Below are 267,032 nucleotides of genomic sequence, written 5' to 3'. Positions count from 1 at the left end.
GTCACACCACTCAGGAAGGAGACGCGTTCTGTCTCCTAGAGAGGAACGTATTTTGGTGCGACATGTGCAAATCAATCCCAGAACAACAGCAAAGGATCTTGTGAAGATGCTGGAGGAAACAGGTACAAAGTGTCTATATCCACAGTAAAAAGAATCCTATATCGACATAACCTGAAAGGCCGCTCAGCGAGGAAGAAGCCACTGCTCCATTACACCCATAAAAAAGCCAGACTACGGTTTGCAACTGCACATGAGGACAAAGATCGTACTTTGTCCTCTGGTCTGATGAAACAAATATAGGACTGTTTGGCCATAATGAACAACGTTATGTTTGGAGAAAAAAGGCATGCCGAAGAACACCATCCCAACCATGAAGCACGGGGGTGGCAGCATCATATTTGTGGGGGTGCTTTGCTGCAGGAGGGACTGGTGCACTTCACAAAATAGATAACATGAGGGAGGAAAATTATGTGGATGTGTTGATGCAACATCTCAAGACATCAGTCAGGAAGTTAAAGCTTGGTTGCAAATGGGTCTTCCAAATGGACAATGACCCCAAGCATACTTCCAAAGTTGTGGCAAAATGGCTTAAGGACAACAAAGTCAAGGTATTGGAGTGGCCTTCACAAAATCCTCAATCCCATAGAAAATGTGTGGGCAGAACTGAAAAGGCGTGTGTGAGCAAGGAGGCCAACAAACCTGACTCAGTTACACCAGCTCTGTCAGGAGAAATGGCCCAAAATTCACCTAACTTATTGTGGGAAGCTTGTGGAAGGCTACCCAAAACATTTGACCCAAGTCAAACAATTTAAAGGCAATGCTACCAAATACTAATTGAGTGTATGTAAACTTCTGACCCACTGGGTATGTGATGAAATAAATAAAAGCTGAAATAAATACTTATCTCTACTATTATTCTGACATTTCACATTCTTCAAATTACGTGGTGATCCTAACTGACCTAAAACAGGGAATTGTTGCTAGGATTAAATGTCAGGAATTTTGAAAAACTGAGTTTAGATGTATTTGGCTAAGGTGTATGTAAACTAACGACTTCAACTGTAAATTAATATTACAGTGCATTCGGAAAGTTTTCAGACACCTTCACTTTTTCCACATTTTGTTACATTACAGCCTTATTCAAAAATGTATTCAATTGTTTTTCCTCCTCAATCTACAAACAATACCCCATAATGATAAAGCAACCAGGCACATCCTGTTTCCTATTGATCATTCTTGAGATGTTTCTACAACTTAACTGGAGTTCATCTGTGTTAAAATCAATTGATTAGACATAATTTGGAAAGGCACACACCTGTCTATATAATGTCCCAAAGTTGACAGTGCACATCAGACCAAAAACTGACCTCGACCTCAGACCAAAGTACTGAGGTCGAAGGAATTCTCCCTAGATCTCGAGGCACAGATCTGGGGAAGGTTACCAAAAAAATGCCTGCAGCATTTCAGGTCCTCAAATTCTAAAATGAAAGAAGTTTGGAACCCCCAAGATTCTCTGGTCTGATGAATCCAAGATTGATCTCTTTGGCCTGAATGTCAAGTGTCAATATGAAGTCTGGAGGAAACCTGTCCAATACCATCCCTACGGTGAAGCATGGTGGTGGCAGCATCATGCTGTGTGGATGTTTTTCAGCAGCAGTGACTGGGAGACTAGTCAGGATTGAAGGACAGATGAACGGAGCAAATTAAAGAGAGATCTTGATGAAAACCTGCTCCAGAGCACTCAGGACCTCAGACTGGGGGCGAAGGTTCACCTTCCAACAGGACAACGCAGGAGTCGCTTCGGGACAAGTATCTGAACATCATTGATTGGCCCAGCCAGAGCCTGGACTTGAACCCGAACATCTCTGTAGAGATCTGAAAAAGGCTGTGCAGCAATGCTCCCCATCCAACCTGACAGCTTGAAAATGAGAAACTTCCCAAATACAGGTGTGCCAAGCTTGCAGTGTCATACCCAAGACGACTCAAAGCTTTAATCGTTGCCCAAGGTGTTTCAACAAAGTCCTGAGTAAGGTTCTGAATACTTACAGTACCAGTATAAAGCTTGGACACACCTACTCATTCAAGCGTTTCTCTTTATTTTTACTATTTTCTTCATGGTAGAATAATAGTGAAGATATCAAAACTATGAAGTAGCACACATGGAATCATGTAGTAACCAAAAAAGTGTTAAACAAATCAAAATATATTCTATATTTAAGATTCTTCAAATTAGTCACCCGTTGCCTTGATGACAGCTTTGCACACTCTTGGAATTCTCTCAACCAGCTTCACCTGGAATGCTTTTCCAACCGTCTCGAAGGAGTTCCCACATATGGTGAGCACTTGTTGACTGCTTTTCTTTCACTCTGCGGTCCATCTCATCCCAAACCATCTCAATTGGGTTGAGGTTGGGTGATTGTGAAGAACCAGGTCATCTGATGCAGCACTCCATCACTCTCCTTCTTGGTCAAATAGCCTTTACACAGCCTGGAAGTGTGTTTGGTCATTGTTCTGTTGAAAAACAAATGATAGTCCCACCAAGCGCAAACCAGATGGGATTCCGTATTGCAGCAGAATGCTGTGTTAGCTATGCTGGTTAAGTGTGCCTTGAATTCTAAATAAATCACAGACAGTGTCACCAGCAAAGCACCATCACACCTCCTCCTCCATGCTTCACGGTGAAAACACACATGCAGAGATCATCCGTTCACCTACTCTGCGTCTTACAAAGATATGGCGGTTGGAACCAAAAATCTCAAATTTGGACTCATTAGACTAAAGGACATATTTCCATTGCGCGTGTTTCTTTGCCCAAGCAAGTCTTTTCTTCTTATTGGTGTCCTTTAGTAATGGTTTCTTTGCAGCAATTCGACCATAAAGGCCTGATTCACGCCGTCTCTGAACAGTTGATATTTTAAGAAGGCACACCTGTTAACTCAAATGCATTCCCGGTGACTTCCTCATGAAGCTGGTTGAGAGAATGCCAAGAGTGTGCAAAGCTGTAGAGACTCAGAGCTACAAAATGGTATGGGAAAAGTATGGGAAAAGTAATTCTGCTTTGAAAGTTGATAAACTTGTAAACTCACTTTTGAGAAAATGGCCTTAGAATATTTTGGTACCTACTGGAGAGGTCTCCTTTGTCTACACCCATTCAGCATTGTTCACACCCTCTTAAGCCAGCCCCACCCATCTCTTTTAAGGATTCACATGTGAGGTAATTTTCTCAACAGTGAGTTGTGTAGTAAAGATTAAGACTAAAAGTGTTAAAAGTAGTAGCCTACAATAAGGAAAAAGTCCAGGTAAACAGAAAGTGTCCAGATAAAAATGTTATAAATATTAGATGACGTTTAACCAGATACAATAAATTGATGGGTCATGTGAAAGAAACCCCCAGCCACATCATCCCACTGCTGGCTTGCTTCTGAAGCTAAGCAGGGTTGGTCCTGGTCAGTCCCTGGATGGGAGACCAGATGCTGCTGGAAGTGGTGTTGGAGGGCCAGTAGGAGGCACTCTTTCCTCTGGTCTAAAAAATATCCCAATGCCCCAGGGCAGTGATTGGGAACACTGCGCTGTGTAGGGTGCCGTTAAACGGGTGTCCTGACTCTCTGAGGTCATTAAAGATCCCATGGCACTTATCGTAAGGGTGTTAACCCTGGTGTCCTGGCTAAATTCCCAATCTGACCATCATGGTCACCTAATCATCCCCAGCTTACAATTGGCTCATTCATCCCCCTCCTTTCCCCTGTAACTATTCCCCAGGATGTTGCTGTAAATGAGAACGTGTTCTCAGTCAACTTACCTGGTTAAAATAAAGTCTTGCCAAGTGGATGGGTATAAATGGTTACTTTCAAAGTAGCAATATCAGAAATGGATAGTTTCAATATAAATCAAATAATATACCGTATGTACCAGAACAATATCAATAACGATGTAGTAATATGCATACTATCAGGGGTAAAGTGGTTGAGCAGCAGGAAAAAAAATAGCAGCAACGTATGGTGTGTGTTAGGAGACAGATAGCAGATAGTGCTGATGACCGGTCCGCATGAACAAGGGAATCTATATTTGGAGAGCCTGTTTCTGTCCTGCCCTTCACTTTGGTGCATGTGATGTCCATAGCCTCTTCGTCGTTAAACTCACTGATCTTCTCAAAAACATACATTTGTCTAGCTGTGTCCAGTCCACGTAGTGCTTGTACAGGCAGACCATCTAAGGGAGGAAGGATGTCAGCGTTGAGTCCGCACGCTCCTTGGCGACAACAACAACAGGCTCCAGATCATCAAAGCTGTAAAACAGGAAATAACAAAAACATTTTAGAAGACATTACAACCTTGCACAACATAAATTCATCTCCCAAGTTTAGATAAGAAGAATAACCTCATACAGTGCAATGAAAATTATATTCACCTGAAGTGCTGGTACTGCTTGAACTGTGGCAGCAGCCTGAGGTACGGAGTCAGGTGTTGTTGCCAGCCATTGCTTTCCACGAGCACCGTACCATCCTCCAGTCCAACCAACTGTGGAATGTTGACCCCTGTCACAGTGTTGTCCTTCACAACACCAGCAATTTCAGACAGTGTTCACTCTGGTCTTTCTGAAGCGCTTGCTTGATGAGGCCGAAGCACCAGGCAAACTTGGTGTGGTCTGTGATCAGGATGTGAAGGTCCAGACTGTGGTGGAGCTTGTGCATGGTCCGCCAGGCACAATACCAGAACACAAACTTGCTCTTGTTTTGGCCACTGCAGTTGCGAGGACTTAAAAAGTAGATGGGACATGGCTGCGTGGGGTCAGAAAAATAGTGCACCTGCAAACAACAAAAGAACATTAAGATAAGTAAATGAAAAGATAATGTAACTTAAATCATATAATTTTTAAATGCATCATTATTAGGTAAGTTCCATTTACCTACAAATGTGCAGAGCAGCAGCACTGCATACAGAAACATAATCTTGGAAACAGGAAGTTAAAATGATAAAACACAGCCCGACCACACGCACCTCTGGAAAATACAGAAATAATGTGAGATCAATAAAAGTAGTGCCAATCATGTTGTAGGTCAATTAAATAATCAAAACGTGTTGTTTATGCTTTACATACCAAGTGCTGCTTTTGTCACATGGGATGGCAGCAGATTTCCACCAAATTGTTTGTGTCCTGAGTGGCATCCTGGTAATACTATTGCATTATCCTCTGCATAGTTTTTGATGAAGTTCACGACTCAATGCAAGTCCTCATGCTTCAGGTGTAACCTGTGCTTGCTTAGGACAGCTCTCGGAGGCATTAGACCATTCTCCTTGTATGACGAGTGGAGGAGAGGCAGGTGTGTTCTACTGATGCTGGAAGACTAATTCCAGATACAAACATTTTGGCATTATTATACAATTATTATACACTGTCAGACACACCTGGCTAACTTCATGGGTCATGTAATCATTTGGCGAAGTGGAGTCTTTTGTTTAGTCATGCTAGCTAAACAATGAACCATCATCCCAATCCATAGAGTACTAGCAATGCAAACCGATTGTCATAGCTATTTTTATTTTATTTAATTAGACAATTCAGTTAAGAACAAATTCTTATTTACAGTGTTGGCCGACCAAATATAGGACAAAACACACATCACAACAAGAGAGACCTAAGACAACAACATAGCATGGCAGCAACACAACATGACAACAACATGGTAGCAACACAACATGGTAGCAGCACAAATAATGGGGCAAACATTATTGGGCACAGAAAAAAGCACAAAGTGCAAGAAGGTAGAGAAAACAATATATCATTCAAAACAGCCACAACTGTCAATAAGACTGTCCATGATTTGAGTCTTTTTAATGAAAAAAAATTGATAAAACTGTTCAATTTGAGTGTTTGTTGCAGCTCGTTCCAGTCACTAGCTGCAGAAAACTGAAAAGATGAGCGACCCAGGGATGTGTGTGCTTTGGGGACCTTTAACAGAATGTGACTGGCAGAATGGATGTGGAGGATGAGGACTGCAGTAGATATCTCAGGTAGGGGGGAGTGAGGCCTAAGAGGGTTTTATAAATTTGAACAACCAGTGGGTCTTGTGACGGGTATACAGAGATGACCAGTTTACAGAGGAGTATAGAGTGCAGTGATGTGTCCTATAAGGAGCATTGGTGGCAAATCTTATGGCCGAATGGTAAAGAACATCTAGCCCCTCGAAAGCACCCTTACCTGCCGATCTACAAATTATGTCTCCGTAATCTAGCATGGGTAGGATGGTCATCTGAATCAGGGTTAGTTTGTCAGCTGGGGTGAAAGAGGAGTGATTTACAATAGAGGAAACCATATCTACATTTAACTTTAGCCTACAGCTTTTATACAGTATGTGCTGAGAGAAGGACAGCATACCATCTAGCCATACTCCCATGTACTTGTATGAGGTGACTACCTCAACTTCTAAACCCTTAGAGGTAGTAATCACACCTGTGGTGAGAGGGGCATTCTTCTTACCAAACCACATGACATTTGTTTTGGTGGTGTTCAGAACAAGGTTAAGGGCAGAGAAAGCTTGTTGGACACTTTGTTGTAGAGCGTTTAACACAAAATCCGGGGAGGGGCCAGCTGAGAATAAGGCTGTATCATCTGCATATAATGGGTGAGAGGGCTTCCTACTGCCTGAGCTTTGTTGTTGATGTAAATTGAGAAGAGCGAGGGGCCTAGGATCGAGGCTTGGGGTACACCCTTGGTGACTGGCAGTGGCTGAGGCAGCAGATGTTCTGACATACACTGCATTCTTTGAGAGAGGTAATTAGCAAACCAGGCCAAAGTCCCCTCAGAGACACCAATACTCCTTTTCCGCCCCACAAGAATGGAATGGTCTACCATATTAAAAGCATTGGCCAAGTCAATAAAAATAGCAGCTTAACATTGCTAAGAATCAAGGGCAATGGTGAAACCATTGATGACCTTTAAGGTTGCAGTGACACATCCATAACCTGAGCGGAAACCAGATTGCATACCAGCAAGATTACTATAGCCAGTCAGTTGATTATTGACAAGTTTTTCCAACACTTTTGATAAACAGGGCAAAATAGAAATAAGCCTATTTCCGCTAGATGGGCCAGCTGGAAAGTCAAATTTGGCTAGGGTTAGCAGTGTGGTTAAGGTTAGGGTTATGTTTAAAATCTGATTTAAGTACTTGTGGCTGTGCCAGCTAGTGACCACTCTGCCGAGCTGCCTCCAGGGCAAGATTCATGACAACCTGTGTTGACAATAGGGTGGTTATGGTTTCTGAACTGACACCCCCACTCATTTTTAGCATAATATTCCAAACATTGCATAATGTACAAAAATGTCAGGGGTGAACCATTAATTCAATTGATTAGAAACAGTGACATACAGTATGCAGAATATATGCAGTATGCTGTGTCTCTCATGCACCGGTTCGTAACTTGGAAGTAATTACTACATGTGATCCACACATCAGCATTCCCTGACACACAGCTGATGTATTGTATATGCTAAGAGTCAGGAAGCAGGTGCAGAATGTGAATTTCATAATGAGAAGTAGCAGATAAATAAATCAGGAGAAGCGTACTGATTGTGAACAAAACCAATACTGCCTGAAGACTGAGGCTACTGAGAGCTAAATAAAGTGGAAGTAATCAAGGTAATGATGAAGTCCAGATGTGCATAACAATGGGGAACGGGTATGTGTAATGATGGCTGCCAGGTGTGCGTAATGTGGGTTGCCAGGACCGGTGGTTAGTAGATCGGCGATGTTGAGCGCTGGAGAGAGTGAAAGGGAGTACATGTGACAGTACCCCCCAACGTGTGGCTCCAGCCACAGGGGGATGTCGGCCAGGAGGACGGCCCCGTGGGCGAGGAGTGTGCCAGTCCGGATGGCAGAGATGGAAACCGAGACAATTTTGTGGTCCAGGATGTCGGTCGCCAGAACCCAACAGCGTTCCTCTGGGCCATACCCCTCTCAGTCCACCAGGTACTGAAGCTGACCCCCACGACGTTGGGAATCCAGTAGGGTCTTGACGGCATTGGCAGGGGACTCATCGAGGTTCAGGGGTGGATGAGGAGGATGGGTGTTGCGGGGGATGGCATCAGCAAGGGGACCAGGAATCATCAGCCTGAGGAAGGAAACATGAAAAGAGGGTGAGATCCGGTAGTTGATGGGGAGTTGTAAACAGTAAGTTACCTCATTAACCCTCCATAGGACCTTGAAGGGCCCAGCAAACCGACGGCTCAGCTTCCGGCAGGGTAGGCGGAGCCGGAGGTTCCTGGTGAAGAGCCAGACACAATCACCAGTGTGGAACACGGGAGCCTCACTGCGGTGGAGGTCCGCCTGATCCTTCTGACGGCGGACAGAGCACTGGAACCTCACGTGGGTGGTGTTCCACACCTCCTCTGCGTGTCGGAACCACTCGTCCACTGCAGGGGCCTTGGTCTGATTCGGAATCCACGGCGCCAGGGCCGGCAGATATCCCAGGACTCCCAAGGGAGTCAGCCCAGTGGAGGAGTGACAAAGTGAGTTCTTGGCGTATTCTGCCCAAGGAATGAACCGGGCCCACTCCCCCTGCCGGTCCTGGCAGTAACTCAACAGCTCCTGTTTGGTCTTTTCCACCTGCCCATTGGACTGAGGGCGGTACCCGGATGTGAGGCTGACCATGGCCCCCAGCTTCTCCAAGGCTCTCCATGCCTGCAACGTCAGAAACCACGGTCGGAAATTATGTCCACTGGAAGGCCATAGTGCCGGAAGACCTGCTGGAATAGTGCCTCAGCAACCTAGAGAGTGGTAGGTAGACCAGAGAGAGGGATAAACGGCAGGATTTAGAGAATCTGTCAACAATGACCATAGTAGTGACAAAGCCATCAGAAAGGGGGAGGTCAGTTACAAAGTCTGTGGACAGATGTGACCAAGCCCGCAGAGGCATGGGAATGGGAAGGAGTTTCACTGCTGGAGCGTGCCGGGGAGATTTGGATTAGATACACACGGTGCATGAGTTGACATAGTAGGCAACGTCCTGCGCCAAGGTGGGCCACCAGTATTTATCAGAGAGAGAGATTGGATGGTGCGGGTGATAGCTGTGTGTCCAGTGGCAAGGGATGTTTGTGTCCAGGTCAACAGTCAATCTCTCACCCCCTCGGGGATGTAGATTTGCTCTGGAGGGCAGATAGCAGGAGTGGGTTCCCTCTCCAGAGCCTGGTGTATGTCCACATCTACATCCAACACACAGGGCCAACGATTCGCGAGTACAACAACATTGATAGGCTGGAGTGCACTCACAGGACACTCCACCAAGGTGGAACCACAGGATGCGGGAAAGCAGGTCTTCCGGAATCCTGGTGCCCAGGTGGTGATTCTCACCCTCGACCAGGAGATGGTGGGGTTATGAAGTTGGAGAAACGGGAGGCTGAGGATGACTTTGTGTACGGGTATGGTGGTGAAGGGAAGCCTTTCCTGGTGCATAGGTCCCACGGTGAGTGTGAGTGGTGCTCTGATGTGTGAAATTGTATCAGATCCCAATGGTTGTATGTCCATGGCTTGGACAGGAAAAGGACAATAGACAGGGTATGAAATTCAGGGAGGAGCCGAGGGCCTGGTCGATGAAGTTCCCAGAGGCACCAGAGTCCACTAGAGCTGTAAAGACAACACTTGAGGGACAACAGCTAGTGAAATGGGAACCAGAAAGGGTTTGGCGGAAAACAATAATGGAATACTCACGCCTACCCTGGGAGATGGAAGGTCATGGGGCCGCCCCTCTGCTCTAGTGGACCCCGGGTTGGGACACACCAGACACCAGCTGTCCCCGGCGACGCCTCTCTGCCGCTTAGAGGTGTGTGGCCCCTACCTTCATGGGTTCAGGCTCTATGCCCTTAGGACAGCCAAAGGAGAGAGGCGAGTGGCAAGGTGGACACCGGCGCTCCCGAAGAAGGTCATCCAGACGGCTGGCCATCGTGAGTGTCCAAGGATATGTTGTCATCCCGACATGCAAACTCCATCTGTACCTACTTGCGCAATCCACTGCGGAATAGAATGCGGAGCTCCGGCTCATTCCAGCCGCTGGAGGCTGGCACAGCCCGGAAGGTGAGGGCGTACATCGCAGCAGTTTGGCACCCTGCTGGAGTTGGAAAAGTCGCTCACCTCACTCTGGTGAAAAGTATGGTCCCTTATTGATGTCACCTGTTATATGCACTTCAATCAGTGTAGATGAAGGGGTGGAGACAGGTTAAAGAATGTCTGTATGTCTGCCATTCAGAGGGTGAATGGGCAAGACAAAATATTTAAGTGCCTTTGAACGGTGTGTGTGTCAAGAACTGCAACGCTGCTGGGTTTTAATGCTCAACAGTTTCCTGTGTGTATCAAGAATGGTCCACCACCCAAAAGCCAACTTGACACAACTGTGGGAAGCATTGGAGTCAACATGAGCCAGCATCCCTGTGGAATGCTTTCGACACCTTCTGGAGTCCAAGCCCTTACGAACTCAATATTAGGAAGGTGCTCCTAATGTTTGTGCACTCGATGTATAATGAATGTGGCCCTAAAATGTATCCCTAAGGTACTCATGAGGTACAGCCTTCTCAATCGTCATGAATAATAATGAGTGAGAATTTGACAAAGGTTACAACAAAACAGGCTAACCTTGCACCATTACCAATAGCTGGGGGGTTAGCATTTTGGGGGATATGATCTTTGTGCCTCTGTAACTTCCTCACTCATCATTATGCACTATTCATTCATGATTATCCATAATAATGGTAGCATTCACATTAATGTAGAAGTGTTCAGAAACATAAATAACTAAAAATGCAACCAAAACAAACTGCAAATGCATCCAATAAGTTTGTAGTCACAAGCTTGGTGTAGTCACCGAGTGCAAGGAATATTGGACCAAATACTGCATTTTTGACTACTGTAATACACTATAAGTGAATTTATCACTCATGACTTTTTGAAATAGGGGGGACTAGATACCGTATATAAAGTACTTTAATTTCTAAATGATAAAACATGCAGTGCCTTGCGAAAGTATTCGGCCCCCTTGAACTTTGCGACCTTTTGCCACATTTCAGGCTTCAAACATAAAGATATAAAACTGTATTTTTTTGTGAAGAATCAACAAGTGGGACACAATCATGAAGTGGAACGACATTTATTGGATATTTCAAACTTTTTTAACAAAATAAAAACTGAAAAATTGTGCGTGCAAAATTATTCAGACCCCTTAAGTTAATACTTTGTAGCGCCACCTTTTGCTGCGATTACAGCTGTAAGTCGCTTGGGGTATGTCTCTATCAGTTTTGCACATCGAGAGACTGAAATTATTTCCCATTCCTCCTTGCAAAACAGTTTGAGCTCAGTGAGGTTGGATGGAGAGCATTTGTGAACAGCAGTTTTCAGTTCTTTCCACAGATTCTCGATTGGATTCAGGTCTGGACTTTGACTTGGCCATTCTAACACCTGGATATGTTTATTTTTGAACCATTCCATTGTAGATTTTGCTTTATGTTTTGGATCATTGTCTTGTTGGAAGACAAATCTCCGTCCCAGTCTCAGGTCTTTTGCAGACTCCATCAGGTTTTCTTCCAGAATGGTCCTGTATTTGGCTCCATCCATCTTCCCATCAATTTTAACCATCTTCCCTGTCCCTGCTGAAGAAAAGCAAGCCCAAACCATGATGCTGCCACCACCATGTTTGACAGTGGGGATGGTGTGTTCAGCTGTGTTGCTTTTTGTATCCAAATCCGGCTTTAAACTTCTTCACAACAGTATCTCGGACCTGCCTGGTGTGTTCCTTGTTCTTCATGATGCTCTCTGCGCTTTTAAAGGACCTCTGAGACTATCACAGTGCAGGTGCATTTATACGGAGACTTGATTACACACAGGTGGATTGTATTTAGTCATTTAGGTCAACATTGGATCATTCAGAGATCCTCACTGAACTTCTGGAGAGAGTTTGCTGCACTGAAAGTAAAGGGGCTGAATAATTTTGCACGCCCAATTTTTCAGTTTTTGATTTGTTAAAAAAGTTTTAAATATCCAATAAATGTCGTTCCACTTCATGATTGTGTCCCATTTGTTGTTGATTCTTCACAAAAAAATACAGTTTTATATCTTTATGTTTGAAGCCTGAAATGTGGCAAAAGGTCGCAAAGTTCAAGGGGGCCGAATACTTTCGCAAGGCACTGTATGTATGAAAATACCCTCAAATAAAACATTTGATGTCAAATCTTATATGCTGGAGTATAGAGACAAATAAAAAAATGTAACTTCACTGTCCAAATACATACAGTATGGCGGTGAATGTATATTGTTCCCAGTTTAAATAAAAAATATATATACATTTCATGAGGAGGCGGAAAACCGAGTCGAAATCAGCGATTACAGTCTCTTTTTATGCCATGAAGCTCGTTGATTGGCCAGTGAGTCACCAAGCCCTCGCTACACCTCCAACATATTAATTAATCAAAACACCAGCCCTTTTTCACCACCGCCAGTTATTGCTCCCTTTATTCCAGCTGTGCAAACTGAAAAATATTTCTGAAATGCCCTATGGCTTATAGTGCCACAGAACAGTGCTAAGTTTGACCTCTTTGTATTTATCATGGATGCCAAGGCAGCAGCACCTCTTCCTAGGTTACAGCTAAATTAAGGCAGTTATACATTTTAAAAACATTACAATACATTCATAACGGATTTCACAATGGGTGCCCTCAGGTCCCTACTCCACTACCACATATCTACAAGACAAAATCCATGTGTATGTGTGTATAGTGCGTATGTTATTATGTGTGTGTATGCATGTGTCTGTGCCTATATTTGTGTTGTTTCACAGTCTCCACTGTTCCATAAGGTCTATTTATCTGTTTTTTAAATCTAATGACTGCTTTCATCAGTTACTTGATGTGGAATAGAATCCCATGTAGTCATGGCTCTATGTAGTACTGTGCACCTCCCATAGTCTGTTCTGGACTTGGGGACTGTGAAGAGACCTCTGGTGACATGTCTTGTGGGGTATGCATGGGTATCCGAGCTGGGTGTGCATGGGTGTCCGAGTAGTTCAAACAGACAGCTTGTTGCATTCAACACCTCTCACAATTACAAGTAGTAATGAAGTCAATATCTCCTCCTCTATGAGCCAGCAGAGATTGACATGCATATTATTAATGTTTGCTCTAATGTTTGCTCTATGTGCCGTGCTGCCCTGTTCTGAGCCAATTCCAATATTCCTAAGTCCCTGTTTGTGGCACCTGACCACACGACTGAACAGTAGTCCAGGTGCGACAAAACTAGGGCCTGTAGCACCTTCCTTGTTGATTGTGCTGTTAAGAAGGTAGAGTAACACTTTATTATGAACAGACTTCTCCCCATCTTAGCTACTGTTGTATCCATATGTTTTGACCATGGCAGTTTACAGTTCTGGGTTACTCCAAGCAGTTTAGTCACCTCAAACATTATGTTTGATTTGTTAAAATATATCCCTAAATGGAAGAAAATACTTAGTGCAGTTACCCATGCATTCCAACGATCGTTCTGACAATACTGAAACATTAACTTTCTGTTGACCATAACTGTACCATGTCCTAATAATTACCCAAAACAACTCGTTTTTTCGTGTAGCAAGTTTCTAGTATTTTGGGGTAGCTGTTTTTTGGTTGTCTTTGGTATTTTGGGGATTGTTTTGGGGTAATTGGTAAGCTAAGCTATAGAGTAGAGCACAGTTATAATAATGACAAGACACCACAGATGCTGCATTGAACATTTTAAATAAATATTACAATTCACACTTAAAAATAAATTGAAAATAATTTAAATTACTACAGTAAGAATTGGTACAGTGTAACATTTGTAATTACAATATATTTATGTATATATGGCATATCTGTACACTTTTTATAACCTTTACTTGGTTTCCTCATAGTGGCCAGAATGACTGTTTGGGGACTGAAAATAGAAGTAGTCTCGGAGAATGTCGTAAAAATCAAGCATGATTCAATCAGATTCCCCTTAACCTGCAATAACCGACAGACTGCATTGCATATAATTGTTTTTGTTTAGGCGATGTTACAGGTGTTCTGCGTTGGAGCTGTCAAATGGTGAATGGCTGCTCTTGAGGTCATTGTCACACCAGTCCCACCTGTGTTAGAAGTTCCGAATGTGAAAGTGTAGGCTATATAAAATAATACAGATGTATATCAGCCTAATCAAGGTGTACATTACAACACACAACACAAAAAAACAATGATATGCTATGCAATTGTCATTTATCATGGTTTAAGGCAGATCTGATCTGAATTTTGGCCTTTGTTTCTTGGCTCAGAAGAAAAATAGGAATGGTGAAGATAAAATGTAAACTTGTGACTTGGAAATACATGTCACTATTCATAGGAAGATGCTTGACAGGTGGTAGAATGAATGTGGTTTCATATCCCATGCTTTCATAAGTTAGAGACCCATTTTACAAGCATTCCTTCTCACAATGTTTTACATGTTCAGTTAATTACAGTTCTTATAAACAATACATTGTGCTACAAGTTCTTGTTAGAATGTGATTCTGTGGCAGCCACATTAGAAATCACTGTGTCAGAAAGCCACACAATACAATTATTTGCCCTTTTCCCTAATCCCTGCTCCTTCTGTGATGGCAAATCTGAAGACTGGAAAGGTGTAGGCAATAGGGGGATGGCTCCACCTAGCCTTCCAGTGAACTTAAGGTATAAAAAACACCTCTGGTTCCATCAGAATCTACAAGCATCAAATGGGTATGAGCAATTGGTTGATTTCAGACCAAGCCATTGTTTCCAGGCACAAACCTCTGGCCAGGAATTGGCCATTTCAATTCCTATCTTATGTTGATCCTTGATCTAGTCTTACTTTATTATTTTCTTACCATCTCAACACACATGATATCTCCTCCACAAAAACAGCCTTTTTTTCAACCTCTCCTATCAACACACATTGTGGTAAATCTAAATGACATAGCAGTTACAACAGTGATCCTTCATAGATACCACTCTCCCCCTGCCTTGTAATTCCTAGTCAGGCACTACCTTTAAATCTCCCATCATGCATTTCCTACACACTTCACCTTTCATGTCCTTTTTGTGAGGGTCAGAGATAATTCCCTTTTATGTTACCAGGGTAACAGATCAAATAAAATAAAATCTAGTTATATAGCCCTTTGTACATCAGCTGATATCTCAAAGTGCTGTACAGAAACCCAGCCTAAAACCCCAAACAGCAAGAAATGCAGGTGTTGAAGCACATTGGCTAGGAAAAACTACCTAGAAAGGCCAAAACCTAGGAAGAAACCTAGAGAGGAACCAGGCTATGATGGGTGGCCAGTCCTCTTCTGGCTGTGCCGGGTGGAGATTATAGCAGAACATGGCCAAGATGTTCAAATGTTCATAAATGACCAGCATGGTCAAATAATAATAATCACAGTAGTTGTCGAGGGTGCAGCAAGTCAGCACCTCAAGAGTAAATGTCAGTTGGCTTTTCATAGCCGATCATTAATGTAGTATCTGGGATCTACATCTGTTTAGATTAGTTACTATGCTGTTACTAAGCAGTAATGTATTACAGCAGTGTTACCTTACTACACCTAATAGGAAATGCACATGCGCACTAGGATGCCGGGAACTGTAGAGCACGAAGGGTTTTGACTAAACAAAAACTAACTGTACTCCCGTCTCCTGCCTGGTCATTTCTCCACAACACAAATATTACAGTGGCGACGAGGTGATTAAACTACATAAACGGACATTGCTTGAAGGGAAGAATGTTGCGTGAGTAATGAAACTCAAAATAATTATGTAATTCGTCAGTTATTTTTTATTTTCTTTCGCCAGTAGAGAAGGCTAAGCACTGCTAGTCGGTACAGTATTCAGGAGCTGCCAAGTAGCAAGACTACTGAAGTCCAGAATAGCGACACTGCCCTCTGGTGGTTAAATAAAAAAAACTGTCATTGAACCCATTGAAATTAGGGGAAGGAGTGGACGCTACTGCTTGTCATTGTTAAAGGAGAAAAATCTGCCTTGCTAGGCAGAACATGGCTACAAAAGATCAAGTTGAACTGGGGAGAAATCTTCAGTATGAGAAATGACAAACCAGTGAGTCAGGCTAACATGGCTAACATGCTGGAGAAGCACACAGAACTTTTCAAAGTCCTGTCCTACGGTGAAATACAAGACTTCACAGCAAAAGTCTGAGTGCAAGAAGGAACCAAGCCTATCTTTCACAACCACGTCCAGTTCCTTATGCTCTTAAGGAAGCAGTAGAGAAGGAACTGGACCGCCTACAGAAGAATAACATAATCACGAAAGTAGCGAGGAGCGACTCGGCCGCTCAGATTGTTGTAGTCCCAAAGAAAGACAAGACCGTCAGAATGTGCGGTGACTACAAGGTCACAGTAAATCGCTGCATACTACCAGAGGAATATCCACTAACAAACGCTGAAGATCTGTTTGCCACTCTAGCTGGTGGGAAGGTTTTCAGTAAGCTGGACCTGGCATTCGCTTATCAGCAACTGAAGCTGGATCCGGAGTCAGAACAGTGTCTGACCATCAATACACACAAGGGACTATTCAGATTCAATCGCTTGGCCAATGGAATCTCGACAGCTCCAGCGATATTCCAACATTCAATGGATCAGATCTTGGACGGTATAGACAATGTTGTGTGCTTCATGGACGACATCCTAGTGTCAGCACCAACCATTGGAGAGCACCTTGTAGTGCTGGACAAAGTGATGTCAAGACTGGAGAAATACGGGAGTGAGAATGAAACGCAGCAAGTGTGAGTTCCTTCAGGACTCAGTGGAGTATCTCGGATACAAGATTGATGCACAAGGCCTGCACCCAACCAACAGCAAGGTGGAAGCAATCGTGAACACACCAGCACCCACAAATATCTCAGAGCTGAGGTCATTTTTTGGGCTCCTGAACTATTACGGAAAGTTTGTGGCAAACTTGTCCACATTGTTGCATCCGCTTCACCAACTGCTGCAGGCCGATACAAAGTGGAATTGGTCCCCACAATGCGAAGAAGCATTCAAGACTTGCAAACAGTGTCTGCTAAAGAGCAAGTGGCTTGCCCACTACAACACAGAGATGAAGCTGAGACTCGCGTGTGATGCATCTCCATACGGATTAGGAGCCGCCATCTCACATGTTCTACCGTCAGGTGAAGAACACCCTATTGCATTTGCATCACAGACGCTGTCACCAAGTGAGAAAAATTATGCTCAAATTGAGAAGGAAGCCCTGAGCATAATATTCGGAGTGAAGAAGTTTCACAAATACCTCGACGGAAGGAAGCTCCAACTGCTGACAGATCACAAGCCTCTGTTGGCCATCCTTGGACCAAAATCAGCTATACCAACCCTTGCTGCACTTCGAATGCAAAGTTGGGCTCTGATATTGTTAGCCTACGACTACGAGATTGAGTACAGACGATCCAGTGATCACGCAAATGGCGATGCACTATCAAAACTACCGTGCAATATTGACTCCGACAGTGAAGATAGAGCAGTCTTCCAGATCTCTCTCATTGACGAACTACCCATATCTGCTTCAGACATAGCAGAGGAAACAAGGAAAGACCCAGTGCTTTCCAAAGTCTTGGACTTAACATTAGGCGGTTGGCCAACCTTGACAAATGACGATAACCTTCGTCCATTCATCGACAAGAAAGACCAGTTGTCCACTGATCAAGGATGTGTTCTGTGGGGATCAAGGGTGGTGGTACCGCACAAATTCCAGAGGAGACTGCTATCTGACCTGCATGAGGGACATCCAGGGATCACTCGAATGAAAGCACTTGCTCGCAGTTGTTGTCGTCGATGTCCATTCCAAGTGGATGGAAGTGTTCCCTACTCAACTGACCACAGCTGAGAAGACCATCAATCTTCTCAGATACCTGTTCGCATCCTTTGGACAAGTCAACGAGCTCGTATCGGACAATGGCCCTCCTTTCACATCAAACAATTTTGAAATGTTTCTCAAGAACAACGGAGTAAGGCACATCCTGTCACCACCTTACCATCCGGCATCAAACGGAGCAGCGGAGAGAAGGCCTGGACTAGTCTCGAGGTTCAGTCTGTGCCCACCCACCAAAGGCTTCCCCAGTTCCTGTTTACTTACCGTAACACACCACACACAGTAACGGAATGTACACCAGCTGAACTGTTTCTGAAACGCCAACCACGTACCCGCCTGACAATGTTGAAACCAGACTTGTCAAGCACTGTGGCAAAGCACCAGCTACAGCAGAAGAAAGCTCATGACAGACACTCAAAGACTGTCATAGAATTCAAAGAGGGAGAGAGGGTGATGGTACGTGATTTCAGACACACCAAGCGCCTGTGGAACTCAGGTGTGATCTTGCAACGCAGAGGACCTTTGACTTACCAAGTCCAAATTGGTCATCGCCAGGTCAACGTTCATGTGGATCATCTGCTATGGTCCAACGTCCCAGCAGAGACATGCCGAGAGAACAAGAACAATAACAACCCCTAGGACTATTCTCCTGACTGTGGACGTACGGGAGAGACAGAGCCTGACCTTCCACCTGAACCTGGCCCACCACCGGAAGCCCAGGAGGAGTGGAGATATCCTATTCGACAGCGAAGGGCACCTCAAAAGCTTGACCTGTGAGTTGAGCTGGTTAAGGAGGTAACAGACAGTAAAACAAACAAACACTTTAATATGTCCTAGATAAAAGGAAAGAAAATTACATTACCTGGGTTAGTTATTAGGACACAAACTCCATCTTCGGGGCAGAATAATCCCCTGGATTTGTGCTGGGCTCTGAAAAGTATGTTTCAACACAGTAGTTGATTTTTTTTTAAGAATGCATTGTTCAGATATTGTATTAGTAGTTCCCTAACATATTTACCTTGTTCTCTGGGAGGTAAACAATATGGGGGAGGGGTGTAGTATCTGGGATCTACATCTGTTTAGGTTAGTTACCATGCTGTTACTAAGCAGTAATTTATTACGGCAGTGTTACGTTACTACACCTAATAGGAAATGCACATGCGCACTAGGGTGCCGGGAACTGTAGAGCATGAGGGGTTTTGACTAAACGAAAACTAACTGTACTCCCGTCTCCTGCCTGGTCATTTCTCCACAACACAAATATTACAATTAAAAGTATCTCTACCACTCCTGCTGTCTCTACAGCTTGAGTAAGCATCCTTATCCTATACCCAGTTATCTGAATGGCAACCTAATCTGAACTCTCAATATGAACTCTCATTTCATGTTGAAACTGAGCATGAGAAGAACTATGAGGCAGTCCACAGTGACCCTTCCTGCAAATTAGAAGACTAAAACTACCTTAAAAGCAAGCCAAAGCGGTTGACTGGAAACTCTGTCGTCCATCTCCTTGTTCCTGGTAATATAATTACAATACTGTAATTCAATTAAGGAGTGTACCCTTAATGATTTAACAAGAATCAGTCTTCCCACAAATCAAATAATATCTAGGGTCATGTTCAGCACAAACAAACGGAAGCATTTTCAAACAGAAAACAGTGTGAGCGCTTTTATTGGTAGGAACCTCTGTTTTAAAAGTTTGCTCTTGATTCCTTAATGTGAATATATTTGAGGGTTCTGACAGTGTACCAGAGAGAACACAAAAGGCTTTGCAGCATGTTAAAGACACTATTCCTGGTTAACAGTGTGACCCTAATGCTTACTTGTTTTTGGTGTAGGGGGAACAAACACATGGAAAATAAGTAACAGTGTGAGCCACTGATAATTTGGCAGATAATTTGTCATCCCCTTAATTGCAAAGGATAGGGTGGGGTAATCTGATTTTAGATCGTTAGTTACCTTAGACCACAGGACTCTCCAGTGAGGCCTTATCACCCTCTCCAAACACACTGCACCATTAGCTCATGGATAATCACTGTTTTCCTCACACAATGTATCACACCAACATTCGAGATTCCATAGAATTAGGGATTAGAATACTCAAATACTAGTAATTTAACAAGATCTTTATTCATTTATTGATTTATTTTCCCTGACCTCCATTTGCTGTTACCTTAGCGACTATTGGTCGTTTTTCAGTTCACCAAGTCCACAAAGCCCAGTGTTCTATCTGGGATTCAAGCTCTAAATCCACAAAGATTAGTCTTAGAATTCTCCAGTTCAGGGGCCTCATTTATAAAACTGTGCGGATGATTCACATCAAAAGGTGGCGTACGGAGAAACACAGAAAGTGCTTATGCGCAAAAATATTCAGATTTATACCACAATGCGCATGCACGACCCACACCTGTTTCCCTGTATATATCACGATCAACTCGAAATTTGGCACACGTGAGCGAGCATCTTGTCCCACCCTTTTAACGCCCATGGTTGCCTATAAATAGTCAGTGAAACGTTCCTAATTAATATTCATCCATACTGACTGCATGACAACATTGACAACAAATCCTGACAGAAAGGCTAAAAAAATTAATTTCATCCAGTGTGAAATGGAAGTTCTTGTAGGGGAGGTTGAAGCAAGAAAAAATATATTGTTTGGTGGACACAGTGTGGGAATTACAAATGCCAAAAAGGCGTTAGAGTGGCAGCATATGGCAGATGCTGTGAATGCTGCTGTCTCAGAAGGTCGGGCTTTCTCAGAAATAAAAAAATAAGTGGTCAGACATAAAAGTGGAGGCCAATCCCCTTGCTCCTTGATGAGCGACTTGCCAGTATTATAGGGATATCCCTCCTGAGTGGAGTAGTGACGGAGGGGGACACGGACATGCAAGACGCACCGGATTATCCAGGTACAGTGGGGCAAAAAAGTATTTAGTCAGCCACCAATTGTGCAAGTTCCCCCACTTAAAAAGATGAGAGAGGCCTGTAATTTCCATCATAGGTACACTTCAACTATGACAGACAAAATGAGGAAGAAAAATCCAGAAAATCACATTGTAGGATTTTTAATGAATTTATTTGCAAATAATGTGGAAAATAAGTATTTGGTCACCTACAAACAAGCAAGATTTCTGGATCTCACAGACCTGTAACTTCTTCTTTAAGAGGCTCCTCTGTCCTCCACTCGTTACCTGTATTAATGGCACCTGTTTGAACTTGTTATCAGTATAAAAGACACCTGTCCACAATCTCAAACAGTCACACTCCAAACTCCACTATGGCCAAGACCAAAGAGCTGTCAAAGGACACCAGAAACAAAATTGTAGACCTGCACCAGGCTGGGAAGACTGAATCTGCAATAGGGGGACCTAGTGAATGACCTGCAGAGAGCTGGGACCAAAGTAACAAAGCCTACCATCAGTAACACACTACGCCGCCAGGGACTCAAATCCTGCAGTGCCAGACGTGTCCCCCTGCTTAGTCCAGTACATGTCCAGGCCCGTCTGAAGTTTGCTAGAGAGCATTTGGATGATCCAGAAGAAGATTGGGAGAATGTCATATGGTCAGATGAAACCAAAATATAACTTTTTGGTAAAAACTCAACTCGTCGTGTTTGGAGGACAAAGAATGCTGAGTTGCATCCAAAGAACACCATACCTACTGTGAAGCACGGGGGTGGAAACATCATGCTTTGGGGCTGTTTTTCTGCAAAGGGACCAGGACGACTGATCCATGTAAAGGAAAGAATGAATTGGGCCATGTATCGTGAGATTTTGAGTGAAAACCTCCTTCCATCAGCAAGGGCAATGAAGATGAAACGTGGCTGGGTCTTTCAGCATGACAATGATCCCAAACACACCGCCCGGGCCACGAAGGAGTGGCTTCGTAAGAAGCATTTCAAGGTCCTGGAGTGGCCTATCTAGTCTCCAGATCTCAACCCCATAGAAAATCTTTGGAGGGAGTTGAAAGTCTGTGTTGCCCAGCAACAGCCCCAAAACATCACTGCTCTAGAGGAGATCTGCATGGAGGAATGGGCCAAAATACCAGCAACAGTGTGTGAAAACCTTGTGAAGACTTACAGAAAACTTTTGACCTCTGTCATTGCCAACAAAGGGTATATAACAAAGTATTGAGATACACTTTTATTATTGACCAAATACTTATTTTCCACCATAATTTGCAAATAAAGTCATTAAAAATCCTACAATGTGATTTTCTGGATTTTTTTCCCTCATTTTGTCTGTCATAGTTGAAGTGTACCTATGATGAAAATTACAGGCCTCTCTCATCTTTTTAAGTGGGAGAACTTGCACAATTGGTGGCTGACTAAATACTTTTTTGCCCCACTGTATGTAAATATTATTCCCTCGTTTGAAAAGAGTAAACCAAAATGCATTCAAGTTGTGTTTAAACATTTATTTACACAAACAATTGTGACATATTCAATTGTTTTTAGTCGCCGTTTGTCCCTGTGGGGTCGGTGGAGCTACAGCTGAGCATGAGCTGAGTGCGCCCAGCCTCCACTGTACCTTATGCGTCACAACCCTCCAGTGCCCATTTCCTCACAGATGATGCAGTCCTGCAAACGCGAAGAGACACCATCGACGCTATTAACGATGTTGCCAAGGAGTTGATGTGGGACAGGCACGGCTTGGTTTCTGCGGGTGCTTCTCTGTAAAGCTGGGCCTACTACAGCACAGAGATCCAAGAGAACAGCTCTCGGTAATCGGAACCGGCTAATAAGCCACTCTTCATCATTTTCCAGTAAATCTGTCTGGTCTCTGAAAGTTCGCTCTCTCCGAATTCTTCCATTTGTCAAATCTTCCAACAGTGCCAAAGCAGCCATTGTGAGTCATTAACCATTGTAATTGCATGCCTTTTTATACCCACCCATTTGATTGTCAAAGCCACCCAATTGTGTAACACCTTTAGGTGTGGTAATTACCCTGATTGTAACTGACAATGACAGGGCCATTATCACATTGACAGTTCTGTGCAACGAACATATGAAACTGTGCACTGGTATCTACCCGACTGAGGCATTGAAAACGGCATCAGTTTAAACGTAATTTGTCCTACTGTTCACCTTATTATTTAATAGAATACATTTCATAACATGCAAGTATTGTTTAATAATTACAGATCCAATTAAATATGATTCCCGATTAAACTGTACAACATATTTGAGGGGTTATTTTGCAAAAACAGATATCTCTATTTGTATTTATTATCCTAAATCATGTTTTTTGTGTGTACTCCAGGGAACTCTTCATATATAACACGTGGGAGGTAATATTTCAATTTATTTTACACAATGGTATCAATTTCAAAGCATTTCTCGAGTTTCTGCCATCGGAGTCACAGTTTTTCATTTCTCCAGTTTATGTGCATACGTATGTGTCAAAGTGTCCATGGAGAACCGCTCATTCTCCCGTTTTTTAGAAATCCCAAAGTTTGCTTAGAAAGTGGTGTACGCCTTATTTTGTGCCTACGCAACGTTTATAAATGAGGCCCATGGTCACTATGATCTGAGCATTGTGCTTGAGTGGCACATTAACTTCCTCATCAGTGACTCCATTTTATATATTTTGGGACCCCCTCTTCAATATCTCCACTATGTTTCGATCAATTACTTGTTCAATCTTCATACTGTTTAAAATCTTTGGACAAACGTTAGACACCAGTACCTCTCCTTCTTTCTCTCTCTCCTTCATCTTTTTGTCAAATTTATTAGTTCACATTTGTTAGAATTGTTTTCTCTGTCATGCAACATTATGTTATGATACACTGTAATGTACAGGGTTGTGGTGGAAGGCGGGGTGGGTGCTATTCCAGGTAAATATCCTCTGTCGGACAGGAGCAATCTACAAATTCCTTATAGTACAACTGGAAGGCTTTCCTGTAGAAGAGACAAGAGGGGAGAAAAGATCCGGGGGGTAGTTAATAAAAAATAACAAATAAAGGTTATTCAATCACTCAGTTCCTTACCTGACAGGTATGACAACTCTCTACAGAAACATACAGTTTATTAGGTTCACCCATCTAGTACCGGGTCGGAGCCCCTTTACCTCCAGAACAGCCTTAATTCTTTGAGACATGGAAACATTGCTCAATTGGTATCAATGGACCTAGCTTGTGCCACGAAAACATTCCACACACCATTGTACCACTGCTACCAGCCTGTACCGTTGACACCAGGCAGGCCATGGACTCATGCTGCTTATGCCAAATCCTGACTGCCATCAGCATGATGCAACAGGAACCGGGATTCATTGCACCAGGTGATGTTTTTCCATTCCTCAATTGTCCAGTGTTGGTGATCGCGTGTGCTCTTGTTTTTAGCTGTTAGGATTGGAACCCGATAGGGTATGGTTGTATGCTGCAATAACCCATCCGTGACAAGGACTGACAACTTGTGCGTACCGAGATGCCGTTCTGCACACCACTCTTGTACTGCACCGTTATATGCCTGTGGCCCTCCTGTTAGCGTGCACGATTCTTGCCATTCTCCTTCAACCTCTCTCATCAATGAGCAGTTTTCGCCCATAGCACTGCCACTCACTGGGTGTTTTATCTTTGTCACACCATTCTCAGTAAAGCATAGACACTGTTGTGTGTGAAAAGCCCAGGAGGCCCGCAGTTTTTGAGATACTGGAACCGGCGCGCCTGGCACCGACGATCATCCCACACTCAAAGTAGCTTAGGTCACTCGTTTTTCCCATTCTAACATTCAATTGAACAGTAACTGAATGACTCAATGCCTGTCTGCCTGCTTTATAAAGTAAGCCATGTGACTCACTGTCTAGGTGCGAACCATTTTCGTGAACGGGGTGGTGTACCTAATAAACTGGCCTCTGAGTGTACTGGGCCAATTGCAACCAACAGGCAGAATTTAGCTCTGGATTTCTTAAAACACTACTAACAGGAGATTACATGAATCTGCGTGTTAAAACACTTACTTGCAACCAAAAACACTATGATAAACTAGCAGATCAGTTGACATGATGTTGTTACTGTTTCAGTTAGATGCCAGACAGTTGCGTTTAGGTTCTCTACTCTTGGCCCAATGAAATATCAGGAACATTGAAAATAGGAAGGCTGGTAATTAATAACAAACACTTATTGTTAGAATATAGACCCAATGAATTTTAAGAAACTTGAGTACAGTAAACTCGAGCAGCGTATAGTTCAGGAAAGTAGAGTATAGTTCAGTAGAGTACAGTAGAGTATAGTTCAGTACAGTAGAATACAGTACTGTACTGAAGTGAACTATACTGTACTGAACTCTACTTTCCTGTACTGAACTATACTTGAGCTTACTGTACAGTAGAGTACGGTAGTGTATAGTTCAGTACATTAGAGTACAGTGCAATATAGTTCAGTACATTAGAGTACAGTAGAGTACTGCACTGAACTCTACTATCCTGAACTCTTCTCTACTTTCCTGTACTGTACTATACTCTACTCGTGTTTGCTGTACAGTAGAGTACAGTATGCTATAGTACAGTAGAGTACAGGCTGTACTGAACTCTGCCTTTAAATCAAATTGTATTTTTCACATGCTCTGAATACAGCAGGTGCAGACTTTACTGTGAAAAAATCGAATAAATACTAACAATAAATAACAATAACGAGGCATACCGGTACCAAGTCAATGTGCAGGAGTATGAGGTAGTTGAGGTAATATGTACATGTATGTAGAGGTAAAAGTGACTAGGCAATCAGGAAACATAATGAACAGAGTAGCAGCAGTGTATGTGAAGACTGTGAAAGTGTGTGCATGTGTGAGTGTACAGTATGTGTTTGTTAGACTATAAGTGTAAGTATGTTAGGGTAGAGTCCAGTGAGTGTGCATAAAGTCAGTGCAAGAGAGGGTCAATGCAAATAGTCTGGGTAGCCATTTGATTAACTGTTCAGCAGTCTTATGGCTTGGGGGTGGAAGCTGTTCAGGAGCCTTTTGGGCCCAAACATGGCTCCCCGGTACCACTTGCCGTGTGGTAGCAGAGTGAACAGTCTATGGCTTGGGTGGCTGAGGTTTTTGACAATTTTATTTTAGGATAGGAGGGAACTCGGCCCCAGTGACGTACACCAACACCATAGTGCACTCCAAGATCATCACTAAGCTCACTAACACCTTTGCCACGCTGATCCTCAACACAGGGGCCCCATAGGGGTGCGTCCTCCGCAGCCTCCATCCACATCAACGAGCCACAGTGGAGAGGTTCAAAAGCTACAAGTTCCTCAGTGTGCACATCACTGAGGACCTGAAATGATCCAACCACACCGACAGTATATGTAAGTCATTTCAGTTTTTATTTTTAATAAATTTGCTAAAATGTCCAAAAACCTGTTTTTCATGTCATCATGGGGTATTGTGTGTAGATGGTGGAGTACTGGGCAGAGGCCAGCTAGTGGTGAGTATTTAACAGTCTGATGGCCTGGAGATAGAATGTTTTTTTCAGTCTCTCGGTCCCAGGTTTGATGCACCTGTACTGTCTCCTCCTTTTAGATGGTAGCGTGTTGAACAGGCCATGGCTGGGGTGGCTGAGGTCCTTGATGGTCTACTTGACCTACTGTGACACCGGCTACTGTAGATGTCATGGAGGGCAGGTATTGTGCCCCCGGTGATGCGTTGGGCTGACTGCCCTTTGGAGAGCCCTGTGGCTGTGGATGGTGCAGTTAACTTACCAGACGGTGATATAGCCGGCAGAATGCTCTTAATGGTGCGTCTGTAGAAGTTTGTGAGGATCTTAGTGGCCAAGCCGAATTTCTTCAGCCTCCCTTTGCTATGAGACTTGTTTCTACACCTTGATTTGAGTCAACCTGTGGTAAATTCAATTGAATGGACATGATTTGGAAAGGCACACATCTGTCTATACTGTATAAGGTATAGACAGTTGACAGTGCATGTCAGAGCAACAACCAAGCCATGAGGTCGAGGGAAATGTCCATAGAACTCTGAGACAGGATTGTGTTTAGGCACATATCTGGGAAAGTGTACCAAAAAATATATGCAGCATTGAAGGTTGCCAAGAACACAGTGGCCTCCATCAATCTTTGGAACCACCAGGACTCTTCCTAGACTGTCCGACCCGGCCAAAATGAGCAATCGTGGGAGAAGGTTTTTGTCAGGGAGGTGAACAAGAACCTGTTGGTCACTTTGACAGAGCTCCAGAGTTCTTCTGTGGAGATGGGAGAACCTTCCAGAAGGACAACCATCTCTGCAGCACTCCACCAATCAGGCCTTTATGGTAGAGTGGCCAGATGGAAGCCACTCCTCGGTAAAAGGCACGACAGCCCGCTTGGAGTTTGCCAAAAAGGCACCTAAACGACTCTCCGACCATGAGAAACAAGATTCTCTGGTCTGATGAAATCAAGATTGAACTCTTTGGCCTGAATGCCAAGCGTCACATCTGGAGGAAACCTGGCACCAACTCCACAGTTAAGCTTTGTGGTGGTTGTGGGGATGCTGTGGGGATGCTGTGGGGATGTTTTTTCAGCGGCAAGGACTGGTAGACTAGTCAGGTTTGAGGGATAGAGGAATGGAGCAAAGTACAGGACCTCAGACTGGGGCGAAGGTTCACCTTCCAGCAGCTCAACAACCCTAAGCACACAGCCAAGACAACGCAGGAGTGGTTTTGGGACAAGTATCTGAATGTCCTTGAGTGGCCCAGCCAGAGCCTAGACAAACATATCTGGAGAGACCTGAAAATAGCTATGCAGCGACACTCCCCATCCAACCTGACACAGTTTGAGGGGATCTGCAGAGAAGAATGGGAGAAACTCCCCAAATACAGGTGTGTCAAGCTTGTAGCGTCATACACAAGAAGACTCAAGGCTGTAATCGCTGCTTAAGGCGCTTCAACAAAGTACTGAGTAAAGTGTCTGAATACTTATGTAAATTTGATACTTCATTTTTTTAATATACATTTTTTTTTTTTTACCTGTTTTTGCTTTGTCATTATGGGGTATTGTGTGTAGATTGATAAGGATATCTTTTTTTCAATACATTTTACAATAAGGCTGTGGCGTAACAAAAATGTGGAAAAAGTCTATGCACTGTACATATATAATTATATTCTGGATTCCGACTGTCATGTATTGTCATGTTGTGTCTTGTTTCTGTCCTTTCCCTTCACCCTGTCTCCCTCTGCTGGTCGTTATTAGGTTACCTTTTCTCCCCCTCTTTCCCCCAGCTGTTCCTTGTCTCCTCCTAACTACCTCGTCACCCCTTGTCCCACCTGTTCCCTTTTTCCCTCTGATTAGTCCTCTATATCTCTCTCTGTTTTTGTTTCTGTCTTTGTCGGATTCTTGTTTGTGTTATTCATGCCTGAACCAGACTATCGTCATGTTTGCTGCAACCTTGTCCTGTCCTGTCGGAATCTGCCGGTCCATCTGAGCCTACGTATGTTTTGTTATTAAAGAAGCCCTGTTTACGTTAGTTCGCTTTTGGGTCCTCATTCACGCACCACAACAGAAGAATCCGACCAAGAATGGACCCAGCGACTTCGGATCCTCTCCACTCAGCCGTCGAGATCCAGGGAGCGATGCTAGGCAGCCACGAGCAGGAATTGTCTGCTGCTCGACATGCCGTTGAGACCCTGGCCACCCAAGTCTCCAACCTCACAGAACAGGTTCACCATCTCCGCCTCGATCCACCGGCCACTTCCAGGGCTTTCGAATCTCCGGAGCCCAGAATCAATAACCCGCCGTGTTACTCTGGGGAGCCCACTGAATGCCGCTCGTTCCTCACCCAGTGTGATATTGTGTTTTCTCTCCAGCCCAACACTTACTCCAGGAGCACTGCTCGTGTCGCCTACGTCATATCTCTCCTTACTGGACGGGCTCGTGAGTGGGGCACGGCAATCTGGGAGGCAAGGGCTGAGTGTACTAACCAGTATCAGGACTTTAAGGAGGAGATGATATGGGTTTTTGATCGATCTGTTTTTGGGGAGGAGGCTTCCAGGGTCCTGTCTTCCCTATGTCAAGGTAATCGATCCATAACAGACTACTCTATTGAGTTTCGCACTCTTGCTGCCTCCAGTGGCTGGAACGAGCCGGCTTTGCTCGCTCGTTTTCTGGAGGGTCTCCGCGCAGAGGTAAAGGATGAGATTCTCTCCCGGGAGGTTCCTTCCAGCGTGGATTCCTTGATTGAACTCGCTATTCGCATTGAGCGACGGGTTGATCTTCGTCACCGAGCTCGTGGAAAGGAGCTCGCGTTCTCCGTTACCCCCCTCTCCGCATCACTACCATCTTCCTCTGCCGGCTCGGGTGCTGAGCCTATGCAGCTGGGAGGTATCCGCATCTCGACTAAGGAGAGGGAACGGAGAATCACCAACCGCCTCTGTCTCTATTGCGGTTCTGCTGGTCATTTTGTCACTTCATGTCCAGTAAAAGCCAGAGCTCATCAGTAAGCGGAGGGCTACTGGTGAGCGCTACTACTCCTGTCTCTCCTTCAAGATCCTGCACTACCTTGTCGGTCCATCTACGCTGGACCGGTTCGTCAGCTTCCTGCAGTGCCTTAATAGACTCTGGGGCGGAGGGCTGTTTTATGGACGAGACCTGGGCTCGGGAACATGACATTCCTCTCAGACAGTTAAGGGAGTCCACGGCCTTGTTCGCCCTGGATGGTAGTCCTCTCCCCAGGATTCAGCGTGAGACGCTACCTTTAACCCTCACTGTTTCTGGTAATCATAGCGAAACCATTTCTTTTAAAATTTTTCGTTCACCTTTTACACCTGTTGTTTTGGGCCATCCCTGGCTAGTTTGTCATAATCCTTCCATTAATTGGTCTAGTAATTCTATCCTCTCCTGGAACGTCTCTTGTCATGTGAAATGTTTAATGTCTGCTATCCCTCCTGTTTCCTCTGTCTCTTCTTCACAGGAGGAGCCTGGTGATTTGACAGGGGTGCCGGAGGAATATCACGATCTGCGCACGGTGTTCAGTCGGTCCAGGGCCACCTCTCTTCCTCCACACCGGTCGTATGATTGTAGTATTGATCTCCTTCCGGGAACCACTCCCCCCCGGGGTAGACTATACTCTCTGTCGGCTCCCGAACGTAAGGCTCTCGAAGATTATTTGTCTGTAGCTCTTGCCGCCGGTACCATAGTCCCCTCCTCCTCTCCCGCCGGAGCGGGGTTTTTTTTTGTTAAGAAGAAGGACGGGTCCCTGCGCCCCTGCATAGATTATCGAGGGCTGAATGACATAACAGTGAAGAATCGTTATCCGCTTCCTCTTATGTCTTCAGCCTTCGAGATCCTGCAGGGAGCCAGGTTTTTCACTAAGTTGGACCTTCGTAACGCTTACCATCTCGTGCGCATCAGGGAGGGGGACGAGTGGAAGACGGCGTTTAACACTCCGTTAGGGCACTTTGAATACCGGGTTCTTCCTTTCGGCCTCGCTAACGCTCCAGCTGTCTTTCAGGCATTAGTCAATGATGTCCTGAGAGACATGCTGAACATCTTTGTTTTCGTTTACCTTGACGATATCCTGATTTTTTCACCGTCAATCCAGATTCATGTTCAGCACGTTCGACGTGTCCTCCAGCGCCTTTTAGAGAATTGTCTTTTTGTGAAGGCTGAGAAGTGCTCTTTTCATGCCTCCTCCGTCACATTTCTCGGTTCTGTTATTTCCGCTGAAGGCATTAAGATGGATCCCGCTAAGGTCCAAGCTGTCATTGATTGGCCCGTCCCTAAGTCACGCGTCGAGCTGCAGCGCTTTCTCGGCTTCGCAAACTTCTATCGTCGTTTCATCCGTAATTTCGGTCAGGTGGCAGCTCCTCTCACAGCCCTTACTTCTGTCAAGACGTGCTTTAAGTGGTCCGTTTCCGCCCAGGGAGCTTTTGATCTCCTCAAGAATCGTTTTACATCCGCACCTATCCTTGTTACACCTGACGTCACTAGACAGTTCGTTGTCGAGGTTGACGCGTCAGAGGTGGGCGTGGGAGCCATTCTTTCTCAGCGCTCCCTCTCTGACGACAAGGTCCACCCTTGCGCGTATTTTTCTCATCGCCTGTCGCCGTCGGAACGTAACTATGATGTGGGAAACCGCGAACTGCTCGCCATCCGCTTAGCCCTAGGCGAATGGCGACAGTGGTTGGAGGGGGCGACCGTTCCTTTTGTCGTTTGGACTGACCATAGGAACCTTGAGTACATCCGTTCTGCCAAACGACTTAATGCGCGTCAGGCGCGCTGGGCGCTGTTTTTCGCTCGTTTCGAGTTCGTGATTTCTTATCGTCCGGGCTCTAAGAACACCAAGCCTGATGCTTTATCTCGTCTCTTCAGTTCTTCAGTAGCCTCCACTGACCCCGAGGGGATTCTCCCTGAGGGGCGTGTTGTCGGGTTGACTGTCTGGGGAATTGAGAGGCAGGTAAAGCAAGCACTCACTCAAACTCCGTCACCGCGCGCTTGTCCTAGGAACCTTCTTTTCGTTCCCGTTCCTACTCGTCTGGCCGTTCTTCAGTGGGCTCACTCTGCCAAGTTAGCCGGCCATCCTGGCGTTCGGGGTACGCTTGCTTCCATTCGCCAGCGTTTTTGGTGGCCCACCCGGGAGCATGACACGCGTCGCTTCGTGGCTGCTTGTTCGGTCTGCGCGCAGACTAAGTCCGGTAACTCCCCTCCTGCCGGCCGTCTCAGGCCGCTTCCCATTCCCTCTCGACCGTGGTCTCACATCGCCTTAGATTTTGTCACCGGACTGCCTTCGTCAGCGGGGAAGACTGTTATTCTTACGGTTGTCGACAGGTTCTCTAAGGCGGCTCATTTTATTCCCCTTGCTAAGCTTCCTTCTGCTAAAGAGACGGCACAAATCATCATCGAGAATGTTTTCAGAATTCATGGCCTTCCGTCAGACGTCGTTTCGGACAGAGGTCCGCAATTCACGTCTCAATTTTGGAGGGAGTTTTGCCGTTTGATTGGGGCTTCCGTCAGTCTCTCTTCCGGCTTTCACCCCCAGTCTAACGGTCAAGCAGAACGGGCCAATCAGACTATTGGTCGCATCTTACGCAGTCTTTCTTTTCGCAACCCTGCGTCTTGGTCAGAACAGCTCCCCTGGGCAGAATACGCCCACAACTCGCTTCCTTCGTCTGCGACCGGGCTATCTCCTTTTCAGAGTAGCCTCGGGTACCAGCCTCCGCTGTTCTCATCTCAGTTCGCCGAGTCCAGCGTCCCCTCCGCTCAGGCTTTTGTCCAACGTTGCGAGCGCACCTGGAAGAGGGTCAGGTCTGCACTTTGCCGTTATAGGGCGCAGACTGTGACGGCTGCTAATAAGCGCAGAACTAAGAGTCCTAGATATTGTCGCGGTCAGAGAGTTTGGCTCTCCACTCAGAACCTTCCCCTTAAGACCGCTTCTCGCAAGTTGACCCCGCGGTTCATTGGTCCGTTCCGTATTGCTCAGATCATTAATCCTGTCGCAGTTCGACTTCTTCTTCCGCGATATCTTCGTCGCGTCCACCCGGTCTTCCATGTCTCCTGTGTCAAGCCTGTTCTTCGCGCCCCCGCTCGTCTTCCCCCCCCCCCCCCCCATCCTTGTCGAGGGCGCACCCATCTACAGGGTCCGTAGGATTTTGGACATGCGTCCTCGGGGCCGTGGTCATCAGTACCTAGTAGATTGGGAGGGGTACGGTCCTGAGGAGAGGAGTTGGGTTCCCTCTCGGGACGTGCTGGACCGTGCGCTGATCGATGATTTCCTCCGTTGCCGCCAGGTTTCCTCCTCGAGTGCGCCAGGAGGCGCTCGGTGAGTGGGGGGGTACTGTCATGTATTGTCATGTTGTGTCTTGTTTCTGTCCTTTCCCTTCACCCTGTCTCCCTCTGCTGGTCGTTATTAGGTTACCTTTTCTCCCCCTCTTTCCCCCAGCTGTTCCTTGTCTCCTCCTAACTACCTCGTCACCCCTTTTCCCACCTGTTCCCTTTTTCCCTCTGATTAGTCCTCTATATCTCTCTCTGTTTTTGTTTCTGTCTTTGTCGGATTCTTGTTTGTGTTATTCATGCCTGAACCAGACTATCGTCATGTTTGCTGCAACCTTGTCCTGTCCTGTCGGAATCTGCCGGTCCATCTGAGCCTACGTATGTTTTGTTATTAAAGAAGCCCTGTTTACGTTAGTTCGCTTTTGGGTCCTCATTCACGCACCACAACACCGACATTGCTCACTATAATATTTCTATATTACTTTCTTCTTCTGTTTCAGTTTTACTGGTATTGCTTTGTATCTTTAGGCATTACTATTCTGTCAGAGCTAGGAACATAAGCATTTTGCTACACCCGTGATAACATCTGCAAAATATGTGTAGGTGACCAATACAATTTGTTTTAAAGTCCTCAACTTCAAAGCTAGCTTACTGGATATATTCATTACTGCACTTGTTTGTTGTGATTGAATGACAAAGACAAACCCAAGAAAGACCTATATCAACGGGGCCAAATCCCAAAGTGCTATCGCCCTTTATACACTGACATCAGGGAGCGATAATATAATGGCCAATTGTGGTTGCAAATGAGATCAGTTGTTCTGGTGAATTTAGCGCATATTGGTGGTTTAACGAGAGATCGCCTCATGTTGAGACAGTACTCAATGTTGGTTGTAATTGGCCCACTATGGCTAAGAACCGCTTGAATCCTCTGACAATATAAAAGTGAAGGACAAAGAGCAAAAGAGTGACATGATATATATAAAGTTCTCAACCCTCACCCAACAGACTCTGCCAGGGGTTTAGTAGAATCTTCAGACACAAACACATGACAGGCAAATCTCTGGTCAGCTGGGTGTTTTGTGATGAAGCCAAAGTACCTAAGGGGAAAACATACAAACCACACATAGGTAAAAAAATAAAAATACAGAGGTAAGAGGAGTTTCCCCCAAGGGGGAACCAGGTTCCGGGAGTAAAATAATTTTGAAATGTATAAATCCAGATTTTACAATGGAAGGTTCCCAAAGTGATTCTCTTTCTCAATTTCCTCCACTGCCTGCATAACGACTCTCCCAAAAAGCACATTTTTATTTGAATATGGTGAGCATGACTGACAAAATGTCATCCTGGTGCAGGTACTTACTTGCTGTTCTTAGGGTGATATCCACAGAAGGAAACATTCTTCAACTGGAAGAAGTGGCTGCACTGGTTACTCTGTGATGAGACAGACAGAGAGACAGAGAGACAGAGAGACAGACAGACAGACAGAGACAGACAGAGAGATATATTATATTATATTATAAACTAGTGCTGGATTTGCGTCCTTAAATTTTGGACTGACTTTCTTCATTTTGGGCTCAAAATAAACATATTGTCTGGGACCATGGGACCATTCCACTGCATTTTTTTTGAAGGGGGGTCTGTAACATTGGGCAACTGTGATGTCACAATGAAATGCACACTACATACAGTATGAATGCATCCTAATTCTTTGGTACAAACCTCATTGACCAAATTCTATGGCTCTGAAAAACAGGTGTTGGGGGTAAAAAAAAGTATCTACTCTCCATGTCAACAACTGCGTTTTGTCATGGAATTAGCTATCTGCTTACACCACATCATCTGCAGGAGCCGTAGCTAGTGAACTTTATGATTGGTCAATTAGATATTAAAACAAATCATAGCCTTAATGTCAACAAAGAACCCACTGACATAGCTTGACTTCAGTTTAGGTGGGCACCGCTATTGCCAGATTTAAATTTAAATTCTCACTCTCCTCTATACAATACAACTGGATTATTGTGTGTGGACTGCAATACACTTTAGTGCCCACACTGGAGTGTTATTAACCTTCTTTACTGGGAATATTCCCCGAGTGTGATCTTGCTGGTCAGAGGTTTGATTAAAAAACCTCCATGTATCTAGTCTTGTCGTCGTACTTTGGTCCAAACTCAACTGCTGTCTTTCTAACATGCGCTGAAGGTGTGCCTGAAGAAGTGTGTGTGATGCAAATACATGTGTAGAGTGTGTACGTGTGTGTGCATAAATCTGAGTGTCTGTCTGTGTACCTGTCCTGTTTGTGTGGTGTGTGTGTGTATGTGTACAATGTGTGTATTTTAGTGTGAAAGTCTTACTTTGTCAGAGGCATAGTAGTCATCCTGGACTAGGAGCTTCACGCCTTTCACGTTGATCTCAAGGATACAAGACGAAGGTGGGTTATACTGCACTGTCATCCTCCTATTGGTGGCAATCTGGTGGCAATCAAAACAGCATCAGCATCCCTTGAAAAAAGCAGCAGCTGAAATGTCAGGCCTGGTTTAGATATTGAATGTATATGTAAAAAAAACTTCTGCGCCCTTATTCTATAATTGGAATTTAAAACGTGAACAGGGAAAGGAGACATAGGAAAAAGGTGGGTTATTAGTCTTAAAATTCTAGTGGCATCTCAGCTAGAAGTATACACTATATATACAAAATACCCCTTAGAATTTGTGGATTCAGCTATTTGAGCCACACCCGTTGCTGACCATAAACAAAACGTTGGCAGTAGAATGGCCTTACTGAAGAGCTCAGTGACTTTCAACGTGGCACCATCATAGGATGCCACCTTTCGAACAAGTCAGTTTGTTCAATTTCTGCCCTGCTAGGGCTGCCCCGGTCAACTGTAAGTGCTATTATTGTAAAGTGGGAACATCTAGGAGCAACAACGTCTCAGCCGTGAAGTGGTAGGCCACACAAGCTCACAGAACGGGACTGTTGAGTGTAAAAATCGTCTGTCCTCTGGAAGCAACGCCTGCACAAGAGCTTCATGAAATGGGTTTCCATGGGCGAGCAGCCGCACACAAGCCTAAGATCACCATGCGCAATGCCAAGCATCAGCTGGAGTGGAATGAAGCTCGCCACCATTGGACTCTGGAGCAGTGGAAATGTGTTCTCTGGAGTGATGAATGACGCTTCAGGAGAACGCTACCTGGATGCCAGGAGAATGCTACCTGCCCCAATGCATAGTGCCAACTGTAAAGGTTTATGGAGGAGAAATAATGATCTCTGGCTGTTTTTCATGGTTCAGGCTAGGCCCCATAGTTCCAGTGAAGGGAAATCTTAATGGTACAGCAAACATTGACATTCTAGACGATTCTGTGCTTCCAACTTTGTGGCAACATTTCGGAGAATGTCCTTCCCTTGCCTGTTTCGGCATGACAATGCCCCCGTGCCCAAAGCAAGGTCCATACAGAAATTGTTTGTCGAGATCGGTGTGGAAGAACTTGAATGGCCTTCACAGAGACCTAACCTCAACCCCATCAAAAACCTTTGGGATGAATTAGAATGCCGACTGCAAGCCAGGCCTTATCGCCCAACATCACTGTCCAACCTCACTAATGCCTAGTTAAATAAAGGTTAAATAAATAAATAATGCTCTTGTGGCTGAATGGAAGCAAGTCCCCACAGCAATGTTCCAACATCTAGTGGAAAGCCTTCCCAGAAGAGTGGAGGCTGTTATAGCAGCCAAGGGGGGACCAACTCCATATTAATGCCCATGATTTTGGAATGGGATGTTCGACAAGCAGGTGTACACATACGTTTGGTTATGTAGTGTAGCTATGAGCAATGGCTAATACCTCTTTTCAACCTGCCTCTGTCTTCTTTTCTTTTCTACCTTGTTTTAATGATTTCCTCTCCTAACCTTTCTAATTTGTAATCTCAGATTCTTCTCCTGTCAATGCTTGTTTGTGTAATACAGAGTTGGGGTCAATTCTGAATTGAGATGCGAATTGCTCTTTAATTCCAATTATATTCTTAAATTTGAATTTTGTTTTATTTGCCCATACAGGATATAGACTTTGAATTAGATTCTGAATTCCAACCCCAATCCTGGTGTAATAACACTATTTTCAATCATATTTTCTCCCCAATTCTTTCCCAACTTCCTACTCACTCCATTTGTCTCTTCATCCATCTGTCTCCCCCCCCCCCTCTCAGTTAAAGTTTATGGTCTTCTTTGGTAATGTGCCAGATGACATCTCTCTCATACTCTTTCTACCCTCTCACTCTTTCTTTCACAAGAAAATGCACAGCACCGCCCATACCTTCTGCATAGCTGCACACAGAACATCGTTGCCTTTGTGGTAGGGTACTTGGACCGAGCCCAGGAATTTCATGTGGTACCTGTCTACCCAGTCACTGCTCTTCACTGTGTGGGGGAGGGGGGGAAGGAGAGAGAGAGAAATATGAAATATGGATGCTACAGTACATTTAAAGGCGCAATATGTAGAAATATCTCTGCCATTTCCTGGTTTCTAATGACAAATGCAATATATAATGTAGAGAATAATTGTACCATCAATAACTGTCATGGACCGCATAAAGATTTATCCTAACCTGTTTTTGTATATTGCAGCTTAGTAACTAGCAACCACTTAACTATCCTCGAGGTAAGCAACATTCCATCCTTCACCATCCTGTAACTAATCATTTGACATCTGTAAGTATTCATATTCCTTGTTAATGTGTGTTTATGTACTTATTATTTCACCATTTCTTACTTTGTATGATGTTAAAAAGATCGCTTGCTAAAACAGGATCAGTTGATCCCATTGAAATGTATGGTGTTAAACTTGGATGTTAGCTAGCCTCATTGCTATTAATGTTTCTCTCTTTAATTGTCATGCTAAACAGCATGGATGTGTGTGTATGCAAATGTCTATTTGTGTTAGTATGCTCACCTGTGTCCTACCAGTTTGGTCTATTTTGGTTCATCCTGGTTGTTCACCTCCCTGTAAATTGCCCCATCTACAAAGGACTATTGTACCCTATACCTACCTTGTGAGACCTGTATATCATTGTTCTCTCCTGCTGTTGTCCCAACATGTTATGTGTTACTTTTTAGCTTTGATACATCCAATTCTACATGTATCTATCTATATATGTGATTATATCATACTCACCAAATGGTAGGTTGGACCTCACTTTATATGCGCAGAAAGATACATTTGTATATGTTCATCCACAAAGCCCTTTTGGGTAAACTCCTTCTTTACCTCTGTAGTCTGGTCTACTTCACTACCAGCAGTTACCATACCTGGTCTGCTAGGTGGTTTTTACTTAACCTCCTCTGCGCACGGAACCCGGTAGCGGGATGAAATTCGACAACATACAGTGATCGCTACATAAATAGTCATATTAAACATTCATGAAAATACAAGTGTCTCACATGTTTCGAAAGCCTAGAATATTGCTAATCCAACTACGTTGTCAGATTTAACCTGTTAAGTCTACCCTCTCCTTTTTCGAACATTCTGTTAAAAATCGCGCAACATTTCAGCGTCCTGCTACTCATGCCAGGAATATAGTATATGCATATGATTAGTATGTGTGGATAGAAAACACTCTGAAGTTTCTAAAACTGGTTAAATCACGGCTGTGACTATAACAGAGCGTGTGTTTCATCGAAAAGCGCAAGAACAACTGGTCACGGAAAACTGAAAAATATATCCATGCGCCACTTGCATGTATTATTTAAGGGGCACCAAAATTAATAGGGCCAAGGATGCAATTCCTACAGCTTCCACACGATGTAGCCAAAAACGTCATTGACGTTTCATTGACAAAAATCCTATGTGCCATGACAAATAGATCCGTCATTCCATCCAGCCTACAGCAATCGATTTTGGAAGAGAGAAAAATGGACATTGTTTTCTTGAGTAGCTGCTATTGAATACAGATCGCCCAGTGATCAATTTGATCGCTTATTAACGTTTACAAATACCTAAAGTTGGGTTACAAAAGTAGTTTGAAGTGTTTTGTCAAAGAATATAGGCAACTTATATAATTTTTAAAAATTACGTTGCGTGTTGGAAGAGAGCTTGTTTCCTGAACCAGACAGGCTATACAAATGGATATTTTGGGCATACATGGACGGATTTAATCGGGAAAAAGACCCAATTGTGATGTTTATGGAACATATAGGAGTGCCAACAAAGAATATCATCAAAGGTAATGAATGTTTTATATTTTATTTCTGCGTTTTTGTGTAGCGCCGGCTACGCTAATTATTTTGTTTACGTCCCCTTCAGGTATATTGGGGTGTTGCATGCTATCAGATAATAGCTTCTCATGCTTTTGCCGAAAAGCATTTTAAAAATCTGACTTGTTGGCTAGATTCACAACGAGTGTAGCTTTAATTCAATACCCTGTATGTGTGTTTTAATGAACGTTTGAGTTTTAACGAGTACATTTAGCATTTAGCGTAGCGCATTTGCATTTCCAGGTGCCTACTTGAGACGTCTGCGTCTCAAGTAGGATCAACAGGTTAAGAAAGGATTTACTGCGAAAGAATACAATGCGATTATCTGAAGATAGAGCCCCATAAAAAAGAAATATTTCAACCAGCACAGGCGTAACAAAATCACAAACTGCAATAAAATAAATTGTTTACCTTTGACGATCTTCCTCTGTTTGCAATCCCAATGCTCATTGTTACACAATGAAATGTCTATTGTTCGATAAAATCAATTTTTATAGCCTAACACGGAACATTTTGTGAACCGCTTGTGTCTTGAATTCCGTCTCATTAAATTTTCGACGACACACTCGAGGCAAATACACACACAGAACGTGATTTTTCACTCATGTTTGGATTCATTGCAATCAACCGGTTTGTTTGTAACACAACCAAACCCGGTGGGTCATTTCGCAGGACGTATTGACCGAAAGAAACCGATCTGAAGACAACAAGTAATGACATCATTGTGCACCTATGATTTGCCCGCTGTTTCGTTGATTGACTGTATTTTAACCCAATGACCACTGATCGTCTTGAAATCTAGCATGGTAGATAGCCAATGAGCTGAGGTAAACGGCAATATGTAATGTGTTGGAAGACCAACCCATGTAGTAAACTCCGGCGTAAAGAGGGTCATTTGCCATTGAAGTTTCATACCGGAAGGAGCGTTGTTTTGGTAAAGCGCATATTCAGCTGTTTATATATCAATCAGTATGGCGACTAAGTCAGGGAAAGCTAATTCTAAGTCTAAATATACAGATGTACACAACATTTTAGAAGGAATTGATCGAGGACGATTCAGTTAGCGATTCCCAAATGGAAGAATATTTTTTTAATGGAGAGGACATCGTTTTGGACTGGTTCTTCTCATGCCAATGCCGTTGTTTGAAATTAATAATATAAATTTTTTTTGTGAAATGAAATAGCCTATTTGAGGCTGTTGAGGGGAGGGCATGCCCACAACAATGGCCAAAGTGAAATGGAGACAGTAGATACAGCTGGTCTGTTGTAATATCATAAAGACAGTAGATCTAGCTGGTCTGTCATAATATAATAGACAGTAGATCTAGCTGAAATGTCATAATATAAATGAGACAGTAGATCTAGCAGGTCTATAATAATATATTTAACCTTATGTTCCCTGTACTCTATATACTGCATATCTGTTTATTATACCTGTTGATACAGGGCTCATATGTGAAACTATTCTAACTGAACATTTTCTTTCACAGTGACACGGACTCTGAATGGGAGCCCCCAGTGCCAAGGTGTCCATCCCCCACTGAAGCTGGTTCATCCAGCTCCTGCCACAAGTGGTGTTCATCTGCCCAGGCATCAGCAGCATAATATTGTGAGTAGAGGACTGAGGGTCTTCCAAATATCGAAAGTGTTATTTTGTAAATGTATATATATATTTTTCTTCATGTTTTCTCTCTATTTTATGAGGGGGTGTGTTAGAATACCATTTTGGTATTTTGTAAATAGTTATTCCATTCAAAATGTATAACTTCACCAATTTGGCAACTTGGGTACATTTGGGCTACTTGTGTGGTACACCTGGGTCACTTCATGATAAATGTCATGTAGCACACTTATTTTCGAAGTTATCATCCTGAAACTTTGCACAAGTACTGTTGCCCTCATGTTTTTCACCGAAATTGTCCCCATCATCCTATCTGAATTTTTGTTTTATCTTGTTCATTTTAAAGATGATGATACAACAATAAAAAGAAAAAATTATGTTTTTTTTCATTGTATTATCTAAACCAGATCTATTGTGTTATATTCTCCTACATTCAATTCACATTTACACAAACTTCAGAGTGTTATCTTTCAAATGGTACCAAGAATATGCATATCCTTGGTTCTGTGCCTGAGCTACAGGCAGTTAGATTTGGGAATGTCTTCAGGCGGAAATGTAGGGGGGTAGCTCTAAGAGGTTTAAAGTCCCCAGGAAATTCACAGTGTTAGGCAAGACTGCTTTATCTTCTTGTGCACCAGATGCATGGAATATTCTACAACCCATGCTTAATCTAAATATGTTAGTGCCACTGAATGAATTTAAAATATTGATGGGAGACTGTTACAGAGGAGTGTAAATGCTTTTTTTAAATGGCTGAATCATGTTGATGTGTTGTATTGTTGTATGTTGTAATTATGTCATCTATTGATTGTTGCTGCCTCTTGGCCATGTTTCCCTTGATAAAGAGACTCTGGGTCTCGATGGGCTTTTCCTACATAAGAGACGCCGATGGCATTTGCTGTATGATTGATGAGGATCTCCATATTGCAAATGTACGGTCCCTTACTAGACGTCCGCAAATGTTTGTAAAATAGGCCGATGGCCTCAGTCCTTTGCCCCAGGGACAGATCTTCCGGGAAGTCATCAAATGAAGTCTCTCGGACATTTGGTCTCCGTTTTATAAAATGTTAAATTTTTGGTAATGTCTCCGCTGTTCTGAAAAATTCCACCAGATAGTAATTGGCTGCTTATTGCAAATGCACAAAACATCCCCAAAGTGACATGGCCATTTCTCCTAAATGGAAAAGACTTTGAAGACGAAACTCAGTGAGCACAGGTTTGGCCAAATGGGCTTTTAGCCCAGAAACAAGATGGCGTCGAGGCCTCAACGCTTTCTGAGTTAAGGCCCATTTTCTGGGATTAAAGGTAAACGGTCATAGAGCGCTAATTTGACCGTTTCACGTCAAAGTACATGAGCCTACGGTGTCACTAAAAAAAGAACCAGAGAGTTATCTGTCGTAATTTACGAGAAATCGTACAATGTACAATTGGGGATAGTTAAAGAAAACATTTTTCCCCCCCAAAAACGTCATAGATCCAGTTGCAGCGTGTTCAGATGAATCAGTTAAGATGGGTTTTGGAGCTCTACGTGATTTGTGATTTTCTGAAATCACACATTCAATGGGGAGTGACACAATGTGGGGCTAATAGACACACCGACCCTGCAATAGTTACCTGCGTTCGAACTACCAAAGAACTGTCAAGCCTAGAGCTCTGAAACTTTATATACATGTTCTAGCGTTTAAGTCGACCGTGCACGGTGAGTTATGTGGCTCTAGAAGGTTCCCAGGCAGAGAAACAGCCTTGTACATTTGCAATGACTTCAATTCATTTTGACTATCTCAAAAATTATGACATTTAGAAAAGTCCCAGAGTCTCAAGACTAGGTGCATTGAAACCGCCTTGGCCCATAGAGACCCTAAAGTTTCTGTGCTCTGTCAGGGACCCCGTAGCAACGCCCAGATAAAGTGAATTCTCAACACTAATTAAGGTCGCTGCTCAGGCTCCGAATGACCTATCAAGCCAAAAGTTGGGATTCGGGGTAGGCCTACACATAATGTCAGAACTGGACCCACAGCTAGAATTTAACGTGTTTTACATTTTTATTGTGGTTTAAACAGAAGGCGCTGTGAATTTTGGGCCTGCTATGAAATATGTGATAGTTGGCTTCTAAACATGTTGGACTAAGTGGGTTTGGTGTCCGTATGTATCAGTTTGGTGTCAAAATGATATCTTATTGACTGATGGATGCTGACTTGATGGCTGACTTTTGTCCGTTGGCAATAAGTTTAAACAGTGATGAACCATCACCAAATTGACATGCTGAAATCAACACCAACGAGCGATGGAGAGGAACCACTATCACTGCCAACCCAAGTTCAACGGGCCAGTCAATTGGGCATTTCTGCAATATATTAGAGCATGTCACATTCGTGATGGTAAATGCCCATTGAAAGACATTGCAAATGGACAGTACATTTGCAATGCTTTTAATGAGGGCTTTACCATCACTAAATGGACATGATGAAATCAACACAAGCGATGGAGAGGAACCACTATCACTGCCCGGCCATCCCAAGTTCAACGGGCCTGTCAATTGGGCATTTCTGCATATCAAATTTGTGTGGCAAATGCCCATTTTAAGACATTGCAAGTGGACAGCAGTGCACCTGGTGATCGGAACGGGCCTTTAGAGGGGTGCAAGGGGTCCACGACTGGGTAGGGAGCACCCCCCACCCTTGCCCATCTAATAGGGGTCATTTTGGACGTTTTTAAAAAAATCTTTAAAAAAACAACAGTCCCACTTCTCTCTTTTCAAATATGATAAATATACCTTCTAGGTTGATTCGGGGCTTAACATAGTGATATATCATTTGGTCAGTATAAATGCCATTTGGACATGGTTCACAGACTTTTGGGTTCGGAAGCTGACTTCCTATGATCATATATGGCAAATGGACATAACATCTTATTTGGTACTTTCAATACTTATGTATGGCATTTTGACATTTCTTATGCCATTTGGACATGGTTCACTGACTTTTGGGTTCGGAAACCAACTTCCTATGATCATATATGGCAAATGGACATAACATCCTGATTTGTTACTTTCAATACTTATGTATGGCATTTGGACATTTCTTATGACTTTTGGCCATGGTTCACTGACGTTTGACTTCCTATGGTCGTATATTGTAAATGGACAAAACATAGGCCTTATAATTCAAAGGTATGTTCATATCGTTGTTATATATGTATTATTAACACACAAAAAAACATTTATTTGAAAAACGGTCCAGAAAGCACTTTTTTAGGAGTTGTATTTTTTAAAACATTTTAACATTTTCAAAATTTGACCCTTGGGTCTTGACTTCATGTCCATTTGCAATATGAACATTTATGGTAGCGTGAACTCGCCATCTTTGGGATTTTTTCTGTATGACACTTGGCATTTGCCATATGCCAGTTGCTATAAGCTTTGAATCAACTGCTGTGGTATTTGCGATTGTGTATATGTTTCGCCCAATGGCAATATGTTGCCATTCATTTTTGTCCATTTCATGGGGGTCTTCCCTTCTGGTTAAGTAAAGGTTAAAAAAAAATATGACCTTACTTACAATGTCATGTGCTTGAATCATTTGGTTATGAGGATCAAACTATTTAATATTTGTGTTCCTTAAAGAGGCAATATGAAGTTGTTACATCTTTTTTTAGACTTCTTATTTAATGATATACTGTAGGCCAATTCTTGATTATTGAAGAATATAACTTATACATTCTCATTAGCTTAGTTTTTAACTATCAGCTTGTTTTACTCCACTGTGTAAACATTTTAATTGTAAATATTCTCCAGTCCCATCCCTGTTTACCAAATCAGTGGCTGGGTGTTGGCTTTGTTATTGTTTGAACTACAGATTGCCCCTTTAAAGAGATACAAATACTCATTTAGCACTGTGTAAATAAGCAGGGATCAAAGAACTGCACCTTTGAAGCTCTCTGGCTCCTTGGCGACCTCTATGGCGTAGTAAGCAGGGAAGATGCCGCAGATGCCTGTACGCATGTTATAGCCTTCGTACCAGTAATCCTCTGCTTGTATCTCCACCAGTACAGGGTCATCCACCTCCAACTCCAGCTCATCATCATGGCGAGGGACAAACCTGTTGTCGTCACAGAAACAGGGACAAGCAGCCAGATATAACAACAAGTCAGATTTTAGAACCTGTTCATGCTTACAGAGGCAATTTTTTAACGATGTAACGTTCAAGTCCACACCTGTGTACTTTGGCTGGTAGCAGATACAGAGCACTCAGCTTAGAAGATTCACATATATTCTACTGAACTGCTTATAGTGGTCAAACACCATAGTTAAGAAATATTCCTGTACTTACAATGTCATGTGCTTGAATCAATCAGGATCAAACTGTTTAATATTTGTCTTCCTTAAAGGGGCAATCTGCAGTTGCTACATACATTTATTTACTTTTGAATTAATTATGCAGTTGTATACCCATTGATTCTTGAAGAATATAACTTGCGTCATGAGCTTATTTCAACTGTCATACCCCATCATAACCCAAAATATAAGCGCGTTTTAATATATTGTTTTGCAAACAGAGGGTTGCATGACAGTAATGAATGATCACTTGTCTTATACTGTTCAAATGTATGATGAAGTTACAACTAATGGTAAAAGGCTCAACAAATTTAAACATTTCTGTGGTAGTACTTCCATGAATTTCACTGTATTGTTGGTCTGTTGAACACAGACCAACAATACACCAAACAACCTGTATTGAGCAGCCCGTTGGTTTTGCACATTCTGTGTCCAAATCAGTCAAACACACAATATTTATTGAAAATGTTATTTTGTTTTTTAACTTTCAGGGGGTCTGGGAATTTTCCGGAGATCCTTGACCTACCAAATAACATACATTTATTTAATTGTTTTTATGACTCCAGACTCCAGAACTTACCGGCTTGGGGATTCAAACCAGCAACCTTTTGGTTACTCGCCCAATGCTTATTTTAAAGATAATTTACATTAGATCATCATAAGCTTAGCACAATGGCTGGAGGTCTACAGGTACACTAGACAGCTCCTCTCAAAAGCATGGAAAAATACCTTCAAGCTACTCCAAAGCTGGGCGTTTGGCACTTTCTATGTATTTTTACCAGTATATATAAACTATAATATTTCTATTCTATGTCACGGTCGTCATAAATAGGAGACCAAGGTGCAGCTTGGTAAGCGTACATTCTTCTTTAATTAAGAAAAAACACTGAACAAACTATCAAAACGAACCGTGAAGCAAATATGGCTAGTGCACAGGCAATTAAACATAGAATAAGAACCCACAAACTACCCAAGGAATATGGCTACGTAAATAGGGTCCCCAATCAGAGACAAAAATAAACAGCTGCCTCTGATTGAGAACCAATCTAGGCAACCATAGACATAAACACCTAGACTACCAAAACCCCTAGATATTCAAAAACACATAGACAATACAAAAACTAAACAAACCACGCTTGTCACACCCTGACCTAACCAAAATAATAAAGAAAACAAAGATAACTAAGGTCAGGGCGTGACATTCTCGTTGTTTTAAATGCAATTATACACATTTCATTCATCTGCCGTAGGTGCAAGAAAAGGCTATGTGCAACCTCTCTCCACACAGCCAGCCAGCTGCGACAACAGGACAGCGCTTCAGTTCTGAGCTAGATAGCTGTCCAATATAGTTCGTGAGTGTATTGTGAGAATTTATAAAATATAAATTACGATATGGGACTATAAATTACCAACCAACCAGCTTTGGAATAGTTAGAAGGTATATTTACCTGCTTTTGAGAGGAGCTGGTTACTGTACCTGGAGAATTCCAGCAATTGAGCTATGCTAACGATAAGCTAATGTCAATTACCTTCAAACTGCATGCAGAGACATAAAAATGATGTTGAATTCATCGGACTAGGTAAGTAGAATAAAGAGCTACTGTAAATCCCCAAATCTCGCAGTATCCCTTTAAAAAGGAATAGTTTCACCATATTAAAACGAGATTTCAGTTCAACAGGGGTTGATTATGACACCTTAGTTTTCACCATCATTGTAAAGTTATGAGAAATGTTGTGGTTAAGTGGGTTGAAATCTTCCTAGAAGTCGGAAAAACCTGGCTTCCAAAATGCAGAATTTTGGCACTTTATGAACAATGCATAGACTTGTCCATATGGTCTATATTAAAGAAAACTTAATTTTAATATACTGTAATAGTCTTTTAAAATGCAATATTTGTGCACAATTTCTACTTAACATATCAAAAGGACGCAAAATGTACTCTATTTGTAGAACGATGCAACTATGCATATGGTTTTCTGCTCTACTGATACCAAGAGACCCATTTGGCCTGTCAAATCTATATGTCATGGAGCATAACTTATAAGTCACATTACTAAATGCTACAAAGCAAGGCCAAAGTGTAAATTGTCAACTACTTTAGTGGTTAAGATTACCTAAGTCATCTGAGTAAGTATGACGGGTTAGAGGTCTTTGCTTATTAATCAGTGTTAAGATATAGTTATGGGTTCAATACCCACATCAGCTATATACTGAAAGTATGTGTTTAATAAGTATCTTTGTATAAATACTTGCCAAATTTCATTAGCAATAGTGCAGGTGACGTCAACGACCATGATGATGGTGACCAAGACAATGATGATGTGATGATGATAATAAAGGTGTATCTCACCTGTAGACGGCTCTGTGACTCTGTTCCCTCTCTTCCCCATTTATGAGGCAGGAGAACAAACCAAACGGCTCTGCACCTGGAGAAGTCGGGAGGAAAATAGTTTTTGTTTTTATTCTGAAGTACTGTTTCCAAAGTATACCTAACAGAGTACACACTGTACTTACAATAATCGCTTATTTTATTTATCCTTTATTTAATAAAAGGTATCCCGCAAGCATCTACTCTGGGTTCAGTACTTTTTAATGTCTACAGTGCCTTCAGAAAGTATTCATATACCCTTGACTTATTCCACATTCTGTTGTGTGTACAGCCTGGATGAAATTGATGTTCTCTTCCATCTACTCATAATACCCCATAATGACAAAGTGAAAAATATTTGAAGACATTTTTGAAAATGTATTGAACATTAAATGCATAAATATTGTGAATACATAAGTATTCACACCCCTGAGTCAATACTTTGTAGAAGCACCTTTGGTGGCAAATGCAGCGGTAAATCTTTTTGGTTAAGTCTAAGAGCTTTGCACACATGGATTGTACAATATTTGCCCATTATTCTTTTAAAAATTCTGGTCATTGGTCACAGCCATTTTCCAGTTTTGCCATAAAGTTCCAAACCAATTTAAATCAAAACTGTAACTAGGCCACTCTGATACATTCAATGGCGCCTTGGTATGCAACTCCAGTGTAGATTTTTTTGTCTTTTTCTGGACACTCTTCCGTAAAGCCCAGCTCTGTGGAGTGTATGGCTTAAAGTGGTCCTATGGACAGATACTCCAATCTTAGCTGTGGAGCTTTGCAGCTCCTTCAGTGTTATCTTTGGTCTCTTTGTTGCCTCTCTGATTAATGCCCTCCTTGCCTGGTCCGTGAGTTTTGATGGGCGACCCTCTCTTGGCAGGTTTGTTGTGGTGCCATATTCTTTCCATTTTTTAATAATGGATTTAACGGTGCTCTGTGGGTTCTTCAAAATTTCAGATATTTTTTAATAACCCAACCCTGATCTGTACTTTTCCACAACTTTGTCCCTGACCTGTTTGGAGAGCTCATTGGTCTTCACAAGGTGCCACTTGCTTGGTGGTACTTAGTGGTGTTGCAGACTGGGGCCTTTCAGAACAGGTGTATACACTTGAAGTCAGAAGTTTAAATACACTTAGGTTGGAGTCATTAAAACTTGTTTTTCAACCACTCCACAAATTTCTTGTTAACAAACTATAGTTTTGGCAAGTCTGTCAGGACATCTACTTAATTCATGACACAAATTATTTTTGTTTACAGACATATTATTTCACTTATAATTCACTGTATCACAATTCCAGTGGGTGAGAAGTTTACATACACTAAGTTGACTGTGCCTTTAAACAACTTGGAAAATTCCAGAAATTATGTTATGGCTTTAGGAGCTTCTGGTAGGCTAATTGACATCATTTGAGTTGTTCCTGTGGATGTATTTCAAGGCCTACCTTCAAACTCAGTGCCTATTTGCTTGACATCATGGGAAAATAAAAATAAATCAGCCAAGACCTCAGAAAAATATTTGTAGACCTCCACAAGTCTGGTTCATCCTTGGGAGCAATTTACAAATGACTGAAGGTACCACATTCATCTGTACAAACAATAATACGCAAGTATAAACATCATGGGACCACACAGCCGTCATACCGCTCAGGAAGGAGATGTGTTCTGTCTCTTAGAGATGAACGTACTTTGGTGCGAAAAGTGCAAATCAATCCCAGAACAACAGCAAAGGATATTGTGATGATGCTGGAGGAAACAGGTACAAAAGTATCTATATCCACAGTAAAACGAGTCCTAAAACTGCCATAAAAAAAACCAGACTACGGTTTGCAACTACACATTTGGACAAAGATTGTAATTGTTGGTGAAATGTTCTCTGGTCTGATGAAACAAAAATAGAACTGTTTGGCCATAATGACCAGCGTTATGTTTGGATGAAAAGGGGGGAGGCTTGCAAGCCGAAGAACACGATCCAAACCGTGAAGCACGGGGGTGGCAGCATGGGGGTGCTTTGCTGCAGGAGGGGCTGGTGCACTTCACAAAATAGATGGCATCATGAGGCAGGACAATTATGTGGATATATTGAAGCAATATCTCAAGACATCAAGCTTGGTCACAAATGGGTCTTCCAAATGGACAATGACCCCAAGCATACTTCCAAAGTTGTGGCAAAATGGCTTAAGGACAACAAAGTCAAGGTGTTGGAGTGGCCATCACAAAGCCCTGACCTCAATCCTATAGAAAATGTGTGGGTAGAACTGAAAAAGTGTGTGCGAGCAAGGAGACCTACAAACCTGACTCAGTTACACCAGCTCTGTCAGGAGGAATGGACAAGATTCACCCGAAATTGTGGGAAGCTTGTGGAAGGCTACCCAAAATGTTTGACCCAAGTTGAACAATTTAAAGGTAATGCTACCAAATAGTAATTGAGTGTATGTAAACTTCTGACCCACTGGGAATGTGATTAAAGAAATAAAAGCTGAAATAAATAATTCTCTACTATTTTTCTGACATTTCACATTCTTAAAATAAAGTGGTGATCCTAACTGAACTAAGACAGGGAAGTTTTACTAGGATTAAATGTCAGGAATTGTGAAAAACTGAGTTTAAATGTATTTGGCTAAGGTGTATGTAAACTTCCAACTACAACTGTATATACTAAGATCATGTGACACTTAGATTGCACACAGGTGGAAATCATTTAACTTATTATGTGACTTCTGAAGGTAATTGGTTGCACCAGATCTTATTTAGGGGCTTCATAGCAAAGGGGGTGAATACATATGCATGTGCCACTTTTCTGTTATTTTACATTTTTTGAAACAAGTAATTTTTTTTCATTTCACTTCACCAATTTTGACTATTTTGTGTATGTCCATTACATGAAATCCAAATAAAAATACATTTAAATTACAGGTTTTAATGCAACAAAATAGGAAAAACGCCAAGGGGATGAATACTTTTGCAAGGCACTGTATATAGACTTGAAATCACTGGCCACTTTTATAAATGGAACACTGGTCACTTTAATAATGTTTACACATCTTGCATTACTCATTTCATATGTATATACTGTATTCTATTCTACTGTATCTTAGTCTATGCTGTTTTGACATTGCTCGTCCATCTGTTTATATATTCTTAATTCCATTCCTTTACTTAGATTTGTGTGAATTGGGAATATGTTGTGAAATTGTTAGATATTACTTGTTAGATATTACTGCACTGTCGGAGCTAGAAACAAGAACTTCATTACACCCGCAATAACATCTGCTAAACACGTGTATGTGACAATACATTTGATTTGATAGCAGACTTCCTTTTATCAAGGGTGACAGATTTTCTCTATGAAAAAGTAGGCTGGGCCTCTGACGTCGAATAGGTCGAAACATTACATGCTGTTCATTTATCAAGCTCCTTCGCAAAAACTCCAGCATTACTCAAATTATTACTAACCTAAAGAAGTACGAGATACCATACCCGGTCACAGCTAGCTTCTGTCCTCCTCTGGGTACATTGACTTCAACACACAACCAAGGAGGCTCATGGTTCTCAACACCTTCCATAGGTTTACACCATAATTATGACAACTTCCGGAGGACGCCCAGGACATCCTCCAACCTATCAGAGCTCTTGCAGCATTGCACTGACATGTTGCCCACCCAATCGAAGGAACAGATAATTAATCTAATACTGATAGCATAAACTACAGCTAGCTAGCACTGCAGTGCATAAAATGTGGTGAGTAGTTGACTCAAAGAGAGAAAAAGACAATAGTTTAACAGTTTTGAGAGAAAGAGAGCTAGCTATATTTCGTAATATATATTTTTTCACTTTCACTTACTTAGCTAGAGTGTAACGTAGCTAGCTAGTTTAGCCTACTCAAACACCCGGCTCAAACAGAGAGGGATGCTATATTAGAAAGCTGGCTATAGCTATCCAACACTGGAAATATTACAAGTCAAAGTAAGCTTCTGGTTGTATTAATTTATTGACACTGGGGCCTGCCGGTGTAACTGCTGATGATTGTACACTGTACTGCATGATTGTAGTGGGTTTACTAACACATTAGTTCTAGTAGCTATGTTATCTATGATGCGACAACGTTATAGGCTGTGTGAAGCAGTTAGCGGTCATGATATAAAGGTTTGGCTTGGAAAAGTTTTGTTGCCTGGTCACAGACAGCTGATGTGTTGTGCACTGAAGTCCACACACTTAGGGAAAAGGTGAGAGGAGGAGAGAGAGTAGATCGATGCGAGGAATTATATGCTGTATACAACGAGCTGTTTGTATGCTACTATGAAATTGAACTTTGTTTGAGCGCGATTAGGGGTGTATTCATTGCGCAGATTCTGTTGAATAATGTTTCTTAAACAGAAGCAAACAGAACAAAACGGGGATAAACGTACCAGAATTTGTCCAATAGAAACTGTTGTTTGCCACTGTTGGACTAATGATTACACCCTAGATCAGCTAGGTAAAGGTTGATTACTAAACATTATATCGACCTGTGCACCTACATGGTAAATTTTAATTCATAGGCTAGGTTGTTGCAACCTCATAATGGGTACAGGCAAAAATTCAAGTACAGTATGATGTAGTAGCCTAAACCTATCGATGTTACATTGAGCTGGGTCACTGGAATATGAATGGCAGTCATCCAGTATGCTATGTCCAATAGAAATAAGGTGATGTTCATGAAAAAATGTATCATCGTCCCTCATCTTAAACTGTACCGACCTCCACTGATTGAGACACAAAAAGTATCTCTAGCTTAAGTTAAACTGGATTTTCATGGGAATTTGTTTTATTATGTTACTTAGATTGATGCATGGGTGAGTCAATAGACTGAGGATTAAAATGCGTCATCGGACAGAACTTTTGAACTTTATATTTGTTTCTACAAAACTTAGAAATGCTCCGTTTTCACATATGTTGACACTGGTTTTGTGCTGGTGTTAATGAATATGAGGTTAAAAAGTGATTGAGTTGCCCTTTAAGCTTAACGTAAGAAACTGCAGTGTCTGAACACAAGATGGTGTCATTGTGGTTCAGTGGTGGTACCTACTGGATGATCGTGACCGTCCGTTCATGAAGATGTTGAGGAACTTCTTAGAGAAGTGCAAGTTCGCCTCCGGGGTGGAGTCCTCTGACAGACAGGCGGGGGCTTCTCTCCTCACCCTTCTCACTCTCTCCTCCTCCTCCTCCTCATCCTCCTCATCCTCTTTCTCTTCTTCCTCTTCCTCCTTATACTTCTCCCCTATGGCCGACTCATACGGAGACGAGACGCAGTTGTCGTAGACGGTCGCAGAGTTGCTGTCGTCGCTGTAACATTGGTAACACTGCCTCAGACTTACCAGTTCGAGCTGCGCATGCTCGTCCACAACGAGTGTGTACTTCACAGAGTCGTAAGACAGACCACTCGCTTCCGAGCTCATCAAAGTACTCGTGGGGGCACCACAGCCACCACGTCCCAAATACTGCCTGCCTCCCACAACCCTTACCCTCTCATCCTCACCCTCTACCCCAAATGTCTCATCTTGGGCATCTACATACTCCACCCCTGCCCCTGCTCTCACCATCGCCCCTGCTCCTCCTTCCCTCAGGCCGAGGTTCAGGGCTAAGCCTGGGGGTTCCATGGGGGGGGCGGTAGAGGGAGGGGTGAAGAGAGCCTCCACATAGGAGGCGTAGGAGGGAGGGGGCATGTAAACCTCGTCCTCCTCACAAATGGAAGGGTTGGTCCGGTCGGGCAGAGGCTGGTAAGGGGGCGGGCCCTCGTTGTCAGAGCTGATTGACATGCGTCCGTGCTCTGGCTGCTGGGACAGGAATGGGTGGTCCTGCTCGGAACGGTGCACTGGAGTCAGATAGATCTCCTCGGTGGGTTCTAGGCGTACATCTGTGTGATAGCGGATCTTCTCTCTGTGTGTCCCTGGGGGGCCCAGAGGTGCGAGTGTGTAGTTTTGGGGAGGCGGGGGTGCTGGGGGCTTCTCCGGCAGTTTGGAGCGTGTCCCCGCTGTGGAGCTCTCGGTGTGTCCAGAGGTGTGTTTGTATCTGCAGGGAGTGTCAGTGGATGTGCCGCGGTCCTTGGTCTGCGTCCCACCTCCGTGCTGCAGCTTGTCCTCGTCACTTAGACAGCTGTGCTCATGGGGAGAGATCAGCCCGCCTGGGGGAGGGAGACAGACAGAGACCCAAGCATTCACAGACAGACATACAAGAAGACACAAAGACAGACATATCCACACATGTACACATTAACATAGAAAATACACAAACACAAACAAGGGCACATAACATATATCCTAGTGGTTAGAGTGTTGGGCCAGTAACCAAAATGTTGCTAGAATCGAATCCCTGAGCTGACATGGTAAAAATCTGTCGTTCTGCCCCTGAGCAAGACAGTTAACCCACTGTTCCTAGGCCGTCATTGTAAGTAATAATTTTTTCTTAACTGACTTGCCTAGTTAAATTAAAAATAGAACAGATGGAAACTTATGCAGCAGTTCACATACAGTACACACAGACAGTGCAAATACAGATCAACATGCACAGACAAACACACACAAATATCAGAAATGTCTAGTTGGTTAGGTAACACTGGGATTACACTCTTAATCCACGTTACTCATCATATTCAGTGGGCAGCAAATAGAATGTGATTGACCTAATACGTCATAATCCACTGTCAAAAACTATTAGAGCCTTGCAGGGATGCTGTCACTGCTATCAGAGGACACTAATACATGCTTTGAGAGCAATGTATAAAAATATTTTTATAAATTAAGTTATAATTACAACCATTACTAATGATTGGGGGTGTGAAGCAATGAAGAGAGTCAGATATTGTCATTATAAGGAGACACATGTATCCCGGAGAGCATGTAGTTTGGCCAATACAGAAAATTGTACCAGGAAGTGCCATTGGAATGGATAACTATATTTTTCAAGAGATATCTGATCAAGAAAACAGCAATATAAAGCATCAAACCAAATTGGTGCTAGTGGACCTAAAGATGACACGGTTATATATTAGAGAGACAGATGTAACTTCAAAAGAACGGTTTATGTGTATGTGCGTCAAGAATAAAAAGTCAACCATTTTATATTTGATTTTGCTATCCTTTCTGTCCATACACATTTAGTGACAGCTAGGGTAATAGAAGCTTCATAGTGCAGCACTGGCCATCTTTTTAACATCTGAGTCGGCGGTGCTAGTCGGTAACTCAAAATACTCTCTGCTAGTTTTACATATACTGTAGTTCAGAGAGGCCATTCTAATTCATCCACAGACAGATTTTGGACAATGTTACAATGGATGAAAGGAAATATGTTTATAGTTCTAGGGGCAGTGGTTGATTCTGCAGTCACTGCTTTGTTAAAATCTACTAAATCAGCAAAATCAGCAACCCCCCAAAAGATTAAAACTGGTGGTACGAGCCAGCATTCTCATGTAAAGTGAAGTGGTGGTGGAACAGCTCACCTGTTTTGAGGGGGGAGGATGAGAGCGAGACCTTCTCCTGCCAGCTGTACTTCTTACCAAATGAGTTGTTGTTTAATGTGTCCTGAGAGGGCAAGATAGAACGGTAAAAAAAAGACAGAGAGATGAAGCGAGAGAGAATGACACGGCAAAAGAGAGGGAATGGAGAGATTGTGAGCGAGAGAGATTTGGATGCACAAAGTCAATGTACACAATCTCTTTCTCTACCCTGCCTCTCTCTCATTCACTGACTCACTCACTTTCACACGGACAAAGCTTTTATTCTGTTGAATGATCAGGGAGTCTTTTGTCTGTGCTCCGTGGTGTGCATTTAAAGGGACCCAATGTCCCTTTTCCAAGCTTGTGAAACACAAGCTGGGGGGCCAACAGCTCCCCTGTCTTACATCCAGAACCCCCACTGATTCCCCCCATCTGGTTTGGGGTAAAATATCTCTCTCTCTCTCAAACATGTAATTTTATGGCTATATGTGCTTGTCTCCACTCCCCTCCAACTGGGAGTTAAATAAATAAAAAAAAGGCGTTGCCCATTATCCCAGGTGCATTTATACCTGTGTTCTCAGTTTGTCTGTTGCCAGTTAGTCTTGTCTTGTCAAGCCTACCAGCGTGTTTTTTATTACTCCTATTTCCTTGAGTTTTCTAGTTTTCCCGTTATTTGATCAATCTGCCTGCCCTGAGCCTGCCTGCCACTCTGTACCTTTCGGGCTCTGCCCTGGCCTACGGTCCCCTTGCCTGCCCTTTGCCTGCCCCCTGTTTACATAGTAAACGTCCGTTATTCGAACGGTCTGCATCTGGGTCTTTTCCTGAGCCGTGATAGCTATATACTGAAAGATTAATGGAATCTCTGTGTGTAGCCGGACAGGTAGGATGACTGACAATAGTGAAGGTAAACAGGCGGTCATGGGTCAGGTGACTGAGAGGAATGGAGGAGACTGAGGCAGGAATTTACTGGATAGTATATTTTCCTGGATATTTTGTGTGTGCTGCATAACAAAGGAAACAGAATAACATGTATCAAATAAAATTCATATTCACAAAAGTGAAATCATAACAATCATTCTCATTACTAACATAATTAGGTAATTCAGCAATTCAGTTCAATAGGAATTCAATATGAAGCATGATTGAGTCATTTAGGATCATAAGGGTTCATCATAATCATGAGAATGCAAATAAATTGATAAGGTATCAATTATTCAATCAATTAATCAATTTAGGAAATAATAATTACGTTTCATACTATATACATATTAATGACTTAATTGGCCAGTGATGATCTGTAGGGCCGTTGATTTGTGGATGCACAGAATATCTGGATTAGATGGAGTTGGGGGAGAGAAAGCAGAGAGGTCGGGCGGTGGTGATTTCGGGCGGTGGTGATTTCCTCGATTTCCTCGATTTCCAGTAGTTTATCAAAATTAGATTTGTTTTCAAATTCTTTGTAACGTCTGTGTAATCTGAGGGAAATATGTGTCTAATATAGTCAAACATTTAGCAGGAGGTTAGGAAGTGCAGCTCAGTTTCCACCTCATTATGTGGGTAGTGTGCACATACCTGTCTTCTCCTTTTTTGATAATTATTTTCCAATGTGTCAAGTAATTATCTTTTAGTTTTCATATGAATTAGTTGAGTCTACATGTAATTGTGTTTCTGTCTTGGGGGTCTGTTTGTGTTTGTGAACAGAATCCCAGGACCAGCTTCCTTAGGGCACTCTTCTCCAAGTTCATCTCTCTGTTCATTTAATGCATGTACAGAATAATTTGTCCAATTCCCACTAATTATCAAAATCCAGAAAAGAGCCGTGAACAGGCATACCTACTCCGCCATGACCTCCGGATGAGGTCCTCGGTGTCCTACACCGCCTCGACGCCACTCGAGAGGTTTCACCTCCAACTAGTGGAGGGCCTCCTACCACGAGTCGTCTCAGCAAGCCAGCCACCCAACCTACCCAGCAGTCCGCCCAGGGAGGCAATGCCCTGCTGTCCCTCCCGGACAAGTATGATGGGACTCTGGGACTACATCCAAATGCCGTGGCTTCCTACTCCAGTACTCCCTCTATTTCGGCCATCAGATGGGAGCCCCCACCACGAGAGGTCCAAGGTTGCCACAGTCATTTCCCTGCTGACCAGGCAGGCGTTAGAGTGAGCTACAGCCATCTGGGAGAGAGGCGAGAAAGAGCTGGGTTTCTACGAGAGGTTCATGGCTATGTTCAGGGCAGTCTTCGACAATCCACCAGAGGTCAGAGAGGGAGGTGAGCAACTATTCCAACTCCAACAGGGAGCCCAGACTGCTACTGAGTACACCCTCACCTTCCGGTACATGGCAGCCTCCAGCGGATGGAATGAACCGGTGCTCTGCACCATATTTTGTATAGAGGACTACACAAGGAGGTCCAAACAGCCAGGAGTGGCACCAGCTTCAGCTGTGTCCGATGCTTCCCAACCCAGGGTCCACTGGGGCAGAGGGCCAAACCCATCCTAGGTTCCATGTCATTTGAGAGTCCTGTAAGTGCCCTCCAGCCCATAATTTTGTCCTCCTGTATCGTTGGCCCCATGTTTTGGGATGTAGATGTAAACATATGCCATGCTCTGGAGGAGGAACCCGCACCTGCTACATGCTCTCCTGAGCACATCTATGTCCCCACAGGTGGTAAGAGACCTGGGCACACACATCCCTCGCCGCTGGACATCCAGCTTTCACCTGTACCATTCAATCCATCTCTGCAAAGTACTGGTGGCTCACCATGGCGCAGGTCATCGCCCGCTTTTTCAACTCCTACTCTGTATATGCCCAAACCAAATCTCCCGGCATGCTTCAGCAGGAAAACTCGGCCTTGGTCCCTTCTGTCCATAGATTTCTTACTGATCTCCATCCATCTGGATGGTTTCACCATGGTTGTTGTGGACAACCGTTTTATCCTCTCTGGTCTCCTTACCACCCTCCAGGTCGCTGAGGCACTGTTCCAGAAGGTCTTCCGGTACTATGGCCTTCCGGAGGACTTGATCTCTGACCATGGTCACCAATTCTCGTTGCGGGTATGGAGAGCCTTCATGGAGAAGCTGGGGGCCATGGCCAGCCTCACATCCAGGTACTGGCCTCAGTCCAACGGGCAGGTGGAGAGGACCAACCAGGAGCTGGGGAGGTTCCTTAGAAGTCACTGCCAGGACAGGCAGGGGGAGTGTGCCCAGTTCCTTCCCTGGGCGGAGTATGCCCAGAACTCACTTTGTCACTCCTCCACTGGGCTGACTCCCTTCCAGTACATCCTGGGATATCAGCGGGCCTGTTCGTTTTTCTTTAAGAAGCCCTCCTGTTCTCCACTCTTTACCTGTATTAACTGCACCTGTTTGAACTCGTTACCTGTATAAAATACACCTGTCCACACACTCAATCAAACAGACTCCAACCTCTCCACAATGGTCAAGACCAGAGAGCTGTGTAAGGACATCAGGGCTAAAATTGTAGACCTGCACAAGGCTGGGATGGGCTATAGGACAATAGACAAGCAGCTTGGTGAGAAGGCAACAACCCTTGGCGCAATTATTAGAAAATGGAAGAAGTTCAAGATGACGGTCAATCACCCTCGGTCTGGGGCTCCATGCAAGATCTCACCTCGTGGGGCATCAATGATCATGAGGAAGGTGAGGGATCAGCCCAGAACTACACGGCAGGACCTGGTCAACGACCTGAAGAGAGCTGGGACCACAGTCTCAAAGAAAACCATTAGTAACACACTACGCCGTCATGGATTAAAATCCTACAGTGCACGCAAGGTCCCCCTGCTCAAGCCAGCGCATGTCCAGGCCCATCTGAAGTTTGCCAATGACCATCTGGATGATCCAGAGGAGGAATGGGAGAAGGTCATGTGGTCTGATGAGACAAAAATAGAGCTTTTTGGTCTAAACTCCACTCGCCGTGTTTGGAGGAAGAAGAAGGATGAGTACAACCCAAAGAACACCATCCCACCCGTGAAGCATGGAGGTGGAAACATCATTCTTTGGGGATGCTTTTCTGCAAAGGGGACAGGACGACTGCACCATATTGAGGGGAGGATGGATGGGGCCATGAATCGCGAGATCTTGGCCAACAACCTCCTTCCCTCAGTATGAGCATTGAAGATGGGTTGTGGCTGGGTCTTCCAGCATGGCAACGACCCGGAACACACAGCCAGGGCAAGTAAGGAGTGGCTCCGTAAGGAGCATCTCGAGGTCCTGGAGTGGCCTAGCCAGTGTCCAGACCTGAACCCAATAGAAAATGTTTGGAGGTAGCTGAAAGTCCGTATTGCCCAGCGACAGCCCCGAAACCTGAAGGATCTGGAGAAGGTCTGTAATGGAGGAGTGGGCCAAAATCCCTGCTGCAGTGTGTGCAAACCCGGTCAAGAACTACAGGAAACGTATGATCTCTGTAATTGCAAACAAAGGTTTCTGTACCAAATATTAAGTTCTGCTTTTCTGATGGATCAAATACTTATGTCGTGCAATAAAATGCAAATTAATTACTTAAAAATCATACAATGTTGATTTTCTGAAATTTTGGAGTTAATACAGGTATTGAGTGGAGAACAGGAGGGCTTCTTAAAGAAAATCTAACAGGTTGGTAGGTGATCAAATACATATGTCATGCAATAAAATGCTAATTATATTCTTAAAAATCATACAATGTGATTTTCTGTAGTTTTGTTTTACATTCCGTCTCTCACAGTTGAAGTGTACCTATGATAAAAAAATTACAGACCTCTACATGCTTTGTAAGTATGAAAATCTGCAAAATCGGCAGTGTATCAAATACTTGTTCTCCCCACTGTAGATGGGACCCCCGCCTATGCCGTCAGGTCCCTATTCTACTCCTGGCATCGTGGGGGTTGGCTTCATTTCCTGGTGGACTGGGAGGGGAACGGTTCAGAGAAGCGCTGTTGGGTTCCAGTGGGCCACATCCTGGACCCCAACATTGTCCATATTTGTTTATATGCCTTGTTCATGTTTATTAAACTCACCTTCTGCACCTACTTCCTGATTCCAAGCATATACATTACATCAATAACGAAATTTGAAAATACTCTGGATACATTCAGTAACATAATAAGAATATTAATTTACATTTTGGAGTAGGTGCAAGATAAAAACATTTACAGTTTGAGTTAGAGGTCTAAACGGTGTCTACGTGTGGCCACACACCTCTCCAAACTGTGCATAGTTCCTAAGTAATTTCAATGCACTTTAAAACTCAAAGAAAATAAAGTTGCTCTCCTAGCTTTGCCATTGACGAACTGAAGCACGTACACCTGTATTTTTTTTTTGGAACACAGCCCTGCATCCCCACCATCATACAATCAAAAAACGTTTCATTATAAATTGCAATCTTGACAGGTTATTCTATTGCCAACATGACAACAAGTTATAAAGTAATATTTTATAGCGTTAGGCTTTCAAAAGGCAAACATATTGTAATTTTGGTGCGCATTTAATGGAGTCATGAGTACATTCAAGTGTGAGTATGAAGTGCACATTTGGACTCATGGGTTTGTAGTTTGCTTGTATAACATCAAAGCAGTATTTATTATAATCCTCATCCTCTTTCAGAACACATACACTCCTCTCGCTTTACAGCATTCCCCTCACTCAGAGTACAACAAATGTGCAAAAGTTTCCCAAGTAGCAGACGGGTTGGGGACATCTTCTTGTTGTGCATGCTGCTCAATTTATAATGAATGTCAGTCAAAACCCATACAGCGCTGTGAAGCGGAGAACCTGAGCTCTGATAGAATGTTACTGTACGGCCTCTGCATTCCAATTTAAGCGCTCAATCACAAAATCTGCCATTTTCAACCGGGATACGGATACAGGGGCTGTGAGTGGGAAGGGATACTGTGTTATCACTGATCTAATAGCACAGCCAGATTACCTGGATTGCAGTTGAGAGTACAATAAAAGTACATAGTGCAAGTGATAAACGCTATTCGAGATTCTACGCAGATTAATATAGCAATTGTGAAGATCTCCACAGACCTGCGACCTTTGCATGTTATCTTGAACATGCATGCTTTCTATGATTACATACAAATACATTATAGTTACAGTAACCTCAATGTGGCAATGGATGTGTTGATAATTTTAAGGTTGAATAAATACTGTTATATTTGAAGATAGGCTATTTTCTGTGTTACAAAAGTAATAACAATGCAAATATCAGTATATTTATTTAAAGTGCACTTAAAGTATAATTGAGTCCAACATATCAATTATACATTGGTAGACAAACTGGAATTAAAGACAGACTAAGTCAGTGGGAGAGATAGAACTATCCAAACATAATATTTTTGTACATCTACTTCAAATGTTGATATTTGGTTGGACTGACAAAGCACAATTTAATATCCAGTTTGTCTACGAACACATAATTTATATGTTGGATTCATATCTCCATCACCAAAAATATAAGTATAAGTTTCTAGTGATGACTTATAAAGTATTGATACATTTCATTTGCTCTGTTAAACCTACCCTTTGAAATGACTTTGACAGCAACAGTGAATCTTTCTAGTTATTAAGCAATCTCTCAATAATCTTCCTTATGATAGCATATTGGTAGTGTTCAGTAACAAATAACAAAGCCAAGCATTGCTGGGCCTGGTTAAAACCAAATGGATAGCTGTAGATATACACTGCTCAAAAAAATAAAGGGAACACTAAAATAACACATCCTAGAACTGAATGAATAAAATATTTTTATTAAATACTTTTTTCTTTACATAGTTGAATGTGCTGACAACAAAATCACACAAACATTATCAATGGAAATCAAATTTATCAACCCAAGGAGGTCTGGATTTGGAGTCACACTCAAAATTAAAGTGGAAAACCACACTACAGGCTGATCCAACTTTGATGTAATGTCCTTACAAAAAGTCAAAATGAAGCTCAGTAGTGTGTGTGGCCTCCACGTGCCTGTATGACCTCCCTACAACGCCTGGGCATGCTCCTGATGAGGTGCTGATGGTCTCCTGAGGGATCTCCTCCCAGACCTGGACTAAAGCATCCGCCAACTCCTGGACAGTCTGACTGTCAACGTGGCGTTGGTGGATGGAGCGAGACATGATGTCCCAGATGTGCTCAATTGGATTCAGGTCTGGGGAACGGGCGGGCCAGTCCATAGCATCAATGCCTTCCTCTTGCAGGAACTGCTGACACACTCCAGCCACATGAGGTCTAGCATTGTCTTGCATTAGGAGGAACCCAGGGCCAACCGCACCAGCATATGGTCTCACAAGGGGTCTGAGGATCTCATCTCGGTACCTAATGACAGTCAGGCTACCTCTTGCGAGCACATGGAGGGCTATGCGGCCCCCCAAAGAAATGCCACCCCACACCATGACTGACCCACCGCCAAACCGGTCAAGCTGGAGGATGTTGCAGGCAGCAGAACGTTCTCCACGGCGTCTCCAGACTGTCACGTCTGTCACATGTGTTCAGTGTGAACCTGCTTTCATCTGGAGAATTTGCCAATCTTGGTGTTCTCTGGCAAATGCCAAATGTCCTGCACGGTGTTGGACTGTAAGCACAACCCCCACCTGTGGACGTCGGGCCCTCATACCACCCTCATGGAGTCTGTTTCTGACCGTTTGAGCCAACACATGCACATTTGGGGCCTGCTGGAGGTCATTTTGCAGGGCTCTGGCAGTGCTCCTCCTTCTCCTCCTGGCACAAAGGCAGAGGTAGCGGTCCTGCTGCTGGGTTGTTGCCCTCCTACGGCCTCCTCCACGTCTCCTGATGTACTGGCCTGTCTCCTGGTAGCGCCTCCATGCTCTGGACACTACGCTGACAGACACAGCAAACCTTCTTGCCACAGCTCACATTGATGTGCCATCCTGGATGAGCTGCACTGCCTGAGCCACTTGTGTGGGTTGTAGACTCCGTCTCATGCTACCACTAGAGTGAAAGCACCGCCAGCATTCAAAAGTGACCAAAACATCAGCTAGGAAGCATAGGAACTGGTGGTCTGTGGTCACCACCTGCAGAACCACTCCTTTATTGGGGGTGTTTTGCTAATTGCCTATAATTTCCACCTGTTGTCTATTCCATTTGCACAACAGCATGTGAAATTTATTGTCAATCAGTGTTGCTTCCTAAGTGGACAGTTTTGATTTCACAGAAGTGTGATTGACTTGGAGTTACATTGTGTTGTTTAAGTGTTCCCTTTATGTTTTTGAGCAGTGTATATATAGATATATGCTGCCCAACCTATAGTTTTTTCGTGATAGCTAATATAATGTTGAATATCTGATGTTGTTTCAAAGGTAGAAATTCCTTTTATAAAATATGTTGAAAAAGGGTTACCATGATGACATAATCCTGGTGTAACATTTTTTTCCATCAAAACAATGTATTTTCCAAGTCACAATATGTTGACAAATTACATTGAAACATTGGGCACCCACCCCTTCTTCCTCTCCTTGCTGACTCTCATTAACACATCAGGCAGAAATGGTGTGTCACCATGGTACCCCTATCAGAAATGTAGCAGGTCAGGTGTGCATGGTATGTATGTGTGTGTCATAAACCTTGATGACTAACCATAGGATGGCCAGCTTGGGCTATATTCTATCAGATCCGTGCTAGCCGACATCCGCATAACAGTTGTTTTTGAGGTGTCGGAGGTGGGTAATTGTCTAATTACCCACAATTCCAGTGGGTGAGACGTTACAAACCCTAAGTTGACTGTGCCTTTAAACAGCTTGGAAAATTCCAGAGAATGATGTCATGGCTTTAGAAGCTTCTGATTGGCTAATTTATATCATTTGAGTCCATTAGAGGTGTGCCTGTGGATGTATGTCAAGGGCTACCTTCAAACTCAGTACCTCCTCGCTTGACATCATGGGAAAATCCCCCCAAAAAATCAGCTGTAGACCTCCACAAGTCTGGTTCATCCTTGGAAGCAATTTCCAAACGCCTGAAGGAACCACGTTCATCTGTACAAACAATAGTACGCAAGTATAAATACAATGGGACCACACAGCCGTCATACCGCTTAGGAAGGAGACGCTTTCTGTCTCCTAGAGATTAATGCACTTTGGTGCGAAAAGTGCAAATCAATCCCAGAAGAACAGCAAAGGAACGTGTGAATATGCTGGAGGAAACAGGTACAAAAGTATCTATATCCACACTAAAACGAGTCCTATATCGACATAACCTGAAAGGCCGCTCAACAAGGAAGAAGCCACTGCTCCAAAATCGTTGTAAAAAAGACAGACTACGGTTTGCAACTGCACATGGGGACAAAGATTGTACTTTTTGGAGAAATGTCCTCTGGTGTGATGAAACAAAAATAGAATTGTTTGACCAGGATTATGTTTGGAGGAAAAAGGGGGAGGCTTGCAAGCCAAAGAATACCATCCCAACCGTGAAGCACGGGGGTGGAAGCATCATGTTGTGGGGGTGCTTTGCTGCAGGAGGGACTGGTGCACTTCACAAAATAGATGGCATCATGAGGCAGGACAATTATGTGGATATATTGAAGCAACATCTCAAGACATCAGTCAGGAAGTTAAAGCTTGGTCACAAATGGGTCTTCCAAATGGACAATGACCCCAAGCATACTTCCAAAGTTGTGGCAAAATGGCTTAACCAGTTGCATCTCTAGGGGCGCTATTTCATTTTTGGATAAAAAACGTTCCCGTTTTAAGTGCGATATTTTGTCACGAAAAGATGCTCGACTATGCATAGTTTTGGAAAGAAAACACTCTGAAGTTTCAGAATTTTGTCTGTAAGTGCCCCAGAACTCATTCTACAGGCGAAACCAAGATGATACGTCAAACAGGAAATGAGCAGAATTTCTGAAGCTCTGTTTTCTAATGTCTCCTTATATGGCTGTGAATGCGACAGGAATAAGCTTAGACCTTCTGCCGTTTCCCCAAGATGTCGGCAGCATTGTGACGTATTTGTAGGCATATCATTGGAAGATTGGCCATAAGAGACTACATTTTCCAGGGGTCCGCCCGGTGTCCTTTGTCTAAATTTGTGCGTAATCTTCAGGTGTGGGCATTTTCTCCTGGGATTCAGGAGAGAAAGCACACTTCCACGAACGATATATCATCGAAGAGATATGTGAAAAACACCTTGAGGATTGATTCTAAACAACGTTTGCCATGTTTTCAGTCGATATTATGGAGTTAATTTGGAAAAAAGTTCGCGTTTTGAGGACTGAATTTTCGGGTTTTTTTGGTAGCCAAATGTGATGTACAAAATTTCTATTTCTAATACACAAAGAATCTTTTTGGAAAAACTGAGCATCTGCTATCTAACTGAGAGTCTCCTCATTGAAAACATCTGAAGTTCTTCAAAGGTAAATGATTTTATTTGAAGGCTTTTATGTTTTTGTTGAAATGTTGCGTGCTGGATGCTAACGCTAATGCTAACGCTAAATGCTAACGCTAAATGCTAACTCTAAATGCTAACGCTAAATGCTACGCTAGCTAGCTACTTTTACACAAATGATTGTTTTCCTATGGTTGAGAAGCATATTTTGAAAATCTGAGATGACAGTGTTGTTTACAAAAGGCTAAGCTTGAGAGATGGCATATTTATTTCATTTCATTTGCGATTTTCATGAATAGTTAACGTTGTGTTATGCTAATGAGCTTGCTGATAGATTTACACAATCCTGGATACAGGGTTTTTTTCATAGCTAAACGTGACGCAGAAAACGGAGCGATTTGTCCTAAACAAATAATCTTTCAGGAAAAACTGAACATTTGCTATCTGAGAGTCTCCTCATTGAAAACATCTGAAGTTCTTTAAAGGTAAATTATTTTATTTGAATGCTTTTCTGTTTTTTTGTGTAAATGTTGCCAGCTGAATGCTAATGCTAAATGCTACGCTAAATGCTACGTTAGCCGTCAATACTGTTACACAAATGCTTGTTTTGCAATGGTTGAGAAGCATATTTTGAAAATCTGAGATGACAGTGTTGTTAACAAAAGGCTAAGCTTGAGAGCTAGCATATTTATTTCATTTCATTTGCGACTTTCATGAATAGTTAACGTTGCGTTATGGTAATGAGCTTGAGTCTGTATTCACGATCCCGAATCCGGGATGGGGAGATCAGAAAGGTTAAGGACAACAAAGTCAAGGTATTGTAGTGCCCATCACAAAGCCCTGACCTCAATCCCATAGAAAATGTGTGGGCAGAACTGAAAAAATATGTGCGAGCAAAGGAGACCTACAAACCTGACTCAGTTACACCAGCTCTGTCAGGAGGAATGGGCCAAATTTCACCCAACTTATTGTGGGAAGCTTGTGGAAGGCTACCTAAAACATTTCACCCAAGTTAAACAATTTAAAGGCAATGCTACCAAATGCTAATTGAGTGTATGTAAACTTCTGACCCACTGGGAATGTGATGAAAGAAATAGAATCTGAAATATATAATTCTCTCTACTATTATTCTGACATTTCACATTCTTAAAATAAAGTGGTGATCCTAACTGACCTAAGACAGGTAATTCTTACTAGGATTAAATTCAGGAATTGTGAAAACAGACTCTAAATTGATTTGGTGTATGTAAACTTCCGACTTCAACTGTATAATGAATCAACATAATCACTAGATTAAAGACCCACTTTGTAGAATTTAGATATGCAATTTTATGGTTTCCAAAATGTCTAAAATGGATTTTTTTATTTTAGCTTTTTTTAACCAGGTGGGCTAGTTGAGAACAAGTTCTCATTTGCAACTGCGACAATGCCATGATGAAGAAAAGCAGTTCGACACATACAAGAACACAGAGTTACACATTGAATAAACAAACATACAATCAATAATGCAGTAGGAAAATCTATATACAGCATGTGCAAATGAGGTAGGTTAAAACTTCATAGAGATAGGGCTGACTTCTGCCCCCTTTTGAGGAATTGGGTACCCATAGTAAACTGAAAAAAAATCTGTCAAAAATGGCTAATATATGCATATAATAATTATTATTGGATAGAAAACACTCTAAAGCTTCTAAAACCGTTGGAATTATGTCTGTAAGTATAGCAGAACTCACAGGGCAGGCATTCTTCCAAACTAGTTTTTGTGGTCATGAAAGTTGGGGCAACTTTGACGTCATCGCCCCCACCCTTCCCAACCAGTTATGGATCTGGGGAGACTTTCTATGTCTTCCACTAGATGTCCTCATTCAGTAGAGCTTTTAATCGTTCAAATCCCGCGAGAATTGGCCCTATGGGAGTGAAATTAGTGTGTGCCAGGAGAAAATACCTTGTGCGTTGGGGCGCGAATTGGTCCCGGCCATTCCTTTGTTCCAGCACTCCTGGGAAGAGCTAACGATGACCGGTTGAATAGAAATTTGTTTTGTGTGTTTAAAACATCATAAAGCTTGCTTCTGCACTCATTTTGATCTGTTTAGTCGACATATAATATGTCATTTTGAAGTTTTGATGCGCAACTTTTCCGGACCAGAGGACATTTTGGGTGCATTTCAGCTGATGTTATTAGCAGTAGCTAATACAAAGACCCAAGACTTGAAACCAAACGATGTATTGGGTAAGTATGAAGCCTTCCAGAACATTCTGAACGAAGACCATCGAAGGTAAGGGAATATTTATGCTGAAATCTGTGTTTCTGTTGACTCCAACATTACGGAGAAATGTAGCTTATATCTGAGCGCCGTCTCAGAATATTGAATAGTGTGCGATTTCTGTAACGTTAAAAATAAATGTAACAAAGCGATTGCATAAAGAAGCAGTGTATCTTTCTAACTATATGTAGAACATGTATATTTAGTCAAAGTTTATGATGTCTATTTACGTTATCTTGCCGCGCTACCTAGATTTCCTGCGGACATTTTTGAGTATTTTCTGAACATGAATTCAATGTAAATGGACATTTATGGATATAAATGGCATATTATTGAAAAAAAAAATGTACTGTGTAACATGTCCTATTACTGTCATCTGATGAAGATTTTCAAAAGGTTAGTGAATGATTTATTTTTTAATCCTGCGTTTGTTGATTGCATGTTTTGGCTATTCAAATGAGCTGTGTCTGGTGGTGGTTTGACATATATATGTGCTATGTTTTCGCCGTAAAACATTTTAGAAATCTGACTTGCTGGCTAGATGAACAAGGTGTTTATCTTTTATTTGAGCTATTGGACTTGTTAATGTGTGGAGGTTAAATATTTCTAAGAATATTTTTGCGTTCCATGCGCCACCGTTCTAGCTGAACGTGGGAGGGTAGGTTCCCAGCTGGGAACCATGATCTCTAACAGGTTTTAATTAAGAGAGGTAAGGCAATAAATAGGCCATGGTGGCAAAGTAATTACACTATAGCAATTAAAAACACTGGAATGGTAGGATGTGCAGCGGATGAATGTGCAAGTTGAGATACTTGGGTGCAAAGCAGCAAGAGAAATAAATATATAAATACAGTATGGGGATGAGGTAGATTGGATGGGCTATTTACAGATGAGGTATGTACAGGTGCAATGATTTGTGAGCTGCTCTGACAGCTGGTGCTTAAAGTTAGTGAGGGAGGTAAGTCTCTCCAGCTTCAGAGAGTTTTGCAGTTTGATCCAGTCATTGGCAGCAGAGAACTGGAAGGAGAGGCGGCCAAATGAAGAAGTGGCTTTGGGGGTGACCAGTGAGATATACCTGCTGGAGCGTGTGCTACAGGTGGGTGCTGCTATAGTGACCAGTGAGCTGAGATAAGGCGGGGCTTTACCTAGCAGAGACTTGTAGATAACCTGGAGCCAGTGGGTTTGGCGACAAGTATTCAGTTTGTAACACAACAAGCAAGGTAATGGTTGTATTCTCAGCTGTCTTTACAAAACCAAAGGTAACAAGGAAGAAAAACTAAAGCTGCAGAAATATTGGACATAGAAAGGATCTTATCAGATTTGCTTTCAATAAGAACATATATTTGTTTTGCTAAGTCTTTATTTATACATGATATATTTTCAATCTTATAGATACAGGCAGTCAAACATTGCCTTCAAAAAGTATTCACACACTTGAATTTTTCCAACTCTAGATTTTGTGTAAGTGGCCTATTCACAATACCCCATGATGTAAAAGTGGTATAATGTTTTTAAGAAGCAGTGTCACATAATCATGATGATGCACAATATAAATCCTATGTCTTGAAATCTTTACTGTTGATATGCAAAACATTTTGAGACTGTATCAACAGTGGACTAATGGAGAAAATACCATAAGATAGTCATTGATTGGACTTTTCCTTAAGGGCCTAAATATGTTCTATATTTTGTTCACATTCAATCTAATCACAACGTTGGACATCTTTTCCTTATCTTTCTGGCTGCCCGCCCTCTTCCCTTCTATGTTCAAGCTTGTGTACTTGTCATATACACATGACATACAGTAGATGGAGTACACAGTGGAATATAATTCTAATCTGCAGGTTCACCTCTTGACAATGCAACAACAATAGAACAAATAAGTAGCTAAATGAATATGAAGCTCAATGAAATAATTTCAATAACCCTGCAAAAACCTAATATATATATATATATATATAAAACCTAATATATATTTTACAAATGTTACATAGCCTATATGGAAATAACATACATAAGCCAAACATGTTTACCTAGAATGAAATAGGTTATAAGATTGACTTCATTGTCAGTTCTACCACCTCAACATTGCCCATTTTAAGCAGGGTTAAATACTATAACTATATATGAATCGACAAAGCCATCGATCACATGACACCACATGACTCAATAGCGCATTGAAGCCAAATGGAGTGGGTTAAGATGGCATCTCATGGAGATATAATATGTGCAGTTTGAGCTACTCCAGGAAGTGACGTTGCAAGCTAGCTCAGTGCTGCCCCCTCTCATTGAGTAAATCAAGTTGAAGGACGACCGGGATACTGCAGGCTGCCATTAGCAACCAAATTATCTTTATAACTTCTTCGTTGAGCGATATAAAATTAATGACACAAAGAGTGACCATGAAGATGGAGATTTTTGGTTCACTATTTTGGAGATCCTGTTTTTTTGCAAACTATGCCTGCAGCACCGTGATAGGCCTTGAACTTCCATGGCTTCAATAAGAGGGCGGCAGTCATTCTTCCCTGGTTAAATATCTAGTTGTAGTAATGTTCAGCTTCAGTCCACAGGGGGCACTTTGTCATTGTTAGAAGACATGTGCTTCAGTCAGAAAAATGTTCTCTCATCTCTTTCGCTCTCAGCTAGCTAACAAGCCAGCAGCAATCAAAGTCAAAATTTGACAAAGAACCAGCTACAAAGAGGACCATATGCATGTCAGGTACATTTACAGCCCAACAGCTAGCTAGCTAAATGTCCATGAATGTTTCATGTGTTTTGACCTGTCCACAAATTAATATAGTTGTTTCACAGTTGGTTTTGATATAATGACCTGTGCGTCATGATAATGTCTGGTGTGGATGGACAAAATCAACATGCGCATGAAGGCGCACGCACACTCGTGGTTAGTGTAGTAAGCATGTTAGCCAACCATTAATGCTGAGGGAGACTAGCTAGTTAGCTACCACCAACCCTGCACAAACCTGTGGCTAACTCTGCTGCTGCACTTTGACTTTCTGGCTGTTCTGCCCTCTCTTCCTCATTCACTGCTCGTGTTTAACCTATTAAACCTGCTCGCTTTTTTTGCCTCTCTTTCGGAGGAAGTTTCGAATATGCATATTTGCTCTGTGCTATGCTGTAGACTGACTGAGTGACGACATTGACATCTAACTGGCGGTGCCCTGCTTTGTGAAATCTCAACCAATATTAGCAGGCACCGCGTCACTCCAGTGGCTTCTTGCAGTGTCTGCTACTGCCTAGTGTATTTTATTTGATTGTTTCAAACAGCTGTCTGAATCAAACTTGCTTGACACGTTAACAATGGGCGCTTTCTAGAGGATCAATAGTGTGTTGCATTATTGGGATAAAAAGCTCTGACTTGCATCTACATGTCGACAGCAGGAACTGTACAAAAACCATGTGATCAAAGTTAACGCAGTGTTTGATGAAGTCGTCTTCTAGATGTTGCCGTTGCTTCTCACCAACTACACCATGCAGCCATCACCTGGTTAGTGGGAGGTATTATTTTATTATAGTTGTGCTGGTTGGCGCAACTGTAGTGTGTATTGATTGAAGGGCAATTTTAGATTAAAATCTCCTTACCATCATCAAGCCAATGAAAATTCGCAAATCAACTTCAAGGTATAAAACACACTCCCTGCCTCTCACAATGATCCATTCGGCCATTAACGAGAACCACGATACCTGATTTTTTTCTTTAGGCTTGTCAGACCATTTTTCCCCCAAATCTGGCTCAAATTCTAGATGTCAGATTAAGGGAAAACGGATACCTAGTCAGTTGCAAAACATTCAACCGAAATGTGTTTTCAGCATTTAACCCAAACCCTCTGAATCAGTCAGGTGTGGGGGCTGCCTTAATCAACGTCCATGTCATTGGCACCCAGGGAGGAGTTATTGTTGGGGGTTAACTGCCTTGCTCAAGGGCAGAATGGGAATTCGAACCAGCTACCTTCTGGTTACTGAATAAATGATTTTAACCATTAGGCTTAAAGCGATTGAACCGAGGCTACGGAGTCCATAGGGTGACTGACCATTAGACTGAGATCCATTTGGACAGAACAAGTTTGAAGGTGCAACAGTTTTGATTAAATTCACAATTTATCGCTCTCGCATTTCTGCCCAATAAAACCCAATGATGTGCTACCTTTTTGTAGCATTTCTGACAATTTGAACATATTTTCAGCCAAATCTCAGTGTTCTATTCCGGTCAAACAACTTGGTTGCTTCGCAACAGTAGCAGCTAGCTAGTAGAAGGCTAGCAGCTGTTGTTAGCAATATATATAGGCAGGTAGCCTAGTGGTTAGAGTGTTTGACAAGTTACCAAAAGGTTGCAAGATCGAATCCCTGAGTTGACAAGGTAAGAATCTGTCATTCTACCCCTGAACAAGGCAGTTAACCCACTGTTTCTAGGCTGTCATTGAAAAAAATAATTTGTTCTTAACTGACTTGCCTAGTTAAATAAAGGTAAAAATAAATAAATAAATTGTCCTGCCTCTGGAAGACTGAAATCTCTGGAAGACTGAAACAGGTTTCCCTCAAGATTTAGCGCCATCCATAATTCCATCCATCATTTCTTCAATTCTCACCAGTTTCTCAGTCCCTGCCGATGAAAAACATCCCCACAGCATGATGTGACAGATCATGTGACACTTTTGCAGATTGCACACAGGTGGACTATATTGAACGAATTATGTGACTTCTGAAGGTAATTGGTTGCACCAGATCTTTTTTCATTTCACTTCACCAATTTTGACTATTTTCTGTATGTCCATTACATGGAATCCAAATAAAAATCGATTTAAATTACAGGTTGTAATACAACAAAATAGGAAAAATGCCAAGGGGGTGAATACTTTTGCAAGGCACTGTATACACAGATGCAGATCTCATGCAATCTGTAGTTAATAACAGTCTGTACACATAAAATAGCTATGAGTGAGCATGTTGTAAACTGTAAAGTAGTTAACTAGATGTTTCATCATCTCCATTAGCTATACATTTTGCTATCGCATAAAAAATGCATACAACAAAATCTCTCAATACATTTCATATTAGTCCAAAAATGTTCTGACATTTGGCTTGTAGTTAGTTCTTGTGCATGAAAGAAGTGGATACAATTTTCAAGGACCTACCAGAACTGCGAGGGAGAGATAAACACTATGATTAGGAAGAAATCAAACATACGACCCCTAGGTGTCAACGTATTCCCACAGATCAATAGTACTTGATGGAGTCCACCAGCTTGCTGCACTGGTGTAATGTTAATTTACATATGATTTGTAAATTAACATATCTGGGACATTTTGGAGAAGACTTATGGATCTGTTTGACACATGTAAACATTTCTGAGGTGGGGTAACGAAATGAGAAATGGCAATCCTGGAGAGATGGAAATACCGTATACTTTGTGAAATCAAATGCCTTATTTTCTCACACTTTAAAATGGGGGATACAACCATTCATGAAGACAAATTATCTTAAGTATGTAAGCCCCTACCCGCTGAGTATAAAACATTATGGTTTTAATAAATACCCCAAAATAGACTGAATGGGCTTGTCATTCACACAGACATGGAAAATCAAGTGCATTTGATCTAAATATGGGTATACGAGGACATCTCGTGGTCACCAGGTTTTTCATCCTCAATCACTAGCTATCATAAATGTGTGTCTCCTTCACAAGCTTGATGATGGGTGAGTCCCCTTTCCTAAGCAAAAAAAACACAATTCCATATTTTATGCACTCGCATGGAATGAGATGTATTTCACGCAGATATTTACATTGCAGCATGTATTGTCATTGACTAGAACAAAATATAATTGTATGAGCTATGCATCTGTGTACCAGTGTTTTTGTACCCCTGTACTATCTAGCTAGATTGAGCAGTCCTGACTCAGAGGCAGTCTGTTCATAGCTATCTTGCTAGCTAACTTAGCTCACCAACCAGTATTTTCTTTGCTATGTCTGCACAGTGCCACATATTAAAGCCTTGAATTTTGTATTTATTACGGATCCCCATTAGCTGCTGCAAAGACAGCAGCCACTCTTCCTGGAGTCCAAACAACCTCTTAAAGCTAGGGGGCAGAATTTTCACTTTTGGATGAATAGCGTGCCCAGTTTCAATTTCCTGCTACTCATGCCAAGAATATAAGATATGCATATTATTCATAGATAGAAAACACTCTGAAGTTTCTAAAACTGTTTGAATCATGTCTGTGAATATAACAGAACTTATGTAGCAGGCAAACCCCGAGGACTAACTGTTCAGAATTTTTTATATATTGTCTTTGCCATTGGAAATTTAATAGAAATATACTTTTAGTTCCTACATCTTCCACACGATGTCGCCAGTATTTGGAATATGCCTGAGGTTATTTCTTTGTCTTAGCAGGAAGTAGGCCAACTCGGAACGGGGGACCCTTTTGTGAGTTGCACAAGACGTGATGAGCAGAGTTCGTTTCTTTTCATTCATGTATTGAATACAGATTGCCCCGTCTACAATTTGATCGATTATTAACGTTTAAAAATACCTAACGTTGTATTACAAAAGTAGTTTGAAATATTTTGGCAAAGTTTATATGCAACTTTTGAAATATTTAGTAGTGACGTTGCGTTTTTCTAAGCTGTTTTTTTAATGGATCAAACGGGCTTTATAAATGGACATTTTCGATATATATGGACAAAATTAATCATCATCACCATCACACAACAATATTACAACGAATGTGTGTAAAGCGTGTGTGCTAGCGCTTGTGTGTGTCTGTACCTTTGTGTGTGTCTCTTCACAGTCCCCACTGTTCAATAAGGTATATTTTCACCAGTTTTTTAAAATCGGATTCTACTGCTTGCATTAGTTACCTGATGTGGAATAGAGTTTAAGGTAGTCATGGCTCTATTTAGCATTCTGCGCCTCCCATAGTCTGTTCTGGGGATTGTGAAGATACCTCTGGTGGCATGTCTTGTGGGGTATATATGGGTGTCCGAGCTGTGTGCTAGTAGTTTAATAGGGATAGCCCCCTTTTTTTCAATTTTCACTTAAATTACATTTCAAAATCTAACTGCCTGTAGCAAGGATATGCATATTCTTGGTACAATTTAAACGGGAACACTTTAAAGTTTGTGGAAATGTGAATTGAATGTAGGAGAATATAACACCATAGATCTGGTAGAAAATACAAAGAAAAAAACAAATGTTTTTTTCTAACACAATCTTTGAAATGCAAGAGAAAGGTTCCAGTTCCAGCCATCACTCTGGCTGTAATTCCGATGGTGTCCATAAGATGGCAGCAACGTATGTGCAAAGTTTCAGACTAATAACTTAACCCTCCCGTGGTCCTGAGGTCAGAGTGACCCAGGCCCTGTGTGTGGAGGGCTCCCCTTTCTGTGCTCTGTGCTCGCGGGTCAGAGTGACCCAGGCCCTGTGTGTGGAGGGCTGGCGCTCTTGCGCTGGCGGGTCAGAGCGACCGTGCCAGCCATTGGCGAGGCGTGTGCCTTTGAGCGGAGTAGAGAGTCTGCGAGTGTGGCGAGGCTGTGCCCGGCTCCCCGCTCTGCGCTCTGCGCTCTGGGCTCTGTGCTCTGCGCTCTTGGGTCAGAGTGACAGCCAGCCGCTACACAGGTCCGGACGTGCCTCGCTGTGTGCTAGAGAGCAGCCGAGTGTTAGAGTCGCGCTCGTGGCTCAGAGCGACCCTGCCAGCCACTGGCGAGGCGTATGCCGTCGAGCGTAGTAGAGTGTCTGCAAGTGTGGCGAGGCTGTGCCCGGCTCCCCGCTCTGTGCTCTGCGCTCTGGGCTCACCGCTCTGCGCTAGTGGGTCAGAGCGACCCAGCCAGCCGCTGCACAGGTCCAGACGTGCTCCGCTGTGTGCTAGAGAGCAGCCGAGTGTTCTTGTTGTGCTCTGCGCTCGTGGGTCAGTGCGACCCAGGCCCTGTGTTTCCAGGGCCGGCGCTCTGCGCTCTGTGCTCTGCGAGTCAGAGCGACCCTGTCAGCCACTGGCGAGGCGTATGCCGTGGAGCGTACTAGAGTGTCTGCGAGGTTGTGCGCTCGCGGGTCAGAGCGACCCAGCCAGCCGCTGCACAGGTCCTGACGTGCTCCGCTGTGTGCTAGAGAGCAACCGAGTGTTCTTGTTGCGCTCGTGGCTCAGAGCGACCCAGCCAGCCGCTGCACAGGTCCAGGCGTGCTCCGTTGTGTGCTAGAGAGCAGCCGAGTGTTCTTGTTGCTCGGCTGGGGTGGGTCGACTGCACACGGCTACTCACGAGCGCGCAAGCGAGCCTCGAGCATTTTCTGGTCTCGGTCTCCCGTGTAAGCCGGCCCGGCCAGCCCTACGTAGAGAGGATACTAATATTGTCAGCGGCACCCACCCACACCCACACACACACACACACAAAGTGACCGGCGCCCCACCCGTGCCAAGTGCGCTCTTGCCCGCAGCTCAGCGGACCCGATCAGTGGAGCCGAGCGGCCATGGCCGCGCGTTTTACGGCCGTGCAGGTTCTAGAACAGATCTTGTCCAGCGTGGACCAAGAAGACTACTCGGATTGCCAGGAGGAGGAGGAGGAAGAGGTTTCGGAAGACGAAGTCGGGGAGGAATACAACCCTGAGCGCCCTTGAGGTTGACGATGCCTCTTCTCCCTCTTCTGAGGAAGAGCAGCCTGAGGAAGAGCCTCCCGAGGACGAGCACGAGGACGAGCGCGAGGACCGCGGCGAGGAAGAGATCTCCTCGGCCCCGGACCAACGGAAGCCGCCGTTGCTGTCGAAAAACAGCAAAATCGAGTGGTCCCCCATGGCCTACGGCCGCCGCCGCGGGCCCCTCGCGATCCGCCGGGCCGAACCAGACTCCGGGCCCCACGGCCTATGCCGCGACACAGGCCCGCGACATCGCGTCCGCCTTCCACCTGTTTGTCACACCGGCGATAAAAGGATAATTGTGGAAATGACGAACCTGCACGGGGCCAGAAAATACGGTGACGGCTGGCGACCCATGGACGCCACGAACCTGCGCGCCTACGTAGGGCTGCTGATCCTAGCGGGCGTCTACAGGTCCCAGGGCGAGGCCGCGGCAAGCCTGTGGGACGCCGAGAGAGGCAGGACCGTGTTCCGAGCCACCATGCCGCTCAAGGTCTTTCACAGGTACTCGAGGCTGCTGCGATTCGACGACCTCCAGTCGAGACCCGCCAGACTCGCCACGGACAAACTCGCAGCCATACGGGAGGTCTGGGACCTGTGGGAGGCGCGGCTGTCGGCCCTCTACAACCCGGGGCCCAACGTGACGGTGGACGAGCAACTGGTCCCGTTCAGAGGTACTGTGCGTGCGCGTGTGTGCGCGCATTTGCTTATATGTCTATACAGAGAGGCAGTGCTGCCGTAGCAGCGGTACAAGCAGCGGCTGTAGCAGCACTGGCAGCGTGTGTAACACAAAATTTGTCCCTTGGCCCCGTGACACAGTAACCACACTAATGTCTTGTCCCCTTTCCAAAAGGCCGCTGTCCTTTCCGTCAGTACATCCCCAGCAAGCCGGCCAAATACGGCATCAAGTCGTGGGTGGCCTGCGACGCCAAGTCCAGCTACGCTTGGAAGATGCAAGTGTACACCGGCAAGGCGGCCGGCGGAGGCCCCGAGAAGAACCAGGGGATGCGCGTCGTCCTCGATCTGACAACGGGTCTGAGCTGTCGCAACGTCACCTGCGACAACATCTTCACCTCCTACGACCTGGGCCAGCGGCTCCTCGAGAGGAACCTCACCATGGTGGGCACGGTGAGAAAGAACAAGGCCGAGCTCCCGCCCACGCTGCTCGAGTCCAGGGGCAGACAGGTCCTGTCCTCCAGGTTCGCCTTCATGCCCACCGCCACTCTGGTGTCCTACCTGGCAAAGAGAAACAAGAACGTGCTACTTTTGAGCACGCTGCACACAGAGGGCCACATTAGCGATCGCCGCGACAGGAAGCCGGCCCTCATCCTAGACTATAACTGCAACAAGGGCGGCGTGGACAACCTAGACAAGGTGGTGGGCATTCCACAACATCCTCGACGTGTCCTCCTACAACGCCTTTGTCATATGGCGAGAGATCAAGCCTGACTGGATGCCTGGCAAGCGGAACAAGCGCAATGAAGCCGCTGATCCAAAGAAGGCAGCATCTGCCCCGCACCGAAGTGGCGTCAGCGCTTGTCAAAGTACTACAGAGTGCTACGGCGGCGGCGGCGCCTCGTGATCAACAGCGCGAGGGCCCCGCCGCTGGCACGGCCTCTGCCCCGCTCGTTGCCCCGGCCACCGGGGCAAGTAAGAGGAAGAGGTGTCAGCTCTGCCCAGCCAAGAAGGACTCCAAGACACACACGGTGTGCTGCAGGTGTAAGAAATACATCTGCAAAGGCTGTTCACACGCCTACTGTCACACTTGCGCACATTGGGCCTTTAGCCAGGACGGGACAGGGTGACCCGGAGGACGCGGGGACTAGACACAATACCAGGACAACGGGAGGGTTAAAGTATTAGCGAACTACAGGACATTTAGTGTGAAGTCACCCAGGTACGTATGGGCAAATCATGAGAGACATTTGCATTCATATGACATTTTTCTACAGTATTAGTAGCCATATAAGTTCAACATTTGCAAAACAACCAGTTTTCATAACTTTCATAACTGCCAAAAGGAAGAGGCATGCTGTCGCATGGTTAGCACCTACATTTAGCAACAGACACATGGTTTCCGGATACTCCCGTAAAGCCCAGCTCATTGGCTATCGAGCTAGCTTTGTTCGACCCCGATTGGTGCTAATTTGACAAAATACAGTCGTTCAAGTGAAGACGGCCCGCGTCACGGGTGTGCCATGAAGGCGTCGCTCTCTGACCAAATATGGTGTCCTATAGGATATACTACACCCCTAATGATATAGTGAAGTCTTGTTGCGTTCTAGGATCTCTGAGGAATATATACAAATGTGATTTGACTCGTTGAAACAATGTTTAGGGTGATATTTTTTACAGATTCCTTTCTTTGCAAATTGAACGAGTGGAAAATGGATCGTGCATGCTATATGGACATATTTAGGATATGAAAAATATTCTATCTAACAAAACAACACTTAATGTTATCTCTGGGACCCTTTGCATGATGAGTCAGGGCAAGATTTCAGAATGTAAGAACACATTTCACCTTCAGAGGTGAATTTATCAAACCTATCGCGGTGAAAAAAAGTGTTTTATTGTTAGGAGCTCTCTTCAAACAATAGCATGACATTTTTTTCGCAGTAATAGCTACTGTAAATTGAACAGTTCAGTTATATTAACAACAATTTAAGCTTTCAGCCGATATAAGACACCTGTACTGTATGTACCGACATTTGTTGTTTCTCTAAAATTTGCGATCTTGACATAAGGCGCTGCATGATTTACACTTCTCACAAAAACAAGTAGTGATGAAGTCAATCTCTCTTCCACTTTGAGCCATAAGAGATAGACATGCATATCATTAATGTTAGCTCCCCATGTACTTTTAAGGGCCAGCCGTGCTGCCCTGTTCTGAGCCGATTGTAATTTCTCTTTGTGGCACCTGACCACACTACTGAACTACTGTCCAGGTGCGACAAAACTTGGGCCTGTTGGACCTGCCTTGTTGATAGTGTTGTTAAGAAGGCAGAGAAATGCTTTATTATGGACAGACTTCGCCCCATCTTAGCTACTCTTGTATCAATATGTTTACAGTGACAGTTTACAATCCAGGGTTCCTCCAAGCAATTTATTCAATTTCCACATTAATTTCCACAACTTGCTCAATTTCCACATTAATCATTACAAGATTTAGTTGAAGGTTTAGTGAATGATTTGTCCTAAATGCAATATATATACAGGACCATTCTGGAAGAAAACCTGATGGAGTCTGCAAAAGACCTGAGACTGGGATGGAGATTTGTCTTCCAACAAGACAATGATCCAAAACATAAAGCAAAATCTACAATGGAATGGTTCAAAAATAAACATATCCAGGTGTTAGAATGGCCAAGTCAATCGAGAATCTGTGGAAAGAACTGAAAACTGCTGTTCACAAATGCTCTCCATCCAACCTCACTGAACTCAAGCTGTTTTGCAAGGAGGAATGGGGAATAATTTCAGTCTCTCGATGTGCAAAACTGATAGAGACATACCCCAAGCGACTTACAGCTGTAATCGCAGCAAAAGGTGGCGCTACAAAGTATTAACTTAAGGGGGCTGAATCATTTTGCACGCCCAAGTTTTCAGTTTTTGATTTGTTAAAAAAGTTTGAAATATCCAATAAATGTCGTTCCACTTCATGATTGTGTAACTAACTGACTAATGATTACTCCCTAGATCAGCTAGATGCAGGCAAGGTGGTGTTGAGTGTGTCACTGTGTCACCTTGATTGAAAAACTCGATCTGTGCACCTACGTTGTAAACTTTCATTCATAGGCTAGGTCAGGGTTTCCCAACCGAGGGTAGGCATACCCCTAGGGGTACATGGGCAGTGCCCTGGGGGTACACTGGTGGATTTTCAAAATTGTGAAGAAAAAAATATATATATATATTTGGAAAAATATTATTCCCCAAAATATGTTCACGTTATTTCAGTCTTTATAGGTAGGAAAACATTTACTGAGGTCACTGGTGTGAAATGTAGCTACTTTATATTTATAGGCCTGTTTTTTTACTTTGGGTGTGTGTGCATTTCTCTGTCTACCTGGCCTCTGTTCGCTCAATGGTTGATCCTCTGCTCGCACAAAGTGCACGTGATCCTTTGCTCTGTGCACTAGAGTGCCTGCTGCTGTTATTCTAACAGAAACTATCCAGATCTAGACCAATCATTGATAAGACAACAGCGGACGCACTGAAGATGGTACCATTTTCAAATCACATGATGTACTGTAGGATCGATGACATGGGCGTTGATATCGTAGATCAAGTGGTGGAAAATGTAAAAAAAAAATCTGGTCCATTTTCTCTGCTATTGGATGAAGCCACTGATGTCAGTGAGGTAGCCCAGTTGATTGCGTTTGTGTGATTCAAAGACATTTTGGAAATGAATGAGCATATTCTTGTCTGCAAGTTGATTTGCAGACAAGATTATGCTCATTCAGCCAATCTGTTGATTTCTGCGCTCTTCCAGATATATAGTATGAGTCTAGCCGCAATAAGAAAACCCACTGAGGCAAGACCAAACTCTTCTTTGCTAATACCTGGTGGTAAAATACACTGCTCAAAAAAATAAAGGGAACACTAAATGACATCCTAGATCTGAATGAATAAAATATTCTTATTAAATACTTTTTTCTTTACATAGTTGAATGTGCTGACCACAAAATCACACAAAAATTATCAATGGAAATCAAATTTATCAACCCAAGGAGGTCTGGATTTGGAGTCACACTCAAAATTAAAGTGGAAAACCACACTACAGGCTGATCCAACTTCGATGTAATGTCCTTAAAACAAGTCAAAATTAGGCTCAGTAGTGTGTGTGGCCTCCACGTGACTGTATGACCTCCCTACAACGCCTGGGCATGCTCCTGATGAGGTGGCGGATGGTCTCCTGAGGGATCTCCTCCCAGACCTGGACTAAAGCATCCGCCAACTCCTGGACAGTCTGTGGTGCAACGTGGCGTTGGTGGATGGAGCGAGACATGATGTCCCAGATGTGCTCAATTGGATTCAGGTCTGGGGAACGGGCGGGCCAGTCCATAGCATCAATGCCTTCCTCTTGCAGGAACTGCTGACACACTCCAGCCACATGAGGTCTAGCATTGTCTTGCATTAGGAGGAACCCAGGGCCAACCGCACCAGCATATGGTCTCACAAGGGGTCTGAGGATCTCATCTCATTTGTGGCCCCCCAAATAAATGCCACCCCACACCATGACTGAACCACCGCCAAACCGGTCAGGCTGGAGGATGTTGCAGGCAGCAGAACGTTCTCCATGGCGTCTCCAGACTCTGTCACGTATGTCACATGTGCTCAGTGCGAACCTGCTTCCATCTGTGAAGACCACAGGGCGCCAGTGGCGAATTTGCCAATTTTGGTGTTCTCTGGCAAATGCCAAACGTCCTGCACGGTGTTGGGCTGTAAGCACAACCCCCACCTGTGGACGTCGGGCCCTCATACCACCCTCATGGAGTCTGCTTCTTACCGTTTAAGCAGACACATGCACATTTGTGGCCTGCTGGAGGTCATTTTGCAGGGCTCTGGCAGTGCTCCTCCTGCTCCTCCTTGCACAAAGGCGGTCCTGCTGCTGGGTTGTTGCCCTCCACGTCTCCTGATGTACTGGCCTGTCTCCTGGTAGCGCCTCCATGCTCTGGACATGCTCTGGACACTACGCTGACAGACACAGCAAACCTTCTTTTAACAGAGCTAGCCTTGTTAGCCTTGCAACAGAGCTAGCCTTGTTAACCGCTGCGCCTGTAATTGCGCTACGTGTACGTGTTGAGGCTGAATTCAACGCAGACATTGTTGAAAAACGTTGATAAAACAAATTAAATTAACTTTCCCCTCAAAAAAAATGATACTAAATGTTCTATTCTATCAAACTTCGGAGGATTTTATCGGAAGGCTCCTTTAAGACAACCATCTTGCTTTGCAACATTACGTGACTCCAGACCACTTTACTTTTTCCACATTATTATACGTTACAGCCTTATTCTACAATTGATTAAATAAAACATTTCTGATCAATCTAAACACAATACCCCATAATGAAAAAGCAAAAACAGCTTCTTATCTTTTTTTGCAAATGTATTCAAAATAAAAACGCAAATACCTTATTTAAGTAAGTAACCAGACCCTTTGCTATAAGTCTTGAAATTGAGGTGCATCCTCTTTCCATTGATCATCCTTGAGATGTTTCTACAACTTGATTGGAGTCCACCTGTGGTAAATTAAATTGATTGGACATGATTTGAAAAAGGCACACACCTGTCTATGTAAGGTCCCACATTTGACAGTGCATGTCAGCCAAAAACCAAGCTATGAGGTCGAAGCAATTGTCCGTAGAGCTCCGAGACAGGATTGTGTCAAGAAACAGATCTGAGGAAGGGCACCAAAATTACGCAGCATTTAATGTCCCCAAGAACACAGTTTCCTCCATCATTCTTAAATGGAAGAAGTTTGGAACCGCAAAGACTCATCCTAGAGCTGGCCGCCAGGCCAAACTGAGCAATCGGGGGAGAAGGGCCTTGGTCAGGGAGGTGAACAAAAACCTGATGGTCACTCTGACAGAGCTCCAGAGTTCCTCTGTGCAGATGGGAGAACCTTCTAGAAGGACAACCATCTCTGCAGCACTCCACGATCAGGTGTTCATGTTAGAGTGGCCTGACGGAAGCCACTCCTCAGTAAAAGGCACATGTACGCCCTCTTGGAGTATGCCAAAAGGCACCTAAAGGACTCTCAGACAATGAGAAACAAGACTCTCTGGTCTGATGAAAACCAAGATTGAACTCTTTGGCCTGAATGCCAAGCGTCACTTCTGGAGGAGACCTGGCACCAGTTCTACGGTGAAGCATGGTGGTGTCAGGATCATGCTGTGGGGATGTTTTTCAGCGGCAGGGACTGGGAGTCTAGCCAGGATTGAGGGAAAGATAAACAGAGCAAAGTACAGCAAGATCATTGATGAAAACCTGTTCCAGAGCGAACAGGTCCTCAGACTGGGGTGAATTTTCACCTTCCAACAGGACAACGACCCTAACCACACAGCCAAGACAGGAGTGGCTATGGGATGGCTTAGGGATCGGGTTCAATTCTGGCCTCTGGACCATCCAGACAAACATCTCTGGAGAGACCTGGAATATATCTGTGCAGCGACGCTCTTCATCCAATCTGACAAAGCTTGAGAGGATCTGCAAAGAAGAATGTGAGAAACTCCCCAAATACAGGTGTGCAAGCTTGTAGCATCATAAACAAGAAGACTCAACGCTTTAGTCGCTGCCATGGGTGCTTCAACAAAGTACTGAGTAAAGGGTCGGAATACTTATCTAAATGTGATATTATTATTATTTTTTTATACATTTGCAAAAATGTTATCAATTTTAGAATAAGTCTGTAACATAACAACGTGGAAAAAGTCAAGGGGCCTGAACATACTTATGTGAAGTGACATTTTCATCCATGACTCTAATCAAGACCAAGCACAGGAACAGACTGGACTTGGAGAAAAGCCTGATCACTGCTGTCCCAAAATACTGACAGAGTATGAGTGAAAGACATTATCAAGTTTCTCACTGATTGGTGAGTCAACATGTGTCATACACAAGTCTAGAAATATGGGTTACATTTACTGGGAGAATGTGTGTAACATTTGATCTTTGTTTTTGTATAATTTTCTGGACACTTCAAGATGTGAATAAATCCTATAAAAAAGATTAAACTGATGTATTTATTATCGATTCCCATTACTCTTCCTGGGGTCAAGCAAAATTAAGGCAGTATACATTTTTTTAAACATTACAATACATTCACACAAGATTTTACAACATATTACGTGTGTGCCCTCAGGCACTACCACATATCCACAATACAAAATATGTGTATATAGTGTGTATGTTATTGTGTGTTTGTATTTATGTGTCTGTGCCTATGTTTGTGTTGCTTCACAGTCTCCGCTGTTCCATAAGATGTATTTTTATCGTTTTTTTTAATCTAATTTTACTGCTTGCATGTTGAGTACATGAGTGTTTATTATAGTAACACATTATCCTTATTTGCAGTTAAATGACAGTTAAATAATATTGATTTTAAAATACATTTTTGTCCAATATAATATAGGAATCACTCCAGTACCCAAAAAAGGTTGGGAACCACTAGGCTAGATTGTAGCAACCTCATGATGGGCATAGGGAAACATGTTGTATCATGTAGTAGCCTAAACCTATCGATGTTACATTGAGCTGGGGGAATGGAATATGAATGACAGTCATCCAATATGCTGTAATAGAAATAAGGCCATGTTCATTAAAAAAATATAATTCCTCCCTCATCTTAAATGGCACCGACCACCACTGATACAGTCACATGCCCCAGTCACACACATACACAGTTGTCACACACAAAAGGAGATGTGTACCAAAAGAACACTCTCTCTCCTGACAATCCCACCCATTGTTTCAACCAGCATAACACTCAGAGAAAAACAGACATGGTGTCTAGGGGGGTGATATCATCACAGCTTTGTCCCCACTGATTTTCTACACACATATAGACTAGATACAGTACAGAATATCAGCTTTGTCCTCACATTCTCGTACATTTTACTCTATAATTTCATTCATCCACCCCTCCATCCTTCCAGCTATCAATATTCATTCAGTTGTCACAGAGGTTAACGAGGAAGAAAGAAAAGGGGACAGCGAGTGGGGTCAGCCAGCAGAAGGAGGGAGGTGGGTGAAAGGATGGGAAGAGTAATAAAGGGATAACGGAGGGTTCATTTGGACTCACCTGAGTGCGTGGCACCATGGGGAAAAGGTTAAGGGTCGTGGGTCTCTTTGGCCGGTATATATTCATGGTTACTAGAGGGTGGTCCTCGGTTACTGGCAGGGGTGCTGTGGAAGATGGCTTAGATGACTCCTTGTCATCGCGGTAACCATCGGCCCCGTCGATCAGATCCAAATGGAGTATCTCGGCCTGGAGCTGGCCGACAGCACCCAGCTCCTCCTTCCCCACCCCACTATTGGTCCCCTGCCTCACACAGCCCTGCAGGGATTGGAAGATACTCACGTCAGTCCAGAGAGAGAGAAAGGCAATGGGAGCTACAAGCAGAGACACACAAAGGGAGATAGAGATTGAGAGAGACAGAGGAAATGGAACAAGATGAGAAGGTAGAGAGAGAGCAAAGGATGGAGGAAGGAGAAAATAGGGGGGAAGGGGGATTTAGTTGGCCAATTAGAGGCTGATCTGACATCAGCCTGCACACTGTCACTGCCAATGCTGAGCCACTTATAACAGGGAGAGAAAGAGAGAGAGGGAAAGAGCCAAATGGAGAGATCAAGGCAGAGAGACTATTCATTGCAGCAGTTTGTTTACTGACTGTATCTACCTTAAGATATATAATGTTCATTTAATTATTGTTATTTGTACACAATGAAGTTATAAAGCCTTATATTCTAGGTTATGATAAAGACAGTCATTAGGCTAACCTCATGAGGCATTAATAGGTTATATTCTTCAATAATGAATGGGAAAATATTAAGAATTGAAATGATGACTGAACAGCTTCTCAATTCCCAGACTGTAGCTCTAATGATATCAGAAAGAGACACCCAGGGCAGGTGTAATATGTTATGATGTGGACACTATTCTGCACCTACAATACATACTCCTATCTCAGAGCTATATAAACTATATACACATATGTGGTGCTTCTGAAAGCCACCTACATCTTCCAAAAAATCTGAACATAGTCCTTTAAAACCAAATTTAAATCAAATGTATTTGTCACAAACACATGGTTAGCAGATGTTAATGCGAGTGTAGTGAAATGCTTGTGCTTCTAGTTCCGACAATGCAGTAATAACGAACGAGTAATCTTACCTAACAATTTCAAAACTACTACCTTATACACACAAGTGTATAGGGATAAAGGTATAAAGAATATGTACATAAAGATATATGAATGAGTGATGGTACAGAACGGCATAGGGAAGTTGCAGTAGATGGTATCGAGTACAGTATATACATATGAGATGAGTAATGTAGGTATGTAAACAAAGTGGCATAGTTTAAAGTGGCTAGTGATACATGTATTACATAAAGATTACAGTAGATAATATAGTGTACAGTATATACATATGAGATGAGTAATGTAGGGTATGTAAACACTATATTAAGTAGCATTGTTTAAAGTGGCTAGTAATATATTTTACATCAATTTCCACCAATTCCCATTGTGGCTGGAGTTGAGTCAGTGTGTTGGCAGCAGCCACTCAATGTTAGTGGTGGCTGTTTAACAGTCTGATGGCCTTGAGATAGAAGCTGTTTTTCAGTCTCTCGGTCCCTGCTTTGATGCACCTGTACTGACCTCGCCTTCTGGATGATAGCGGGGTGAACAGGCAGTGGCTCAGGTGGTTGTTGTCCTTGATGATCTTTGTGGCCTTCCTGTGACATCGGGTGGTGTAGGTGTCCTGGAGGGCAGGTAGTTTGCCCCCGGTGATGCGTTGTGCAGACCTCACTACCCTCTGGAGAGCCTTACGGTTGTGGGCGGAGCAGTTGCCGTACCAGGCAGTGATACAGTCCAACAGGATGCTCTCGATTGTGCATCTGTAGAAGTTTGTGAGTACTTTTGGTGACACGCCGAATTTCTTCAGCCTCCTGAGGTGTAAGAGGCGCTGCTGCGCTGTCAGTGTGGGTGGACCAATTCTGTTTGTCCGTGATGTGTACGCTGAGGAACTTAAAACTTACTACCCTCTCCACTACTGTCCCATCGGTGTGGATGGGGGGTGTTCCCTCTGCGGTTTCCTGAAGTCCACAATCATCTCCTTGTTTTGTTGAAGTTGAGTGTGAGGTTAATTTCCTGACACCACATTCGAGGGCCCTCACCTCCTCCCTGTAGGCCGTCTCGTCGTTGTTGGTAATCAAGCTTAGCACTGTAGTGCCGTCCGCAAACTTGATGATTGAGTTGGAGGCGTGCATGGCCACGCAATCGTGGGTGAACAAGGAGTACAGGAGAGGGCTCAGAACGCACCCTTGTGGGGCCCCAGTGTTAAGGATCAGCGGGGTGGAGATATTGTTACCTACCCTCACCACCTGGGGGCGGCCGGTCAGGAAGTCCAGTACCCAGTTGCACAGGGCGGGGTCGAGTGAGTGCTACGGGGCGGGGCGGTAGTCGTTTAGCTCAGTTACCTTAGCTTTCTTGGGAACAGGGACAATGGTGGCCCTCTTGAAGCATGTGGGAACAGCAGACTGGGATAAGGCTTGATTGAATATGTCTGTAAACACACCAGCCAGCTGGTCTGCGCATGCTCTGAGGACGCGACTGGGGATGCCGTCTGGGCCTGCAGCCTTGCGAGGGTTAACACGTTTAAATGTTTTACTCATGTCGGCTGCAGTGAAGGAGAGTCCGCAGGTTTTGGTTGCGGGCCGTGTCAGTGGCACTGTATTGTCCTCAAAGCGGGCAAAAAAGTTAATTAGTCTGCCTGGGAGCAAGACATCCTGGTCCCTGCCACATACCTCTTGTGTCTGAGCCATTGAATTGTGACTCTACTTTGTCTCTATACTGACGCTTAGCTTGTTTGATTGCCTTGCGGAGGGAATAGCTACACTGTTTGTATTCGGTCATGTTTCCGGTCACCTTGCCCTGGTTAAAAGCAGTGGTTCGCGCTTTCAGTTTCACGCGAATGTTGCCATCAATCCACGGTTTCTGGTTTGGGAATGTTTTAATCGTTGCTATGGGAACAACATTGTCAATACACTTTCTAATGAACTCGCTCCCCAAATCAGCATATTCGTCAATGTTGTTGTTGGAAGCAATGCAAAACATATCCCAGTCCACGTGATCAAAGCAGTCCTGAAGCGTGGAATCAGATTGGTCGGACCAGCGTTGAACAGACCTGAGCGCAGGATCTTCTTGTTTTAGTTTCTGTCTGTAGGCAGGGAGCAACAAAATGGAGTCGTGGTCAGCTTTTCCGAAAGGAGGGCGGGGGAGGGCCTTATATGTGTCGCGGAAGTTAGAATAGCAATGATCCAAGGTTTTACCAGACCTGGTTGCGCAATCGATTTGCTGATACAATTTTGGGAGTCTTGTTTTCAGATTAGCCTTGTTAAAATCCCCAGTTACAATGAATGCAGCCTCAGGATATGTGGTTTCCAGTTAGCAAAGAATCAAATAAAGTTAGTTCAGGGCCATCGATGTGTCTGCTTGGGGGGGAATATATACGGCTGTGATTATAATCGAAGAGAATTCCCTTGGTAGATAATGCGGTCGACATTTGATTGTGAGGAATTTTAAGTCATGTGAATAGAAGGACTTGAGTTCCTGTATGTTGTTGTGATCACACCACGTCTCGTTAATCATAAGGCATACACCCTGCCCCTCTTCTTACCAGAAAGATGTTTGTTTCTGTCGGCGCGATGCGTGAAGAAACAAGCTGGCTGCACCGATTCTGTTAGCGTCTCTCGAGTGAGCCATGTTTCCATGAAGCAAAGAACGTTACAGTCTCTGATGTCTCTCTGGAATGCTTCCCTTGCTCGGATTTCATCAACCTTGTTGTAAAGAGACTGGACATTGGCGAGTAGTATGCTAGGCAGTGGTGTGCGATGTGCCCGTCTCTGGAGCCTGACCAGTAGACCGCTTCGTTTGCCTCTTTTACGACGTCGTTGTTTTGGGTCACAGGCTGGGATCCATTCCGTTGTCCTGGGTGGAAGGCAGAACACAGGATCCGCTTCGCGAAAGTCATATTCCTGGTTGTACTGATGGTGACTTGACGTTGCACTTATATTCAGTAGTTCTTCCCGACTGTCTGGCATGCGTTTGCAATGTAGTTGGGCAGGAACACCACCACAGCCTGAGGATCCTGATGCCTGGCATTGCATTGGCCAATCACCATTTTTTTGACACAGGCATACTAGACATGAACATAAAATTTCTATGCACAAAAGTATGTTGACACCTGCTCGTCGAACATCTCATTCCAAAATCATGGGCATTAATATGGAGCTGGTCCCCCCCTTGCTGCTATAACAGCCTCCACTCTTCTGGGAATGCTTTTCACTAGATGTTGGAACTTTGCTGCGGGGACTTGGTCGGGCACTGATGTTGGGCGATTAGGCCTGGCTCGCAGTCGCCGTTCCAATTCATCCCAAAGGTGTTTGATGGGGTTGAGGTCAGGGCTCTGTGCAGTCCAGTCAAGTTGTTCCACACTGATCTTGACAAACCATTTCTGTATGGGCCTCGCTTTGTGCACGGGGGCATTGTCATTCTGAAACAGGAAAGGGCCTTCCCCAAACTGTTGCCACAAAGTTGGAAGCACAGAATCGTCTAGAATGTCATTTTATGCTGTAGCGTTAAGATTTCCTTTCACTGGAAGTAAGGGGCCTAGCCCGAACCATGAAAACAGCCCCAATGTTTTCCTATGGAGATTGCATGGCTGTGTGCCCAATTCTATACACCTGTCAGCAACGGGTGTGGCTGGAATAGCCGAATCCACTAATTTGACGGACGGACAGACGGGGGGGTCCACATACTTTTGTCCATATAATGTATCCTGTATGTGTATGACCAAACACAAGCTACAAAAGGATGGTTTACCTTCATAATGCTAGAAGGTTTTTGAAATAGAAGATACCAGTTCTATTATGAGCTGGGTGGTTTGATTCCTGAATGCTGATTGGCTGACAGCCGTGGTATATCAGACCGTATACCAAGTGTATGACAAAACATTTTTTTTGTACTGCTGTAATTGCGTTGGTAACCAGTTTATAATAGCAATTAGGCATCTTGGGGGTTTGTGGTATGTGGCCAAGGGCTGTATCCAGGCACTCCGCGTTACGTCGTACATAAGAAGCGTGTTCCAACGCTGCATATATTTTCAGCAATGAATCTTGCAGTAGTTGAGATAAAACTGTTGCCATGGAGATAGGTTTCCTTTTCCTCCTTGTCCGTGTTTTCGTTGGCTCATGCACACCCACACTCCACCGATATGCCCCCTCCCTCTCTCCTCCATCACCCCCTCCCATGTCCCTCCTTCTCTTCATTTTCTCTGCTCCCTCCATCCTCCCTCGCTCATCTCCCCTCCCTTCATTTTGCTGTTTCTTCTAAAACAAAGAGGTCTCTTTGAGGAATAAAAAGTCAGCTGTTTGTCCTCTCAGCAGTGTGTGTGTGTGTGTGTGTGTGTGTGCAATGCATAGGAATAAGGAATAATAGCCCAATTCAGCCCTAACATTTTGTATTTTACTACATCCAAACAAATGACCGCAACTCAAATCCAATTGCCCTGCACTCTAATGAGTAAAGGTTTACCTACACAACCACACGTACATGCATGCACAATAATAAAACATAATTAACAAATGTATTGAAATTAGTAGAAAGTTAATTAAATGTTTTAAACTTAATTCACGTAAGATATTAAAAGAACGCAACAGTGATTCTAATTTCCTGCAACTTTCTGCAGAAGCATGCATGCACACAAGTCATCTCTCACTCTTCACAGACATAGCATCGGGGACAATGATGAGTGTGTGTGCGCATGTTTCTTTGTGTTGGTTGGATGTGTTTCAATTAAAAATATATATATTTATCCTTTATTTCAGTGGTACTCATTTCTTTGGACACTTTCTCACTCCAACTTATCAAACAAGAATTTATGCACAAATAAGTTAAGCACAAAGAAGAATGATGAACTCCATAACAAATGCAAGCTCTCATTTGTTGTGTAGGCAACTTTTTGCTACACTGCTAATATTAGCCCCTACCTGTGTGATATATCCAGTAGATGAAGACAAAAACTCTGTTTTATGAGACAATAAGAAAATACTCAGTTATTGTAGCAGGATATATATGACAAGTAAAACTATTTGAAAGAAGGAGCCTAAAACAAGAATGCATTTTGTTTCTTATTTTTCTAGGCCGAATAGTTCAAATGGCTAGATTGAATGCAAAGCATTTTACAAATAGTGGCAAAGCATTTTACAAATAGTGACACATTTCTCTCCCAGAGACAGCAGGCTACCACATTTGTAACTGTAAGTAGGGCTTTTGTTGAGTCTGTCTGATATAATTAATTAAGCAGCCAATATTAGCAGTAAGTATGCAGCGATACGCCATCGCATCTGGTTTCAGCTTATTGGGACTATAATTTGTTTTTCAACAGGACAATGACCCAACACACCTCCAGGCTGTGTAAGGGCTATTTGACCAAGAAGGAGAGTGATGGAGTGCTGCATCCTCCAACTCAACCCAATTGAGATGGTTTGGGATGAGTCGGACCGCAGAATGAAGGAAAAGCAGCTCAGCATATGTGGGAACTCCTTCAAGATTGTTGGAAAAGCATTCCAGGTGAAGCTGGTTGAGAGAATGCCAAGAGTGTGCAAAGCAGTCATCAAGTCAAAGGGTGGCTATTTGAAGAATCTCAAATATAAAATATATTTAGATTTGTTTAACACTTTTTTTGGTCACTACATGATTTCATATGTGTTATTTCATAGTATTGATGTCTTCACTATTATTCTACAATGTAGAAAATAGTACAAATAAAGAAAAGCCCTTGAATGAGTAGGTGTTCTAAAACTTTTGACCAGTAGTGTTTATACTGTATATACAGTGCATTCGGAAAGTATTCTGAACCCTTCATTTTTTCCACATTCTGTTACGTTACAACCTTATTCTAAAATGGACAAAAAAAACTCATCAGTCTATGCACAATACCCCACCTTTTTGCAAATTTATAAAAAATTACAAACAGAAATAGCTTATTTACATAAGCATTCAGACCCTTTATTGCTTTATTTATACAGGTTATCCTTTACATAGTCAGGGTATAGTTTATCGTCCAGTCATGTCCATGTGGCCTGTGTTCCTATAATAGTGTAGATACTATAATGAAATAATATGATTATCCAGCAGTCTTCACTTCTTCGTGTGTGATACAGTTGGTGTTTCTCAAAATGCATACTACGATGCTCCAAGCATGAAAATTATAGCATGCAAATGGTTGGAGTATGAATCCAAATCAAATTATGCGAGACTGAGCACGGAGGGCACTTCTTGGATGAGTACATAATTTCTACACACTTTGAAGAATGAATCGATGGCATCCGTTATCGAGCTGAAGAGAGGAAATAAACTCAGAATTTGAAATGAAATGTTGCCAATTTACATCTTATATGTGTATGTGTTTATTTAGGCATGTTAGGGAACACCCCCCTGAAATGGACAAAAATGAATGGGAACATATTGGCACCGTACGAACCATATACACGGTGTCCAATACCACTCAATTGGACGTTGTTTCATTCAAAGTTGATTGCAAATGCCAAGTGTAAAACTGCAAAAATCCAATAGATGGCGAGTGCGCTCCACCGTAACTTTTCATATTGCAAATGTAAAGACCCAAAAGTAAAATTTTGAAAATTTGAACATTTTTTCAAAAACGTATCACCCCCTTAAAAAAGTGCATTCTGGACAGTTTTTCGAAATTATTTCGATTTTTTCTTAATTACACATGTATAAGAACTGTATGAATATACTTTTGTCAAATTTTATTATCATAATTTTTTATTTTTTATTTGTGGAGATGGTTGTCCTTCTGGAAGGTTCACCCATCTCTGCAGCACTCCACTAATCAAGCCTTTATTGTAGTGGCCAAACGGAAGCCACTCCTAATAAAAGGCCCATGAGAGCCAGCTTGAAGTTTGCCAAAAGGTATCTAAACGATTCTCAGAGCACGAGAAACAAGACTCTCTGGTCTGATGAAACCAAGATTGAACTCTTTACCCTGAATGCCAAGCGTCACGTCTGGAGTAAATCTGACACCATCTGCACGGTGAAGAATGGTGGTGGCAGCATCATGCTGTGGGGATGTTTTTCAGCTGCAGGACTGGGAGACTAGTCATGATCGAGGGAAAGATGAACGGAGCAAAGTACAGAACCTTGCTAAAAACTTGCTTGAGAGCGCTCAGGTCCTCAGACTGGGGTGAAAGTTCACCTTCCAACAGGACAACGACCCCAAGCACACAGCCAAGACAACGCAGGAGTGTCTTCAGTACAAGTCTCTGAGTGTCCTTGAGTGGCCCAGCCAGAACCCGGACTTGAGCCCAATCAAACATCTCAATTGAGGAGAAAAGGCACCTTTCAATCGCTCTCATACAAAACCATCTCTAATCACAACCCTGTACAAACAAACCCCTTCCTCATCTCAAAGACCCATCTGTACATCTCCCCCAGCCTTTTGACTTTGACAGATCATTCTCGTCAAGAGTAGCCCTTGGTGGTAGATTTTTCTAGGTGTGTATTTGTATTGTGTTTGGAGAATCTGCAGAGAGAAGAATGAGGTGATTGTCTACTGTTGTAGTCTTGATTTGATATATTTCAGTTTCCCTTGCTAGTTTCTGTCCCACAGTTAGGTTGTTTAACTTCTTAAGTTATAGGGGGCAGCATTTTCACTTTTGGATAAATAGTGTGCCCAATTTCAACTTCCTGCTACTCATGCCAAGAATATAAGATATGCATATTTTAGAAGATTTGGATAGAAAACACTCTTAAGTTTATAAAACTGTTCGAATCATGCCTGTGAGTATAACAGAACTTATGTAACAGGCAAAACCCCGAGGACTAACCATTCAGATTTTTTTTGTTGTTGTAGTTCTCTGTCTGTTCAGTGAGTTCTCATTGGGAAACTATATTTCGTAGGCACCTGTTTTCAGTTCCTGCAGCTTCCACTGGATGTCACCAGTCTTTTGAATTTGGTTGAGGTTATTCCTTTGTGCAATGAAGAAGTACGTCCATCTAGGAAGTGGGTAACACTGTTGAGAGTTGTGCAAGACTTGAAAAGTAGCGTTAGTTTCCTCTCGTCCTCTATTGAAAACAGATAGACCCGTCTTCAATTCCATCGATTATTAACGCTTAAAAATACCTAAAGTTGTATTACAAAAGTAGTTTGAAATGTTTTGGCAAAGTTTACAGGCAACTTTTTAAATATTTTGTAGTGACATTGCGCAATTTGGAAGCTGTTAATCTAACAAAAGGACCAATTGTGATGTTTATGGGACATATTGGAATGCCAAAAAAAGAAGCTTGTCAAAGGTATGGCATGTTTTATATTTTATTTCTGCGTTTTGTGTAGCGCCTGCAGGGTTGAAATATGCTACTCTCTTTGTTTACTGTTGTGCTATCATCAGATAATAGCTTCTTATGCTTTCGCCGAAAAGCCTTTTTAAAATCTGACACATTGGCTGGATTCACAACGAGCGTAGCTTTAATTTAGTATCTTACATGTGTGATTGAATGAAAGTTTGATTTTTATATCATTTTATTTGAATTTGCCGCACTGCATTTTCCCTGGCTTTTGGCAAGCGTCCCCTATACCATAAGAATATAACAGTAACGTTTGTCCCCTCCCTCATGCTCATGTACACAAAATGCTGTTGTGGGGTATTTTTCAGCAGGGCACTGTGAGTTTACAAAGTGAAAAGGAGTAGATTAAATTGCTTACATGGTCTGGAAGGTACTCTGTGGTCCTCAGGCTACATCTACCCACCTGTAACTGCATTACACAAACCCATACAAACACTACCTGTCACGTTCTGACCTTAGTTCCTTTGTTATGTCTTTGTTTTAGTTTGGTCAGGGAGTGAGTTGGGGTGGGTAGTCTATGTTCTTTTTTCTACGTTGTGTTTATGTGTTTGGCCTGGTATGGTTCGCAATCAGAGGCAGGTGTCGTTCGTTGTCTCTGATTGAGAATCATACTTAGGTAGCCTTTTCCCACCTGTGTCTTGTGGGTGATTATTGTCTGTCTAGTGTTTTCGACACCTTTCAGGACTATTTCGGTTTTCGTTTATTTCACGTTGTTATTTTGTATTTTCAGTGTTCAGTCAGTAAACATCATGAACACATACCACGCTGCACATTGGTCCGACATTTCTTACTCCTCTTCAGAGGACGACAAATCATATCGTTACACTACCAAAATCATGTTTATGCCATTATTACTGTAAATGTAGATATCTTAGCCGTCAAATTGTAAATATTTTTGCCAACTTTCCTTCAACTTGTGCAGAGCGAGGGGTTGTTAGCACATGCTGGTAGAATCAGATTACGTACCACCAACAAGAAAACACACATCAGTACACAATTGAACCTCCCCACTAATGGTATTGATCTGTTCAACACTGGTCCTAGCAATCGAATTCTACGCTTCTATGCTTCAATCATGTAGACTGGATTTGTTCCGCATAGTGTCGGACAATAACATTGATGAATACGCTGATTCGGTGAGCGAGTATTAGCAAGTGCATCCGTGATGTTGTACCCATAGCAACTATTAAAACCTTCCCCAACCAGAAACCGTGAATTGATGGCAGCATTCACGCAAAACTGAAAGCGAAAAGCACTGCATTTAATCAGAGCAAGGTGACCAGAAACATGACCGAATACCAACAGTGTAGCTACTCCCTCCGCAGTATAGAGACAAAGTAGATTCGCAATTCAACGGCTCAGACACGAGAGGTATGTGGCAGGGTCTACAGTCAATCACGGACTACAAAAAGAAAACCAGCCCCGTTGCGGAAAACAATGTCTTGCTCCCAGACAAACTAAACAATCCGCTATCAAAACCTGCAAGCTCTTCTTCACTGCAGCCAACATGGGTAAAACATTTAAACGTGTTAACCCTCGCAAGGCTGCAGACCTGACTCTTTCGTTTAAATCAAATCAAATTAAATAAAATGTTATTGGTCACATGCAGATGTTATTGCGAGTGTAGCGAAATCCTTGTGGTTCTACAGTAGTTCTGACATTGCAGCAATATCAACAAGTGATCTAAAATTTCCACAACAACTATCTAATACACACAAATCTAAGTAAAGGGATGGAATAAGAATATGCACATATAAATATATGTATGAGCAATGACCGAGAGGCCTCGGCACAATGCAATAGATGGAATAAAATACACTATATACATATGGGATGAGTAATGCAAGATATGTAAACATCATTATTAAAGTGGCATTAATAAAGTGACTTGTGATTCATTTGTTAGAGTCGTCATGAATATCAAGTCTGTATGTAGGCAGCAGCCGCTCTGTGTTAGTGATGGCTGTTTAACAGTCTGATGGCCTTGAGATGGAAGCTATTTTCAGTCTCTCGGTCCCAACTTTGATACACCTGTACAGACCTCGCCTTCTGGATGGTAGCGGGGTGAACAGGCAGTGGCTCGGGTGGTTGTTTTTCTTGATGATCTTTTTGGCCTTCCTGTGACATTGGGTGCTGTTGGTGTCCTGGAGGGCATGTAGTATGCCCCTGGTGATGCGTTGTGCAGACCGCACCACCCTCTGGAGAGCCCTGCAGTTGTGGGCGGGGCAGTTGCCATACAAGGCGGTGGGTGATAAAGCCTGACAGAATTCTCTCAATATTGTGCATCTGTAAAAGTTTGGGAATGTTTTAGGTAACAAGCCAAATTTCTTCAGCCTCCTGAGGTTGAAGAGACGCTGTTGTGCCTTCTTCACCACACTGTCTGTGTGAGTGGACCATTTCAGTTTGTCCATGATGTGTACTCAGAGGAACTTAATTCATTCTAAAATCATGTGAATCTCTATACTGTAAATACACACAGATGAAGTCCATTCAACATATTGTGTGACTTATTAAGTCATTTCTGTTCCTTGAACCTATCTTGCCATATAGCAAAGGGTTCATATACTTATTCACACAATACATTTCCACTTTCTACAGAAGCCCTGACACCCAAGGCAAAAAAAAAGTTCAAAAACGTACACTCTTGGAATTTTCTCGTTTGAACGATTTTTATTTTTTTGTATCTTGTTTGAATGACTTAGTATGTCGTTTGAACTACTTATTATCTCATTTGAGCGACTTAACCCATTACAGTCGAAGCCTTGCCTAAACTGGGGAGTCTACTAAGATTTAAATCATTTTTAAGAAGGTCAAATCTAGTATCATTTTGCTATTTCATTTAGAATTTTAAGACCCCCTTGAAGTATAAAAAATAAAAATATGAAAACATAATTCGTTTTTTTTAAGTGTATTTGACCTTAATGCTATTAGCCAATACAAATGCATTGAATAACAGATGCACTTACATGCAGTGCATTCGGTAAGTATTCACACCCCTTGACTTTTTCTACATTTTGCAAATGGGTCTGAATAAATAAAAAAACTGTTTTCGTTTTGTCATTATGGGGTATTGTGTGTAGATTGATGCGGAAAAAAAGGCAATAATCAATTTACAATAAGGCTGTAACTCAACAAAAAGTGGAAAAAGTCAAGGGGTCTGAATAATGTCTGAATGCACTGTAGAATAACAGAGAATCCCCTCCCCCAAAAAATCAAAATTAAGATTGTTCTGACGTGTCTGTCCTCTATCTGAGAGATATAAGAAAGATCAGGAAATGTTGTTTTGTATTTAACCCCAAATTTTGGGCACTAAACAGTCTCCATACACTGTATATACAAAAGTATGTGGACACATACAAATTAGTGGATTCAGCTATTTCAACCACACCCGTCACTGACAGGTGTATAAAATTGAGCACACAGCCATGCATCTCCATAGACAAACATTGGCAGTAGAAATGCTCGTACTGAAGAGCTCAAAGTGGAAGTGTACCTATGATGAAAATTACAAGCGTCTCTCATCTTTTTAAGCGGGAGAACTTGCACAATTGGTGGCTGACTAAATACTTTTTTGCCCCACTGTACAAGCCTAAGATCACCATGCCAAGCGTCAGCTGGAGTGGTGTAAAGCTCGCCGCAACTGGACTCTGGAGCAGTGGAAACATATTCTCTGGAGTGATGACTCACGCTTCACCATCTGGCAGTCCGATGGACTAATCTGGGTTTGGCGGATGCCAGGAGAACGCTACCTGCCTGAATGAATAGTGCCAACTATAAAGTTTGGTGGAAGAATAATGGTCTGGGGCTGTTTTTCATGGTTCGGGCTAGGCCCCTTAGATATCCTATTTCCAATAGCACCGATGATCGCAACCTAGTAATTTTAAGCCAAAGCAACAACAAAAAATATATTTGAAAGCATCCTCGAAAGGGGTCACTGGAGACTGAGAACCATGCGCAGTGAATGGATTTGGTGGACAGGCTGCAAAATAAATCCTTGCATCGCAGGGATCAACTTGCTGTGGCAGATTTATAGCCTCCTGCAGTAGAAATAATAATAATAATAATAATAATAATAATAATTAAAGCTGCAAGCAGCGTTGCCGATGTTCAGCTGTGTGCCCACTGTGCCACCATCAGGACACATTGCCCTAGAATGAGCATTTGGTGTCAGCTAAAGGGGATTTTGACATAGAAACACCAGATTTTCAGCAGTTATTTTATATAATGTTGATTAATAACTATGAAACTATAACCATTTGACAGCAGGAAAGGGCTACATGTTTTCTTATCCAGGACTGCTGACGCAGACCAATTCGGCTATTTCAAAAACTTCAAGCCAATCAACTGGGTAAAACAAATTCTGAGGTGCGCACAGATTATCTGGACAATATTGTTGTGTGGAGTTGTTTTTATTAGCGGGAAGTATTTAAACTGCTATTTTAAAGTGGTGTTTTAACTCTCTAGACCATTATATGTGTGTGTGTGTGTGTGTGTGTGTTTGTGTGTGTGTGTGTGTGTGTGTGACTGTCATTAAGCAACTGCAGGTTTGAAGTGCTACTTTACCTTAATCTCTAGGCCCATGTAGTTGAGACTCATCCCACACTCATCTGTGATCTCAGTGATCTCAGACAAGTCGTCATCTTCAAACTCATTCAGGCTGATGTCATGGGTCAACCTGGGGAGAGAAGGAGAGTGGAAGGAGATTGGGAAGGGGGTGAGATAGAGTAAGAAGACACAGGGAGAGGAAATGTTAAACTCTATGAACCCTCCAAAGCGCAATATATTTCTGTACAATCTGTCTGATCAATCTAACTGAACTTTGACATCTTCATTGACAGCAACTGTCGCTAACCCCCATGATGGACGATGTTGTTTAAAAACAATTGCCATCTATGATGTCTATGACAACAACTGAGAGTTAACATAAGATTAAAATAAATCAAATAAAGTGCAGAGCGTGTTGGAATATTTTTCAAATATTATTACTAAAACCGTCGCAAAGGTAATTTTGACCATTGACACTATTAAAAAATATATTACTGTTGGCAAAGAAACGAGGTGGTTCTCACTCAGTGACGTTTTCTAAATGTGGGACATTGTTAGAAACAAAATAATTCACACTTTTATCCAGTTCATTTTGGGCACTATAATGCAACATTGTGAATGGCACATGTATACAGTCAGCAACATGTTCATATTACATTTTAATATTGTAAAACATGTTTTAACATGACATCATACAATGTGAGAATGTTTGGCTTGGATGTGCTGGATAATAACAAGGAACGTATCCAGTAAACTCGTGTTTTTGCCCATTCTTATAGCCAAACATACTGTAACTCAGGAAACTTCTGAAACATTTAGGCAAGTGGTCTGTGGAAAATATGCACAGTCAGTTTGGGAGAATTTGTGTTGATAGTCTATATGTTGCCAAATGGCTATTTCATAAAGCACAGATTAAGCCCAGTTGGTACTAGAAATGTTGTTACATCTGTCAAATGTGTCTCACAGATTAACTCTGTCTATCTGCGCAGCCGATGTCCCCCCTATAATGCTGCACAGAAGTTAACACACTTGAATAATGCGACACGGCATGTAGACATGTTGAAACTGTTCGCAAAACTATGCTCATACAGGCTAGGACACTTTACAATGCAAGAAGATACCGGTAGCTTCCAGCTTTGTAGGCTAACTGTTCTTGCTGGCTTACAGCTGAAGCTATAATCAATTCACTAACCAGCTACTATGTTTCTAATAATATGCAAACCATAACGCAAAATATGCTGATTGAATATAGTTTTAGTGGCATTCACTTAATCAGTCTCTATCTCATGTCTCTCCCACAAATAATCTATTTCCTCAGGAAAGTTACTCAGGGCGCACCCCCTCTTGCCTTGTGAATGACGTCATTACTAGAACCGCCATAGGCCAACGTCCACTGACGTGCTTATTTATCCAAATTTTTATATCAAGTACAGAAAAGTATTTAGAGCCATTTTTAACACACATCACAACAGGAGAGACACAACACTACATAAAGAGAGACCAAAGACAACAACATAACAAGGCAGCAACACATGACAACACAGCATGGTAGCAACACAACGTGACAACAATACGGTAGCAACGCAACATGGTAGCAGCACAAAAACATGGTACAAGAATTATTGGCCAAAGTCAACAGCACAAAGGTCAAGAAGGTGGAGACAGCAATACATCATACAAAGCAGCCACAACTGTCAGTAAGAGTGTCCATGATTGCGTCTTTGAATGAAGAGATTGAGATAAAACTGTCCAGTTTGAGGTGTTTGTTGCAGCTCGTTCCAGTTGCTAGCTGCAGCGAACTGAAAAGAGGAGCGACCCAGGGATGTGTGTGCTTTGGGGACCTTGAACAGAATGTGACTGGCAGAACTAGTGTTGTATGTGGAGAATGAGGGCTACAGTAGATATCTCAGATAGGGGTGAGTGAGGCCTAAGAGGGTTTTCTAAATAAGCATCAACCAATGGGTCTTGCGACGGGTACACAGAGATGACCAGTTTACAGAGGAGTATAGAGTGCAGTGATGTGTCCTATACGGAGCATTGGTGGCAAATCTGATGGCCGAATGGTAAAGAACATCTAGCCGTTCGAGAGCACCCTTACCTGCCGACCTACAAATTATGTCTCCGTAATCTAGCATGGGTAGGACGGTGATCTGAATCAGGGTTAGTTTGGCAGCTGGGGTGAAAGAGGAGCGATTACGATAGAGGAAACCAAGTCTAGATTTAATTTAGCCTGCAGCTCTGATATGTTACTTAGAGAAAGACAGTGCACCGTCTAGCCATACTCCCAAGAACTTGTATGAGGTGACTACCTCAAGCTCTAAACCCTCAGAGGTAGTAATAACACCTGTGGGAAGAGGGACATTCTTCTTACCAAACCACATGATCTTTGTTTTGGAGGTGTTCAGAACAGGGTTAAGGGTAGAGAAAGCTTGTTGGACACTAAGAAAGCTTTGTTGTAGAGCATTTAACACACAATATGGGGAGGGGCCAGCTGAGTATAAGACTATCATCTGCATATAAATGGATGAGAGAGCTTCCTACTGCCTGAGCTATGTTGTTGACGTAAACTGAGGGCCTAGGATCTAGCCTTGGGGTAATCCCTTAGTGACAGGCAGTGACTGAGACAGCAGATTTTCTGACTTTATACACTGCACTCTTTGAGAGAGGAAGTTAGCAAACCAGGCTAAAGACCCAATGTATAGCAGCCAACCTGCATGCACCAATCCCATGCAATGAATGTGCTTGCTGAAAGCGAGACCTGTCTAGAACTCTTCCATACTCATATTATTTGACTTCTTCTGCTGGCTCTAGTGCTTAAACAGTTTCAGCTATCAACATAAACCAACTTTCAAATGTGCATTCTGCCCTAACTTAGATTCATAATTTTTTATATTATTTATACTTTTTATATGACAACCACATTTGCAGAAAACCATTCATTTCAAAGTCCAAAGACTAGAATGGTTAAACATCATCAAATTCTAGACGGTACTATGCTTTAACCGTTTAAGCTATCAATTCCAAACTAAGGCTGAAGTGTGCAGATGGACCCAACTTATTGTGCTTGCATTCAGATGTGTTATACTATTAATTATGAACTAAACTAAGCAAAAAAAGAAACATTCCTTTTTCAGGACCATGTCTTTCAAAGATAATTCATAAAAATCCAAATATCTTCACAGGTCTTCAGAGTTTAAACACTGTTTCCCATGCATGTTCAATGAAACATAAACAATGAATGAACATGCACCTGTGGAATGGTCATTAAGACACTAACAGCTTACAGATGGTAGGCAATTAAGGTCACAGTTCTGAAAACTTAGGACACTAAAGAGGCCTTTCTACTGACTCTGAAAAATACAAAAATAAAGATGCCCAGGGTCCCTGTTCATCTGCGTGAATGTGCCTTAGGCATGCTGCAAGGAAGCATAAGGGTGCAGATGTGGCCAGGGCAATAAATTGCAATGTCCGTACAGTGAGACGCCTAAGACAGAGCAACAGGGAGACAGAACGGACAGCTGATCGTCCTCACAGTGGCAGACCACGTATAACAACACCTGCACAGGATCGGTACATCCGCACATCACACTTGCGGGACAGGTACACAATGATAACAAAAACTGCCTGAGTTACACCAGGAATGCACAATCCCTCCATCCGTGCTCAGACTGTCCGCCATAGGCTGAGAGAGGCTGGACTGAGGGCTTGTAGGCCTGTTATAAAGGCAGGTTCTCACCAGACATCACCGGCAACAACATTACCTATGGGCACAAACCCACCATCGCTGGACCAGACAGGACTGGAAAAAAGTGCTCTTCACTGACGAGTCCCGGTTTTGTCTCACCAGGGGGGATGGTCCGATTCATGTTTATCGTCGAAGGAATGAGCGTTACACCGAGGCCTGTCCTCTGGAGTGGGATCGATTTGGAGGTGGAGGTTCTGTCATGGTCTGGGCCGGTTTGTCACAGTATCATCGGACTGAGCTTGGTGTCATTGCAGGAAGACATCCTCCTCCCTCATGTGGTACCCTTCCTGCAGGCTCATCCTGACATGACCCTCTAGCATGACAATGCCACCAGCCATACTGCCAGTTCTGTGCATGATTTCCTGTGAGACAGGAAAGTCCTTGTTCCGCCTTGGCAGCGAAGAGCCCCGATCTTAATCCCTTTGAGCCTGTTTGGGACCTGTTGGAATCGGGGGGTGAGGGCTAAGGCCATTCCCCCCAGAAATGTCAGGGAACTTGCAGGTGCCTTTGTGGTAGAGTGGAGTAACATCTCACAGCAAAAACTGGCAAGTCTGGTGCAGTGCATGAGGAGGACAGAAAAGTCCTTGTTCCGCCATGGCAGCGAAGAGCCCCGATCTCAATCCCATTGAGCCTATCTGGGACCTGTTGGAATCGGAAGGTGAGGGCTAGGGCCATTCCCCCCAGAAATGTCAGGGAACTTGCAGGTGCCTTGGTGGTAGAGTGGAGTAACATCTCACAGCAAGAACTGGCAAGTCTGGTGCAGTGCATGAGGAGGAGATGCACTGCAGGACTTAATGCAGCTGGTGGCCACACCAGATACTGACTGTTACTTTAGATTTTGATCCCCCCTTTGTTCAGGGACGCATTATTTAATTTCTGTTAGTCACATGTCTGTGGGATTTGTTCAGTTTATGTCTCAGTTTTTGAATCTTATGTTCATAAAAATATTTACTAATGTTTATGTTCATACAATCTTGTTATGTTCAAACAAATATTTACATTTGCTGAAAATAAACGCAGCTGACAGTGAGATAACGTTTTTTTCTGAGTTTATAAGAATTCTAAATATGCATAAAATAACATTGGTTTGAATTAGGACCATAAGAATACAGTGGTATCTATTCAAAATGGTCGTGTTCCTTGAAAGTTGAAGCTCCTTGGGTGGCATGTAGCCTAGCGGTTAACACGTTGGGCCAGTAGCTGCAAGGTTGCTAGTTCAACTTCTGAGCTGACAAAGGGAAAAATCTGTTGATGTGTCCTTGAGCAAGAATTTCTCTAAACTTGTTTTTGCTTTGTCATTATGGGGTATTGTGTGTAGATTGATGAGGGGAAAAAACGATTTGATCAATTTTGGAATAGGCTGTAACTTAACAATATTTGGAAAAAGTCAAGAGGTCTGAATACTTTCCTAATGCACTGTAGAACCATGACCTCACTTGGCCTGTTCTACCACTGGCCAGCTTCTTTTGGACCCTACTGCAACTCCCCACTAGTCAAGCTCCTGTTTATTTCAGGCCCTTGTTTGATCTGGCTGCTGAGTCTACCAATGTTTCCCAAACTCGGTCCTGGGGACCACAAGGGTTGGACTTTTTGGGGTTATACCCTAGCACGACTACACAGCTGATTCAGATAATCAACTCATAATCAAGCTTTGATTGTTCAAATTAGCTGTGTATTGAAGTAAAAAAAAAAATGCACCCCTTTGGCGTCCCCAGAATCGAGTTTTGGAATCGCTGATCTAAAAAATATGGTGGTTCAGCATATAACTTTCAGGGATGTTTTGCTCATTGTGTGAAGGGTGGGCACAGTCAGAAAGGAGGATTTGTCATGTATTGTCATGTTGTGTCCTGTTCCTGTTCTTTCTCTTCACCCTGTCTCCCTCTGCTGGTCGTATTAGGTTACCTTTTCTTCCCCTCTTTCCCCCAGCTGTTCCTTGTCTTCTCTAACTACCTCGTTCACCCCTTTTCCCACCTGTTCCCCTTTTCCCTCTGATTAGGTCCCTATATCTCTCTCTGTTTCTGCTTCTGTCTTTGTCGGATTCTCGTTTGTGTTACTCATGCCTGAACCAGACTATCGTCGTGTTTGCTGCAACCTTGTCCTGTCCTGTCGGAATCTGCCTGTTCATCTAACCTTGTCCTGTCCTGTCGGAATCTGCCTGTCCATCTGAGCCTACGTGTGTTTCGTCATTAAAGAAACTCTGTTTTGTTAATTCGCTTTTGGGTCCTCATTCACGCACCTGACAGAAGAATCCGACCAAGAATGGACCCAGCGACTTCGGATCCTCTCCACTCAGCCGTCGAGATCCAGGGAGCGATGCTAGGCAGACACGAGCAGGAATTGTCTGCTGCTCGACATGCCGTTGAGACCCTGGCCACCCAAGTCTCCAACCTCACAGAACAGGTTCACCATCTCCGCCTCGATCCACCGGCCACTTCCAGGGCTTTCGAATCTCCGGAGCCCAGAATCAATAACCCGCCGTGTTACTCTGGGGAGCCCACTGAATGTCGCTCGTTCCTCACCCAGTGTGATATTGTGTTTTCTCTCCAGCCCAACACTTACTCCAGGAGCACTGCTCGTATCGCCTACGTCATATCTCTCCTTACTGGACGGGCTCGTGAGTGGGGCACGGCAATCTGGGAGGCAAGGGCTGAGTGTACTAACCAGTATCAGGACTTTAAAGAGGAGATGATACGGGTTTTTGATCGATCTGTTTTTGGGGAGGAGGCTTCCAGGGTCCTGTCTTCCCTATGTCAAGGTAATCGATCCATAACAGACTACTCTATTGAGTTTCGCACTCTTGCTGCCTCCAGTGGCTGGAACGAGCCGGCTTTGCTCGCTCGTTTTCTGGAGGGTCTCCGCGCAGAGTTAAAGGATGAGATTCTCCCCCGGGAGGTTCCTTCCAGCGTGGATTCCTTGATTGAACTCGCTATTCGCATTGAGCGACGGGTTGATCTTCGTCACCGAGCTCGTGGAAAGGAGCTTGCGTTCTCCGTTGCCCCCCTCTCCGCATCACTACCATCTTCCTCTGCCGGCTCGGGTGCTGAGCCTATGCAGCTGGGAGGTATCCGCATCTCGACTAAAGAGAGGGAACGGAGAATCACCAACCGCCTCTGTCTCTATTGCGGTTCCGCTGGTCATTTTGTCACTTCATGTCCAGTAAAAGCCAGAGCTCATCAGTAAGCGGAGGGCTACTGGTGAGCGCTACTACTCCTGTCTCTCCTTCAAGATCCTGCACTACCTTGTCGGTCCATCTACGCTGGACCGGTTCGTCAGCTTCCTGCAGTGCCTTGATAGACTCTGGGGCGGAGGGCTGTTTTATGGACGAGACCTGGGCTCGGGAACATGACATTCCTCTCAGACAGTTAAGGGAGTCCACGGCCTTGTTCGCCCTGGATGGTAGTCCTCTCCCCAGGATTCAGCGTGAGACGCTACCTTTAACCCTCACTGTTTCTGGTAATCATAGCGAAACCATTTCTTTTTAAATTTTTCGTTCACCTTTTACACCTGTTGTTTTGGGCCATCCCTGGCTAGTTTGTCATAATCCTTCCATTAATTGGTCTAGTAATTCTATCCTCTCCTGGAACGTCTCTTGTCATGTGAAATGTTTAATGTCTGCTATCCCTCCTGTTTCCTCTGTCTCTTCTTCACAGGAGGAGCCTGGTGATTTGACAGGGGTGCCGGAGGAATATCACGATCTGCGCACGGTGTTCAGTCGGTCCAGGGCCACCTCTCTTCCTCCACACCGGTCGTATGATTGTAGTATTGATCTCCTTCCGGGAACCACTCCCCCCCGGGGTAGACTATACTCTCTGTCGGCTCCCGAACGTAAGGCTCTCGAAGATTATTTGTCTGTAGCTCTTGCCGCCGGTACCATAGTCCCCTCCTCCTCTCCCGCCGGAGCGGGGTTTTTTTTTGTTAAGAAGAAGGACGGGTCCCTGCGCCCCTGCATAGATTATCGAGGGCTGAATGACATAACAGTGAAGAATCGTTATCCGCTTCCTCTTATGTCTTCAGCCTTCGAGATCCTGCAGGGAGCCAGGTTTTTCACTAAGTTGGACCTTCGTAACGCTTACCATCTCGTGCGCATCAGGGAGGGGGACGAGTGGAAGACGGCGTTTAACACTCCGTTAGGGCACTTTGAATACCGGGTTCTTCCTTTCGGCCTCGCTAACGCTCCAGCTGTCTTTCAGGCATTAGTCAATGATGTCCTGAGAGACATGCTGAACATCTTTGTTTTCGTTTACCTTGACGATATCCTGATTTTTTCACCGTCAATCCAGATTCATGTTCAGCACGTTCGACGTGTCCTCCAGCGCCTTTTAGAGAATTGTCTTTTTGTGAAGGCTGAGAAGTGCTCTTTTCATGCCTCCTCCGTCACATTTCTCGGTTCTGTTATTTCCGCTGAAGGCATTAAGATGGATCCCGCTAAGGTCCAAGCTGTCATTAAGTCACGCGTCGAGCTGCAGCGCTTTCTCGGCTTCGCGAACTTCTATCGTCGTTTCATCCGTAATTTCGGTCAGGTGGCAGCTCCTCTCACAGCCCTTACTTCTGTCAAGACGTGCTTTAAGTGGTCCGTTTCCGCCCAGGGAGCTTTTGATCTCCTCAAGAATCGTTTTACATCCGCACCTATCCTTGTTACACCTGACGTCTCTAGACAGTTCGTTGTCGAGGTTGACGCGTCAGAGGTGGGCGTGGGAGCCATTCTTTCTCAGCGCTCCCTCTCTGACGACAAGGTCCACCCTTGCGCGTATTTTTCTCATCGCCTGTCGCCGTCGGAACGTAACTATGATGTGGGAAACCGCGAACTGCTCGCCATCCGCTTAGCCCTAGGCGAATGGCGACAGTGGTTGGAGGGGGCGACCGTTCCTTTTGTCGTTTGGACTGACCATAGGAACCTTGAGTACATCCGTTCTGCCAAACGACTTAATGCGCGTCAGGCGCGCTGGGCGCTGTTTTTCGCTCGTTTCGAGTTCGTGATTTCTTATCGTCCGGGCTCTAAGAACACCAAGCCTGATGCTTTATCTCGTCTCTTCAGTTCTTCAGTAGCCTCCACTGACCCCGAGGGGATTCTCCCTGAGGGGCGTGTTGTCGGGTTGACTGTCTGGGGAATTGAGAGGCAGGTAAAGCAAGCACTCACTCACACTCCGTCGCCGCGCGCTTGTCCTAGGAACCTTCTTTTCGTTCCCGTTCCTACTCGTCTGGCCGTTCTTCAGTGGGCTCACTCTGCCAAGTTAGCCGGCCACCCTGGCGTTCGGGGTACGCTTGCTTCCATTCGCCAGCGTTTTTGGTGGCCCACCCGGGAGCATGACACGCGTCGTTTCGTGGCTGCTTGTTCGGTCTGCGCGCAGACTAAGTCCGGTAACTCCCCTCCTGCCGGCCGTCTCAGGCCGCTTCCCATTCCCTCTCGACCGTGGTCTCACATCGCCTTAGATTTTGTCACCGGACTGCCTTCGTCAGCGGGGAAGACTGTTATTCTTACGGTTGTCGATAGGTTCTCTAAGGCTGCTCATTTTATTCCCCTTGCTAAGCTTCCTTCTGCTAAAGAGACGGCACAAATCATCATCGAGAATGTTTTCAGCATTCATGGCCTTCCGTCAGACGTCGTTTCGGACAGAGGTCCGCAATTCACGTCTCAATTTTGGAGGGAGTTTTGCCGTTTGATTGGGGCTTCCGTCAGTCTCTCTTCCGGCTTTCACCCCCAGTCTAACGGTCAAGCAGAACGGGCCAATCAGACTATTGGTCGCATCTTACGCAGTCTTTCTTTTTGCAACCCTGCGTCTTGGTCAGAACAGCTCCCCTGGGCAGAATACGCCCAAAACTCGCTTCCTTCGTCTGCGACCGGGCTATCTCCTTTTCAGAGTAGCCTCGGGTACCAGCCTCCGCTGTTCTCATCTCAGTTCGCCGAGTCCAGCGTCCCCTCCGCTCAGGCTTTTGTCCAACGTTGCGAGCGCACCTGGAAGAGGGTCAGGTCTGCACTTTGCCGTTATAGGGCGCAGACTGTGAGAGCTGCTAATAAGCGTAGAACTAAGAGTCCTAGATATTGTCGCGGTCAGAGAGTTTGGCTCTCCACTCAGAACCTTCCCCTTAAGACAGCTTCTCGCAAGTTGACCCCGCGGTTCATTGGTCCGTTCCGTATTTCTCAGATCATTAATCCTGTCGCAGTGCGACTTCTTCTTCCGCGATATCTTCGTCGCGTCCACCCGGTCTTCCATGTCTCCTGTGTTAAGCCCGTTCTTCGCGCCCCCGCTCGTCTCCCCCCCCCCCCATCCTTGTCGAGGGCGCACCTATCTACAGGGTCCGTAAGATTTTGGACATGCGTCCTCGGGGCCGTGGTCACCAGTACCTAGTGGATTGGGAGGGGTACGGTCCTGAGGAGAGGAGTTGGGTTCCCTCTCGGGACGTGCTGGACCGTTCGCTGATCGATGATTTCCTCCGTTGCCGCCAGGTTTCCTCCTCGAGTGCGCCAGGAGGCGCTCGGTGAGTGGGGGGGTACTGTCATGTATTGTCATGTTGTGTCCTGTTCCTGTTCTTTCTCTTCACCCTGTCTCCCTCTGCTGGTCGTATTAGGTTACCTTTTCTTCCCCTCTTTCCCCCAGCTGTTCCTTGTCTTCTCTAACTACCTCGTTCACCCCTTTTCCCACCTGTTCCCTTTTTCCCTCTGATTAGGTCCCTATATCTCTCTCTGTTTCTGCTTCTGTCTTTGTCGGATTCTCGTTTGTGTTACTCATGCCTGAACCAGACTATCGTCGTGTTTGCTGCAACCTTGTCCTGTCCTGTCGGAATCTGCCTGTTCATCTAACCTTGTCCTGTCCTGTCGGAATCTGCCTGTCCATCTGAGCCTACGTGTGTTTCGTCATTAAAGAAACTCTGTTTTGTTAATTCGCTTTTGGGTCCTCATTCACGCACCTGACAGGATTCCCCACTTTCAAGACAAACCAGTACAAACACTCTTTTAACTCCTATCTCCAACTCAGGAAAGGCCTGAAAGAAACAGGAGTTTGATTAGTGTGGATTTGCAGTAGGGTCCAAAAGCAGCTGATAATTGTAACCATTTATAGACTATTTAAGCCATCTGAGCTGTTTTTATCTGAACTGTCCTCATTAATGGGCTCCCGAGAGGCGCAGCGTTCTAAGGCACTGCATCTCAGTGCTAGAGACAGCACTACAGACACCCTGGTTTGATTCCAGGCTCTATTACAAACGGCATTGATTTGATGTTCCATAGGGTGGCGGACAATTGGCCCAGCGTCGTCCGGGTTTGGCCGGTGTAGGCCATACTTGTAAATAAGAATTTGTTCTTAACTGGCTTGCCTGGTAAAATAAAAAAATATTAAATTAACGATGTCTGTGCCATGTCTCCCAATGTACTGTTAGATGATTTTAATATCCACGTTGATGCTATTGGAAAATGCACTTTTGCTGCTGTCTTTATATCAATCTATGGTCTTGATATCTTTCAAAATGTTACAAGTCACATTTCGATTTAGTCTGCTCCGCTGGTATATATTGCTCCTTGCAATATAACTGATGTTGAGCTCCCCATCTCTCATCACAAAGCCCCCCTTTCCAAGCAAAATGTCCATCTCACCATTTCCTTTAGACATTTTTAAAACAGAAAACCCATTGATCTCATGAGCCTTATTAATACATACCCCAGTCCTGATTCCCAGTCCCCTTCTGACCTCATCACTCAAATCAATGACTGCCTTTGCTCTGCCCTGGATATTAAATCAAATTACATTTTATTTGTTACACACGCTGAATACAACAGTGACATGCTTACTAACAAGCCCTTAACCAACAATGCAGTCTTAAGAAAAATAAGTGTTAAGAAAGTTTTTACAAAAAATAAATGAACCCTACAGACGAAGAACCATATATGTGACAATTTTTCCATTTTAAGATAATCAGTTATTTTTATATTATTAATTGTGTGTACCACATTAGGTGTTTTATGGTTGAGAAATAATTCACCATACCCATATCTTCCAACAACAATTTATATTTTTTGGTTATTTCAAATAATACTTTTTTTAATTGCCGTTTTAATTTTTAGAATGTGGAAGAACAGTATATCTCCAGTGATGATTTCCGTTTGTGGAAGAACAGTATATGTGACATTTTGCATGACTCTTGTAAGATGTCCTTTTTTAACACCTGATATGATGTTTTAAGTACTTTCAAGTACATATGCCCTTCATGTAAATAACTTAAATGCAATATGTAGTTAATTCATTTGTATGGAGGTTCATTTAAAGGTGGTCTATCAACTTTAGCAATGATGACTTTTCTTAAAAGTTGAGTCATGAAATCTTAGTCTCATTTAAAATGAAGCCCTCAAAGTGAACATACCATAGAACTACCAAAATAGAATACAATTAAATTAATTCAATCAAAACAAGCACAACTTGTAAATATCAAATAGGGATAAATGTGATGTGCCAATATGCATGTCCATTATGCAGGTCCCGAAGGTCAATATTACAAAACGTTCAGAAAACCATTCTCTTTGTGTTTAACACTATGATCAGCAATTAAGTTGTGAATTGCGTTAAACCCATGCTAAAGGCAAGAAATGTCCTTCTGCACTGAGGTGACAGCAGTAAATAAGTATTAACTGCTTAGAGTTAATGCTAAATGTGGTGACAGAGAGACAGTGTATATTGTAATGAATAAAAAAAGGGAATCAAGATCAAATGAATACTCACATACTGTATGTGATGACTTATTTGTTTTTAATTAATTCAGATTAAAAAAGGTTCAAATGATCAAACAAAATAATTATCAACAGAACACATTGTACATAACATTTTCTACACTAGGAACAACATCTTAAAATTAAATTAATTCAATATATTGTGCTGGTTCAAATCATACACAAATTGATTCACATAGAAAACACCTACGATACATTTAATTTCCTACAATAGGGGTGACATGTCTTCTGAAATGTATACAGATTCAACATACTACAGTATACAGGTTCAGGGGATCATAAACTCACAGAAAAAACGTTTAATTATGTAGCTTGCTTTAACAACAAATTATTCACTCTGCAGTGATTCATAAAAAGAGCGTGCAGCAGCTGGCAAGTAGTTGAGCATGGTCATCAGATCTTGGTACTTGTTTTTTTTGATGGGCAGAGGACTCTCATATGCTCTAGGGTAGTGGCTCGCAAAATAGGGAGGTTGAGGTGTAGCTCCTTGTTTTGGTTTGGAGATCAGCCATGACTTCCATCCCTCAAATAGACTGTGGCTCTGTTTGGCGTACAGATTCCAAGGATCCTCAACTGAAATTAGAACAGAAACATTTTAAGTTCCTGACATCAATAACAACTTTCACAGTCAAGCATTAGGATATTTTATTGTTAGAACAACATGTTGCATGTTGATGGGATGTTAGTAAACTTCTCTGTGCAATACCTGTGACTTTTAACCACCTCACTGAGGTGATCTGTAGTCCAGCTGGTCGCTTGAGGACAGAATCTGGGAGGTGCCTGAAGTCTTCACATTGCATCCTCATCACCTTGAATGGTTTTGCTGGTTGTGCTTCAAGTATCATCTTTGAAACATCATCAGGTGTATGAAGGACTGACACCTTGCGCCTCTTCTCGATGGTGGCAAAAGATCGATCACAAGGAAGAAAAGAATGACCAGAGACCATGAACTTCTGCTCAACTTGGGTAAAGTAACCCATAGAGACGAGCATCGACATCAGATTGAGCATCCGCCAGTTGTTATTCTGCCCACAGCATCTGTCACTGAATATGACCAACTTGCGCACCTCTGGTTTGGTGAGTGGCGTGAATTTTGTCTTCACCCACTTCATTATGCAGCTTGCCACCTCAATGGACCCTCGGTGTGCAATCCCCTCATGCCAAACACACATGTATGCAGGATCTTCTTTTCCAAGTTCCTGGATGCAAAAGTTAAAATTTGACAGCTGCCGCTGGTAGTAGACATTGGAGTGGGTCAGATTAGGGGTGTACATCACCCCCTGTAGATCCACAGAAATGACATGGCAGTCAGCATTGGCTTTAGCCCACTCAGTGTCACTTTGAAGCTGTGTGTAGGCCTTTTCGGCTTTTCGATGGTGTAACTCACTTTCAACTGCAATCTTCCTCTTCTCCTCTTCAGATGTTGCTGCTGACATCTTAGTGAAGAATGCGTCACATTTGCCACAGGTGTCACTCCTGGATTGGCCGAAATTGAGACTCTGCTGTTTGAAAATGTCCCTATAAACCCAGAATTTTGCAGATGATGTGGTATTATTCTCTTTGTAGAGTCGGTACATTCGCAACAAATTCAGATCAGGGCTGAGATATTCTCTGTGTACATCCCCCTTCATCCGTGAGTAGTGGTTCTGGGTTCTTGGGAAAGATAGAATGTGCTCCTTGATGCCCTCTTTCACTGTAGCATGTATCCGATGTGGCCTGTAAAGAGACAACAAGGTGTTGTTAAACTTGTATTCTCTCAATGGTCTAGGGACCTGCCTTAGAGTGCAACTGTGTCGCTATAACCGGGGTACAAATCCCGGTCACGCCATTGCCGTTTGTGGCCGGGGGTCCTGTAGGGCGGCGAGAATTAGGCCAGTGCTGTCCGGTGGGAGGGGAAGGTAATCGGCACTCAGTCCTCAATGCTCAGGTGGTAGTTGGACAGCTTAGTTACCATCATTTTGTTTAAAAGTAATAAACATTTTTATATTTTTGTTTCAGAATTCGCTATTCATCCATTCGATACTCTATGTTAATGTTTAGAAGATTGTTTAGAGCACTGCTATAGTGAAATAATCCAGGCTGGAATCCATAGCGCATTACCTATTGCTATGCTTCCCTCTTCCATCTTCTAAAGGAGACCTAGCCTCAGTAGCCTGATCTGGAGACCCTGCAACCTCACCTGCCTCAGCTAACTTTTCCTGAATAACCTGACCAAAACAATTACATTTCAATTAGCAGGTTATTAAAAACTAGTACAGAGAATACAATATGTTTGTAATTGATATTCATATAGACATTAATTCATATTTTCACTTGCCTGAAGACGGCTGTTGGTTAGCTGGAACACAGACATGAAAGTAACCTTGCACACATTCAATCTCTGGCCTGCTTGCTGTACATGGTATTTGATGGTTTGTTTCCGTCGTTTGTTCTCCTTTGTATCCTCAGGTTTACGTCTCCGTTTCACCTCATGCTGCAATAAAAATTGACAATGATGAATTCAGAATTTAATATACTGTAGCACATTCAGGATATTGCTTGATCAGGACCTCCATCTTTCACACACTCCCAATCTATACACAGAATGAGTTTGTATTGCACCATTGTGTAACACAGCACTTTTAGAGTTAACGTTAATGTACGTATCATTTCTGTCAAAGTTAAACTATGCAAGTGTTCAATATAGCTATTATAATAATAGGCGTTTTGTCTTATTTCTAACCTGTTCTAAGCCGGAGAGAATCAACGCTTGTTGTTTCTCGTATGGGACAGTATAGAACCTGTTGAACAGATGCAGCTTGCGTTCATCAGTCAACTTTCCACAATCCTTTCTGCACGTCGTGGAACACGCTCTTCCCTGCAGGATACAGTGTAACTAGCTAGCTACTGTAGCCATGTCGAATCATCCGGTGGACGGAGAAAAAGTAGCTAGCTATGTTTCTTCTATAATCTAGCAATAACATTTGTAACGATAATGTATGAGTTAGTAGCCAACAAACTTTAGTTAATATGTTTTCTCTATAGTTACAAATTAGACAACCCAGAACATACATGTTAGTTACTGTACTCTATAGCTAGCTAGCTTGATTGTTTGATATACGGTTCTTCCACATACCTCTTTTGGACAGCTTTTCCCAGTTTTTTCTTGACCCTTACGATTTGTATAGGGTTTTCCCGCATCCCGTAAGATCTTCATTTGCCTGTCTTTCCATTCTTTTAGTTTTGTTTTACGTTTCTTTCCCACATTTCTGCGATTTTCATCAGCAACAGAAATGTTGTGCGGTTGTCCGTCCATTCTGAGTGGTGCACATAAACGGTTATTCCACGAGAGCCTATCTTTAAATTTAAAATTATTGTTAATTAGCGCATGGAAAGCTTGTGAAACCGGTTCACTATAGAAAAATGGTGTCCAATAATGATTTTTCATGTATATCTCATTTTAAAAAAAAATGTCACATATATGGTTCTTCGTCTGTAGGATTCAAATAAAAAATAAATAAAAATAACAGTAGCGAGGCTATATACAGGGGGTACCGGTACAGAGTCAACGTGCGTGGGCACAGGTTAGTCAATGTAATTAAAGTATTATGTACATGTAGGTATAGGTAAAGTACCTATGCATAGATAATAAACAGAGAGTAGCAGCAGCGTAAAATGCAAATAGTCCAGGTAGCCAACGATGTTAAGATGAGATATCACTCAATCACATAACCTTCACGAACCATTCCAGTCTGGTTTCCGCTCCAAACATAACACTGAAACAGCCCTGGTCAAAATCAATCAACTCCCTCCATGCAGCTGACTCAGGGCTGCTATCCATCCTCATCCTCCTCGACCTGAATGCAGCCTTTCATACCATCTCCTACCCACTCCTCACGAAACATCTATTTGGTGTTAAGGGTGTTGCACTCTCCTGGTTTTCCTCCTACCTCACTGACCATCAACAGTTTGTGCAACTGAAAAATCACAGATCAGGGTGCGTGACCTACCCCTGTGAAAGATGCAACATCAAAGTTCACTTCCATTGCAATGCAGATGACACCAAGATGACACCTCCCAACAAACCCACCACTCCCCTCCCTCCCACCTCCCTCATCAGCTGCCTTCAAGACATCCAGAGCTGGATGAGAATGAACCTCCTAAAACTTAACAGAAGAGGTCATGCTCATCGGCTCCAAATCCAACCTCTCAAAACAGTACAACCTCAGCATCACCATAGATGGTTTCCCAGTACCTCTGTCAACACAAGTTAAAAGCCTCTGTGTCACCCTGGAAAGTTCCCTCTCATTTGAACCCTTTATAAAAACCATCACCAGGATATAATTTTCACGAAATACTCTTTCAAACACACACTGTCACGTTGTACTGTGCAATTATGGCTATTAGCAGGTAGCTGGACAATAGACTTGCCTAGAAGGAGGGTATGGGGAGAATTCTATCGTCAACTGTCTTTCTAAGTTAGGTTGGCTGTATCACGTGATTGTTTGCAATTTCATTTTCATCCACCAGAAAAGACAAAACAAATAATACCACAAAAAGCATTATTATATATTATCAAGTTGATGGCACAGTCATATAGCTGGCACCTACATAAAGCTGAGTGACTCATTCATTCATGGCTTTGGATCTAAATAAATAAGTACCAACATTCTTTCTGATAGTCTTAAATAAATACATGTTTTGGTTATCCTGACTGGGACATTATGGGCTATTAGCAGGACAATATACCTTTACCAACACCTCACTGTATTTTGATACTTTGTGACTTTGTGGATGGGGGCTCCGGAGTGGATGGGAGCTCCCGCAGTGCAAACAGATGCAGGTTCGATACCCGTGCCGGCCTCTATATGTAATTATTGGTGGAGAGTCATGTCATATTTTTCGATATACTGTAGGCCTACTGTATTCTTACTAGTGTTGAGAAATGTGATGTTAAAAGTGGTGTAGGTATTATTTATTTAAAGCACATATTGAAGTTAGAAGCAATAGGATTTGAAGCAATGGCCTGCAACTCTTTTAGCACCGCAGCAAGAGTGCAAAAAAGTAGGCCCAAAATGAAGCCTGACCTAAATTTGAGATGGTTTTGGGTGACAGCGGCAAAACCGTTGAGGCTAGAAACACAATTCAATCCCAGGAACGTTCCTAAGGTCTTTCCGGTCTGTGCAAGCCTACCCTTGACCATGTTGAATTAACCCTTAACAGTGAAAACAGTGAGTATTTCTTCTAACAGTAGACATTGACATCTCTCTCCATAGGAAAACATTGCCTGCTGCCATAACTTCAACCTGATGCCTATGTGGATTATGATTGCCATATCAATCGTCTTCAATAACAATTAATCAGGCCACTATAAGGATGACCTGTGTTGATTTTAATTCCTGGAGTAACCGGAAGTGGTTAAATTGACCCAAACATTTTTGGGATTTCACTCTCTACAGTTAGTGAAAAACATTGCATTCAACCATCTGTTAATCAGTCAGTTCTTAATGTAAAGACTTGAAACTCAGGATTCTGTATAAGGGTGTCCCAAGGAGGATATTTGTTTACTCTCAGCTTCCTGTGACAACCTGGGTCATAGCGGCAGTGTCTATTTCCAATAAGTTTAAACATTGATTTAACGTCACCAAATGGACAGGCCGAAATCAACACCAACGAGCGATGGAGAGGAACCACTATCACTGCTCGGCCATCCCGAAAACAATGAGCAAGTCAATTGGGAATTTCAGCAATATATTAGAGCATGTCCAAATCGTGATGGTAAATGCCAATTGTAAAGTATTGCTAATGGACAGTGTACATTTACAATACATTTAACTAGGGATTTACCAACACCTAATGGGCAGGCTGAAATAAACACCAACGAGCAAAGGAGAGGAACCACTATCACTGCTCGGCAGTACCGAGTTCAATGAGCAAGTCAATTGGGAATTTCAGCAATATATTGGAGCATGTCCAATTCGTGATGGTAAATGCCCATTGAAATGTATTGCTAATGGACATTGTCCGATATTAATAATACATTGCCAGTCTTAACATGTTGCCAAAATATTCCTTTTGGACAGTGTCCATTACACATTTGCTATATTGTCAGTGTGACCATGCTCTTCTGCAAGTTGACAGTGTCCAATGCCAATACATATCCATTAGCACTTCCCATTATGAAATTGACAGGTTGAATCAACACCAACGCGAAATTCTGACTTCCTATGATCAAACATGACAAAAATACCTCCTTTGATTCAGTTGGTTGATTCAGGCCATCTCTACATTATTTTTTACATTTTTATTTCACCTTTATTTAACCAGGTAGGCCAGTTGAGAACAAGTTCTCATTTACAACTGCGACCTGGCCAAGATAAAGCAAAGAAATGTGACAAAAACAACAACACAGTTACTTATAAACAAACGCAGAGTCAAATAACACAATAGAAAAATCCATGTACAGTGTGTGCAAATGTAGAAGAGTAGAGAGGTAAGGCAGTAAATAGGCCATAGAGGCAAAAAAAATCAATTTAGCATTAACACTGGAGTGATAGATGTGCAGATGATGATGTGCAAGTAGAGATACTGGGGTGCAAAAGACCAAGAGGATAAGTAACAATATGGGGATGAGGTAGTTGGGTGTGCTTTTTATAGATTGGCTGTGTACAGGTACAGTGATTGGTAAGCTGCTCTGTCAGCTGATGCTTAAAGTTAGAGAGGGAGATATAAGACTCCAGCTTCAGTGATATTTGCAATTAGTTCCAGTCACTGGCAGCAGAGAACTGGAAGGAAAGGAGGCCAAAGTAATTGTTGGCTTTGGGGATGACCAGTGAAATATACAGTGCCTTGGGAAAGTATTCAGCCCCCTTGAACTTTGCGACCTTTTGCCACATTTCAGGCTTCAAACATAAAGATATAAAACTGTCTTTTTTTGTGAAGAATCAACAACAAGTGGGACACAATCATGAAGTGGAACAACATTTATTGGATATTTCAAACTTTTTTAACAAATCAAAAACGGAAAAATTGGGCGTATAAAATTATTCAGCCCCCTTAAGTTAATACTTTGTAGCGCCACCTTTTGCTGCGATTACAGCTGTAAGTCGCTTGTGGTATGTCTCTATCAGTTTTGCACATCGAGAGACTGAATTTTTTTCCCATTCCTCCTTGCAAAACAGCTCGAGCTCAGTGAGGTTGGATGGAGAGCATTTGTGAACAGCAGTTTAAAGTTCTTTCCACAGATTCTCGATTGGATTCAGGTCTGGACTTTGACTTGGCCATTCTAACACCTGGATATGTTTATTTTTGAACGATTCCATTGTAGATTTTGCTTTATGTTTTGGATCATTGTCTTGTTGGAAGACAAATCTTCGTCCCAGTCTCAGGTCTTTTGCAGACTCCATCAGGTTTTCTTCCAGAATGGTCCTGTATTTGGCTCCATCCATCTTCCCATCAATTTTAACCATCTTCCCTGTCCCTGCTGAAGAAAAGCAGGCCCAAACCATGATGCTGCCACCACCATGTTTGACAGTGGGGATGGTGTGTTCAGCTGTGTTGCTTTTACGCCAAACATAACGTTTTGCAATGTTGCCAAAAAGTTCAATTTTGGTTTCATCTGACCAGAGCACCTTCTTCCACATGTTTGGTGTGTCTCCCAGGTGGCTTGTGGCAAACTTTAAACAACACTTTTTATGGATATCTTTAAGAAATGGCTTTCTTCTTGCCACCCTCCCATAAAGGCCAGATTTGTGAAATATACGACTGAATGTTGTCCTATGGACAGAGTCTCCCACCTCAGCTGTAGATCTCTGCAGTTCATCCAGAGTGATCATGGGCCTCTTGGCTGTATCTCTGATCAGTCTTCTCCTTGTATGAGCTGAAAGTTTAGAGGGACGGCCAGGTCTTGGTAGATTTGCAGTAGTCTGATACTCCTTCCATTTCAATATTATCGCTTGCACAGTGCTCCTTGGGATGTTTAAAGCTTGGGAAATCTTTTTGTATCCAAATCCGGCTTTAAACTTCTTCACAACAGTATCTCGGACCTGCCTGGTGTGTTCCTTGTTCTTCATGATGCTCTCCGCGCTTTTAACGGTCCTCTGAGACTATCACAGTGCCGGTGCATTTATACGGAGACTTGATTACACACAGGTGCATTGTATTTATCATCATTAGTCATTTAGGTCAACATTGGATTATTCAGAGATCCTCACTGAACTTCTGGAGAGAGTTTGCTGCACTGAAAGTAAAGGGGCTGAATAATTTTGCACGCCCAATTTTTCAGTTTTTGATTTGTTAAAAAAGTTTGAAATATCCAATAAATGTCGTTCCACTTCATGATTGTGTCCCACTTGTTGTTGATTCTTCACAAAAAAATACAGTTTTATATCTTTATGTTTGTGGCACAGTGGCACAGTTCAAGGGGGCCGAATACTTTCGCAAGGCACTGTACCTGCAGGAGCGCGTGATACCGGTGGGTGTTGCTATGGTGACCATGAGAGCTGAGATAAGGCGGGGCTTTACCTAGCATATACTTATAGATGACCTGGAGCCAGTGGGTTTGGTGACAAATATGTAGTGAGGGTCAGACAACGAGAGCATACAGGTCGCTGTGGTGGGTAGTATATGGGGCTTTGGTTACAAAATGGATGGCACTGTGATAGACTACATCCAATTTGCTGACTAGAGTGTTGGAGGCTATTTTGTAAATGACATCGCCGAAGTCAAGGATCGGTAGGATAGTCAATTTTACGAGGGTATGTTTGGCAGCATGAGTGAAGGAGGCGTTGTTGCGAAATAGGAATGCCGATTTTAGATTTAATTTTGGATTGGAAATGCTTAATATGAGTCTGGAAGGAGAGTTTACAGTTTAACTTCTTATGATATAGGGACGCTTGCGTCCCACTCGGAAAATAAACAGGGAAAATGCAGTGCGGCAAATTCAAATAATGATAAAATCAAACATTCATTAAATCACACATGTAAGATACTCAATTAAAGCTACACTCATTGTGAATCCAGCCAACATGTCAGATTTTAAAAAGCTTTTCGGTGAAAGCATTATGAAGCTATTATCTGATGATAGCTCAATGTCAATAACGAGCGTAGCATATTTCAAACCTGCAGGCGCTACACAAAACGCTGAAATAAAATATAAAACATGCATTACCTTTGACGAGCTTCTTTTGTTGGCACTCCAATATGTCCCATAAACATCACAATTGGTCCTTTTTTCGATTAATTCCGTCCATATATACCCAAAATGTCCATTTATAAAGCGCGTTTGATCCAGAAAAAAACAGCTTACAAAAACATTTCAAAAGATGCCTATAAACTTTGCCAAAATATTTCAAACTACTTTTGTAATACAACTTTAGGTATTTTAAAACGTTAATAGGCTATCAAATTGTAGATGGGGCAATCTGTATTCAATACAGCAAGTAAACAAACCATGCTCCTTTTTACGTCTTGCGCAACTCTCAATAGTGTAACGTTGTTCCAGGGTGTGCTTCTTCTTCGTTGCACAAATGGTTCCTATCAAATATCCCTTGGCAAAGACAACTGAGGGAGCAGTCAGAGGCAAAAAAAAAAATAATAATTCTGAACAGTTAGTCCTCAGGGTTTTGCCTGCTACATAAGTTCTGTTATACTCACAGACATGATTCAAACAGTTTTAGAAACTTCAGAGTGTTTTCTATCCACATCTACTAATAATATGCATATCTTATATTCCTGGCATGAGTAGCAGGAAGTTGAAATTGGGCACGCTATTTATCCAAAAGTGAAAATGCTGCCCCCTATACCTTAAAAGGCTAACCAGACACCTAGGTATTTGTAGTTGTCCACATATTCTATGTCAGAACCGTCCAGAGCAGTGATGCTAGTCGGACGGGAGGGTGCGGGCAGCAATCGGTTGAAGAGCAAAAGACCACTTAGTTTAACTTACCGTAAGAGTAGGGGTGTTAACCCCGGTGTCCTGGCTAAATTCCCAATCTGGCCCTCGTACCATCATGGTCACCTTATAATCCCCAGTTTACAATTGGCTCATTCATCCCCCTCCTCTCCCCTGTAACTATTCCCCAGGTTGTTGCTGTAAATGAGAACGTGTTCTCAGTCAACTTACCTGGTAAAATAACGGGTAAAAAAATATATTAAAAAAAATTGCATTTAAAAGAAGTTGGAGGCCATGGAAGGAGTGGTGTATGGCATTAAAGCTTGTTTGGAGGTTTGTTGGCACAGTGTCCGAAGAAGGGCCAGATGTGTACAGAATGGTGTCGTCTGCTTAGAAGTGGATCAGAGAATCACCAGCAGCAAGTGCGACATCATTGATATATACAGCGAAAAGAGTCGTCCCAAGAATTGAACCCTGTGGCTCCCCCATAGAGACTGCCAGAGGTCCAGACAACAGGCCCTCCAGTTTGACACACTGAACTCTATCTGAGAAGTAGTTGGTGAACCAGGCGAGGCAGTCATTTGAGAAGCCAAGGCTATTGAGTCTGCCGATAAGAATGTGGTGATTGACAGCGTAGAAAGCCTTAACCAGGTCGATGAAGACGCCTGCGCAGTACTGTCTTTTATCGATGGTGGTTATGAAATAGTTTAGGACCTTGAGAGTGGCTGAGGTGCACCCATAACCAGCTCGGAAACCAGATTGCATAGTGGAGAAGGGACGGTGGGATTTGAAATGGTCAGTGATCTGTTTGTTAACTTGGCTTTCAAAGATGTTAGAAAGGCAGTGCAGGATGGATATAGGTCTGTAACAGTTTGGGTCTAGATTGTCTCCCCCTTTGAAGAGGGGGATGACCATGGCAGCTTTCCAATCGTTGCGGATCTCAGACGATACAAAAGAAAGGTTGAATAGGCTAGTAATAGGCGTTGCAACAATTTCGGCAGATCATTTTAGAAAGAGAGCTGATTTGTAGGGATCCAGATTTTGCAGCTCTTTTAGAACATCTGCTGTCTAGATTAGGGTGAAAAGAGAAGGTTGGGGGGGGGGGGGGGGCTTGGAAAGTTGTGGCAGAGGGTGCTGACATGTTGGCCGGGGTAGGGGTGGCCAGGTGGAAAACACGGCCAGCCGTAGAAAAATACTTATTGAAATTATCGATTATCATACATTTATCAGTGTTTCCTATCCTCAGTGCAGTGGGCAGTTGGGAGGAGGTACTTTTATTCTCCATCGACTTTACAATGCCCCAACACTTTTTGTAGGGCAGGATACATGCCATTTGCACATGGTTCACTGACTTTAGGGTTTGGAAGCCAACTTCTGATGATCATATATGGCAAATGGACATAACATCCTGATTTAGTACGTTCAATACTTATATAAGCCTTTTGGACAATTCACATGCCATTTGGACATAGTTCTGTTACTTTTCTGTTAGGAACCTGAGTTCCTATGATCATACATGGCAAATGGACATAACACCATGATTTAGTACTTTCAATACTTTGAGGCATACAGCAGGTCAGCCACCAGGGGGAGACTCATCAAGGCCTGGTGACAGACAGAGTATACATCACTAGGCAATGGCTCCCTCTGCTGGACATGCCAAGTCTCGACGGGCTCTCCAACCAAGGCTATTTGCGGTTGGTGAGTAATCAAGGGCGGATTTCTCACCAGCTGTACGAGTCCCATAAAGCTGCCAAAAGGGCAGTGCACAGGGGAGAGACTGGGGGAAGAAAGGACTCCCGTAAAGTTGGGGATGATTACAGACATAACAGGAGTGAGTTCAGTTTTTGATCCCCACAGGATACGGCAAGACCAAAAGCCCAGAAGATGGTATCCCAGAGAGGGTCTCATGGGGGAGACCTATTCTTTTCTTTTTAACCATTAGTTTAATAAACACCTTTGAAACTGAGCTAATCTTAATCTGTCCGTGTCTAATCTGTGTAAACATTTTGACCCAACCCCCTGGTCTGCCACAATTTATATATGCCATTTGGACATTTCCTATGCCAGTTGGACATAGTTCTGTGACTTTTGGGTTCAGAACCCGACTTCCTTTGATCATATATGGCAAATGGACAAAACATAGGCCTTATGACAAACTCGCATAAAATAAGACAAATCTATGTTCATGCCGTTCCTACATATGTATAATTGACAAAAAAATGTATTTAAAAAACGGTCCAAAACACATGTTTTACGAGGTTTTAACATTTTGAAACATTTTTAAGATTTCACACTTGAGACCTGACTTTCAGACCATTTCACATATGAAATCCTACAGTGGAGTGCGCTCGCCCCCTTTTGGACTTTTGGTTTATAACACCGAGCATCTGACATGTTCCATTTTCTATATGGTTTTGACCAACTGCCGCCCAATTGAATGGTATTTGCGATTGTGTATATGGTTGGCCCAATGCCAATAATATGCCATTAATTTTGTCAATTTCATAGTGGATCCCCTTACCTTCCTTCCCGGTAGGGTTAGAGTTACAGTTTTGGGCCTACCTGGCAGATGTAAAGTGTCTAGGCTTTGAGTGTCCTGCCCCTCATGTAGGTCCAGTTTATCCTGACTCCATGGTAGGTTTAGAGTTCCCATCCTTCCAGTTAGGGTTACAGTTCCCTTCCTTCCCGGGTAGGGTCAGAGTTCCACTCCTTCCCGGTAAGGTCAGAGTTCCCTTCCTTCCTTGTAGGGTCAGAGTTCCCTTCCTTTCAAGTAGGGTCATGTTTTGAGTTCCCTGCCTTCCAAGTAAGCCAAGTATGTCATGACCCTCAAGTAGGTCTAATATATCCTGCCCTGCATGGACCGCAGACCCGCTCCTTATTGGGTACGCAGCATCCTAGCCTGCCAGGCTTAGAGCCCACTGCGATGCTAGGCCAATAGTTAGCTTGTTAGCCCCATCTGCAGGTCTGCAGTCTCATGCCCTGCTTAGATCTCAGCACCCTGCACAACAAATTTCTTGGATAGCTAGCAAGCAAGCCTAAATGGAGCAAAAAACAGCTAGCTGAATTTCAACAAAAAAAATAAACAGATAATGATACAAATTCTTACCTCCACACCAATCGGGAAAGAGGGATTTGTCCTGCCAAAGCATCAATTGCCCTGTTTAGTCCCTGAAAGAAAACAAGTTGAAAATTAAGATTTCAAATCAAAATCAAATCACATGTTATTTGCCACATGCGCCGAATACAGTGAAATGCATATTTACAAGCCCTTAACCAACAATGCAGTTCAAGAAATTTTAAGAAAATATTTACCAAAAAACTAAAGTGAATTAAAGTAAATTAAAGTAACACAACAAAACTACATAACAATAACAAGGCTATACACAGGGGGTACCGGTAGCGAGTCAATGTGTGGGGGTACAGGATAGTCGAGGTCATTTGTAAAGTGACTATGCGTAGATTATAAACAGCGAGTAGCAGCAGTGTAAAAATAAAGTGTCATTGTGAATAATCAGGATGGCCGTTTGATTAATTGTTCAGCAATCATATGGCTTGGGGGTTGAAGCTGTTAAGGAGCCTTTTGGTCCTCGACTCTGGTACCGCTTGCCGTGCGGTAGCAGAGGGAACAGTCTATGATTTGGTGGACTGGAGTCCTTAATCTTTTGGGCCATCCTCTGACACCGCCTAGTGTATACAGTTGAAGTTGGAAGTCAACATACACCTTAGTCAAATACATTTGAAGTTGTAAGTTTACATACACTTAGGTTGGAGTCATTAAAACTTGTTTTTAACCCACTCCACAAATGTCTTGTTAACAAGTCGGTTAGGACATCTACTTTGTGCATGACACAAGACATTTTTCCCCAATTGTTTACAGACAGATTATTTCACTTATAATTCACTGTATCACAATTACAGTGGGTCAGATGGGTCATTATGTCATGGCTTTAAGAGCTTCTGATAGGCTAATTGACCAATTGGAAGTGTACCTAAGGATGTATTTCAAGGCCTACCTTCAAACTCAGTCCCTCTTTGCTTGACATCATGGGAAAATCAAAAGAAAACAGCCAAGACCTCAGAAAATAAATTCTAGACCTCCACAAGTCTGGTTCATCTTTGGGAGCAATTTCCAAACGCCTGAAGTTACCATGTTCATCTGTACAAACAATAGTACGCAAGCATAAACACCATGGGTCCACGCAGCCATCATACCTCTCAGGAAGGAGACTCGTTCTGTCTCCTGGAGATGAACATACTTAGGTGCGAAAAGTGCAAATCAATCCCAGAGCAACAGCAATGGACCTTGGGAAGATTCTGGAGGAAACAGGTACAAAAGTATCTATATCCACAGTAAAACGAGTCCTATATCGACATAACCTGAAAGGCCGCTCAGCAAGGAAGAAGACACTGCTCCAAAACCGCCATAAAAAAGCCAGACTACGGTTTGCAACTGCACATGGGACAAAGATCGTACTTTTTGGAGAAATGTCCTCTGGTCTGATGAAACAAAAATAGAACTGCTTGGCCATAATGACCATTGTTATGTTTGGAGGAAAAAGGGGGAGGCTTGCAAGCCAAAGTACACCATCCCAACCATGAAGCATGGGGGTGGCAGCATCATGTTGTGTGGGTGCTTTGCTGCAGGAGGGACTGGTGCACTTCACAAGGAAGGACAATTATGTAGATATATTGAAGCAACATCTCAAGACATCAGTCAGGAAGTTGGTTGCAAATGCGTCTTCCCATTTAAACTGAGTTTAAATGTATTTGGCTAAGGTGTATGTAAACTTTCGACATTCACTGTTTATGTAAACTAAGCAGTACAGAACAGCAGCCTCTGGCAAGACAACGGGTGACAGTCTATGTATATTTGTAATCAACAGCTGGTGCACGATATCAAAGGAAGTCTCAAGGTTTTGTTCGCTTGAGGTAGAGTATCTCATGATAAGCTGTAGACCACACTATCTACCTAGAGAGTTTTCATCTGTATTTTTTGTAGATGTTTTGCTAGCACAGACTGGAATAAGTTCCAGGATTCTTCCGATAGCATTGAGGCGTACACCACATCAGTCACTGGCTTCATTAATAAGTGCATCGATGACGTCGTCCCCACAGTGACTGAACGTACATACCCCAACCAGATCCCATGGATTACAGGCAACATCCCCACTGAGCTAAAGGGTAGAGCTGCCGCTTTCAAGGAGCAGGACTCAAACCCGGAAGCTTATAAGAAATCCCGATATGCCCTCCTACGAACCATCAATCAGGCAAAGCGCCAATACAGGACTAAGATTGTATCGAACTACACCGGCTCCAACGCTCGTCAGATGTGGCAATGCCTGCAAAGGGAAGCAACCGAGAGCTGCCCAGTGACACGAGCATAACAGACGAGCTAAATAACCTCTATGCTCGCTTTGAGGAATGTAACACTGAATCATGCACGAGAGCATCAGCTGTTCCGGACGACTGTGTGATCACGCTCTTTGCAGCCGATGTGAGCAAGACCTTTTAACAGGTAACCAACGACGGCCCAGACGGATTACAAAGACGTGTACTCCGAGCATGTGCTGACCAACTGGCAAGTGTCTTCACTGACATTTTCAACCTCTGCCTGTCATAACATGTTTCAAGCAGACCACCATAGTCCCTGTGCCAAACAACACTAAGGTCACCTGCCTAAATGTCTACCAACCCGTAGCACTCATGTCTTTATCCATGAAGTGCTTTGAAAGGCTGTTCATGGCTCACACCAACACCATTATCCCAGAAACACTTGACCCAATCCAATTTGCATACCACCCTAACAGATCCACAAATGATGCAATATCTATTGCACTCCACACTGCCCTTTCCCACCTGGACAAAAGGAACACCTATGTGAGAATGCTATTCATTGACTGCAGCTCAGCTCAACCCCATTGTGCCCTCAAAGCTCATCACTAAGCTAAGGACCCTGGGACTAAACATCTCCCTCTGCAACTGGATCCTGGACTTCCTGATGGGCCACCCCCAGGTGGTAAGGATAGGTAACAACACATCCGGCACGCTGATCCTCAACACAGAGGCCTCTCAGGGTTGTGTGCTCAGTCCTCTCCTGTACTCTCTGTTCACTCATGACTGCATGGCCAGGCACGACTCCAACACCATCATTAAGTTTGCCAATGACACAACAGTGGTAGGCCTGATCACCGACAACGACGAGACTGCCTATAGGGAGGAGGTCAGAGACCTGGTAGTGTGGTGCCAGGACAGCAACCTCTCCCTCAACGTGATCAAGACAAAGGCTACCCAGACTATTTGCATTGCCCCCCCTCACATATTACCTAAATTACCTCGACTAACCGGTGCCCCCACACTTTATCTCTGTTAAGTTACCTCCTGTACATAGCCTCGCTACTGTTATTTTACTGCTGCTCTTTAATTATTTGTTACTTTAATTTCTTATTCTTCTTTTTTTTATTTTATTTTTTTAACTGCATTGTTGGTTGGGGCTTTTAAGTAAGCATTTCATTGCAAGGTCTACACATGTTGTATTCAGCACATGTGACAAATAAAATGTGATTTGATTTGATTTTGTTCTGACTGGGATTATTATTATTTGACCCTGCTGATCATCTATGAACATTTGAATATCTTGGCCATGTTTTGTTATAATCTCCGCCTGGCACAGCCAGAAGAGGTGTCACGTTCTGAACTTAGTTCCTTTGTTTTGTCTTTGTTTTAGTATGGTCAGGGCTTGAGTTGGGGTGGGCAGTCTATGTTCCTTTTTCTATAATTTGAGATTTCTGTGTTTGGCCTGGTATGGTTCTCAATCAGAGGCAGCTGTCAATCTTTGTCCCTGATTGAGAACCATATTTAGGTAGCCTGGTTTTACCTTTGAGTTGTGGGTGATTATTTTTTCCATTTCAGTGTTTGCACCATTCGGGACTGTTTCGGTTTTATTTTGATTCCCTTGTTCTTTTGTATTTTGTATTCATTTTCCATTAAATCACATTATGGATACATACCAAGCTGCATTTTGGTCCTCCGATCCTTCCTACTACTCCTCCTCAGAGGAGGAAGAAGAAACCCGTTACAGAATCACCCACCAACCAAGGACCAAGCAGCGAGGTAACGGGCAGCAGCAGCGATCTCCAGACTCCTGGACATGGGAGGAGATTTTGGATGGCAAAGGACCCTGGGCACAGGCTAGGGAATATCGCCGCACCAAGGCAGAACTGGAGGCAGCGAAAGCGGAGAGGCGGCGATATGAGGAGGCAGCACGGCAGTGCGGCTGGGATGAGAGGCAGCCCCAAAAATGTATTGGGGGTGGCACACAGGGAGTGTGGCTAAGTCAGGTAGGAGACCTGAGCCAACTCCCCGTGCTTACCGTGGAGAGAGGTGGACCGGGCAGGCACAGTGTTATGCCGTGAGGTGCACGGTGTCCCCGGTGCACAGGCATAGCCCGGTGTGTTACATAGCAGCGCCTCGTATCGGCCCGGGCTAGGGTGGGCATCGAGCAAGGTGCCATGAAGCCGGCTCAGCGCATCTGGTCTCCAGTGTGTCTCCTCGGGCCGGGGTACATGGCGTCCCCGGTTCGCCAGCACAGCCCAGTGCAGTCGATTCCACCTCGCCGCACTGGCCTGGCTATGGGGAGCGTCCAGCCAGGTAGGGTTGGGTAGGCTTGGTGCTCGAGACCTCCAGTGCGCCTCCACGGTCCGGTCCATCCGGTGCCTCCTACACACACCAGGCCTCCGGTGGCAGCCCCCCGCACCAGGCTGTCTCTCCGTCTTCTCCCTACAGAGTCGCCCGTCTGTCCTGAGCTGCCAGAGTCGCCCGTCTGTCCTGAGCTGCCAGAGTCGCCCGTCTGTCCTGAGCTGCCAGAGTCGCCCGTCTGTCCTGAGCTGCCAGAGTCGCCCGTCTGTCCTGAGCTGCCAGAGTCGCCCGTCTGTCCTGAGCTGCCAGAGTCGCCCGTCTGTCCTGAGCTGCCAGAGTCGCCCGTCTGTCCTGAGCTGCCAGAGTCGCCCGTCTGTCCTGAGCTGCCAGAGTCGCCCGCCAATCAGGAGCTGCCCGAGCCGTCCGTTACTCCGGTGCTGCCGGAATCGCCCTTCACTCCGGAGCTTCCGGAATCGCACGTCACTCCGACGCTGCCAGAATCGCCCTTCACTCCGGAGCTGCCGGAGTTTCCTGTCCGTCCGGTACTGCCGGAGTCTCCCGTCCATTCGGGACCCGTGGCTAGGGTCCCCAGTCCGAAGTCGGCGGCGAGGGTCGCCGCTCTAAAGAGGCCACGGAGGCGGGTTAAGAGGAGGACAAAGACTATGGTGGAGTGGGGTCCATGTCCCGCACCAGAGTCGCCACCGCAGACAGACGCCGACCCAGACCCTCTCCTATAGGTTCAGGTGTTGCGGCCAGAGTCCGCACCTTTGGGGGGGGGGGGGGTACTGTCACGTTCTGACCTTAGTTCCTTTTGTTTTGTCTTTGTTTTAGTATGGTCAGGGCGTGAGTTGGGGTGGGCAGAGGCAGCTGTCAATCGTTGTCCCTGATTGAGAACCATATTTAGGTAGCCTGCTTTCACCTTTGAGTTGTGGGTGATTATTTTTCCGTTTCAGTGTTTGCACCATTCGGGTCTGTTTTGGTTTTCATTTTGATTCTCTTGTTCTTTTGTAATTTGTATTCATTTTCCATTAAATCACATTATGGATACATACCACGCTGCATTTTGGTCCTCCGATCCTTCCCACTACTCCTTCTCAGATGAGGAAGAAGAAACCCGTTACAAGAGGATTGGCCACCCCTCAGAGCATGGTTCCTCTCCAGGTTTCTTCCTGGGTTCTGGCTTTTCTAGGGAGTTTTTCCTATCCACCATACTTCTACACCTGCATTGCTTGCTGTTTGGGGTCATCAGCTGATGTAAGAAGGGCTTTATAAATACATTTGATTGATTGTTGCAGTCTATATTCAGAACCATATTCCTGTAAAGCTTAGAGAGGATCTCATGTGAGATACTGTTGGCTACAGGTTCATCTGCCCAAGTGCTAACAGTCAATATCTGGATAATATGTGTGAAATGCTTGATAATGTATGTGTTGCCACTCAAGAAAAAGCTCAAAACGGTAACCAGAGCCTGCATCCTGGTTCAGGTTAGCAGTCAACATATCAGGGTATTTAAAAACAGCAAAGGAATGAAGTCATGCACATGTACTGATCACATCTTTACTAACGCTGCATAAATCTGTTTTAAAGCAGTATCCAAAACCAATTGGATGTAGTGATCACAATGCAGTAGCCATATCTAGAAAAATGAAAGTTCCAAAGGCTAGTTCTAATATAGTGTATGAGAGGTCATACAAGACGTTTTGCAATGATTCCTAAGTTGATGATGTAAAGAACATTTGTTTGTATGTGGTGTGTAATGAGAAGCAACCAGACACTGCACTTGACACATTTATGAAATTGCTTCTTCCAGTTACTAATAAGCATGCACCCATTAGAAAAAGACTACACAAAATGTTAAATCCTCATTGATTGATGAGGAATTGAAAAATTGTATGGTTGAGCGGGATGAGGCTGCACAACCGATTGGCAAACATACTGCAAATTGAGAAATCATGTGACTAAACTGAATAAAACAAAACTATGCTATTAAAAAAAGATAAATTATATAAAGAATTATAGTAAAAACGCTTTGGAGCACCTTAAAAATAATGTTGGACAAAAAGGCCAACTCAGCTCCACCATTCATTGAGTCAGATGGCTAATACATCACAAAAACCAGTAATATTGCAAACTATTGTAATATTTTTTTCATTGGCAAGGTTAGCAAACTTTAGGCATAACATTCCACCAACAAGCGCCTACCCTACTGTCCCTCTTGGGTGAGGATCATAGGCTCCAGATCAGCCCCCCCTCTCTCTCTCTCTCTTCCACCAGAGTTTTATGACTTAACAACTCTCTCTCCCACGCTGCAGAAATGGAAGTTAAAAATCCCTTTGTTACCACAAAGAGATACTTTGCAATACTGTAACATAAAAAGGTTGGACATTTCTAACGTAAATAATGTGGTAAATGGTTCGTGGGGCTCGAGACAATAAGTCGTTGTTTATGATATCATTAAGGATGGTATAACCAAATAATGGTAACTCCACAAATGTATATGTCCCAGTTATCAGATTTACACTACCGTTCAAAAGTTTGGGTTCACTTAGAAATGACCTTGTTTTTGAAAGAAAAGCTATTTTTTGTCCATTAACATAACATAAAATTGATCAGAAATGCAGTGTAGACATTGTTCATGTTGTAAATGACTATTGTAGCTGGAAATGGCTGATTTGTTATAGAATATCTACATAGAAGTACAGAGGCCCATTATCAACAACCATCACTCCTGTGTTCCAATGGCACGTTATGTTAGCTAATCCAAGTTTATCATTTTAAAAGGCTAATTGATCATTAGAAAACCATTTTGCAATTATGTTAGCACAGCTGAAAACTGTTGTTCTGATTAAAGAAGCAATACAACTGGCCTTTAGACTAGTTCTGTATCTGGAGCATCAGCATTTGTGGGTTCGATTACAGGCTCAAAAAGACCAGAAACAAAGACTTTTCATCAGTCTATTCTTGTTCTGAGAAATGAAGGCTATTCCATGCGAGAAAATGCCAAGAAACTGAAAATCTCGTACAACGCTGTGTACTACTCCCTTCACAGAACAGCTCAAACTGGCCTAACCAGAATAGAAAGAGTGGGAGGCCCCGGTGCACAACTGAGCAAGAGGAAAAGTACATTAGAGTGTCTAGTTTGAGAAACAAATGCCTAACAAGTCCTGAAATGGCAGCTTCATTAAATAGTACCCTCAAAACACCAGTCTCAAGTCAACAGTGAAGAGGCGATTCTGGGATGCTGGCTTTCTAGGCAGTGTTCCTCTGTCCAGTGTCTGTTCTCTTTTGCCCATCTTAATGTTTTTGTTTTTTTCTGGCAGTCTGAGATATGGCTTTCTCTTTGTAACTCTGCCTTCTTTCTTTGCAACACTGTATTTCTGATCAATTTGATGTTTTTTCAATGGACATTTCTAGGTGATCCCAAACTTTTGAACAGTAGTGTGCATCTAAATGTTGTGGAACTTATATATTTAAATATGAAACTGTTTGTGAGAAGATGAAATGTGATTTTATCCTTCTAAATTAGATGATACCGTAACATCAAAATACTTTTGCCAAGTCAGTAACCACGCCCACGTGAGCACAGACATTGTGACAACAGGATGGAACCGCCCTCCAAGGCGAGTGCTTAAAAGAACTTGCTGAAGAATTAACATATTAGACCAGAAAACATCCACACGTTGAAATGGTTAGACTCTACTAGACCAGACAGCGTGAAGCGGTCGCTACACGGATGGGAAATGGTTTTAAACTAAAGACCAGCGTGACCGACAGCGTGAGCTAAAAGGTACGAAATGGTTAGCAACTCTGAAACTCTCTCGAAGAAGAAAAAGACTACACAGGAACATTCAGTCTGCAGTTGTTTATGCACTGTTAGCCTAGGAAACTTGACAGAAGACGAGAGACAAAGAACAATTTCCTTTCACCCCTATAGATACCTCTAGGGTATCTAGTCTAAACAAACTGAGTGAAGGATAAGGCCCGCTGAACACCGCGTGGTATTGTTGGGGTGGATCCATTTGGATCCATTTGATCACAGGGATGGCCTGTAAAGGGAGAAACAACTCCTGAGGTTTGTGGAATGCTGTTAGGGTGGGGTGAGTCTGTCTATACTCCCATTCCTCCTGAGTCCTGGGAAGAACCACACGAGTTGGATAGACAATGAGATTAAGAGAAACCAGAAATACACCAGTCTCACCTTCAGGACGATTTGTATCAGCTTCCACCAACACCATCACTCTAGCATGTTCAAGAGCAGTTAGTCAATTTCTTACAAATCTAAACAGTAGCCCAAATCACCAAACCTCCTACAAGTGTAGGAGTAAACACTGAAAACAAAGTCAACATAACTTTCTCCATTACATTTCCAAATTTAGCATTAAACCAGTCACCAATTTTGTCAAAACAGATTTTTCAGATTTTGAGAGAGTTTTACTAAGATCAGCAATCTTATCAATTATTGTAGTCATATTCTCAGAGGAATCAGGGAGGAACATAACACTATTATCAGAATCAACAATACCTAGTACATTGCAGTGTCCTCCTCTAAAGCCAATTTATGGCAGCTGACCACTGCTTTCAGATTTTGGACATCTAATGAGAGTTGGCTAAATCCTTGGATCGTTAAATTCACATGGGCCTGTAACTTTCCTTGGACAGTCACACCCCAGGAGGGTATGACTGACATACCAAAAATCTCACACGGGTGTAGGACATAACCATAGGCTTCCTGATTGTCTGGGATGAGTTGTTTGGCGCGCTTCAGTTCCCCAGAGTTGGTTTTACCTGTCTCATTGAAAAGATCGGTGACCGGAATTCTTAACATGTACATTTCTGTTCTCCCCAAATAACAACATCCCCCCCATCCAGGAGGTAAAGTGAGGTACCCCTTGTCACTGCATACCCACATCTATCCAAAAGGTGCTCCATGCCTTCCTCAACCCTGGAAAGGTTTACACCTGTCACCTGTTGCTGTAAGTCTAACACACTAAAATCCACTTTAGCATAGTTTCTCCTATCACTATACTCTTCTCTCAGTTGACCCATATATACATGACAAACTCTAGTATCTCCCATATCTTCCTTCCCATCATTACAAAGACACAGGGCAAGGGTTGACATCGAGCTTAGGGAGGTCAGTATGGGATTGATGCTCAAGCTTCCATTTCCTAACATTTCTATACACAGGTGGGTGCTGGGATAATTACACCGTACAGAGTGGATAGTTCTTACCGTGAAACCTGACTCACCTCACCTGAGGTGAGTTGTAGGCCATAGAGGGATCTGCCTGCTTCTTTCTACCACATTAATTAAGTATGTTTGCTCCCTTCTTGTGACCACCCCAACATACATGTGTCCCATGATACCTGGCTAACCTCTCAGTTCTACTCCCAAAGAGCAGTCCTTTGGTCTCCCTTCGCCTATTATGTTGTTTCTCATTACCTCTCTGTATAAAGTATAAAAAACCCACATTCAAACTCCGTCCTTCTCATAGGCTCAAACTGACAACTCAGTGGTTGATGTATGCTTTCTAAATACTAAAATCTGGGTTCCTGGCCTGTTATTCTGATATCCCAAAATATTTTCACTGTTTGTATCTATTTGTTGTTTTCCTCAGATCCCGCAGGGGGTCCTGTGGCTACACCAGTAAGGAGACCCATGGGAAGGATGATGGGGAAAACAAACCACTAGACCCAGTGTAGTCTATGTTTCCCAGTTATAGAACCTGAGTGTGAGTGTGAAATTATGTCTCCTTCTTCTGCTCGTTGGCTAGAGCCTTCTTTTTCATCTTTCTTTCTGGCCTTTTGGTCTGGGCCCTCTGCTTCTGTTCTTTGGCTTGGACCTTCTTCCTTCTTCAGATGTTCTCGGGGCCCTGCTCTCCCTCCCTCCAGTCGCTCATCCATGGCTTCCACTCTGGGAGGTGGTTGCAGTGGGAGAGATGATGCCAGCCGGACCTCTCCCCTACCCGGATTGCAGTTGGTGTTGCCATGGTCACCTGGAAGGGTCCCATCTATCTTGGCTGGTTCCATTTTCTTTTATGGACTTGAAGTTCCACTCAGTCTCATACACAGATGGTCAGAGCATCTGGATCCTCACCTTGGTTTGGTTCTGTTGCTTTCCTAGTGCGAGAGTGGAAAAAACTGACAATAGAGGTTAGTTCTTTCATGTTCTCTATATGATCACACTGTGTCTCAGTTATGTCTATCTGTCGGTCAGTCATAGGTCTCGAACACCTGGTGTGTTTATGGGTCGTCTTGTTAACATCTCGTGGGGCGTACATCCAATACCTTTGTTAAGGTAATTAACAATAGTTGCTAATTACTGTAGTTGATGACAACGCTCCCGGATCCGGGATGGGTAGTTACAAGATTAACGTGCTGATTCAAATTTGGGAAAAACCATTGGGCCGAAATCTTCTTCTCCACCATATAAATCTTCTCCTCCACCATATAAATCTTCTCCTCCACCATATCCCCCCTTGACGAATGGCTCACTCCATGAGCCAATCGGCAAACAGTAGAAATCATGGTTGACGGTAAACAGGGCATGCCAGACAAAAGATGTAGCCATAAGCCAGACCTAGGACAGAGAGCACACCCTCACACTTGGTGATTGAGAATATCAGCCTGCTCCTGTTTCTCAAGATCAGCAGCTTCAGATGACACAAACAACTAAAAATAGAATGCATGTGTGTGGCAACGGGAAGCAGCCAATTTGTCCGCCTCATTAGCTATGCTGTTACTGATACTAGCATAATCACTCCTACCTGTGTGTGCCTCAACCTTAACAATAGCCAATTTGTTAGGTTTACGCATATGTTGAACAGTTGATTTAAACTAAGGTCTGTTTTTAATAGGTATGGCTGTGGTATTAGTAAACCCTCTTGCTCTCCAAACCCCACACCTGGACATACAAACCCCAATAGCATATGCTGAGTCTGAGTAGACAGTAAGGGTCTTCCTTTTCCCCATTTCACAAGCTGTTTTCAGAGCTAATAAATCTGCCTGTTGCTCTGATAAATGTTCTGGTAGGGGCTGTATAATCTCAATATCACCTTCCACATCAACTACAGCAAATCCTATATGTTTCTTCCCTGTGCTTTGATCTATATAAGCAGAACCATCAACAAACAGCACCATGTCAGAGTCTAGCAAAGGTTCATCAAACAAGTCTTTGTCCGATACACATTCCTGGGCTGTCCTGATGCCCCTGTTATTGTTACTGATGATTTGCTCAGGGAAACCCGAACAACTTGTCCAGGTTTGCCTGGAACAGTGAGCTCCAGTGTCTATTAGAAATGGTAGGTGATGTCCATTAACAATAAGAGTAACCATTGGTTCTTCTCTTTCATCATTGAATTCATACTGGGAACACTGGAGCAGGGGAGTCGGGCGCCTTCATTGTTGACTCAGAGGGAAATAAGAACTGTTGGTGTTCTGATTTCCCATTGGCCATGGCTGTCCTCTGTCATTAACTTGTCCTCTGCCCACAGGTCCAGCATTGAGTGTTGTTCCAGTCACGAAGGGCTCTGGCGGGGCCACCTCCTCTTCCTGTCCATGTTTGTGGGTCACCATAATGCTGAGTGGTGAAAAGCACATACCCTGCAGGCACCGGGTTCACAGGTGTGACTGATGTGACTCTGGGGGAGCTGCAGACTGTGGTTGTGGTGAGCCAGTAGAAACAACTTGAGCAGCCATCATATTGTGAGTAAAATCACCACTTTCTTTCTCGATCTGTGCAAGCTGGGCCTTCTTCAGTGCAGTGTCTAGTCCTCCTTTCACACTATTCTATCTCACTCTGGTATTGTCATTACCATATCCGTGGCTTGTCTGACCTCCTATTTTAGCTTCTTACTTTCATCCACATCATCTTTGTCCATTGTCTCCTTAATCTTATTAGCAATTAGCACCTGCAGATCTTCGATCAACTTTCTCTTCTCTTTTCGTAATGTATACAACTTATTATTTTCCTTCGCTCTCACTTTCTTCCCTTTCTCTCTGGTCTCTGAATAGGTCACCCATAAATGGTAACAATTTCTACTTTTCTTTTACTTCTTTAGTAGTTAGTTTGTTTTCTACAGGCGGCCATATGTCTAGGGTCTTCCAGTCTGTTCCTTTTTGTGGAGTGAGTTGGAGTGCCGAGGGAAACTCCCTCCAGGAACTGTGCCTCCTTTTTTCATCCAATTCTATTGTTCTCATGCTGCTTGTTGCTGCTGTTGTGTCATCCACCTCCTTCATCAAAATCCCCTTGAGGATAATTGTGGTTGCTTCTCCATTTTCTTCTGTCAGTGGTATTAGAGGGTAGATCTATGTATAGTCACCCGGGGGACCTCTGGGTCACAGTTTCACAGTTTCTGATACAAGGATACTTTTCTTCATCCCCTTCTCCTTGTCCATTTTTCTTGTCTGAATTATCTCCTTGACTAAATCCAAACTAGTCTTGTTGAATGAACCATCCACCTCTTTCAGCTAGGGGGCAGTACTTTTATGTTTAGAAAAATAACGTTCCCAATGTAAACAGACTATTTATTAGGCCTATATGCTAGAATATGCACATAATTGACAGATTAGGATAGAAAACACTATAAAGTTTCCAAAACGGTCCAAATATTGTCTGTGAGTATAACATAACTGATATTGCAGGTGAAACCTGAGGAAAATCAAACCATGAAGTGGCTTCTATTTTGAAAGCTCCATGTTCCATAGCCTGCCTTCGCTCTATTTAAAGGGTTATCAACCAGATTCCTTTTTCTATCGCTTCCTCAAGGTCTTTAGTCTTTAGACATAGTTTCAGGCTTTTATTTTGAAAAATGAGCGAGAGAGATAACATCGCGTCGGTGGATAGCTGGGTGTTCCCATGAGTTTTGCTTGCGTAACACAGTGGGGCAGCCATTCATTCTCCCTCTCCTACTGAAAAATAGACAGTGCCAGTTGATATATTATCGATTATATATTTTAAAAACAACCTGAGGATTGATTATAAAAAAATGTTTGACATGTTTCTGTGGACATTACGGATACTATTTGGAATTTTCGTCTGAGTTGTCGTGACAGCTCAAGCCTGTGGATTTCTGAACATAACGCGCCAAGCAAACAGAGGTATTTTGGACATAAAAATAATCTTTATGGAACAAAAGGAACATTTATTGTGTAACTGGGAGTCTCGTGAGTGAAAACATCCGAAGATCATCAAAGGCAAGCTATTCATTTTTTTTTGCCCCCTGGTGATAGAATCACAAAGTCATTTTCTATGAAAATCTCTACAGAACTTCCTTGTAATAATTTTACTGGTATACTAAGGGTTGTACATTTCCTATAATGTCCCATGATAGGAAAGTGTCACTAACAAATACGTTCAACCTTTTATTCAAATAACTTCGGTCCTACTCCTAACTTTTTATTCCACCATTGGGCCATTACCCAATAAACCCTGCCATAATCCACAGACAAACAAACACATGAAACATACGCACTTTTCATAAACAACTCAACTCAGTCACTGGGTAAATTTCACACAGAATTACAACAATTCATAAAGAACTCATCTCATTCACTGGGTAAATGTCACACAGAATTACTTCTACAAAAATAAAAAATAAACCACCCTCCTATAGGTCAAGGTGGCCTGTGTAATTGTCGCTGAATTACCTAAAAAATAACTAGTATTCAGTAATGGTCGCTGCATCACAACCCAAAGTAAAAATAGATTATTCTTGCTGAATCACCTCTGCAAAACTAACTAGTACTCAGCAATGGTCACTGCACCACCTCTCCAAAATAAAATAACTAGCATTCAGTAATGGTCGCCTGCATTACCACCAAAAATAAAATAGAAGAGATGAATATTACTGAACCACCTCTCCAAAACCAAAATAACTAGTATTCAGTATTGGTCTCCGCAGTACTACTCAAAATAAAATAGATGATTATTACTGAATCACCTCTCAAAAAATAAAATAACTAGTATTCAGTAATGGTAGCTGCATTACCACACAAAATTAAAATTAAAATCATCAATCATTCAAATCATGCATTTCACCAATAGCCGTTATGTAATTTCTCCAATCTAGAATTTGACTATGTCATTTTCAAAGTGTATATTTTAGAGTGAGTGAGCTGCCATTTACTTGTTAGAGGGAAACCACACAAGTGAATGTCAATTAATTACAGACTTAGATTAAACAGGTGTCTGCTTAGCTTGTTTAATTTGGAGCTCTGGCACCATGGTGTAGAATCTCCTCCAACCAGGGTGGACACTCACTCCCGACAAGCTCGCCAAATGTTTGTGTAGGTTCGTGTTCCTTGTCAGTCATTGCTTATTGGTGAAATCAGCAATCAGACAATATCTTTCAATAAATCAATCAAAAACCTTTATTAATGCAATTGCAGACAGAAGTTGACAATGGGAACATAGCTCGCATGTTTCCGAGTAAGTTCTGCAAAATAGAAAAGAGTCCAAGTTGCTTGCAGTCAACCCCTAGTGATGTAACTGCCTACGTCAACACCTTCTACTCATCAGACCAATCCCATGCATATACAGTTATACAAACTTGCAGAAGTGACAATAGTTCCAGTGTTTTCTAAAGGCTCAGCAGTAATTTTCCACTGCCCACGTTGCTTTATAGTGGTATGTGTGACTAGTCTCTTATCTTTTTCACTCCCTGCAGGGTTCTTTGTCTATTAATCTCTTTTAGCCTTGAGGCGCTTTCTCACAGACACCCTGTTTTGACTGCAATAACTCACACATCTCTCAGACTGTTTCTTATAAGAAGCAAAGACTAGAAAAGAACTGTGAACAATATTACACCTTATAATGCATATATATTGCTAATCTGTAGTCCAGGACCCTATAAATGTAGTGGGGTAGGGGTCTTATAGCCCTTCTCCTTTTATTAATACAACATAATCATAATAAATTATTATAATACATCAATCATCTGGTGCAGCCCCTATCATGACCCCAAGGTGACCCCCCATCAGTACACCTCGGGAAGAACCGTTCTGACACTCTGAGACCAACCTACTACAACTGCAAAGGACATGGTGACCTCTGGTGGACAACCAGAGACTTACACAACCAGAGATTTTCTGTTTGAATTACTCCACATAGATGGATCTAGTGTTGTCAAGAGAGCGAGACAACAAAGACATACACGCGTAAATATGTGTGGCATTTATAAATCTGACTGAGTGGTTGTCAGGGTGCTAAATATCCATATATATGATGAGCGTATTATTCAACTGTATGCACGATAATTCCTTTGTCTCTTCTTCTCCCGCTCTTTCTCCCCCCATTTCATTGGTTAACAAGCCGTCATATCGGGTTAGTCCACTAGGGACTTTTCATTGCATCATGTTAGTAACCAATGTATAATCTATCCTGTGTGTGTGTTTATTTAATTATATGTGATTATTGACAAGCCCCCTGGGTTTGACAAGTTGGATGGAAAATTACAGAGGATATTGCCCCTCCACCTTCTATCTAAGCCTACAAGACAGTGTGTGCCCTCAGGCCTGGAGGGAAGCAAAAGTCATTCTACTACCCAAGAATAGTAAAGCCCCCTTTAATGGCTCAAATAGCCAACCAATCAGCCTGTTACCAACACTTAGTAAACTTTTGGAAAATAAATAGTTTGACCAGATACAAATCTATTTTACAGTAAACAAATTGACAACAGACTCTCAGCACGCTTATAGGGAAGAGCATTCAACATGAATGGCACTTACACAAATTACTGATGATTGGATGAGAGATATTGATGATAAAACGATTGTGGGAGCTGTTTTGTTAGTCTTCAATGAGGTTTTGACATCGTCTGCTGCTGGAAAAACGTTTGTGTTATGGTTTTACACCCCCTGCTATATTGTGGATAAAGAGTTACATGTCTAACAGAGTACAGAGGTTGTTCTTTAATGAACGCCTCTCCAACATAATCCAGGTAGAATCAGACATTCCCCAGGGCAGCTGTCTAGGCCCTTTACTTTTTTCAATCTTTACTAATGACATGCCACTGGCTTTGTGTAACCCTGTGGCAGGGTTTGACAAATGTTACAGACTGCGAAGGGAAACCCAGCCGCAAGCTGCCCAGTGACGTGAGCCTAACAGACGAACTAAATACCTTTTATGCTCGCATTGAGGCAAGCAACACTGAAACATGCATGAGAGCACCAGCTGTTCCAGATGATGTGAGCAAGACCTTTAAACAGGTCACGGGCCAGACGGATTACCAGGATGTGTACTCAAATCAAAGCATGCGTGGACCAACTGGCAAGTGTCTTTAATGACATTTTCAACCTCTCTCTGACCGATTCTGTAATACCTACATTTTTCAAAAAGGCCACCATAGTCCTTGTGCCCAAGAAAGCGGAGGTAACCTGCCTAAATGACTACCGACCCGTAACAGTTATGTCGGTAGCCATGAATTGCTTTGAAAGGCTGGTCCTGGCTCACATCAACACCATCATGCCAGAAACCCTAGACCCACTCCAATTCGCATACCGCCCTTACAGATTCACAGATGACGCAATCTCAATTACAGTCCACACTGCCGTTTCCCACCTGGACAAATTGAAAACCTATGTGAGAATGCTGTTCATTGACTACAGATCAGTGTTCAACACTATAGTGCCCACATGAAGCTAAGGACCCTGGGACTAAACATCTCCCTCTGCAACTGGATCCCAGACTTTCTGACGGGCCGCCCCCAGGTGGTAAGGGCAGCCAACAACACATCTGCCAAGCTGATCCTCAACACTGGGGCCTCTCAGTTGTGCATGGTTTATTCCCTTCAACCACGACTGCGTGGCCTAGCACGACTCCAGCACCATCATTAAGTTTGCTGATGAGACAACAGTGGTATGTCTGATCACCGACAGTGATGAGACAGCCTATAGGGAGGAGGTCGGAGACCTGGCTGTGTGGTGGCAGGACAACAAACTCTCTCAATGTGATTAAGACAAAGGATCCGATTATGGACTATAGGAAAAGGAGGGCCGAACAGTCCCCCATTAACATTGACGGGGTTGAAGTGGATCTTGTCGACTGTTTCAAGTTCCTTGGTGTCCACATCACCAACTAACTATCATGGCCCAAACACAGCAAGACAGTTGTGAAGAGGGCACGACAACACCTTTTCCCCCCCAGGAGACTTGTCATGGGTCCCCAAAAGATTTGTCATGGGTCCCCAGATCTTCTAAAAGTTCTACAACTGCACCATCGAGACCATCCAGACCGGTTGCATCACCGCCTGGTATGGTAACAGATCGGCATCTGACCATAAAGCGCTGCAGAGGGTAGTGCGTACAGCCCAGTACATCACTGGGGCCAAGCTTCCTGACATCCAGGACCTATATACTAGGTGTGTCAGAGGAAGGCTCCAAAAATTGTCAAAGACTCTAGTCACCCAGGTCATAGACTGTTCTCTCTGCTATCACACCGCAAGCTGTACCAGAGCGCCAAGTCTAGGACCAAATGGCTCTTTAACAGCTTCTACCCCCAAGCAATAAGACTGCTAAACAATTAATAAAATGGCCACCCCGGATTATTTACATTGACTCCTCCTCCCACCTTTTTGTTTTTACAATGCTGCCACTCGCTGTTTATAGTCACTTTACAAATTACCTTGACTAACCTGTACCCCCGCACATTGTACTCGGTACTGTATATATCCTCGTTATTGCTATGTAATTTTCTTGTTACTTTTGTATTATTGTCTTACCCCCTCCTTTTTCGAACATTCTGTTAAAAATCACGCAACATTTCAGCGTCCTGCTACTCATGCCAGGAATATAGTATATGCATATGATTAGTATGTGTGGATAGAAAACACTCTGAAGTTTCTAAAACTGGTTAAATCACGGCTGTGACCATAAAAGAGCGTGTGTTTCATCGAAAAGCGCAAGAAAAACTGGTCACTGAAAACTGAAACAAATATCCATGCGCCACTTGCATGTATTGTTTAAGGGACACCAAATTAAAAGGGGCCGAGAATGCAATTCCTACAGCTTCCACACGATGTCGCCAGTCTTGTCATTTTCCTGGGAGTTATTTCTTGGTCAAACAAAGGAGAGAGATTCCATTCCATCCGGTCTCCGACAGGACGTCTTGGAAGAGAGATTTCCCAAACATGATTTGAAGACGTGGAGCTATTGAATACACATCGCCCCGTGTTCAATTTGATAGATTATTAACGTTTACTAATACCTAAAGTTGGATTACAAAAGTATTTCGAAGTGTTTTGTGAAAGTTTATCATCGACTTTTTTAATTTAAAAAAATGACGCTGCGTTTTGAAACTGTGTTTTTTTCTGAATCACACAGTTTCCATAGATGGATATTTTGGGTATTTATAGAACGATTTAATCGAAAAAAAAGACCCAATAGTGATGTTTATGGGGCATATAGGAGTGCCAACAAAGAAGCTCGTCAAAGGTAATGAATGTTTTATATAATTTTTTTCTGCTATTTGTGTAGCGCCGGCTACGCTAATTCTTTTGTTTACGTCGCCTTCAGGTATTTCGGGGTGTTGCATGCTATCAGATAATAGCTTCTCATGCTTTCGCCGAAAAGCATTTTAAAAATCTGACTTGTTGGCTAGATTCACAACGAGTGTAGCTTTAATTCATTACCCAGCATGTGTGTTTTAATGAACGTTTGAGTTTTAACGAGTACATTTAGCGTAGCGCATTTGCATTTCCAGGTGTCTAGTTGAGACATCTGCGTCACAGGTAGGAGCAAGAAGTTAATACCTTTTTTCTCTTTAGTTTATTTAGTAAATGTTTTCTTAACTGTATTCAAATCAAATCAAATTGTATTTGTCACAGACACATGTTTAGCAGATGTTATTGCGGGTGTTGCGAAATGCTTATTTCGTGAACTGCATTGTTGGTTAAGGGCTTGTAGTAAGCATTTCACGGTAAGGTGTACACTCCATTAACCCTGACCTTCATGCCACCTACAAAACTGTGTGTGTTTGTTAGTCATATTCTACTGAACACAGAAGGCGTACCAAGCACCATGCATATTGTTTAAATATTAAATGTTGTGTAAATATTGTGCTAGAAGCAGGAGCAGCATATTATTCTGATGTGAACACATCCTGACCAATGAAGATAATTCCAATCAGGGCCAGCCACGCCCAAACAGAACCAACCTCGAAATGGAAAATTTAATCGAACACGAAATCAAGCAAAACCCCTAAGCCTGTAAGATTTATAATAAACCATAACACAGTCAGAGGATCAGTGAATCTGCTTAGGGTGATTTATTGAAATACCCAATTACTGACATCATACTGTATATGGCTGTGAGTCTTCCTTCATTTGCTGATTAAATTATCCCACTTATGGCTTCTCCATCTTAAGCATTAGACACATGATTGATTCATTAATACAGCCACATCAGCCTGCCTCTCTCTCCTGCTAATTTACATCTTAATTCCAAATCAGGCATACCGTTCATTCATAAACCTTTGCTGCTTACATTTGGTGTGCATCGTAAGGACAGTCCCATCTAATGGGTCACCTTTACATCCAACACCGTACAACAACAAACAGAGTCAGCAAGTCTGCGCTTTCAACATACCAGCATCCTGGTGATATCATCATATTCTGTATTCTTATTCTCCCAAGAGTTAAATTACATGTGTCTTATATGATAAAAGCTACTACATCTACCTATAGTGCAACCTCCACTCTCTAGCTGTCTTCTCTCTCTCCTATGCATCTCACCTCTCTCCTATGCATCCGCTCTACTTCAAGGGCATCCCTGTCCTATGCTGCAACACTGAGCGAAGCATAGGGAGCGACAGATTTTCAGCAGTTGCATACACACACAAGATCAGCCAGCTCTCTACTAGGTTTCTGCCAGTGTGGTAAGGACCTAGGATAGGAAAGAGAGATGTTGTGTTGCCCTACCATTTCTCCCACTGGTCTTCCATCCACCCTTCCTCTCTTTCCCCTGCGGAGTCCATGCTGCAAGTGAGTGCATTCACAGAGGAGAGGAGGTGTGCTCAGCTGGGTCGATAGGTTAGGCATATGATTCAAAGCCCTGCTCTGGTTATTCCTTCCTCCTGTCGCCCTAAATGTTCCTGAGCCCAGAAAGGGAATATAGGAGTATCGTCGTTAGCAGCGGCAGGAGCAGCCAGCGCAAAGTTCTATTAGATAACCGACTCCTCTCTACCCCTCTCCCACTGAGAGCCTTTTTCGAGTCATCAGTGTTTACACTGTCCCGGATGTACATCAGATTTACTATGCGAGAGGTGCACTGCAGGAAACTGCTGCCCTGTGTCACAAGCAGGAGTAGAAAGAGAAATCATTGTAGGAGAGCTGGGCTTGGCTGTGCTGAGAACAGAACTCTCCAAAACACATCCCTCTTCAATTATTCATGGAGCAGATCGATCATGCTTGGGTTATTCTCATCTTCTCTCCCTTTCCTCTTTTCCTCCTCTCTCCCTTTTGCTCTAAACAAGATGGATGAAAGGAGACAGGAGGATCTGCTTCATCTCCTGATGGGGGGGGGGGGGGTATACACTCCATTAACCCTGACTTTCATGCCACCTTCATGCCTTCTACAAAACTCTGTGTATGTGTGTGTGTGTTAGTCATATTTTATTGAACAAAGGAATACCAAGCACCATGTATATTGTTGAAATATTAAATGTTGTGTATATGTACCTGCTTCCTAGCTAGAAGCAGGAGCAGTATATTATTTTGACAATATAATTTAACATAATCTATTGTATGATCTAAGTTAATCAGAGAATACTTTGGTTTGGTTATTTAAAGGAAGAAAATCACCTGTTGTATTCAGCGCATGTGACAAATAAAATGTGATTTGATTATCTTTTAGTTGTTGGACAAGTCTAAGAGCTTTGAGGTACATCACTTCAGCAGACAATGCTCTCAGTAGACCTTACATGGGACTTAGTTAGCTCTTGTTCATATTTTGACAGAGAAACCAAGGACAAAGGCAAAATCATTGAATTATTTACCTCTTAATGCAAGATGCCATGATTGGAAGCTACAGTAAGGTGACCATGAATACATTTGTGAATATAATGTCTTTCTAAACGTCTACTTCATTCTAATAACCCTGTAACTGCTTTATACAATGTATGTAATATATTATGTTTGGAAAATGAACTGTTAGTACTAGTGAGCCAGTCACTGAGACTCAGGCAGAAGTTCTTGAGAAGGAGAAGGCCAGAGAGTGAGACAGAGCCTGAACCAGCAGAGAGACAGTGGTGAGCAACGAGTCTTGAATAGGTATTATTAGCAATGCATAAGGTCTTTAACCTTTATTTAACTAGGCAAGTCAGTTAAGAACAAATTCTTATTTACAATGACGGCCTAGGAACAGTGGGTTGTTCAGGGGCAAAACAACAGATTTTTTACCTTGGCAGCTTGAGGATTCGATCTAGCAATCTTCGGTTATTGGCCCAACGCTCTAACCACTAGGCTACTTGCCAACCTACATACAGTATTACCCCAATTACCTTGACTAACCCGTAGCCCTGCACATTGACTACGGGGTACCCCTTGTATATAGCCTCGTTATTGTTATTTTATTTTGTTACTATTTTTCCTTTAGTTTATTTAGAAAATATTTCTTACTTACTTTTTAAAAACTACTTTTAAACTCTTTTTGGTTAAGGGCTTGTAAATGTGAAAAATACATTTTTATCATATTCGACATAGTGGATTATGTCACACTTGACATTGGTGATTATGTCACACAGTTAGGCCACATTTATGAACCCTTCAAAAAGCATGACATACAGTTATAGATGCTTTGTAGCACATTTATGTAGTGCTCATGAAGGCATTATGAAGACTTTATTTATAAAATAAAGGCAAATGGCATGGACAACATTATTGTCAGCCTGCTGCTAGTACTGGGTTTCACAGCCTTTGGCCAAGATAACTGCCGACAAAATCTTTTTGTAGCCATCATTGAGCTTGCTGCACCTTTCTGCTGGCAATTTGGCCCACTTTTCAGCAGCAAACGTGACTAACTTTTCAATGTTTTAGGGATGCCCTCCACCAACTGCTGTTTTCAGATCTCACCATACAGTCTCAGAAAATGAAGGTTTCGATTTGTTCCTAACATGGTACAAACGCTTGCCACTGTCATGGTTCCCTGTAAGGTTTGTACATTTGTACATTTATACCAGTGTAGGCTCCTCGGAGGAGGAAGGGGAGGACCATCCTCCTCAGTGAAATACATACAAATGTAATTGTAAAACATTTTAAAAGGTTTTTAGATAAAACTGTATTAAATATAATCACATTGCCTAATAGCTGATTAAAACACACTATTTTGCAAAGAAGGTCTACAGTAGCCTCAACAGCACTCTGTAGGGTAGCACCATGGTATAGCCGGAGGACAGCTAGCTTCCGTCCTCCTCTGGGAACATTGACTTCAATACAAAACCTTGGAGGCTCATGGTTCTCACCCCCTTCCATGGACTTACACAGCAGGCTATCAGAGCTCTTGCAGCATGAACTGACATGTTGTCCACCACATCAAAGGAGCAGAGAATTAATCTAGTACTGAAAGCATAAGCTATAGGTAGCTAGAACTGCAATGTATGAAATGTGGTGAGTAATTGACTCAGAGATAAAGACAAATTCATTTATTCCAAAATGAAGGAGAAGCAAGCAAATACAGCCATCTAGTTTAGCCTACTGGAACACCCCCACACTCAAACAGAGGGAAGCTATGTTAGCTAGCTGGCTATGACTTTCCAACACAACACTGGAACTCTTTCAAGTCAAGGTAAGCTTTTGGTATTACGATTTTTTTGCGACTGGGGACCGCCGGTGTCACTGCTTACTGACTGTACACTAACGTTACTGCATGTGTTAGTTCTATTAGCTATGCTGACTATGACCTTACTTTAAATAATATGGTGTCAACGATGTAGGCTGTGTGTAGCGGTTTGTTTTGGAAAGGTTTTTCGTTTGGTCACATACAGCTGATGTCCACAAGCGAAGAGAAGGGAAGGAATACAACGTGGCTGTTATGAGAGTGACCTCTGTTTACGCATGATCAAAGGTGTATTCTTTCTGCCTTTTCTGTTGAAAAACGTTTCTTAAATGGAAGCAAATGGAACAAAACGGGGATAAACATGCCTGAATTTGTCCAATAGAAACTCTCGCTTGCAACTGTTGGAAAAATGATTACACCCTATATCAGCTAGATGCAGGCAAGAGTGTGCAAGGCAGTATTGAAAGTCACTGTCTGTGACCTCAAATTTGTCGCTCAACCTGACATACGTTGTAAACTTTCATTTATAGGCTAGGTTGTAGCAACCTCGTGATGGGTATAGTGAAAACTTGAGTATCATGGAGTAGCCTAAACCTATAGCTCATAAATTGAACTTGGTGAATGGAATATGAATGAGTCATCCAATATGCTGTAATAGAAATAAGGCCATGCTCATGAAAAATAAATTGTCCTCCCTCATCTTAAACAGCACTGACCACCACTAATTTATACTGAACAAAACCATAAATGCAACTCAAAACAATTTCAATGATTTTAATGAGTTACAGTTCATATAAGGAAATCAGTCAATTTAAATAAATGTATTTAAAAAGACTGGGAATACAGATAGGCATCTGCTGGTCACAGATAAAGTGCTTTCGTAAAGTATTCAGACTGAGTCTTTCCAAATTCTGTTACGGTACAGACTTATTTGAAAATGTATTAAATAATACATTTTCCTCAGAAATCTACACACAATACCCCATAATGACAAAGCAAAAACAGGTTTACATTTTTTTTTAGCAAATGTATTAAAAAAAACTAACAGAAATAGCTTATTTACAAAAGTATTCAGACACTTTGTAATGAGACTCGAAATTGAGCTCAGGTGCATCCTGTTTCCATTGTTCATCCTTGAGATGTTTCTACAACTTGGAGTCCACCTGTGGTAAATTCAATCGATTGGACATGATTTGGAAAGGCACACAACTGTCTATAAAAGGTCCCACAGTTGAAGGTGCATGTCAGAGCAAAATCCAAGCCATGAGGTTGAAGGAATTGTCCGTAGAGCTGTGGAAAGAGTCAAGGGTTCTGAATACTTTCCCGAGGGCACTGTATCTTTAAAAAAAAAGGTAGGGGCAGGGATCAGAAAATCAATCAAATGTACTTATAAAGCTCTTCTTAGATCAGCTGATGTCAAAAAGTGCTGTACAGAAACCCAGCCTAAAACTCCAGACAGCAAGCAATGCTGGTGTAGAAGCACAGTGGCTAGGAAAAACTCCATAGAAAGGCCAGAACCTAGGAAAAAACCTAGAACCTAACCTAGCCAGGCTATGAGGGGTGGCCAGTCCTCTTCTGGCTGTGCCAGGTGGAGTTTATAACAGAACATGGCCAATATGTTCAAATGTTCATAGATGACCAGCAGGGTCAAATAATAATAATCACAGTGGTTGTCGAGGGTGCAACAGGTCAGCACCTCTGGAGTAAATGTCAGCTGGCTTTTCATAGCCGATCATTTAGAGTTCCTGGAACCAGTCCGTATCTGTTGTGCCCACCATTTGCCTCATGCAGTGCTCCACATCTCCTTTGCATAAAGTTGATCAGGCTGTTGATTGTGGCCTCCTCTTCAATGGCTGAGTGAAGTTGCTGGATATTGGTGGAAACTCGAACACACTGTCGTTTGCGTTGATCCAGAGCTTCCCAAACATGCTCAATGGGTGACGTCTGCTGAGTATGCAGGCCATGGAAGAACTGGGACATTGTCAGCTTCCAGGAATAGTGTACAGATCCTTGCGACATGGGGCCATGCATTATCATGCTGAAACATGAGGTGATGGCGGCAGATAAATGGCGTGACAATGGGCCTCAGGATTTCGTCACAGTATCTCTGTGCATTCAAATCAAATCAAATGTATTTATATAGCCCTTAATACATCAGCTGATATATCAAAGTGCTGTACAGAAACCCAGCATAAAACCCCAAACAGCAAGCAATGCAAGTGTAGAAGCACTCAAATTGCCATCGTTAAAATGCAAGTCTTTGTTATCCGCAGTTTATGCCTGCCCATACCATAATTCCATACTCCTCTCAGATTAAATCTGAGAGGGACATTTGTGACGAAATGTGAGGTATATAGACCAATGTACAGGAAATGAAAGGCAGAGCTCTCTAAAAAAAATTCCTGACAATTGTAGCTAGGCCTCCATCTGATTCATTCCAACCAGTTTCCTATAAATTCTGTGTATCAGGCTGAGTAATCAATTCAATTGAAATTAACAGTCAATTCTCTGGCAACAGCTCTGGTGTCAGCATGACAATTGCAAAGTCCCTCAAAACCTGAGTAATCTGTGGCATTGTGTTTTTAGAGTGGGCTTTTGTCCCCAGCACAAGGTGAAACTGTGTAATGATCATGCTGTTTAATCAGCTACTTGATTATGCCACATCTGTCAGGATGGATTATTGTGGCAAATGAGAAATACTCACTAACAGGGATGGAAAACATTTGAGAGAAATAATGAACATTTCTTGAACCTTTTATTTCAGCTTATGAAACATGGGACCAACACTTTACATGTTGCTTTTATATCTTGTTCATTGTAGTTATAGGTACATAATTGTACCCTTGCAGTTTGTACCTTAAAAGAGCCAATAGTATACCTTAGAGGACAAGATAGTACAGGTACAAAAGCATACCTTTTGTTTGGATGAGATACTAATTTGCCTTTTAGGGTACCACCACAGTGTTAAGGTTTTCTTCCGGTGAAGGAGAGGCGGACCAAAATGCAGCATGGTTATTGCGATACATGTTTAATAAAAGATAAACACAACCAAAACAATAAACATACCGTGAAACCCTAAACAGCCTTATCTGGTGCAAACAAACACTGAGACAGGAACAATCACCCACGAAACACTCAAAGAATACGGCTGCCTAAATATGGTTCCCAATCAGAGACAACGATAAACACCTGCCTCTGATTGAGAACCACTCCAGGCAGCCATAGACTATTCTAGACTACCCCACTAACCACAATCCCATGACCTACAAAAAACCCAAGAAAAAACACACCACATAAATAACCCATGTCACACCCTGGCCTGACCAAAATAATAAAGAAAACACAAAATACTAAGACCAGGGCGTGACACACAGTGACAAAGCCATTTGTTCATTTTAACACTAGAACCTCTAAAGCAGTCATTTGGACTGCACATGCATTTAAAAAATGTAATTACTCTGCCATTCTTTAAGTCATGCCCCCCTCCATTCTTAACTTTACCTAAATAAGTCTACACTGATTGTAAAAACCTTTAAGAACACCTACTCTATCCATGAGAAAGACTGACCAGGTGAAAGCTATGATCCCTTATCGATGTCACATGTTAAATCCACTTCAATCAGTGTAGATGAAGGGGTAGAGACACATCAAAGAATATTTTTTAAGCCTGAAGACACTCATTCAGTATGTTTAGTTGTATGATTATTGTCAGTTAAGAAAAGTGTGCCTCTCTCTTTTAGATCTGCCACCCCCAGCAGTTCAGCTGCAGTCATAGTAGTCCTCTGCTGTTGTATTTAATTCACTGGCTGCACCAGTTCCTACTACACTGGCCGTGAAGGGAGTTACTTTTGAGGATTCCCAGATGGATACAGGTAATTCAGAATTATATTACATACACATATGCTCACTCGAACCAACAGATGTGCACACAAACATGTTGTGGAACTGTATACTTACTGTCACTTTGTGCAGCTCTCTTTTAGATCTGCCATGCACTCCACCACTGCCCGACAGTCTCACCCAGAAGTGCATGCACTGGGCCTATCAATACTGACAAAGCAGAGATGGGTGGCTGACAAGGAAAAATAAACACAACATGCACACAGTCCCTCTAATCATCCCCAATGTAAATCAATTGTAATTACTTGTTTATTTTATGAATGCTCCATTTTATTTAAGGACTGGAGATATCTACACCTACATATCCATTATCAATATATATCTAATTACTCTAAATATATATCCAATCAAAGTGTGATCGATAATATTGCATACAACTATTGCGTAATTTGTACAGTTTGAGAAAATTCTGAGTGCTTTTTTTCTGGGTTGAAAAACATGCCTCCTTTCACACACACTAGACCCTATGTAAATACATTGTTTATTTTATGTGTGATCCATTTTATTTGAGGATTGTGTTCAATAAAATACAAACACAGTTAAAACAGTTTGGTTTGTTAAATATTTCTCTGATTACAAATGAATGACCAAAAGGAAGTCGTCAGACCTGCAACCCTTGGAGTGTGTGCACGTTTTGTCATCAGGAGCTGAAAAATAGAGAGATGGGGAGAGATGGCAGGAATAGTGCAGCATCGGACACTTTATTTAAATTTTCGCCTATAATTACTGCTCAGGAACTGAAGCAAGGATATGAATATTATTGATTCCATTTGAAAGGAAATACTTTGAAGTTGTGTAAATGTTCAATTAATGTAGGAGAATAACACATTAGATCTGGTAAAAGATAATAAAAACATATGTTTTTTCTCCCCCCCATCAACTTTGAAATGCAAGAGAAAGGCCATAATTTAATATTGCAGTTTGGCGCAATTTAGATTTTGTCCACTATATGGGAGCAGTGGGCACAACAAAATAATATTTATAGAGCTATCTTCCGAATGAACTAGTAAAAGACCTAGTAATATTTTACATCAATAGCAGTCAATATTAATCGTCACCTCATTTCAGTCTCATCCGAAAGTTGTAAATTCTTGGTTATCTTCACGAACCCTGGCTAACAAGTTGAATCAGCAATACAAAATGGGGTTTAATAATGTATTTACTAAATACCTAACTAATCAGACAGAATTACATATACACAGAATGAATCATACATTGATTACAAATTATGTCATAAAGGAAAACGTCCCATGCGGACGGAACAGATATGACAGCTGGTTACACAAAGAATGGGGGTTGGGTTTGAGTGAAAGAGAGGGAAGACTTGAAGAACAAAGGGAGAATGTCTCTATCGGGCTGTAGGCAGATACTCTATCGTAAATACAGAATCTTATGCATTCTAAATTATCGGCCATTTGGAAAAGGAAAATGCAATACATATTTACCCTGAGCTGCGCTTCAATAGGTTGGTGGTAGATGGAAGGCCGTGATGCCCAACATAGTCTTTGGCCTTTGAAGAGTGTCTCTGGTGGTGAACGGAATACGTTGTAGTGTCGTCGTTGTGTGGTAGATTTGATACTCTGTCCGTCCTTTCCTAGCCCATCTTTTCAGCGGCCACTGTTAACTCAAAGGCTAGGAGGTATCAATTCTGTAGTGAATAAGAGTTCAAAGTTCATACCATTCACAACCAAAGCTCACACTGAGGTTGGCTTAGTTCTGTAGTTGACATGTCAGTCCTTTTCAACATATGGACCGTCGTGCTATCGTCCTTGGAACAGGAGGTTACATTTTCATCAAGGGCTTATATAGTGGAGGGAGAGAAGGGTGTGTTTCATAGTTTATAACCCATGTCTCTTCACAGGGGCGGGCCACTGATTGAACAGAGCTCTAACTTTATGAAAACCCAAATCTCTCATTTGGAAGCTAAAATTACATTTAATCTTTTCACAAATAGTGTCATATTTAAACATTTAAATTGCACAACATGTCCATGTGAATCTGATAACTAGAATGTGTAGACTTTCCCAGATACAGTTTATGTCGTCCTGTCATCAGTCATAATGTCTCAGATGATAACCGAACTGACATCATATTCATTAACCTCTCTGCGCACGGAACCCGGTAGCGGGCTGAAATTCGACAACATACGGTGATCGCTACATAAATAGTCATATTAAACATTCATGAAAATACAAGTGTCTCACATGTTTCGAAAGCCTACAATCTTGCTAATCCAACTGTGTTGTCAGATTTAAAAAAGGATTTACTGCGACAGAATACAATATGATTATCTGAGGATAGAGCCCCATAAAAAAACAACTATTTCAACTAGCACAGGCGTAACAAAATCACAAATTGCAATAAAATAAATAATTTACCTTTGACGATCTTCCTCTGTTTGCAATCCCAATACTCATTGTTACACAATGAATGGTCTATTGTTTGATAAAAATCTATTTTTATAGCCTAACACGAAACATTTTGTGAACCGCTTGTGTCGTGATTCCGTCTCATTCCATTTTCGACGACACATTCGAGGTAAATACACACACAGAACGTGACATTTCCAGTCATGTTTGGTTTCATTGCAATCAACTGGTTTCTTTTTAACACAACCAAACCTGGTGGGTCATTTCACTGGACGTATTGACTGAAAGAAACCGATTTGAAGACAACAAGTAATGACAAGTAATCATTGTGCACCAATGATTTGCCCGCTGTTTCGGTGATTGACTGTATTGTAACCCAATGACCACTGATCGTCTTGAAATCTAGCTGGGTAGATAGCCAATGAGCTGAGGTAAATGGCAATATGTAATGTTTATGTGTTGGAAGACCAACCGATGTAGTAAACCCCCGGCGTAAAGAGGTTCATTCGCCATTGACGATTCATACCGGAAGGAGCAACGCATGTTGCGCACAGCATTGTTTTGGTAAAGCGCATATTCAGTTGTTTATATATTATTCAGTATGGCGACTAAGTCAGGGAAAGCTAAATCTAAGTCTAGATATACAGATGTACACACAATTTTAAAAGAAATTGATCAAGGACGATTAATTTAGCGATTCCCAAATAGAGGAATATTTTTTGAACGGAGAGGACATTATTTAAAATTAATAATATAAAATATTATTTGTGAAAAGAAATAGCCTATTTGAGGCTGTTGAGGGGAGGGCAGGTCCACAACAATGGCCAAAGTGAAATGGAGACAGTAGATACAGCTGGTCTGTTGTAATATAATAAAGACAGTAGATCTAGCTGGTCTGTCATAATTTAATAGAGACAGCAGATCTAGCAGGTCTATAATAATATATTCAACCTGATGTTCCCTGTACTCTATATACAGTGGGGCAAAAAAAGTATTTAGTCAGCCACTAATTGTGCAAGTTCTCCCACTTAAAAAGATGAGAGAGGCCTGTAATTTTCATCATAGGTACACTTCAACTATGACAGACAAAATGAGATAAGAAAATTAAAAAAATCACATTGTAGGATTTTTAATGAATGTATTTGCAAATTATGGTGGAAAATAAGTATTTGGTCATCTACAAACAAGCAAGATTTCTGGCTCTCACAGACCTGTAACTTCTTCTTTAAGAGGCTCCTCTGTACTCCACTCGTTACCTGTCTTAATGGCACCTGTTTGAACTTGTTATCAGTATAAAAGACACCTGTCCACAACCTCAAACAGTCACACTCCAAACTCCACTATGGCCAAGACCAAAGAGCTGTCAAAGGACACCAGAAACAAAATTGTAGACCTGCACCGGGCTGGGAAGACTGAATCTGCAATCAGTAAGCAGCTTGGTTTGAAGAAATCAACTGTGGGAGCAATTATTAGGAAATGGAAGACATACAAGACCACTGATAATCTCTCTCGATCTGGGGCTCCATGCAAGATCTCACCCCGTGGGGTCAAAATGATAACATTTAGTGAATGACCTAGTGAATGACCTGCAGAGAGCTGGGACCAAAGTAACAAAGCCTACCATCAGTAACACACTACGCTGCCAGGGACTCAAATCCTGCAGTGCCAGACGTGTCCCCCTGCTTAAGCCAGTACATGTCCAGGCACGTCTGAAGTTTGCTAGAGAGCATTTGGATGATCCAGAAGAAGATTGGGAGAATATCATATGGTCAGATGAAACCAAAATATAACTTTTTGGTAAAAACTCAACTCGTCGTGTTTGGAGGACAAAGAATGCTGAGTTGCATCCAAAGAACACCATACCTACTGTGAAGCATGGGGGTGGAAACATCATGCTTTGGGGCTGTTTTTCTGCAAAGGGACCAGGACGACTGATCCATGTAAAGGAAAGAATGAATGGGGCCATGTATCGTGAGATTTTGAGTGAAAACCTCCTTCCATCAGCAAGGGCATTGAAGATGAAACGTGGCTGGGTCTTTCAGCATGACAATGATCCAAAACACACCGCCAGGGCAACGAAGGAGTGGCTTCGTAAGAAGCATTTCAAGGTCCTGGAGTGGCCTATGCAGTCTCCAGATCTCAACCCCATAGAAAATCTTTGGAGGGAGTTGAAAGTCCGTGTTGCCCAGCAACAGCCCCAAAACATCACTGCTCTAGAGGAGATCTGCATGGAGGAATGGGCCAAAATACCAGCAACAGTGTGTGAAAACCTTGTGAAGACTTACAGAAAACGTTTGACCTCTGTCATTGCCAACAAGGGTATATAACAAAGTATTGAGAAACTTTTGCAATTGACCAAATACTTATTTTCCACCATAATTTGCAAATAAATTCATTAAAAGTCCTACAATGTGATTTCCTGGATTTTTTTTCTCATTTTGTCTGTCATAGTTGACGTGTACCTATGATGAATATTACAGGCCTCTCTCATCTTTTTAAGTGGGAGAACTTGCACAATTGGTGGCTGACTAAATACTTTTTTGCCCCACTATATTTATATGTTTAGTATACCTGTTGATACAGGGTTCATATGTGAAACTATTCTAACTGAACATTTTCTTTCACAGTGACACTGACTCCGAATGGGAGCCCCCAGTGCCAAGGTGTCCATCCCCCACTGAATCTGGTTCATCCAGCTCCTGCCACAAGTGGTGTTCATCTGCCCAAATGTATTTCTGCAGGCATGGATGTGCTATGGCACCTGGCATCAGCAGCATAATATTGTGTAGAGGACTGAGGGTCTTCCAAATATTGAAAGTGTTATTTTGTAAATGTGTATATATTTTTTTCATGTTTTTTTCTCCATTTTTGGGGGGGGTATGTTAGAATACCATTTTGGTATTTTGTATATAGGTATTCCATTCAAAATGTATAACTTCACCAATTTGGCCACTTGGGTACATTTGGGCTACTTGTGTGGGACACCTGGATGACTTCATGATACATGTCATGTAGCACACTCATTTTAGAAGTTATCATTCTGAAACTTTGCACAAGTACTGTTGCCCTCTTATGTTTTCGCTGAAATTGTCCCCATCATTCTATCTGAATGTTTGTTTTATCTTGTTCATTTTAAAGATGATGATACAACAATGAAAAACAAAATGTATGTTTTTTTCATTATATTATCTAAACCAGATCTATTGTGTTATTCTCCTACATTCAATTCACATTTACGCAAACTTCAGAATGTTTTCTTTCAAATGGTATCAAGAATATGCATATCCTTGGTTCTGTGCCTGAGCTCCAGGCAGTTAGATTTGGGTATGGCTTCAGGCAAAAATGGAAAAAAGTAGCTTCAACTGGTCCTATTTCCGAAATATGGTTCCTTTCCCCCACTTGTTTGATGTTCCCAGACTCTCTATGTTTAACAAAGGCTATTCAAGAGTCCTTCAGTAGAGTCGAGAGAGAGGGGAGAGAGGTATTTATGGGGGGGTCATAAACCTTACCCACAGGCCAATGCCATGACACAGTGCTAACTTACGAGCCCTTAACCAACAAAACAGGTAACTTTTTAGGGATAGGGGGCAGCATTTTCACTTTGGATGAATTGCGTGCCCATAGTGAACTGCCTCCTACTCTGTCCCAGATGCTAATATATGCATATTATATGCATATTATTATTACTATTGGATAGAAAACACTCCAAAGTTTCTAAAACTGTTTGAATTATGTATTTGAGTTTAACAGAACTCATATGGCAGGCAAACTACCTAACACGAAGTGGAAATTCTGGGGCTGGTTGATTTTCAACTCATCGCCTATTCACATCCCAGTAAGATATGGATCTGTTCGCACTTGCTATGCCGTCCACTAGATGTCAACAGTCAGTAGAATGTGGAATGAAGCATCTAGTGTGATGTCGGGCCGGATGGCAGCTATTTGAGTCAGTGGTCTGGCAGAATGCCAGTTCCTGGTCAGGCGCATTTCTCATGATATCAGCATGCATTCCATTACTCTGTAGACAAAAACGAACGCTCCGGTTGGAACGTTATTGGATATATATGATAATAACATCCTGAAGATTGATTCTCTACTTAGTTTGACCAGTTTATTCGACCTGGAATATAACTTTTTGAACTTTTCGTCCGAGTTCGCCTGGACCGGCGCCAGCTTTTGGACATGTGCTAAACTAAACGTGCTAGCAAAAGTAGTTAATTGGACACTAGTAATGGACATTATCGAACAAAACAACGATTTATTGCAGAACTAGGATATATTCTGATGAAAGATCATCAAAGGTAAGGGAATATTTATGATGTAATTTTGTATTTCTGTTGACTCCAACATGGCGGAGAAATGTTGTGTATTTCTGAGCGCGTCTCAGATTATTGCATGGTATGCTTTTTTCGTAAAGCTTTTTAAAAATCTGACACAGTGTTTGCATTAAGAACAAGTGTATCTTTAATTATATGTAAATGTATATGTATATGTATCTTTCATCGAAGTTTATGATGAGTATTTCTGTTATATGGCTCTCTGTAATTACTCTGGATATTTTGGAGGCATTTCTGAACATTAGCTGTTCAGGAGTTTTATGGCTTTGGGTAGAAGCTGTTAAGTCTTTTGGACATAGACTTGGTGTTCCGGTACCGCTTGCCGTGCAGTAGCAGAGAGAACAGTCTATGAGACTAGGGTGGCTGGAGTCTTTGACTCCATTACTTGCTGTATTAGACTTCTAAAGAATCATGCAGCGATCATACACTGTTTATAAGGGGGCAGGGATACCGACGTGAAGGCTAATCTGAAGATGGTGCTGGCTAAGGCTAAAACTGGAGCTTGTAGAGAGTATAGGGATATTGTCATCCACGTCGGCACCAACGATGTAAGCATGAAGCAGTCACGTCATCAAGCGCAACATAGCTTCAGTGTGTAAATCAGCTAGAAAGATGTGTCGGTATCGAGTAATTGTCTCTGGCTGACTCCCAGTTAGGGGGAGTGATGAGCTCTACAGCAGAGTCTCACAACTCAATCGCTGGTTGAAAACTGTTTTCTGCCCCTCCCAAAAGATAGAATTTGTATATAATTGGCCCTCTTTCTGGGACTCACACACAAACAGAACCAAGCCTGGCTTGCTGAGGAGTGACGGACTCCATCCTAGCTAGGGGTGCTCTCATCTAATCTATGAACATAGGGCTTTAACTCCTCTAGCTCCACAATAAGATAGGGTGCAGGCCAGGCTGAGAGGAGTCTGCCACTAGCACAGTGAATATAGTCAGCTCAGCTATCCCCATTGAGATAGTGTCGGTGCCTCAATCTAGGTTGGGCAAAACTAAACATGGCAGTGTTCGCTTTATCAATCTTACTGGAATAAAGATTTCCTCCATTCCTGTCATTATTGAGAGATATTGTGATATCTCACATCTCAAAATCGGCCTACTTAATGTTAGATCCCTCACTTCGAAGACAGTTATAGTCAATGAACTAATCACTGATCATAATCGTGATGTGATTGGCCTGACTGAAACATGGCTTAAGCCTGATGAATTTCAAATCAAATCAAATCAAATTGTATTTGTCACATACACATGGTTAGCAGATGTTAATGCGAGTGTAGCGAAATGCTTGTGCTTCTAGTTCCGACAATGCAGTAATAACCAACAAGTAATCTAACTAACAATACCAAAACTACTGTCTTATACATAGTGTAAGGGGATAAAGAATATGTACATAAGGATATATGAATGAGTGATGGTACAGAGCAGCATAGGCAGGATACAGTAGATGGTATCGGGTACAGTATATACATGAGGTGAGTATGTAAACAAAGTGGCATAGTTAAAGTGGCTAGTGATACATGTATTACATAAGGATGCAGTCGATGACAGTACAGTATATACGTAAGCATATGAGATGCATATGAGATGAATAATGTAGGGTAAGTAACATTATATAAGGTAGCATTGTTTAAAGTGGCTAGTGATATATTTACATCATTTCCCATCAATTCCCATTATTAAAGTGGCTGGAGTTGAGTCAGTGTCAGTGTCAGTGTGTTGGCAGCAGCCACTCAATGTTAGTGGTGGCTGTTTAACAGTCTGATGGCCTTGAGATAGAAGCTGTTTTTCAGTCTCTCGGTCCCAGCTTTGATGCACCTGTACTGACCTCGCCTTCTGGATGATAGCGGGGTGAACAGGCAGTGGCTCGGGTGGTTGATGTCCTTGATGATCTTTATGGCCTTCCTGTAACATCGGGTGGTGTAGGTGTCCTGGAGGGCAGGTAGTTTGCCCCCGGTGATGCGTTGTGCAGACCTCACTACCCTCTGGAGAGCCTTACGGTTGTGGGCGGAGCAGTTGCCGTACCAGGCGGTGATACAGCCCGCCAGGATGCTCTCGATTGTGCATCTGTAGAAGTTTGTGAGTGCTTTTGGTGACAAACCGAATTTCTTCAGCCTCCCGAGGTTGAAGAGGCGCTGCTGCGCCTTCTTCACGATGCTGTCTGTGTGAGTGGACCAATTCAGTTTGTCTGTGATGTGTATGCCGAGGAACTTAAAACTTGCTACCCTCTCCACTACTGTTCCATCGATGTGGATAGGGGGGTGTTCCCTCTGCTGTTTCCTGAAGTCCACAATCATCTCCTTAGTTTTGTTGACGTTGAGTGTGAGGTTATTTTCCTGACACCACACTCCGAGGGCCCTCACCTCCTCTCTGTAGGCCGTCTCGTCGTTGTTGGTAATCAAGCCTACCACTGTTATGTCGTCCGCAAACTTGATGATTGAGTTGGAGGCGTGCGTGGCCACGCAGTCGTGGGTGAACAGGGAGTACAGGAGAGGGCTCAGAACGCACCCTTGTGGGGCCCCAGTGTTGAGGATCAGCGGGGTGGAGATGTTGTTGACTACCCTCACCACCTGGGGGCGGCCCGTCAGGAAGTCCAGTACCCATTTACAGTGTTAAATGAGGCCTCTCTTCCTGGTTACACTAGTGACCATATCCCCCGCGCATCCCATAAAGGTGGAGATGTTGCTAACATTTACGATAGCAAATCAAAAATAAAAAATAAAAATACTGCTTTCGCCTTTTGAGCTTCTAGTCATGAAATCTATTGAGCCTACTCAATCACTTGTTATAAAGGTAATCTCCTCGTAGCTACTGTTTACAGGCCTCCTGTGTCGTGTACAGTGTTCCTCACTCTTCCCTGAATTCCTATCGGACCTTGTAGTCATGGCAGATAATATTCAAATTTTTGGTGACTTTAACTTCTTGGATATAGGGGGCTCTATTTAAATTTTTGGATAAAAAACGTTCCCGTTTTAAACAAGATATTTTGTCATGAAAAGATGCTCGACTATGCATATAATTGACAGCTTTGGAAAGAAAACACTCTGACGTTTCCAAAACTGCAAAGATATTGTCTGTGAGTGCCACAGAACTGATGTTACAGAAAAAACCCAGACAAAAATCCAATCAGGAATGCCGCATTTTTTTAAACTGCCTCATGGCAATGACTCCTTATATGGCTGTGAAGGAGCTAGGAGTCAGCTTACGTTTTCCACATTTTCCCCAAGTTGTCTGCAGCATTGTGACGTATTTGTAGGCATATCATTGGAAGGTTGACCATAAGAGACTACATCTACCAGGTGGTCGCTTGGTGTCCTCCGTTGCAATTATTGCGTAATCTCCAGCTGCAGTATTTTTCTGTTTTCTTCTGATGAGAAGGCAACTGCCACCACTGATAGATTATCGAATAGATATGTGAAAAACACCTTGAGGATTGATTCTAAACAACGTTTGCCATGTTTCTGTTGATATTATGGAGCTAATTTGGAAAAAAAGTCTGGTTTTCCGGAGTTTTTCTTAGCCAAACGTGATGAACAAAACGGAGCTATTTCGTCTACACAAATAGTATTTTTGGAAAAAATGAACATTTGCTATCTAACTAAGAGTCTCGTCATTGAAAACATCCGAAGTTCTTCAAAGGTAAATTATTTTATTTGAATGCTTTTCTTGTTTTTGTGAAAATGTTGCCTGCTGAATGCTATGCTTAATAATATGCTAGGCTATCAATACTCTTACACAAATGCTTGTGTAGCTTTGGTTGAAAAGCATATTTTGAAAATCTGAGATGACAGTGTTGTTAACAAAAGGCTAAGCTTGTGTTTGAATATATTTATTTCATTTCATTTGCGATTTTCATGAATAGGAAACGTTGCGTTATGGTAATGAGCTTGAGGCTATGATTACGCTCCTGGATACGGGATTGCTCGACACTAGAGGTTAATAATCACATGGAAGAGTCACAGACCCACTCCAAAAGGCTTTCGGAGCCATCATCGACTCAGTGGCTTTTGTCCAACATATCTCTGGACCTAATCACTGCCACAGTCATAATCTGGTCGTAGTTTTGTCCCGTGGAATAAGTGTTATGGATCTTAATGTTTTTCCTCATAATTCTGGACTATTGGACCAACAATTTATTACGTTTGCTATCACAACAAATAATCTGCTTGGACACCAACCAAGGATCATCAAAAGCCGTGCTATAAATTCCAGGACAACCCAAAGATTCCTAGATGAACTTCCAGACTCCCTACACCTAAGCAAGAACGTTGAAAAAAGCTTCCAGAAAATTGGAACGGAAATGGCACTCCACCAAACTGGAAGTTGTCCGACAAGGTTGGAAAGACAGTACCGTACAATATTGAAGAGCTCGATCATTCCATTTTTACAATTTATTGAGAATAAGACCAAAATGTATTTTTGATACCGCCGCAGCGCTATATAAAAAGCAATGGCGCAGTGTTTCCCAGCCTCCCAAATATAACTGAAGGACCTCAGCATTACTCTGGTCCCTGATCGCCCTTTTGACAAAAATACCAAGACTGTTTCAAGGACAGCTTTTTTCCATCTTCGTAACATTGCAAAAATAAGTCTAATCAGAAACTTTGTCCAAAAATGATGCAGAAAAATGTATCCATGTTTTTGTCACTTCTAGATTAGACTACTGCAATCCTCTACTTTACCCGGAGAAAGCACTAAATAAACTTGAGTTAGTGCTAAACAGCTGATAGAATCTTGACTAGAACCAAAAAATGTGATCATGTTACTCCAGTGCTAGCTTCTCTACACTGGCTTCCTGTAAAGGCGAGGGCTGATTTCAAGGTTTTATTGCTAACTTACAAAGCATTACATGGGCTTGCTCCAACCCATCTCTCCGATTTGGTGCTGCCGTACATACCTACACGTACCCTACAGTCACGAGATGCAGGTCTCCTTATTGTCCTTAGAATTTCTAAGCAAACGGCTGGAGGCAGGGCTTTCTCCTATAGAGCTCCCTTTTTATGGAATGGTCTGCCTATCCATGTGAGAGACGCATACTAGGTCTGGAGCCTTCTTTATTGAAGACTCATCTCTCCAGTAGGTCCTATGATTGAGTATAGTCTGGCCCAGGGGTGTGAAAATGAAGGGAAAGGCACTAGAGTAATTATCACCCTTGCTGTCACTGCCTGGCCGGTTCCCCTCTCTCCACCGTAATTCTCTGCCTCTAACCCTCTTATGGGCGCTGAGTCACTGGCGCTCTTCCATGCCGTCCCTAGGAGGTGTGTGTCACTTGAGTGGGTTGAGTCACTGGCGTGATCTTCCCATTCTGATTTGGCGCCCCCCTCAGGTTCGTGCCGTGGGGGAGATCTTAGTGGGCTATACTCAGCCTCGTCTCATGGTAGTAAGTTGGTGGTTTGAAGATATCCCTCTAGTGGTGTAGGGGCTGTGCTTTGGCAAAGTGGGTGGGGTTATATCCTGCCTGGTTGGCCCTGTCCGGGGACGGGGCCACAGTGTCTCCCAGCCTCCAGTATTTATTTGGCAATAGTTTGTGTCGGGGGGCTAGGGTCAATCTGTTATGACTGGAGTATTTATTCTGTCTTATCCGGTGTCATGTGTGAATTTAAGTACGCTCCCTCTAATTCTCTCTCTCTTTCTCCTCCCTGAGGACCTGAGCCCTGGGCCTGATGACTCCTTGCTGTCCCCAGTCCACCTGGTCGTGCTGCTGCTCCAGTTTCAACTGTTCTGCCTGCGGCTATGGAACCCTGACCTGTTCACCGGACATGCTACCTTGTCCCGGACTTGTTGTTTTCGACTCTCTCTACCGCACCTGCTGTCTCGGACTCTAAATGCTTGGCTATGAAAAGCCAGCTGACATTTACTCCTGAGATGCTGACCTGTTGCACACTCTACAACCACTGATGATAATAATAATTAATTAATAAAACCCTGCAGGTCATCTATGAACGTTTGATTATCTTGGCCATGTACTGTTATAATATCAACCCAGAACAGCCAGAAGAGGACTGGCCAGCCCAGAGCCTGGTTCCTCTCTAGGTTTCTTCCTAGATTCCTGCCTTTCCTTTTTTCCTAGCCACCATGATTCTACATCTGTATTGCTTGCTGTTTGGGGTATTAGGCTGGGTTGTTGTATTGCACTTTGTGACATCAGCTGATGTAAATAGGGCTTCATAAAAACTGATTGATTGATTGATTGATTGATTGATTGATTGATTGAATAGCATTCTCACACTGGTGTTCCTTTTGTCCAGGTCAGAAATGTGGATCTGTTGGGGCGGTATGCAAATTGAAGTGTCTAGGGTTTCTGGGATAATGGTGTTGATGTGAGCCATGACCAGCATTTCAAAGCATTTAATGGCTACAGATGTGAGGGCTACGGGTTGTTAGTCATTTAGTCAGGTTACCTTGGGTACAGGGACTATGGTGGTCTGCTTGAAACATGTTGGTATTAGACTCAGTCAGGGACAGTTGGAAAGTGTGAAGACACTTGCCAGTTGGTCAGCGGATGCTCGGAGTACACGTCCTGGTAATCCAGCTGGCCCGTGGCCTTGTGAATGTTGACCTGTTTAAAGGTCTTACTCACGTCAGCATGATCGCACAGTCGTCTAGAACATCTTGTGCACTCTTGTATGCTTCAGTGTTACTAGCCTCGAAGCGAGCATAGAAGTAATTTAGCTTATCTGGTTGGCTTGTGTGTCACTGGGCGGCTCACGGCTGTGCTTCCCTTTGTAGTCTGTAATAGTTTGCAAGCACTGCCACATTCGAGGAGCGTCGGAGCCAGTGTAGTACGGTTCAATCTAAGTCCTGTATTGATGCTTTGCCTGTTTGATGGTTCGGAGGGCACAGCGGGATTTCTTATAGGCTTCCGGGTTAGAGTCCTGCTTCTTGAAAGCTGCAGCTTTACCCTTTTGCTCATTGCTGATGTTGCCTGTAATCCATGGCTCCTGGTTGGGGTATGTAATTACAGTCACTGTGTGGACGACGTCATCGATTCACTTATTGATGAAGCCAGTGATTGATGTGGTGTACAATGCAATCGGAAGAATCCCGGAACATATCCCAGTCTGTGATAGCAAATCAGTTCTGTAATTTAGCATCTGCTTCATCTGACCACTTTTTTATTGACCGAGTCACTGGTGCTTCCTGCTTTAGTTTTTGTTTCTAAGGATAGAATTGTGTTCAGATCTCCCAAATGGAGGTCGAGGGAGAGCTTTGTATGCGTCTTTGTGTGTGGAGTTTTTTCCCCCCTTTGGTTGCACATTTAACATGCTGGTAAAAATTAGGTAAAACAGATTTAAGTTTCCCTGCATTAAAGTCCCCGGCCACTAAGTGTGCCGCCAATGGATGAGAATTTTCCTGTTGGCTTATGGCCGTATACAGCTCATTGAGTGGAGTCTTAATGCCAGCATCGGGTTTGTGTTGGTAAATAGACAGCGTCGAAGGACATAGATGAAAACTCTTGTAAATAGTGTGGTCTTCAGGTTATCATGAGATACTCTACCTCAGGCGAAAGAAACCAAGACTTCGTGCATCAGCTTGTTTACAAGTATACATAGACCGTCACCCCTTGTCTTATCAGACGCTCCTGTTCCATCATGCCGAAATAGCGTAAAACCCGCCAGGTGTATGTCATTCATGTCGTCGTTCAGCCACGACTCGTGAAACATAAGATATTCCTTTTTAATGTCCCATCGGTAGGACATATGTGATCGTAGTTCATCTATTTTATTATCCATTGATTATATTTTGTCTAATAGGACCGATGGTAAAGGCAGATTACCCACTCGCCGTCGGATCCTTACAAGGCACTCAGACCTACGTCCTCTATCTCGGTCTCTTTCGCATGCGAATGACGGGGATGACGGCACTGTCGGGTGTCTGGAGTACATCCTTCGCGTCCAAATTGTTAAAGAATAAATATTCTTACAGTACGGGGTGAGTAATCTCTGTCCTGATATCTAGAAGCTCTTTTCGGTCATATGAGATGGTGGCAGAAACATTATATCCAAAATAAGTTACAAATAATGCAAAAAACTCCACAAAATAGCACAATTGGTTAGGGGACTTGGTTAGCCATCTCCTCCGCCGCCATTAGCCCTATTTGGTCAAATACCAAGTCAATATTACGGCAGGAACACTTCAAATGACCAAATAGAAATGACAGTCCATCATTACTTTAAGACATGAAGGTCAGTCAATCAGGGACTTGGAAAGTTTCTTCAAGAGCAGTCGCAAAAACCATCAAGCGCTATGATGAAACTGGTACTCATGAGGACCGCCACAGGAATGGAAGACCCAGAGTTCCCTCGGCTGCAGAGGATAAGTTAGTTGGAGTTACCAGCCTCAGAAATTGCAGCCCAAATAAATGCTTCACTGAATTCAAGTAACAGACACATCTCAACATCAACTGTTCAGAGGAGACTGCATGAATCAGGCCTTCATGGTCGGATTGCTGCTAAGAAACCACTAACCCAGGACACCAATAAGAAGAAGACACATGCTTGGGCCAAGAATCTTGAGCAATGGACATTAGACCATTGAGTCCAAACTTGAGATTTTTGGTTCCAACCGCTGTGTGTTTGTGAGACACAGAGTAGGTGAACGGATGATTTCTGCATGTGTGGTTCCCACTGTGAAGCATGGAGGAGGTGTGATAGTGTGGGGGTGCTTTGCTAGTGACACTGCATGTGATTTATTTAGAATTCAAGGCATACTTAACCAGTATGGCTACCACAACATTCTGCAGTGATACGCCATCCCATCTGGTTTGCGCTTAGTGCGACTATCATTTGTTTTTCAACAGGACAATGAACACATCTCCAGGCTGTGTAAGGGCTATTAAACCAAGAATAAGAGTGATGGAGTGCTACATCAGATGAAATGGCCTTCACAAATCACCCAACCTCAATCCAATTGAGATTGTTTGGGATGAGTTGGACTGCAGAGTGAAGGAAAAGCAGCCAACAAGTGCTCAGCATATGTGGGAACTCCTTCAAGATTGTTGGAAAAGCATTCCAGGTGAAGCTGGTTGAGAGAATGCCAAGAGTGTGCAAAGCTGTCAAGGCAAAGAGTGGACAGTTGAAGAATCTCAAATATAAAATATATTTATTTTTGTTTAAAACTTCTTAGGGCTAGGCCCCTTTTTTCTCCACTTCCTGTCTCAATGACGTGCCCAAAGTTAACTGCCTGTAGCTCAGGCCCTGAAGCCAGGATATGCGTATAATATAATCCATATAATCCAAAGCAAATCCAACCAGAAGTATTTTGAGTGAGAGACCATCCTCTTAGAAATTCAAGAGAAAGGTCATGGCTTCCACAGGATGTCAGCAGTTTATGTTCAAGGTTTCAGGCTTGTAACTTCAAAAACAAATAAGAAATATCAGTTTTAGCAGAAGGACATTTCCAAGACTATGAAGACATTACGCACCTGCTAAAATCGGTTTCCTATTGAACACACTTCTTTCCGTAAGAAATATTATAGCTTGATTACATTTTAGGGTATCTGAGGAGTAAATAGAAATAGAGTTTAGGGGTAGATTTTCGGATTCCTATTTTGTCAAGTTGAACGAGTGGATTATTCAAATCGATGGCACCAACTAAACAGATATTTTGGGATATAAAGAAAGATTTTATCTAACAAAATGACCCTTTGGACCCTTTGGATGACAAATCAGAGGATGATTTTCAAAAGGTAAGTGGATATTTAATCTTTATATGTGAATGTATGAAACCTGTTCCGGTGGAAAAATATTTTGATGTGGGGCGCCGTCGTCAAACAATTGCATGGCATGTTTTCACTGTAATAGCTACTGTAAATCGGACAGTGCAGTTAGATTAACCTTTCTGATCTCCCCATCCCGGATCCGGGTTCGTGAATACAGACTCAAGCTCATTACCATAACGCAACGTTAACTATTCATGAAAATCGCAAATGAAATGAAATAAATATGCTAGCTCTCAAGCTTAGCCTTTTGTTAACAACACTGTCATCTCAGATTTTCAAAATATGCTTCTCAACCATTGCAAAACAAGCATTTGTGTAACAGTATTGATGGCTAACGTAGCATTTAGCATTAACATTCAGCTGGCAACATTTACACAAAAAAACAGAAAAGCATTCAAAAAAATCATTTACCTTTGAAGAACTTCAGATGTTTTCAATGAGGAGACTCTCAGATAGCAAATGTTCAGTTTTTCCTGAAAGATTATTTGTTTAGGACAAATCGCTCCGTTTTCTGCGTCACGTTTAGCTATGAAAAAAACCCTGTATCCAGGATTGTGTAAATCTATCAGCAAGCTCATTAGCATAACACAACGTTAACTATTTATGAAAATCGCAAATGAAATGAAATAAATATGCCATCTCTCAAGCTTAGCCTTTTGTAAACAACACTGTCATCTCAGATTTTCAAAATATGCTTCTCAACCATAGGAAAACAATAATTTGTGTAAAAGTAGCTAGCTAGAGTTAGCATTTCGCGTTAGCATTTAGCGTTAGCATTAGCGTTAGCATCCAGCACGCAACATTAACAAAAACATAAAAGCCTTCAAATAAAATCATTTACCTTTGAAGAACTTCTGATGTTTTCAATGAGGATACTCTCAGTTAGATAGCAGATGCTCAGTTTTTCCAAAAAGATTCCTTGTGTATTAGAAATAGCTCTGTTTTATACATCACATTTGGCCACCAAAAAAAATCCATAAATTCAGTCCTCAAAACGCAAACTTTTTTCCAAATTAACTCCATAATATCGACTGAAAACATGGCAAACGTTGTTTAGAATCAATCATCAAGGTGTTTTTCACATATCTCTTCATTGATACATCGTTCTTGGACACATGCTTTCTCCCCTGAATCAAATGGTAAAGTGGAAGCAGCTGGCAATTGCGCACCGAATTCGACGCAGGACACCAGGCGGACACTTGGGAAATGTAGTCTCTTATGGTCAATCTTCCAATGATATGCCTACAAATACGTCACAATGCTGCTAAGACCTTGGGCGAACGACAGAAAGTGTAGGCTCATTCGTTGCGCAATCACAGCCATATAAGGAGAGAATGGAAAACAGAGCTTCAGAAATTCTGCTAATTCCTGGGTGATGCATCATCTTGGTTTCGCCTGTAGAATGAGTTCTGGGGCACTTACAGACAAAATCTTTGCAGATTCTGAAATTTCAGAGTGTTTTCTTTCCAAAACTGTCAAGAATATGCATAGTCGAGCATCTTTTCGTGACAAAATATCGCGCTTAAAACGGGAACGTTTTTTATCCAAAAATGAAATAGCGCCCCTAGAGCTCTAAGAGGTTAACAAGAATTTAAGCTTTCAGCCGATATAACACACATATGTACATAAATGTTTAAAGTCCATATTATTTATGATTATTTACTTGAATTGCGCGCCCTCCAGTTTCACAGGACGTTGTCCTGCTAGCGGGACCCTAGCCCTAAGAAGTTTTAAATAACACTTTTTTGGTTACTACATGATTCCATATGTGGTATTTCATAGTTCTGATGCCCCACATTACTGTACAATGTAGAAAATAGTAAAAAAAAAAAATGCTTGAATGAGTAGGTGTTCTAAAACTTTGGACCGGTAGTGTATGCTTAAGATTGATTAATGTACTGTTTGCGATGAATGTGAATGACTTGCCACTGCGCCAGAGTTCATCCATAAGCGTCTTACAGATGGCCTTCTTGTAGGTAAGGAACGCTGGCAAGATGTTGACAAAGCGCCTCTGTAGCTTGTCCAGCTACTGGGGATTGTCAACAAACCAGTGCTTCCTACATACCTTGCAAACCAAACAGGAAGCTAGCAGGTAGTACTGGCCACTGATGCCAACAATCACCTGAGGTCTTCCCACACCAGAAGAGGCAAAGTGAGGTTTGAGGCAATTGTGTATACAAGGAAGGATGTAGTTGTTCCTTAGCCTCTCCATGATGTCATGCTCAGGCTTTCAGATGAATGGGTGGAGCTGGAAGTACTTTGGTGATGGCGGCTCAGACGAGGTCTCTATGAGTTCGGGTTGAGGTGGACAACGCCACAAGGAGACCATGTTCATGAGGTGCCACACTGGTCGGGACCCTGGCCACAGTCCAATGGCCTCCAGCTCTGTCTTCATACAAATTCTCTGATTGAGAGAACAGTTCCAGCGGCTGATATCTTGGTCGTAGTTGGGGGGAGGATGGAGAGGGACTGCAGGGCATACTGGAGAAATGGTAGTGTGTGGCAGAGCATGAAACATATGAATAAACCAAAAATATATTCTGTTGACGAATCACTTGTTAAATATAATCCCACAATAAATGTTGACCTACCTTGAGCAAACACTCTTTCCTACTCTGCTCTGGTAGGGGCAGGGGGTCTTTCACTCAGTGATGTAATATTTAGGGTAATGCAAACACAGATAATTAAACAATGAACTGAGGACGTATAGTTTATAGAGGTATACATCCACAGTAAATTAAGTGGCAACAGTTTATGTAATTCGATTTGGATTACCATTAGAGAGAGTGGAAGGTGTATTTGCAGCACCCACGGCTGTTGCGATGGAGACAGCTGTTGATTTGCTGTGTGCTCTGTTGTGTGCTTTAAAAAACATAAAGAACACAAGAACACATAGTTATTAAACCATGTGTAAGTACATAACAGATCTACATTGACATATTTATCTTTGTCTTGACCATGCTACAGTACTCATTCGTATGTGCCTTATGTGATATGTACTGTTTTACTGTAGATGCAGTACAATTCAAACCATGATAGTAATACATACTTTCAGCTAAAACGGCAGTGTATTGCTGCTTTGCCATAGGCAGTTGGACCAAGGAGAGCATCTGGGGTGGAATGGGCACAGAGAGCTTCACAGGTGTTGAGGGAGCTAGTGAAAATACATGAAATTTAACACAATTTGTAATGAGTTTCACAGTAGATTAATGTGTGAATTATGTGACTTAGGTCATCACCATGTGATGGAGATACTGTTTTAGTAAACTCAGCTGGTCTGACAGCGTGGCTGGAGTCATAAAAACTCGTTTTGCTACCTCTCTACAAATTTCTTGTCAAACAAACAATAGTTTTGGCAAGTCGGTTAGGACATCTGCTTTGTGCATGATGCAAGTAATTGTTTACAGACATATTATTTCACTGTATCACAATTCCAGTGGGTCAGAAGTTTACATACACTAAGTTGACTGTGCCTTAAAACAGCTTGGAAAATTCCAGAAAATTACGTAATGGCTTTAGAAGCTTCTGATAGGCTAATTGACATCATTTGAGTCAATTGTAGGTGTACCTGTGGATGTATTTCAAGGGCTACCTTCAAAGTCAGTGCCTCTTTGCTTGACATCATGGGAAAAATCAAAAGAAATGAGCCAAGATTTTTTTAGACCTCTGGTTCATCCTTGGAGCAATTTCAAAATGGCCGAAGGTACCACGTTCATCTGTACAAACAATAATACACAAGTATAAACACCATGGGACTACGAAGCCGTCATACCTCTCAGGTAAGATACGCGCTCTGTCTCCTAGAAATGAACATACTTTGGTGCGAAAAGTGCAAATCAATCCCAGAACAACAGCAAAGGACCTTGTGGAGATGCTGGAGGAAACAGGTACAAAAGTATCTATATCCACAGTAAAACTACTCCAAAACCACCATAAAAAAGCCAGACTACAGTTTGCAACTGGAAATGGGGACAAAGATTTAACTTTTTGGAGAAATGTCCTCTGGTCTGATGAAACAAAAAATATAATTGTTTGGCCATTATGACCATCGTTATGTTTGGAGGAAAAAGGGGGAGGCTTGCAAGCCGAAGAACACCATCCCAACCATGAGGATCATCCATCATGGACTACAAAAAGAAAACCAGCCCCAGCGCAAACACCGATGTCTTGCTCCCAGACAAACTGAACAACTTCTTTGCTTGCTTTGAGGACAATACAGTGCCACTGACACGGTCCGCTACCAAAGCCTGCAGGCTCTCCATCACCGCAGCCAACACGAGTAAAACATTTAAACGCGTTAACCCTCGCAAGGCTGCCGGCCAAGACGGCATCCCTAGCCGCGTCCTCAGAGCATGCAGACCAGCTGGCTGGTGTGTTAAAGGACATATTCAATCAATCCATATCCCAGACTGCTGTTCGCACATGCATCAAGAGGGCCACCATTGTACCTGTTCCCAAGAAAGCTAAGGTAACTGAGCTAAATTACTATCTCCCCGTAGCACTCACTTCCGTCATCATGAAGTGCTTTGAGAGACTAGTCAAGGATCATATCACCTCCATCCTACCTGACACCATAGACCCACTCCAATTGCTTACCGCCCTTATAGATCCACAGACAACGCAATCACACTGCACACTCCCCTAACCCATCTGGACAAGATGAATACCTATGTAAGAATGCTGTTCATCGATTACAGCTCAGCAGTTAACACCATAGTACCCTCAAAACTCGTCATTTAGACCCTGGGTCGACCCTGCCTGTGCAACTGGGTCCTGGACTTCCTGACGGGCCGCCCCCAGGTGACGGTCCACCCTGCTGATCCTCAACACTGGCACCCCACAAGGGTGTGTTCTCAGCCCTCTCCTGTACTCCCTGTTCACTAATGACTGCATTGGCCATGCCCGCCTCCAACTCAATCATCAAGTTTGCAGACGACACTATAGTGGTAGGTTTGATTACCAACAACGACGAGACGATCTACAGGGAGGAGGTGAGAGCCCTCGGAGTGTGGTGTCAGGAAAACAGAACCTCTTCAACCTCAGGAGGCTGAAGAAATTTGGCTTGTCACCAAAAACAAACTTTTACAGATATACAATCGAGAGCATCTTGTCTGGCTGTATCACCGCCTGGTATGGCCACTGGTCCGCCCACAGCTTTAAGGCTTTCCAGAGGGTAGTGAGGTCTGCCCAATGCTTCACCGGGGGCAAACTACTTGTCCTCCTACACCACTCGATGTCACAGGAAGGCCAAAAAGATCATGAAGGACAACAACCACCTGAGCCACTGCCTGTTCACCCTGCTATCTCAAGGCCATCAGACTGTTAAATAGCCATCACTAACCTTGAGTGGATGCTGCCAACATACTGACTCAAATCTCTAGCCACTTTAGTAATAAGAAATTGAATGTAATAAATGTACACATTCAACAATGCCACTTTATATAATGTTTACATACCTTACATTACTCATCTCATATGTATATACTGTACTCTATACCATCTACTGCATCTTGCCTATGACGTTTGGCCATCACTCATCCATATATACAAAGTCTTATTCATTCCTTCACACTTGTGTGTATAAGGTAGTTGTTGTGAAATTGTTAGATATTACTGCACGGTCGGGAACTAGAAGCACAAGCATTTTGCTACACCCGCATTAACATGTACCACGTGTATGTGACCAATAAAATTTGATTTGAAGCACAGGGGTGGCATTATCATGTTGTGGGGGTGCTTTGCTGCAGTAGGGACTGGTGCACTTCACAAAATAGATGGCATCATGAGGCAGGAAAATGTTGTGGATATATTGAAGCAACATCTCAAGACATCAGTCAGGAAGTTAAAGCTTGGTCACAAATGGGTCTTCCAAATGGACAATGACCCCAAGCATATTTCCGAAGTTGTGGAAAAATGGCTTAAGGACAACAAAGTCAAGGTATTGGAGTGGTCATCACAAAGTCCTGACCTCAATCCTATAGATTTGTGAGCAGAACTGAAAAAGCGTGTGCGAGCAAGGAGGCCTACAAATCTGACTCAGTTACACTAGCTCTGTCAGGAGGAATTGGCCAAAATTCAACTAACTTATTGTGGGAAGCTTGTGGAAGGCTACCCGAAACAGTTGACCCAAGTCAAAACATTTGAAAGCAATGCTACCAAATACGAATTGAGTGTTTGTAAACTTCTGACCCACTGTGAATGTGATGAAAGAAATAAAAGCTGAAATAAATCATTCTCTGTACTATTATTCTGACATTTCACATTCTTAAAATAAAGTGGTGTTCCTAACTGACCTAAGACAGGGAATTGTTACTTGGATTAAATGTCAGGATTTGTGAAAAACTGGGTTTAAATGTATTTGGCTAAGGTGTATGTAAACTTCCGACTTCAACTGTATAAGTCATGTTAGTAAATTGATTAACCTGTTGATCCTACTTGAGACGCAGACGTCTCAACTAGGCACCTGGAAATGCAAATGCGCTACGCTAAATGTACTCGTTAAAACTCAAACGTTCATTAAAACACACATGCAGGGTATTGAATTAAAGCTACACTCGTTGTGAATCTAGCCAACAAGTCAGATTTTTAAAATGCCTTTCGGCGAAAGCATGAGAATCTACTATCTGATAGCATGCAACACCCCAATATACCTGAAGGGGACGTAAACAAAATAATTAGCGTAGCCGGCGCTACCAAAATGCAGAAATAAAATATAAAACATTCATTACCTTTGATGATATTCTTTGTTGGCACTCCTATATGTTCCATAAACATCACAACTGGGTCTTTTTCCCGATTAAATCCGTCCATGTATGCCCAAAATATCCATTTGTATAGCCTGTCTGGTTCAGTAAAAAAGTTATCTTCCAACACGCAACGTCATTTTTTAAAATTATATAAGTTGCCTATATTCTTTGACAAAACACTTCAACCTACTTTTGTAACCCAACTTTAGGTATTTGTAAACGTTAATAAGCGATCAAATTGATCACTGGGCGATCTGTATTCAATAGCAGCTACTCAAGAAAACAATGTCCCTTTTTCTCTTTTCCAAAATCGATTGCTGTACGCTGGACGGAATGAAGGATTTATTTGTCATGACACAAAGGATTTTTGTCAATGAAAATGACGTTTTTGGCTACATTGTGTGGAAGCTGTAGGAATTGCAATCTCGGCCCTATTTACTTTGGTGCCCCTTAAACAATACATGCAAGTGGCGCATGGATATTTTTTTCAGTTTTCAGTGACCAGTTTTTTTTGCGCTTTTCGATGAAACACACGCTCTGTTATAGTCACAGCTGTGATTTATCCAGTTTTAGAAACTTCAGAGTGTTTTCTATCCACACATACTAATCATATGCATATACTATATTCCTGGCATGAGTAGCAGGACGCTGAAATGTTGCGCGATTTTTAACAGAATGTTCGAAAAAGGAGGGGGTAGTTAACATTAACAAGCACTTTCTGTACCTGCTTATCTTCTATCAGGCTCATTTTAATTTTAAATGAGTGACTCCCATTGTGTCTCAATAAGAATTTCTGATACTGTATCTAACTGCTGTGTCACTTGTTTTTTGAAGCAGGTACGGCTGATGATGCATGAATAGGTTAGTTGTATGTTTATTTCACAACAAACTAAAATATCAAAACATATTGTATTTTCAAAATTGTGTGATAAATGTGAACATGAACTTAAATTAAAACCTAGGGGCAGTATTTTCATTTTTGGATAAAAAACGTTCCCGTTTTAAACAAGATATTTTGTCAAGAAAAGATGCTCGACTATGCATATAATTGACAACTGTGGATAGAAAACACTCTGACGTTTCCAAAACTGCAAAGATATTGTATGTGAGTACAACAGAACTGATGTTACAGGCGAAACCCAGATAAAAATCCAATCAGGAAGTGCCGCATTTTTTTGAAACCGCTTCATGCCAATGACTCCTTATATGGCTGTGAATGGGCTACGGATGAGCTTACGTTCTCTACGTATTCCCCAAGGTGTCTACAGCATTGTGCCGTCTTTTTACGCATTTATGTTGAAGAATAGCCGTAAGGGACCACATTGAGCAAGTGGTCACATGATGGCTCCCGCAGAAAATCTTGTGTAAAGTACACAAGTAGCCATTTTTCCAATCGCTTCTTATGAGAAACCAATTGTCCCGGTGGATATTTTATCGAATAGATATGTGAAAAACACCTTGAGGATTGATTCTAAACAACGTTTGCCATGTTTCTGTCGATATTATGGAGCTAATTTGGAAAAAAGTTTGGCGTTGTAGTGACTGCATTTTCCGGTCGATTTCTCAGCCAAACGTGAAGAACAAACGGAACTATTTCGCCTACAAAAAATAATATTTTTGGAAAAAAGGAACATTTGCTATCTAACTGGGAGTCTCCTGTGTGAAAACATCCAAAGTTCTTCAAAGGTAAATTATTTAATTTGATTGCTTTTCTTAATTTCGTGAAAATGTTGCCCGCTGGTAGCAGAGCCTAGCATAGCATTATGCCATGATAAACTTACACAAATGCTTGTCTAGCGTTGGCTGTAAAGCATGTTTTGAAAATCTGAGATGACAGTGTGATTAACAAAAGGCTAAGCTGTGTCTCAATATATTTCATTTGTTTTTTTCATGAATAGTTATATTTTCTAGGAAGATTTATGTCCGCTGCGTTATGCTAATTAGTTTGAGGCTATGGTTACGCTCCCGGATACGGGTTTGAGAGTCATGAGAAGTTAAATGCATAGTCAAGCATCTTTTCGTGACAAAATATCTTGTTTAAAACTGGAACGTTTTTTATCAAAAAATGAAAATTCTGCCCCTAGAATCGCAACAGGTTAAATCAGGTAATGTAGACATCATAATGCATTTGAATTGAATTGCTTTTATTAACCAATTCCCTAATGTCCAGGGCAAATCAATGACAGTAGGTATTGGTAGGGCAGTAACAGTGCTTGACTTTGTACCTCACCCAGGCTACGGATTTGGATAGAAACAACTCTGAGGTTTCTAAAACTGTTTGAATGAGGTCTGTGAGTATAACAGGACTCATATGGCAAAAATCCAACCAGGAAGTGGGAAATCTGAGGTTTGTAGTTTTTCAACTCAGCCCCCATTGAAGATACAGTGGGATATTAGTTATGTTTCACTTCCCAAGGCTTCCATTAGATGTCAACAGTATTTAGAACCTGTTTTGAGGATTCTACTCTAAAGGAGGGGCTCATAAGAGCTCTTTGAGTGAGTGTTCTGGCAGAGTGGGGCGGCAGGGTAGCCTAGTGGTTAGAGCGTTGGACTAGTAACCGGAAGGTTGCGAGTTCAAACCCCCGAGCTGACAAGGTACAAATCTGTCGTTCTGCCCCTGAACAGGCAGTTAACTCACTGTTCCCAGGCCGTCATTGAAAATAAGAATTTGTTCTTAACTGACTTGCCTGGTTAAATAAAGGTAAAAAAAAAAAAACCACAGTCTCAGTCTGGCGCGCTCACGTTCCACTTAATTTGTACAGACAAAGGAATTGTCCGGTTGGAACATTAATTAATTTTTATGTTAAAAACATCCTAAAGATTGATTCCATACTTAGTTTGGCATGTTTCTACGGGCTGAATCTGAACTTTTGGAAATTTTTGTCCGACGTTCGGCGCGACCTGAACGCGCTTTTGGATTTGTTTACCACAAGCCCTAACAAAAGAAGACATTTGGACATAACTGATGGACATTATCGAACAAATCAAACATTTATGGTGGAACTGGGATTCCTGGGAGTGCATTCTGATGAATTGAATATTTAAAATGCTATTTCTGAGTAATTTTGACTACCCAATATGGCGAGTATCTTTTTGGCTGCTTTGTTGTCTAAAGGCTGTACTCAAATTATTGCATGGTTTGCTTTCTCCGTAAAGTTTTTGAAATCTGACACAGCGGTTGCATTAAGGAGAAGTTTATCTAAAGTTCCATGTATAATAGTCGTATCTTTATCAATGTTCATTATGAGTATTTCTATAAATTGATGTGGCTCTCTGCACAATCACTGCATGTTTTAGAGCTACTGAATGTAACGCCACAATGTAAACTCAGATTTTTTTTATATAAATATGAACTTTATCAAACAAAACATACATGTATTGTGTAACATGAAGTCCTATGGGTGTCATCTGATGAAGATCATCAAAGGTTAGTGATTCATTTTATCTCTATTTCTGCTTTTTGTGACTCCTCTCTTTGGCTGGAAAAATGGCTGTGTTTTTCTGTGGCTTGGTGGTGACCTAACATAATTGTTTGTGGTGCTTTTGCTGTAAATCCTTTTTGAAATCAGAAGCTGTGGCTGGATTAACTAGATTGTTATCTTTAAAATGGTGTAAAATACTTGTATGCTTGAGGAATGTAAATTATGAGATTTTTGTTGTATTGAATTTGGCGCCCTGCAATTTTACCGGCTGTTGCAGGGGGGGGGGGGGGGGGGGGGGTCCGCTAGTCCTGGACAGGTTAAAACCTCTTGAAACTAGTCAGCACTATTTATATTTTCGGAAAAATAATGTTCCCAAAGTAAACAGGCTATTTTTGAGGACCAGATAATAGAATATGCATTAGCGTAGCCGGCGCTACCAAAATGCAGAAATAAAATATAAAACATTCATTACCTTTGATGATATTCTTTGTTGGCACTCCTATATGTTCCATAAACATCACAACTGGGTCTTTTTCCCGATTAAATCCGTCCATGTATGCCCAAAATATCCATTTGTATAGCCTGTCTGGTTCAGTAAAAAAGTTATCTTCCAACACGCAACGTCATTTTTTAAAATTATATAAGTTGCCTATATTCTTTGACAAAACACTTCAACCTACTTTTGTAACCCAACTTTAGGTATTTGTAAACGTTAATAAGCGATCAAATTGATCACTGGGCGATCTGTATTCAATAGCAGCTACTCAAGAAAACAATGTCCCTTTTTCTCTTTTCCAAAATCGATTGCTGTACGCTGGACGGAATGAAGGATTTATTTGTCATGACACAAAGGATTTTTGTCAATGAAAATGACGTTTTTGGCTACATTGTGTGGAAGCTGTAGGAATTGCAATCTCGGCCCTATTTACTTTGGTGCCCCTTAAACAATACATGCAAGTGGCGCATGGATATTTTTTTCAGTTTTCAGTGACCAGTTTTTTTTGCGCTTTTCGATGAAACACACGCTCTGTTATAGTCACAGCTGTGATTTAACCAGTTTTAGAAACTTCAGAGTGTTTTCTATCCACACATACTAATCATATGCATATACTATATTCCTGGCATGAGTAGCAGGACGCTGAAATGTTGCGCGATTTTTAACAGAATGTTCGAAAAAGGAGGGGGTAGTTAACATTAACAAGCACTTTCTGTACCTGCTTATCTTCTATCAGGCTCATTTTAATTTTAAATGAGTGACTCCCATTGTGTCTCAATAAGAATTTCTGATACTGTATCTAACTGCTGTGTCACTTGTTTTTTGAAGCAGGTACGGCTGATGATGCATGAATAGGTTAGTTGTATGTTTATTTCACAACCAACTAAAATATCAAAACATATTGTATTTTCAAAATTGTGTGATAAATGTGAACATGAACTTAAATTAAAACCTAGGGGCAGTATTTTCATTTTTGGATAAAAAACGTTCCCGTTTTAAACAAGATATTTTGTCAAGAAAAGATGCTCGACTATGCATATAATTGACAACTGTGGATAGAAAACACTCTGACGTTTCCAAAACTGCAAAGATATTGTATGTGAGTACAACAGAACTGATGTTACAGGCGAAACCCAGATAAAAATCCAATCAGGAAGTGCCGCATTTTTTTGAAACCGCTTCATGCCAATGACTCCTTATATGGCTGTGAATGGGCTACGGATGAGCTTACGTTCTCTACGTATTCCCCAAGGTGTCTACAGCATTGTGCCGTCTTTTTACGCATTTATGTTGAAGAATAGCCGTAAGGGACCACATTGAGCAAGTGGTCACATGATGGCTCCCGCAGAAAATCTTGTGTAAAGTACACAAGTAGCCATTTTTCCAATCGCTTCTTATGAGAAACCAATTGTCCCGGTGGATATTTTATCGAATAGATATGTGAAAAACACCTTGAGGATTGATTCTAAACAACGTTTGCCATGTTTCTGTCGATATTATGGAGCTAATTTGGAAAAAAGTTTGGCGTTGTAGTGACTGCATTTTCCGGTCGATTTCTCAGCCAAACGTGAAGAACAAACGGAACTATTTCGCCTACAAAAAATAATATTTTTGGAAAAAAGGAACATTTGCTATCTAACTGGGAGTCTCCTGTGTGAAAACATCCAAAGTTCTTCAAAGGTAAATTATTTAATTTGATTGCTTTTCTTAATTTCGTGAAAATGTTGCCCGCTGGTAGCAGAGCCTAGCATAGCATTATGCCATGATAAACTTACACAAATGCTTGTCTAGCGTTGGCTGTAAAGCATGTTTTGAAAATCTGAGATGACAGTGTGATTAACAAAAGGCTAAGCTGTGTCTCAATATATTTCATTTGTGATTTTCATGAATAGTTATATTTTCTAGGAAGATTTATGTCCGCTGCGTTATGCTAATTAGTTTGAGGCTATGGTTACGCTCCCGGATACGGGTTTGAGAGTCATGAGAAGTTAAATGCATAGTCAAGCATCTTTTCGTGACAAAATATCTTGTTTAAAACTGGAACGTTTTTTATCAAAAAATGAAAATTCTGCCCCTAGAATCGCAACAGGTTAAATCAGGTAATGTAGACATCATAATGCATTTGAATTGAATTGCTTTTATTAACCAATTCCCTAATGTCCAGGGCAAATCAATGACAGTAGGTATTGGTAGGGCAGTAACAGTGCTTGACTTTGTACCTCACCCAGGCTACGGATTTGGATAGAAACAACTCTGAGGTTTCTAAAACTGTTTGAATGAGGTCTGTGAGTATAACAGGACTCATATGGCAAAAATCCAACCAGGAAGTGGGAAATCTGAGGTTTGTAGTTTTTCAACTCAGCCCCCATTGAAGATACAGTGGGATATTAGTTATGTTTCACTTCCCAAGGCTTCCATTAGATGTCAACAGTATTTAGAACCTGTTTTGAGGATTCTACTCTAAAGGAGGGGCTCATAAGAGCTCTTTGAGTGAGTGTTCTGGCAGAGTGGGGCGGCAGGGTAGCCTAGTGGTTAGAGCGTTGGACCGGAAGGTTGCGAGTTCAAACCCCCGAGCTGACAAGGTACAAATCTGTCGTTCTGCCCCTGAACAGGCAGTTAACTCACTGTTCCCAGGCCGTCATTGAAAATAAGAATTTGTTCTTAACTGACTTGCCTGGTTAAATAAAGGTAAAAAAAAAAAAAAACACAGTCTCAGTCTGGCGCGCTCACGTTCCACTTAATTTGTACAGACAAAGGAATTGTCCGGTTGGAACATTAATTAATTTTTATGTTAAAAACATCCTAAAGATTGATTCCATACTTAGTTTGGCATGTTTCTACGGGCTGAATCTGAACTTTTGGAAATTTTTGTCCGACGTTCGGCGCGACCTGAACGCGCTTTTGGATTTGTTTACTAGCCCTAACAAAAGAAGACATTTGGACATAACTGATGGACATTATCGAACAAATCAAACATTTATGGTGGAACTGGGATTCCTGGGAGTGCATTCTGATGAATTGAATATTTAAAATGCTATTTCTGAGTAATTTTGACTACCCAATATGGCGGGTATCTTTTTGGCTGCTTTGTTGTCTAAAGGCTGTACTCAAATTATTGCATGGTTTGCTTTCTCCGTAAAGTTTTTTAAATCTGACACAGCGGTTGCATTAAGGAGAAGTTTATCTAAAGTTCCATGTATAATAGTCGTATCTTTATCAATGTTCATTATGAGTATTTCTATAAATTGATGTGGCTCTCTGCACAATCACTGCATGTTTTAGAGCTACTGAATGTAACGCCACAATGTAAACTCAGATTTTTTTTATATAAATATGAACTTTATCAAACAAAACATACATGTATTGTGTAACATGAAGTCCTATGGGTGTCATCTGATGAAGATCATCAAAGGTTAGTGATTCATTTTATCTCTATTTCTGCTTTTTGTGACTCCTCTCTTTGGCTGGAAAAATGGCTGTGTTTTTCTGTGGCTTGGTGGTGACCTAACATAATTGTTTGTGGTGCTTTTGCTGTAAATCCTTTTTGAAATCAGAAGCTGTGGCTGGATTAACTAGATTGTTATCTTTAAAATGGTGTAAAATACTTGTATGCTTGAGGAATGTAAATTATGAGATTTTTGTTGTATTGAATTTGGCGCCCTGCAATTTTACCGGCTGTTGCAGGGGGGGGGGGGGGGGGGGGGGGTCCGCTAGTCCTGGACAGGTTAAAACCTCTTGAAACTAGTCAGCACTATTTATATTTTCGGAAAAATAATGTTCCCAAAGTAAACAGGCTATTTTTGAGGACCAGATAATAGAATATGCATAGAATTGACACTGAGTATAACAGAACTGATATTGCAGGCGAAAGCCTGAGAAAAATCCAATCAGGAAGTGACTCTTATTTAGAAAACTCTGCGTTCCTATGGGTCCCTATTGAGCAGTGAAAGGGATATCAACCAGATTCCTTTTTCTAATGTGTCTAGTGTCACAAGACATAGTTTCAGGCTTTTATTTTGAAAAATGAGCGTGAGCGACAACATTGCGTCAGTGGTCAGCTGGTGGCTCTTAGAGTGATATGTGTTTAATAGACAAATGCGGCCATTGTTTCTCTCGCTCCTACTAAGAAGCCAACCGACCCGGTTGATATATTATCGAATAGATATTTGAAAAACACTTTGAGGATTGACTATAAAAAACGTTTGCCATGTTTCTGTCGATATTATGGATCTAATTTGAAATATGTTTTGCCGTTGTCGTGACCGCAATTTCCAGTCGATTTCTCAGCCAAACGTGAAGAACAAATGGAGCTTTTTCGGCTACAAAAATAATCTTCATGGAAAAAAGGAACATTTGCTATCTAACTGGGAGTCTCGTGAGTGAAAACATCCAAAGATCATCAAAGGTAAACTATTTAATTTGATTGCTTTTCTGATTTTTGTGACCAAGCTGCCTGCTGCTAGCAAGAAATAATGTTATGCTAAGCTATCGATAAACTTAGACAAATGCTTGTCTTCCTTTGGCTGCTAAGCTGTTTTTCAATATATTTTACTTGTGATTTCATGAATATGAATATTTTCTAGTAATATTTTTTGTCTGTGGCGTTATGCTAATTAGTGTCAGTTGACAATTCTCCCTGATCCGGGAGCGGTTGTTCCAAGAGGTTAACCATTAACATTAACATTAATACAGGTAACGAGTGGAGGACAGAAGAGCCTCTTAAAGAAGAAGTTACAGGTCTGTGAGAGCCAGAAATCTTGCTTGTTTGTAGGTGACCAAATACTTATTTTCCACCATAATTTGCAAATAAATTCATTAAAAATCCTACAATGTGATTTTCTGGGTTTTTTTTCTCATTTTGTCTGTCATAGTTTAAGTGTACCTATGATGAAAATTACAGGCCTCTCTCATCTTTTTAAGTGGGAGAACTTGCACAATTGGTGGCTGACTAAATACTTTTTTGCCCCACTGTATCTCCCTTGCATATCACATCATTCATGCAGCGGCATACAAGACATTTTTAGACTCATCTTGGCGCAGCGGTCCTTTGTGGTCAAATTTTGTTGTCAAACTTTTTCATTAAAGTCTGGCATTCTCTGGATTTGAACTCTGAAAAAAAAACACACAGACACTCCATTGAATAGCAGGCTAACGTTAGTTGTTGCTTTGCATTGCTTGCAGTTAGGCACGGATTCCTTCCAAATGATCCATGGTTGAATTTGCGATTTCCAACTTGTGTAATCTTTATGTCCGATGATACATTTTATCTATAATTTCTCGTCCAGGTGTGTAAGGAGGAGACTCAGCATGGGAGGAAGGTTGAAATACCAGTGCTTGTGTGAATATGTCTTGGTCTTTTCAGCTGTCTGACTCATTTGGTGAATACACTTGGTTTGAGCTTTTCATAGTTGTCCGTGAGTTTTTACTCTGTTTATTTAGAACCTAACAACATCCACCCTGTAACCACCAACAACAACAGCGTGTCACTGATAAGATTACTGAAGTGTTTGTGAGTACTACTGACCTGGTGGGGCCTTGGCCAAGAAAGCAGAATTTTACTCCTATTGTGCTTCTGTGTTCTACTACTGGAGAGAGGGCTTTGACTCTCAATTTGTGGTTCCAGAGGAAAATGTTAATACAGCATATCACTCATTGGTCTTTAGTGGGGATTAGATATTTAGGTTGTTGATGTGATCGTCAAGATTAGATAACAAAAACCTGATAAAAACAAACTTCCCTCCTCTACCATCTCAGTAATGCTGAAGCTCTGTGAAGAGGAATAGGAGGAATCATCACCACCACCTCCCAGAGATACAGACGGAGGCTGCATCTGCATGGGTTTAAAGTAAGACGGTTGTTCAGAGCCACAGCCGATAACAGGTTATCCAAAAATATGCTCCAACAGCTTGCTTGATCCCTTAAGTTGTCCCTTAAAACCCCAAATATGCACCAGCTTTAGCGTGTGAGATGTAAAAAATTGCTAGTAGAAGAGCAGAGATCCCATTCCCATTGAAGAGTTACTGAGTGAGTTTTTCTAGAAGGGTTACCACTGATCCTGTGGTATGCCTTAGCAGAGAGGATGTTCTGCTCAGTCCAGCTCCGTACCCAGGAGTAACAGGCGATGGGGGCATAATAATTCATAAGTAAGGGTGCTGGTGGTCAAAGTAGTTGCCAGATTTACCATTCTCGACGATGGCATAAAACACTGATGTTTTTATTATTCCGAGAGTGCCATACCATCTGCTAAAAGTAAGAAATAACTGAGCTGAGAACCAATCCTAAAATGTAACAACTTCTTTTGACATTGAGACCCAACAGTTAGAACCCAGGCACATAAATACCTATCTACTGTCACAAGGTGGCACTGCAGGCAACATTTTTCCTTACTTGAGGAGAATGACATAGCTGCATAAGAAATTCACTATTCATTGGTCAAGTCTCAAAATAAGATCCTAGTATGAACTCAATTGAATGCTGATTAAAACGTCAAGATAATAAGCTAGCTGTTTCAGCAAAACATTAATAATCAATATAAGAGCAAGTTGCACAAAGTGCTGGGTTTACAGCATTTCAAATTCCACCTCCTATACAGCTTCTATAGAAGACACCCTGTTTTGTCTGCAATGCAACTTATACATAAGGCTTGGTGCTAGCCCTTATTCAGGAAATAATTCAGTGTTCATATACCCTCATTGACAGGCTAGCTGACGTCTTGTAAGTTGAAAAGAAGACAACATCAGGTGCATCCTTTGAAAGCATCAAGCATGTGTTTGAGCAGAACAGAGCCCATATACACAGACAGTTTATTAGGTACACCATCCCGTTCACAAAACAATGGATCGCTCTTACAGACAGTGAGTCACATGGCCGTGGCTTGCTATATAAAGCAGGTAGACGGGCATCGAGGCATTCAGTTAATGTTCGATTGAACGATGGGCAAAAACGAGTGACCTAAGCGACTGAGTGTGGTATGATCGTCGGTGCCAGGCACGCTGGATCCAGTGTCTCAGAAATAGCCGCCCTCCTGTGCTTTTCACGTACAGCAGTGTCTAGGGTTAACAGAGAATGGTGCAACAAACAAAACATCCAGTCACCGGCAGTCCTGTGAGCGAAAACTCCTTGTTGATGAGAGAGGTCGTAGGAAAATTGCAAGAATCGTGCAAGCTAACAGGGGGGCCACAAACAGACAAATAACGTCACAGTACAATAGTGGTGTGCAGAACGGCACATCGGAACGCACAACTTGTTGATCCTTGTCATGGATGGGCTATTGCAGCAGACGACCAAACCGGTGTTCAGCTAAAAACAAGAAGCAGCTCCAATGGGCATTCGATCACCAACACTGGACAATTGAGGAGTGGAAAAACATTGCCAAGAACATGACATCGAGTTCAGTTTACTTGAGTGGCCTGCGCAGTCCTCAGACCTCAACCCAGTATAGCATCTTTGAGATGAGAAGGAACAGGCTGTTCGAAGAATGAATGTACCGCCATCCAATCAGCAGCAACTGTGTGATGCCATCGCGTCAGCATGGACCAATGTCACTATGGAACATTTCCAACACCTTGTAGAATGCCCCAAATAATTCAGGCTGTTCTGAAGGCAAAGGGAGGTCCTACCAGGTACTAGTTGGGTGGGTGTACCTAATAAACTGATCAGTGAGTGTATATAAACAGGTGTGAGAAGAAGAGATCAGCATGACTCTAATGTGCCAGTTCGCTATCCTTCTTTGCAACACATTCTCAAATGTAAATATAGAAACTAACTAAGTGTGAAACCATACTGAATGATGGCATGGCATTGGCAACCCAGTTCTGGAAGACAGCCACTCCCCCTCACCCCCAATCCCCTCAACCCCTCCATGGGCTCCTCCCTGCCCTCCTCTGCAGTCTAGTCAGTAAGGCCAACTATATAGCTGACCTTGCAGAGTTCAGGGTATCAGTTGATATGGGGCTACAACAACTGCATGCCACCCTGTGTTCTCCCTTCACTTTAGGCAGTCACCTCGGGACAGTATCAATAACATGTTTAACTTCATTTACCAGAAGATCTGCCCCATGCACCATGAAATAATTATTTAAACAATGCATACAACATTTTAGTATAGTACAGTAAAGTATAGTAGTAGCTAAGCTAAAACCATTTGAACATATTTTGGTGAGCACATGACTCTGTAGCTTTTGAAAACACTTTTCCGTATATAGGGTTTTCAGCCATTACAGTCACCCACATTTGGCTCTGTGTAAACTACAATTCTGACCCTGGGTTTTAACGTTTAGAAACGTCAATAATCGTTGCTTACAAAACGGTTTCGAAACATATGCTGATATGTCCCTTATCTTTCAAGTCAGCTAGAAATAATATTTTAATTAAAAAATATACACTTACTGAAGCAATTTTGCACAGATCCATTACACTGTGTGTGCCTCCAGTTGATGAACTACTCTTCCTGCACAGTTAGCTTACACAAAGGTGTTCTTTGGCACACTAGCAGGGCTGGGGAGTAACTGACTACATGTAAAATGTTGCCTGCAGTGCCACCTTGTGACAGTAGATAGGTATTTCTGTGCCTGGGTTCTAACTGTTGGGTCTCAATGTCAAAAGAAGTTGTTACATTTTAGGATTGGTTCTCAGCTCAGTTATTTCTTACTTTTAGCAGATGGTATGGCACTCTCGGAATAATAACAACATCAGTGTTTTATGCCATCGTCGAGAATGGTAAATCTGACAACTACTTTGACCACCAGCACCCTTACTTATGAATTATTATGCCCCCATCGCCTGTTACTCCTGGATACGGAGCTGGACTGAGCAGAACATCCTCTCTGCTAAGACATACCACAGGATCAGTGGTAACCCTTCTAGAAAAACTCACTAAGTAACTCTTCAATGGGAATGGGATCTCTGCTCTTCTACTTGCAATTTTTTACATCTCACACTCTAAAGCTGGTGCGTATTTGGGGTTTTAAGGGACAACTTAAGGGATCAAGCAAGCTGTTGGAGCATATTTTTGGATAACCTGTTATCGGCTGTGGCTCTCAACAACCGTCTTACTTTAAACCCATGCAGATGCAGCCTCCGTCTGTATCTCTGGGAGGTGGTGGTGATGATTCCTCCTATTCCTCTTCACAGAGCTTCAGCATTACTGAGATGGTAGAGGAGGGAAGTTTGTTTTTATCAGGTTTTTGTTATCTAATCTTGACGATCACATCAACAACCTAAATATCCAATCCCCACTAAAGACCAATGAGTGATATGCTGTATTAACATTTTCCTCTGGAACCACAAATTGAGAGTCAAATCCCTCTCTCCAGTAGTAGAACACAGAAGCACAATAGGAGTAAAATTCTGGTTTCTTGGACAAGGCCCCACCAGGTCAGTAGTACTCACAAACACTTCAGTAATCTTATCAGTGACACGCTGTTGTTGTTGGTGGTTACAGGGTGGATGTTGTTAGGTTCTAAATAAACAGAGTAAAAACTCACGGACAACTATGAAAAGCTCAAACCAAGTGTATTCACCAAATGAGTCAGACAGCTGAACAGACCAAGACATATTCACACAAGCACTGGTATTTAAACCTTCCTCCCATGCTGAGTCTCCTCCTTACACACCTGGACGAGAAATTATAGATAAAATGTATCATCGGACATAAAGATTACACAAGTTGGAAATCGCAAATTCAACCATGAGTCATTTGGAAGGAATCCGTGCCTAACTGCAAGCATTGCAAAGCAACTACTAATGTTAGCCTGCTATTCAATGGAATGGCTGTGTTTTTTTTTTCAGAGTTCAAATCCAGAGAATGCCAGACTTTAATGAAAAAGTTTGACAACAAAATTTGACCACAAAGGACCGCTGCGCCAAGAAGAGTCTAAAAATGTCTTGTATGCCGCTGCATAAATTATGTGATATGCAAGGGAGATACAGTGGGGCAAAAAAGTATTTAGTCAGTCACCAATTGTGCAAGTTCTCCCACTTAAAAAGATGAGAGAGGCCTGTAATTTTCATCATAGGTACACTTCAACTATGACAGACAAAATGAGAAAACAAATCCAGAAAATCACATTGTAGGATTTTTTATGAATTTATTTGCAAATTATGGTGGAAAATAAATATTTGGTCACCTACAAACAAGCAAGATTTCTGGCTCTCACAGACCTGTAACTTCTTCTTTAAGAGGCTCTTCTGTCCTCCACTTGTTACCTGTATTAATGTTAATGTTAATGGTTAAAACCTCTTGGAACTACCGCTCCCGGATCAGGGAGAATTGTCAACTGACACTAATTAGCATAACGCCATGGACAAAAAATATTACTAGAAAATATTCATATTCATGAAATCACAAGTGAAATATATTGAAACACAGCTTAGCCTTGTGTTAATCACCCTGTCATCTCAGATTTTGAAATGATGCTTTACAGCCAAAGGAAGACAAGCATTTGTCTAAGTTTATTGATAGCTTAGCATAACATTAATCTTATCAGTGACACGCTGTTGTTGTTGGTGGTTACAGGGTGGATGTTGTTAGGTTCTAAATAAACAGAGTAAAAACTCACGGACAACTATGAAAAGCTCAAACCAAGTGTATTCACCAAATGGGTCAGACAGCTGAACAGACCAAGTACTGGTATTTAAACCTTCTTCCCATGCTGAGTCTCCTCCTTACACACCTGGACAGCCAAGCCACTTCATGTGACCTGACCTTGGCCCAAATTCCTCACTCCTCCCCAAATCATGGCTGTTCTGTTAACTTGTACCAGACTGTGGCCATTCTCCTTTCCATAGGATACCTGATGTTTAACAGTAACATGTTCTGGCAATGTATTCGTTCTGCATTCCCCCCTCGCCCCCTCAGTAACATGAACAAGGATATTTCAAGTTTAGAAGTCAGAACCCATCAATGTGATTCACTGGGCTGTGGTTAAGTTGAGGGGATGTGGAATATACACTACCAGTCAAAAGTTTTAGAACACCTACTCCTTCAAGGGTTTTTTCTTTATTTTTACTATTTTCTACATTGTAGAATAATAGTGAAGACATCAAAACTATGAAATAACACATGGAATTATGTAGTAACCAAAAAAGTGTTAAACAAATCAAAATATATTTGAAATTCTTCAAATAGCCACCCTTTGACTTGATGACAGCTTTGCACACTCTTGGCATTCTCTCAACCAGCTTCATGAGGTAGTCACCTGGAATGCATTTGAGTAAACAGGTGTGCCTTCTTAAAAGTTAACTTGTGGAATTTCTTTCCTTAATACGTTTAAGCCAATCAATTAAATTGTGACAGGGTAGGGGGGGTGTACAGAAGAAATTCCACAAGTCAACTTGGTTAAAGACCAAGTCCATATTATGGCAAGAAGAAATCAGATAAGCAAAGATAAACGACTGCCCATGATTATTTTAAGACATGAAGGTCAGTCAATCAGGAATATTTCAAGAACTTTGAAAGTTTCTTCAAGAGCAGTCGCAAAAACCATCAAGTGCTATGATGAAACTGGCACTCATGAGGACTGCCACTGGATTGGAAGACCCAGAGTTCCCTCTGCTGCAGAGGATAAGTTAATTAGAGTTACCAGCCTCTGAAATTGCAGCCCAAATAAATGCTTCATAGAGTTCAAGTAACACACATCTCAACATCAACTGTTCAGAGGAGACTGTGTGAATCAGTCCTTCATGGTTGAATTGCTGCTAAGAAACCACTTCTAAAGGACACCAATAAGAAGACTTGCTTGGGCCAAGAAACACGAGCAATGGACATTAGACCGGTGGAAATTTGTCATTTTGATCTGGAGTCTAAATTTTAGATTTTTAGTTCCAACTGCTGTGTCTTTGTGAGACGCGGTGTGGGTGAACTGATCTCCACATATGTATTTCCCACCGTAAAGCGTGGTGGGGCTGCTTTGCTGGTAACACTGTCTATGATTTATTTAGAATTCAAGGCACACTTAACCAGCATGGTTACCACAGCATTCTGCAGCGATACGCCATCCCATCTGGTTTGCGCTTAGTGGGACTATCATTTGTTTTTCAACAGGACAGCCTGTGTAAGGGATGTTTGACCCCCGGAGAGTGATGGAGTACTGCATCAGATGACTTTGCCTCCACAATTCCCCAACCTCAATCAAATTGAGATGGTTTGGGATGAGTCGAACTGCAGAGTGAAGGAAAAGCAGCCAACAAGTGCTCCGCATATGTGGGAACTCCTTCAAGACTGTTGGAAAAGCTTTCCACGTGAAACTAGTTGAGAGAATGCCAAGAGTGTGCAAAGCTGTCATCAAGGCAAAGGGTGGCTATTTTACGAATCTCAAATATAAAATATATTTAGATTTGTTAACACTTTTTTTGGTTACTACATGATTACATGTGTTATTTCATAGTTTGGATGTCTTCACTATTATTCTACAATCTAGAAAATAGTCAAATAAAAAAAAATAACTTGAATGTGTCTGTGTTCTAAAACTTTTGGCCAGTAGTGTACATTTAATGAGTTGTTTCTCACTTCTTCCTTCAGGACATGGCGATCGTGGACAGGTACACCATGACTAACTGATCACCTTGCGTCACCCCAAAGACCTCCTTTTTCAAACAGCATAACAATACACTTACATTAGCTTGTTTAGTTGTCTTTCAGATTCATTCCTATCTTTTCACTCTTTCAACAGTTCATACACTAGAGCTACGGTGTATATGCAGGTCTACACTGTATACTTTATTATCCTGTTAATGGTTTTACCATCACTGTAAGTTTGATTGGGTTGTTCATGTGTACAACCAAGCTACTGCTTTAATCAAAGTGTTCATTCATACCTAAATTAATGTTTTACAGAGAAATGGTTTGGGGAAAATGTCTTGGTTCACTGTACTTTCACTTCAGGACTTTGAACCTAAGGTCTTGCACAATAACCACAAGTGGCTTTATGACTTTCCCCTAACCTTTTATCTCTTTCCTCTCATCTCTTTTGGTTTGGGTCAGACAGTCTGATTTTGTTCCTCTATATGTTTTACTTCTTCAGGAGCAGGTCATAGATGTCCTGATGGAGATGTTCCCAGAGACAGAACCTACACGCACTGGCATTGCGTAAATCCAGTTTCCCATAAAACAACACTACACATACAGAAGACTAACAATTAGGGAATAGTCACCATTTGTAAGGTAGCCCCTCTCAGGTTAAATAAGGCTTTGTCCCAGAGACTTTTTGGTTTCTGCTTACTGAGGCTACTTAGATTCTGTATTCTCATACTATTTGTCTACATTTTTATGTGGCACATTTTCCTCTTTCTTCCAGTGCCACCCATCGGAGGCCTATCAAGGGTGCAGCGGGGCGACCAGTCCAGTTTAAATTCCCAGATCTCCCTGCCAGTCTCATGACCCTACAGAGACGGGCATTGGAGCGCCGCCTGGTGCCTCTGTTGGTCTAGATCCTGGTCTTCCTCATCTTGACTTGCCTCTTCTACCTCATCTACGCTGCCATGGAATACAGCTTGGACCAACCCTTTGTGGCCTTGCTGGACAACCTCAGTATGGGGACGGAGACTGAGGGACTGTCACTCCAGGCTGACCCCTAGGACTCATCTGTACACCCTCTCTAGGGAGTAGTAACTCCCCTGCTCTAGGTATGTGTCCTGATTCTCCACCCTTCTCTTAAAGGGATACATATTTTCTTGCATGGATTTAATAATGGATAAAACTTAATCCAGCCAATGCTTATACCAATACTAAACTTTCAAATCCGTGATGAGAAGTAGTGCACACTTCGGGAAAAAGATGGACATTCGGAATACTCCACAAATTGTTTTAGTTGTTGTGAGGCTTTTCATTTGGTCACCGTAATTCACCTTTACTCTCTGGATTATGTCACTCTTAACCAAGCAAGATAGTGTCACGTTCTGACCTTTATTTCCATTGTTTTGTATTTATTTAGTATGGTCAGGGTGTGAGTTGGGTGGGCAGTCTATGTTTGTTTTTCTATGTTTTGGGGCATTTCTATGTTTTCGGCCTAGTATGGTTCTCAATCAGAGGCAGGTGTCATTAGTTGTCTCTGATTGAGAATCATACTTAGGTAGCCTGGGTTGCACTGTTTGTTTGTGGGTGATTGTCTATGTTGATGGCTTGTTTCAGCACAGTCCATATGATTAGCTTCACGGTTGTTATTTTGTTTACTGGTTTTGTATAGTTTTCAGTGTTCACTACTTTCTTTATTAAAGATTGACCATGGACACTTACCACGCCGCGTATTGGTCCTCAGATCCATCTCGCCTCTCCTCTTCAGATGAAGAGGAGGACGGCCGTGACAGCCATTATAATACTGTTGCTTGGAAAATGTTCAGGTGAAACTACTGTTCAAATATATACTGTGATGGTGGAAGTGCAGAAAATCAAATGTGATTTAGCCTAATTTAGAGAAATAATAACATTTTTGAGATTTGTGTAACTTAATGGAAGATTTTTCTGTATTTAATAACAAGTATGTATCAATGAAAAATGTATGGAGTTACAGCTACAATTTACACGTTGGTTTGGTTGGGGTCCAGTCTGTGTTAGAGCCAGTGGCGATGTTAGCATGTAAATCTTGGTAGGGCAAAGAAACTACACTACAAAACACAACACTTGTTCACCACTTGTTCGCTTACAGCAAGTTATGCACGTTTGGAGCAATACTGGCTGTATCCAAGGCTCAGCCAATTGTTTACATAACAGAATACAGCGCAGCAGGTGACTGAAGAAAGAAGAGACTCAAGACGATTTGAAACTCTTGGCCTTCCATATAGACAACCAATTTATTAGTTACAGTATCACCGCGCAGTCTGGAAAGTCAGCTTGCCAGTTACTACAGCACGTCCCCTGAACGATAACGAAGTGGTAACGTTAGGCGAGAAGCCAAAAAAGTGTCACCTTTTTGGGCCCTCAGCAGTTTGCATCCCTGACCTCCCATACATGCACAAATATTCCCAAACCACACCCAGCAACAAAGCGTTACGATTTATCATTGCATTTTGCTTGTTAAAGTAGAGCCCACATGGCACAAATGTGTATTTATATGGAGATATGATCATGGGCATCAATGATATTGAGCATGAGGCACAAGGGTGCACTTGTTAGTATCCTTGTGAACTTCTACACATGTTAGCTGTGTGAGTGAGCCAGAAAGTGGGTCTACTGCAGGTGCCTTTCCTCAGGGATCAAGTTCTATTGTGTGATATTCCATTTTATACTTAATACTCAATATTTTGGTCTGCCCTGCAATTTAATTTACTGTAGAATCAAAGTTGAGGTTTTTGGCTTGTCAAACCATAGATTGTGCAGAGATATATTTGCTGTCACCTACAGCCCTATGTGCGATTTAATAGATTAATTATATAATGTTTTTATTGTGTTTTCAAAAAAGCAATACTTCATAGCGGAATTAACATCCTCCTAGCTGACTTAAGAGGGATTTTACATGCCCCTTCCTCCAACAGAAGTCATATCTCTCCAAAGTGAAGGCAAATATGCACTTTGTGAACAGGTTGGGTTTTTACATTTTTTTTTTGCAGCTGAAATAATTATATTAATGTTCAAATGTATTCTTGTTTATTGTTGTATACAATATTGTCCCTAGATCGTTTCTTACCATTGGGCGTACCAGAGGTGATATGTGGTTGCCCAACAAGCACAAGCCATGTTGGCCCTGGGAAACATATCATCCTTGTAGGAATAAATGCCACGTGCAATATCTACAAGAACCAGTGATGTAGCAAAGCAATGTAAAACAACAAGGTCGCTAGAATAGAATGTCACAGTACCTGTGCTGACCTGCACAACCTGTCTTAGCACATTGACGGCAAACTTGATAGATCTGATAGAGTGGGTACTGGTCTTCCACTGTCAACTGTGACACCATATACCAGGTAGATCTGTTCAGCTCTTTTGAGGTGCTGAAAGTGTCAGCCCCAGGAATGTGGATTATGTGGATTTTGGAGCAGCGAACTGACTTCTTTTGGCAGGGTAACAATAAATTATACTCCACTCTACCAATGTATGACTTCAGTTTCCAGTACATCAACTATGTTAAAACTTTAGGTCCCTCGCTACTGTATGGGTTAGCCTCCTGCACCACTGTCCTGCCATGCCCCCCTTGCATCCAATATTTCCTGCTCTTTACAACATAAGTACTCTTTCTAATTTTGCGTTGGCTTTCACCTGCTTTGCTGGCAACAGTATGCACTATCCCTACTTTAACTCAAACATAGTCAGCCATAGTGAATTATGTTCTCAATGTTCATAAACCCAATTTAATTAATTCCTCAGCCTGAAACCTAGAAATTGTAAGAAACTGGTTGAAATGAATCAGATGGAGGCCCAGCTACAATAGTAGTACAATAGTAGTACAATAGAAAATGTATTTACGAGAGCGCGCTGCTCTATTGTACAAAACAATTAATTTTATACTGGCTTCTCACGCACACACACATTCACACAAACATACGCACACACATTCACAGTAACATAGTGTCCTGCTACCCAGCCGACGAAGATAAGGGGATTCCGTGAGACTTACTCCCCCTCCTCCCTTAAGATATGGAGACTGGGATGTACTCTGTGGCCACAGCCAAGGTCGGCACTGAATCTTGCTCAGAGAGTCTGTCTGTTATTCAAATAAGGTTTATAGACATATTGTACAGACTATGGTCATACATAATTCTAATCAATTTCATACTCATACGAATATTCGGCTTCGGGGTTCAGAGTGGATTATTCTAGTCATTCATATAAATCCCTCAACCCTCAAAAACAGTCTCATCCAACATGGGCTCCTCGTAGTTAAAAGAAACGGAGCTCCTAGGCTTGGAGGCCCGTATTCGTCATCACCTGGCCGGAGCTCGAAATCGGTCTGTACCTCACCACCTGTTGCGTCATTGACCTCTCCAGAGTCCTGGGGAGCAAACCTTTCACACAGGGGACCAAACAACATCCACACAATACCAAAACACTCATACAGGTGAAAGTTGCCCACAACACAGTGATTATGACATTTTTCAATTTCCTTGAACACACTATTAAACCAATTTGTTAGAGCTTTATTTACCTCAGAGTTCTCTGCCAATTCGCGAGCTAATGTGGTTAACCAAGCCAGGGCCTTGGTCACTGATCCGTCTGGAGCTGTGTTATCGGGGATGAAAGTACAACATTCTGCTCCGAACCTCATACACCCCCCACCTTTTCAGCCAGTAACATATCCAAGGCTATTCAATTCTGACATCCCATCAACCTAGTTGCAGCTGTTACCACCAGAAGATGCATGATTCCAATCCAGAACTCATCATCTCCTTTGTACTCCAAAGCTATCAATGTAAACTCTATCGTCAAAAGATCCTGACGGAGTACTCCTTCTCTCTCTTCTACCTGGCTCTAGGTCTTTGTGTTTGATAAGGGTGAAAGGCATTCCTAACTGCACTAGTGCACAACTACCGGTCCAATTGGTAGGCCGGTTGGGCCACAGCCTCACACCTCCACAAACCACCAGACATCCGCTCTAGGCCTTTTTATCTTACTAAAGTCCTCAGAACTCAACCATCTAGTCAGGTCCCTCATTGCCTTGTCTGTGGTAACATTCTCTGTCCTATTGCAAGTTCTTACTTCCCCTAAGTCCCATCCGTGTGTGATGTAGGGAGCCATACAATAATAATGTCCTCCTGCAAAAGGGGGAAATCTGGATGTAACGGGAACATGGGGATATAGATAATGCAGATCAATGCAACTGTCATTGTCTTGCTTCCCTGCCTTCATGAACAGCTTTACCATACAGGTCATTCCTCTGGGTGTATCAATTCCATTAAATGGAAAGGGAATGGTTGTCAACTAAGGTTTTGCTGTGGCGCAGGCATAACATTGTTCTTTCGCTACTGATCTGGCTGTATACTGAATCCATTCTAACCATAGGTTAGAATCGCCATGACCAGTTTCCACCTCAATCACTTTCTTAACTTATTTGGGGTAGGGGGCAGTATTGGGTAGATTGGATGAAAAATGTGCCCAAATTAAGCTGCCTGCTACTCAGCCGTAAAAGCTAGAATATGCATATAATTGTACATTTGGATAGAAAACACTCCGAAGTTTCTAAAACTGTTTGAATGATGTCTGTGAGTATAACAGAACTCATATGGAAGGCAAAAACCTGAAGTGGGAAATCTGAGGTTTGTAGTTTTTCAACTCAGCCCCAATTGAAAATACAGGTAGACATTAGTTATCTTTCACTTCCCAAGGCTTCCACTAGATGTCAAAAGTATTTAGAACCTGTTTTGAGGATTCTACTCTAAAGGAGGGGCTTATAAGAGCTCTTTGAGTGAGTGGTCTGGCAGAGTGCCACAGCCTCGGTCTGGCGCGCTCACGTGAAAGGTAGCTACATTCCACTTCTTTTGTACAGACAAAGGAATTGTCCGGTTGGAACATTAATGAAGTTTTATGTTAAAAACATCCTAAAGATTGATTCCATACTTAGTTTGGCATGTTTCTACGGGCTGTAACAGAACTTTTTGAACTTTTTGTCTGACGTTCGGTGCAACCTGAACGCGCTTTTGGATTTGTTTACCACAAGCCCTAACAAAAGAAGATATTTGGTCATAACTGATGGACATTGTTGAACAAATCAAACATTTATGGTGGAACTGGGATTCCTGGGAGTGCATTCTGATGAAGATCATCAAAGGTAAGTGAATATTTAAAATGCTATTTCTGAGTAATGTTGACTACCCAGTATCTTTTTGGCTGCTTTGTTGTCTAAAGGCTGTACTCAGATTATTGCATGGTTTGCGTTCTCCGTAAAGTATTTTTGAAATCTGACAAAGCGGTTGCATTAAGGAGAAGTTTATCTAAAGTTCCATGTATAATAGTCCTATCTTTATCAATGTTTATTATAAGTATTTCTATAAATTGATGTGGCTCTCTGCACAATCACCGCATGTTTTAGAACTACTGCACGTAACGCGCCAATATAAACTCCAATTTTTTTATATAAATATGAACTTTATCAAACAAAACATACATGTATTGTGTAACATGAAGTCCTATGAGTGTCATTTGATGAAGATCATCTAAGGTTAGAGATTAATTTGATCTCTATTTCTGCTTTTTGTGACTCCTCTCTTTGGCTGGAAAAATTGCTGTGTTTTTCTGTGCTTGGTGGTGACCTAACATAATCGTTTGTGGTGCTTTCGCTGTAAATCCTTTTTGAAATCAGACACTGTGGCTGGATTAACGAAATGTTATATTTAAAATGGTGTAATATACTTGAGGAATTTAAATTAGGAGATTTTTGTTGTTTTGGATTTGGCACCAAATTCACTGACTGTTGCGGCGGGGTTCCGCCGACAGGTTAAGATCTTTCGTCTGCACCATCCGCAACGGCCCTTGGCTCTGGACAACTCTGCTGTCAGTATCTGTTTTGTCAGGGGCTCTGCTTGTATTCTTGCTGACTATATAGCTCTCACCTGCCCTAACTTCTACCCGGAATGGGTACTATGGTGTCAAACGAAACCTGATCAAAAACCAACATACCATAACCCTATATCCTCCTTCTTTACGTTTTCAATAGTAATTTGTACCTTTATGCAATTCTTCTCTCGCTCCGGATTGCAGTCAAAAACCCTCACCTTCACTATACTCCACCTCCTTCCATACTGGGTAAGTAGATCCATATAGCCCTCTCTCTCTGTGTGGGCTATGACCTGCTTCCATGAACTACACGGGGACCTGCACAGACAGATACAGTGCCTTGCGAAAGTATTCGGCCCCCAATTTTTCAGTTTTTGATTTGTTAAAAAAGTTTGAAATATCCAATAAATGTTGTTCCACTTCATGATTGTGTCCCACTTGTTGTTGATTCTTCACAAAAAAGTACAGTTTTATATCTTTATGTTTGAAGCCTGAAATGTGGCAAAAGGTCGCAAAGTTCAAGGGGGCCGAATACTTTCGCAAGGCACTGTATCTTCCATAATGGCTCATAGTCCTAGACTGCAAGGAGTCAGAGACCACATTTGGTCTACATAGAACTCCACTGAGACATCCTTCCCGATCTCCACTCTCACTTCCTGTTTACCCAGATCATGTGATCTCATATTGTTGGTTAATACAAAATCCTCCTTGTCTAACTATGGGTCAAGTTACCACCACCTGCTTTCTCAGGATGGGTCATGGTGTATTTAGGAATATTGCTCCCACAATAAGACAGCTCAGACCAATCAGCACTCCTGTAAAGCCCCACCCTTTCCCCGGAAAACATATCCTCAGCTAGAGGCCAGCCCACGCTTTCACTTCTATGAATGCACACAGGGAGGATAGGGTGGGGTCAGGGAATCTTCGTTAGAGAGGTAACTCCCGGACCCTATTGGTATTCGGTTCTTCTCCTAACTCGGTGATTGTTCAACAGTGTCAGCGCGTCTTACCCTCCTGCGATGTGTGATATGAAACCAGGTGGCTCTTTCAGCTATTCTCACCGTGAAGGCTGTCACCAGGTGTACTTGGTATGGCCCATCTCAACGGGGCTGTTTCCTGTCTATTCTCCTCAGGGACTGGATTGAGTGAATCACCTTCTCCTGTAATTCACCTGTAGAGCATAAAATCTTGGACATACGGTTTTGGTTAACAAACAGTCTTCTCATGTGTTCTGCCTGTATATTTTCAACTTCTATGTTTACTTGTTCTGGTTCCTAACTCTGTCATTTTATTTGTTCTATCTGATTAGCTAGAATGTCATCCATATTTAAATAAATAGATCCTAGTAAACCAACTCTATCTTGACCTAATATTATAGCTTAACATTTTTTTATTAGTTTATTATCCAATTGGCCACAGTGTTGTCATGACTGTCCTGACCAGGTCAGGTTACAGGAGACCACAACCATACAGATTATCTCTCAACCCCAACAGAGGAGGAGAGATTTAGGGGTCTGAAGATGTGTGGGTTTTATGACCCCTAACGCCCTTGGTAAATCTCAGGCCACAGACAAATTCATTTGTCCTGTTACTATGGACAACCAGCCTCAGAACATTAAACATGAAATAAAGGGACTTTGGAACAATGGTTTCCGTCAGCCACAATGGTGGTCATGACTATAGATGGAATATGAAAATGTAATTTTTGTTTTGTTATTAAAGGTTAATAGATGACGTTATTACGAAAACATTGTAATGTGAAGAGTTTTCCTAGTATATGTTTGATGTTTATACATTGTAGATTCACGGGCTATACGACGTTCAGAACGAGATTGGTAGAGGTAACTGGTTAATTAGCGGCTGTTGTAAAATCGTTATTCTGATATTCTTTGAGTTAATTTGGGAAATAGAAACTTAATAAAAACTCGTTTTCCCATGGTGCCCCAGGTTAATGAGTTAATAATTGCTTGATTCATTTAATCACGCAATTGGAAACTTGTAATCATTCGATGAACAACAGTCGTCACATTAACTAACACAACGTCACGACAGTGTCCTATCCTAGACCCCGTCCTATCCTAGGCCTCAACTACCTATCCCCACTTTTATACCTGGCTCCGCCCAAGTATCAACATTGCCGCATATCTAAACGATGACTTAGGTAAGAGTTGTTTACCATTATGTTGTAGGAGTGCCCCTTTCATTCTCTACATGTTCAATTCTCCCCGGGGCATTCCGTCATGGCCATCATTGACCATTCTCTGTCAAGTGTCTTATCTACTTTAATAGCTATTTGTGCTGCTCTGTATGGTCTTAGATGTCTATGTACTTGTCTAAGGCACTAGTCAATGCTATTATTTTGGGGCAATGCTTACATGTTTAACACCATAGTTTCTGAAACCAACTAAGCTTTCATTCCCCTTTTGTCTCCACTCAGTAACTGTTATCTACCCATTCTGTGTCACTCCTATCTTGCTCATTTCCTTGACCCATTCCCCACCTTCTCCTCTCTGCTCCCAAACCTTCAAAGTCTCCGCAGTGCAGGGAGGGCTCCTCCGTCTGCCCTTTCTCTTATCTGTCTGGTGCTCTTTCTCATAACAGTCAGTATCAAATATGGGTTGTTTCCAAATCTCGACTAAGTGTCTCGCTGTTTGGCATTATCTGAACTCATGGATTTTAGAAAAAACATGTCTATGGTAGTAATCTGTAAGTCTACCATTAGCCCAGGGCTTTGTCTCTTCTTTCTTCTCATTGGTTCAAATTACAACTATGTCAAAGAACTCTAAAACTCGTTCATAATTATCAATTACCTTAAAATCAGTATCACAAATTACCTTAAATTCATTATCCAAATGGCCCTACCATGAAGCTGATCAGACCACAACGGAAAGCCATGAGAGAGGTCAAAGGTCATACCACCCTTTTAGAGTCGGGTTCCATACTATATTAGACAAATTAAAGAAAAACCATCAAACATGTTTTCTACATGTTGTATCCCAGGTTGCCAGAACATTCCCTTTATCTAAAGAATTCACGTGTTTTAATTAAAACTCAGTAAATAAAACTTCCAATATTTCAAATGTGAGTGTACCCCTTTAAGATATCGTGTCTCTGGGAAACTGGAAATCTCCTTAAACCCAAAGGCTAAAAGTAAACAAAACATTTCCAGGCCTCTTCAATTTTGGTATAAACATGCCTCACTTGCTCCCTTCAAGATTACAGCCCCGGAAAACATTTCCACAGAAATACAATGAAGCACTTCTTTTCCCAGAAAAAACGCTTTGTCAGACTACCCCGATTCAGAAATCCAAATGTTGACTACAAACAAAACCTAATAATAATGATAATTCCATTGTGCTCCCTCCAATCATTAGTTTCAAACCAAAAATCAATAACCAGAAACCATCACAAAACTTTTACGATTCAACTATTCAGACCTGAATCTCTTACAGCTAAATATAGCCCATTGAGCGCTACTAACTGTCCTCTTCTTACCAGTGGACAAAAATATAACCTCCCCTCCAACAACGTTCTACCTTACTGCCATCGTACGATTAAACCAAACTTTACAACTGGCCCTTCTTTCGGCTTCACTTTTATGAATTGTTCCAGCCTGAAAAGTAACATGTAAATCGCCAAGATTTATAACCTACACCCATCAATCCATAAGAATAAAAACACATTTCGATGGGCACAACTCTATAGTAATTATCTCTCCTTAATTATTTAAAATTCATTAGCTTTAGGTAACTGTCTCTTCTATGATTCAGCATTTTAAATACGACTCCATTCCCAATACGTTATTCCAGCGGACAATTTAGGGAAGACCACGCATTCCATAAAAATCACCCTGCTATTATTTAGAATGGATTGGTCTTTCAATTTAACCTAAACAAGATATTAAAATGTTCAGTTTATATCCTAAACAAACACTAACTGACCGCATCTCTCCCGGCAAAACATATCAGTATTTGAATTACAAACAGAAATTATTTTAGTCTATCGGTGCCAAGGCTAAGATACAAACCCGAGTCTCCCGCATGCTGAACCACCATCACTATTGCAATGAGCAACCCCGCAAACAACCCTATTATTATATTTGTCTGTAATCACAATCTCCGGCACGCACTACCGAAACCATTCCCAGAAAATAGCCCTAATTTAAAGGTCCAAGCGTCTCCACATCGAGGATTCTCATTAATCTCGATCTCCTTGTCTCTGCCTTTCTTATTCTCTCCCGATTGTCACGCCTGTCCTTCCCCTTTGTTGAATTACGACTTCGGTGGTTGTGTCCTACCTGGACACAATGTTTACAGGGAGCCTTACACTCCCGGGTGAAATGTCCTGTCTCATTGCAATTGAAACAAATCAAATCAAATTTTATTTGTCACATACACATGGTTAGCAGATGTTAATGCGAGTGTAGCGCAATGCTTGTGCTTCTAGTTCCGACAATGCAGTAATAACCAACGAGTAATCTAGCTAACAATTCCAAACCTACTACCTTATACACACAAGTGTAAAGGGATAAAGAATATGTACATAAAGATATATGAATGAGTGATGGTACAGAGCGGCATAGGCAAGATGCAGTAGATGGTATCGAGTACAGTATATACTGTACATATGAGTATGTAAACAAAGTGGCATAGTTTAAAGTGGCTAGTGATACATGTATTACATAAAGATGCAGTAGATGATATAGAGTACAATATATACGTATACATATGAGATAAATAATGTAGGGTATGTAAACATTATATTAAGTAGCATTATTTAAAGTGGCTAGTGGTATATTTTACATCAATTCCCATTATTAAAGTGGCTGGAGTTGAGTCAGTGTGTTGGCAGCAGCCACTCAATGTTAGTGGTGGCTGTTTAACAGTCTGATGGCCTTGAGATAGAAGCTGTTTTTCAGTCTCTCGGTCCCAGCTTTGATGCACCTGTACTGACCTCGCCTTCTGGATGATAGCGGGGTGAACAGGCAGTGGCTCGGGTGGTTGTTGTCCTTGATGATCTTTATGGCCTTCCTGTGACATCGGGTGGTGTAGGTGTCCTGGAGGGCAGGTAGTTTGCCCCTGGTGATGCGTTGTGCAGACCTCACTAACCTCTGGAGAGCCTTACGGTTGTGGGCGGAGCAGTTGCCGTACCAGGCGGTGATACAGCCCGACAGGATGCTCTCGATTGTGCATCTGTAGAAGTCTGTGAGTGCTTTTGGTGACAAGCCAAATTTCTTCAGCCTCCTGAGGTTGAAGAGGCGCTGCTGCGCCTTCTTCACGATGCTCTCTGTGTGGGTGGACCAATTCAGTTTGTCTGTGATGTGTACGCCGAGGAACTTGACTTACTACCCTCTCCACTACTGTTCCATCGATGTGGATAGGGGGGTGTTCCCTCTGCTGTTTCCTGAAGTCCACAATCGTCTCCTTAGTTTTGTTGACGTTGAGTGTGAGGTTATTTTCCTGATACCACACTCCGAGGGCCCTAACCTCCTCCCTGTAGGCTGTCTCGTCGTTGTTGGTAATCAAGCCTACCACTGTTGTGTCGTCCGCAAACTTGATGATTGAGTTGGAGGCGTGCGTGGCCACGCAGTCGTGGGTGAACAGGGAGTACAGGAGAGGGCTCAGAACGCACCCTTGTGGGGCCCCAGTGTTGACGATCAGCAGGGTGGAGATGTTGTTACCTACCCTCACCACATGGGGGCGGCCCGTCAGGAAGTCCAGTACCCAGTTGCACAGGGCGGGGTCGAGACCCAGGGTCTCGAGCTTGATGACGAGTTTGGAGGGTACTATGGTGTTAAATGCTGAGCTGTAGTCGATGAACAGCATTCTCACATAGGTATTCCTCTTGTCCAGATGGGTTAGGGCAGTGTGCAGTGTGGTTGAGATTGCATCGTCTGTGGACCTATTTGGGCGGTAAGCAAATTGGAGTGGGTCTAGGGTGTCAGGTAGGGTGGAGGTGATATGGTCCTTGACTAGTCTCTCAAAGCACTTCATGATGACGGAGGTGAGTGCTACGGGGCGGTAGTCGTTTAGCTCAGTTACCTGAGCTTTCTTGGGAACAGGAACAATGGTGGCCCTCTTGAAGCATGTGGGAACAGCAGACTGGGATAGGGATCGATTGATTATGTCCATAAACACACCAGCCAGCAGGTCTGCGCATGCTCTGAGGGCGCGGCTGGGGATGCCGTCTGGGCCTGCAGCCTTCAAATCAAATTAAATCAAATTTTATTTGTCACATACACATGGTTAGCAGATGTTAATGCGAGTGTAGCGAAATGCTTGTGCTTCTAGTTCCGACAATGCAGTAATAACAAGTAATCTAACTAACAATACCAAAACTACTGTCTTGTACACAGTGTAAGGGGATAAAGAATATGTACATAAGGATATATGAATGAGTGATGGTACAGAGCAGCATAGGCAAGATACAGTAGATGGTATCGAGTACAGTATATACATATGAGATGAGTATGTAAACAAAGTGGCATAGTTAAAGTGGCTAGTGATACATGTATTACATAAGGATACTGTCGATGATATAGAGTACAGTATATACGTATGCATATGAGATGAATAATGTAGGGTAAGTAACATTATATAAGGTAGCATTGTTTAAAGTGGCTAGTGATATATTTACATAATTTCCCATCAATTCCCATTATTAAAGTGGCTGGAGTTGAGTCAGTGTCAGTGTGTTGGCAGCAGCCACTCAGTGTTAGTGGTGGCTGTTTAAAAGTCTGATGGCCTTGAGATAGAAGCTGTTTTTCAGTCTCTCGGTCCCAGCTTTGATGCACCTGTACTGACCTCGCCTTCTGGATGATAGCGGGGTGAACAGGCAGTGGCTCGGGTGGTTGATGTCCTTGATGATCTTTATGGCCTTCCTGTGACATCGGGTGGTGTAGGTGTCCTGGAGGGCAGGTAGTTTGCCCCCGGTGATGCGTTGTGCAGACCTCACTACCCTCTGGAGAGCCTTACGGTTGAGGGCGGAGCAGTTGCCATACCAGGTGGTGATACAGCCCGCCAGGATGCTCTCGATTGTGCATTTGTAGAAGTTTGTGAGTGCTTTTGGTGACAAGCCGAATTTCTTCAGCCTCCTGAGGTTGAAGAGGCGCTGCTGCGCCTTCTTCACAATGCTGTCTGTGTGAGTGGACCAATTCAGTTTGTCTGTGATGTGTATGCCGAGGAACTTAAAACTTGCTACCCTCTCCACTACTGTTCCATCGATGTGGATAGGGGGGTGTTCCCTCTGCTGTTTCCTGAAGTCCACAATCATCTCCTTAGTTTTGTTGACGTTGAGTGTGAGGTTATTTTCCTGACACCACACTCCGAGGGCCCTCACCTCCTCCCTGTAGGCCGTCTCGTCGTTGTTGGTAATCAAGCCTACCACTGTTGTGTCGTCCGCAAACTTGATGATTGAGTTGGAGGCGTGCGTGACCACGCAGTCGTGGGTGAACAGGGAGTACAGGAGAGGGCTCAGAACGCACCCTTGTGGGGCCCCAGTGTTGAGGATCAGCGGGGAGGAGATGTTGTTGCCTACCCTCACCACCTGGGGGCGGCCCGTCAGGAAGTCCAGTACCCAGTTGCACAGGGCGGGGTCGAGACCCAGGGTCTCGAGCTTGTTGACGAGCTTGGAGGGTACTATGGTGTTGAATGCCAAGCTGTAGTCAATGAACAGCATTCTCACATAGGTATTCCTCTTGTCCAGATGGGTTAGGGCAGTGTGCAGTGTGGTTGAGATTGCATCGTCTGTGGCCTTGCGAGGGTTAACACGTTTAAATGTTTTACTCACCTTGGCTGCAGTGAAGGAGAGTCCGCATGTTTTGGTTGCGGGCCATGTCAGTGGCACTCTATTGTCCTCAAAGCGGGCAGAAAAGTTATTTAGTCTGCCTGGGAGCAAGGCATCCTGGTCCGTGACTGGGCTGGTTTTCTTTTTGTAATCCGTGATTGACTGTAGACCCTGCCACATACCTCTTGTGTCTGAGCCGTTGAATTGCGATTCTACTTTGTCTCTATACTGACGCTTAGCTTGTTTGATTGCCTTGCGGAGTGAATAGCTACACTGTTTGTATTCGGTCATGTTTCCGGTCACCTTGCCCTGATTAAAAGCAGTGGTTCGTGCTTTCAGTTTCATGCGAATGCTGCCATCAATCCACGGTTTCTGGTTTGGGAATGTTTTAATCGTTGCTATGGGAACGACATCTTCAACGCACATTCTAATGAACTCGCTCACCGAATCAGCGTATTCGTCAATGTTGTTGTTTGACGCAATACTAAACATATCCCAGTCCACGTGACGGAAGCAGTCTTGGAGCGTGGAATCAGATAGGTCGGACCAGCGTTGAACAGACCTCAGCGTGGGAGCTTCTTGTTTTAGCTTCTGTCTGTAACTTCCGGCACCGACAGAGATGGCCGCCGCGCCGACAGAGATGGCCGCCTCGCTTCGCGTTCCTAGGAAACTCTCCGTATCTATCATCGCGTTTCTCTGTTTTTCCCCTTCTATTTAAAATCTTTCCTGCTCTTTCCCGAAGATGAAATAATCCGTTCCTGTCTGATCTTCCTTTATGCTAATCTACAGATACTCTGATAGTGACCATTAGGTACTGATCTCCTTTTTTTCTATTCCTCCTCCGAGTCTGGGTGTAGGTGCCTGCCCTATCCTCATCTGACTCTACCCCTCCCTCTGCATCATCAGGATTATCTCTCCGCGCCTGGTCTAACCGGGTGGGGCATAATTTAGGCTGATGAGGGACCTTCAGAGGAGCCGTGGGAGTGATTGCTCTCTGTTGCCGGCAACTTACATCTTCCTTCTTTTTCTTTTCTCCCTCAGCTCTCTTCCTCGCCTCGGCTAACCATACCCTCGCTGTGTCTTGCCCCTCTGCCCGTTGTTTAGCTGCCTTGTCTCCACAAACCCTATTATTTGTTTAATCATTGATTCCAGTTTTTCTATATTCAAATCCGTACTTTTTCCTCCATTTCGGGCCAAAATAGGTGTTCCTCTTATCTTTTCCCTGCATATATTTCTAATTTCCCGTTAATTCCTCCTTTGAGGATATACTACCCATGTTTAAGAAAACCTTGTAGTTACTATGATATTTCTCACAATCTATGTGTATGTATTTCTATGATCTATGTATGTGCTCTTTTTACCGTTATCCAATCACTATAGTTGATATCACAATCTGTGTGTGGCTCTTTAATTACTCCTATGTGTCTCACTATTGGTGTGTATATTGCGATCTCTTAAATAGTTATGATGAAAAACACATTTCAAAAAGTGCACCACTTCAGACATTGAATTGACAGTACAGCGTTATGTATGTCCTAATGAATTTACATATCATTCTACACATCAATTAGAATGATATTGGAAAAGATATTGATAAAGAACAAACCAGTTAGGGTTAGGAAAAAAAACACCTCCTCCCTCAGAGTTGTGCCAGCTCCTTCCTGATTCCATCTTCCCCACTTCATCTTAATTCAGAAATAATATTGACTTAATATAGCAATTATGTGAATAACACAAATCTAAATAGGAAGCCTTGTAAAGGACTGATGTTGAAAATTCTCTTTCAACGGTTAAATAAAGAAAAACGTATTGCATTTCAAACGATGTGCCTTTGCATGCATGACAGAAAGAAGTGGCTTCATGTCTAGAAGATTGGCGAGCTCTGGACAATGAAGGGCAACTTCGGTCAGGTATGGCCAAAATTTGCAGATCACATCCATACACCTGAATTGTATGTTCCTGCTGCCAGACAATTCCTTCTGCAAGAACAGTGGGTATGCTAAGGTCTGTCTACGCATCATGTTGATGCTCCTCAGAAGTATTCCATGGTGGCAGATGGCAATCTCGAGTCCCTCTTCATCAGGTTTGTTTGTTTTCCTTGACAACTCTTTAGCTGCTGTCCACTGGGATGCTCCATATACCACTTTTCCATAACCCTAGACATGGAAGTAGAAGTGTATAGGTTGAACATTTTTGGGAGAAAGCCTTAACGCGGCTAGGTTTTTCAAATCTAGATAGCACTGCGCTACCACCTGTGTTCGCTACAATGGAGATCAGAAGTGGGAGATTGACTGTCAAATAGTAGCACTTGTAAAGTGTGTTGCATTTGGGACAGTGAAGCATTCTGAACTGAGGGAGTGGTGTAACAACCCTGGACTTGAAGAGAGGATTACTATCTCTCCAAAATCACGTTCTTATTGGAACAATGTATAACGAGTCCGCCTTTGAGTCAGATGGCCCAAGGCTAGTCCTATTTGACAGATTAGAAGATATGCATCAAATGTACATGTTTAGTCGTTGTATGGACATAGTTCACAAAGTCGGACACATCCTCATCCTTGCAGATAAATACGCCATCAAATAATAATTTGTCATTAGCCCTTGAAAGGATACATAAAATGCATTGTATATGACATGAAATATCAATCAATCTCAGTAACTGATTGTGGGACAATATTGATAAATAATTTAATTACTAACTTAAAACATTTAAGCTAAAAATTAGCTCAACTGCATTTGAAGACTGGACAGAGAAAAGGCAAAGCCTGTTTGGATTGTTTAAATTGTATAGAGTATGGTGTTATTTGATCAATTAGGAATAGTTTTACATACCCTTTTTTGAGTCAATACAGCTTCTTGTTCCCATCCACTGACACTACAAGCATGCCGGGGGAACAGGCTGGGGTGTCAAAGTACTGTATATCGCAGACCTGATCAATTTCAGAGCAGCAGTACGTCCACTCAAAGAAGCTTTTTATAAAAGTGTCCCGACAGATCATTCTGTTCTGGTAAGAGAAAAATACATATGGGGAAGATATGAAATAACTTACAACAATACTATAAACAAAACATACTCTACTCTATTCACTATGGCTGACTATGTTTGAGTTAAAGTAGGGCCAGTGCATAGTGTTGCCAGCAAAGCAGGTGAAAGCCAACGCAAAAGTAGAAAAGTACTTATGTTGTAAAGAGCAGGAAATATTGGATGCAAGGGAGGCATGGCAGGACAGTGGTGCAGGAGGCTAACCCATACAGTAGCGAGGGACCTAAAGTTTGAACATAGTTGATGTACTGGAAACTGAAGTCATACATTGGTAGAGTGGAGTATAATTTATTGTTACCCTGCCAAAAGAAGTCAGTTCGCTGCTCCAAAATCCACACAACACCCAACGGGACATTCCTGGGGCTGACACTTTCAGCTCCTCAAAAGAGCTGAACAGATCAACCTGGTATATGGTGTCACAGTTGACAGTGGAAGACCAGTACCCACTCTATCAGATCTATCAAGTTTGCCGTCAATGTGCTAAGACAGGATGTGAAGGTCAGCACAGGTACTGTGACATTCTAGCGACCTTGAGGGGAAAAAAATGTACAGTCTGAATTAATGTTGTTTTACATTGCTATGCTACATCACGTTTTGGTTGTTGATGGAATTTATATGAATGTCTAGAATAATCCACTCTGAACCCTGAAGCCATATAATCGTATGCATATGAAATTGATTAAAATGATGCATGACCATAGTCTGTACAATATGTCTATAAACCTTATTTGAATAACAGACTGTCTGAGCAAGATTCAGTGCCAACCTTGGCTGCGGCCACAGAGAGTACTTCCCAGTCTCCATATCTTAAGGGAGGAGGGGGAGTAAGTCTCACGGAATCCCCTTATCTTTGTCGGCCGGGTAGCAGGACATTGTATGCTATGTTAGTGTGAATGTGTGTGCGTATGTTTGTGTGAATGTGTGCGTGAGAAGCCAGTATAAAATGAATTGTTTTGTACAATAGAGCAGCGCATACATTTTCTGACTATTGTAGCTGGGCCTCCGTCTGATTCATTTCAACCAGTTTCTTACAATTTCTGCGTTTCAGGCTGAGTAATTAATTCAATTGAGTTTATGAACATTGAGAACATAATTCTCGTGAATTGGTCCTTCGAGCCGGATCTCAATACCTGCCTCTGTCGTCCCAAGGAACGTCTGAAAACCGTGCACGGGCGGATCCAGGATCCATAAGACATAGACCTGACCTCTGAATTGAGGGAATATTTCAGGCCAGTGGTGAACTGGTACACGACATAGGTGGTGACGAGATCCAACCCATATTGCTTTTCACAGTCTTCAAGACAAGGTCAGTAATCTTTATTCACAAATTTGGGGGATAGGAGACTTTTACTTCATGTATTAGCAAGGAATCGATTGAGAGAGGAGCAGGTCCGCAATGACCTATCATAAATAAACTACTATCATAAATAAAACTAGCTTAATAATTTAGGTCTGTGAGGAATGGCCAAAAGGTTATTTGAGGAATGGCGGAGAGGTTATTAGCAAGGGATATAAATAGGTGTATGAGATAGGACGGGGAGTCCAGGACACACGTTCCGCTAGCGCAGTGCTTCGCAATTATTTTATAAATATAGATCAACTTACAACAAAGAATAACTTTACTAACATTGTTATTTAGTCTGTAACAGAAAATACTTAAAGTGCATCAATTTGCCTGAAATTTAAAAAATAAAAAATTCAAAACTTATTTAAACTGTAAACATTTTTTGACCATTTGATACTGAAAAATAAAATAAAATATAATCAATAAATAATAATAAATTCGAACTGATCAGCAACATTAACTCTGGGGCACAATTGATGAAACACTTTGACCTATAAAACAAAAATGAATAAAACAATTTGTGCAGATTTTTTAAAACCAAAATAAGGAAGTCAGGATTAATGGCTACAATGAGCACATTTTGCAGAGCACGGCTTTTCGAAGCGGGGTTTGAAGCATGATACTGCAACTCTCAGCTCCTGCTCAATGTTTAGCTGGGACCTGTCCTTGGTCTTCAGTGCAACAACAGCAGAGAAGCCAGTCTCACAAAGATAAGATGTTGCAAAAGGAAGAAGAATGCCCATGGCCCTCTGCCCTAAGAGTGGATACTGCCTCTCTACACTCAGACAGAATTCACTCAGTGTCTGTGATGTGAACCTCAGTCTCAATGTGGAGTCAGACATCATATCAATGAACTGGTCGTCCTCTGCAGAGCTGAAACCAGTTGGAGCTGGTGCATTGAAAGGATCTCTCACTCAGTCATATTGGGAACTGTTTTCAGGGAAGTACTTTTTAAAGAATCCTATCAGTGATGAAATATGCTCCTTAATATATGAAATCACTGAGGTGGCATCATAGTCAGTAGTGTCAACAAATTCATGCAGGTTGTCGAATGAATCAGTATTTCCTTCATCAAGTCGCCTGCCCCACATTGCAAGCTTTCGAGTGAAAGAGCTGATCTTGTCTGTGACCTGAGGGAGGTGTTTATCTTTCCCTTGAAGCTGTAGATTTAGTTCATTTAGCTTTCCAAATATGTCACTCAGGTAGGCCAGTTTTGCTAGGAAGTTCTCATCACTAAATTTTTCTGTGAGGTCATACTTGTGCTCCTGCTCCGAAAACATTCTTATCTGCTCTCTGAGCTCAAACTCGGGACAAGACTTTTCCTCATGACAGCCTCCTTGCTTCACTGTGAAACAGCACAGCTTGATGTTCAGCTCCCATCTCACAGATTGTTTTTAGTGGTCTGGTCTTTATAAAATTGACTACACCTACAATGTCAGTCATAACCTCACTTAATTCAGAGGAAAGGTGCCTTGATGCCAGTGCTTCTCTGTTTATAACACAGCGTGTCCACTCAGCATTAGGTGAGGCCTTCTTGATGAGTGCCCTAAGTCCTTTTCTCATCCCTGCCATGGTCTGTGCACCATCACCTCAAACACCAATGCAGTTCTCCCACTTTAGCCCATTCTCAGTTAGAAAGCAGTCCAACATTTTGAATAGCTCTTCAGCTGTGGCTCTGTCTCTGACATATTTTCAAAAAAGTAGATCCTCACACGGAGTTTGTCATGTCAAAACGTACATAAGCTGTCAGTTGCTTCATTGAACTGTAAGGCAAAACGTTTGTCTTTGAGTTTATCTACCAGCTGTTCTTTAAGATTGTTGGACAGAGGGAGAGTTTTTATTTTTTGCAGCACTTGTGTCATCCAGCATGACAGAGACCATGTCTAATGCTGCAGGCAGTATCAGCTCCTCTGCTATGGAGTGGGGTTTTTGCACTGAGCAATTTGGTACGCCACCTTATATGATGCTAACAGTGCTTGCTGGTTTACTGAAGTAGCATTCACAAAGCGGGACGATTGTTGGCAATATTCGGCACGTTTTCGCTGAAAAAACTCAAGCGGCTTATCAACGTGATTGGGGTGTAATGTCTTTAAGTGATGCCTTAATTTATTTGGCTTCATGCTGTCCGCTGCCAACATTTGTAGACACAGTAAACATACCGGTCTTTCCTCGTCTCCCACCGTAGTCACAGTGAAGCCAAGCGCTACATACGCTTCGTCATATTTCCTCGTCTTAGCTTTCGGGAGACTTACGTTTGTCTCATTATCTCCGTCTCTCTCCGCCTTTCTTTTCATCCATGTTAAATATTTTTCCATGGTGTCTCTTAAGGATTTGTTATCTGCACTTCATATATCCTGCTCTGTGCTGTGTCCTCTTGTTCGGTGCAAAAAAAACCTACTCTCTGCGGTTAAAAAAGCATGTTCCCCGGGGTCACACGTGCCCCCCTGGCATCGCTCCGAGACCCCCCAGGGGGGCATGCCCCACTATTTGAGAAGGACTGCGCTAGCGAAACCCCCCCGAACATTCCACTGAAAAGGCAGCACGAATCCCCAACCTTTGATAATCTTCATCAGATGACACTCATAGGACATCGTTACACAATACATTTATGTTTTGTTCGATAATGTGCATATTTATATCCACAAATCTCGGTTTACATTGGTGCCATGTTCAGAAATGCCTCCAAAATATCTGGAGTAATTACAGAGAGCCACGTCATATAACAGAAATATTCATCATAACTTTGATGAAAGATACATGTTTTACATATGATTAAAGAAACACTTGTTTTTAATGAAACCGCTGTGTCAGATTTTTAAAAACTTTACGGAAAAAGCATACTATGCAATAATCTGAGACGGCGCTCAGAGGTACATAACATTTCTCCGCCATGATGGAGTCAACAGAAATACGAAATTACATCATAAATATTCCCTTACCTTTGATGATCTTTCATCAGAATGCAGTGCCAGGAATCCTAGTTCCGCAATAAATCGTTGTTTTATTCGATAATGTCCATTACTAGTGTCCAATTGAGCTACTTTTGCTAGCACGTTTAGTTCACATGTCCAAATGCTGGCGCCAGTCCAGGCGAACTCAGACAAAAACTTCAACAAGTTATATTCCAAGTCGAATAAACTGGTCAAATTAAGTAGAGAATCAATCTTCAGGATGTTGTTATCATATATCCAATAACGTTCCAACCGGAGCATTCGTTTTTGTCTACAGAGTAAAGGAATGCACGGCGATATCACGAGAAATGTGCCTGACAAGGAACTGGCATTCTGCCAGACCACTGACTCAAATAGCTGCCATCCGGCCCCACATCACACTAGAGGCTTCATTCCAGTTTCTACTGACTGTTGACATCTAGTGGAAGGTGTAGGAAGTGCGAACAGATCCATATCTTACTGGGATGTGAATAGACGATGAGTTGAAAAATCAACCAGCGCCTGATTTTCCAATTCCTGTTTGGAGGTTTACCTGCCATATGAGTTCTGTTATATTCACATACATAATTTTAGCCATGAAGTGCTTTGAAAGGTTGGTAATGGCTCACAACAACACCATTATCCCAGAAACCCTAGACCCACTCCAATTTGCATACCACCCAAACAGATCCACAGATGATGCAATCACTATCGCCCATTTGAAACTGCCTAATTTCCAGGCCCAGCAACTAGAATATGCATATAATTGTCAGATTAGGATAGAAAACACTCAAAGCTTTGAAAAACTACAAACCTCAGATGTCCCACTTCCTGGTTGGATTTTTCTCAGGTTTTCTCCTGCCATATGAGTACTGTTATACTCACAGACATCATTCAAACAGTTTTAGAAACTTCAGAGTGTTTTCTCTCCAATACTAATAATAATATGCATATATTAGCATCTGCGACAGAGTAGGAGGCAGTTCACTCTGGGCACGCTATTCATCCAAAAGTGAAAATGCTACCCCCTATCCCAAAAAGGTTAAAGATTTACCATCTCCCGAATTAAACTCTGAAGGTCTTTACCAATCACATCTTTAACCTTTTGCGACGCTCAAACCCGTATCCGGGAGCGTAATCATAGCCTCAAACGCATTAGCATAACGCAATGGACATAAATACCCCTTTAAACTTTTCCTATTCATGAAAATCACAAATGAAATGAAATAAATATATTCAAACACAAGCTTAGCCTTTTGTTAACAACACTGTCATCTCAGATTTTCAAAATATGCGTTACAGCCAACGCTAGACAAGCATTTGTGTAAGTTTATCATGGCATAATGCTATGCTAGGCTCTGCTGGCAGCAGGCAACATTTTCACAAAAATAAGAAAAGCAACCAAATTAAATCATTTACCTTTGAAGAACTTTGGATTCTTTCACTCAGGAGACACCCAGTTAGATAGCAAATGTTCCTTTTTTCCAAAAATATTATTTTTGTAGGTGAAAAAGCTCCCGTTTCTTCACCATGCTTGGCTGAGAAATCGACCGAAAAATGCTACAACTATGAAGCCAAACTTTTTTCAAAATTAGCTACATAATATCGACAGAAACACGGCAAACGTTGTTTAGGATCCATCCTCAAGGTGTTTTTAACAAATATTCGATAATATATCCTTCGAGGCAGTTGGTTTCTCATAAGAAGCGATTGGAAAAATGGCTACCTCAGTATTTTACGCAAGGTTTTCTGCGGGAGACACCATGTGACCACATGCCATATATGGTCCCTTACAGCCATTCTTCAAGGGAAATGCCTAAAAAGACGTCACAATGTTGTAGACACCTTGGGGAAAACGTGGAAAACGTAAGCTCATTCGTAGCTCATTCACAGACATATAAGGAGTCATTGGCATGAGGCAGTTTCAAAAAATGCGGCACTTCCTGGTTGGATTTTTATCTGGGTTTTGCCTGTAACATCAGTTCTGTGGCACTCACAGGCAATATCTTTGCAGTTTTGGAAACATCAGAGTGGCTTCTTTCCAAAGCTGTCAATTATATGCATAGTCAAGCATCTTTTCGTGACAAAATATCTTGTTTAAAACGGGAACGTTTTTCATCCAAAAATTAAAATAGCGCCCCCTAAATCCAACTGGATAAACAGTCACCTTATTAATCATAACCTCTTATCATGTCATCGTTGTGCAAAGACCAAAGCCTTACTTATGATTCAGTACTATACAAATTGGTTTAATTATTTATTTACTAGCTAATTAAATGGGAACACAGGATAAACATACACACTTAATACTTTAAAACAGGTCCATATCGGACTGACAACAATATGGCTGCTTGCTACAAAAGACATGGAGAGGGCGAGAGGGACAGAGACACTTAGCGTTGGTACATTTAGAAACTACTCTCACTTATAGGACTGCTATACTTTGCACACAAACCACCGCCTGCTTGGAGTAAGAAATCATGAATGTATTTATGTGAAATGCCTTGGTTCACTGTGTATCTCTCTTTCGTGGATAGGGCCTTGAAAAGGAGGTTAGGCTCTGATTGTCCAAAATGGTTCCAACAAGTCTTCTACTGTTGTTCTTCTCTGTAGTTGTCTAGTATTCTGTGACTTGTTGTGTAGTCCTGAACAGAACTACAGAGTTTATTCTCCTTCCTTTCGCTCTGGAAGATGCTTCTTTGAAGATAGGCTTGCCAGCCGTGTCGATGGTTCCCAGTGGGATGATGAGGGTAACGTGAAGGGTGGTTCCGTCAGGCTGACACACTCTCTGACCTCCCTCAGGGGTGTCACTTGTCAATGTGCAAAGTTGACATAAAACAATGATCTCTTATGGCTCCTAAAATCATGTCCCTTAACAAAAACACACATGTTTCATATTTCATGCACAACGCATAGGATGGACACTTCACACATGTAGTGGGTATACTTTCCAAGTTACAGTATTTCCTTTATAACCCTCTGCGGGTGAGAGGGGTTCTGGTAGAAGTTATTCATTGCAAACCTGATCTGACCTATTTGGATCCTCACAGGATAGTCATGACACCTTTCACACCCATTGCTCCAGCAGCTATGGTCCGAAACCTTGATATAAAATAAATAAATAATGTAGGACAGAAAAACAGTACACAGTAAAATGGAATACTCATGGAGGTTGTCGGAGAATATATTCAGTTCACGAAACCAAACTAGGGAAAGTGCTCCATAATCCCTGCGTTAGCTGAGCAGTGAAAGAGACAAGAGAAGCCATTCGGAGAGAGCTCTCTATAATGGTGAGGATTACCACTGGTTGCCAGGCGTGAAACCTAAAATCCCTTCTGTGGTCATAGCTAACTCAGAGCATGTGTTGAGTTCACACTTCGTAACCATTTTAAATCCCAGCGTGCAGGCCACCTTCTCACACCTGCTCCCAGATAGCACTCACGCACACAGACACATGCGCACATGCACACAAGCACACACACACAATCATGTCTGATTACAGTCTTCGTGTGTCGGTGTTGTCCTCTGTAATGGAGTGGTCTGGCTCATACTGTAGGTGGAACTGTTTTAAACCACCTTGCTGACACCCATCAAACCAGATCTTCGAGGGTGAGTCAGTGAGGCTGAGCCCCAAATGTAGGCAAATCCTAGAAGCACACCTCACCTCACTGACTCTCAAAAATCTGGTTGGATAGGTGTCAACAAGGTAGTGTCAAGCAGTTACACCTATGAACCAGCCGGCTCCTTTACAGTCCACTCCATTAATAGACCAACAATTACTTGACATCCCAACCCAGCTACTCTGACAACCCAACCCCTTGTCTTGTATGCAACCAATACGAAACAAAGAGGGTAGACACAGATTGAATAGTAGCCTATGACATCCATCTGAAGGCTTGTTTTCCTTTTCCTCATTTGAACCAAAATAGAAGAAGCCAGACCATCAGACCCTCAGCCATGACTTGCTATTTTTGCCAAAAAACAACACTGGACCACATAATCACACACTGTCTTGGCCCCAAAAAAATTTTCACGTGTTTTTTTGGGAGCTTATTCGAAATCATGCACTGCCTGGCTCAGTACAGAAATTGACAAGTACCATCTAGGACTTAATTGATGGGCTTTCAATGCATGCTCAATATTCAGGTGAATTATCCAACTGCATCTTACTGGCCTGGACTGGGAAAAAAAATTGTCTTTAAAAAAAATTGCCAGCAGCACTAACCCCCCCAACGATAAATAGTGAATATGCGCACTCACCAGAGATGACCCAACAAGCTCCCCTTCAAAACCATACTTGATAGGCTTCTCCGGTTGTAAAAAGGTGCTGTTTGCGCAATATAGGGAGTTGAGATAGTTTTGGAAAGATGAGATTCTCCTCTTTCAGTAGGCCTAGCCAATTGCTTTCCAAACTGTTTTCCAGCAATTGTAATTTGGAGTGTTGCAAAAGGTCTATTTTAGCTGCTGCTCACTGACAGCTGCAACTCAATAATCAGCTGTTTATAAAAGTTAAATGGTCCTCCCTTCTGAATGCGCTTGTGATTAAAAAAATAAGCTAATGATCCTCTATGGATAACAATGCTCTCCTATTTTGAATGGTTATATGTATCTCTGTAAATTAATGTAATGCATATCATGACGGTGTGTGAGATGAAAGTGAATTATGGCTTTGGGACTGAAACCCTGAAAGTCCAGGTCTAATGCCTATGGGTCAGAGGGAGGGGAGCAGCAGAGTTTTGGGCTCAATAGTCTAAATTAGCTTCCCCTCTTGTCCTTGAACTGCACTGAAAGCAAAATGGTAGACACCTACTGAGAATTTAGCTTTCACCTGTCACTTCACGTTAGCTCAGATTACAGGAGGAGACAAGGAGGGCAGGCTACTTTAGACTTGAAAATCGCAACGCATCATCAGTTGGACCTCTACCTCTTTCAGCCTGGTTCTCCCTCCCACTCTGACTGAACCATTAATCTCCTGTGGTGGCTGTAATGAGCGGCACCTCCCCGTTTGGACCAGCCAGACAGAGAGAGATGTTCTGAGAGCCTTATATGGTACACCATCTATGCACACAATGACAATGATTTAGCACACTGCATAAAATTATTGATTACATTCAAACACACTTGGTAACAATCATGTTTTATGTATTTTCAATATTTTATTGGGATAAAATTTTAAGCAAACAATCATTCAGAATTCTGATGCTTATAGGCTGCACAGACAATGAGGTTAGTGCGAGAGAACTGTTGAAATATCAATTGATTGTCACTTCTGAGGAGAGTAGGCCTACTGTGTAGCTGTGAACTCACCAGCAGTAGACGTCAGTTCCTACCTGTTACCAGCAGATGACAGTATTTACCTATCTACTCCCATTCCCAATGTTGAGGAGCTTGGTCTAGCGGTAAATCAACACATACCCGTCGGCAATTATAGATAGATTTATTGCATAATACATAGTTCAATTTAAACATGCACATGTATATAAAAGAAACACCACCATTTACAATCTAGTGGGAAGATTACGTATCCTGCATAGCCTCATCAGATAACACACACAATCTTCTAAAAAATGTAACATGGTAACGCAATGATCATGTGTACACAAATAGACATACTAAAAGTGATACATATCTTTATATACAAAACTACCATGTGAGTTTTCACAGACACAGTCCTAAATATATCAACATCTATACAGACAAACCAGGACAGATAATTAAATATTACGATTTTAGTGTTTTCTCTGTCCAAAAGAGACAGCAGCCATTGATGCCTGTAACATTCACAGATCTTTTAGTGTACACTCAAGCTTGCACAGACGCACAAACACACTTGTACTGAATAGCACATAGACTCATTTTCTCTCTCTCTCCTACTCTCTCTCTCGCTCTCTCTCTCTCTCTCTCTCACACACACACACACCCCTCTCTCCTCATCCTTCTTTTGTTGAGAGAAGAAATGTTTGCCGCACAGACAAGCATGTACCCCACAGACATACCACTACTATTTGGTTGTTACAGACACAAACAATCTCTTTAAAACAATAGTCCATCTGTAGATGCTCCATCAGTATCATTTCAACTAAATATCTACTAACACTAATGTTAGCCCTTATCCTAACCCTAAACTTAACCCTTACCCTAACCCTTATTCTACACCTAACCATAACCTTAGCAAGCAGCATCTACAGATGGACTATCCAAATAAAGTGTGACTGATATATGTATTTATCAGAAGCTGCATTCACACGTTTTGTGTTTTGGTTTAGATTTAAACCTCCTCTTTCCTATTTGTAGAGAACAGAAACAAAAACTATTTTAGGTTTGCTTAGTTGATTGCCACCAAGTCCCTATCCATGCATCAACAGGGCTAATAATGAATGTTGATAAACTACAAAGACCCGTTTAATCATGACAGATCACTTTGCGCTGGTAGAAAATGTCAGAGGAGCCAACACAGCTGCTCAGAGAGAAATCCAATATTGATTGTCTGAAGTAATGTGCTGCATATTCCTTACTATGTCCCTGGAGCAATACTGTATTCATGCATCACACATTAATGAAGATAATTTGATTAAAATGACTTTTTATTGGAATAGGATCAGAGGTCTGTAACCGTATTCATTATCAATCAATGAAATGTATTTGTAAAGCCCTTTTTACATCAGCCAATGTCACAAAATGCTATATAGAGACCCAGCCTAAAACCCCAAACAGCAAGCATTGCAGATGTAAGAAGCATGGTGGCTAGGATAAACTTGTTAGAAAGGCAGGAACCTAGGAAGAAACCTAGAGAGGAACCAGGCTCTGAGGGGTGGCCAGTCATCTTCTGGCTGTGCCAGGTGGAGATTACAACACTACATGGCCAAGATGTTCAAACATTCATAGATGACCAGCAGGGTAAAATAATAATAATCACAGAGATTGTATAGGGTGCAACAGGTCAGCCGCTCAGGAGTAAATGTAGATTGGCTTTTAATAGCTGAGCATTCAGAATTCGAGACAGCAGGTATGGTAGAGAGAGAGAGAGTCGAACCTCAGGTCCAGGACAAGGTAGCACGTCCAGTAAACAGGTCAGAGTTCCATAGCTGCAGGCAGAACAGTTGAAACTGGAGAAGCAGTACGAACAGGTGAACAGGGGACAGCAAGGAGTCATCAGGCTAGGTAGTCCTGGGAGATGGTCCTAGGGCTCAGGTCCTCCGGGAGGGGAGGGAGAGGGAGAGAATTAGAGGGATGCTTAAATTCACACATTACACCAGATATAGCAGACTGACCCTAGCCCCCCGACATATAAACTATTGCAGCATAGATACTGGAGGCTGAGACAGGAGAGGTGGGAGACATTGCATCTCATAGTAAGAGTGACGATTTTAGAATAAGTTCCCCCTTCTTATTAATTACAATATAAAAGACACAACTGATCCTAGATCATCATTCCTACTCTGAAACACATTGGGCCTGACTCAAATCTATTTGTTTTCTATGTGTTTGTTGTTGATATTCAGACTTAGCTACCGTATGCAGGTGTGTAAAGGGCTTTGCAGGTGTGGCTTCCTTGCGCACACTGAATACATTTAATTCAACCACTGAAAACCCTCCCACTTGCTGGCCAAAATGTTTTATCATGGAGTTTTCATTCAATAGGGTTTTCAATACATTTATCTAAAGCCATCTCTTTAAATTTGGTGTACCTTTAATTTGAACCAAGTCGTTGTAAACCGTACAGGTTTAGGGTCCAGGTTTAAAATGTACAGTTGAAGTCGGAAGTTTACATACACTTAGATTGGAGTCAATGAAACTCGTTTTTCAACCACACCACATATTACATGATAACAAACTATAGTTTTGGCGGTAAGGACATCTACTTTGTGCGTGACACAAGTCATTTTTCCAACAATTGTTTACAGACAGATTGTTTCAGTTATAATTCACTGTATCACAATTCCAGTGGGTCAGAAGAAAATTCCAGAAAATTATGTCATGGCTTTAGAAGCTTCTGATACGCTAACTGACATCATTTGAGTTAATTGGAGGTGTACCTGTGGATGTATTTCAAGGGCTAACTTCAAACTCAGTGCCTCTTTGCTTGACATCATGGGAAAATCAACAGAAATCAGCCAAGACCTCAGAAAATAATTGTAGACCTCCACAAGTCTGGTTCATCCTTGGGAGTAATTTCCAAACGCCTGAAGGTACCACGTTCATCTGTACAAACCATAGTACGCAAGTATAAACACCATGAGACAACGCAGCCATCATACCGCTCAGGAAGGAGTCGCGTTCTGTCTCCTAGAGATGAACGTACTTTGGTGCGAAAAGTGCAAATCAATCCCAGAACAACAGCAAAGGACCTTGTGATGATGCTGGAGGAAACAGGTACAAAATTATCTTTATACACAGTTAAACGAGTCCTATATCGTCGTAACCTTAAAGGACGCTCAGCAAGGAAGAAGCCACTGCTCCAAAAAACGCCATTAAAAAGCCAGACTACGGTTTGCAACTGCACATGGGAACAAAGATCACACTTTTTGGAAAAATGTCCTCTGGTCTGATAAAACACAAAAAGAACTGTAGGCCATAATTACCATCATTGTGTTTGGAGGAAAAAAGGGGGAGGCTTGCAAGTCATAGAACACCATCCCAACCGTGAAGCACGTGAGTGGCAGCATCATGTTGTGGGGGTGCTTTGCTGCAGGAGGGACTGGCGAACTTCACAAAATAGATGGCATCATGAGAAGGAAAATTATGTGGATATTTTGAAGCAACATCTCAAGACGTCAGTCAGGAAGTTAAAGCTTGGTCGCAAATGGGTCTTCCAAATGAACAATGACCCCAAGCATACTTCCAAAGTTGTGGCAAAATGGCTTAAGGACAACAAAGTCAAGGTATTGGAGTGGCCATCACAAGAGGCCTCAATCCCATAGAACATTTGTAGGCAGAACTGAAAAGCGTGTGCGAGCAAGGGGGCCTACAAACCTGACTATGTTACACCAGCTCTGTCAGGAGAAATGGGCCAAAAGTCATCCAAGTTATTGCGGGAAGCTTGTGGAAGGCTACCCAACACGTTTGACCGAAGTTAACAATTTAAAGGCAATGCTACCAAATGCTAATTGAGTGTATGTAAACGTCTGATTCACTGGGAACGTGCTGAAAAAAATAATTCTCTCTACTATTATTCTTACATTTCACATGCTTAATATAAAGTGGTGATCCTAACTGACCTAAGACAGGGAATTCTTACTCTGACTAAATGTCAGAAATTGTGAAAAATTGAGTTTAAATGTACTTGGCTAAGGTGTATGTAAACTTCTGACTTCAGCTGTATCTTCAACTCGCAATCTGTGTATTCTATTCGATTATATAGAAATTGTATGTTAAACATCACTGCATAGTTGAAAGATATGGGGTACCGTTCAAAAGTTTTGTGGTCACTTAGAAATGTCCTTGTTTTTTTAAATTAAAACACATTTTTTTGTCCATTAAAATAACATCAAATTGATCATTAATACAGTGTACTATTGTAGCTGGAAATGGCAGATTGATTTATGTAATGTCTACATAGGCGTACAGAGGCCCATTATCAGCAACCATCACACCTGTGTCCAATGGCACGTTGTGTTAGCTAATCAAAGTTTATAATTTTAAAAGGCTAATTGATCATTAGAAAATTATTTTGCAATTATGTTATCACATAATAAAACTGGTCTTTAGACTAGTTGAGTATCTGGAGCGTCAGCATTTGTGGTTTTGATTATAGGCTCAAAATAGCCAGAAACAAAGAACTTTCTTCTTAAAATCAGTCTATTCTTATTCTGAGAATTTGCCAAGAAACTGAAGATCTCGTACAACGATGTGTACTACTCCCTTCACAGAACAGTGCAAACTGGCTCTAACCAGAATAGAAAGAGGAGTGGGAGGCCCCGGTGCACAACTGAGTAAGAGGGCAAGTACATTAGAGTGTCTAGTTTGAGAAACAGATGCCTCACAAGTACTCAACTTGCAGCTTCATTAAATAGTACCCCGCAAAACACCAGTCTCAACGTCAACAGTGAAGAGGCGACTCCGTGATGCTGGCCTTCTAGGCAGAGTTTCTCTGCCCAGTGTCTGTTGTTTTGCCCATCTTAATCTTTTATTTTTATTGGCCAGTCTGAGATATGGCTTTTTCTTTGCAACTCTGCCTAGAAGGCCAGCATCCCAGAATCATCTCTTCACTGTTGATGTTGAGACTGGTGTTTTGGAGAAGTGGGAGTGGAGTTGCATAGAATGATGGTCAAAGATAAAGTTAAAAAAATAAAGTCAAAATAAAAAGTATGTTTGCTAATGCCGGTTTGCCTGAGGCCTGAGGCTGATGCCTTGCAGGTGTTTTTATACATGCATATACACACACTCTCATTCAAATACACATACACGGACACACATCCAGTGCCTTGCAAAAGTATTCACCCCCCCTTTGCATTTTTCCTATTTTAATGCTTCACAACCTATAAATTAAATTTATTTTTATTTGGATATCATGTAATGGACATACAAAAAATAGTCCAAATTGGTGAAGTGAAATGAAAAAAAACTTGTTTTAAAAAATTCAAAAAAATAACAAACGGAAAAATGGTACATGCATATGTTATTCTCCCCCTTTGCTATGAAGCACCTAAAAAAAGACCTGGTGCAACCAATTGCCTTCAGAAGTAACATAATTAGTTAAATAAAGTCCACCTGTGTGCAATCTAAATGTGACGTACAGATCAGGGTTGGATTACTTTGGAAACTTTGAACATTCCACAGAGCACAATTAAATCCATTATTAAAAAAATTGAAAGAATATGGCACCACAACAAACCTGCCAAGAGAGGGCTGCCCACCAAAATTCAAGGACCAGACAAGGGCATTAATCAGAGAGGCAACAAAGCGACCAAAGTTAACACTGAAGGAGCTGCAAAGCCTTCTAGAGATTTGCGACTGGGACGGAGGTTCCCCTTCCAGCAGGACAATGACCCTAAGCCTACTGCTATAGCAACACTCAAGTGGTTTAAGAGGAAACATTTAAATGTATTGGAATGGCTTAGTCAAAGCCAGACCTCAATCCAATTGAGAATCTGTAGTATGACTTAAAGATTGCTGTACACCAGCGGAACTCATCCAACTTGAAGGAGCTGGAGCAGTTTTGCCTTGAAGAATGGGAAAAAATCCCAGTGGCTAGATGTGCCAAGCTTATAGAGACATACCCCCAAGAGACTTGTAGCTATAATTGCTGCAAAAGTTGGCTCTACAAACTATTGACTTTGGGGGGAAAGAGTTATGCACTCTCAAGTTCTCTTTTTTTGGTCTTATTTCTTGTTTGTTTCACAATAAAAAATAGTTTGCTTCTTCAAAGTGGTGTGCATGTTGTGTAAATCAAATGATACAAAAATCAATTTTAATTCCAGGTTGTAAGGCAACAACATAGGAAAAATGCCAAGGGGGGTGAACACTTTCGCAAGGCACTCTAACTAATGTCAGAGCAAAGCATTGTTCTGTGGTTACAGTTTACCTTACATTTTATGTAGTTAAGTTAGCATAGATAGCTATTTTTCTAACATTTCTTTATTTCTGTAAATAAATTCAGAGGTCAAGGCCAATGGACAATTTTGAAAATGATATGTTGAATGAAGGGAACCTTGCCTATTTGATTCCAAAGTTTGAGGGTAATTAAAACTAAGAAATTCCTTTTTGAGATTGAGGCGACAGCTTTGTGGGGAAAATGTACAGATTTTGATTGACTCTGTGTAAAACAACATCTACGTCTTCATCATTGTCCTTGATAACCAGTAGCGCAACCTTAAACTCTTGAAGCTAGGGGGCACTATTTTTATGTTTGGAAAAATAATATTCCCAAAGTAAACGTCCTATTTCTCAGGACCAAATGCTAGAATATGCATATAATTGACAGATTGGGATAGAAAACACTCTAAAGTTTCCAAAACTGTCAAAATTTTGTCTGTGAGTTAAACAGAGCTGATATTGCAGGCGAAACCATGAGAAAAATCAAACCAGGAAGTGGCTTCTATTTTGAAAACTCCATGTTCCATAGCCTCCCATTGCTCCATTTAAAGGGATATCAACCAGATTCCTTTTCCTATCGCTTCCTCAAGGTGTTGACAGTCTTCAGACATAGTTTCGGGCTTTTATTTTGAAGAATGAGCGTGAACGAACACATTGCGTAAGTGGATAGGTCGGGGCTCTCAGAGTGAGTTGTGCGCAAAAGAGAAAGGCGGCCATTGTTACTCCCGGTCCTAGTGAAAAGCCAACTGTCCCAGTTGATATATTATCGAATAGATATTTGAAAAACACCCTGAGAATTGATTATAAAAAATATTTGACATGTTTCTGTGGAGATTATGGATATAATTAGAAACTTTTGTCTGCATTGTCATGACCGCTCTTTCCTGGTGGATTCCTGGGCATAACGCACCAAACAGAGGTATTTGGATATAAAAAATAACGTTATGGAACAAAAGGAACATTTGTTGTCTAACTGTGAGTCTCGTGAGTGAAAATATCCGAAGATCATCAAAGGTAAGCGATTAATTTGATTGCTTTTCTGATTTTCGTGACCAAGTTACCTGATGCTAAGTGTACTTATTGTTTTGTCGAGCAATCGATAAACTTACACAAACGCTTATATTGCATTCGCTGTAAAGCATAATTTCAAAATCTGAGACGACAGGTGGATTAACAAAAGGCTAAGCTGTGTTTTTCAATATTGCACTTGTGATTTCATGAATATGAATATTTTCTAGTAATATTATTTGATTGTGGCGCTATGCTATTCAGCGTTGCTGATGACAATTATACCGGATCCGGGAAGGGTGGTTCAGAGAGGTTAATGGAAACTAAGAGACCAGAGCTTAGAACCATGCAGTCACTTTGAGACTAGATACACTATATTGACAAAAGTATGTGGACAACTGCTCGTCAAACATCTCATTCCAAAATCATTGGCAGCAATATGGAGTTGATCCCCCCGTTGCTGCTGTAACAGCCTCCACTCTTCTGGGATGGCTTTCCACTAGATGTTGGAACATTGCTGCAGGGACTTGCTTCCATTCAGCCACGAGCATTAGTGAGGTCGGGCACTGATGTTGGGTGATTTGGCCTGGCTCGCAGTTGGCATTTCAATGCATCCCATAGGTGTTCGATGGGGTTGTGGTCAGGGCTCAAGTTCTCGACCGATCTCGACAAACGATTTCTGTATGGACCTCGCTTTGTGTATGGGGGCATTGCCATGTTGAAACATGAAAGGGTCTTCCCCAAACTGTTGCCACAAAGTTGGTAGCACAGAATTGTCTAGAATGTCATTGTATGCTAGCATTAAGATTTCTCTTCACTGGAACTAAGGGGCTAAGGGGCTTAGCCTGAACTGTGAAAAACAGCCCCAGACCATTATTCCTCCTACACCAAACTTTACAGTTGGCACTATGCATTCGGGCAGGTAGCATTCTCCTGGCATCCTCCAAACCCAGATTCTTCCGTCAGACTACCAGACGGTGAAGCATGATTCATCATGCCAGAAAACGCGTTTCCACTGCTCTAGAGTCCAATGGTGGTGAGCTTTACACCACTCCAGCCTATGCATGGCATTGTGCATAGTGGTCTTGGGCTTGTGTGCAGCTGCTCGGCCATGGAAACCCAGTTCATGAAGCTCCTGATGAAGTTATTGTGCTGACATTGCTTCCAGAGGAAGCTTGGTAGTGGGTGTTGCAACCGAGGGCAGACCATTTTTACACGCTTCAGCACTCGACGGTCCCGTTCTGTGAGCTTCTGTGGCTGTACCAGTTCACAGGTGAGCCATTGTTACTCCTAGCAGTTTCCACAATAAAAGCACTTACAGTTGACTGGGGAAATTTCTAGAAGTGCAGAATTTTGACGAACTGACTTGCTGGAAAGGTTGGCGTATTATGACGGTATCACGTTGAGTGTGACTGAGCTCTTCAGTACGGGCCATTCTACTGCCAATGTTTGCAACCAGTATGGCAACTGCTCGGCCATCCTACCGCAAGGCACTACTGAGGCAATACATCACTAGGGCCAAGCTCCCTGCCACCCAGGACCTCTATACCAGGCAGTGTTAGAGGAAGGCCCAAAGATTTGTCAAATACTCTAGCCACCCCAGTCATAGACGGTTCTCTCTGCTTAGAAGCCTATTAGAGGCTTCCGCTTGCCGTGAAGCCTCCAAGAGGCTTCTAAGCAGATTCTACCCCCAAGCCATAAGAATACTGGACATCTAATCAAATGGCTACCCATACTACTGCATTGCCCCCCCCCCCCCCCCCCCCCTCTTTTACGCTGCTGCTACTCTCTGTTAGTATCTATGCATAAGTCACTTTAATAACTCTACCTACCTACCTACCTACCTATGTATATATTGCCTCAATTTCTCGACTAACCGGTTCCCCCGCACATAGACTATGTACCAGTACCCTTTGTTTATAGCCTCACTATTGTTATTTTACTTAATTATTTGTAACTTTATTTATTATTTTTCAGGTATTTTTCTTAAAACTGCATTGTTGTTTAAGGGCTTGTCAGTAAGCATTTCACTGTAATACACCTGTTGTATTCGGCACGTGACAAATAAAATGTGATTTTATTTGATTTGAGATAAACAGTGCTGGAGACAAAGCGAGGGAAAGAGAGAGGAAGAGAAACATAGAAATGGACAGGGAAGGACAGGGAAGGACAGGGAAGGGATTGGAGATACAGGCAGAGGGAAAACATGGAGAGAGCCAGAGACAAACAGGAGGAGGGAGAGAGAGAGAAGTCCCGTGTAAATACCTGGTTCTAACATGCATCCTTCGTCATGATCTTGTCTTGTCATGAAATTTTCACACGGGTGTAGATGATCAAAAGACACATTATGATCTGATCTTCCTGGCCACCTCCGGAAATAGTCAGGTACGCATTAGCTCTGGATATCTTGTATATCTAAGTGTAGACTTTTTTTATTTTTTTTTATTTAACGAGGCAGTTAAAATCTTATTTTACAATGACTGCCTACCTTAGCCAAACTCTCCCCTAACCCGGATGACACTGGGCCAATTGTGCACACCCGTATGGGAATCAGTCCGGTTGTGATACAGCCCAGAATCGAAACAGAGCCATTAGTGACACCTCTAGCACTGAGATGCAGTGCCTTAGACCACTGCGCTACTCGGGAGCCAGTGAAACAATTTTAAATCATCATTATCCATCCCACCTTCTAAAATTATTGACAGGCACCATTGAGTTATGGCATCAATATTTGTCTTAAAATTAATAAATATTATTTTGAAAAAATAGCTGTCAAATAATTAGCATACAGGGATGGACCAGGACATCTGGTCACAATGCAGACACAGTGGCGGATATGACACACATTTTAATACCATGTATAGACATGTTTCTGAAAATGTGGGCACAATCAGAATGTGGACAAGATCATGACAAAGGACGCATGTTAGCGCCCGGTGTAAACCAATGCTAGAGAGAAATTAGTGCTGAGGCTCAGAGCAGACGTTAGTGTTGATGATGATAGATACTGGCTGTTGGGATGTAGAGTTAATATGATAGTCACCCTGAGCTTCCACACACGCCATTTCTCCCTAGGTGTGAATCGTGTGTGTGTGTGCGTGTACTCAACATCCTTCAACACCATTTGTCAAAACATAGCTCCTAATATACAGCCCTACTTTTCTCGCTTACTTTATTCTCTCTCTTTCTCACACAGTGAGAAGAGGATGTAAGTAAGTGAGTGTTGGTTCAAAGAAACACATGGAAGTGTCTTGTTTGTCTGTCCATCAGTCTCTCTAAACCCAACCCCAGTAATTACAACATTCTTCTCCCTTAACTCTCATTTAAGACAGTAACATTCTCAGGCAGGAGCCACATATCACTGAGATACCACATAACCCCCCCCCCCCCCCCCCCCCATACACACACACACACACACACACACACACACACACACACACACACACACACACACACAGAGCAGGTGCCTGGTATCTGAATGGGGTTTCCCCAGCAGTAGCCTGCTCTACACTAACTAAACAAAAGGTACAGAAGAGAGACATGTCAGTAATTGATTGCTAATTGGTTGCTTTAATGTCCTCCATTGTGCCCTAGAAGACTTACTCCCCGGGCTATCTATTTGCTGCCAATCTCTGACCTCTGTATCAAGCCATGTCTCTAAAAAATAATATATATATAATATATACTCCCTCCTTTTTTTCAGTTACTCATGTGATTTTATTTTGCAACATTTTGACTGGAAGATCTTTGTCAGGCATATTGCCATATCCTCATTTTCTGGGAAACCATATTCCCTATAGTAGGTTACCATACTGTACAATTAAAATGTATTTATATTGTAGATTACTGTGTCCGCTTAGATCAGGTTCATCCAGGTCGTTCAAGGTTGATGTCAAAATTGGACCTCTGTCCATGTCCTGAGGATGTTGGTAAATGCCTTCAAAACCAGCCATTAGGGACAACAGTGGGCACTAGTACCATCAAGTAGTCTTGGGTTTTGCTAAAGCGTTGTGGATGTGGGTGGCAGATAGGCATAATCCCATGACTCTGGATAAGAAGGTTGTGTTCAATCCCAGTTGTGGACACAGTTTTTTTTATTTTTGTTTTGTTTTAACTCTATCCCAAACCTTAACCCTTACCTTAACCATTCAGAATAAGTGCCGGAACTTAACCATTAACTTTTCAATTTGATGTTTGGAAAGATGGAATGGCACAGAGCAGCATGAGCAACAAAAACACTTCAAAGTTTGATGTTTGGAGAACGTGGATGAACGTTGAATTCTGCAGTGAGAATGTGAGAGTATTTGAGAAGGTTACCATATCCCCAGTAGTAGATTACCATTTCCCCATGCATAGAGTAGCCTACTATTTACTTTGGGTAGTTACCACATACCCTTGTTTCTCTCTCTCTCATCAGTGCGTGAGAAACTATCTAATGAGGAATGGGTCACCCATTTCCACAAACTCATTAACCCGTGAGCGAGTGAGACTAATTGCAGCACTTTGGTAATGTGATTTCACATCTGTTACTGCAGCACAGGAATTGGGGGTGCAGCAGCACCCACTGATTAAACATAATTTAAACATAAATACAGTGCCAGTCAAATGTTTGGACACACGTACTCATTCAAGGGTTTTTCTTCATTTTTATTATTTTCTACATTGTAGAATAATAGTGAAGACATCAAAACTTTGAAATAACACACATGGAATCATGTAGTAACCAAAAAAGTGTTAAACAAATCAAAACATATTTTATGACACCATTGCACACTCTTGAAATTCTCTTAACCAGCTTCATGAGGTAGTCACCTGGAATGCATTTCAATGAACATTGTTAAAGTTAATTTGTGGAATTTCTTTCCTTCTTTAAAACCTGTTGCGACTCTAGAGGAGGTTTTTCATTTTTGGAAAAAAAAACGTTCCCGTTTTAAACGGGATATTTTGTCAGGACAAGATGCTAGAATATGCATATAATTGACAGCTTAGGATAGAAAACACTCTAACGTTTCCAAAACTGTAAGATATTGTCTGTGAGTATAACCGAACTGATGTTGCAGGCAAAAGCCTGAGAAAAATCCAATCCGGAAGTGCCCCAGGTTTTGAAAGCGCTGCGTTCCAATGACTACCTATATGGCTGTGAATGTACCATCAACAAACTTACGCTTTCTACGTATTCCCCAAGGTGTCTACAGCATTGTGACGTCTTTTTACGCATTTCTGTTGAAGAATAGCCGTATGGGGAACATTGCGTAAGTGGTCACATGGTGGCTCCAAGAGAGATTCTCGCGTAAAGTACAGAGGTAGCCATTACTCCAATCGGTCCTAGAGAAAAAGGAATTGTCCCGACGGATATATTATCTAACAGATATTAGAAAAACACCTTGAGGATGGATTCTAAACAACGTTTGCCATGTTTCTGTCGATATTATGGAGCTAATTTTGAAAAAATGTAGGCGTTGTGGTGACCGCAATTTCCGGGCGATTTCTCAGCCAAACGTGAAGAACAAACGGAGCTGTTTCGCCTTTTGGAAAAAATGAACTTTGGCTATCTACCTGGGAGTCTCGTAAGTGAAAACATCCGAAGTTCATCAAAGGTAAACTATTTAATTTGATTGCTTTTCTGATTTCCGTGACAAGGTTGCCTGCTGCTAGCAAGGCATAATGCTATGCTAGGCTATTATAAACTTACACAAATGCTTGTCTAGCGTTGGCTGTAAAGCATATTTTGAAAATCTGAGATGACAGGGTAATTAACAAAAGGCTAAGCTGTGTCTCAATATATTTCATTTGTGATTTTCATGAATAGGAACATTTTCTAGGGATGTTTATGTCCGCTGCGTTATGCTAATTAGTTTCAGGCGATGATTACGCTCCCGCATGCGGGTTTGGGAGTCGCTAGAGGTTAAAAGTTGTGAGGTCTTATTTCTTTAAAGAGAATATTGAAGTAAGAAGCAATAGGATTTGAAGCACAGCTTACAACTATTTTAGCCCCATTTCAAGCTGCCCTGAGACGTGCATGGGGACTGGTCTTGATTTTTCAATGAGATTTCTATTTTGACTGAATCTCCATGTGAGTATTGGTTAGACTACTAATATACAATTAGGGTGTAGAAATGTTATGTTCTTAGTGTAAACTTTATTTAACTAGACAAGTCAAATTCTTATTTACAAGGACATTCTACTCCTTCCTCCCCATCAGGGAGTTGATCACAGGTCTCTCACATGGCAGCACAACACAGGGATTCTTTAGCTAAATAGCCCAGTACTGTAGCCTACTCCCGACCATCACGTTGTACAGCGCCATATTTTCCGTTCCATCCTAAAGGAAACCCATAGGGTTTTTCGTTTTTCTTGGAATAAAAACACCATAATATCAATCAAATTAATCCCAAACTCTAAAAGTATTTGGAAAGGTAGATACAAAATATTTGTAACATTGTGGTTACAATAAAGAATGTAAACAGATGTAAACAAGATACTGTGTTTTTTTTTACAGTAGTGATGGATAGCTGCTGGCATTATGAAAACATATTTTAACTTCTCTAGCATTGGGAATTTTGGATGAAAAGCGTGCCCAAATTAAACTGCTTGCTACTCAGCCATAAAAGCTAGAATATGCATATAATTAGTAGATTTGGATAGAAAAATCTCTGAAGTTTCTAAAACTGTTTGAATGATGTCTGTGGGAAATCCACCAGGAAGTGGGAAATCTGAGGTTTGTAGATTTTCGACTCTTGCCCTATCGAATACACAGTGTCTATGGGATCATGTTACATTTCCTAAGGCTTCCACTAGATGTTACATTCTTTAGAACTTTGTTTGTGGCTTCTACTGTGAAGTGGGGCCGAATGAGAGGAGAATGAGTCAGAGGTCTGCCAGCAGCCACGAGCTCAGTCTCGTGCGTTCACATGAGAGCGACCTGCGTTCCATTGTTTTCTACAGACACAGGAATTCTCCGGTTGGAACATTATTGAAGATTTATGTTAAAAACAGCCTAAAGATTGATTCTATACATCGTTTGACATGTTTCTACGAACTGTAACGGAACTTTTGGACTTTGTCTGCTCGTGCGTCATGAAGTTGGATTACTGGGCTGAACACGCTAACAACAAGGAGGAATTTGGGTATAAATGATGGACATTATCGAGCAAAACAAACATTTATTGTGGAACTGAGATTACTGGGAGTGCATTCTGATGAAGATCATCAAAGGTAAGTGAATATTTATAATGCTATTTCCATCTTCTGTTGACTCCAACATGGCGGATATCAAATTGGCTTGATTTGTCGTCTGAGCGCTGTACTCAGATTATTACATGGTTTGCTTTTTCTGTAAAGTTTTTTAAAATCTGACACAGCGGTTGCATTAAGGAGAAGTATATATTTAATTCTGTGAATAACACTTGTATCGTTTATCAATGTTTATTATAAGTATTTCTGTAAATTGATGTGGCTCTCTGCAAAATCACCACATGTTTTGCAACCTCTGAACATAACGTGCCAATTTAAACTCAGATTTTGGGATATAAATATGAACTTACATACATGTATTGTGTAACATGAAGTCCTATGAGTGTCATCTGATGAAGATCATCAAAGGTTATTAATTTGATCTATATTTCTGCTTTTTGTGACTCCTCTCTTTGGCTGGAAAAATGAGTTTTTCTGTGACTTGGCTCTGACCTAACATAATCGTTTGGTTTGTTTTCGTCGTAATGCCTTTTTGAAATCGGACACTGTGGCTGGATTTACAATGAGTATCTTTAAAATGGTGTAAAATACATGTATGTTTGAGGAATTTTAATAATGGGATTTCTGGGACGGATTTCTGGGACGCTACCGTCCCACGTACACTAGAGAGGTTCAAACACTTGTAGCACAATTAACAGGACAATAGACTCTTTATAGCCTAGCTACTCTAGGTATGAACATCCCCCTACCTGCAATCTCTTCGATGCTTAAGTACTCTGTAGTGTTACATTTCTAAATCAAAACAGCAGTACAGTACTTCTTCATCAACATGTTTATGCTTTTGTTAATACAATAATTAGAAAAAAAGACATTCAAAATGCAGATGGTTATTTAACCTATATTTTAGTTGTACTTCCACCCAGCTCCACGACCACAGGTAAAATCTTGCTGAGATGATCATTGTATTTGTTGCACTGTAGTATTGTCAATTTCTCTAACCAGAACGTCTTGATGGTCTTGACCAGCTCATCTTTGCTTGTAGGCTTGGCAGAGATACGGATGGATGTTTTCAGTTGATGCCAAACAAGTTTGATCGGGTTTAAATCTGGAGACCTACACGTAGAGATTAAAAAAACATTTTTAGATATAGTGTAGGACAACCGTAGGTGTTGTAGGTCTTTTATTAATTTATATTTATTTAACCTTAGGCCAACATTAGGTACAATATTAGAAATATACATGTACATAGGCCTAAACATAACAAAATATTGCTATAATCCTACCTAGAAACACCTCTCTGACATAGGGTCCAGCATATTTCTTGATGATTTCTTCCTCAAAGAAATCTCTAGCCATGATGCCTGAAAAATGAACTATTGTGGAACACATTGCAGTCTGTGTGGTGTAGGCTACAATATTTTATGTACCTTTTGATTTGTAAAAAGCAAAACTTACCATCAAATTACAAATATGGGCCTGGTCCCTGATGAGAAATTGCCCCCACACATGGAGTTTGAGCAGATACTTGATCTTCTTCCTTTTTTTCTGTAGCAATTTTGATCAAATTGATCAAGGGCCATGGTTGATTCGTCTGTGAAGATGGCATCGATGAATGTCTCTCCAGCTTTGATCCATGCCTGGGCCTGCATGACGTGAAGGTCTTTGTTTGTCAGACGAATCATCGGGTCGAAACTACAGAAGAGTACAAAACAAGCGAACACAGATGGTTAATGTTCTGAAGAAATATATGAATATATATAAAACATGTCTAACCGAGCCTCTCCATAAGTCCACGCAAGTTTCTTCAACTGTCTTCTGACTGTGATTAGCTTTTTCAAACAGAAATGTGCATCCTGTAGCACAAACTCAAAAATGTTATGGGACACTGTAAAGTCCATGGAGAAAAAGAGCACCTACTCCCAGCTGCCGACTGCACTGAGGCTAGGAAACACTGTCACCCCTGATGAATCCATTATAATTGAGAATTTCAATAAGCATTTTTTTACGGCTAGCAATGCTTTCCTCCTGGCTACCCCTACCCCGGTCAACTGCCCTGAACCCCCCACAGCAACTCGCCCAAGCCTCCCCATTTTTCCTTCACCCAAATCCAGATAGCTGATGTTCTGAAAGAGCTGCAAAATCTGGACCCCTACAAATCATCCGGGCTAGACAATCTGCACCCTTGTTGCAACCCCTATCACTAGCCTGTTCAACCTCTCTTTCGTATCATCTGAGATTCCAAAAGATTGGAAAGCTGCCGCGACCATCCCCCTTTTCAAAGGGGGAGACACTCTAGACCCAAACTGCTACAGACCTATATCTATCCTACCCTGCCTTTCTAAGGTCTTCAAAAGCCAAGTTAACAAACAGATTACCGACCATTTCAAATCCCACCGTACCTTCTCCGCTATGCAATCTGGTTTCAGAGCTGGTCATGGGGGATCCTCAGCCACGCTCAAGGTCATAAACGATATCATAACCGCCATCGATAAGAGACAATACTGTGCAGCCGTATTCATCGACCTGGCCAAGGATTTCGACTCTGTCAATCACCACATTCTTATTGGCAGACTCAACAGCCTTGGTTTCTCAAATGACTGCCTCGCCTGGTTCACCAACTACTTCTCTGATAGAGTTCAGCATGTCAAATAGCAGGGCCTGTTGTCCGGACCTCTTGCAGTCTCTATGGGGGTTCAATTCTCGGGCCGACTCTGTATACATCAATGATGTCGCTCTTGCTGCTGGTGATTCTCTGATCCACCTCTATGCAGACGACACCATTCTGTATACTTATGGCCCTTCTTTGGACACTGTGTAAACTAACCTGCAGACGAGCTTCAATGCCATACAACTCTCTTTCCGTGGCCTCCAACTGCTCTTAAATGCAAGTACAACTAAACGCATGCTCTTCAACCGATCGCTGCCTGCACCTGCACACGTCAATACCCTGGACGGCTCCGACTTAAAATATGTGGACAACTACAAATACGTGTCAAATAGGTGTCTGGTTAGACTCCAATCCAAAATTAAATCTAGAATTGGCTTCCTATTTCACAACAAAGCATCCTTCACTCATGCTGCCAAACATACCCTCATAAAACTGACCATCCTGACGATCCTCGACTTCGGCGATGTCATTTACAAAATAGCCTCCAACACTCCCCTCAATAAATTAGATGCAGTCTATCACAGTGCCATCCGTTTTGTCACCAAAGCCTCATATACTACCCACCACTACGACCTGTACGCTCTTGTTGGCTGGCCCTCGCTTCATACTCATCGCCAAACCCACTGGCTCCAGGTCATCTACAAGTCTTTGCTAGGTAAAGCCCCGTCTTATCTCAGCTCACTGGTCACCATAGCAGCATCCCACCCATAGCACGCACTCCAGCAGGTATATCTCATGGGTCACCCCCAAATCCAATTCCTCCTCTGGCCGCCTTTCCTTCCAGTTCTCTACTGCCAATGACTGGAACGAAATGCAAAAATCACTGAAGCTGGAGACTCATATCTCCCTCACTAGCTTTAAGCACCAGCTGTCAGAGCTGTACATAGCCCATCTGTAAATAGCCCATCCAACTACCTCATCCCCATACTGTATTTATGTATTTAGCTTGCTCTTTTGCACCCCAGTATCTCTACTTGCACATTCATCTTCTGCACATCTATCACTCCAGTGTTTAATTGCTATATTGTAATTACTTCGCTACCATGGCCTATTTCTAGACTTTTTCTACTGCATTATTGACTGTATGTTTGTTTATTCCATGTGTAACTCTGTGTTGTTGTATGTGTCGAACTGCTTTGCTTTATCTTGGCCAGGCCCCAGTTGTAAATGAGAACTTGTTCTCAACTAGCCTACCTGGTTAAATAAAGGTGAAATAAAAACAATAAAAAATTAGAGTGATGTTGATGTTGTGCTGTGATACCAGCAGATTCCAGATTGTGAAAGGCAATCTTCAACCATCAATCAGCGAGTCGATGGCTTGAATTGTCTCGCTGGAAATGGAATACAATCTAAAAATGTGCAGCATACAGTAAAGACCAGCAGCATTATTAGCATTATTAGCAAAGTAGCATTATTAGGGCTACTTTACAGTATTGTCGCCTACTGTACCTGTTCATTGGCCACTGTAATCGATGGGGGATCAGGGCGGTACCATTCTGCTCATCTGATGAAGGTGCACATGGATCAGATTCAAACTTTGAAGACCGAGATCGAGTCATTGAAGGCAGACCAGCAGAAAGAGAAACATTATCTGAGGGCAGAGATATGGGCGACAGCTGATGCATTGGTTCAGAGCCAGGCGGCATTGGCAGAGAGTCAGGCGGAGAATTATGCGTTGAAGAGGGAGAGGAACGCGATGGAATCACAATCCCTGTCAGGCACACATGTGAGCTCTGGAACTTCACCTCCGACAGGCAGAGTCAATATACCTGGCGGGTTCATCAGGTTGTCAGTTCACCCTGACATTTCCGTTCCTCTTCTGAGAACAGAACTTGACCAACTGCTCACCAGACACAGCAAGGGCTGTCCGGACTGTTATGCTGGTCTGCTATAGCCTAATAAACAAATGCAGGTGGCTTATATCTTCAAAATGCGTTTTTATCCAAGTGTAAAAGCATATACTGTACAGTACTGTATTTCTTCATCAGCATTTTTATGCTTTCGTTAATAAGATAATGATAAAAATACTCTTTCAAATTGCCGATGTTTATTTAGTTATGGATCCATAATGAATTACTATGGGAATAAATATCATTGAATTACAGAAAAATTGGAACAAAGTTGTCTAATGAAGACAAACAAATTGTTGCTTACGTGAAAATACTTTTTAACACACACGGTCATGTTGTAAAGCGCCATTATGGCTATTATCAGGTAGCTGGACAATAGACTTGCCTAGAAGGAGGGTAGGGGGAGAATTCTATCGTCAAATGTATTTATTAGTTAGGTTGGCCATGATTGGTTGCAATTTCAGTTTAATCCACCAGAAAAGACCAAACAAATAATACAACAAAAAGTATTATTATTATTATTATGTATCACATTGGGAGTCCCATAGGGTGGCGCACAATTGGCCCAGCGTTCTTCTTCTTCTAAAAAAATAAATAAATGTTTTGGCCTTTACAAAAATTATTTTGGCCTTTATTCAGATTACAATTGCTCACTTGTAACAAAGAGAGGTAAGTTAGGTAAGAGACAAACTACCCCAACATTGGGATATGCATAGGCTCTTGAGGAACTCATAAACTTATGTAAGCCTCATTAAAACTACAAATATGTCAGTGTTCATGTGATAACAACACAGAACAGATTAACTGGAATTACATTTACTCTCATGGGTGGCCAAAAATAACTATCTGAAAGCCACAGCCCTACTAAGCTGTGCCACCAGTCTTCTGATCTGACCCACTCAATAACGCAGCATCAACAACCCAAACTTGATATACTTTTTTTTAACAACAACTAAGTGACCCAATATCTGCAACCCAGCATATGGGTCATCCAAACAACCCAGTCTTTTTTAGAAGCATTCCTAAGTAGACAATCTGCAGTACATCATGCCTTTTCTAAAGTCTGTACAAATATGTACATGCATGTGTAGAAAATAAGAAAATAACTGAATAACTTGAGATGAGTGACAACATTGGTGCTACAAAGTTCATAATCAGAAACAGTACCATTCAAAAGTTTGGACACACCTAATTATTTAAGGGTTTTTCTTTATTTGTACTATTTTCGACATGGTAGAATAATAGTAAAGACATCAAAACTATGAAATAACACATATGGAATCATGTAGTAACCAAAAAAAGTGTGTATATTTTAGATTTTAGATTATTCAAAGTAGACACCCTTTATTTTAATGACAGCTTTGCACATTCTCTCAACCAGCTTCACCTGGAATGCTTTTCCAACAGTCTTGAAGGAGTTCCCACATATGCTGAGCAATTGTTGGCTGCTTTTCCTTCACTCTGCGGTCCAACTCATTCCAAACTATCTCAATTGGGTTGAGGTCGTGTGATTGTGGAGGCCAGGTCATCTGATGCAGCACTCCATCACTCTCCTTCTTGGTCAAATAGCCCTTACACAGCCTGGAGGTGTGTTGGATCATTGTCCGATGAAAAATAAATGATAGTTCCTGTCACGTCCTGACCTTAGTTCCTTTTTATGTCTCTGTTTTAGCTTGGTCAGGGCGTGATTTGGGATGGGCATTCAATGTTTTGTTCTAGGTGTTGAATTTCTGCTTTGGCCTGGTATGGTTCCCAATCAGAGGCAGCTGTCAATCATTGTCTCTGATTGAGAACCATACTTAGGTAGCCTGTGTTCCCACTATGATTGTGGGTAGTTGTTTTCTGTTTAGTGTATGTCACCTTACAGAACTGTTTAGTTTCTTCGATTCACTTTGCTGCCCCTGAACAGGCAGTTAACCCACTGTTCCTAGGCCGTCATTGAAAATAAGAATTTGTTCTTAACTGACTTGCCTAGTCAAATAAAGGTAAAAAAAATAAAAAAATAATAAAAATGTAAAAAGCAGAGCGGCAGCATTATGAGGAGTTAGCACGGCAGCGCAACAGCAACGAGAGGCAGCACCAAACATTTATTGGGAGGAGGCACACGGGGAGTGTGGCTAAGTCAGGTAGGAGACCTGAGTCAACTCTCCGTGCTTACCGTGGCGAGAGGTGGACCGGGCAGGCACCGTGTTATGCCGTGAGGCGCACGATGTCCCCAGCGTGCAGGCATAGCCCGGTGCGCTATATCGCAGCGCTTCGTATCAGCCAGGCTAGAGTGGGCATCGAGCCAGGAGAAATGAAGCCGGCTCAGCGCATCTGGTCTCCAGTACTTCTCCTCGGCCCGGGGTATATGGCACCAGCCCTACGCACGGTGTCCCCGGTTCGCCAGCACAGCCCAGTGCGGTCTGTTCCACCCCACCGCACTTGCCGGGCTACTGGGGAGTATCCAGCCAGGACAGGTTGTGCAGGCTTGGATCTCAAGACCTCCAGTGCGCCTCCACGGTCCGGTCCATCCGGTGCCTCCTCCACGCACCAGGCCTCCTGTGGCAGCCCCACGCACCAGGCTGTCTCTCCGTCTCCTCCCTCCAGGTGCTCCCGCCTGTCCAACACTTCCAGTCTCCCTCCTGTCCAGCGCTTCCAGAGTCTCCCTCCTGTCCAGCGCTGCCAGAGTTTCCCTCCTGTCCAGCGCTGCCAGAGCCGCCCGTCAGTCAGGAGCTGCCAGAGCCGCCCGTCAGTCAAGAGCTGCCAGAGCCGCCCGTCAGTCAGGAGCTGCCAGAGCCGCCCGTCAGTCAGGTGCTGCCAGAATCGGCCGTCACTCCGGCGCCGCCGGAGTCGCCCTTCACGCCGGCCCTCCCGGAGTCTCCCGCCTGTCCAGCGCTGCCGGAATCTCCCGTCTATTCGGGGCCCGCTGTAAGGGTCCCCAGTCCGAGGTCGGCGGCGAGGGTCGCCGCTCCAAAGGTGCCACTTAAGTGGCCCAAGACTATGGTGGAGTGGGGTCCACGTCCCTTGCCAGAGCCGCCACCGTGGACAGTTGCCCACCCAGACCCTCCCCTATGGGGTTAGGTTTTGCGGCCGGAGTCCGCACCTTTGGGGGGTGGGGGGGTACTGTCACGTCCTGACCTTAGTTTATTTTTTATGTCTCTGTTTTAGCTTGGCCAGGGCGTGAGTTGGGGTGGGCAGTCAATTTTTTGTTCTACGTGTTGTATTTCTGCTTTTGGCCTGGTATGGTTCCCTATCAGAGGCAGCTGTCAATCGTTGTCACTGATTGAGAACCATACTTAGGTAGCCTGTGTTCCCACTATGATTGTGGGTAGTTGTTTTCTGTTTAGTGTATGTCACCTTACAGAACTGTTTAGTTTCTTCCATTCACTTTATTATTTTGTTGTGTGTGTTCAGTGCTAATAAAGTAACATGGACACTTACCACGCTGCTTATTGGTCCGATCCTTCCTACTCTTCCTCAGATGAAGAAGAGATTTGTTACAGTTCGACTAAGCGCAAACCAGATGTGATGGCGTTTCACTGCAGAATGCTGCTGTAACCATGCTGGTTAAGTGTGCCTTGAAATCTAGATAAATCACAGACAGTGTCACCAGCAAAGCACCCCCACACCATCACCCCTCCTCTTCCATGCTTCACGTTGGGAACCACGGATGGAGATCATCCGTTCACCTACTCTGCATCTCACAAAGACCTGGCAGTTGGAAGTCTCACATTTGAACTCATAAGTCCAAAGGACATATTTCCACCGGTCTAATATCCATTGCTCGTGTTTCTTGGGCCAAGCAAGTCTCTTCTTATTATTGGTGTTTTTAGTAGTGTTTTCTTTGCAGCAATTTGACAATGAAAGCCTGATTCATGCAGTGTCCTCTGAACAGTTGATGTTGAGATGTGTATGTTATTTGAACTCCGAGAAGCCTTTATTTGGCCTGAGGCTGGTAACTCTAATGAGGTAACTCTGGGTCTTCCTTTCCTGTGGTGGTCCTCATGAGAGCCAGTTTCATCATAGCACTTAATAGTTTTTGTGACTGCACTTGAAGAAACTTTCAAAGTTCTTGAAATTATCCGCGTTGACTGAACTGCATGTCTTAAAGTTATGATGGACTGTTGTTTCTCTTTGCTTATTTGAGCTGTTCTTGCCATAATATGGATTTGATTGTTTATCAAATAGAGCTATCTTCTGTATACCAACCCTACCTTGTCACAATACAACACGACTGATTGGCTTAAACACCTTAACAGAACATTACTCAACACTAGTGAGACTCATGTCGTCTACGGTAGGCCTACAGTATATCAAAACATATGACGTGACTCATCGTCAATAATTACAGTGGGGAGAACAAGTATTTGATACACTGCCAATTTTGCAGGTTTTCCTACTTACAAAGCATGTAGAGGTCTGTAATTTGTATCATAGGTACACTTCAACGGTGAGAGACGGAATCTAAAACAAAAATCCAGAAAATCACATTGTATGATTTTTAAGTAATTCATTTGCATTTTATTGCATGACATAAGTATTTGATCAACTACCAACTAGTAAGAATTCTGACTCTCACAGACCTGTTAGTTTTTCTTTAAGAAGCCCTCCACTCATTACCTGTATTAACTGCACCTGTTTGAACTCATTACCTGTATAAAAGACACCTGTCCACACACTCAATCAAACAGACTCCAACCTCTACACAATGGCCAAGACCAGAGAGCTGTGTAAAGACATCATGGATCAAATTGTAGACCTGCACAAGGCTGGGATGGGCTACAGGACAATAGCCAAGCAGCTTGGTGAGAAGGCAACAACTGTTGGCGCAATTTTTAGAAAATGGAAGAAGTTCAAGATGACGGTCAATCACCCTCGGTCTGGGGCTCCATGCAAGATCTCACCTCGTGGGGCATCAATGATCATGAGGAAGGTGAGGGATCAGCCCAGAACTACACGGCAGGACCTGGTCAATGACCTGAAGAGAGCTGGGACCACAGTCTCAAAGAAAACCATTAGTAACACACTATGCCGTCATGGATTAAAATCCTGCAGCGCACGCAAGGTCCCCTGCTCAAGCCAGCGCATGTCCAGGCCCGTCTGAAGTTTGCCAATGACCATCTGGATGATCCAGAGGAGGAATGGGAGAAGGTAATGTGGTCTGATGAGACAAAAATAGAGCTTTTTGGTCTAAACTCCACTCGCCGTGCTTGGAGGAAGAAGAAGGATGAGTACAAACCCAAGAACACCATCCCAACCGTGAAGCATGGAGGTGGAAACATCATTCTTTGGGGATACTTTTCTGCAAAGGGGACTGCACCGTATTGAGGGTAGGATGTATGGGGCCATGTATCGCGAGATCTTGGCCAACAACCTCCTTCCCTCAGTAAGAGCATTGAAGATGGGTCATGGCTGGGTCTTCCAGCATGACAACGACCCAAAACACACAGCCAGGGCAACTAAGGAGAGGCTCCGTAAGAAGCATCTCAATGTCCTGGAGTGGCCTAGCCAGTCTCCAGACCTGAACCCAATAGAACATCTTTGGAGGGAGCTGAAAGTCCATATTACTCAGCGACAGCCCCGAAACCTGAAGGATCTGGAGAAGGTCTGTATGGAGGAGTGGGCCAAAATCCCTGCTGCAGTGTGTGCAAACCTGGTCAAGAACTACAGGAAACATATGATCTCTGTAATTGCAAACAAAGGTTACTGTACCAAATATTAAGTTCTGCTTTTCTGATGTATCAAATACTTATGTCATGCAAAAAAATGCAAATGAATTACTTAAAAATGTGATTTTCTGGATTTTTGTTTTAGATTCCATCTCTCACAGTTGAAGTGTACCTATGATACATATTACAGACCTCTACATGCTTTGTAAAACCTGCAAAATCGGCAGCATATATCAAATACTTGTTCTCCCCACTGTATGTATAGAGGATTGGAGGATATTTCTGTACTTCAGTGATATTTTATTTCATAGTAATTCGTTATGGATCCATAACTAAATAAACATCGGCATTTTGAAATACTTTTTTATCATTATTTTATTAACGAAAGCATAAATATGCAATTATTAGTTATATTGTTTTAGTCTCCCTTCCTCCTCCATGGGCTAGGTCTGTCTTCTGTGTGTGGCTCTACGGCCCATCACGTGCCCCCTGTCCTCGTACCTTGAACCTTGCACGCTTTCAGCGGATACAGCTGGAGAACTGCAAGGCAATACCATTGTGCGCCACTCGGGAGCCATGACCAATATATACTGTATTGTCCTCCTAATAACAGGGTTAATAATATATCTGTGAGATTATCCATGGGGCTTTTATATAATTCTAAATTAATAAGAATAATCGCTTTGTTTAAAAATAACAATATTTTGGGGATGATTTCCTTTTCAAATAACATAAAATCAGCGAGAAAAAGGCCAATCTTGAAAATGGGGTGAGACATTTTTTCTAATTTGTAAATAAAGCCAGTTTGTTATTTAGAATTATTTATTTATGTTTTTATAGGGTGAGAAACCACAAACCTACAGTCATCTCATGGGTCTCCCAGTTGAGGCTGGCACAGGTATAGAACCAGCATCTGAAGCAACAAATTATGCACTGCTATGGTGTGTCTTAGACCGTTGCACCACTCAGGCACTGTACAAAGTGATTGTTCGGGAGTGGGCAACACTACTACAGTAAGAGCAAAATAATCCTAACAAAAAAATATATATAAACCTTACTGTAACAACCGTTTTAGTAAGTAATACTGAAGTCGTGCACAATTATCAGTTTCTATTTAGGTTTATGTCGCCCATTCATTGTCAATTAGGGACATAGTAGGACCCAAAAGCATAATCTGTGCTCTAACTTCCCCTTGCGTTGGTCTGGAGCAATGAAGTGGTGACGCAGGGTACCATACTAAACCACAAATTACCTATAAGTACCACAGCATAATCGCAAAACTTTTAGTGGAGCAACCACTGTATCAAGAATGGTCCATCACCCAAACTACATCCAGCCAACGGCAGGCTAGTGGTGGAAAATTGGTCATTGATGAAAGAGGACAAAGGAGACTGACACGAATTGTGCAGAGCAACAGACTGGCTACTGTTAGTCAACTGACAGTCCAGTACAACATTGGTGCCTAAGAATGCACAATTCGTCGTACCTTGACACGAATGGGCTATGGCAGCCGACAACCTTGCAGAGTTCCACTTCTTTCAGCAAAAACAAGAAACTTCAGTTGCAGTGGGCTAAGGAATGGAAACCCTGATCACAGGAGAATTGGAAAAACATTGCCTGATCTGATGAATCTTGGTTCCTGCTGTTTCGCGTTAATGGGAGGACTAGGGTATGGACAAAACCATGAGTACCATCCATCATGCCTCGTGTAAACCTTGCAGTTGGGTTGTGTTTTCATGGTACACATTGGGCCATTATAAAAGTGGAGCTACTTTTGAATGAACAACACAGCAAATCAGGTGCATCCCTTCTTGGCAGCAGTGTATCCATCTGCAAATTGATGTTTTCAGCAGGATAATGCCCCATGCCACAAGGGGATTGTCCAGGAGTGGTTCCATAAACAGTTAATTCAGCTTAGTGGCCTGATCAGTCATTATATCTCAATGAGCATATGTGAGATGAGATGGAACGAGCTAGTCAGAGATCCACTACCTGCCAACTGACAACTGTGAGAAGCATTTTTTATTTATTTTATTTTACCTTTAGGCAAGTCAGTTAAGAACAAATTCTTATTTTCAATGACGGCCTAGGAACAGTGGGTTAACTGCCTGTTCAGGGGCAGAACGACAGATTTGTACCTTGTCAGCTCGGGGATTTGAACTTGCAACCTTCCGGTTACTAGCCCAATGCTCTAACCACTAGGCTACCCTGCCGCCCCGGAGTCAACATGGGCCAGCATCAGTGTGGAACGCTTTCAACACCTTGTAGAGTCCATGCCCCGACGAATTGAGATGGATCTTAGGGCAAAAAGGGGGCGAAACTCAATATACCCAACAAAAGACTCCACTTTAATTTTGACAAAGATTTTAATTTCAAGTTAAAGTGTACTTTTAACTATCTAGCTAGCTAGCTAGTGTTAGCTGGCTGTCTTGCAAATATCATACGATGGGATTCATTGTTTACCTAGCTACATTTCTCAACAAAAGACCCTCATCTTAGTGTGCCAGAGCGCAGAATAACTGATGAATTTCTGAACGCTCAACACCTGTTGAAAATTTCCGGTGTCAGGAAATGTCAGTCGGCAACAAAGCGTAATTCAATTGCTGCCAGCAGCACAGTTACAGTCACCAACGCTCTGGATAACAGAACAGCCTAACCATCTCTGCTAGGGCGAGTAATGTTCTGTAAGCTGTTCTCTCTTAGATGTCTGGAAGTAGCTGGCAAGTTAGTACAGAATCGTCGGATCAACCCTTAACTTCTTATGGCTGGGGGGCAGTATTGAGTAGCTTGGATGAATAAGTTGCACAAAGTAATCGGCCTGCTCCTCAGTCTCAGTTGCTAATATACGCATATTATTAGCAGTGTTGGATAGAAAATACTCTAAAGTTTCTAAAACTGTTTGAATGATGTCTGTGAGTATAACATAACTCATATGGCAGGCAGAATCCTGAGGAGAAATCCGAGCTTTGTATGTATTCACCAGAGTCCCCAATGAAATCCCCTTGAGATATTAATGATGTTGCACTGCCTACGGGTTCCACTAGATGTCAACCATCAATATAAATTTTAATGAGACTTCTATGGTGTTGTGGGAGTGAATGATAGCAGAATCTATAAGATGTCTGGCAGTCAGCCATTTTCAGATCATGCGCATTCCTCATGGTATTCACTTCGCGTTCCATTGCTCATGAAGACACAAAGGAATACTCTGGTTGGAATTTATTGAAGCTATGTGTTAAAAACATCCTAATGATTGATTCTGTACTTAGTTTGAAATGTTTCTTCGACCTGCAATATAACTTTTTGAAATTGTTGTCTGATGTAACGCTGACCAGAATGAGCATTTGGAAATGTATACCAAACGCGCTAACAAAAGAAGGTATTTGAACATAAATAACGGACATTATCGAACAAAACAAACATTTATTGTGGACCTGGAATTCCTGGAGTGCTTTCTGATGTAGATCATCAAAGGTAAGGGAATATTTATCATGTAATTTCTTGTTTATGTTGACGCCAACATGGCGGCTATTGTGACAAAGTTTTCTTAGCGCCGTCTCAGATTATTCCGTGGCTGGCTTATTCCATAAAGCATTAAGGAGAGGTATATCTGTAATTCCATGTGTATAACTTGTATTATCATCTACATTTATGATGAGTATTTCTGTTGAATGATGTGGCTATGCAAAATCACTGGATGTTTTTGGAACTAGTGAATGTAACTGCCAATGTAAACTCATATTTTGATAAATATGAACTTTATCAAACTATCAAACAAAACATACATGTATTGTGTAACATGAAGTCCTATTAGTGTCATCTGATGAAGATCATCCGAGGTTAGTGATTAATTTTATCTCTATTTGTGCTTTTTGAAACCCCTCTCTTTGGCTGGAAAATAATGGCTGTGTTTTTCTGTGGCTATGTGGTGACCTAACATAATCGTTTGTCGTGCTGCTTTTGCTGTGAAGCAAATTTGAAATTGGACACTGTGGTGGGACTACCAACGAGAATAGCTTTAAAATGGTATGAGATACATGTATGTTTGAGGAATTTTAATTATGAGATTTTTGATGTTTTGAAAATGGCGGCCGACACTTTGACTGGCTGTTGTCATATCGCTCCCGTTAACGGGATTGCAGCCATAAGAAGTTAAAGAGATGGGTGGGGCTAAGGCTTAAGAGTGTATGAACAGCTGGTTAGGTTTGTGCTGTGGGGGAAATCTTTGTGGGCTATACTCAGCCTTGTCTCAGGGTAGTAAGTTGGTGGTTGAAGATATCCCTCTAGTGTTGTGGGGGCTGTGCTTTGGCAAAGTGGGTGGGGTTATATCCTGCCTGGTTGGCCCTGTCTGGGGGTATAGTCGGACGGGGACACAGTGTCTCCCAACCCTTCCTGTCTCAGCCTCCAGTAATTATGCTGCAATAGTTTGTGTCGGGGGACTAGGGTCAGTATGTTATATCTGGAGTATTTCTCCTGTCTTATCCGGTGTCCTGTGTGAATTTAAGTATTCTTTCTCTCTTTCTCTCTCTTTCTCTTCTCTCGGAGGACCTGAGCCCAAGGACTATGCCTCAGGATTACCTGGCCTGATGACTCGTTGCTGTCCCCAGTCCACCTGGTCGTGCTGCTGCTCCAGTTTCAACTGTTCTGCCTGCAACTTCATCAGACATGCTACCTTGTCCCGGACATGCTGTTTTCGACTCTCTCTCGCTAACTCTGAATGATCAGCTATGAAAGCCAACTGACACTTCCTCCTGAGGTGCTGACCGGTTGCACTCTCTACAATCACTGTGATTATTATTATTTGACCCTGCTGGTCATCTATGAACGTTTGAACATCTTGGCCATGTACTGTTATAATCTCCACCCGGCACAGCCAGAAGGGGACCGGCCACCCCTCAGAGCCTGGTTCCTCTCTAGGTTTCTTCCTAGGTTCCAGCCATTCTAGTTTTTCCTATCAACTGTGCTTCTACATCTGCATTGCTTGCTGTTTGGGGTTTTAGGCTGGGTATCTGTATAGCACTTTGTGACATTGGCTGATGTAAAATGGGCTTCATAAATACATTTGATTGCTTGAACAATGTTGAATGGGTGAAAACAAAGAAGGGCTCTCCAATAGTAGTACCAAAACATTGAAAGACAGTTCTCAAAAGTGAGTTTACAAGTTGATCAACTTTCAAAGCAGAATTAGTTTCCCATTGTTTCCTCAAATGCAGTGTATGATATACCATTTTGTAGCTCTGAGTCTCTACTTTATATCCAGTGTAAAAAAACAGAAATGTAAATGTTGCTACATCTGACTGAATCCAGGTGGTGAGTCACACATACGTATTTCTATTGTATGAATGTGAAATACATTTTGGTTTTCATGTGAAGTCATACAGTAAGACAAGGTATTTGTGGAAAAAAAATTAAATTCTGCTTTAGGTAAATTTCATGTATGTTGTGTAATTTAAAGTGTATACTTGTTTGACGTGAATGTTTTCAAAGTACGACTGAACTATATGGAATTGTTTTAAAATGGTCACACCAATGATCCATTTGCAATTTGATTTATAATTAAGACTCTTTCAAGTATAACAAATATACACTACCGTTCAAAGGTTTGGGGCCACTTAGAAATGTCCTTGTTTTTGAAAGAAAAGCAAATTTTTTGTCCATTAAAATAACATCAAATTGATCAGAAATATAATGTAGACATTGTTAATGTTGTAAATGACTATTGTTGCTGGAAACGTCTGATTTTAATGGAATATCTACGTAGGCGTACAGAGGCCCATTCAGCAACCATCACCAGTACTGTATGTTCTAATGGCATGTTGTTTAGCTAATCCAAGTTTATCCTTTTAAATGGCTAATTGATCAATTGAAAACCCTTTTGCAATTATGTTAGCACAGCTGAAAACTGTCATGCTGATTAAAGAGGCAATAAAAACTGGCCTTCTATAGACTAGTTGAGTATCTGGAGCATTAGCATTTGTGGGTTCGATTACAGGCTCAAAATGGCCAGAAACAAAGAACTTTATTCTGAACCTCTTCAGTCTATTCTTGTTCTGAGAAATGAAGGCTATTCCATGCGAGAAATTGCCAAGAAACTGAAGATCTGGTGTAACGCTGTATACAACTCCCTTCACAGAACTGCGCATACTGTCTCTAACCAGAATAGAAAGAGGAGTAGGAGGTTCCGGTGCACAACCGAGCAAAAGGACAAGTACATCAGTGTCTAGTTTGAGAAACAGATGCCGCACAAGTCCTCAACTTGCAGCTTCATTAAATTCTCTACGTCAACAGTGAAGAGGTGACTCTGGGATGCTGCCCTTCTAGACAGCTGCAAAGAAAAAGCCACAACTCAGACTGGCAAATAAAAGTTTAAGATTGGCAAAAGAACACAGACACTGGACAGAGGAACTCTGCCTAGAAGGCCAGCATCCCGGAGTCTTGGGAAACAGTGCTTCAACCCTTTACAATGAAGATCTGTGAAGTTATTTGGAATTTTACAAATTGTCTTCGAAAGATAGGGTCCTGAAAAAAGGGACGTTTCTTTTTTTTGCTGAGTTTATGACTTAGGAATTTAGACAATTTAGATTTTGACCACTAGATGGCAGCAGTGTATGTGCAAAGTTTTAGATTTATTAAATGAACCATTGCATTTCTGTTCCAAATGTTGTATCAAGACTGCCCAAACGTGCTTATTGGTTTATGAATAAATGTTCAAGTTCATAACTGCACTCTTCTCAAACAATTACACGATATTCTTTCACTGTAATAGCTACTGTAAATTGGACAGTGCAGTTAGATGAACAATAATGTAGGCTTTCTGTCACACCCTGACCATAGTTTACTTTGTATATTTCTATGTTTTGGTTGGTCAGGGTGTGAGCTGCGTGGGCATTCTATGTTTCATTGTCTAGTTTGTCTATTTCTATGTCTGGCCTGATATGGTTCTCAATCAGAGGCAGGTGTTAGTCATTGTCTCTGATTGGGAACCATATTTAGGTAGCCTGGGTTTCACTGTGTGTTTGTGGGTGATTGTTCCTGTCTCTGTGTTTTCACCAGATAGGGCTGTTTCGGTTTTCGTTACGTTCTTTGTTTTGTAGTGTTTGTATCGATTCGTGTTTTACGTTTGTTTATTAAACATGGATCGCAATCTACACGCCGCATTTTGGTCCGACTCTCCTTCACATACAGAAAACCGTGACACTTTCTGCCCATATCAGGCATGTCTATGTACTGGGACATTTTCTTGTTACTTACAACCTCATGCTAATCACATTTGCCTTCGTTAGCTCAACCGTCCCGCTCGGGCACACCGATCCTGTAGATGTTAAAAATTATATTTGGCTTATTAGCCTATACAAACGCATTGAATAACAGATTCACTACATGGAACAACAGATAGTCCCAATAGAAATAAATCTAAAATAAGTTTTTTCTTAAGTGTCTATCCTTTATCTGAGAGATATAATAATGATCAGGAAGAATGATCTGGAAACTTATTTTAAACATGTATTTAACCCTTTATTTGTGTCACTAAACAGTCTGCATATACAGTACCAGTCAAAAGTTCGGACACACCTACTCATTATTTTTATTATTTTCTACATTGTAGAATAATAGTGAAGACATCAAAACTATGAACTAAAACATATGGAATCATGTAGTAACCAAAAAAGTGTTAAACAAATATATATTATATTATACTTTAGATTCTTCAAAGTAGCCACCCTTTTCCTTGATGACAGCTTTGAACACTCTTGACATGAGGTAGTCAACTGGAATTAATTTCAATTAACAGGTATGCATTAAGTTAATTTGTGGAACTTCTTTCCATTTTAATGCGTTTGAAATCAGTTTTGTTGTGACAAGGTAGGGTTGGTATACAGAAGCTAGCCTTATTTTGCAAAATACCAGCTCAAATAAGAAAAATGACAGTCCATCATTACTTTAAAACATGAAGGTCAGTCAATACGGAAAATGTCAAGAACTTTGAACGTTTCTTCAAGTGCAGCCACAAAAAACATGAAGCGCTATGATGAAACTGTCTCTCATGAGGACCACCACAGACAATTAATACCCAGAGTTCCTTCTGCTGCAGAGGTTAAGTTCAATAAGGTGAAAAATCGTCAATTTTCACCTCTGAAGGTGTCTGAGTAATCCTCATTAGAGTTACCTGCACCTCAGAAATATCAGCCCAAATAAATTCTTCACAGAGTTCAAGTAACAGACATTTCAAAATCAACCATTCAGAGGAGACTGCTTGACTCGGCCTTCATGGTTGAATTGCTGCAAAGAAACCACTATTAAACGACACCAATAATAAAAAGAGACTTGCTTGGGCAAAGAAACAAGAGCAATGGACATTAGACTGGTGGAATTCTGTCCTTTGGTCTGATGAGTCCAAATGTGAGATTTTTTGTTCCAACCGCCATGTGTTTGTGAAACACAGAGTAGGTGAATGGATGATCTCCGCATGTGTGGTTCCCTCCGTACAACATGGAAGAGGAGGTGTGATGGTATGGGGTGCTTTGTTGGTGACACTGTCAGTGATTTATTTAGAATTCAAGGCACACTTAAACAACTTCTTATGGCTGCAATCCCGTTAACGGGATGATATGACAACAGCCAGTGAAAGTACAGGGCGCCAAATTCAAAGAATTAATTCAAATAATTAAAAGTGTTCAAACATACATGTATCTTATACCGCTTTAAAGGTAGTCTCATTGTCAATCCCACCACAGTGTCCGATTTCAAATAGGCTTTACGGCGAAAGCACCACAAACGATTATGTTAGGTGACCACCAAACCACAATAAAAACACAGCCATTTTCCTAGCAAAAGAGGAGTCACAAAAAGCACAAATAGAGATAAAATGAATCACTAACCTTTGATGATCTTCATCAGATGTCATTCATAGGACTTCATGTTACACAATACATGTATGTTTTGTTTGATAAAGTACATATTTATCAAAATATGAGTTTACATTGGCGCATTACATTCACTAGTTCCAAAAAAATCCAGTGATTTTGCATAGCCACATCATTCAACAGAAATACTCATCATAAATGTAGATGATAATACAAATTATACACATGGAATTATAGATATACCTCTCTTTAATGCAACCGCTGTGTCTGATTTCAAAAAAACTTTATGGAATAAGCAAACCATGCAATAATCTGAGACAGCGCTCAGAAGAAATAGTCACAATTGCCGCCATGTTGGCGTCAACATAAACAAAAAATTACATGATAAACATTCCCTTACCTTTGATGAACTTCATCAGAAAGCACTCCAGGAATCCCAGGTCCACAATAAATGTTTGTTTTGTTCGATAATGTCCGTTATTTATGTCCAAATACCTCCATTTGTTAGCGCGTTTGGTATACATTTCCAAACGCTCATTCTGGTCAGCGTTAGATCGGACAAAAACTTCAAAAGGTTATATTACAGGTCGAAGAAACATTTCAAACTAAGTACAGAATCAATCATTAGGATGTTTTTAACATATAGCTTCAATAAAAGTTCCAACCGGAGTATTCCTTTTATGTCTTGATGAGTAATGGAACGCAAGTGGGAATGCGCGTGATCAGAAAATGGCTGACTGCCAGTCACCTGATATATTCGGCTCTCATTCAGTCCCACAACACAGTAGAAGTTTCATTAAAATTTCTATAGACGGTTGACATCTAGTGGAAGCCCTAGGAAGTGCAACATCATTAATATCTCAAGGGTATTTCAATGGGAACCTTGGTGAATACATACCAAGCTCAGATTTCTCACTTCCTGTTTTGATTTCTCTTCAGGATTTTGTGTGTTTTCTATCCATTACTAACAATAATATGCATATATTAGCAACTGAGACTGAGGAGCAGGCCATTTACTTTGGCCAACTTATACATCCAAGCTACTCAATACTGCCTACCAGCCATAAGAAGTTAACCAGCATCACAACCACAGAATTATGCAGTGACACGCCATCCCATTTGGTTTGCGTTTAGTGGGACTATCATTTGTTTTCAACAGTACAATGACCCAACACACCTCCAGGCTGTGTAAGGGCTATTTGACCAATAATGGAGTGCTGCATCAGATGACCTGGCCTCTACAATCACCCAACCTCAACCCAATTGAGATGGTTAGGGATGAGTTAGACTGCAGAAAAGCAGCCAACAAGTGTTCAGGATATGTGGAAACTCCTTCAAAACTGTTGGAAAAGCATTCCAGGTGAAGCTGGTTGAGATAATGCCAAAGGTGTGCAAAGCTGTCATCAAGGCAAAGGGTGGCTACTTTGAAGAATCTAAAATGTATAATATATATTCATTTTTTTAACACTATTTTGGTTACTACATGATTCCATATGTGTTATTTAATAGTTTTGATGTCTTCACTATTCTTCTACAATGTAGAAAATAGTAAAAAATAAAGAAAAACCCTGGAATGAGTAGGTGTTTCCAAACTTTTGACTGGTACTGTACATGACGTCAGAGAATGTACAAGAAAACATATTTTTAAGTAGCATTTTGAAACAAAACCCTATTGTTTACATATGTATTATTTCACAAGGTAAGATTTCATTAGATATGATTGATTATTAGAATGTATTCATATGAACCAAACAGTCCAACCAGACTAAAACCAGTTGAACTTGATGTGCACACTCAAATTGCAATCTCAGAAAAACAAAGCATTTGTGCGTGTGACACTGTCTGTCAAACGCGGTATTACCATAGATGTGTCTTTCAGATAGTGCCAGAGCTAATCAATATATATTCACATTCACTGCACACTTCGGCTATCTTAGGTAACAGCACACACACACATACACATACCATGCTGTTTTGCCATACAATAATAGTCTACATTTGGGTCGAGTTAAAACATTGTGTAAAGAAGTGTAAAATATTTGAAGGTCACTCTATTAAGGACATGGACTAATAACTAATTTCTTAATAACTGTATTTCATTCATAAAGCACTTTTCACAACCCCCACAATGTAACATTTGTATTTAAAATAAATAGATGTGGAGACCCTCTACTGGGTCTGATACACCTTCCGGTCTATTGCATGTAGTATGTTCACATCTCAGGAAATCGTTTGCGAGCTATTGATATTTAATGGCCTGAAAGTCATGCCAATTTTACCACGGTTTTTCAACAAGCTTTTCTTTTTGAACATTTTTATCTGCTCTACCATGCACCTGTCGGGTAAGTTTGAATGCTTCCTCTCCTACTCAGCCTCCCGAATAAAGCTTATCCCAAGCGGGTGTGACACCTAATCCCATTGCCTGCTGCCTTAATTTTGCTGGACCCCAAGAAGAGTAGCTGCTGCTTTAGCAGCAGCAAATGGGGATCCATAATAAAAACAAATACTGCTGATCCCACCTGGCGTTCTGTTCCCCGTCTGCCCTGGCCTGTCTCCCCCTGTCTGGTACAGGTACCCCTCCACACTCCCCCTCTCTCCCGAGCTTTCGCTCGCCTCCAGCACACATGCACATATACACACCACAGACTTTGGACTGATCAGAATTTTATGTAGGCTAATTAACTTGTGACGCTTATTATGTGAGTTTCCTCAGAAACACTTTAATTACCTAGTGTAGGCCTACTGGACTCATAGATAGAACTTCAGATAGTACCTCTTGTTGAGGCGAGTGACTCTTTGAACTTACAATGGCTAGCCCCAAGTCATAAACATTTTTTCTTGTGCTTTGCCCCATGACTCCTGCGTGCTATGTTGACTATGAACTTACTCGTTTACCCTACCATAGAACAGACAATGTTTGTTCCCACACTTGTGACTCTGACGCTCTCTTAGTTACACAGACGCTTGGCTTCCCATCCTATTCTAACCACCTCTCGCCGGCTTCATATGTATGTTACGTGATGAAATTGCTGTACAATATGATCTTGTTACCATCTGATGCACATTCAAATGTCATAAAAAAATCTGCACTGCAGAGCTCTCTCTGTCCTCTGCTGTGCCCTGATTGTATTACTGCTGATGATATCGGGAAATGTGCATGTACAACCTGGCTGATCTACTGTTGCTAGCCCCAATTCTGACTTGTGCTCTGATTTCTGCTTCACTGATTTCTGCTCTCGTAAAAGCCTGGGTTTTCTGCACATTAAAACCTCTTGAAGCTAGGGGGCACTATTTTTATAAGTTTGGAAAAATAACGTTCCCAAAGTAAATGGCCTATTTCTCAGGACCAGATGCTAGAATGTGCATATAATTGACAGATTAGGATAGAAAACTCTAAAGTTTCAAAACTGTCCAAATTTTGTCTGTGAGTATAACAGAACTGATATTGCAGGCGAAACCCTGAGGAAAATCAAACCAGGAAGTGGCTACTATTTGGAAAACTCCATGTTCCATAGCCTCCCTTTGCTGGATTTAAAGGGATATGAACCAGATTCCTTTTCCTATCGCTTCCTCAAGGTGTCAGTCTTCAGACATAGTTTCAGGCTTTTATTTTGAAAAATGAGCCAGAACGATAACATCGCGTCAAGTGGTCACATGAGCTTTGCTCACGCAACAGAGCTTGGATAGGTATTGCTTTTCCCTCTCCTACTGTGAAAGACATTTGCGGTTGATATATTATCAATTATATATTTTAAAAACAACCTGAGGATTGATTATAAAAAACGTTTGACATGTTTCTGTGGACATTATGGAAACTATTTGGAATTTTCGTCTGCGTTGTCGTGACCGCTCTTTCCTGTGGATTTCTGAACATAACGCGCCAAACAAACGGAGGTATTTTGGATATAAGAATAATCTTTATGGAACAAAATAAACATTTGTTTTGTAACTGGGAGTCTCGTGAGTGAAAACATCTGAAGATCAAAGGTAAACAATTAATTTCATTGCTTTTCTGATCTTCATGACCAAGCTACCTGATGCTAAGTGTACTTAATGTTTTGTCGTGTGATCGATAAACCTGCATCATCATAAAGCATCATTTCAAAATCTGAGACGGCAGGTGGATTAACAAAAGGCTAAGCTGTGTTTTCCTATATTGCACTTGTGATTTCATCAATATAAATATTTTTAGTAATATTTATTGAATGTAGCGCTATGCTATTCAGCGGCTGTTGATGACACTTATCCCGTTAGTTGGATTGCTGCCATAACAAGTTAAATCAGCTGTGTTTTCTAGGGAAACACCAATGTGACACCAATCAGGCCGCCGAGGACTGGAATTGCCCAGGCCTGCGGTAGACATCCATTCTTGTGGGCCGGCTAAGAAGTATTGGTGTCTCTGAGGGGTCTTTGGCCTGGTTTGCTAACTACCTATCTCAAAGAGTGCAGCGTATAAAGTCAGATCATCTGCTTTCTCAGCCACTGCCTGTCACCAAGGGAGTACCCCAAGGCTCGATCTTAGGCCCCATGCTCTTCTCAATTTACATCAACAACATAGCTCAAGCAGAAGGAAGCCCTCTCGTCCATGTATATGCAGATGATACAGTGTTATACTCAGTTGACCACTACCTGGATTTTGTGTCAAATGCTCTACAACAAAGATTTCTTAGTGTCCAAGCATTCTCTGCTCTTAACCTTGCTCTGAACACCTTCAAAACAACAAGGTTTCTACCTCTGAGGGTTTAGAGCTTGAGGTAGTCACCTCATACAAGTACTTGGGAGTATGGCTAGATGATACACTGTCCTTCTCTCAGTACATATCCAAGCTACAGGTTAATTCTAGACTTTGTTTCCTCTATCATAATCGCTCCTCTTTCACCCCAGCTGCCAAACAAACCCTGATTCAGATGACCATCCTGCCCATGCTAGATTACGGAGACATAATTTATAGATCGGCAGATAATGGTGCTTTAGTGACTAGATGTACTTTACCATTCAGCCATCAGATTTGCCACCAATGCTCCTTGTAGGACACAACACTGCACTCTATACTCCTCTGTAAACTGGTCATCTCGGTATACCCCAAGGCTCGAGGAGCGGAAGTAGACGTGACAGTTCCTTCTGACGTGGACGGAGCACTGGAGCCTCACGTGAGCATTGTTCCACATCTCTTCTGTGTACCTGAACCACTCGTCCACTGCAGGAGCTTCGGTCTGGCTTGGAGTCCACGGAGCCAGGGCTGGCTAGTAACCCAGAACACACTGGGTCAGCCCGCAGGAGGAAAGACGCAATGAATTTTGGGCATATTCCACCTAAGGAAGGCAGTGACTCCTCAGAAACCTCCGCAGCAACTGGTTCATCCTCTCCACCTGCCCGTTAGACTGAGGCCAGTCCCTGGAAATGAGGCTGACCATGATCCCAGCTTCTCCATGAAGGTTTCCATACCTGTGACGTGAATCGGTTGTGACGGTCTGAGCACATATCCTCCGGAAGGCCATAAGGCCAAAAGACCTGATAGAACAGTGCCTCAGCGACCTGGAGAGTGGTAAGGAGCCCAGAGAGAGGGATGAAATGGCATGATTTAGAGAATCTGTCCACTATCACCAAAATGGTGGTAAAACCATCAGAAGAGGGGATATCAGTGACAAAGTTGATAGACAGATGGGACCAGGGACGCTGAGACACGTGAAGGAGTTTTTCTGCTGGAGCGTTCCAGGGCATTTGGATTGAGTACCAACCGAACATGAATTGACATGGTGGGCTATGTCCTGTGCCAAAGTGGGCCACCAGTATTTATCAGAAAGGGATTTGATGGTGTGGGTTTAACCTGGGTGTCCAGTGGCGAGGAATGTGTGTGCCCAGGTCAACAGTGAATCTCTCATCCCTGTGGGAACATAGATGCACTCTGGAGGGCAGGAGCAGGTTCCGGCACAAGAGCATGGCGGATGTCCACATCTACATCCCAACACACGGCAGGACCGATTGATGGGTTGGTGGACACTCACAGGGCCCTCAACCGACGTGGAACCACAGGGTATGGGAAAGCTGGTCCTCCGACATCCCGGTCCCTAGGCGGTTATTTTCATACTCAACCATGTGATGTGCGATTGTGACGTTGGAGCCACAGGAGGCCGAGGATTTCCTTGTGTACAGGTGCAGAGGTGATTAAGAAGTGAAGGCTACCCTGGTGTATGGGTCCCAAGGTGAGGCTGAGTGGTGTGGTGATTGATGTACGTCACTGTATCGGATCTCAATAGTCATGTGACCAAAGCTTGGATAGGAAAAGGAGAGGAGAGTGGGTATAAAATTAAGTTCAGGGAGGAGGTGAGAGCCTGGTCGATGAAGTTCCGAGCACCACCGAAGTCCACTAGAGCTGTAGAGACAACACTTGCGGAACAGCCAGCCAGTGAAATAGGAACCATAAAGGGTGGTGGTGGAAAACGATTAAAATGGGATACTGGTGCCTACCCTGGGATATGGAAGGTCACGGGGCCGGCCCCTCTGCTCTAGTGGAACCCAGGTTAGGGAATACCGGACACCACTGAAGCTGATGCCCCTCCTTGCCGCAATAGGGACAGAGCCCCAGCTGTCTCTGGCGACACCGCTCTGCCATGGTGACCCCTACATCCATGGGTTCAGGCTCTTATTCAGAACGGTCAACGAAGGAGGGAGAGAGGCGATGGGGGGGCCAACACGCCTGAATAAGGTTATCCAGATGCATGGCCATCATTATGAATGAGTTAAAGGTTAGATTGTTATCTCGGCGCGCCAACTCAGTCTGGACAATTTCTTGCAATTGTCTTCTGAATAGGGTGCAGAGTGCGAAATCTGAGCGCGTACTCCGCCGCAGTCTGGCCATCCTGCCGAAGTTGGAGTAGGAGCTAATCCCCTCTCTGCCCTCCAGAGAATGGTCAAAGACTCCCCTGACCAGAGCCATAAACCCCTCATAGGAAACCAGCTCCACCTCTCCTCTCTCACCAGACAGCCGTAACCCACCCCAACACCCGTTTTGTCAGCAATGAAATAACCGTGGCTACCTTGGATCTCTCGGTGGTGGGGGCTCCAATCCGATGAGGGAAATAGAGGGAGCACTGGATTAGGAAGCCACAGAATTTTGATGGAGACCTGTCATATTTGTCAGAGAGGAACAAACGGGCATCGCTGACCTGGGTGAACTGTTGGGTGGGCTGGGGTGCTGGGTCGACTTGTGGTGGAGAATCCTCAGCTTGTTGGAGTCGACGCCCCTCTCGGAATGTTGAGACGTTGAAGAACGCGGAGGACCTCTTCCATAGCCGTCCCCAGTTGTTTGTGGTGTTGGTGAAGTAGGTGTCTCTGTTCACTGACCATCTGGGAGATGCCGTGATTAACTGCTGCTTCCATTTGGTGAGGTAGTGTTCTGTAACATAGACACAGGGTGTCAGGAAGCAGGTGCAGTTAGTGGGTTTAACAACAACAAACATGGAACGATACCAAACAAGAGAAGCGTCTGACATGGAAACACAAACCTTATGACTAGTAACAAAAGAGTGCTCTATGAAGGGTAAGTAATCAGGGAGTAATGAAGTCCTGGTGTGACTGATGATGAGATGCAGCTGTGAGTAATGGTAGTTGACAGGTGTGCGTGAAGATGAGTTGCCAGGACTGGTGGTTAGTAGACCGGTGACGTTGAACGCTGGAGGGGAGGAGCTGGAGTAGATATGACAGGATGAATTACCTGATGTATGAAAAAAGCTTAGACCCGGCTGATGGAAACAAAATTATGGTACAATTTTATAAATGCCGACAGACAATTTGTTTGTGTAACAATGGTGGGATCTTTTTTTGTCATTAATAAAATGTAATATGCGAGTGGAAACTCCTTTATGCACAAATGTTGATATAATAACCATCATATCGAAGTAAACCTGGAGTCACATAGAAACTTGGTGATCGATGCTTGGCTGCCGTTTGACAAATACAAATAATATCGCTCTTATCTATAATAATCTCATAATGTAGATAGCCTACCCCCACTGTATGTGCATTTTTTATTTGCACTACGTCATCACACATAATTTTTGTAATTTTGGTAGATTTGGTGGAAACATCTCCAGTGGGAAAATGAGCATAATGTTTTATGCAGATTTTAGAATATTCACATGAAAATCTGTTGCAAATTGGATGGAAACCTTCTCTAATGTCTTGGAGTGTGCAGTTATGCATAATTGATATTGGAATGCTGATCCCTTCATTCAAGGTTTACAAAATGCCATCATTTAATTTCCCTATCCATCTCCCTAAGCCTATCCACTATTTATTAAACTTACAGTCTGCAAATCAATGAAGGACTTTCTGGTCTCATTGAAGCTGGGTCAGAATGTCTTCCTGCCTATCTTGTAGACTGGTGTTGGGAGAACCACTGGCAGAATTCTTAAAGACAAATCAGCTTGTGTATCTGGAGAGAAGAATGTTTTGTGAATAACTTGATTGTTTCAGGCTAAAAATAAATGAGCATCTGAGGCACCACCAGCAGGGTAATTTCAAACTATACCTGCACTTCGAAGAGAAGATCTTGGGCCTGCTTCTCTCTGGGCTGGCGAAGCAAAGTTTATTTGTCTTTGAAGACCGTGGTCCAGTGAGTTTCACCGAGCAGTCTGGGTTTAAAATGTGGAAGTGATGAGCAATCTGTAGTAAAGCAGACAATGACCTTTTCTGGAATATTTTATTTTACTTTTTGTAAAATAAAACATAGATTGAGAAAAACAATAGACAACATAACATTTACATGGATATCCCCCCAAAATATATGACATCACACTTTGTCAGATCCTCATGTTCCCACACACAATTTGGTTTCTAATGCTTGTGAGACTGCCACATATGACTTGAAATTATATGTTGTAGCTAGACAAACAATTCATTGTCCATTGCAGTTAATCACTGGTCTGGCTAACACATAATTCTCAAACTATTCAGAGTCTGGAATGACTCTGATGTTGTCAGCACAATGTGTCAATAAGGAAGGGGCTTTGCTTTTACTTGTTGGCATTTAAAGTAATCCACAATTGTGCACCCCAATACATGTCAGACATGCTTTTGCATTACACTAAAAGTATGTGGACAACTGCTTGTCGAATATCTCATTCCATTAATATTGATTTGGTCCCCTCTTTGCTGCTATAACAGCCTCCACCCTTCTCTGAAGACTTTCCACTTAGATGTTGGAACATTGCTGCAGGGACTTGCTTTCATTCAGCCACAAGAGCATTAGTGAGGTCAGGCACTGATGTTGGGCGATTAGGCCTGGCTCGGCGTTCCAATTCATCCCAAAGGTATTCGATGGAGTTTAGGTCAGGGCTCTGTGCAGGCCAGTCAAGTTCTTCCACACTGATCTCGAGAAACCATTTCTGTATGGACCTCATTTTGTGCATGGCGGCATAGTCATGCTGAAACAGGAAAAGGCCTTTCCCAAACTGCTGGCACAAAGTTGAAAGCACATAATTGTCTAGAATGCCATTGTATACTATAGTAAGATTTCCCTTCACTGGAACTAAGGGGCCTAGCCCTACCCATGAAAAACAGCCCCAGACCATTATTCCTCCTCCACTAAACTTTATAGTTGGCACTATGCATTGGGGCAGGTAGTGTTCTGCTGGCATCCACCAAACCCAGATTAGTCTGTCAGACCGCCAGATGGTGAAGCGTGATTCATCTCCAGAAAAGGCATTTCCACTGCTCTAGAGTCCAATAGCGGCGAGCTGTACATCACTCCAGCCGGGACTTGGCATTGTGCATGGTGATAGTAGGCTTTTGTGCGGCTGCTCGGCCATGGAAACCCATTTCATGAAGCTCCTGACGAACAGTTTTTGTGCTGATTTTGATTCCAGAGGCAGTTTGGAGCTTGGTAGTGGGTGTTGTATTCGAGGACAGATGATATTTACGCTCTATGCGCTTCTGCACTTGGCAGTCCCATTCTGTGAGCTTGTGTGGCCTACCACTTTGTTGCTGAGACGTTGTTGCTCCTAGATGTTTCCACTTCACAATAACAGCACTTGCAGTTGACTTGGTCAGCTCTTTCAGGGTGAGGCAGCCTTTAGTTATTATGCCCCCAGCCTCTGGAATGGCCAGCCAGAGAACCTGAGGGGGGCCAAAACTGTGGATATACTGTATTAAAAAAATATCTTAAAACACATTTTAGCTATGCTTTCCCTTACATGCTGATCAGAACGGACACGTCGCGTGCGCGAGCGTTGCAAAATAAATGTAGAAATCCATGTTATTCAAATTTTGCACGCGCGCCAACGAGAGTCTGCATTGCCAAGGGCTAAAATAGAAGTAATTCCTATTTCTGACACAGATCGTGCTGAAAGTCCTGCCTCTCCCATCTCCTCATTGGTTATACCCACGTGGGTGATTGAAAGATGAACTGTTTTGCCGGTCATCGTGGAAATACAATGAAAGTTTAGATGCCAGTCACCATATAAGTTCAAAGATGAAAAAGCCTGGAAGGAGGAGAGATGACTAGAAACAATTGGTTGACCGTTCTATGTGTGGTTGATAGGTACACTTCAACTATGACAGACAAAATGAGGGAAAAAAATCCAGAAAATCACATTGTAGGATTGTTAATGAATTTATTTGCAAATTATGGTGGAAAATAAGTATTTGGTCAATAACAAAAGTTTATCTCAATACTTTGTTATATACCCTTTGTTGGCAATGACAGAGGTCAAACGTTTTCTGTAACTCTTCACAAGGTTTTCACACACTGTTGCTGGTATTTTGGCCCATTCCTCCATGCAGATCTCCTCTAGAGCAGTGATGTTTTGGGGCTGTTGCTGGGCAGCACGGACTTTCAACTCCCTCCAAAGATTTTCTATGGGGTTGAGATCTGGATATTTTAACCTGCATGTCATGATTGCGTCTGTTGTGGGGGGACAGCCGGTTTGGGTTCCGTTTTAGGGTGCTTTTTAGTCGTTCAGTTGTTATTGTGTCCTCTTCTGTTGTGCAGTAAATAAATTCATTTTATTTTCATTGTTTTTATTCGTTTTTTCCTGTGAAGCACATTGTGTTGCATTCTATGTCTGAAATGTGTTGAATAAATAAAGCTTGATTTAATTTGATATTTTCATTCACATTTTATTTTATTTTATTAAATACTTTGAAGGAAGGGTTGATAAGCCAGGTCAAATGGTTGAACAAAGGCAAAGGAGTGAAGAAAGAGCTAAATGAATAGGGGCGGCAGTAGCTTCGAGGTTAGAAATGCAGGCCAATATTCGAATCCCCAAGCTGCCTGCGGGGAAATCTGTAGGGAGTTATCCGTCAGCCAGAGGGTTACCAGCTACAATATCTCTGTATACTACCTACTGCTGTTGTGCCCTTAAGCAAGGCACTTTACCCCTAAGTGTGCATCTTTGCCTGTGATGTGTGTGTTCTCTGTCAGGTTAGTCACTGTGAGAATATCTGTGCAAATGACCAATAAAGCAAGTATGGTCAAATGAAGGCCAGACAATCTATTTTTCCCTGTCCATGTAATGTATCTAGTCCCAAAGTGGCTGCATGGTTTAAAGTGGCTCTGGTGAAGTTAAGTCTTTCAAGTTTCCAGTGTATCTTTACAAAGCTGTCTATTCATTGGAATTGACCTCTACATTTAAGTACAGAAATAAAGAAATGTTAGAAACATAGCTAGCTAGCTAAACTAACTTGACTACATCAAAGTTAAGGTAAACTCTAATGTTAGCTAACTAACACAATTTGCATCCATCCAATTTGCATCCATCCAGCTTGGTTAAATTAACCCAAATGGAGACTAAATCTAATCTAGCTATGGTAATTTAACCAGACAGCCAATTTGGCCAAGATTAGCTAACAAGTGAAACAGTGTCCGAGAGAGTCCAGAAGAAGTGTCAGACTAAGCTAGCTAAGGTAGCTAGCTAGCTAACTTTAACCTAGCTATCATTACAGACATTGACATAGTTAGCTAGCTAGCTAGCCAAATGTTGACAAAAAATATACATTGAGTTCAATTCTGCAAAATCACTTCAGTAAGCTAGCATCACAAGCATAGCTAGCTAGTGTTACCACAGCCAAAGATATTAGCACAGAAAATGGCTAGCCAGCTAACATATTTCTCTGTCATCACTTATATTGAAGGCCTCAATCTGTATTTTTGTCTTGTAACTGATTTCTTCTAGAAAGAGAGAATGAACAACACATGATCAAGATGAGCTAGCTAATAGTTTAAAGCAGTGAAATATATAATTGTTACAAAGAATTAATGTATGGACTATATTTACGAGGATAAAACATGCATTTACTTACCTTATCAATCTTGAAGACAATACACTCAGGTGTAAAATGTGGAAGTCCTGAGCGATCTGTAGTAAAGCACACATTACCTCTTTTTTTTTAAACAATAGACAACTTAACCTTTACATAGATATATCAAAAAAATGTATGACATCACACTTGGTCAACTGCTACTGAACTGTGACACTAGCATATTGATATTAAAAAACATATTCACCTAAAAATGTGTGATTAGGCAAATCATTTGTTAGCTAGCTACCTGTCACATGAATTGTGCAAAAATATGATAGCTAATGTTATCTAGCTAGTTGCTAGCCAGTCAGTGGCATTGACATATTGAAACTGATATCAAGAAAATGTGTTTCACTCTCTCCCATAAAACATGACCTTGCTAACTAGGCATCATTTAATTAAATTAAACAATGTTAAAGTTTATTAGGAAGTTTAATTAATAAGTTATACACTCACCAGACAACTTAGGTAGGTACAGTAGCTAGCTACATAGCTTGGTTTCCATTTTACAACAGATGTTTCTAATCCCCTTGATTGGTCATCAACAGTTACTGGTCTTGGAACTCATGTGTTCACCAGAAACGGCTTCTGGAAAACCATATGCCACTAGTGGAAATAAATATTTTTGCCCGCAGATTCATCACTAGTGGCAAACATTTGCAAACTTCTAGCAACATTTTGTTGCGCACTATTTAGTTTGCAGAAAATGTGCACAAACTTGCGGGAAGTTTGCAGCAACAATTTCATTTTTGTAAGGGTGGTGGAACCAGCTTCCCCCTGAAGCTAGGACAGCAGAGTCCCTGCCCATCTTCTGAAAACATCTGAAACCCTAGCTCTTCAAAGAGTATCTTAAATAGTCCCACAGCATTATTGAATTGTAATTGTAGTTTATTTCCTGAATTGACTGCCTTCCATTTCAGTTGAGCCCCACCCTGCTGTGGATATTGGAACAGAGCTCATGGGTTCAAGTGGATAAATACCATGGTAAGTATATAATAGCAATTTTATTTCAATCATTTACGATATGATACAATACGACTGACAATAATTATGTTGAAATTATATAATGCATAATGTTCTGAAAGGCCTAAGAACTGTGAATATAGGGGAGTGATTGAGTATCAGCAAAAACTTTTTTTAAATGTACTGTCTGCAATGATATGGAGCAACTACAAAGTGAATCACTTGAAACGAACAGGAAATTATGCAACATGCTCTCACAATTTCAATGCAGAATTAGACATTTATCCAGGTTTCTCCAAACTTCAAATTTCGAAGTTGCAGGTTTAGGTTTTGGATAGGGTTAAAACAAGAACTTCTTTAAATTAAGAATATTCCTTTAGAACCCATAGAAGCAGTTGACGGCCTTTCTTGAAATGACGTAAGTGGCTGCAAATGGTATCGCAAAATGAACTTGCTAATAACCTGTTGTCATATTCGCATGGCTGTTGTCTTCAACTAGAAACCGGAAGCAGGGTATGCCATCATTTGAACGGAAGCACTCATGACTTCACTTTGGAAGAGGCTGTATTTGGTATTTGTATTTGGTATTGTATTGCTTGGTGAAACAGATTCGGACACGTCCTTGGACTTTGAAAGTGATGATGATTTGGAGGTGAGTGAAATAAGTAAATAGCAGATACATGTTTGGTGTTGTCGATGTTTGATGCTGTGAAACTTGGGGAATAGTGCTCAGATTAGCAAATCCTGTCATGATCGCTTGGTTGGTAAAGGCGAACACATCAACGGTGGAGCTCGGATGATTGCTCTCTGTCTCATGGAAATAGTTGTAGTGTTTAGCTTTATATAGTCAACTGATTACCAATGTAATTACTATGGAAATGGCCCAAGCTGAATGCTATAGCTAGCTAGCTAGCTAGTTTATCTGTCAGGTCAGAAAAGTTTGTGGTGGTACATTTGGGCTGGGCCTACAAATCGTCAACCTCAGCTGTAACTTTCAAGCAGAAAACCAGCTAACTAGCTGCCAAAATGTACATTTGATTGACAATTTATGCTGTTGGGCTTAGGCTAAGGTTTGTCATATTTGCTAGGTACAGATATTCATAGGCTATACATTGCCTAATTTTCCTATAATTTGACATCTTAGCTGTCGTGTTATGGTAGAAGCCTGCACAGTGGAGCTCATATGATATTGAGTTGCAGTGATATTTGTTTGCACAGTAAGCTGACAAGTTGCTTGTTTTGTCCTGTTTCTACGGATGCTATTCATTTGGAAACTGTCCCAGCTTCGTAACTAATCAGCTAATATTGGCGAACCCTGTAGTTAGTCTGTTAGTCAAGAAAACAAGAGCTGACTGGAGGCAAAAATTGTGCTTTGCTAGTGACGCTGTCTCTTCATAGTCTCACTCCCTCCCTAGACATCCGGCTAACTTTGCCCATTTAAATACATGAAGAGTTATTCTTAACCTGTTTGGCTAAATGGCACATAGTGTCATCTTTGTAATCTTTTACTTTCAAAATCCTAAATAAATAAACAATAGTTGATGATGCGTTGAATCTGTAAACAGTTGTGCCACATAAATACTTTGACAGTTGTGCCAAGTACTTTGTGCCACATACTCCTACCATCTATAAAAAGCCATCTGACCATTGGTCTTGAAGTGTGTGTACCCTATACTGTATAGCCTTTACGGTTATAATCTGACCCCGCTGGACCTCCATGAACATACTGTATTCATTAATGTATTTTTGTGTACTCTATCCTGTCTCGTTATCCGTAAGTCTGACATATAGTACATGTGCACACCATGAACTGAGAAACAATTTGGCCACTAAGGGGTTCATAAAATAATGTTGATTGAAAGTGCTGTATAGCATAATGATGATACTGTTTACTGTGCGTGTGTGTGAGTGTATAGTATCATGATGATACTGTTTTGAGTGAGTGAGTGGAATGGGAGGCGTAACTGTACCACACAATTGTTTACAGAAATCCCTAAGATGTGATTGTTAGGAAGAGAGTATGTGTATGGTTGAGAAAAAAGAGAGAGGAAGAAGAGAGAGAGAAAGATGATGTTCTTGACCACAGTTATATCATATTTGCTCCGCCTCTCTCTCTCTCTGTGTGTGACAGGAGAGATGGGAAGAGTCAGGGATCAGCACCAGATGGCAGGGAGGAGGAGTTGGAGATGATTAGAGGGGGGAGTGGAGGAGGAAGGAGAGCACACCAGAGAGGGGTATCTATGGG

At 42.3% G+C, this 267,032-nt stretch overlaps 2 protein-coding genes across 8 annotated transcripts; both read right to left on the bottom strand.

The window, feature by feature from the left end:
- Window positions 1–23,552: 23,552 nt before the first annotated feature.
- Window positions 23,553–144,842, bottom strand: mapk8ip1b (mitogen-activated protein kinase 8 interacting protein 1b). Of its 2 annotated transcripts, XM_021606791.2 has the most exons (13): window positions 144,387–144,842; window positions 123,945–124,006; window positions 98,522–98,633; window positions 84,610–84,864; window positions 54,583–54,664; window positions 52,174–53,268; window positions 47,091–47,166; window positions 44,331–44,503; window positions 36,849–36,952; window positions 34,896–35,012; window positions 33,905–33,975; window positions 33,543–33,641; window positions 23,553–23,758 (listed from the first exon to the last, which is right to left on the bottom strand). In XM_021606791.2, exons 1-13 carry the CDS (start codon window positions 144,504–144,506, stop codon window positions 23,686–23,688), a joined length of 2,439 nt encoding a protein of 812 aa, XP_021462466.1. In that variant the 5' UTR covers window positions 144,507–144,842; the 3' UTR covers window positions 23,553–23,685. The 2 variants fall into 2 exon arrangements, with proteins under 2 accessions (XP_021462466.1, XP_021462468.1); XM_021606793.2 differs by lacking the exon at window positions 123,945–124,006 and having other exon boundaries at window positions 144,387–144,840.
- On the bottom strand, window positions 110,286–114,193 carry LOC110502468. 6 transcript variants are annotated; one of them, XM_036980423.1, is made up of 5 exons: window positions 114,080–114,152; window positions 113,687–113,744; window positions 113,282–113,437; window positions 111,671–112,680; window positions 110,286–111,537 (listed from the first exon to the last, which is right to left on the bottom strand). In XM_036980423.1, the coding sequence occupies exons 4-5, from the start codon at window positions 112,593–112,595 to the stop codon at window positions 111,293–111,295; spliced, it is 1,170 nt and encodes a 389-aa protein (XP_036836318.1). In that variant the 5' UTR covers window positions 112,596–112,680; window positions 113,282–113,437; window positions 113,687–113,744; window positions 114,080–114,152; the 3' UTR covers window positions 110,286–111,292. The 6 variants fall into 6 exon arrangements, with proteins under 6 accessions (XP_036836318.1, XP_036836319.1, XP_036836317.1 ...); XM_036980424.1 differs by lacking the exon at window positions 113,687–113,744 and having other exon boundaries at window positions 114,080–114,193; XM_036980422.1 differs by having other exon boundaries at window positions 113,687–114,175.
- Window positions 144,843–267,032: the final 122,190 nt, after the last annotated feature.

Source organism: Oncorhynchus mykiss, chromosome 6, assembly GCF_013265735.2.
Source record: "Oncorhynchus mykiss isolate Arlee chromosome 6, USDA_OmykA_1.1, whole genome shotgun sequence".
Lineage (NCBI taxonomy): Eukaryota > Metazoa > Chordata > Actinopteri > Salmoniformes > Salmonidae > Oncorhynchus > Oncorhynchus mykiss.
Note: the sequence above shows the minus strand (reverse complement) of the source record. Positions and strands in the feature narration are given on the sequence as shown.

What these genes read in the sequence shown, in the direction of transcription:
- LOC110502468 (XM_036980424.1), bottom strand. Translation starts at nt 112,595, where the DNA reads ATGAAGGGGGATGTACACAGAGAATATCTCAGCCCTGATCTGAATTTG. An exon ending in GAGGTGGTTAAAAGTCACAG is followed by an intron (nt 111,538 to 111,670) that starts GTATTGCACAGA and finishes TTCTAATTTCAG; the next exon opens with TTGAGGATCCTTGGAATCTG.
- mapk8ip1b (XM_021606791.2), bottom strand. Translation starts at nt 144,506, where the DNA reads ATGCCTAACCTATCGACCCAGCTGAGCACACCTCCTCTCCTCTGTGAA. An exon ending in AGTCACAGAGCCGTCTACAG is followed by an intron (nt 44,504 to 47,090) that starts GTGAGATACACC and finishes TGACGACAACAG; the next exon opens with GTTTGTCCCTCGCCATGATG. An exon ending in ACTACTATGCCTCTGACAAA is followed by an intron (nt 33,976 to 34,895) that starts GTAAGACTTTCA and finishes GTCTCATCACAG; the next exon opens with AGTAACCAGTGCAGCCACTT.